General features: G+C 37.9%; 10 protein-coding genes and 8 long non-coding RNA genes across 41 annotated transcripts; 9 read left to right on the top strand and 9 right to left on the bottom strand.

Moving 5' to 3' along the window:
* Window positions 1-1,138: 1,138 nt before the first annotated feature.
* On the top strand, window positions 1,139-1,727 carry LOC136247969 (uncharacterized). Its single transcript, XM_066039787.1, has 2 exons — window positions 1,139-1,666; window positions 1,719-1,727. Exons 1-2 carry the CDS (start codon window positions 1,139-1,141, stop codon window positions 1,725-1,727), a joined length of 537 nt encoding a protein of 178 aa, XP_065895859.1.
* Window positions 1,728-14,685: 12,958 nt separating this feature from the next.
* Window positions 14,686-15,493, bottom strand: LOC136244054 (uncharacterized). 2 transcript variants are annotated; one of them, XR_010695045.1, is made up of 6 exons: window positions 15,427-15,493; window positions 15,261-15,375; window positions 15,164-15,211; window positions 15,059-15,109; window positions 14,921-15,010; window positions 14,686-14,866 (listed from the first exon to the last, which is right to left on the bottom strand). It is a non-coding gene; the product is annotated as an uncharacterized lncRNA (long non-coding RNA). The 2 variants fall into 2 exon arrangements; XR_010695046.1 differs by having other exon boundaries at window positions 15,422-15,459.
* Window positions 15,494-31,570: 16,077 nt separating this feature from the next.
* LOC136247967 (uncharacterized) lies at window positions 31,571-37,979 on the bottom strand. Its single transcript, XM_066039786.1, has 4 exons — window positions 37,963-37,979; window positions 35,737-36,009; window positions 35,413-35,540; window positions 31,571-32,224 (listed from the first exon to the last, which is right to left on the bottom strand). Exons 2-4 carry the CDS (start codon window positions 35,894-35,896, stop codon window positions 31,571-31,573), a joined length of 942 nt encoding a protein of 313 aa, XP_065895858.1. The 5' UTR covers window positions 35,897-36,009; window positions 37,963-37,979.
* A 23,918-nt stretch (window positions 37,980-61,897) lies between these two features.
* On the bottom strand, window positions 61,898-71,785 carry LOC136246995 (hypoxia-inducible factor 1-alpha-like). Its single transcript, XM_066038594.1, has 7 exons — window positions 71,619-71,785; window positions 69,577-69,685; window positions 69,438-69,523; window positions 69,030-69,193; window positions 68,842-68,948; window positions 63,929-64,076; window positions 61,898-63,214 (listed from the first exon to the last, which is right to left on the bottom strand). Exons 1-7 carry the CDS (start codon window positions 71,775-71,777, stop codon window positions 62,590-62,592), a joined length of 1,398 nt encoding a protein of 465 aa, XP_065894666.1. The 5' UTR covers window positions 71,778-71,785; the 3' UTR covers window positions 61,898-62,589.
* A 2,623-nt stretch (window positions 71,786-74,408) lies between these two features.
* LOC136247002 (uncharacterized) lies at window positions 74,409-77,850 on the bottom strand. The gene is made up of 6 exons (XR_010696997.1): window positions 75,427-77,850; window positions 75,327-75,382; window positions 75,204-75,276; window positions 75,089-75,156; window positions 74,764-75,034; window positions 74,409-74,707 (listed from the first exon to the last, which is right to left on the bottom strand). It is a non-coding gene; the product is annotated as an uncharacterized lncRNA (long non-coding RNA).
* On the top strand, window positions 75,717-82,343 carry LOC136247001 (uncharacterized). The gene is made up of 3 exons (XR_010696996.1): window positions 75,717-75,857; window positions 75,918-76,046; window positions 82,167-82,343. It is a non-coding gene; the product is annotated as an uncharacterized lncRNA (long non-coding RNA).
* Window positions 82,344-83,731: 1,388 nt separating this feature from the next.
* On the bottom strand, window positions 83,732-88,918 carry LOC136246992 (uncharacterized). Of its 5 annotated transcripts, XR_010696992.1 has the most exons (9): window positions 88,609-88,916; window positions 87,919-87,968; window positions 86,744-86,827; window positions 86,604-86,697; window positions 86,464-86,553; window positions 86,345-86,407; window positions 86,092-86,289; window positions 85,324-85,405; window positions 83,732-84,505 (listed from the first exon to the last, which is right to left on the bottom strand). It is a non-coding gene; the product is annotated as an uncharacterized lncRNA (long non-coding RNA). The 5 variants fall into 5 exon arrangements; XR_010696991.1 differs by lacking the exon at window positions 87,919-87,968 and having other exon boundaries at window positions 85,159-85,405; window positions 88,609-88,918; XR_010696990.1 differs by lacking the exon at window positions 87,919-87,968 and having other exon boundaries at window positions 88,609-88,914.
* A 3,465-nt stretch (window positions 88,919-92,383) lies between these two features.
* LOC136246994 (hypoxia-inducible factor 3-alpha-like) lies at window positions 92,384-108,815 on the bottom strand. Of its 2 annotated transcripts, none has more exons than XM_066038592.1 (10): window positions 108,676-108,815; window positions 107,983-108,090; window positions 102,133-102,326; window positions 100,596-100,762; window positions 97,195-97,303; window positions 97,056-97,141; window positions 96,656-96,819; window positions 96,466-96,572; window positions 94,861-95,008; window positions 92,384-93,671 (listed from the first exon to the last, which is right to left on the bottom strand). In XM_066038592.1, the coding sequence occupies exons 2-10, from the start codon at window positions 108,075-108,077 to the stop codon at window positions 92,615-92,617; spliced, it is 2,127 nt and encodes a 708-aa protein (XP_065894664.1). In that variant the 5' UTR covers window positions 108,078-108,090; window positions 108,676-108,815; the 3' UTR covers window positions 92,384-92,614. The 2 variants fall into 2 exon arrangements, with proteins under 2 accessions (XP_065894664.1, XP_065894665.1); XM_066038593.1 differs by having other exon boundaries at window positions 108,626-108,752.
* On the top strand, window positions 108,758-286,162 carry LOC136246993 (spectrin beta chain, non-erythrocytic 1-like). 3 transcript variants are annotated; one of them, XM_066038589.1, is made up of 59 exons: window positions 108,758-108,888; window positions 116,274-116,353; window positions 117,532-117,692; window positions 117,831-117,911; window positions 119,636-119,728; window positions 120,084-120,172; window positions 120,299-120,379; window positions 126,378-126,499; window positions 126,713-126,825; window positions 126,993-127,180; window positions 127,746-127,928; window positions 129,539-129,581; window positions 129,720-129,845; window positions 130,899-130,987; window positions 131,188-131,326; window positions 131,895-132,066; window positions 132,292-132,395; window positions 132,446-132,586; window positions 133,214-133,384; window positions 133,820-133,936; window positions 134,706-134,780; window positions 135,030-135,194; window positions 147,317-147,400; window positions 147,525-147,643; window positions 148,236-148,332; window positions 150,739-150,864; window positions 151,432-151,482; window positions 152,561-152,626; window positions 152,818-152,897; window positions 153,052-153,145; window positions 153,324-153,518; window positions 153,581-153,655; window positions 154,921-155,090; window positions 155,731-155,821; window positions 156,005-156,133; window positions 158,179-158,442; window positions 161,559-161,665; window positions 161,845-162,031; window positions 162,149-162,352; window positions 162,602-162,679; window positions 163,609-163,739; window positions 163,821-164,025; window positions 164,080-164,277; window positions 165,066-165,245; window positions 166,527-166,771; window positions 167,133-167,271; window positions 167,415-167,499; window positions 167,586-167,680; window positions 167,957-168,061; window positions 168,279-168,708; window positions 173,195-173,292; window positions 173,533-173,733; window positions 176,509-176,960; window positions 271,899-271,974; window positions 282,407-282,457; window positions 283,475-283,540; window positions 283,724-283,842; window positions 284,006-284,099; window positions 286,028-286,162. In XM_066038589.1, the coding sequence occupies exons 2-59, from the start codon at window positions 116,284-116,286 to the stop codon at window positions 286,145-286,147; spliced, it is 7,830 nt and encodes a 2,609-aa protein (XP_065894661.1). In that variant the 5' UTR covers window positions 108,758-108,888; window positions 116,274-116,283; the 3' UTR covers window positions 286,148-286,162. The 3 variants fall into 3 exon arrangements, with proteins under 3 accessions (XP_065894661.1, XP_065894662.1, XP_065894663.1); XM_066038590.1 differs by lacking the exons at window positions 271,899-271,974; window positions 282,407-282,457; window positions 283,475-283,540; ... (1 more) ...; window positions 284,006-284,099; window positions 286,028-286,162 and adding exons at window positions 178,236-178,311; window positions 178,907-179,041; window positions 181,918-182,186; XM_066038591.1 differs by lacking the exons at window positions 282,407-282,457; window positions 283,475-283,540; window positions 283,724-283,842; window positions 284,006-284,099; window positions 286,028-286,162 and adding an exon at window positions 273,743-273,882.
* On the top strand, window positions 184,367-195,527 carry LOC136246997 (spectrin beta chain, non-erythrocytic 1-like). The gene is made up of 7 exons (XM_066038599.1): window positions 184,367-184,732; window positions 193,450-193,575; window positions 194,137-194,187; window positions 194,624-194,689; window positions 194,881-194,960; window positions 195,119-195,212; window positions 195,390-195,527. Exons 1-7 carry the CDS (start codon window positions 184,382-184,384, stop codon window positions 195,417-195,419), a joined length of 798 nt encoding a protein of 265 aa, XP_065894671.1. The 5' UTR covers window positions 184,367-184,381; the 3' UTR covers window positions 195,420-195,527.
* Window positions 195,403-201,337, top strand: LOC136246998 (alpha-actinin-4-like). Its single transcript, XM_066038600.1, has 6 exons — window positions 195,403-195,576; window positions 195,641-195,715; window positions 196,346-196,515; window positions 197,149-197,239; window positions 197,423-197,550; window positions 201,212-201,337. Exons 1-5 carry the CDS (start codon window positions 195,544-195,546, stop codon window positions 197,546-197,548), a joined length of 495 nt encoding a protein of 164 aa, XP_065894672.1. The 5' UTR covers window positions 195,403-195,543; the 3' UTR covers window positions 197,549-197,550; window positions 201,212-201,337.
* On the top strand, window positions 203,723-204,941 carry LOC136247000 (spectrin beta chain, non-erythrocytic 1-like). Its single transcript, XM_066038602.1, has 3 exons — window positions 203,723-203,731; window positions 204,483-204,613; window positions 204,695-204,941. Exons 2-3 carry the CDS (start codon window positions 204,597-204,599, stop codon window positions 204,921-204,923), a joined length of 246 nt encoding a protein of 81 aa, XP_065894674.1. The 5' UTR covers window positions 203,723-203,731; window positions 204,483-204,596; the 3' UTR covers window positions 204,924-204,941.
* LOC136246996 (spectrin alpha chain, non-erythrocytic 1-like) lies at window positions 205,020-256,183 on the top strand. 4 transcript variants are annotated; one of them, XM_066038596.1, is made up of 7 exons: window positions 252,778-253,027; window positions 253,367-253,494; window positions 254,779-254,917; window positions 255,059-255,143; window positions 255,230-255,324; window positions 255,465-255,569; window positions 255,767-256,183. In XM_066038596.1, the coding sequence occupies exons 2-7, from the start codon at window positions 253,400-253,402 to the stop codon at window positions 256,034-256,036; spliced, it is 789 nt and encodes a 262-aa protein (XP_065894668.1). In that variant the 5' UTR covers window positions 252,778-253,027; window positions 253,367-253,399; the 3' UTR covers window positions 256,037-256,183. The 4 variants fall into 4 exon arrangements, with proteins under 4 accessions (XP_065894669.1, XP_065894668.1, XP_065894670.1 ...); XM_066038597.1 differs by lacking the exons at window positions 252,778-253,027; window positions 253,367-253,494 and adding an exon at window positions 205,020-205,150; XM_066038598.1 differs by lacking the exon at window positions 253,367-253,494 and having other exon boundaries at window positions 252,944-253,027.
* LOC136246793 (uncharacterized) lies at window positions 215,716-216,089 on the bottom strand. The gene is made up of 3 exons (XR_010696838.1): window positions 215,986-216,089; window positions 215,892-215,936; window positions 215,716-215,840 (listed from the first exon to the last, which is right to left on the bottom strand). It is a non-coding gene; the product is annotated as an uncharacterized lncRNA (long non-coding RNA).
* Window positions 256,447-269,873, top strand: LOC136246999 (uncharacterized). Of its 2 annotated transcripts, XM_066038601.1 has the most exons (4): window positions 256,447-258,003; window positions 258,132-258,253; window positions 268,646-268,743; window positions 269,400-269,430. In XM_066038601.1, the coding sequence occupies exons 1-4, from the start codon at window positions 257,921-257,923 to the stop codon at window positions 269,418-269,420; spliced, it is 324 nt and encodes a 107-aa protein (XP_065894673.1). In that variant the 5' UTR covers window positions 256,447-257,920; the 3' UTR covers window positions 269,421-269,430. The 2 variants fall into 2 exon arrangements, 1 of the variants encoding a protein (XP_065894673.1); XR_010696995.1 differs by lacking the exons at window positions 256,447-258,003; window positions 258,132-258,253 and adding an exon at window positions 269,746-269,873 and having other exon boundaries at window positions 268,602-268,743; window positions 269,400-269,566.
* On the bottom strand, window positions 260,095-261,976 carry LOC136246989 (uncharacterized). Of its 10 annotated transcripts, none has more exons than XR_010696987.1 (5): window positions 261,094-261,975; window positions 260,477-261,047; window positions 260,349-260,431; window positions 260,259-260,292; window positions 260,095-260,210 (listed from the first exon to the last, which is right to left on the bottom strand). It is a non-coding gene; the product is annotated as an uncharacterized lncRNA (long non-coding RNA). The 10 variants fall into 10 exon arrangements; XR_010696980.1 differs by having other exon boundaries at window positions 260,259-260,420; window positions 261,094-261,175; window positions 261,222-261,974; XR_010696982.1 differs by having other exon boundaries at window positions 260,259-260,420; window positions 260,477-260,856; window positions 260,913-261,047; window positions 261,094-261,973.
* Window positions 261,022-265,200, top strand: LOC136246990 (uncharacterized). Of its 2 annotated transcripts, XR_010696988.1 has the most exons (3): window positions 261,379-261,772; window positions 264,195-264,333; window positions 264,952-265,200. It is a non-coding gene; the product is annotated as an uncharacterized lncRNA (long non-coding RNA). The 2 variants fall into 2 exon arrangements; XR_010696989.1 differs by lacking the exon at window positions 264,195-264,333 and having other exon boundaries at window positions 261,022-261,772.
* On the bottom strand, window positions 271,810-273,327 carry LOC136247004 (uncharacterized). Of its 2 annotated transcripts, XR_010697000.1 has the most exons (4): window positions 273,087-273,327; window positions 272,937-273,028; window positions 272,293-272,348; window positions 271,888-271,946 (listed from the first exon to the last, which is right to left on the bottom strand). It is a non-coding gene; the product is annotated as an uncharacterized lncRNA (long non-coding RNA). The 2 variants fall into 2 exon arrangements; XR_010696999.1 differs by lacking the exon at window positions 272,293-272,348 and having other exon boundaries at window positions 271,810-271,946.
* Window positions 286,163-288,358: the final 2,196 nt, after the last annotated feature.

Here is a 288,358-nt window from a genome sequence, read left to right as displayed (position 1 = left end):
GGGCCCTAACAGGCTGGGGCCCGGGGCAAAATTCCCCAGTTGCACCCCCCTGGGTATGGCAAGGGGTGAAATTACAACAAAACATACAAAAAACTGCTAGTGAAACTGTAAAGGTGTCTATTTTATTAGATTAGCTGACTGTTCTATTAGAGTATCTCGATCTTGCAAACATTGTCCAAGGGCCCCATCATCTATATGGTTCCATTAATTACAAATTTTTGTGTTTGACATCGTCCTGTGCTACCTTTTAGGCCTCATCCTTTTAGATAATAACAAAAGTTGCCCGGTTAAGCTAGGGGCAATGGTTTAAAAGAAATTCACACAGTATAAGTACAGAACCTTTTACTCCAGCCTGTTGTTTTCGCATAAGGCGCTCGTGTGCTCTTCCTTTGTTTGGTCGAGTGTCTCTCACACCAGTATCTCGATCTGTCTACAGAGTACGTTGCTCTAGTTCCACCCGGTGAGTTCTCATGTCGAAGCGTCGAGTCGAATTTTGTAGTATCCAATGCTTAGTTTAACGCGCAGCGCATATGAACTGGTTGCTAAGAATTACAAACCTGGTTCATGAACCGGTTGTACGAGTTCATTGTTTGGTTTTATGCGCAGTGCATATAAACAGAGGCGTAGCTAAGGGGGGGCATTTGCCCCCCATCACTAAATGATTTTTTTTAAACCTTCGTCACAAGTTTACCAGTATTAAACTGACACGCAAATGACTGTAAATTATGTACACTACTACGCGGTATCACCAGGGGTTGCTAGTGAATGCGCACACACAACATTCAACTCGCTCGTGAATCCATCGAACGAAAATATTAGAGACATACTTCTATATTTAGCCTAGATTACTCGCGTGATAGAACATTTTTGAATCTGAAAAGAGTAACCCGCTTCTCCGCGGCAGGAGTCACAACTCACAAGTGACAAAGGAGACCAAATGACGCTACGAACCCACTGCCTACGAGATGATAAAGTGTTAGCTAAATAAATGTACCAAGTTTATTTTATCGAGTCGATCACACTGGACCTTTGTACGTACGGCAGTGCAGTCTGTTTTTACTTTGTCAATCAGTCAGTCAGGTGGATCAGTCAAACTTACAAGTTCTGCTAGCAAGACAGGTGGGATTTCGTGCAATACATGGCATTTGAATTTCGCCGAGTGAAGTGGTTGGGTTTTCATCCAGGCCAGCTTTCGTTTGTGCTGCGAGCTTCATCAGATACATTACCAACTCCGTTAAATTTACGTCGCTGGCATATACAAACTGGTGCAACTTGTTCACTTTGTTTGTCACCTCGTCCAACTTGTCACCATGTGCTAAATGGGTGTCCTGTGGCTTTGCAGCAAGGCAGGTTTACTTTTCGTCATGATGCTGTTTTATTATGTTTGATGTCTGAGTTGCAAGCTTGTTTGGATAATGTAGAAATATTTGCTGATTTGGATGGCAAACGTGCGTCTGACTCTCCTCCTGCCACCATTCCCCCTGCTGTACTAGTGTGTTCTCACCGACCTGACATTGTTATATATAATGCAGAAATGAAATCTGTTGTACTTCTGGAACTTACCTGCCCATTTAATTCTCGTGCTGACCTTTCTGCTGCACGAGAACGTAAGCAGGAGAAGCCAGAATATCTGCAAATTATTGCTGAGCTTGACCGCTTGGGTTTTGTTAGTCATTACCACACAGTTGAAATTGGTTGCCTTGGCCATTACCTTACAGAGACAGTAACATCTATGAAAAGAGTTTCAAATCTGAGTTTCTCCAAGACGAAAGCATTGCTTGATAGAGCAGCTGCTGTGGCTATAACTTCCTCTCAGAGAATCTTTTATGCACGTAGTAATCCAACCTGGACACTTTAAGTTAAGTTTTGTACTTGATTATTTTTGTATGTATCCTTGCCATGCCTACGCGGATCTTATCTTTGTAGTCGCATGTGTCCGAGGCTCTGTATGTAATTTTGTCATTTCATCATTATTCTGATGGTTTCAAAAAAAAGTGAATACGTCATCCTGTCAGCAGTGTGCTAGGACTGCAGCACAGGCTGTGGCTAACGTAAAGTAACCTGTATTTGCACTAAAGTATTAGCTCTACGGGACTGTGGATGAATTTGTTGGAGTACAGCTGTGGCACGTGCGATGATGCTCGACGAATGTAGCTACCTCGATTGGAAGCAGTCAGTACTGAAATAGTTACGTAGCTAGTTATTTCAGCTGTAATAATACAACACCATATGTTGGCTAGCCCACCATTGGGTCATTAGCCTTTTTGCAATCATGAATGATTTTGAGTGTTTCGTGGGGGCATGCCTGCCCCTCCATCACCTTCTGGCTAGCTACGCCCCTGCATATAAACTGGTTGCTACGCGGCCGTAGCTACTCAAACAGGTTATACGAGTTGAACGTCTAGTAACTAACGCGTTGGTGTGTTTCAATCGGTTGTCAAGAACTGGAAAGGACGGCGTCTATTAGGAAACCTAACTCATTAACGAAAGCACTTGGGGAAAAACCATAGTTAATTTTGACGTTCGTGTATCGTCTAACACAACCCCGGTGAGTATTCGTTTGTGCACTTCGTAGTTTAATAGTCTTGTACATTAATTAATTATTTATTTATTTATGATGTCATTTCTTATTACTTGGTTATGTAATTATTGCTAATTAGCAAAGCCCACTAGGGGCAACACGCTAATGAGCATTACAATCACATATCAAGACACACGGTTGTGTCATGCGGTCCAAGAAGCCGGCGCGTAACACAGATGAGTATGTTGACAGGAAGAAAGAAAACTCAATTTTCGCACCTCCGTAGCTCTGTGCTTCCTTGATGAAACAAGACCATTTTTGCTGTGGACACTCCCTCCAACTGCAGCACTCCACATTCCTAATTTGAGCGAAATCGCTTCGCGCGTTCTCGAGATATGCGACTTCAAAAATTGGCTCAGTTTCTTCTTCTTATTTTTCTTTTTCTTGTCGCACACTTACAAAAACTGCTATAAAACTCGAACGCCATATCCGATTGCCTTGAAATTTGGTACACAGAAAGGGATATAAAGGCGCATCTCGGTACAAACTTTGGCTGGAATACGATAAACAGGCAAAGAGTTATGAGCGATTATTCACGAAAAATAACACCAATATGTTGTCACGCCTACAGGGTAAACCGCTTATGGGAAGAAGCTGAAAATCGGTGGGTTAATAGGTTAACTATTGAACCTCAAACCTTTTGTGGTTTGAAAGAAATCGAGATAAAAAACAGGAAGATACAATGAAAAAACCAACAGTGTGTAACAATTACGCAATCGAGATTAGCTAATAAAAAAACGACTGCTTGCCACGCCTACCAGATAAACCGCTTGGGGTAATGCTTTGAAAATCGTTGTACAGATGGAGTATATATATATTTATATATATTTATGATTGTAAAACTCACAAATTTGAGTATAAAAACAATGTCTTTAGATTATTAATTACTGTTTTTCATTGAATGTGTCAGTGTTGATTGAAGAATACTATCAAAATCATTTAGGGAAAAATATCATTGATTGGTAGTTGATTCCATAGGGTAATTGATCTTGGGTAAAATCTAAATTTGTATGCATCAATAGTAGCAGATGGTTTGATGAATTTATCCTGGTTTCCTCATAAACATCTTGTAGAATGTACAATATAACTGGGGATAGGAAGCTCTACTAGGTGATTGACAATCTTGTAGAACATCAAGAGACGAAGCCTTGTATGGTGGTACACTATGGATTTTAACTTTAGTGAATTTAGGATATGTGATATACTACTTAATCTACGGCAATTTGACACAATAAAACCAGCAGCACGCTTCTGAATAGCTTCTAGTTTATTGATGTAGTATTGCATGTGTGGGGACCAAACTGTCGCAGCATAGTTTAAAATTGGTAGAACAAATATCTTGTAGGCATCTAGCTTAACTCTTTGGTTACAGTGTTTCAGATTTCTTCGTAAGAATGCTAAAGTGTTATTAGCTTTTTGGCAAACAGTGTCCACATGATGGTTGAATGTAAGCTTGCTATCAAAATTGATACCCAAGTATTTAGCATTTACAACAGGATTCAATTTTTTGCCATGGAGGGTGTATCCCGTAATGTAAGGATTATGTTTTAATGTGATTGTTAATATCATGCATTTCTCTATATTGAATTTCATCCCCCAGGTCTTTTCCCATATTTCCAGTTTTCTCAAGTCTTCTTGAAGTATTTTAGCATTATCCGGTGTATCAATCTTTCTGTACAAAATACAGTCATCAGCGAATAAACGACAGGAAGATGATAAATTGGTGGTGATATCATTAATATACGCTAAAAATAATAATGGTCCCAACACACTTCCCTGAGGTATGCCACTAGTTATGTTTATAGGTTTAGAGGTGACACCACCACATACTACATGCTGAGTACGGCTGTCCAAATAGTCAGTAATCCAGTTCAAGATGTTACCACTTACACCATAATGTTGAAGTTTTGTGAGCAGTAAGTGATGCGGTACTCGGTCAAAAGCCTTGCTAAAATCTAGTAATATGGCATCAGTTTGGCCTTTGTTGTTTAAGCTAGAAGCAAAATCATGAGATGTTTTTATTAATTGTAGTTCAGCTGAATAATTCTTACGAAATCCAAATTGGGATTCAGAGAGTACACTGTGGTCAGAGAAGTGAGACATGATGTTTGTATGTACAATATGTTCCAGAACTTTACAGCATATACACGTAAGTGATATTGGTCGATAATTTGAGGGGTTAGATCTATCACCTTTTTTAATAAGGGTGTCACGATAGCCTGTTTCAAAATTTGTGGGATGGCACCTTGATGAAGGGAAGCAGAGAATATCAGCTTCAAGCTAGGAGAAATTTCAGCAGCCATGGATTTCAGTAATCTAGCAGGTACCTCATCAGGACCATGGGATTTTGATGGGTCTAGATCATTAAGTAAGCAAGTGATTCCTTCACAACAGATCTCAATATTAGGTATATCTGGATAGGGGATAGGCCCCATATCCGGGGGTGGTTGGAGATGTTCATCATTACTAAAAACTGAGGAAAAATACTGGTTTAAAATACTAGCTTTAGCTTGGTTGTCATCATGCCGAAGTCCATCTTTTTGTAAAGTCGGTACACCACAATAGTCTTTCCGTAGGGATTTTATGAAACTAAATAACTTTTTCTTTTTACTATTTACATATGAATCATGGATAATGTCAGACATATACTTGTTATATGACTTACGACATTCTCTTTGCATTTGTCTTTTAAAATCTTTAAATTGTGTCCAGTGTAGTGATAAATTCGTTTGTCTGGCCTTGTTGTAGGCCTTTTGTTTATGTCTTCTCAACTGTTTGATCTTATGATTTATCCAAAGCTTACGGTTGCTAGTGTGTTTGATCTTTGATGGGACAAATGTGTTTAACAGACTTAATAATTTGTTATGAAATAGTGACCATAGTACTTCTACAGGTGTTTCAATAGAATAATCTTGTGTAAGTTTGGAGGAAAACTCCACCATACTTTTCTTCATTTCTTGTAAATTAGCTTGCTTCCAAAGATAAACTTTGTGGCCCACAGACTTTTGGTAGGTAATTGTTAATTTCATGGTAGTCAAAATAGCACAATGATCACTAATTTCAGGCAGTGGCATGCACTGTTCCACAAGAGATGGGTGGGAGGTAAAAAATAAGTCAAGTGTATTGGGTCCTCGAGTGGGAAAATTGACCAGTTGTGAGAATCCACATTCTGTGGACATGTTTAAGGCAAGATCATTAATTTCGAGAGGGTATCTGTGAGATGTAACTGATCCATTTTCCCAGTCGATGTCTGGTAAGTTAAAATCACCATAACAACATACAGTTTCCTCTGGATGTTTGTCTACTATGTCAATTATGTAATTACACAAGTTAGCTTGGTATATTGCATCCGCACGAGGTGGCCTATATGCACAGATAGCTATTAACTTAACATTACCAGATAGTTTAAGCGATACAGAACAAATTTCCAAATGTGGAGGTGCATCAATCAAATCAAACAAAATGTCACAAGTAACTCCTATAAGAACTCCACCGTAACCATCAGCACGATCACATCGGTACACGTTGTAATTAGGGGGTAAAATTTCATTGTTTAGAATGTCATTGTTCAGCCAAGTTTCACATAAGCAGATAACATTAGGTTTTTCATGTTCCAGAAGTTCCCAAAATGATTCTTTCTTACTTGTAATACTTTGAATGTTTAATGATAAGAATTTTATGGAATCACGAGTATGTAGCGGAGGTAGTCAATTTGAAGTGCTAGCAGTCTCCATAGGAGCCTCTCTTTGAGTTGATTGCTTAGAAACAATTTTGCCATTCTTAATTATCAGATTTAATTCTCCAGCATCTTTTCGGTGTCTCAGCTCTTGGCGTAGTTGTTTGTTTGCCTCTCTCTCCTGGAGAGTTAGATCAGGTGAGATAAAAACACATTTATAAGTGTTGCTGTGACGCAAGTGCTTTGCATTTCTCAAGATTTGTCTACGGATAGCATTGTCTGCTACTGTAACAAGTAAAGGCGTTGGTTTATCGTTTTTTGGTTTACCCAGGCGGACGCATTTACTAATTTCCAAGTTACTGATTTTGAATTCAGAGCCAACAAGTTCAGTGAAACTATTTGAGTCAGCCAGTTGTCGATCAGGAGCTGAAGTAGCAGAAGCTTCAGGTAAGCCATAAATAACAAGGTTGAGTTTACGCCTTTCACGGTTTAAGTATTCGTCTACAATTTCAGCTGGGTTTGTTGGTGCATGAGAAACAGTCTGTGCTTGTTCATTTGCAACATTTAAGGATGAAACTGTGGTGGTTATTTGGTTTTGTAGTTGATCATTATTAACACACAGACCATTTATCTTTTCTGAGAGACTAGAAATGGAATTGTATAGGTTTTGATGGTCTGAATGCCATGAAGACTCTGTACTTAGTACTCTGTCAGTAGGTTCCAATGATTCATCAATTGGTACTACATTTCGGGAGCTTAAGTTGTCTAGTTTAGTTGAGACCTCAGAAACAAGGCGGTGGAGATTTCCTTGTTCTGCCTGAAGTGATTTCAAAGTTGGTAGGTGAGAACGTTGTTCTAAATCATTATAGTAATTGTGGATTAGTTGTTTAACACGACTATTACAGAGATTTACTTCACAATAATATGAAATATTGTGCACCTTGCTAAACACACTGTTAAAATTATCATAACACTCACTTGGGATTCCTTCACATTCAGCATGGGCCCAAATTCCACAAAGATCACACTGGATTGCCCTATTTTCAGCGCTACACACTTCTGAACAATGAGGGCAGTTCTCACCAGGAAGACTCTTGATAAGTAAATCTCTTTTGTCCGGTGATGTATCATTCCCTACTCCGGTGCGCTTCGTTCCTTGGGTAGCCATGGCTCAATCCAGACGTTCGTTGATTCCAAATGATGCCACTCGATGACCCTGGAACAAAAGCGAACACGGAGAACAACTGGACGCACAATAAGGCTAAAGAACCTTTGCTGGTACCGTTCTGGAGGAATCTGACCACGGTACCACAGCCTTTTAGTGTAAGGTAGAAGAGTAGTCCACAAAGGTCTAACCTTCGCGCGTTTTTTTTTAATCATCTTAGAAAGGTTCATAAATAGTGTAGAACAATCAGACTTAAAGCCACGGAGTTATAACACGAAATCCAACTTGGTGCAGCAAGTGCGAGATCGAGATACTCTAATAGAGCCGTCATCCTAATAGAGCAGTCACCCTGAAGAGAATTCAAGAGATCAGCTAGAAAGAAGAAACCTGTATAGAGATCAGCTACACACAAGTCACCCTGTAGAGAGATCAGCTAGAAGAAGTTACCTTGTAGGGAGCTCATGCAACTATGGAAAGGGATAGTTCAGCTAGAAAAAATCACCTTGTAGAGTTCAGCTACAAAGAAACCACGATGTAGAGAGTTCAGCTACAAACAAATCACCCCGTGGAGAGATCAATAGAAGAATTTTCCTTGCAGAGAGTTCAGCTACAAAGAAACCATCATGTAGAGAGTTCAGCTACAAACAAATCTCCCTGTAGAGAGATTAGCTAGAAGAAGTTACCTTGTAGAGAGTTCAGCTACAAAGAAATCTCCCTGTAGAGAGATCAGCTAGAAGAAGTTACCTTATAGAGAGTTCAGCTTCAAACAAATCACCCTGTAGAAAGATCAGCTAGAAGAGGTCACCTTGTAGAGAGTTCAGTTATAAAGAAACCACCATGTAGAGAGCTCAGCTACAAACTAGTGACTTTGTAGAGACATCAGCTAGAAGAGGTTACCTTGTAGAGAGTTCAGCTACAAAGAAACCATTCTTTACAGAGCTCAGCTGTAAACAAATCACCTGTACAGAATTCAGCTACAAATAAATCACCCTGTAGAAATATGAGCTAGAAAATGTTACCTTGTAGAGAGTTCAATTACAAAGAAACCACCATGTAGAGAATTCAGCTACAAACTAGTGACCCTGTAAAGACATCAGCTAGAAGAAGTTACCTTGAGAGAGTTCAGCTACAAAGAAACCATTATTTAAAGAGCTCAGCTGCAAACAAATCACATATACAGAAATCAGCTACAAACAAATCACCATGTAGAGAGATCAGCTAGAAGAAGTTATCTTGTAGATAGTTCAGCTACAAGCAAATCACCCTGTAGAGAGATCAGCTAGAAGAAGTTTACTTGTAGAGAGTTCAACTACAAAGAAACCATCATTTAGAGAGTTCAGCTTCAAACAAATCACCTGTAGAGAGTTCAGCTACAAACAAATCTCCCTGTAGAGAGATCAGCTAGAAGAAATTACCTTGTAGAGAGTTCAGCTACAAACAAATCACCCTGTAGAAAGATCAGCTAGAAGAAGTCACCTTGTAGAAAGTTCAGTTACAAAGAAACCACCATGTAGAGAGTTCAGCTACAAACTAGTCACCTTGTAGAGACATCAGCTAGAAGAAATTACCTTGTAGAGAGTTCAGCTACAAAGAAACCATTCTGTTTAGAGCTCATCTGCAAACAAATCACCTGTACAGAATTCAGCTACAAACAAATCACCCTGTAGAAAGGTCAGCTAGAAGAAATAACCTTGTACATAGTTCAGCTACAAAGAAACCACCAAGTAGAGAGTTCAGCCACAAAGAAATCACCCTGTATAAAATTCTGCCACAAACAAATTGCCCTGTAGAAAGATCAGTTAGAAGAAGTTATCTTTTAGAGAGTTCAGCTACAAAGAAACCATTCTATAAAGAGCTCAGCTGCAAACAAATCACCTGTACAGAATTCAGCTACAAACAAATCACCCTGTAGAGAGATCAGCTAGAAGAAGTTACCTTGTAGAGAGTTTAGCTATAAAGAAACCACCACGTAGAGAGTTCAGCTGCAAAGAAATCACCCTGTATAAAACTCTGCCACGAACAAATTGCCCTGTAGAAAGATCAGTTAGAAGAAGTTACCTTGTAGATAGTTCAGCTACAAACAGATCTCCCAGTAGAGAGATCAGCTAGAAGAAATTACCTTTAGAGAGTTCAGCTACAAAGAAACCACCATGTAGAGAGTTCAGCTGCAAAGAAATCACCCTGTAGAAAATGCAGCCACAAATAAATTGCCCTGTAGAAAGATCAGTTAGAAGAAGTTACCTTTTAGAGAGTTCAGCTACAAAGAAACCACCTTGTAGAGAGATCAGCTAGAAGAAGTTACCTTGTAGATCGTTCAGCTACAAACAAATCACCCTGTAGAGAGATCAGCTAGAAGAAGTTACCTTGTAGAGAGTTCAGCTACAAAGAAACCACCCTGTAGAGAGATCAGCTAGAAGAACTTACCTTGTAGATCATTCAGCTACAAACAAATCACCCTGTAGAGAGATACCTGTAGAGAGTTCAGCTACAAACAAATCTCCCTGTAGAGAGATCAGCTAGAAGAAGTTACTTTGTAGAGAGTGAAGCTACAAAGAAACCATTCTGTAAAGAACTCAGCTGCAAACAATCATCTGTACAGAATTCAACTACAAACAAATCACCCTATTGAAAGATCAGCTAGAAGAAGTCAGCTTTTAGAAAGTTCAGTTACAAAAAGAAACCACCATGTAGAGAGTTCAGCTACAAACTAGTCACCTTGTAGAGACATCAGCTAGAAAAGTTACCTTGTAGGGAGTTCAGCTACAAAGAAACCATTCTGTAAAGAACTCAGCTGCAAACAAATCATCTGTACAGAATTCAACTACAAACAAATCACCCTGTAGAGAGATCAGCTAGAAGAAATTACCTTGTAGATAGTTCAGCTACGAACAAATCACCCTGTAGAAAGATCAGTTAGAAGAAATTACTTTGTAGAGAGTTCAGCTACAAAGAAACCGTAAAGAGCTCGGCTGCAAACAAATCACCTGTACAGAATTCAGCCACAAACAAATCACCCTGTAGAGAGATCAGCTAGAAGAAGTTACCTTGTAGATAGTTCAGCTACAGACAAATCTCCCTGTAGAGAGATCAGCTAGAAGAAATTACCTTGTAGAGAGTTCATCTACAAAGAAACCATCATGTAGAGAGTTCAGCTGCAAAGAAATCATCACTGCCTAAATTTCAAGGCAATAGCTCTTTCCAATCTGAAGTTATCAATTGTCAAAGTTGGCAAATTGGATGTGTGGAAGGCCCCTTTTCGCAAATCCGGTCACATATGTATTATATGTGGCTGGATTTACAAAAAAGGGTCTTCCACACACATCCAATTCTATGAACTTGAATGACCATACCTTTGTGCTCAAAGAAGATACTAATCTGAAATTTTGTTTATGTATTAACCTATGTTGTTACTCATCACTGTCCAAATTTCAAGGCAATGCTATTTTCCTATCTGACATAATGAACTGCCAAAGTTCATAAATTGGATGTGTGTGGAAGACCCCTTTTCGCAAATCCGGTCACATATATATATAATTTGTACATTTACTGATAAAATATTTAAAGTACATCTACTTCATCTTTTCTTCTTCCTGTAGTAAAGAAAAAAAACATAGGTTAAAAAAGTCCCAAAGCTGGCCATAGGCCGGCTTTGGGGTATACAAATACAAAAAGAAATGAAATCTAATCCAAAACAGCCAAGCTGTAAAAAAAGTGTGCGGCCCTCAGAAAGGCTATGGTGAAAAAAGATGTGAAATCCAAGGTGGCGGCCAAGAAATGGCTGTGATGGTAGGTTAATGGTAAAAATTTTAATAATGACAATTCAGGTAAATTTTGTGAAGCGGCACAAAAATTCACCTGAATTGTCGTTATTAAAATTTTTACTATTAATTTACCATCACAGCCATTTCTTGGCCGCCACCTTGGATTTCACATCTTTTTTCACCATAGCTTTTCTGAGGGCCGCACACTTTTTTTACAGCTTGGCTGTTTTTGATTAGATTATATTACTTACAGCGTTCTTAAATATTTCAAGATCTATTGTGTCGATGTTAGGAATTTGAAAGGAGTTCCATTGAATAATTGTTCAAGGGAGGAAGGAGTATTTGTATACATCAACTCTTGTTTGCAATTGAGTTAGCTTGAGAGGATGTTGAGCACGGGTGGAGGACACTGGAGTTGGTGACGGTAAGCAATGATCAGGTATTGCTACTAAGTTCCTGACAATCTTGAATAGGAAGGTGAGTCTAGCAATTGTTCTTCTGTTATGAAGTGTAGGCCATTCAAGACTGGTTAACATGTCTGTGATGCTTTCATGGTTTTGGTTAGATCTGTGCCAGGGTTTGTTCAAAACGAAACGAGCAGCATGGTGATAAATCATTTCTAGTTTACTAATACTAGTGTGATGATAGGGGTCCCAGATGGCTGAGCAGTATTCTAATGATGGTAAGAACAATTGTTTGTAGACGTGTTCTTTACTTTCTGATGGTGCATTGTGGAGATTTCTTTTTAAGAATCCAAGGAGTGGATTTGCCTTGTTACAGATGTAATTGGTGTGAGGATCCCATGATAGTTTGTGGTGGAGACGGATTCCAAGATAATTGTGTTCTAATACTGTAGCCAGTGGAATGTCAGACATTTTGTATGTGAAAGTACTCTTGTTATGGTGTGTTGTTATCTGTAAAATTTTACATTTGGAGATGTTGAATTTCATCATTCAGTCAGTTGCCCATCTTGTTAGTGAGTTTAAATCATCTTGAAGTATTTTATGGTCTTGTGGTGTTTTAATTAGAAATTTCATTGTTGTGATACATAGCTAGCTATTAAAATATCACAATAATTGATTGATCTCAGTTCAATCAAGTTTTAAATTATTTATTGTATAACAGCTAAACATGATAAACATCATTGTGGATTACTAATTTCTTGATTTGAGGTAGTTTTCTTATAAGTTTATTGATAGGCAATTAATTGCGTGGGCAGCCGATAATTGTGCAATGTTTGTTACAGCTTTTCAACCAAACTTTTTCATGAAAAAGCAAGCCAAGTAGTCATAAACTTAATTCTTGGGGAACAACTGCACTACCATTTAATTACAAAGCATTCACGTGCTCTAATATATTAGAATACACACGGAGCAATTGCAGCAATACTTGGAAAAGAGTAACAAAGGCTGTTTCGCTACTTGTTAAGTTACTGATTAGCTCAACTAAGTTATTAGTAGGCATTCCAGTATCCGAGATTTTTTAATAAAAAAATTCTCCGTATATTCTCCAATAGAACCCTGGCACAAAATGACAACTCGTGTTGAACTTGGGATTGCTCCGTCGTCCGAGCTCCAATGAGGGTGAAAATCGCTGTGGGGTTTGTCCACACGCTGATCATCATGAAAATCTTAGTTTTATCGTGCGCGTTACATATAAGTAAGTTTTGTGTTGTTTTGTAATCTTTTCAAGCCTTGTAATGTATGTAGAATACTTTAAAACTTTAAAAAACGTACGGTCGGGTGGAAGGTAGTCACTGGTGCTTACTTTAAAGTGCGTAGTTACTTCGCTTGGGTTAGCGATTTTCAGCTCCAGAGCAATTTTCTGATGGTTGTGTCATCAGCTCAAAAGTATAAACCACTTCAAAGTTGGCATAACAATGCCATAATTGAAACCACAACTCCACCTTAAGTATTGTTGCATCATTGTGGTACCTCCACTTTAGTTGTTTACCTTTATAAGTTGTTAACTTGATGTTTTTACCAACTTGAGATAGCCACTTGCCTATGGGCATACACCATTGTATTGAGAAGTGTGCAGTAGGTGAAACATATTTGCTCACCACAAAGCATACAAAGATTGCTGAGATCCAATAAGACCTGAAGTTACTCTCATTACATGTACAAACTTGCAGCTAGAAGCAACTGCAGTTTCAAGATAGTCCAGATTACTAAATGGCTTCCTGATTCAATTGTGCCATCTTCCCCTGTAAAATGTATGGGGAGCCCTGGAGAAAAAATGTACCTTTTTTCAGTTTTTAAGCACTGTGCATGCCAAAGTAGCTAATTCCAACCCAACAAACTATATATTTCTGAGATCGGCAATCAATACTCTATCTATTGAGCATATAAAAAGCCCATTTTTCCAAAATTTTAAAATCAGTCTGGAATGCCTATTATTAGCTACTGGAAACTTAGCTAGAGATGGTTTAATAAAAGTGGTGAGTGTCTACTGTGGTATCTGTACCTTGTATCACCGATACCAGTTCGATACCGATACCAGTTCGATACCGATACCAGTATCGGTATCGGTCCACCTTTAGTTTTAATGGTTTTGTAAATAAGGATATCATCTACAAAAATACGGATCTCACTTTGGATGTTGGCAATGATGTCATTGATATAAATCAAGAATAGAACTGGTCCAAGAACAGACCCTAGATGTTACATCACAAATGGATGATTTAGAACCTTCTACTAGCTATAACTTGTTGTGTGCAATCATGAAGAAAGGATTCAAGCCAGTGTAATACATTCCCTCTTATTCCATAGTGCCTTAGTTTGTAGAGGAGTCTTGAGTGAGATACTTTATCAAAAACTTTAGAAAAATCTAGTATTGCAGCATCAACTTGTAAATTTGTGTCTATTTGTTTGGCAATGTCGTTGATGGTGATAAATAATTGTGACTCACAAGAGTGCTTAGACCTAAATCCGAACTGTCTGTCAGAAAGAATATTTTGATCTTCCAGATGCTTCAATATTTGACTTACTATGTTGGGGTTCAAGATCCAGTCGCACCTATCTCTCACTGCTCTGAGCTTCTCGTCTGCTACTAGCTACATTATGCTTCCCCGGCAGATGTTCCACGATTAGGTATATACCTCGCTGCAGACTGCAGTCCCATAAGCGATCGACAGATTGCAGAGAGGTTGGGATTGTGTCCCACCCATCCTGTGTATGTAGGATACTGCTTTTATGTTGTCCAACTTCAGCTGTATGGTAATGTTGGACTTCTCCTTCGCGAAACAGTGGACTGCCAAGAAAGCTGCTAAGAGCTCTACTCTGTTAAAAATAAGGAGTAACCATTACTCCCCTAGGGGAGTTCCCAGTGTAGGGAGGATTTAACACCCCTATATTTTGTGGAGAGTAACTAACACCCTGCAAAGGAGTAACAAGAACCCTTTGAAAAATCTATTGTAGGGAGTTTTAGTTACTCTAGGAGAGTTCACATAAGCATGCAAGGCGCTTCCTTTTCTCCATGAAATTGTGCAAATAACTCCGTACAAAATCTCAAATGATGTTAAAGACATATAGCAAAACTGTAACAAAATGTTTACAATATCCAGCTTTATAATATTGGAAAGTCACTGAAAAAAGAGATCAGTAGCAAGGCTTCATCATCAGCAAATGACGCTTCACTGCCACTTCACTGGAGTCACTGCCTGCCACATGACATGTTATCAGCTGTAGTAAATAGCAGTATAGTAAAGAAATATTCGACAATCACATACTTGTTACCTGTATAGCTGAAGGTACGTCACACGCAGTTGCCAACAAAGTTGTAAAAACAATAATTGTGCTAGACCAGCAGCATTGGTATAGTGTAAACTAAAATAAGCACAGTTGCTATCACGTAAAACAGCACATATTTTCTACCTGGAGTTCATCATTTTGTTTGTCTATTTGTTCACTGATTTCTTGTGGCACCTGTAATATATGTTTACAAATTGATGTGCAGTCACTGTATGTTAACACACTTACTGGATGTTATTTAAATTCTATGTTCTCAGTGACATTGAGGTATCCGTGCTAAAAAAGTAAATATGTGCTTACGTAACTATGAACATTATCTCCTTACAGGTCAAGATTAACTTGGAAAGTTGATGAAGTCGAAGATACACAATGTACATTGTATCATAAAGAGATTCTTGTTAACTGCAGACGATACATCTTACTAGTTAATTCCAGTGAATCTGCATGTAATTATGTAAAATACTGACAATGATACAGGCTACTGACCTTACCAGGCAATATCATTGTGTCCGGCTTCTAATGTAAAGGCTGCAGGGGCGGATCTAGGATTTATAAAAGGGGGGGGCTAACTCAAGGTACTAATCTCTTGGGTAGAGGTGTGTGAAGTACACTTCCCAGCATGCAAAGCATGCTGAAACTGGGGGGGTCTGGGGGCATGCCCCCCCAGGAAAATTTTGAAAAATAGATGCTAAAATACTGCAATTTGGAGACATTTCCACATAAAATTCATAATATTTTCTGCCCATAGATATTTTATATACTGCCTTTAGATTATAGGTATGGCTCTCTGAAGCATTTTGCTAATGGAAAAGTTTGGGTAGATACAGACAACCAAATACATGATGCACCCCTCTCACAATTGCACAACACTGAATAGGTGCATGTTAGAATAATAATGTTGAAAGTGGAAAATTTTTAAATTTGAACAATACAAGATTGAATCTGAGAGCACTTTCAATGGAAATTTTGTACCTGAATTAAGTATTGCCATACATATTAACTACACAAGTTGATGAATGAAGCCCTTTAAACAGACCAATGCACTTCATTGTATGTATAGGTGCAGGCAGATTTGGAAAAATTCCATAACAGAACCAACTACATGTTTCCAGTGAATGTTCTATTAGAGTAGTTAGCTGACTGCTCTATTAGAGCATCTCGATCTTGTAAACCTCCAATGCTGATCCGGGTCCTTGTTGCATAAACTTTAGTATAAATCCACTGATAATACCTTGGAAAGATGTTTATAAGGTGGTTTTATGAGTATTTGTATTATTAGTGATCATATAATTATGCTAAGACAAAATTCCATTATAATACTCAGCATATTGATCAAGTAAAGCCTAAATATGAAGAGGGGGGGCTTCAGCCCCCAAAGCCCCCTCCCCCCCCCCCCCCCCCCCCCTGGATCCGCCCCTGGGCTGAAAGCAGACGGACATGATATGTACGCCATGTTTAAGCTAGGTGGCTTTCCTCTCCTCTCTCAAGTCTTCAACTTCTTACACACTGAATACTAGTAGCTAGCGGTGAGCTTGAATGGGCTGAATACTTGCTAGTCCGGCAGTGATACGACTGAGTCCGCCGAATTTTATTCTCTTTCCCCGAGTCTTGAACTATTTCTGTCGTTTCACGATAAGGCACCTAAACCCTCACGAGCAGTGGTGACTTCCATTGGAGCCAGTTTAATAAACCCGGCGTGGTCACATGAGACGACTCAAATATGAGCTCAAACGTATCTGAAGAAACAATGAACGAGATAGTGAACGTCCAGTAATTATTCACGAACAAGTAAACACTTTAGTATCACCTTTTAAGCACTACAATTCCTCAGAGAAGCAAACCGCTTTCAACTACTCAACATGGCTCTGTTGTTAAAGAAGCCGTTTCTATGGTAATACTCTTCATTCTAAATAATGCGCTTGTAGTAGAAATGGTATTTAATAATTATACATACGTATTTCAAAATATTCTTGATTCTTGAGTAACAATTCGTCCTGCTTTCGTACCGTCTGTTTCCTTCACTATGTCTTGGTTAATCCGGCTGCAAAAATAAAACATGAGTAAATGGCTGCCATTGAAAAGGATGCCTAAATAATTACTTTCTTTTTTACATTGAGTGGCTAGAATTGAACTGGCTAATTAATGGAGAAAATATCATAGTGAGAAAGCTATAACTTGCATGTGGCTCATTCAGTTGTAGGCTCAGTAGGTATACTGGCTCACTGAGTTCACCTTAGCTACTAGCTAGCTGGTAATGGGAACTCTTCAGTTTGGTGCCTTCACTCACTTGGAGTTCTCTTTACCCTTAGTGGGTTACTGTTACTCTCCTAGTAATCTGAACTCCCCTTTCAGAGTAAAATATTTTACTTCCCATACTTACTGTTACTCCCCTGTATTAACAGTGTAGATGGTTGATAAGGACTCTGTCCTTGTCCACCGGCCCCCTGTCCGAATGTCCCCTTGACGTGCTCCCCAACCCATGTTGGAAGCGTCGGACTCGATTATCAAGTCTGGGGTTCGAGGTAACAGGGTTGAGACTATCAGGGAGCCTCTGTCCAGGGCTATCCACCAATGCAAGTTCCTCATGGCTTGAGTAGTGAGCTGGAGGTTGACTGGATACTTTGCTTACAAGGGAGTGGTCTTCCCATTCACCGAATTTATCATAGTCTGTAGAACACTGTAATGCAAGGGGGCTTGCCAAATGGCCTTTGTCGAGGCTGACAGTTTCCCCACAAACCTGGCCAGGTCTCTTATTGAGGCTGATTGGTGTTGTATGAGGGCATAGGCGGCGGAAAGGAGGGGGCTAGTGGACTGAAGCCCCCCTCGGTCTGATATCACACCGAAATTATCATTCTTGGAGTGGGGCTGAAAACCGTGATAAAGATCGAGATACTCTAATAGAGCAGTCACTCTAATAAAGTAGTCAGTGTGTAGCGAGCTATGTAAGGATTTTATGTAGTTTATCAGCTAGAAATGGTAGCTGGTGAGGTGGAAAGCTCTTATCAGTTGGTTGTGACCTTTTTTTTTTGGTCTCACCTTACCAAACTATAGAAATAAGTCTGGGTCAGCCCAGCCCCCTCATATCAACTACTTGCTCCGCCGCTGTATGAGGGTTCGAGCATCCTGCTGGATATTCCTCATCTTTTCTGGTGGGAAGGCTAAGTGGAAGGAGGCTGAGTTCACAAGGAATCCCAGGAACTCTATCTCCTGTTTGGAGATGAGTTGAGATTTCTCCAGGTTGACTATCAGTTCCAGGGCCTGGAGAAACTGACATACTAAGGGAATGAGCAGTGTCAGCTCTTCCCTCGAATGGTGCTTAATTAAGATGTTATCCAGATATATAATCAGACGAATTCCCACCACTGGTTTCATTATCTTTGTGAATACTCGGGGTGCTGACGTCAGCCCGAATGGGAGGCACATTCACTGAAAAACTATCGTCGGTAAATTCTTTCGTCCCGCAAAGTAAACAAACGTCTGTAACTTTGGAATCGTTTCGTGTATGGAGATAAAACAAAGATTTTTGTACTCCCCATGGACAGGCAAACACGATGATACCCAGGATTTATCCATTGGCAGCTAAATTCACCCACCAGCGAGGTGATAAAAACTTGCGTGATTTTTTTGGAGATTGCGTTTTTACCCATAGTTTTTAAATGCGTTTTATTACAAAAGTACTGTTGTGCGTATATCGACGGTTTTCCAAAATTCGGTCACATATGTTCTCTCTACAGGCCCCCTGGTACCTCTTGTAGTTCAATTAGAAGCTTAAAGAATTGTTTATCACAACTGCACACTGAAGATTCTGAAAACTCTCCATCTTTGCTAGTTGGTGGTGATTTCAATTTCCCTGACATCTCATGGCAGGATGGCTATGCCCACATTAATCCCACCCCAACATATGGCATGACACTGACCAAATTTTGTAGATACTATCAATGATCATGGTTTAGAACAACTTATCAGTGCACCTACTCGAGGTAACAATATACTGGACTTGTTATTGTGTTCTCATGCTAGTCCCATATCAAATGTAGAAATAACTCCAGGATTTTCTGACCATGATACAATTCTCTATTGCTTTGAATCACCAAATAAACCTCTGTCTGGTAAAATAGACCATCTCATCTATCTGTACCACAAAGGAAAGGTGTTAATCAGATACACTGTTAAAACGAGGTGTTACAGGTACACCCATCGTAAAGGTGTTCACGTACACCCATGGTATTTACAACACCCTAGGGGAGTATTGTAGCACTTGGGGTGTTGTTGAACACCACAAATGTCATTTTACTCCCCAATAATAGCTAAGCCACTGTAAGGGTGTTTGCCTACACCTAGGTATATTGAAACCCACAATTGGATGCTTCTATTGAAAATTAGGTTATAAGTACAGTTTGCTAACTTCTATAAGAGTGACTTGGAAACAACTATGTGGTAAGTATAAGGTGTTGCAAATATATTATTGCGTACTGCTAATGTGCTTTGTTGTTGGTAGTCATTGAGTATAAATTGAAATCAACATGAAGGTTACTGGAATGCTATAGCAAGCCTACATTTCTTTTCAACAAAATGCCACCATGGAGAGCACTAGAACACCTTTATAGCTATTCCTAGAACACCCTTAGGGAGTGTTGCAATACCCTTGTAACACCTTTTAGTTGCTCCTAGAGCACCCCTGGGGAGTACTACAACTCCCTTCAAAGGAGTTTAATTTAAACAGCAGTTAGAACTCCCCCAAAGGTGATTGGATTACACCCTATTTTTAACAGTGTATATTAAACTTCCAGCTGCAATTTCTTACAAGCAATCCCTATTCTAATGATGCTGAAAGTAATTGGAACAACTTCAATAAGCTATAAACAATGCAATTACTTAACATATCCAGGGCCGCCCACAGGGGGGGCAACTGGGGCATTTTGCCCCGGGCCCCAGTCTGAAAGGGGCCCCAGGAGGCCCCATGAAGGGCCCCCTGAATACCTGTTTAAAAGATCGATATACTCTAATAGAGCAGTCAGATCTAAATACTCTAATAGACCAGTCACAGTATTCTTCAGAGGAGCAGTGTAGCAAGCTTATAGATAAGGAGATATGGTTGGTGATGGGTAGTTATTGTCATTGCCAGCAGGTTGTGACCTTTTTTTTTTTTTTTTTTTTGGTCTTCACCTTACAATTTGGGTCAAGGGCCCCACTTTAGCTCTTTGCCCTGGGCCCCTTAATTTCTCTGGGCGGCCCTGAACATATCCTTTAAAAAACCATCACAATCTAAAAACAACCTTCCATGGATTACCCCTTCTATAAAGAGATTGATGAACCGTTGAACTCATTTGTATATCAAAGCTAAACCTCTTCAAAATCATACCAAATATCTAACTAACCTATTCAACGAAAACGAAAAGACAAATCACAAGAATTTCTGGAAATACATAAAGAATATTTGTAAAGACCAACATGGTATTCCTCCTTTAAATGAAAATGGTAATACTGTCAACAGCTATAAAGAAAAAGCTACTGTTCTAAACAACAAATTTCAGTCTGTATTAACTCAAGAGAATACCACTAACATACCAAACTGTAACAACACTCCATATCCTATAATGTTAGACATTGCAGTTTCATGTGACAGTGTACAAAACCTCCTCGAAACTCTAGATCCAAGTAAGGCATCTGGTCCTGACAACATTCCCATAAGGATTCTAAAATTTTGTGCAAATGAGATTGCTCCAATTCTACCTGTCATCTTTATCCAGTTCCTAACATCTAGACATATACCAAATGACTGGCTAAAAGCCAACATAACACCTGTGTTTAAGAAGAGGGGTAGAAGCAACACCAACAATTATCGGAAAATTTTGCTAACCTCAGTTTGTTGCAAGATATTAAAACATAATATTATGTATCACCACATTGCAGAGCACCTGAACATCAACAACATATTAATCGATGAGCAATTTGGTTTTATAGCAGGTCATTCGTGTGAGGCTCAGCTCATATCAGTTGTTGAAGACATACAATTGGCCATGTATAATACTTCCCAAATAGATATGATTTTCATTCACTTTAGGAAAGCATTTGATACAGTTCCACATTGCAGACTCTTAAACAAGCTTTCTCACTATGGGATTCAAGGTACAATTTATGACTGGATAAAGATTTGGCTGACTCAACGAACACAGCGTGTTGTTGTGAATGGACATGATTCCAATTTTGTATAAGTTCAGTCAGGTGTTCTCCAAGGAACTGTTCAGTCAGGTGTTCTCCAAGGAACTGTTCAGTCAGGTGTTCTCCAAGGAACTGTTCTTGGCCCATTGATGTTTTACATCAGCATTAAAGGTTTTAGTGTTCGATATGAGATTGAAATATCAAAGCAGTATGATATAATTGCATATATTGCTAGTGTTATCACAGAAAATCCTGAAGTAGGGATACTTGATGTTGCTGGTAACAATCTGAATGACAGTGAGCTTTAAAAGATAGCTGAAAGCTTGCAGCGCAATTCATATATGTAATCAATCAGCATCAGCAACAACTTAATAACAAAAAAGATGTTTGAAACATTAGAACTTATTTTACGCAAAAATGCTGATTTGAGGTGTACAAATCTTTCCAACCTTTGTATGGAAGAAATTGCATTTTCTAAAGGGTTTAAGAAATTGAAAACATTGAGAATTTTAAATTTATGCTGTAAAATTGTTGGCATTAGCCAAACAGCAGTAACTAACCTTAGTTGCGTGATAGCAAACAATGTAGGATTGGAGATTTTAAATTTGAGTGGAAATCAACTTGGTGAAAACATAGCAATAATATTTGGTGCAATGCAGCATATTTACACTCATCTTAGGTACATAAATATCAGCAACAATCAGATACCCTATAAGGTAACCAAATTCATAGCCATTGTTTTGGAAAACAATCAAGATTTACAAGTAGACATTTCTGATAATCCATCTTTTTTGTAATGAAAGTAATAATGCAATTAGTGCTCAGCGTATATAGTTAAGGCTCTAAAAAGATTACATTTAAAGAAATTGAACTTAAGTAACACATGTACAGGTGAAGTGGAAATTCACTCAGATGATATTACCATAACATTAAAAGAATGTGTTACTTTGGAAGAAATTTATCTTTCATACAACATTTTGGATACTCATAAAAATTATCAATTCAATGATCAATATGCATTTCCTTAAGGTCATTTGCTTTCAAAGGTGCAAACTTAAAGATTCTGATGCAACGTATTTAGCAGGCCTCATTACTCAAAACACACATATTGAGGTATTAAATGTAAGTGACAATATACTTGAGAATGTTGGATCACAAATACTTCTTAATGCTGTATTTGCTCACTAGGATCCTTCATTAAAGGTGTTGAAAGCTGCACAAAATGGCTTAGTTTTGAATGCCTTATTCTATGCACAACTGAAACAGAAACCAACTAAAAGCTGCAACTTGTAGAACTAGATCTTTCTGAAAATTCCCTAAATGAAACATTTATGATTGAAATGTTTGAAAATTAAATTGAATATATTGGTATTTGGTATGTTTTGAGTAAATTGTTTATGTACATTATACTGATGAGAAGTACAACCTCAACTATATTATAGTATTGTGAAATGTATTCACTGGTATTAACTAGCTTTTACTACCTGTAAGTGCTAAATTAGACAAAATGCTACATTATGGGAATAACAAAATTTCCAATAAACTACAGCCCAATGATATTCTCTGTCATACAGCTTTCACCCAAGCAGCACAATTTTGTTGTCACATTTACTTGATCAGTGTTTGGGGCCTCATACTATGTTGTTATAGTGGCATAAGGTGGGATGAAGTGAGATGATAAGAGGCCCCACATGCTGAGAATCTTGAGAACATTGATAATTTAAACTTTTAAGCAAATCAAATTTATGAAGAAAGTTGTCATCTTTTGTGCTAAGCAATGCTAATTCCTCCTTAGTACTTGGAACATCAGGACACCTAGATTTTTTGCACATTTCTGATTTTAAATTAAATGTGTCTTTATTGTGAGTATATCTACCATATGAGGCCAATTTGTAAAAAAAGACAATTCCAAATACAGTGCATACCATTTCATAACTATAGGCAGTAAAAAGCTAGCTAAGTTTAGATTGTCATGAGGTACTATAAAAGTCAAACTGTGGCACACAGCTCAGAAATAATGCAGAACAACAGACTCAAACATTCTCCTGACCTCATTTGCTCCATTCCCACCTTCTCTGATTATTTTTCTATGCACTAAATAAAAATAAGGGCTAGCTGTATCACATGATGTCCTTGTAAGCAAATTTCAATTTCAGCTGATGTTTTCATCATGATGCAAAAAATGCACTTTTCTGCTTTTTGTCAATTACTAGCAGTGGAAAGTGGGTGCTGCAGTGTAAGTGAAATTTGGGTTGCCATATACATACCAATTAACAAGGATGGATTTAGAAGGGTGCATGAGGGCCTGAAGTACCCCCTCCAAAATTTTACTATCTGCTAGTTAATTAGAAAGATAGTAGAAGTTACAGTAAAAGTGCCGTTGCATCTACAACACATATACATGCATGGGAAATAAAAATATGGAAGAGTGATAAGAGAAGAGTTACCGCAATCTCTTCTAAGAATCAACAAGAGGCAATCAAGGAATACTGCTAAAAAGCTAAACATTGAAATGCTTTAATAGAACAGTCAACTATGTAATTGAATATTACTCATCCTTAAAATTCTATAAATATAAAGACCAACCCCTACACCCTTCGTATTTCAACTTTGAACTCCAACCATACTGCAGCATTTATGTGCGCCCTTTATATAAAAACTAGTTAAGTTTATGTAAAGCTAATTACAATTGCTAGAAAAAAATGATTTCGCTTGGCTTGCAGCATTGATTCAACAATATACAGTCAATATTATTGCCAAATTCAATCTCAGAAAGCTAAATCTGCAATTTTCCTGTGAGGATAGTTTTTTTCCCCCAGATGCTGTAATGAGGCATGCTCCTATATTTAGTTAGCCAAATATATGCTAAAAGAACTAAAACCCGAGTCCAGTAATTCAGTCTACTAATCCAGTCCAGTGATTGTATGCAACCATTATGTTTTGTTGCTTTAGAGATGTTACAGTAGCTACACATGTACCACACAAAATCATTTACAAATTAGGGATGCAGTGATTATGCCAGCATAATTTCAGGCATAATATGTGTGTGTGGAAATCAGGAATTATGCTAGCATTTTGAGGTGATTATAAAGCTTTAACAGTAAGAAAATCTGCAGTTTGCACAATTCCGTTATAAAATCGAGATACTCTAATAGAACAGTCTGAAACTCTAATAGAACAGTCACCGAATCAAGACACACGGTAGTGTGTCGTGCGCCCAAGAAGTCGGCGCGCCACATCGTGAGTTTATTAACAGGAAGAAAGAAAACGCAATTTTCACACCTATGTAGCTCTGTGATCCCTTATCCGATTGGAACCAAAGTTGCTAGAGACGTGCCGCCCAGTTAGGGGAGTCTACATACCAAACGTGAAGAAAATCGCTTCAGCCATTTCCGAGATACGACCGAACAAAATTTCGTTTTAATTTCTTCTTTTTCTTCCTCATCTTCTTCATTTCGCGCACTTCGCGAAATTTGCCATAAAACACGAATGCGTATTTGGATTGGGCTGAAATTTGGCACACTTAAAGGGCTCATTAAGGCGGATCTACGTACCAACTTTGGTAGGAATCCGATGAACATTCACGGAGTTATGACCGATTATTTGCGTAAAATAAGGTCGAAGGTCTGTCACGCCTACAGGATAAACCCCTTAGAGGAATCAGTTGAACATTGATATAGATGGAGCAACCATCGTAGGAGTGCCTTTATGTGGTTTGAAAGGAATCGGGATAAAGACCATGGAGATATGACACAAAACCCAACCTGTGTCAAAATTACGCGATCAATTTTTATGAATAAAAAAACTATTAGTTTTCATGTCTACCATGCAAACCGCTTAGAGCAACGAACTGAAAATCAGTATGTAGCTGGAATAATCATCATAGAAAGTCCTTGCAGTAGTACAGAAGAATCGGGTTACAAATCACTGAGTTATGATTCGAATGGCAACTACGTGCAGCAAATGCGAAATCGAGATACTCTAATAGAACAGTCACCCTAATAAAGCATTCAGCTTCATTTATAATTTACTCAGTTATATTACATTGCAAGTTATTCTGTAGGGAATTCAGCTACAAACAAGTCACCCTGTAGTCAGATCAGCTAGAAGAAGGTACCTAATAGAGAGTTCAGCTACAAAGAAGCCATCATGTAGAGAGTTCAGCTCAAATAAATCACCCTGTAGAGAATTCAGCTACAAACAAATTGCCCTGTAGAGAGATCAGCTAGAAGAAGTCACCTTGTAGAGAGTTCAGCTACAAACAAATCACTTTAGCTACAAACAAATTAGCCTGTAGAAAGATCAGCTTGAAGAAGTTTCCTTGTAGAGAGTTCAGCTACAAACAAATCACCCTGTAGAGAGTTCAGCTAGAAACAAGTCACCCTGTAGAGAATTCAGCTAGAAGAAGTTACATTGTAGAGAGTTCAGCTACAAACAAATCACTTCAGCTACAAACAAGTCATCCAGAAGAGAAATCAGCTAGAAGGATGACCTTGCAGAGAGGTCAGCTACAAAGAAATCACCCTGCTTCATCTTCTGTAGTAAAGAAAAAATGATAGGTTAAAAAGCCCTAAAGCCGGCCATAGGCCGGTTTTGGGGTATACAAATACAAAAAGAAGCGAAATCTAATCCAAAACAGCCAAGCTGTAAAAAAAGAGTGCGGCCCTGAGAAAGGCTATGGTGAAAAAAGATGTGAAATCCAAGGTGGCGGTCAAGAAATGGCTGTGATGGTAGGTTAATGGTAAAAATTTTAATAATGACAATTCAGGTGAATTTTGTGCCAAGACCAAGCAGCACCAAATTCACCTGAATTGTTGTTATTAAAATTTTTACCATTAACCTACCATCATAGCCATTTCTTGGCTGCCACCTTTGATTTCACATCTTTTTTCACCATAGCCTTTCTCAGGCCCGCACTCTTTTTTACAGCTTGGCTGTTTTGGATTAGAAATGAAATACTCTAATACAGCAACCAGCAAAGAATTCAAGACTATTTGAAGCTTTAAAATGGTATGATGCAGCAATAAACTGGCATTATCAACCTATTATGGTGGCATAATTTTGGAAATAATGTGCAATTCTCAAAAGCATAATAGGTGATTTTTTTAGCACTGCTCAAAAGCATAATGCTCAATTTTTGGAACGTAATAGCCTCATTCTAGTACAAATCAAACTATAAGGTACGCAGAGCTGAGGAACAACTGACAGCTTCCTTATTAACTATTTATATGTACAACCTTATTCCAGTGGCTAAAATACTATTTTTTACAACTAGCCTAAACCTGAGACCGGGGGGTACATATAAACAATAAAAAGTTTCTTTCTGTTTTGTGTTCTACAGGAGTACCTATATTATTGTCACTATTGTTGTGTAGCAAAATGTCAGTGAAGGGAATGATTGAAGGGATTTCAGGGGAGTGTGGGAGCATGTTTACCTAGTTGAAACATAATTGTGGCAAGGGAAATAATCTGAGATACCTGGAACTAGGGAATAGCAAACAAACTTACAGTGACGTACAAGCCATTTCTTTAAATCAAACTATTGTTTTGTAAGATTTTACTATAGCTATAAGTTGCAATTTTAGTAGGCCAAAAGTGGAAATTTTTTGAAAATGGCAATCTCAAGATTGGATCATGAGGTACTTTTAGTCAAATCCCTGTAAACATGCGCAGCACATGTATGGAATTTTTGACTTTATTCTTTTCTGTGGTGCAGTTTGCTATTTAGTCTGACTTTTACAACTAGCCAAATCACCATTTACAACTAGCCAAAATCATTTACAACTCGCTTTTTGGTCACAACTAGCCCCTGTTTTAACCCCTTCTATATTCTATCAAGACACAGTCACATGATAGTGTGTCATGAGGCCTATGAACAGGCACTGATCCAGAAATAAACTAAGGTTTAACCTGGACAGTAGCTTCTACTAAGGTAATAAACTTTGAAAGTTAATTACAATTTTAGTTAGATTATTAGAACAAGGAAGGGAAAAGTAATTATCAGTGCAAAGGGTTTGGTCTAAGCCCTGCCCACTATCACTCCATTATTTTTTAATCTTATATGTTTTGCCATCTTTATTTAGTTCCACCAGTTTCTGCCTAAGAGCTTATCTATCTTTTGTTCTAAAGGGAGGTGTAGCAAAAATCTTCTGTGTCAGTAGGGATTATCATTGTTTCTTAGCTTATGGCATTGCCTCAAAATGGATGATTTCTCATCAGTGGATGAAACAGGTATCTTTAGTAGCGTTGATCTTTTGCCTAAACGAAAGGCAATGGTAATGGTAGTAGTTACACCAACATGATCACGCAACAAGGTATTGATAGAGGCAATGTCATCAGCTTTTCTTGAGGAGCCATCTTCTTTTATTAGCTGATGAAAGATTAGATTTAATTTTCTCTTCTCTAGGGCATGTTGTTTATCACTGCCACCCCATCAGTAATAGTATCTGTAGAGGAATGAGCAGTGCCATTAGAAATATCATCTCTGCCAGTATCTACTGCCTCGGTAAGTTTAGATGTTAACTATTTTCATCCAACCTTTTTAGGAGGTGTATCATGTTCAGAAACATTGCATTTTCCATAGTTCACAAGCATTCTTCTAATAAAAGAGCACCAATCTAAGAGTTGGTTAGAGTCACCACAAATCATCTGGTAGGGATTGAATCCTAGGTAGGAATATAAACCAGAATGTAGTAGTTAATATCACAAAAGAATCCCAGGTCTGAGAATACTGTGCAGACCCTAGCCAAACTAAAGTTCTAACTTGTATATACAACGACACCCAATTTCAGCTATCTTCAAAATTGTTCACACATCATTATCTAGATATATTCCATTTCACCACAGGCTGCAGGTATGAACACATGCAATCATTTTTCAACACAATCTATGCATATTTATAATACACATGACTGTAGGCTTGCGCCAATTATGCCGGCATAATTTCGAGCATGATAGGCTAGTAAAAGCATCAAGCATTATGCCAGCATAATAGGACAATTTTCAAGAATTTTAATTAAAACGTGCAATGCACACGCCAAACATACTGTGCAACATGAACACACTGCACATTATTACTGCATTTACATATCAAAAACCTTGCAGTGTTATTATTTTTATTATTTCTTTACTGATTATTCACATGTTATACAATAAGATCGAGATGCTCTAATAGAGCAGTCAGGAAATGTAGATATCCTCTAATAAAACAGTCAGCTCTTGAGAGCATAATCTTGATTTTGAGAGCATAAATGGCTCAAGCCTACATGACTGACACAAGGCACACCATGCACATGCATATCATTGTATGTATGATATACTGCAGATGACTGGTTCAGATCACCAAGTCTGATAAATCTTCAAATATTTATTCATCACTATTCTCATTATTATTAAGTACAATATTACTTAATAAGGTAGAAAATCATACAGCTTCGAAAATTTTTGCACTTTAAGTCTTGAAATACATTTTTCCAGAAAAACCACCTGGAATGCATTAGTGCAGCTGTAATGATGTTGTACCGTGGATAAATGCAATGAAAAGTTGACTGTTTTGATGTATATTAAATTTTAAAAAGTTCCAAAATTCACCTGTATTTAATCTCCCTGCCAGCCTACTGTAACACCTAGGTGTGTGGCTCCAGAAATTTCAGACAGCCAGGGTAATTATGGCAGATTCACAAATGTGCTGTTTCAAATAATATATTTTGTCCACTGTGCCATGCTGTTTGTGTTCCTTCTTTCTTTCCGAAAGATAAAATGTGATCTGATTTGCAAAAAATTCCTTTTTCACACACAAAATTTGACCCATTTTTGAACTTTAAGCTTCACAACTTTTGATCATGGTGTATAATTGTTTGACAATTTCAATGAATGTAGCTACAGTGTCTGGCTACAATGTGATACTAAGAGCAAGTTAATCAGTTTAAGGAGTCAAGTATTACATCATTTTCTTTGCTGGTATGTCAAATGTGTGGAAAAGGTATATTTTGCAAATCCAGCCACAAATATAGTTGCGCGCATTACTGCCTTAACATGTGATTATAATGAAGTGTCACATGTGTGTCCTCATAACACGAGAATGAACAGGCATAGCATAGTAGTCAAGGGGTCGCTATTTCTAGTTGCTTTATAGTCTTACCAGTAGTTTTTGGTGAGGCATTCATACCTTTGAATGGAAAAGCTACAACCAAAAGCACTACGCTGAAAACAAAGCTATGAGAAAAGAAGGAACAACAAGGCCGATGTAAGCACTAATGTTTAGTAAACAAGTGTTTGCATACAGCTTTAGTAATAACCCTATTAATTTTAGTGGTAACCTGACTCTAGCAATTACCGTATGGCTCCAAATTTTCGTAGTATAAAAATTTCGTAAAAAGCCATGTTTTCATCAATAAGTAAATTTTCGTAAAAATTAATTCTTAATTTCAAGCCCTTTCGTAATTAAAAAAAATCATGATGTTGTACGTACGTGCTTTCACGGTAATAATTATGTGGAACACGAGTTACATCGTCGCGAAGTAGAATACTTGTGAAGACAAAAGGACATGACTAAAACACGGAACGGACTGGGAAAACGGACTAGCAAACGGACTGGAAAGAACTTGCCTGAAAACGTTTTTTGGCCATAGAAATTCACTGTATAGGTGCTAGAAAGAATATAACACGCAACAACGACCTGAAACAAACCTCTGAACTGCTCTGAACACGATGTCAAAGTTTGCTCAAGCCGATATTAAGCCCTGCGCTTAAAGATAGTCTGAAATTAAATTCATTTTGTGTTTAATTAAAAGCGCACTTTCGTTTTGCATGTGTAAACAAGACAAGACACAAGTGTTAAGACACTATGTTACTTGGAATTCATGGTCTGGTTAATTGCTGCAATTAGTTTGACGGCTGATCTTCAGTTTTACAGGTGACAGCTCGTGACAGGTAGGCTTCGTGGCGGCCACGTTGTATTTAATCAGCTGGCAAGAAACTGGCTACTACAAATACAGTCTGTGTTACTTTGTTTGCTTAAACTGTAGCTAACCGACAACTTCGCTGTCACAGGCGCTCAAACTGGCAGACTGGCGCTTTGTAAATTATCTCAGGGTAGTAATGGTGGCTCGAGCACACGTTTAGAGGTTTGTATAAGGCTGTTGTTACGTGTTATATTCTTTGTAGCAGTGATTTAGTGAGTTTCTATGGAAAAAACGTTTTCAGGTGAGTTCCTTCCAGTCCGTTTGTGAGTCCGTTTTCCCAGTCCGTTCCGTGTTTTAGTCATGTCCAAGACAAAACCAGAAGCACGGATGCTTAATGGATGGATGAGTACTGAGAAAAAAGCATCATACTTGTGTCAGCGGTTATTAAGTGTATAAAAAACAACTGGACATGTAGTACGCCGAGCATTATTTTAAGGTCCAAGAGTAATAATAATAATAATAGTAAATTTCATGTGATAGTAGCCCACTTGGAGATGGTATTTAACAAACTCCTTTTACACCAACACTATCGTATAGCTAAACCCTCACAAGCCTCGTGCTTTAACTATCGGTGGCTCGATTTCAATGCACATGAAAATTTCGTAATAAAAATTTTCGTAATTACAGTGCAATTACGAAAAATACGAATTTTTTTTACTACGAAAATTTGGAGCCATACGGTATTTTGCCTGACCTGCAAATTGCAGCCTGCAACTTTACCAGCCTTGCAAAATATCAAGAAGAGTTAGGAAGCCATGAACTCGATTCTAGTGTTAAAATTCAGTGAAAGGATGTGATTGTGTACAAAATAGCTAGCTAGACATAAAAAGTTAACAAACTAGTTATTAAAAAAAGAAAAAGAAAATAGGAATCAATACAAAACACATGCTATAAAAAGTAAGGAAACAAGCTTACAGCTAAAGTGAGAATGATCCACGCAACAAAAAAATAAGGAAACAAGTCAAACACCATGACTAAAATGAGACACGTTTTAATTACTACTTTTGGCTTTACTTTTTGTTACGTGGATCATTTTTACTTCGGCTTTAAGCTTGTTTCCTTACTTTTATAGCATGTGCATTACATTGATCCCTATTTTCTTTTAAAAATTTTAATTTTTATTACCTAGCCAAAATAATTTATGCAATATTATACCTATACTTGTACAACACATAAAGAATCTACATTTCTGTACATGTTAAATTATATATTAAAGCTTAAAACATAAAAAAGTGATAAACCAAGTTTCATAGGAATCTATGTAGCCATACAGTGCATATAGAAGGGTAAAGTACATAAGATATCATAAATATAAAAATGATATTTGTGCTTAAGCATTAATGTGTGTACATAAAAAATAACTACAGGTACATCAGTTCATTTTAGCTTTTTCTACAATTATCAAGTCATTGTTGCCATGAATCGCATGCTGGTAATCTGCCATTTTAAAATATGATATGTGTAGGATTCAAGTTTCTGACTCGTAAGTCCTCTTTGCTAATTAAGTAAGCTATCCATTAATAGTAACATTACACCAGTGCAAAGCTTTCTCTGAATTACCTATATCTTTGTAGTATTGTGTCAGGAAGTAAGCATACAGTAGTGGGTTAGGGTGCAACTCAGAACTTAGAAAGCCATTATGAATTTCCCATGCATCTTCAAGCATTGATATTGCTTCTTTAACAAAACCAGTATTGTGAAATACTCGAGACCAACTAGCCAGAACTGTGGCAGTCAATGGATGATTTCTTCCAACAGATTTACGTATCAACTCATCAGCCATTTCAAATCTTTTTGTGGCCTTTGCAAAATTTTTCATTTCACAGTGTACTCGAGCAAGGTGACACATAATTTCTATTTTAAGTAAGTCTGATGGAGCATCTTGATATTCATCATGAAGCCAAAGTGCTGTTTCTAGTGTACGTTGTGCCTGCTTACCAAGATCTTGCTGATCAGGATTCTGAATAAGATAATCCATTTGCAGCATTCTGTTTGTTGCATACATAGCTACATATTGTGGATGCTTCTTAAGATGCACAGCTAGCTCTTTCTTTTCCATTTCTTTTTCATAATGTATTATAACGTCATCAATCATTTTAAGACTTTCATCTGTGTTTCCATAATCTCTGAGAACTTTAGTAATGTAGGCTTCAATGAAAATGGTCTATAAAATAAAATGTCCAAAATAATAATTATATTGACCTGAACAATGTCACTATGAAATAAACACTATTTTTTGTCTGCTTAATGGTTGTTTTAATTATATAACATCAGCAAATGGATAACATGAGTGTAGGTGGGCAAAGACATTTGTGACAAGGTTTCACAAAACTGAACCAAATTGCACAAGAGGCAAAAGAGCATCTAACACCACCAGTAAGTAGATATGTTACAATACTATAATGAGCTATGGTTGGAGCAAGCAAAGCAAGTGTCCTGTTAACTTAATCCTTTGGCCCCTATGTTAATAAAGAAAGGTATTCCGTTAAACGTGAAAACCAATATATTGGCTTTTGTTACATGCATGTGTTCAAACACACGTATCTCATAAAAGAAATGTCCTATGAATATACAGTTTAGACCATGCTACTCTGTGGTCAATTGGTAATACCCTAAGCTTTATCCAAGCATTGTAGCACGATCGAGCGTGAAGTAAGGCCAATATACGCTTGGCCGTTTATAAGACAATAATTACTACGATACTACATGTCATAAAGGAGAGACGGAATAAAGAAGGTTAGTAAAAGTTATATGATTGTTGTAGATCTATCCTTCGTGAGTAGTTTAACACAAACCACGAAGGAATAGGTTGTTCCTACATGGAGTAACAGGAGCCCAAAGTTATATGTCAAAATGCATATTTTTCATAAAATAACTTTCATTTTTAAGAACCAAAGCCAAAATATTGGCTTTAGGGGCCAAAGGGTTAAAGCAGGGCCAACCCTAGCTCACCTCAAACTCACCAAAATTTGACAATCATACAGACAGTGAAGTACATCATTCTGCATAACAGGCAAACCTATGTAAGATTAGTGGCATGGTTAAAGTTGGGTTCAGCTTTGATTTCTTTCTCAACTGGGTGTATTGGTTCTTCTTCTATGTATGTATATACAGTTTACTAATTGAATCACGTATAAAAATGTAGGGGAGATTGGTAGGTAGCAGTGGTAGCACAGCTAGTACCACACTGACCTTACACATCAGTGGTCCAGGATTGAGTCCCTGAAGTGTTTGTTTTTTTTGACAACTTTTCTGTCCAAGTTTTTGTTAATGTACAGAAGCAGACAATAGGCCATAATTTAAAGTGATTCTATTGCTATTATGATTAGGAAACTAGAAAGTAAAATTAACAAATTTAATAGTAGAATTAAGAATTTTTCCTAGTAGAGTTAGGGAATTTACTAGTAGTATTGGTTTGATTTAAAATACGCAAGCCAAAGCTGAAAGCAACTCTGTATAAACTATTGGCAAGAGAACAAAATTTAACCAACAATTGAAAGCTCTATGACGTACTACATAAGTGTCACACGTTTCCAAAATTAGCAAGGCGCAAAGGGTCCACATTTGCAACTAATGAGAGGGGTGCTAAAATTGAAATACAGTAGCAAGTAGACATCCTTGGATTGGCAATTTTGACTATTTGATGTTATTGCTGCCAACATAGAAAATAACCTAGAATTTCCAATTATAGTTATGACTTGATTCCATAAGTTGTTAAAATTAGAAACTTTTAGGTATATTAATAAAGTAGCACCTCAGTTGTGTAGGTAAAATTACATGACTTGTATAGTTAGCTGATTTGAAATTACATCATATAATTTAAAGCTTAGTTTAAAAGCCTAGTACAGCAGGGGCGGATCTAGGATTTATAAAGGGGGGGGGGGCTAACTCAAGGTACTAATCTCTTGGGTAGAGGTGTGCAAAGCACACTTCCCAGCATGCAAAGCATGCTGGAACTAGGGGGGTCTGGGGGCATGCCCCCCCAGGAAAATTTTGAAAAATAGATTCTAAAATACTGCAATTTGGAGACAATTCCACATAAAAATTCATAATATTTTCTGCCTGTAGATATTTATATACTGCCTTTAGATTATAGGTATGGCTCTCTAAAGCATTTTGCTAATGGAAAAGTTTGGGTAGGTACAGACAACCAAGTACATGATGCACCCCTCTCACAATTGCACAACACTGAATAGGTGCATGTTAGAATAAGAATATTGAAAGTAGAAATTTTGAAATTTGAACTATACAAGATTGAATCTGAGAGCAGTTTCACTTGAATGGAAATTGTGTACCTGAATTAAGTATTGCCATACATATACACAAGTAGACCTTCAGTTCTGTAATTTAATTGTTATAAGCTCTTAAATATTGTTTAATTTTGTTTATTGATCTGTACAGTTCTGTAAAGTATTAATAATAATAATAATAATAATAATAGATCAGCGGCGGAGGAAGTAGTTGATATGAGGGGGGGCTCCGCCAGACTTATTTCTATAGTTTGGTAAGGTGAGACCAAAACAAAAAAAAGGTCACAACCAGCTGACAAGAGCTTTCCACCTCACCAGCTACCATTTCTAGCTGATAAACTACATAAAAATTCTTACATAGCTCGCTACACACTGACTACTATATTAGAGTGACTGCTCTATTAGAGTATCTCGATCTTTATCACGGTTTTCAGCCCCACTCCAAGAAAGATAATTTCGGTGTGATATCATTCTGAGGGGGGGCTAAGCCCCCCTCAGCAGACCGAGGGAGGGCTTTAGCCCCCCCATCCTTTCCACCGCCTATGAAGTAGATGAATGAAGCCCTTTAAACAGACCAATGCACTTCATTGTGCGTATAGGTGCAGGCAGATTTGGAAAAATTCCGTAACAGAACCAACTACATGTTTCCAGTGAATGTTTTATTAGAGTAGTTAACTGACTGCTCTATTAGAGTATTTCGATCTTGTACACCTCCAATACTGATCCGGGTCCTTGTTGCATAAACTTTAGGATAAATCCACTAATAATACCTTGGAAAGATGTTTATAAGGTGGTTTTATGAGTATTTGTATTATTAATGATCATATAATTATGCTAAGACAAAATTTCATTATAATACTAAAACAGCATATTGATCAAGTAAAGCCTAAATATGAAGAGGGGGGGGCTTCAGCCCCCCAATGTCCCCCCCGGATCCGCCCCTATACAGTAATCACAAGGGATTTTCTGGATTGACTTCATAATATTAAATTGGGAATGCATCTCAATTAAGATGCAAAAAAAAAATCATTTTCTCAGTGGTGCATAGTAAGAGGATTACAATTATCGTGACACACATGATAGTGGTGTATAGTTGACATACTTGTGGGTAATTGCTTCCAAAATGCTTCTTGTTGATTCCAAATGCTGTGTAAAGTGAATCCAAACTATCTGGTAGTAAGCACATCTGATGTTGCGTTTTGCCAAGTAACAACAATGCTTGAGCAAGATCTATTAGAAGGCATTTTTACATGGTATAAACACAGCTGATCATGAATTAATGTATTAAAGGTAGCGCATAGTTTGCTCCCTATCCTCAACATAGAGAAATGCCCAATGTGTTGTAAGAATTATTGGTATAACCAATAAAAGTGTAATTAAATCGTTCAGTGGTTTTCAACAAACAATGCACAGACTGAAATCTTACCAGGATGTTGAATACTGTAGCGAGAATAGTGTTTCATTTTCAGATCAACACACTGGCTAAGTAGCTTTAAAGATTCTTTCACATCTCCCCGTCTCCTCTCAAGTGTCCCGATTTTTTCAAGAATTTCTGTTTTCTTAATAACACAGGTCCAACTACTCATATCAAAATGCTTTTTAGCTAATTTCAAAGCTTGCTGAAGATTACTTTGAGCATCATCAAATTTGCATAAATGTGTATAGGTAGATCCTAAGTTGCAAACTGCCTTGGATTTCTCTGTATTAGGTTTAGACAGCAATCAGATTATAATTGAATAATATTATGTCTGTTACTACTTAATTATAGATCTGTATTATGGTACCACCCAAATGCTAGTCTCGCGTGACCAGATCGCTATTTTCCGTATATTGGGTGGGGAAAAAAGGGTCTGGTGCAACTCCAATAGCTGTTTACTTCTGAGTCGTCCCCACATTCCAGGGACGCTAATTGAATAACATTGGTCACAAAGGAGGTGCCATGACATCAGTAAAACTATGAAGTATTCCTACACTCCTGCTCCGGTTGTGAGTCTTGTTACACGATGAGGATTAACTTTCAAGACGCTATAAAAGAGACATCGGAGCAAATTAAGATTCGTTTAAAGGATAAACAGATCTCTAGTTAACTTACTGACGTCATGGCACCTCCTTTGTGACCAATGCTATTCAATTAGCGTCCCCGGAATGTGGGGACGGCTCAGAAGTAAACAACTATTGGAGTTGCACCAGACCCTTTTTCTCCACCCAATATACGGAAAAAAGCGGTCTGGCCTCGCGAGACTACCCAAATGCAAAGTCATCTCACGAGAGTGCAAGTGATTAAAAACTTGCAAATTGAAAGGAGTAGCACCCATTTTGCTATTGAGTATTCATCCCAAGCAAAACAGGATGAATACTCGTGAGTGAAACAGGTGTAATGCCCTTTAATTAAAGAGTTTTTGAATGACTCGCATTCTTGCAAAACGGCATTGCTTTTGAATGGTACTACATGCTGTACATACATAAAGTTTACCATAAGTGGAGTGCAGAAGTTGTATACCATGTAACATATAATATATCTAATCCAAAACAGCCAAGGTGTAAAATAAGTGTGCGGCCCTCAGAAAGGCTATGGTGAAAAAAGATGTGAAATCCAAGGTGACGGCCAAGAAATGGCTGTGATGGTAGGTTAATGGTAAAAATTTTAATAACGACAATTCAGGTGAATTTTTGTGCCGCTTGGTCTTGGCACAAAATTCACTTGAATTGTCCTTATTTAAATTCTTACCATTAACCTACCATCACAGCCATTTCTTGGCCGCCACCTTGGATTTCACATCTTTTTTCACCATAGCCTTTCTGGGGGCATAGTCATGGCAGCTCAAGTGATATCTACATCCAACCGTTACCATGACTACAAACACACTGTTACCATGACTACAAAAAATACAGTAGATACGAGAAGAATTTGCAAAGCACCTTGAAAATACTGTTGGCACAAAAATCCTAACATATTACACTACTGGCTGCAGTATGGGACCATCCTGAGTAGCATATCTTGCAATATTAACTCCATCTTTGTCAGAATAGATACAGGTCTCCCCTGGCCCTTGAATTTCTCCACATATCTGGTGTCAAACTTAATTTTCCTTAGGTTTGCTGATTCAATCTGCTAGCGGTAAATTGTTCAGTAATCCAAAATTTAGTTGGCAACCCATAATATTCTCTGTTTTTCTTTAAGCACTTCCAAGAACATTGCATTCTGCCCCTGACAGAAATGCATGCTAATGTCACTCCTGAAATTGGGTTTAATACACCAGCTATTTGGCAGATTTAAAATTTGATGATATAAGAGAAAATGTCAATATTATTAATTCCTTGCCAAATTTTCCATGTGACTATACCAAATTAATTACTAAATGGCTTTATACACACATGAAAAATCTATACAGCCAGAAGTTGCAGTCCCTTCATGATAATGTCTGGCAACTATTGCCTAGATACATATCTAGCCATGCAATTATGCCACTCACATTTTTATAAAAGGATGTACACAGATATGTGCTATAGAAACATTAGTAAAAGGGAGATGACTGGCAGATACATTTGACTGTTATAAATTATTTAAAAAGGTGATGCAATCTAAGAAAAATAGTGCCCAGTTGAACAAAATTAAAGGTCACCAGATATCTTAAAACAAGACAGGACTTACTTGTGTACACGCATGACTGTTGATAAAGCCGAATTCTGCTCCAATCTACCTAACAATTGTACCACAACATGACGTAATGCAAAATTCTGTATAATGTATAATGCACCAGTCAATATATTGCCCCACCTACTCCCATAGGTGGGGCTTTACAGGGATACTGACTCATAATTGTTACCCACCATGAGGCATTATACAACTGTTTATTAAACCAATTAAGCACCCAAATGTTTTTGCTACTACAATCTGTATGACATCAAATCCCTGTGTTGTAACTGGAGCTTATGGTGGGGATTTGACATGTTAGGTTTGCCAAACTATGACTTTAACGTGAGTCAAATCCCCACCAATAACCCCATATATCCTCAGGGGGATGGTGAGGCAATACATTAATAGGTGTATAGGTACAGGGCTGATTGAATAGTCTTGTGTGGCCAGACAGCTTTTTTCTCTTTGTCATTGGGTTTTATTGAGAAAAAAGGTCTGGAACACCATGCTCATCTTGACATGTCACAAGGTCCTGAATAACTACTAGTTGACAGTGGTGTAGCTACCATTGAGGCAACCGAGGCAGCTGCCTCGGTAACAATTCTCAACAACAATCTGAGCAGGCCTGAGTTTTGGCACCTCGGATTTTCTACTCAAACATTGCATTACTGCACCACACATAATAGAATCTATGGCTGTAGTACTAAGCAGGGCTGGAGCCCATGGTGACACGGTGCTGGACCACTTTTCAGCTACTCAGTTCAATTCAGTTGTAAAAAGATTGAGATACTCTAATAGAGCAGTCATCGTAATATATTCTAATAGAGCATTCAGTACAGATTATAGCTACTGCTCTCATTACACTGTTTGGTCTAAATCATTTTAACACATTTATGTTAATTGCCTTTGCATTATACTTTTCAAAAGTTCCAATGAGTCAACTGCATGGTATTGCATTGAGCTACGTATTTGATCATGCATTAGCAATTACAATAAAAAATATAGCCTCCTCATGCCATTTCAAAGCATATATTTTCAAAATTTTCCTTGAGGGAGCATGCCCCCAGACTCCCTAGCTTGACATACTTAGCACATGTAGTTGAGAATCACATGAAAGAGATAATCTCTGACTTAAACATCACATCAGATCAATAAAAAGTATAGTGTGCATGACTATGACCTCCGTTGCAGTCCATGGATGACCTGATCACTCAAAATATCTCCGGAGTAAGTTGTGTTGAATGCAATTAAACTAGTCTAATAATTGAAGCATGGGAGCTATACTGTAGCATTAACTAAACTGGAGCATTACTTATGGCATGTAGAAAAACGCTCAGAGTCTTTCTTCCATCCAACCAGATAGTCAACCTGCAAATACTGTACCACCCATACTTGAAGTATTTGTGAATCAGTTGAATCAGAAGCAGACCCTCTCAATTAGGTCATGTATATAAACTTTGCCTTGGTAAAATTTTTTTCCTGGCTACGCCACTGGTTGATTTGATCTATGGTAGACTCCAAGGCAGCTTTAGACATCGATAGTTTGTAAATATATGTTTGTAATTTATGGATGCAAATAGCTACTATTTGAAAATGTATCACGTTTGTTTGGTTAACACCACCCAATTATTGAGGTAGAGTCAAGAAAAATGTGCGTGGGATTTGAACCCCTATCCAATGAAACAGAAAAAAGAGTGGTCGGGCCATGCAAGACTACTGATTAAAGTAGGAAAGCAGCTAGCACATGAATTGCACATAAGATAAACAAGCACATAATCATATTAAAGAAACTAGGAGAGCTATTGAATATAAAAACTAGTTTATATTATAACTGCATGTCTGTGCACTTGCAGGAAAGTCTTCAGAGAAGCAATATGTATTATTTACCTGGAGGGCATGCGGAGAAGGCAAAGCCTACCATATGCAAGGAAATTTTGATGTCAAAAAATTTGATGAATTTGACAAATCGGTTTAATTCGTCAATTTAAATTTGTCAATTGTTTATAAGCGCCCTTAAAAGTACAGGTTTTGCCTACAATTTTCATCAACATTTTATTCATTAAATCTGCTAAAGTCTAAATTTGTCAATTTTTTTTCTTACGTCGAAATTTCCTTGCATACAGTATCTGCAATGTCATGGTATAGTACCCATAAATTAAGTGATTAGATAAATTGCTGCTGCAGTTTTTACCATGTAACCCACTTAACATACATAAGCATGACCCTCCTCAAAATTAAGATAAAATCAGCAAATGACCGTAACATTTTTATTTTCCCCATCCAATTTATTTTGCTCACAATGAAAACAGCTGCTCTTTGTGGCTTGCTTACTAGCATGTAACCAAGGTTAATTTTATACTGCTGATCTAACCAAGCAGTCCACTCTGCATCACCAGGGTCAAGGACCACTAGGCTATCAAGCCAGTGCCATTGATCGCTGAGCTAAGTAGTACACACATGGTATCATTGAACCTTGGAGTCCAGACAAAGCACGAGTACTACCATATTCAATATTAGAGAATGGGTAGCTACTGTAATTGCTGTATATGTAGTCTTGAATATAGCATACGCCAGACATGGCACACCAGGGAAAATTTGGCAAATGAAGCAAAATATCAAAGTTGGCAGAATAAAAATTTGGCAACTGTTAGCAAAGCCCATGTCCCTTTACAAATCGTACCTCTGCCAAAGTTCCCTCTGTACCATAGTAGTGTGAATTGAAATACATGCATGGGACTCACTTATTCACTCCAACATATTTTCTTTATAGCAGCCTTTCCTATAAAACATAAAATTACTTTAGAATGTATGTATCAACACAATATATTTCACTCTACGTATATGAGGCTATAGCTCCTTGACTCTTATTAAAGGAGGAGGCCACATATAATGCAAATCGTTCATTGTATAAGTAAGTGGGTATTGTAATATGTAATGCATGTATGATTATTTGAACATATACATAGTGCATACATGATTATTCGAACACAAAACTCTAACCAAAAGCCTCTCTGATGTGGATTCTTGCTCTAACCTATGTTCAAAAATCAAAGTACAGCCATATTGATTACACCTAGTGTTCTTCCAGTATACTTTTACTAATACTTACTTTGGGAAAAATATAGCGCTTTTTCTGTTAGTATTACTTACTAATACTATACCACTACTATACCACATGTTGGATGATTTACTAAAGAGATACTCAATACTTTACTAAAGGGATGGTTAGATACTTAATCCAACAACTGAATGTGTTACTGTATAATACTCTCAATAGCAGCTTGACGTATTATATTGAAATACGTCAAGCGATTAGCCAATAGAATTAGTATTACACTTGTTTGTCAAGGTCCCATGACAAAAATCTATAATACTAATTAGATTGGCTAAAATAGTGTGGTGTGTTTATATTAGAAGTAAATGTCCGACTTGACAACTATTGTTACCATAGTGATAGATGCCCCAAAGGTATGACACAATATGTTTGCTTAGCAACGGTTGCTAGGTAACCGTTGCTAAGGTAAAAGTCATTTTGAGACCATAGCAACGGTTGCCAGGCAACGGTTGCTAAGTGTGATTGGTCTTTTGCAATGGTTATTTTTAATTTCTGTTGCCTAGTAACAGTTGCTATGATTGTCGGATTAATTTGCAATAGGACAGATGGCTGTGGTATTCGGGATTAATAGTTATCGCATTGTAAACAGGAAGGAAATAGTGCTCGGCTTTGCCTCGCACTATTTTACTCTTTCCTGTTTACAATGCTCGCACTATTAATCCCGAATACCACAGCCATCCATCCTATTACATATACAAATACGTACTCTTTGCTTATAATTGCTTCATCAAGATTTAGTTAGTATTAATTTTCACAAGTGACTGATTCGTTTATTCAGTATTTCAACTGAGTGCTTACATTATTTACTGCATATAAACTTTTGAAGATTTCTTTTCAAAGCCACCACAAGTAAGCAAGCCTTAAAAGTGCTTAGGCTCAAATAATCACTTTGCTCATGTTGTTTGGTCTATCATTAGTATAGAGTAAATTAATTGCTTAGTTCGCTTTGGTATCTGGAATTGTTGGAGTTCATTGTAACTGTTTGGAATTTGGGAGTTATTAAATAATCACATGCCAGTATAACCATTGAAGAGCATAGAATGGATCCATTAGATTAATGGATTGGGAAACTGAGGCATTTTCCAGTATTAGCTCCTTAATGGCCTGATATTTTAGCAGTACCAGCCTCAACTGCCCCTATAGAACACATTTTTTCAACTGGTGGGGATGCTACTAGTGGAAAGAGAAACAGAAAAATTTAAACAGAAATATTTATTCGAAGAAATCTGTAGATTACACCGGTAGATTCAAACTAATTGTTACTAACTGGTTAGATATAATTATTTTATGTACTAACTACTTACTATAACTTTTGGTAACCTATACTAGCTTTACCAAATCAAATTTTGGTAGTAAATACTTACTTTTAAAATTTGCATACCAAAAGTAATACTAGTACTTTACTATCATTGAAAGTCAAAGTTAAATACTAATACCAATACTATACTAACAGATTTCTTAATACCAGAACAACACTAATTACACCACATACTCAGGATTTCCTGAGCTACTAAAGTTTACACATTATGAAAACATAAGCAAGTACAGTACCCTCAAACTGGGTATATATCTATGTATAGTCACATTTCAAGAATCTATAACTGCACACATTCCGATATGAATGTACGGAACATCGATAATAACTTATTTGTCACAAGAATAGCCATTGTTTAGAATGCATTATTCACAGTAGTATCAAATCAGTAAAATTAATGTAGACATCATGAAAGTAATAAGCAGTCTTAGACTCTTAGTATTTGCTATTGAGAGTTTCAATAAAGTGCAAATTATATTTACTTTATGTTCACAAATTTCTTCAGTGAATGTCCAGCCAACAATTATTGTGTCACATGTTAGTCTGAATCTCCTTATACATAATATACCACCATTGCCAGTGTACAAATGCATGGCTCTATACTCACCTTAACAAGTGTTCGTTGATCCAAGCCTTGATGGTGAAATGTGGCACTTGTCTTGACTTTTAAAAGACATCTATGTGTAACAATAAAATGCATGTGGGCATAATTATCATCAGAGTACAGTGTACATATGCACATACCTCCTACAATATACACTGCACGCTAAGTGCAAAATGTGACCTGATCTTGGAAAACCTACCTTTTTGGCGCATGGGTAAATTTTCTGTTTTATAGCTTAAATGAGGTACTAGGTGCTCATCTATCTTGTGTTAAAATTTCAGCTCAATATCTTTAAGCATTCCTGAGATATGGCCGATTTTCTTTCCTGTACATTACAAACTAACTTTTATGGTAATGTACTGAGTTCTGTGGGTGATTAAGGGTGACAAATGGTGACAAATCACTTTGTTTACTAATAATTCCATTCTTACCACCTAAAATACTTTGAAAGACATTTCTGATAGTTTAATGAAGTATTCTTGGTACTTTTCTGCAATTAAATGCCATGTATCATTGTCTAAGACTAAGTTTTAGCCATTCCAGTACCTGAACAAATCACCCAATTTGTAAGTTACTTGTTGTCCCACGCATGTGAAATTACTACATGGTCTGATATAATCATCCATATCTCCTAGGAAAAAGAAGCTATGGGTATGAAACTTCACAGCAAGAAGGTTTAATAGTTGCTTTATCCAAATGTGCAAAAAACTTAATTTAAAAAATATTGTTGAAATCTTCATTTGAATTTTCCCAAAAAGTTAGCTTGTGCCCAAAAGGTAGGTTTTCCAAGATCCGGTCACAAATATGCATTGTACATGAAGTTTTACCACCATGTTTATCCTAATGGTCCACATGTCCAGACCACAGTTACTATAATAACAGATCATGTACCACACCCACCTTGGAAATTACTTGTTATTCTCAACTATATACTTGGAAATGCTCTTAAGATCATTAATCATTTCATACATTTATCATCAATTTCCTATTATACAGTATTGTTAAAAGAATATTTATTGTATATTTATTATACCTAGTTAGTATTACTTTTGTTTATTGTTAAAAGGAAACTACAACAGTACTGTGGCTAGCTATCATGTGTAGCCTTTTAATTAGCTCTATTTTACACACATATACACACACACTACAGGTGTGTTACCATTAAAAAATCAATTACAGGCTTAATTTGGATACATATTCAACTGTTTAGCAGTACAAAGCTGTTAGGTAGCTTGCAAGTACAAAAGTGTGCTTACAACTCTATGTACATCAGAGGTACATGCTTTCAGAGTGAAACATAGATGCTCAGGTGCTGTTGGGAATTTGTGTGCTGTTAAATAGGGGAAACAGCAACATACTAATTGGGACTTGGTGTTACCAGGAAATACAGTGTAGTCTCATAAATAAGCCACCAAAAGTTTGGCCTCAATATATAATGAGGTGGTCTTATTAATGAGGTCTATTTGGGACCTTCTAAAAATGGCCACTATAACAAGGTCATATTAAATAGGTGGCTGCTAAGTGAGTTTTTTATGCAGGTTTCCTCAATTTCAAGTGGTCAATTTTATTTATTCCAATGATTACTATTGCACCCTCAAATAACACCAAAGTGCAGTACTGTACTACATGAAAATAACATTACTAAGTATTGGTGGGAGAATTACTAGTAGCGTTATTTAATTATTTCCAGGACAGGCACAAACAGTCAATAATTAGGCAGTGTAGGACGAGCCCACATAACTGGTGATGTACTGTAATTGCATAAGGTCCTTAGCGTTACAATGTACATTCTATAGAAATTGATTTTCTACCTCTCTGTAGGAATATATCCACCATGGATGTGGTTGTTTAATAAACAAGACTGTTAGCAGTATGTTGTTGACTAACGCATGTTGTTATTTTGAAATGCTCAGTTGAATACAACGGTACTCTTTTCCATCACAAAAGTTTATGGTACACAGTAAAACTCAAATATCTATCGAACCTTATGGAACCTCTTCATCAATGTTTTGTACAATAAATATGTGACCCGGTCTGCGAAAAGGGCTCTATAGCCTTTACAATTATCCATGTTTGGCTAATCATAACTCCTAATCTACTAAAGCTATCACCATGTAATTACACCCACAGCTACTGCCAGGTTAGGGTTGTTAAGTGACCAAATTGTAGGCTTGTACCATATTCACCAGTCAAGTTATGGGTTACCATATATATGCAATTGGAAAGGCTATAGGAGCCCTTTTCGCAGACCGGGTCACATATTCTCAAGCATCACATATTAAATACATTGTATCAAGTTATGTGGACTAGTCCTACTGCCAACAGAGGGATAGACAATTAATTTTTTTGAGACTTGCTGATTATCTGCCAGGAGGTAGGATAGATTCAAGTATTACAGATTTACTGAGTGACTGTACCTGCCCTGGGAAAGATCAATGCTCATCAAATAAAATGTATGTAAGTATTAGCATAGCAAAGTATCAGTCAATATATTTCTTCCAAATCTAGGAAATAAGCTAGCTATGTTGTATTGTAACTTTGATATATTTGTCTGCTGGTGCTTTAATTCATTGCCTTTTGGTTCATTTTTGTATTGTGGTACCTGACCATCAGTATACAAGGTGGTGGCACACAGGACGTTGATTTGGGACCTTGATCAAACTCTAGGTCAACAGTTTTGACCACTGTTAAGGACAAAAATCGAAACTCTTAATTGAATTTTGTCATGATCGACTTCCACACTGCAAGTTACAGGTAAGATAACATTTAAAGCTCCGTTGAAACCAGGTCGGGTCATCCGGGCCATCTGGGTCACATTTTCTCCGGGTCTGACCCGGTTTACAATTTATTCCGGTCTGACCTGGATTGGTTCACGTGAGAAACGAAATTGTTCGTTTGACGACGTGGAAACTTATAAACGCCATCGCGTAGCTCTTTCGTGAGCCACGCCCACTTATCGCAATACCAACATACGCTCAGCCACGCTCATTTGTTAGTAAGTGTAGTATGTAGCACGAAATTGAGGGTATTTATGGTGAGGGGTGGTTATTGTCAGTATTTGAAGACCTTTTTTTTTTTTTTGGTCTTCAACCTATAGCTAGGCTGAAGTTGCAATATTTACTCAACACAAATCGAACGCTCAAAATCTAGACTCGTTCGCTCGCTCGAGACTAGCCGAAACACGTCTCGGCTTTAATTAATCCGGGTCAATCCGGGTCACATCCGGATCAAATCCGGGTCAGTGGGTCATCCGGGTCAGCAGTAGTGACCCGGTTTCAACGATGATTTAAAGACTTTAATGGCACATTTAGCAGATTCACCAATGTACAGTGTTTGTCTATGACACCAACTGACTATACCAAAGAGTCTAATACTCTTTGTCTTTAGAGAGAGGTCCAAACATATAACTGTGAATACTGAGTATCAGATATTGTGCTGGCCACGCCAATAGCTGGTCCAATACTACAGCCAGCACAATAACTTTGATACCAAATGTTCACATAACATGCTTGAGAAAAACATTCTCCTTACTCACTAGAGTGGTCCCGAACCACCATTTCACTATCAAGCATTGACATCAATTGATTCTCACAATTATACAGCTAGTAAGGATTTTTTATCATACGAAGTCAGACAAATAATTGCCTAGGTGATTTACAGGCATTGATCCTGGATTTTTAGTTGGTGACTCCTGAGGCAAATAATAGGGAGAATTTTGTAGTGTAACTTGACCCCACTTGAAATGGGACACCCGGCCTACAACTCCAGACTGTCTTAATGGTCTAAAAGTATCATACAGTGACCCTAAAAATCAAGACACCTCACAATCAGTGTATTATGTAGATCCTGTCATACCCACAGGTTTTACAAATCTTTACTTTACCCAACCCTGGTGGGGAAAATTAGACTATTTACAATTTTAGTATGGGAGTTTTTGGCACAGTGTGAAACTGTGAGTGCATTGAAGTCTTGAGCGAATGACGTTTTATTGTTACCTGTGGTTACCATGCAATAATTGATCTGTGAAAGTGTACTTTTGATCTATAGTTCAGCTTGCCGGCTGCAGTTGCAGGGTAACTCTATCCCTAGCATGCCAGTGGGTATTACAATAAAGTTATACAAAGTGGAAAAGTGGTCTGGCCTATCACAGGATGTGAGGGCTGATAAAAAGTAATCACTAGTGTTATTCATCTCTGAAAGACCTCAACAATAATTCAAAGCCATTCAAGGCATCCTTGCAGTCCCGAGTGTAGGCCCACACTAATCCACCTCACAATTTAATCCTCACCCTTCCCCAAAAACATCCACACAAGCACAACAGCTACTGTAACAGCCATAACTAACCAGACAGTGTCATCACTCCCAAGCAACTTTCGGGCGTCTGCTAGTCAAGCAACTAGCTACCCAGCAAATGAGTAATCCATACTATTTAATGTAGCACGACTATTTACAGTAGTATTTGTAATTCAGATAAATTACGCTTTGCATGTGAACCAGATAGAATCTGATAATCTATATTATAAGAGTGAAAAGCCGTCTGTCCGTCTGTCTGTCTGTCTGCATTCCATTTGATGTCACGCATTGTACTCTCGAACCGTTGCGCGTTTGGAAGCGTCTTTGGCGTCACGGAAGCGCTGATTATTGAGCTCAACAATGACGCTTTCGAAAAGTTCGTGCGAGCTATCGTTAGTCGTCTAGGGACCATTGAAGGCAGGTGTGTAGACTAAAATTCGCTTGAATTCTTTCTATAAACCGCATGCAAACCGCAAGTAAACACCTATCTCAGTGCATTTGTACAAGTCTTTATAAGACAAAAATATTGCTGTAACGGTGTGGTGAAGTAGATAGGTTAATGGTTTAGGTGCCTGTCTTACGTGCGCAAGGTTGTGGGTTCGAGTCCAGCTGGTGTTAATTTTTTTTTTCGTTTTGGGCACCTTTTCAGTACACCTTTTTTGCACTGTACTGCATGTGTTTTTGCCAACTGTACACACGTGATATTTCTAATTCAAATTCATTTGATGTGCTGTGTAAGCATGCCCGAGCATGCCGCCTAAGCGAAAACGATCGTCTACCTTTTGTGCGTTTCAAGCAAAGATTCGCAAGCAGAACCAAAGATTGGATCCAGAGAAGAGACGGGAGGAAGCAGAACGACAAAACTGCGCCGCCAGGAGGCTTCAACTGGAGCTACCACCTCATCCAGTGCTAGGTGTGAACTGGACTCACAACAGAGACGACGAGAACGTGACGCAGAAGACCATCGTGTGGCCCGCAGGACGAAGAAAGAAGATCACAGGAACGGATCCACGATGCAGCTGCCCGTCGACTTGCGCGTGCGGACCAGGCCACCAGAGAAGAACAGCAGCGTGATACAGCTGCCCGTCGACTTGCGCGTGCGGACCCGGCCACCAGAGAAGAACAGCAGCGTGAAAGAGCTGCCCGTCGACTTATTATTATTATTTATCTGATTTTTCAAAAAAGACAGGGTGACACCAAAAGGCAGAGCCTGTACGAGGGTGTTTCCCTAGAAGATACAAAACCAAAAACGGAGGAGACAAATACAGAGAAAACACAGCTACAAAAAACGAGAAAGAACACATACACATATAAATTAATTACAACAAAACAGATTATACACAGCTTGGCGAAACTTGAGATCATACATCACACGATAGAGTGTTCCATAAGAAAACAGTATTCACAAAGAAAGGATGTCTATAAGAATTGATAGAAGACTGTAGCGGAACAAGGGTGAGAGGATGCGCTAGGGTACAAGATGTATTGAAATTACAGTAATTTGATAGCTTCAAAGAATCGTACCTACCTTTCAGGATGTCATAAAGCATAGCCACGCTCAAATAATTCCTTCGAGATGACAGTGTTGGCCAGTGTAACGCTTGTAAACAAGCATTAGAAGATTTATTCCAACACTTATGTAATGGTGACCAACGACTTCCACAGGCCCAACGTGCAGCACGTCGTTGGACAGATTCCACTGTGGACTTATCAGAAACAGTGTGAGGATTCCATACAGTGCAAGCGTACTCTAGTGAAGGTCGCACTAAAGACTTATAGACCATGGATTTGGCCTCAGTTAACTTGCGCGTGAAGACCCAGTAACAAGGAGGGAGGAGCAACAATAAGATACAGCTTCCCATCAACAAGCTCGAGCTGATCCACTCTACAGAGCTATGGAACAGCAGGCTAACACAGCACGCAGACAACAGGTACGTGCAAGCACACACCCAAGCTTTAGGGGGCTTAACTATCAGCCACACAACTTCTTCAACGCTACAGATGTAGGCACACTTAGTGTAGAATGCACATACTGCGGCGCATTAAAATTTGGCAGTTGCTATTCGTACGGTCACGTGCAAATAGCACGGAGCTATTCGTACGTGACCGTGCGAATAGCACAGAGCCTCGTTCAGAGCTATTCGCACGGTTATGCGCCTATCAATTGTAACCCCCAGTACGGGATCCATAGGGGGTTTATACGGGAGTTCACCTACAAAGTTACCCCCAGTAGTGGGGCTTTTGATACAAGCATTTTTTATAACAATCGAATTGTGTAGCTATATTTAGTTAAATCACGTGACGTTGACCTGTAGCCAAACTTTAACGTGTACAGTCTATTTCAGGTTGGTTGTCCACGTAAGCCAAATGCAAAAATATCACGTGAATAGAAATAACCAATGAAATTTCACGCCAGGCGGACGGCGCTAGTTTAAACTGAAGGCTACTAATCTCCTTGGCTACTTTCAAGCACGTGACTTTTAACACTTCGTTTCTCTAGTCAACCAACTGGAAATAGACTGTATTGTCTGCAGGCATGGCAGAACTGATCATGGAGTGGAGGAATACCTCGGGGAATATAGGGGTAGGTAGGGGATTAGACAAACATTTAGGCCCCAGTAGTGGGGTTATTGCTCTTGCAGGGTGTCAAATCCCCACATGGCCCGTACTGGGGGGTAGGGACCTAACATTGATAGGTGCATTACTAAGAGATGCAGTTGGCATGTGTGTACACATATAGATCCTTTACTATGGCATACATCTTCTGGGTGTGTACGTGCATGCGGGAAGTATAATGGATACGTCACCAAATTTGGTCGTGATACACCATGCATGCACATGCATTTTCCCTGCTATGGACTGCTAGCTGTGGGTTGTGTATTTACATATTATAGCCATCGCTGTAAAACATGCAAGCATGTCTCTATTTTAGATAGCTACCCAACTACATGAATGGTAAAATGCATGCTGTCATGAAGTTCATAATCAGATAGTCAGAGTATATAAACTGATAAGGTAATAAGTAGAGATTTTCAAAATACCACACACTGTAAAGTAGCTGATTGATTAGATAAAAATAATCCAATAGGAGTCATGCTGTCCGAGTTGCCAAATGTATCCTCGCATCCCTTATAGTTACAAAACCACATTTCTCCAACATCATTTATTCTGTTGGCCTCTTCCAAAGTGATGCGAACACAAGAGTGATGCCATCCTACAGTAACAAAGAAATTTATCGTTCAGTAGCATACAAGCATAGACAAGGCTGAATTTTACCTTAATTCCATCACATACATCACTTTCATTGTTTCTCCAGTAGAACAAGTAGCATCGCCTTGTTTAGTTTTTGAACTGTGGTTAGGGGTCTACAACTCTGAGGAAGCATGACAATGGACAGAATTCGATTCTAAAATTTGAAAAATTTTCTGTAATACCTGACAAGCAAGAGTCAGCAGCACCAGGTTTCACTGGGCATTAATTGTCAAATCACAATGTCAAGACAATTGAGCCTATAATGTGATAGCAAGTGACACACACTAGGGGCGAGACCACTGAAAAAAGGTGACAGCCTGCTGACAATATAGCTGCCCACCCTAACATGCAACTATGCATTTATCACTGCCTGAAAAAGAACATAAAAATCCTTAAGAAGCTCGCTACACACTGTTCTAAAACTATGACAGCTTTATTAGAGTGACTGCTCTATTCAGTAGAATATCTCGATCTTGGTATGCTACCTTGCCCCTCTCCCTGTATCCCCCACGGTCGTTCACCCTTAAATGCAGTCCGAACAAAGGGCCCTAGGGACTTTTAGATGTCCCGCTTTTCAGTTCTTGTCCAGCACGTTTGCCTCTTGTGCTGGGTGTGGTAGGAAAGGGCATTACATCCAGCCCCGGGAGAAAGAAAAGTCCGAACATTTTCCTCCGTGTGTACAAAGAAAATCTATTTCTCCATACCTCAAATCTTCATTGTATGCCTTCGATGGTGCACGTTTTGCTGCTGAATCTTGATCGATGAACGTTTAATTGGACGAATTCCGTTCTTTCAAAGGTAGAGACTGTCTCCTTAAGATCATCGTAACTCTCGAACTCGTTTCCTATACAAAGCATCGGGCATGTAACGAAAGACCACAGAGAAAGGTCCAGAAAGAAAAAATCCCACTCAAAGTTACGTGTAGTTTTCGGAGATGAATGAACCGTGTACTATCCGTAAAATAATAACATCACGTGACTGCCGTGCGAATAGCACGAAGCTATTAGTACGTGACCGTGCGAATAGCCACTCCGTTAAAATTTCCCCAGGAGACCGAATCCCTGTGTTGCTTGAAGGGTAATGTCCAGTTAGAGGCATTTCCACAGCCCCAGTCATTCTTGAAACACCTGTATGAAGGTACAAACACAGCAGGTAAACATTTTCTAGCTAGCATACATAAGTATAATAGTGAATTTCAAATGACCAGCTTTGGCTGTAACGAGATAACTGTGGCTGGCTTCAATCCTTCTTTTAGAGTACAGGGTCAAGTCTATCATCGTATAGGTAGTTTAGTTCCATCAACAGGTGAGTCTCCTAAATTTTCCCAAATTTATTTTATCGACAACCAGCAAATTGAAGTAGCTACAAGATGTGGGATAGTTGATGGGTTAAGGCTTGACATAGTTAGGGGTATTACTGAGCTTTTGCATGACGATAATCACTATGTTCAACTTATAAGATAGCTAAAGAAATATTTGAGCAGCATGATGAGCCAGCAAATATTAGGGTAGTGATTAATGAGAACAAACGGCCTGTAGGAGAGCATGCTAGGAGGTACAATAGCCCGATGTGTGACGAGGTAGGAGTGCTAATGCCTAATGATAATGTAAATAACAGGGACATAGTTTTGCACTATAGGGATGGGTCTTTGCAGCGCATTTCTGAACTTCATAGGGGGTATGATCCTTTACAGTATCCTTTACTCTTTTCTTATGGCACCAATGGATGGCACATCAACCTGAAATTGGCTAATGGTAGGAAATTGACAGCCATGGTTTATTACCGCTACCACATCATGGTCAGGCAGCAAGTGCCTGTATTGCTTAAGGCTAAAAGGCTTTTCCAGCAATTCCTGGTTGACGCCTACTGTAAGATTGAAACTGAGCGCTTACAGTTTCTCAGGCGTGAGCAAAATGCACTACGTGCTGATTGCTACCAGGATTTGCGGGATGCAATGGTAGATGGGGATGGTGACCTCAGGAATGGTGGTCGTAGGGTGATCCTACCGTCATCATTTACTGGTGGACCACGCTACATGCATGAGCGTCAGCAGGATGCAATGACCTGCGTTAGGAAGTATGGCCACCCCGACCTCTTTATCACCATGACCACCAATCCTAATTGGCCAGAGATTAGGAACAATCTACTACCAGGTCAAGAGCCTCTGGACCGTCCAGACTTAGTGGCCCGTGTGTTTAGGCTTCAGGTGAAGAAATTGTTAGAAATGCTCACAAAGGAGATGATTCTTGGAAAACCACGGGCTTGGCTCTACTCAACAGAATGGCAAAAGGGAATGATAATCCAATGGGAGGCAAGTGCATCCTACTGTGTGGTGGCTTCAGGCAGATTCTACCTGTCATTCAAGGTGGCACTAGAGGTAACATTGTTGATGCTTGCCTCAAGCGATCTCATCTGTGGGACAGTGTGGTGGTTAAACAACTACACACTAACATGAGCGTGCACCTGTGTGGGGATGTGGCAGCTGGACAATTCGCTGAAGAACTATTGGCCATTGGAGATGGGAAGTTTCTATTGACACTCTACCTGATGTTGTCCAGCTACCTGACACCATGGGAACCTTTGTGGATAGCAAGGAGGAACTGGTTTCCAGGGTGTATACAGATTTGCTCTCTAACTTTAGAGACTTGGCTTGGCTATCTGAATGCTGCATTCTTGCTCCTCTTAATAAGACCACTCATTCCATCAACATGACTCTGGTGGAGCAGTTACCTGGTGACTGCAGTGACTACAGGTCCTTGGACACCATACCTGATGAATCTCAGGCTGTTCACTTTCCAACAGAATTCTTGAACTCTTTAGAGGTATCTGGACTACCTCAGCATCTTCTCTTACTTAAAGTAGGCGCTCCTATTATTATTCTACACTCTCTAGATCCTCCAAGGGTTACTAATGGCACTAGGTGTGTAGTTACTAAACTGTCAGCTAACAAAGTAGAGGCCAAGATTTCTCACGGTAGATATGCAGGATACGATATTATAATACCAAGCATTCCTCTTATTCCGAGTAACTCGGTTTTGCCTTTTGAATTTAGACGGCTTCAATTTCCAATCGCACTTTGTTTTTCCATGACCATTAACAAAAGCCAGGGCCAAACTTTTAAGGCTGTAGGATTAGATTTGACAGACGAAAGCTTCACACACGGCATGCTTTATGTTGCACTGTCTAGGGTAGGTTCAGCAGATAGATTGACACTTTTAGTTAGAGGGGATTGCAAAATACGTAATGTAGTCTATAGTGAGGTTTTTAGATAGGCAAACACATGCACTTTAGTTAGGTTTGTCTGCTGCTACTGCTGCTTTGTGATATTGTGGATCAGCACCTGTAGTAAGGAAGGTATTATGGTAAAAAAAATGTATCAGATGGTTGCTTTGTATATTTATGTATGTGTGAAACTATTTATCTTTTCTATTCTTTTGTCTTTATGCATATCCTGGATGGTTTGCTCGGAGGAGGGATGACTGCAGCTACACAGTGAAATGACATGGTCCCGTGGCAGACTGTTCTTCACAACGTGGGGCATGTTGTGAAAATGGGAGCTATTTATAGACTTTGCAGCAATGATTTGAACTCTTTCCACACATGCATACAAAGCAGAGTGGAGCATTTTTCGGTTTTTCCTGTGCAGCAAAACAAAAGAAAAGGCTGGCAGGTTTTTTCCATGAGCTGTCTTGGGCTGGATGACTCAAAATTTTTTGTTTTTATTTATTATTTCTTGCTAGCCCCCACTCTGTGCCCATGCTGTTATATTTTATATAAAGCCGTTATATTTTGTCACAACAGAATCGTTGTAGTGCAGATTACAGTAATTCATGGTATGTTTGGTTGATGGTAGAATTTGAGCAACTTAAGTCACAAAATATTCCAATAAGAGTGCACTTCTCCACAATTATTGCATTCATGCAATCCTTACTCCACATTGTTTCCTTAGTCTTTTATAAAGTATCTATAATAGTATATTACCAACTGTAATTTCATTTAATTTCCATGTCATTGTACACACTGCCCTGCACGATAGGGTAGGTACTACAGCTAGTAACAGTAATAACTTCCAGTTGTTAGGCGCAATCTGTGAATTTGCGCAGTTTATAAATTGCGCTGCACATTTTGTGAATTCATAAAATGCGCAACAATTTATAAATTGCGCAGGTGTCGTGCTGCCATATGCAGAAAATTGCAGTGTCTTTGCAACTATCGGCCTTGCGCGGTTTGAGCATGCGCGTGTTTTGAATAATAAAATGCGTGCAATACTGCGGTTTTCCATATCCTTGCAATGCAAAGCGTCATGCGCTAATATTGTGTCAGTATGCGCAGCTCTTTGAATACACCTGTAATGTTCTGTGGCTGTCGAGTTGTATGCGTAGGTAGGGTCCGCAACGTGAAATTTCGACCTACGAAAATCAACTAACAAACCATCCAATAATGCTAGGCTAGGTACCACTTAGAAAATGCCAGATTGGCATTATTTTTCATTAACGTCTTGTCGTGCAAATCGGCGAATATGCTTACAAAGTACGAGATTTTTTGCTATATCTTCAAGGAAATGTCTTTTAAAGCTACAATTCGCACTCTTAACCTTTCTTATTAACTGTACTCTAAACTAAAACCATAAGTGGCTTCATTGTCTGGATCAATTTCCAGCGGCAGCATCGCGAAAATGATATTTCGGACTCGATAAAAGTTTCGATGCCACTGGAGCACACAGTAGCGATACCAAAGTAACTGTCCACGGCCAAACTGGTCTGGCATGGGTCCAACTACTATCACACCAAATATCATCGAATTCCAAAATTATTTTCCATCTGGCTGAGCTCGACGGCTGTCAAAAATTCGTCAAAAATGCCGATTTTATTCACTGACTGGAACTTTTACAAGCCAGATGTACTAGTTTACTTCTAAAAAGCTTGCTAGACCCATAGCCAGTAGCTTTCATTCATAGGGTTGGTCTGGCAGCTCTTATAGCGACCTCAAATTCCGCCAAATGCCGATTTCCACCAATTTTTCCGATATCGACCAATTTACAACCCGTTAAGAAATGTTGCACAGCAAACGTGATGCTTTGCCTATCTAAGTCATGCTGCATCCTTGTTTATTTATATACGTCCACTGGCGGCTCTCTTATCCAGGCCAAATTCCATCGAAATGCCCATCTCACCATTTGTCATCAGTTTTCGGAAGTTTGCATGTCAAACATGCTGGTTTACTTCTCTACATCCTTGCTGGATCATTCAATCACCTTCGTCTGTGTAGGCAGCTATCTTCAGTATCTTAAAACGTCAGAGCACGCCAATTGGGCGCAACCATCAATAGAGCAGTTTCAAAACCATGGTAACCAAAAATTACGACTTGGACACACCCAATTCGCCATGTTTTTGTACCAGACTGTTTCATGTTGCAAGTTGAATTCCTCGCTAAATTCATGCCAAGACTTATTAATACGTAAGTAAAAGAGATGTCTGTGATAGAATAAAGCATGTAGGTGAGTTATTACGCATTAAAAGATCCGTACTGCCTCCCAACAGGGTAGTTTCGTAGGAAGGAGAAATGCGTAAAGATGGATTTAGCCAAATTTCGACCTATTCACCGCCCAAAGGTGGTTAAAACTAGGGGAAACCTGCAGTATAGGTATTTATCCAGCACCACAGCATCGTACAGCCACATCGAGCTATCCCCAAGTTAACTAGAATCGCTCATGTGCTGGGATTCCCACTTCGTGTGAAAAATCAGACAGCAAAATAAGACCGCTAAACTTTAACTGATGGTTGATTTCGACATTAAAACTTAACTCTAGCAAAATTCACCACTAAGAGTCTTCTTTTGCTGGCGTTTTATCACAGTTTGGTAGTACGCCATTACCGGTCTCGTGCCTTTCAGGAGCTCTGGTTAATCCTGGGATAGCTGGATGTGGCTTTACGCTGCTGTGGTGCTGGGTAAAGACCTATACTGTAAGTTTCCCCTAGTTTTAACCTCCTTTGGGCAGTGAATAGGTCGTAATTTGGCCAAATCTATTAATACGCATTTCTCTTTCCTTCGAAACTGCCCTATTGGGAGGCAGTACGTATCTTTTAATGCCTAATAACTCAACTGCACGTTTTATTCTATCACTGGCATCTATTTTACTCACGAATTAATAAGTCTTGGCATGGATTTAGCGAGGAATTCAACTTGCAACATCAAGCAATCTGGTACAAAAACATGGCGATTTGGGTGTGGTCCATTGAGTAATTTTTTGTTACCATGGTTTTGAAACTGCTCTATACCGGTTAATGTTTATTTTGTTTCATTGGTTCTACGCAAGAATCACAAGAAAACTAGCAGAAATGTAATAGAGCGCAAATGGAGTTAGTGTAGCTCTAAATATTGTACTCTACATGTTTATACAAATGATTACCGAAATGCAAATGCTGATTATCAAAAACCACAATCGAAATTTCCATTCGTGTAGAGTTCTGAAGGTGGATATTTAGAACTAGACTAACTCCAGTTGATTATGATTATGATTATGATTATGATGTGATTAGGGTTGAGGCTTAGAAGCCTGTACACCCATTCAATTACATACATACAGTTGGTTTATGTAATATTTCTGCTGGATTTTTGTGGAATCAATGAAACAAAATAAGCAGTAAGAGGTGTTGATGGTTGCGCCCAATTGGCGATATTTTCAAGAGACTGAAGAAAGGTGCCTACACAGACGAAGGTGATTGAAATGTCCAGTAAAGATGTAGAGAGGCAAACCAGCATGTTTGACTTGTAAAACTTCCTAAAACTGATGACAAATGGTGAGATGGGAATTTCTATGGATTTTGGCCTGGATAAGAGAGCCGCCATTGTTACTCTATGGACGAATATATCTAAACAAGGATGCAGCATGACTTTAGAGAAGCAAAGCATCACGTTTGCTGTACAATATTTCTTTAACGGGTTGTAAATTGGTCTATATTGGAAAAATTCGTGGATATCGGCATTTGGCGGAATTTGAGGTCGCTATAAGAGCTGCCAGACCAACCCTATGAATGAAAGCTACTGGCTATTGGTCTAGCAAGCTTTTTAGAAGTAAACTAGTACATCTGGCTTGTAAAAGTTCCAGTCAGTGAATAAAATCGGCATTTTGACGAATTTTTGACAGCCGTCGAGCTCAGCCAGATGGAAAATAATTTTGGAATTCGATGATATTTGGTGTGATAGTAGTTGGACCCATGCCAGACCAGTTTGGCCCTGGAGAGTTACTTTGGTATCGCTACTGTGTGCTCCAGTGGCATCAAAACTTTTATCGAGTCCGAAATATCATTTTCGCGATGCTGCCGCTGGAAATTGATCCAGACAATGAAGCCACTTATGGTTTTAGTTTAGAGTACAGTTAATAAGAAAGGTTGAGACTGCGTTTTGCTGTTTGAAGATACATTTTCGTAAAGATATAGCAAAAAATCACGTAATTTGTAAGCATATTCGCCGATTTGCACAAGATGTTAATGAAAAATAACGCCAATCTGGCTTTTTCTAAGTGGTAACAAGCCTAGCATTTGTAGGTGGTTTGGTAGTTGATTTTCTGAGGTCGAAATTTCACGTTTGCGGACCCTAGCGTAGGCATGCATAAAGTCCTGTGAGTCGGTAGTCGTAACTGAAAATCCGTTGTTGAACAACTGCGCACCACATGCTTGTATAGCGCATGACGCTTTGCATTGCAAGAACTTGGAAAACCGCAGTACAGGGTTTTGGTATTTGCTAACTAGTGATGATCCAACCATTCCTGGTATACTTGCCGTAAAAGTGTGTATAATTCCGGTTATGCAATGATTTGACTGACGCGGAATTGAACGGATTCGATACCTGCGTACTGTTAGGCCACTCCAATTGGTAATTATGTTTCTGGTCCACCGCCCGCATCCTTTTTTGGAGAATGTGAAATTTCAGAAATAGTCTACATGGGGAAAATGCCCGCATCAGTTTTTGAAAAACCTGGATTTCAGAAACAAATATTGGGCTGCAACAAGTATGCTAAATCTAACTAAGTATTTTATCAGTGAAAACCTGCAAGAAATGGGCGGAGTGTATAGCACAGATCGATTTACTCTAATAGAACATTCAGTAAATCACACAAATATACTCTAATTGAGCAGTCACTTCATTGTTGCTTTTTTGCTGAATTCCGCCAGCCCGCACCTAAAACTGATTTTCAAAGGACCAGAAACATAATTACCAATTGGAGTGGCCTTATACCCGGTAATTGCGCGTTTTATTATTCAAAACACGCGCATGCTCATACCGCGCATAGCCGGTTGTTGCAAAGACAATGCAATTTTCTGTATATGGCAAGGCGAGATGCGACACGTACAGCCTGTTGTATTTTTTTTAATTTGTTTTATTCCGGCCCTAATGGCACTCCCATCCTCCCCGATCTCTAGCTAGAAGTTAAACCTAATTTAATTTATAAATGACAAAAAGCAGAAAAAAGAAAAAGCAGCTAAACCTACAGAGCCTACACAGGCCTACAAAAACACCGCATGGACCGCCAGCATACACACAGCAAAACCCCCGGACAGGGGCCTTAACAAGAAAGCCCTGCAGTCTACTGGCCAAACTGCAGGGGGTGGGAGCATGAAACAGAGTTCAACTCCCACAAAGGACTGCTAGGCAACAGGCTAAATAGATGTAAAAATGTCCGGGAATTGTGGCGCCACAGACAAACAGAGAGTTGCTCTAGCAGATGGCGGTATGCTAGGCCACGAGAAATGCCACTTCTGGTGGTTGTCCTCAAAGCAATATCCTGCAAGGTAGCCTGTTGTATCGGTTGCCGATCCAAGTGTTGGATCACGAGATTTCCTCGTGGCAGTGTATGCGAGGTGTGAATTTCACTATGAGTTTGTTAGGTACGTCAAAAGAGGGTCACAGAGAGCCGGCTATTCGAAAGGTACTGTAGAGGAAAATATCTTGGTCCCAATCACACCTCCAAAAAGCAAAACAAAACAGTAACGGAGGAGAAGGTGCAGAAGATCATGTTTGATATCAGACCGTTTTGAATGGACTAGTGGAAAGAAGTGATGCTCTAATTAGCCCTACCTTTCATTACTACAACAAAGAAGTTTGTTTTGTTAAACTACCGAGAGCTGAAGCTGGAACAAACAAAGGGTAAGAAACTTTGTGCTTGCCCTCCACAAAATTTTGTAATTACAGATGAATGAGAATGACCATCATTTAGTTGCAACAGTTGAGAAATTGTATGACATAGTAGAGCGTGTGCATTCAACTGAAAATGGACGTGTAGACTACAAGAAAATACTTGCAGAGATATGGAAGTATAGTGAATTATGTATGCTATCATATTCTCAAGCATCATAAAAATTTATAGCCACTAGTCATATTTTGTGGAGATGGGTGATACCAATATTCTGTACTGAACAAGTAGTCCGGTTCCCAAGTTTGTCATAATGCCAAGTTGTGAAGGACAAGTCAGGCTGGATTTTAGCTGATATTTTTGCAAGAGATCAAACCTTTGTGGTCCCCATCAACCTATCAATTTTCTGATATATTAGTTTGCAAAAAGATTACGACACTCTAATAGAACAGTCATTTGTTCTAATAGAGCAGTCAGTAAGTGATCTCAGAAGGAATCTGTAGGGGCATGCCTCCAGACCCCCTAGTAAGATCATGTGTATACTTTGCACACGGTACTCAGCTTTACAACTACCTGGAACAGACCCCCTGCTACAGGCTTGATTTCTTTGCTGTTCAACGTTGCTTGGTACCTTAATTTGGCAAACTGCAGTACATATAATGAGAACACCATGGACCTACTTGAGTCCTCCTTTATGTATCTTTAATTTGCTGACTGTGGAAGGTGTTGATTTGTGGTAGCTAGTACCATGTAATGGCTTCCCTCAAAAATTATTATAATTATGCACCTATTAATTGCTTCAGCAATCAGTTTGATATACATCATCACATTATGTGATTTGTACCATTAAGTAAACATGTATGTGTTTGTTCATGTTGTGGTAAATTGTATCTATATTAGCTTAAATAACCTTCTTGATGAATAGATGGATTTCTTGGTGAACCAGCAAATTTCTTTTCATGGTCTGTTGTATTATACTGATGAGTTATGATGTGTCACATGAATTATAATGTTTGTTTATTTAGAATCATTGGATGACTATTGTCAATCTTGTAGTATGATTAGTTTGGATGATGATACAACTGACATGGTGAGGTCTAGTTATGCATACAAATTAACATATGGATTCCATAGGTCAGGTGCAATAGTTGCTCATGGGGGTACCATGAACGGTGTTTAGGAAGACATGTGGTTATATCCAGGCAAGATGAAAATGGATACAACTTTTCTGGATCTTGCTGTTCATTAAATGGAGCTGTACCTTTGTAACTCATGTATTGGAGCATACTTAGCTATATGTGTAACACAGCATACCTAGCCTGATTCCAAACACTATATGTTTGCACTAATAACTGTATCACACAGAGCTGACATTATATAGCTAACCACGTGTTGTGTTACATCTGGATGCATGGGATAATGTGAGAGTGAAACTAACTACGTGTACCATTTAAGGCTGGACATTAAAGATATATGATGTTGGACTTCGAGTTACAATGTACCAAACCTTATGTGCTGATATGCATTTCATTACTGGTGCAGCATGTGCTGGACAACTGCTAGGAAAAGTAAAACATGCAGGCTGGACTGTGCCCATCAATATCAGCTGACCAAAACGAATGGCTTAGCCTACCACAAATGCTGTAGTATACGCAGCGTTGAGAGAGACAGTGCACCTTATCCAGGCCAGCTGCAGAGTACGCAAAGGAACCTTGGAGCGCAAGCATGATATAATTATTAATTTTGGTCTGTACTACAAAAAAATAAGACTGCTTCTGTTTTACCAGGTGTAAAATTGCTGGACTTTACACTGTTTTAAGTTTTTTAGTTTACTAGAGTGGTATATCTCCATGTATATGGAACAGTTAATTGTTTGTTATTTTAGTAGTTTTTCAGTAAACCTGCATTCACTGATGTTTACTGAGAGTTTAAAACTTAGTAAAACAATTATGTTCCATATACTTAAAGTTACTGAAATTTTACTATCAGTATAACTGGGTACAACTACAGTAAAGCAGCTTAACAAATTAGTAATCTAAGAACCTTCAAGCAGTGTTAATAATTGTACCTTAATTTAAGTTGCTCACATATTACCATCAGCAACATGCAACCTTGTACTATTCTATCCTTCTATTACCTCACACTTATTATACACTAGCTCACACTTATGAAATCTGCTTACTATCTACCATCAAGTCATGGAATAATATTTTTAAGTACTGCTGTACTTAAAAAATGGCAAGGAAGACGTCACCTTTTAATATCAATTTATACAGTATAATAAGGATTTGTACATATTACACACTTATAGAGCTTTTAAACTCAAAAATAATACAAAAATAAAATGCAGGAAAATATGTTTAATGCAAGTACAAAAAATTTTAAAAAATGTAGTTTTACATATTGTAGCATTCTATCTATTAAGTGCCAATGTAGGGTGTTTATTTTAACCACGACTATCTGTGTGAGTGGTTCATGAAACAATTCAATACATCAATTTGTGGTATGATACATTTGAGGTTGTATACCAGTTCTAAACTGCTGTGGCATAGCCATGAAGTTTCCTTGCACATTTGAAGTCATCATTCTGTTGGGACCACTGAAAGGTTGAGCACTGGAATTATACTGCATGTTAGGGACCCATTGCATTGATGTTTGCAACTGAGGTGGGTTAGCTGTTGAACTTGGAATTTCTAGAATCTCCAGGTCTTCTGTTTTGAGCTCTTGTAGTGGTGGGATTTGCTCCGTGAAGGAGGACATTAACATGTCAACCCCCATCCCTGTGTTAGTAGTTGGCTGTTCTGCTACAGGTGGACGATAGTTACCAGCACACTGATGCATAGAGAATGCTTCTTGTTTAACAAAATGAGGATTCATGGTACCCTTCTGCATAGATGTGTTTTGGAATTGGTTTGATGGTTGGAAAGGATTCAGCATTTGTTGCATGAAATTGATTTGTGGTGTTTGTTTGTAGTATGAATTGTTATTTGCTTGTGTAGTGGACAGTTTAATGGACTGCTGGGTGACTGTTTCTGGGTGACTGTTTCTGGCTGGAATACAGGACTATTGATATTATAGCCACCTGTCATGTTTCTCAACTGAGCTGATTGTGGGGTGGGTATACTACTTTCATAACCAGATTCCATTGACCTAACAGACTGATTACCCTCTGGTGAGATATTCCTATCATCAGTAACAGAGGTGGTGGACTTGGTAACTGATACTGGACCACTGACAAGTGAAGACTGTTGTATCATGTTGTCTTGTGATGAGATTGTAGACATCACTGATGGTGACTTGTTTACTTCAAGTGATTTGGAAGCTACAGGTGGGCTGGGTGACTTCGTGGTAGAATCTGGTTCCAGTTGATCTGGGGATGACCTTGCTGAGGTATCCATGCCTTCAGCAAATGGGTCTCTACCCGACCACTCATTGGAGGTAACAGGGAATGGATCATAACTATGATCAGCTACTGGTTTAAGTGAACTATCATTGATAGCACTAGCACCTGCTTCAATGGTACGTTGAGCAAGAGACTCCTCTCCTTTCTCTTTGCTATAGAGAGACATAGAGCATACATATATGAAACACAGTACTTCAAGTGCGTATGTTGTAATGTACATAACTAAGTACTTATGGTTGAAATGTTAGCCATATTAGTAATACGGTTGCTTTGTATTTGCACTAGTTCAATTTTACATCAAGAAGTCCCACCAAAGGTGACTTATAACAAGTATAAGCAAGTTAGATCAAGGCTTGAAGTGAAAGTAATCTCTTCTATTACTGAACTAGGGATTAAATGTCCACTAGTATGGCTGCAGGCCTCTCTTGAGAACACACTAAGTTGAGAACACACTAAGCCATCAGGGGCTTCACATGTGAAATACACTGGTGACCCCTACTCTCATAAAACCTTATTTTACCCCCTCTTGAGACTTTTTCTAACCGAAGGCCTGCTAATGAGAATTGACACACTACGTATTTTAAAATCTGCAGAAACTTATCAGAATATTAATAATATTTTATTAGAAGCTCATAAACACCGAAGACACTGATAAGTCAGGCACTTATAAGCTCCTGACTTCATGTAGCACTGTCGGCATAATTTTGGGTTTGATCACCACATTACTATCAAGTCACTGCAAAATTTTTGGCAGACGTTCCATGATTGTTACTACACAGTACCACTAACTGTATGACAACGGTACTTCTAGCAACAGTGTGTTCTACAGAAGTTCTATGCTACACGTATGTGTGTTATATACACACCTGATAATGAAATTCATGCAGACGATGTAGCTGGGTTTGCCACTGCGACTATCAAACATCATGTGAGCTCTTGTCTGGCACCAGATGAATTGACCACACTTGTTCAGCATGCGATAATAACCACTGACACCTTCACCTCTCTTCAGTACTGTGAAAAGAAAACATACATTGATAAAATGTGGATATGTACTGTACATGCAATCATTCATTGACATCAAAACACACGATAGTGTGTCGTGCGGCTCAAGAAGCCGGCGCGCCACACCGTGAGTATATTAACAGGAAGAAAGAAAACGCAATTTTCACACCTATGTAGCTCTGTGATCCCTTATCCGATTGGAACCAAATTTGCTAGAGACTTGCCGCCCAGTTAGGGAAGTCTACATACCAAATTTAAAGAAAATCGCTCCAGCCATTTCCGAGATACGAGCGAACAAAATTTCGTTTTAATTTCTTCTTTCTTTTTCTTCTTCTTCATCTTCTTCATTTCACACACTTTGCAAAATTCGCCATACAACACGAATGCGTGCTCGGATTGGGCTGTAATTTGGCACACTTAAAGGGCTCATTAAGGCGGATCTCCGTACCAACTTTGGTAGGAATCCGATGAACATTCACGGAGTTATGACCGATTATTTGCGTAAAATAAGGTCGAAGGTCTGTCACGCCTACAGGGTAAACTCCTTGGAGGAATCAGATGAAAATTGATATGTAGATGGAGCAACCATCGTAGGAGTGCCTTTTTGTGGTTTGAAAGGAATCGGGATAAAGACCATGGAGATATGACACAAAACCCAACCTGTGTCAAAATTACGCGATCGATTTTTATGAATAAAAAACTATTAGTTTTCGTGTCTACCAGGCAAACTGCTTAGAGAAATGAACTGAAAATCAGTATGTAGCTGGAATAATCATCACAGAAAGTTCTTGCAGTAGTACAGAAGAATCGGATTACAAATCACTGAGTTATGATTCGAAAGGCAACTACGTGCAGCAAATGCGAGATCGAGATACTCTAATAGAACAGTCACCCTAATAAAGCATTCAGCTGCATGTATAATTTACACAGTTATATTACATTGCAAGTTATTCTGTAGGGAATTCAGCTACAAACAAGTCACCCTGTAGTCAGATCAGCTAGAAGAAGGTACCTAATAGAGAGTTCAGCTACAAAGAAGCCATCATGTAGAGAGTTCAGCTCAAATAAATCACCCTGTAGAGAATTCAGCTACAAACAAATTGCCCTGTAGAGAGATCAGCTAGAAGAAGTCACCTTGTAGAGAGTTCAGTTACAAAGAAACAATCATGCAAAGAGTTCAGCTACAAACAAATTGCCCTGTAGAGAATTCAGTTACAAACAAATCACCCTGTAGAAAGATCATCTAGAAGAAGTTACCTTGTAGAGACTTCAGCTACAAACAAATCACCCTGTAGAGAGTTCAGCTAGAAACAAGTTACCCTGTAGAGAGTTCAGCTAGAAGAAGTTACATTGTAGAGAGTTCAGCTACAAAGAAACTACCATGTAGAGAGTTCAGCTGCAAACAAATTGCCCTGTAGAGAATTCAGCTACAAACAAATCACCCTGTAGAAAGATCATCTAGAAGAAGTTACCTTGCAGAGACTTCAGCTACAAACAAATCACCCTGTAGAGAGTTCAACTAGAAACAAGTTACCCTGTAGAGAGTTCAGCTAGAAGAAGTTACATTGTAGAGAGTTCAGCTACAAAGAAACTACCATGTAGAGAGTTCAGCTGCAAACAAATTTCCCTGTAGAGAATTCAGCTACAAACAAATCACCCTGTAGAAAGATCATCTAGAAGAAGTTACCTTGTAGAGAGTTCAGCTGCAAACAAATCACCCTGTAGAGAGTTCAGCTAGAAACAAGTTACCCTGTAGAGAGTTCAGCTAGAAGAAGTTACATTGTAGAGAGTTCAGCTACAAAGAAACTACCATGTAGAGAGTTCAGCTGCAAACAAATTGCCCTGTAGAGAATTCAGCTACAAACAAATCACCCTGTAGAAAGATCAGCTAGAAGAAGTTACCTTGTAGAGAGTTCAGCTACAAACAAATCACCCTGTAGAGGGTTCAGCTACAAACAAGTCACCCTGTAGAGAGTTCAGCTAGAAGAAGTTACATTGTAGAGAGTTCAGCTACAAAGAAACTACCATGTAGAGAGTTCAGCTGCAAACAAATTGCCCTGTAGAGAATTCAGCTACAAACAAATCACCCTGTAGAAAGATCATCTAGAAGAAGTTACCTTGTAGAGAGTTCAGCTACAAACAAATCACCCTGTAGAGAGTTCAGCTACAAAGAAACTACCATGTAGAGAGTTCAGTTGCAAACAAATTGCCCTGTAGAGAATTCAGCTACAAACAAATCACCCTGTAGAAAGATCAGCTAGAAGAAGTTACCTTGTAGAGAGTTCAGCTACAAACAAATCACCCTGTAGAGGGTTCAACTACAAACAAGTCACCCTGTAGAGAGTTCAGCTAGAAAAAGTTACATTGTAGAGAGTTCAGCTACAAAGAAACTACCATGTAGAGAGTTCAGCTGCAAACAAATTGCCCTGTAGAGAATTCAGCTACAAACAAATCACCCTGTAGAGAGTTCAGCTAGAAGAAGTTACATTGTAGAGAGTTCAGCTACAAAGAAACTACCATGTAGAGAGTTCAGCTGCAAACAAATTTCCCTGTAGAGAATTCAGCTACAAACAAATCACCCTGTAGAAAGATCATCTAGAAGAAGTTACCTTGTAGAGAGTTCAGCTGCAAACAAATCACCCTGTAGAGAGTTCAGCTAGAAACAAGTTACCCTGTAGAGAGTTCAGCTAGAAGAAGTTACATTGTAGAGAGTTCAGCTACAAAGAAACTACCATGTAGAGAGTTCAGCTGCAAACAAATTGCCCTGTAGAGAATTCAGCTACAAACAAATCACCCTGTAGAAAGATCAGCTAGAAGAAGTTACCTTGTAGAGAGTTCAGCTACAAACAAATCACCCTGTAGAGGGTTCAGCTACAAACAAGTCACCCTGTAGAGAGTTCAGCTAGAAGAAGTTACATTGTAGAGAGTTCAGCTACAAAGAAACTACCATGTAGAGAGTTCAGCTGCAAACAAATTGCCCTGTAGAGAATTCAGCTACAAACAAATCACCCTGTAGAAAGATCATCTAGAAGAAGTTACCTTGTAGAGAGTTCAGCTACAAACAAATCACCCTGTAGAGAGTTCAGCTACAAAGAAACTACCATGTAGAGAGTTCAGTTGCAAACAAATTGCCCTGTAGAGAATTCAGCTACAAACAAATCACCCTGTAGAAAGATCAGCTAGAAGAAGTTACCTTGTAGAGAGTTCAGCTACAAACAAATCACCCTGTAGAGGGTTCAACTACAAACAAGTCACCCTGTAGAGAGTTCAGCTAGAAAAAGTTACATTGTAGAGAGTTCAGCTACAAAGAAACTACCATGTAGAGAGTTCAGCTGCAAACAAATTGCCCTGTAGAGAATTCAGCTACAAACAAATCACCCTGTAGAGAGTTCAGCTAGAAGAAGTTACATTGTAGAGAGTTCAGCTACAAAGAAACTACTATGTAGAGAGTTCAGCTGCAAACAAATTGCCCTGTAGAGAATTCAGCTACAAACAAATCACCCTGTAGAAAGATCATCTAGAAGAAGTTACCTTGTAGAGAGTTCAACTACAAACAAGTCACCCTGTAGAGAGTTCAGCTAGAAAAAGTTACATTGTAGAGAGTTCAGCTACAAAGAAACTACCATATAGAGAGTTCAGCTACAAACAAATTGCCCTGTAGAGACAAACAAATCACCCTGTAGAAAGATCAGCTAGAAGAAGTTACCTTGTAGAGAGTTCAGCTACAAACAAATCACCCTGTAGAGAGTTCAGCTACAAGCAAGTCATCCAGTAGAGAGATCAGCTAGAAGGATCACCTTGCAGAGAGGTCAGCTACAAAGAAATCATCCTGCTTCATCTTTTCTTCTTCCTGTAGTAAAGAAAAAATGACAGGTTAAAAAGCCCTAAAGCCAGCCATAGGCCGGCTTTGGGGTATACAAATACAAAAAGAAGTGAAATCTAATCCAAAACAGCCAAGCTGTAAAAAAAGAGTGCGGCCCTGAGAAAGGCTATGGTGAAAAAAGATGTGAAATCCAAGGTGGCGGCCAAGAAATGGCTGTGATGGTAGGTTAATGGTAAAAATTTTAATAACGACAATTCAGGTGAATTTTGTGCCAAGACCAAGCGGCACCAAATTCACCTGAATTGTTGTTATTAAAATTTTTACCATTAACCTACCATCACAGCCATTTCTTGGCCGCCACCTTGGATTTCACATCTTTTTTCACCATAGCCTTTCTCAGGGCCACAATCTTTTTTTACAGCTTGGCTGTTTTGGATTAGATATATATTAGAATGCATATTGAACTGATAGACAAATCATACCTACGTTTACACAACTGATATGCATAGAGTGGACACTCAACCCCTTGGAACCAGGGGATGGTCTATAAGTCTGAAAAGTCCACATCTCTGAAACTGTGCAGAAACAACTTTAAAATACCATAAAGAACATTTTGAAAAATCTTTATTATCAACTAAATGTAATGTTGTCTTGTGAGAGTCTGAGTAATTAAAAAAAACTTGCTAATTAAAGGGCATGGCACTCGATTTGCCTACAAGTATTCATTTCATTTCGATTGTGATGAATACTTGTGAGCGAAATGGGTGCCACGCCCATTAATTAGCAAGTTTTTAAATTGCACACACTCTTGCGCGACGATGTTACATTTGAGTGGTACCATACCCTAATAGAACAGACACTATTCTTAATAGAGCAGTCATTTCCATAGTTCATAAGTGGGGTCTGGAAAACTGAGGTTCACTGTATTATAAAACCCATCACAATACTTACATCCAGCATGACATTTCTGACAAGGTTCAATGTCCTCATGATGGTGTAGATCAAAGGCAAGTTTGTCCATCATATCCTGCTTGGTGTAGCCGAGTAAATTTTGTAGCCTGTAAAAATTAAATCAGCTTACTACACGTTGTCAAACAATGCCCAAATGTTACATGTAGATTAAACACACAGATACTAACCTTCCATCAAAGAAGGTACACCTCATATCCAACTGGTAGTGGGTCACAAACATGTTCCCTTCCATCCTGATCTCCAGAATTGATGGAGGACTGACTGGTCTCACTACTGCTACCAGTCGAGGCTCTGAACCATCCATCTTGAACTGACCAGACACATACATCAACTATGAGAAATGAGAGATGAATACCAATCAATAATACTGAATGATGAGTTTATGCTTTTATTATTGCAAAATATTTACATTTTTATAATTGCAGCCCACTTTGACATTTCACTTGTTTGCAAATTTGTATGTATAAAATACAACATAATAATTTTCTCTGACAATACTTTCCATATCCCCTCTAGTCCTACTCTACACATGCACACCCTACTGACACACTGACACATCCGTTGGTAAACACTACCTTATATCCTGGTGTTTTAGCTGCACACATTGCCATCTTAAACTTTGGACACTTCATGCGACAGAAAAATGAGCAAGGAGCACCATCTATAAAGATATGCATATTGGTTACAAAAGAGTGTTTAATTAAAGCACTGTACCTTGCAGACGGGACATTGATTGGATTTCAGAGGTCTTCAAGGATTCCTTAACATCTTTGTGGTCTTCAGCCAAAATGAGATCAAACACATTTGTGCCAATATGCTCCGACTATGACAACAAGAGAAACAAAATATTCACACACATCATGGACACACAAAAACTGTGAACTGTCTCAGTGAAAACCCATCTAGTTTGCACAAGCATGCTTTTAGTGAAGGAAAAAAAAAAAAAAAAAACAATTGATGACATTACGTGTGTTATAAAGAATTTTTTAACATAAGGTTTAATGGAGCCATTACTCAGGAAAGGAAGTCATAAAATTGATTAAACCTTTATACTGTCTTATTCGCCTACTCATAGGGAGTTCGAAAATCTTTGTTTTATTTCTGTAGCTGCAATGATATATGTGTCACACGCGTTTGTTTATGATGCAGATGTAAACAAAATCATTGTTGTTTCTTCAACAAAACCACCCTCATAAGCCCATGTGCAAATGATCAACCAAAGTATAGTTTTAGCCATGCCATCAGATGGCATGGCTAAAACTATACTTTGGTTGATATATGGTGAACATTGCAAGCCAAATCCCAACTTCGTAGACTAATCCAAACAGAAGTTATGGCTGTGAGTGTAAGCGCCTGTAGTTTATTTTAGTATAGTCACTGTACAAATCGATTTCCTTGTTCTTCCTACTTTCTAGTGCTGTAATTCTGAAACTACTCACCATAATTGACTGAAACTTTGGTGAACCATTCCTTGGACAATGCAGATAACGCTGAGAAATTAAAAAAATATAAAAATCTGCGAACTAGACAGGTTTTCAGAGATGGTTACAATTATGAGTCTCGGGAACTCATGCTAGTATGTATTTATGCACATATATGGTACCACCCAAGCGCAACATTGCACTTGCTTGCCCACGCAACTCTGCTCGAGATTTAAAAAAATCGCTAATTTAGGGGTGTGGCAACTGTTTCGCTTGTGAGACAACGTGGAAGCTGTTTCGTTCACGAAACAGTTGCCATGCCCCTTAATTAGCGATTTTTAAAATCTTGAGCCAACTTGTGTGTGCAAGCGAGTGCGACATTGTACTTGGACAGTACGGTATGTGTGTACTAGAGGTGTACGATGACTAATTTAGACATATCTCGATATTTCCTTTGAACTTATCTCGATTATCTAACATATCTCGATAACTGAAATAATTATTTATTTTAGTAAACTGCCAATATTGTAACCAGGAAAGTGAGCAAATTGCAATTTGAAGACTATAAAAAAGTGAAAAACGTTAGTCTTAACACTGTTCCCAAGTGGTAGGAGAGTTGGAATCCCCAGGAGGTGCCTACACCATCAGGTATACAAATAATTTATGGAAGTTTACTATTATCTAGATTAATAAACCGATCATCCTTATGTCGATAAATCTTATGATATCATGATAACTGAATATATCTAGATAATCGCACACCTCTAGTGTGTACCTGTAGTGGTACTGTTTTGGTGAGTGCTTTTGGAGTTTTAGCAATAGACAACAAGAAGACTAAAAAAAATTAATTTGTATAGTGCCTATACAGAAAAAAATTACAGGTGCTTGTTTAATTGATCATAAGTCTAGAGTTCGACGGGATACAGCAAAGGGACTTGTGTCATTCTATTCACCATTAACTGGGACATTCATCAAAGTATAGTTTTTGATCTAAATATACCCATGTTATCGAGCAAGAAGGCTGTTCAAGCTTAAAATGGAAATGATAAAGTTACATTTTAACACAATGTAAACAATCATATGTGACTCATGTTTGCTCTGTGGTACAGAAATGAAACTAAGATATTCCTACTAGGCAAATCCATTGGTATATTTCATTTCAAGTCTTCCTTCACTGTTTACTGAAGTGACTAAAATGTTGTGTAAAAATATTTATGTATAGCATGCATTTTTTACCCAATGTATCTCAATGGAATTTATCAATTATGCAAACAAGTTGCTAAGCAGGTCACATATGGTACATGTATGTACAACACATGTATAAACAAATTATACCTGAAACAGTCCCAGATACTTGTGGATATTATCAGACACATACACAATAGTACCATCACCAAGTACTACGAGAATAAATCCATCAAGTGCCTCTGTCATCAAGTCCTGCATCTTCCCAAGAGAAATTGCGGTCTCCTTTGAATATGGACTTAAACTCATTGCTGGGCCTAATATCAATAAAATTAGTATACCACATTAATTAATAACCCTTATTAAGGACCAAGAATTGTGTGCATAGTCTACCTTGAAAGCCCACGCGTTTTATGATTATTGTGCATTTAGTGTTTTTAAAAAATATAATAAGTTTATAGTATTGACAAAGCCCCTACAAGTGCTCAATTATATAACAAATTATACTAAAAGACTCACTTGACAATAATAAACAACATTATCTAACTTACCAAAGTGTAGAAACAAGCACTAAGGTGAGTTTCAAATACCTGCATGTAATCCATTTCTTCGTGACACAATCAATAAAACAGTCCGTCACTTTAGTTTTTAAAAACCGCATCACGTGATCCTGTATATCAAGTTATTCACTTCTAAATAGTGAGCACTCTGAGCTTGATTTGAAGTTAATATGATGAACACAGCCAAAGTTATGGAGCGATTTCTACAAGGTTAGTTTTATTGCTGTGTAAATATTAAAAGTTTCTACTTCGTTAGGGATTTTACACAGGCTTAGTTTTGCATGATAAGTTGGCCTTACATATCAAAAGAATCGCCTATGAATGGCAAATACAATGGCCCCTGTTTCAATCTAATAGCTTCATCTGTTGCGGAGTTATATGGCTCTTTGTTTACTGCCAATAATCTTGGACATAATATTACGGCAGCGGTCCTTAAAGGGTTAAAGTAGAAATAGAATGCAAACAGGTTATAGGCTTTCCCAAATCATTCCTACACTGTATACCATATATGGCAAAACTTTTGAGGGGGAAAACATTCGTGGTTTTCATGATTATGCTGCCAACTGTGGATGTTTTCCCCTCAAATATTTTGTGCGCAATAAACTATATAATTACTATATCCTTTTGCATTTTGTAGGTCTTCATAGCCAGAATAGTGGTTTTGCGAGCTCAAACATTTGACGTTCTTTAATTGGAGATAGTGTTTGTTTGGGAACACTCCATTTAAAAAAAAACACTGAACACATGGCGCTGCTTAAGTATGTCAAGCTCAAGAAACCAACTTTGCCAGATCCTTAATTGCTCATCATGTTTAACCAGGCGCTTAGCCACTATCCGTAAATATCTTCCCTGCAAATCGCAAAATTTCTATGCAAACGCGAATATTTTTCCACAAATTGCAATGCTTCTGTGCATCTGTGAAGGTTTCCCCCCTCAAAAATTTTGCCGTATACAGTACATCATCTTATTTGCCTGCCTGTGGAGAATTTGAAGATCTTTGAAAAGCTTGGTAAAATCGGCGTCCGGAACCGGACGAATAGCCTCTACCTAAATCCATAGCATACATATCAAAACTAGTCTGTACATTTTGTCAAATGAAGCCATATGCGTATTTCGTTTTTTCAATACATTTTGTACGCAAAACACATGTTTTTAAAGTGTAAAGGTTCGCTACACCTTACACATTAGACTTTCCCAAAAAAAACGGGTGGAATTAACAATTTCTAACCTTCAGCTTTCTTTTGTTCAATACAATTTTATCACAATTCAACCGGGAAGTCACTGCTCTTTCAGGCTGAAGTCCGTTGATTGCAAATAACTCCCATACATTGCGTATTGATGATTGCGCATGGCTCATTTATCGCGATGATTCTAAGTTACACATGGGGAAATCCCCATTAAAACGGGTAGCATTATTTAGAGCAGTCTAGCAGCAACAGGTTGGTGTGAAATTTATGTGGATTGCGACAGTATTTGCCAGTGCTCTGGTGGGTTAAACGTTTGTAACAAAAACTCCATATATTTGAATGGACACACGAAATACCTACTTCCCAGAGAGCTACTTTTCGGATGCTACTCGATGCAGCAGGGGTTCTAGTGGACTGAGGTTTGTAGTAATGTATTTTATATCAAGTAGGAAGAGAGATTCTACTGGTAACTCAGAGTCAAATTTTCGTATACGCGTAATTTAATTTTTGCGGTATACTTGACACAAGTTTTGATATGGCATTTGAAGTAGATTTAGTAACCTGCAGTCATAAGGTACAAATTACGCGAAAGTGTCTGGGTGATAACCTGACTACTTTATTTTGTACGTTAGCGGGAAAATACTGTTCCGCCCATACACACAAAAAAAACAGTGGTCTGGCTACGCAAGACTGCAGTAACTACAGCTCTGACATATAGTACGTACATCCTTACTACCTTCTCCGATGTTCCGGTACACAAATGAATGACATTCCGTTGCTGGACGAAACCAGTTACGTCAATATTTCGGCCATCCCACTCGTTGCTCTCCATTTGAAGGTAGTAGTCATTTGTGGTGCTAGTGCCTTCGCCGGTTTCTAGCACATCATGAAAGGCCGTGAGTATTGCTTCGGGCAGATTCTCGCGTTCTTCTTTTGGAGTTTTCCCACTTGAAAATGTAACAGGCCTTCGTCTATGACTTCGGAAAACAACCAGCACTGTCTTTTCTTCAGTTAGTTCGTTAGACAATACCTCGACAACGTCACCACGTGCTCTTCAGCATACTAGTACAGTACCGTTGGCTGTCATGGACAGCGAGCATGCGCACTAGATAGGAACCCGCCGATTATGCACTGTTAAAACAGTTGGTTGCATATCACACCAAACTGCAGATGATATGCTTCCTCACACCGAGCATTCCATTTGTTGTGTGCATTACTGACCATTCTACCCATAGTACGTAATGCACACTGTATTCCCAGTATGATCTACATCCATAATGCATTACTATAACCATTCTAGCCATTGTATGTAATGCAGACTGTTTTTTTGGTATGATTAACATCCATTTACAATTACAAATACATATTTCAAAATATTGCTAATTATATTTATTGTTCTAGGTTTTGACACTGCATATCTGAACATCTAAGATGAATGACATCCATGGGAACTGCATACGGCTATCACTATCTTCTATTTCTGCAGTTGTTTCTATGGCATTATGGTATGCATTGTGAACAGATGAAGCCAAGAAATAATGTACTTACCATGCATGATTGAAATCTCTTTCAGAATCAATGAAAGACCAGAAGCAATTGATTGAAATCAATTGCTTCTGGTCTTTCATTGCATGATTGAAATCTCTTTCAGGGAGAAAACAGCACATTTTCAGGGGAATACGTCGTATCCCCTGAAAATACGTCGTATCCCCTTTCAGGGGAATCCCCTGAAAATACGTCGTATCCCCTTTCAGGGGAATACGTCGTAATGCATGATTGAAATCTCTTTCAGAAGCAATTGACCAGTCTTATGCTAATTCTGTCAATTATCATAGATTATGAATTTTAATGTAAGAATTGTACGGTATAATACCTGTTGTTATTGAATCAGTTGTGTCTTAATAGCATAAGACTGGTCTTATACATTTACAAATCGGTGTTCTGGGAAGAAAAAATGATTGATAAATCATAGCATTCCATAATCTTACCACGTTTGGTGGTCTGGCCATCCCGACTATGTAGCAGTATTTCAATCCATGTCACTAGAACTAATTGTTGTTGCTAGAAAGGATATGATATGTGACATGATAACACCTTTGTATTGTCCGTACCTGGTGTCATTTCATCCTGACTTGTCACTTCTGTCAACACTTTTCTGTCAGCATACCTATATAAAAACTAAAAGCCACTGCAAGTAACATAGTTACCAACCTGTTATCAGTGCTAGTATGTAAACCCCGGCCGCCGGAACTGAGAGAATGGCAGTTAATTGAACCGGCCCCCTGAGCCGCCGGCACAGGAGCCTGCGGAGCGCCTTCGTACAGTTCATGGTCGACTGCAGTATGTAGCCGCCTGCTAAAAAGTTTAGTCAAGCAAGAAATTATTATCAGTATAATGAAACAAACCGAATAGTCTGGTATGGTTCAACCCAGTTGCGGCAGCTCAGTCCAACACCGGCCTACACCATGCACCACCAGCTCCGACAACTTTAAGTACAGCCCTACTCAACAACCTCCGTTTGTGAATACGTCGTATGTCCAAACGGTTGCTAACAAATTGCAGCTGTCGATAGCATCCTCACGTGAGTGTTATAGGGATGGTGGAACACGGGATGGAACATCGAATCATGTGAGTACAGCAAGGTTAGTTGTGATTCCAAGTATGTGAAATCTTATCTCTTGTACGATTCCTTGTCAATGTAGAGTCACTTCACCATCACTTGAGGCGTCTACGCAAAAATAAACTGAGTCGGCTAGCTACCTGAGCTACCAGACAATCACTCGCTGCCAAGTTTGTGGCGGACTACCGCTACTATGCTGCTTTTATTCCAGGTAGATATACAGTACTCATGTTGAAAGTTTGCATCTTCAGATTGAGGTCACTCTGCAATTGGTAGTCACTTCCACACTGCCAGTTGATGATGGGTGATGCACTTTCAACTGGAGTAATGAACTGTGATCATCAATATTTTTCCTTCTTGATCACCATTTTATATAGAGGTGTCAGAAGAATCTGGAAACACATATTTACAGAAAGCCATTACATTTAAACTCACGTCCGTCAATAGCCATGATGTTTTACAGAACTTAGGTCACTATGGATGTATAAAACATGGGGTGCTCTATTAGCATCTCGAAAACCACCACTGCAAATTGGCCACTGAACAAGTATGTCTTTAAACACTATAACATACCCATAATATTATTGTCTGAGGAGTATTGTAGCTTGTAGCACTATATTATTCGGGCTGGTGGGACAAATTTCACATTTGACCGAAATCTTTTTGGCGACTAAAGCATACTTAGTCACTGACTTTTCTTCAAAATATAGTGCTGGATAATCTTTGTTTATATGTTTATATATAATACTGACAAGCATCTATCAAGAGTTCATAATATTATGAACTCTTGCTTCCATCCTTCACTGTTTCTTTACACAGTCTCCAAAGTCAAGTTACAAAAATTCATACGTCCGGAAGTCTGAATCACATCTATTATTTTCACATGACTTCCAATGTTTCTTATAGATTGTCAGGGCTATTACATATGACATAAGGTTAGACATAATGGTGTCCTGTGATAATATATGTTTACGGATTCTTCTGAAACTTTTATGGATTAAAGTGAAAAACTAGTGAATTATCCTAATTGTAAGGTCCAAGGTTGTGTGTTTCTGCAACATCAAGCCAGCAACAAAACAGTTTCATATACAGCCAAGCCAACCCACATTTTGTAGTGACAGTACAGGGTCAGGGCCCGGAGATTTTGAGTGGTCAGGGGGTCACGAACACTTTTATTGATCTGATGTGATATTTCATGTGTGAAGCATGTATATGTGTGATTAAATTCATCGCTTTAACATTACATTTTGTCACTTTTGCACAAGAATTCATCATAATTGCATCGTCTGCAGTAAACTAGCCGCTTATCACAAGGTGGATCATTTTACCATAGAGAATACCACTTGAGACACTAGATACGCAAAGGCCTTCAAGTTAATTAGTTTGTTGGCGAGTGACCACACCCATCACCAATGGTTAAGCAAAAATTGCAAAGCTGTTAAAGAAGCTGTAAGAAGAATTAAAGAGTTGTTTACAACAGTTGTGCTTTAACAAGATTGTCAAGCACTTGCTATAATCTTGTTATCGTGTTTACTGCAGCTGCCAATCTTGTTAAGGATGATAAAATCAATAGCAAAAGAGAATTCTGCAAAAGTGACAAACTCTATTGCAAATGGGACAAAATCAATTGTAAAAACCTGTAAATTCAATTTCACGTCCTCCAGTAGATTGTATTATTCATGATACAATAAATTGTGAAAGTTTAGTTATTTGAGATTTGGAAGAAATTTGCTTTACTGACCAAACTAAGATAAGGCCACTTCAACTAAATCTTTTGTTTCTCGGGCCCGACCGACCCTATATTTTTCAGCATAAAATAATTATGTTAATCACGTGATCACCTTGCAAAGAGTGATAACGCCACGAAAGAGTTGCAAATTTATCTTTAAGCTCTTAAAAAGTAAGTAACACTAAATATCTCAACATATAGCTGCCTACTCACAAGTGATACAGCAACCGTAATGTAGCTTAGCCACCGCTTGACTCGCAATATCACTCTTCAGCTAGCAAAATAGCCTATTTTTTATTTTACCGACCTTTATTTGGCTGAATTTCGCCCGAGAAACAAAGATTTAGTTGAAGTGGCCTAATGGTACTACTTATAGCTGGATCCCAACCTGGCTTACTCCCTACCACGCGTGGTTCCAAACCCACTCTCTCCATTTTGAGATACCTTTTACTAGAACAAATCACTAATAAATTCAGCTACTACCCCAGATCTACCTGTGATTGGAATAACCTACTCATTGATACTATAGAATCTCAATCTCTAGAAACATTTTTAGGTAACTATAATATAATTCTTATTTTGTGATTTGTAACCACCCCGAATATATCAGTTATAACTGTACTCTTCAGTATTCATAATCATAAGTGGCTACAGCTATGGCCCTACTTTTTTCACAGAAACACTTTTAATTCAATTAAGAAGAAACCTTTTACATATTAATAACCATATAATATGTGCGCTGTTCTATTACTTTTATACTTCCATATCTGGAGCGGCCATAGCACAGTACGGCTTTGATCTCTGGGTATGTACCATTCGCAATGTATTGCACCAACATATTGGAGTACATGTGCCATGGATAGTTCAATCAATTGTGCTCTGTTGTAGACAAGAAGTGACCTACTACCAGGAGATGGACTGCTAATAGAATGGTTTGATAGTAAATTGGTTGTAGGCCTTGGTGCTTGTTGTGTATATGTGACTGGATCTGCAAAAATCTGACACAATAGTGCATTTCTAGTTCCTGTTTATTAAATTCTTATAATCTACTTAGCCAAGCATACCCTCTGAAAAAGTTTCGGCCTCACATGCCAATAACTTTCGGAGTTACAGCTCTACAAAATATCAACAACAGAAAAATTGATTTGTACAGCAACTATAGGGAAAATAAATTACAGGCACTTATTACAACTGTTGTAACTTATGAGCGAATTAACGCACTGGGCTGACATTTTCACCATCGTGTTCACCATGGATAGGGGAATCATTTACTGGGTAATTTTGTCCTTTTATCACCTTTCTTCACTGCATACAAAGGTGAACTTTGTGAAGAAAATCAATCGTGTACGATCACTTTGACGTGACATAAATAAATTCTCATAACTTGCATCTACTGCTACGAAACAAAGATTTCCAACTCCTCTTGAGTAGGCAAATAATACAATATCTAATTTTTTATTGTTAGTACCTTCTTTCACTAAGAAATAAGCATTAAAAACTATGGATTTTTTTTCGGTAATATGCAAATATTTCACCCATTTTTTCAATGCTTTATACTGTAAATATTAGAATTGCACTATTGTTTTGGATTTTTGTAAATCCGGTCACATATGATAATGCAAGACATGTACGATCAATTAGCCCAATGCCAGTACAGTAATAAAGTTTGAAAAGCACAAGAAAGCTAACATAGCTATAATGGCTCAGGCCAAGCAGCGTAATTAGCGCAGTGGATATATTGTACTGAATCCTCTATTAGAGTATCACGATGACTAGAGTTCATTGTGATGTAGCATCTTGATTTTTTCCAAAAGTCAAGTAGCTGAAAAGCGGTCCAGACCAGCCAGACCGTGAGCTCTGGCCCTGCAGTAATTATGATAACTACGTATAAATGATTCAAGTATAAGGATGTACATTTGAGTAGAGATCATATAAATATAAATCCTACTACAGTCAGGGTTTTAAATTCTACTACATTATCTAAGAAACCAATGGGTGAGTATAGGTAATTCCAGTGGGTGAGAAGGCATATATGTGAAGCCACAGTGCTATCAGTACAGTGTGTTCAACTCATTTACACAATAGTGGATCACTCAATATGCATCTTTTGGCATATGTCTCAGTTCTAATTAATACAGGTCACCGGGGTGTGTCCAGGGACAACAGTAGTGACACGGTAGCAATCCTGATATACTACATGTCAGTCCTATTGTACATCCTACTGTCAATGTCTCACACTGTTTTGTTAGTTGGCATGTGTGTAGCATAGCCAAGTGGCTAAAGAATTGGCTTGGTAATCAAAAGGTTCCAAGTTTGATTCTTGGTTAAGCCAAATTCATCTTCTTGTCGTCTCAAGAAAGTTTACTTACATTGCTCCAGTCTATCCAGTTGTGTAAATGGGAATTTGGTGGCCCGGTGTCAACTGGGGAAGTAGCCCACCCAGTTATAACACCTGCATGGTATTAACTGGGGAAAAATTCCTACTGTCCATACCTCACACAGCAGTTAAAGGTCCACTTTGGACTTTGGTTGCTGAAACCTTCACCTGTGAGATATGGTACAGCCTCCTGCAGGTTACTAGTCCTGCCCTTGTCTGTGCTGACTCCTAGCACCTAAGTAGCACACAAGTGCCGATCATGCCCAAAGACTTTGTTTTTGCTTTGCTTTGTGTCTGTGTGTCTTTGTGTGTGGGCATAGCCAGATGGCTAGAGCATCAGCCTGGCCAGTTTGTTATGCCATTTTAGTTTTGTTGTTTCTTGAGCAAGAAACTAATTGGGAACCTGTTATGGGTGTCTTGGAAAAACACATTTTCATTATCAAGATAATATTATTGTTCTGATTTTCTACTTTGGGGCCATTGATCACGCCCAGTTGATACCAATGCACAAGTTTCATTTTATTGCTTACAATCTGTTTCAAGCCAAGGCTATGCCAGACCAAGTCCATGACTTAGTTTATGAGTCTAGCTTGATCTATTTTTCTTAAAGATATAGATTAAATATTGTAGTAATACAATTTTTCATATGTGATCTGATCTGCAAAAACCTGACATAATGGCGCAAGCTTAAATTTTCAGTATTAGCCATTGATTACAATGGGTAAAATAATAGTGTAATTTGAAAATTATTTTTGTAAAAATTTTAAATACTTTGTTTTTTGTGAAGAGAGGGTCCAATGATAAAAGCCTGGATATCATCTTATTCACCTACTCAAGAGGAGTTCGAAAGTCTTTGTGTCGTTGCAGTAGACTAAAGGATGTGTGAGTTATGAGTATTTGTTTATGTCACGTCGAAGCAGTCATACGTGATTGATTTTTCTTCACTGATTTTGACCTGTACATAGTGAAGAAAAGTGATAGAAGGAAAAACTTACCCAGTAGTAGACTCCCCTATTCATGGTGAACACAATAGTGCAAGTTGAAACTCTGTACTGCATTGTGTTTGTAAGTTACAGCAGTTTTTGTAAGCATCTGTAATTTATTTTCCCAATACTTGCTGTATTGGGAAAATCAATCTTTCTGTTGTTGCTACTTTGTAGGGATATAACTCCGAAAGTTGTTGGCATAGAAGGCTAAAACTTGGTCAGAGCAAATACTTGATTTAGTAGATTATAATATTCCATAATAAAGAATTTGAAAAAATGTGCCGTTATGTTGGGTTTTTGCAGATCTGTTCACATAATTTTATTATATAACAGTTATACCATGGCTGGGAGGGATTTGCTAATATATACACCCAAAGCCCGAGGGCTGTGGGTGTATAATATCAGCAAATTCCAAGCAGCAGTGGTATAAATGATATATATTACTTGGGCCGCACTCACCTAATACGTAGGTGAAAGAACTACTGAGAACTCATCCCTTTTATTTTATACAGTAGCATCTGAAGATCAATTATGGTTTTAATAGTGTGGGCTAATAGCCATCAGAACGTTATCCATATGTTAAAACATCATTAATACATTACTATGCTTTAACATGCAATGTTAGAAAACTTGTGATTGTGGGATGGAGTTTATATTGTTATCATTTTTGTACTAAGTTTAGCCAACTAACTTTGATATTGGGACAGTAAGTAAGTTATTATATTAAGTTAAGTACTTAGGACTGTAAGTTACTTACCTATTTCAAAGCAGTAGTAGTAGCTTTGCTTTTCCGTGGTTTGTTCAAAGGCTGATATGTGGTGGGTAGAAATACACATCCTCGATCGCCCAAACAATTATTTTGTGCCTTCATTATCCTTTAATAACAACAAACTAGTCTATCTTAGCAAATATACTAAGCTTAGTAACCAATACAAAAATGAGTTCCACAATACAAAGCTCTATGTTGCTCAATATAACAAGTCAAAGCGCATTGGTTCTTTGGTATCAAAGTCATTGGCAAACCGCTTTCCCATGATATTGCCCAGGCGATATCTTGATATTTCCTGGGCAATATGCGAGTTAAACACTGAGCGGTGCCTTTGAACACCCACGTTAAAGTGGTATATAAAATAATAAAAAAGCAAATTACAGTATTATCAATAACATGAATGTTATTGATCATCCCACATAAGGATAGGGCTGGATAAATGTATTTATCTTTGTTTGTCTTTTTTGTAGAAATCAAGATGTTAAACTGATACTCCATTAAACTGATACTCAAAGAATTATCCTAAACAGAAATAAAACAGTTCATAACTCTTACATTAATGAATAGACTGTGTGAGTTTACATTTAGTCTAATCTATGCTAAGAAATTCTAATTGTATTTTGTGAACATTCTATTCCAATTTGGGCAATTTGTGAACACATGGCATGCATGTTTTTAATTGAAGTATCAGGGCTGGTAAAATACAATAGGTAACCTGAGTGAAGGAGTGATCTTCAAAAATATAACCACCAAAATTCTGACATTTCTTAATCCGCATTGAAAATTTGTAGGTATATGGTCAGTAAAATGTAGTTCAAGAAATGTACACAAATGATGATTTGCTCAGTTGATCCCATGTGCATCACAGTACGCAGGTTTAAACCTTAAATGATATAAGGGTATAATTGTTAATTTAAAGGATGAAAATTTTGTGGATAGCCAAAGTCCACGAATAATACGCCCAGTACAATTCAGTATCCATGGTAAACAGTGGACAACCAAAGCTTCAGCCTTTTATGATGAGTAGTGTTGGAGTTGGAATGTAACAGCAAGAAATTTAATTTCAATCTATTTACCAGCAAATCTGTCAAAATATAGTGTTTTCCCTCTATTCTTCATGTGTACAAAGAAAACCATTCCCAGAAAGCAATGACAAAAGTAAACTTCATGTCTATTGCATTGCAACTAACTCGCATGCGTTTTGCTATAAGTTTTCTCACTCTCCATGCATGAATACATGCTAGGTACCAAAGAAAGGCATTCGTTCAGCTAGTTAAGAATTCCTAAGTGACCACAATTATTTTAATGTCATTTTGAGGGACTCCATCCACTGTAACACTGCTGAGAACAAGTAACACTACAAAGTAATTATGACACAAATTATTAGGATGCACTTTTATCATAACCAACAATGTTACTTCACATACAAATTTCACCTATCATAGCTACTGTACATCATAAACAATCCAGACCTGCTGGACCCATATTACATTGATTAGATACTGTATAGTGTCTGTCTACTGAACATGCTCAAAGGCATTTATAAATGACATCAACCTAGTACGTTTTGGTGGCACTACATCCATCAGTAGCACTTCTAGTGCTACTGATGCACTTGCTTGTGCATATCCAGCAAATTCGCAGCAATGAATATATACTACTCTGGTGAACGATCAGCTTATTACCAAACATGGGAGGAATTATGTATAGTGCAGATTTTATTTGTGTTTCATCTTCCAGTTGTATTGGTAGGAAATAACATGCACGTTAGAGGTTTTGCAGGGAATGTTCACATAATATGTGCGCAGACATTGTGGGTGAATGTATATACCAAAACCCACAATACATTACAAAATTCATAGCTACACGTCAACCCTCAATATTATACATATTTGCTAGAGATAGCCACTTGTTACAATGGCTTTTTAGCATATCCCAGTAAAACTTCTTGCTTTGTACTTTTAAAAATCAATGTAGAATCCTCAATCCACTAGTCAGTGCATACATGGCTAAGGAATGTGTACTGCAAAACCTCTATGTATATACACTGCAATACATTTATTTCATTTTCACAATTTTAACATATATAGTTAACTTTCGTGGACAATGTATTTGTGTTTGTGTGGTTATCTGCACAGTATGTGTACACAACCAAAAAGTTCATGAGTGCTACACACAACACAGCACATTGATAATATGACTGAACACCTTGAGAAAACAGTTTTTAGTTTCGTATGGTTGATGAAAAGGATTCAGAGAATATCCCTCACTTAGACCTGTGTACAGAGTTGCTGTATGTTGAGTACACATTAGTTGGGCCAGTTGCCAGCATCATACATAAAGCCCGTATGGTCCAAGGTACATCCATAAAAACACTGACCACAGGTCGGGGAAACTATCTCCATACTGAAATAATATTGCAAACAGTACAGTTCATACAAAGTTATACAAGAACAAGATACATCTTTTGTATCACTGTAGGGCTCAAACAAATAGTGGTTTTTACTATTCGAATATTCTTTATTCACAACTACCGAATATTCGAATATCCTTTTTCAGCATTGGTATATGGACGAGGTATCAATAATCCTGTTGTACAAGATGTCTCTTTAATACAATTCAGAATCAACACAATTTGATCATTTATGTCATAGATATGCTTATGTAGGATCAAGAATTCCAAGTATTTACACACTGATGTTACGTATTTCCTTTGAAACGAATATTCTCCGAATATTTGAATAATAGAATATTCGTTTGAGCCCTATATCACTGTTTCAACTGGTTGACGATGATCCAGTGTCAGCTCCTATCAAATGAGATAGCTTTCACTCTGCATGTACAACACCACATAATACACACAAAAAATGTTTAATGAGTGTTTCCACAGTTTCTAAAAATAATTTTACCATCAAAATATTCAAATAGCTACTCTAATAGAGCAGTCATACTTTTCAACAAAACATTTGTCATGCTAAGTGCTAGTATGAGTGTTAAATAGCGGTTAACCATGCATGGAAATAATACTGTATAATGGGAATCATTCGCGGAAGATAACTTTTGTGAATTTGCGATTTTAGATGCATTCATGAAAGGTTTTTAAATTGACAAAAATTCCCCCCTCTTTCCCAAAAAAGCCTTTGTACTAATCTCCAACCTTCCCCATATGATTCACACCTTAGTTCATGCAGTACTGACATAGTGACAAGCATAGTGAATGCATGAGTGGATGATACTATTAAAGATTTGTTGTAGCTACTTGCTAAACTGCTATGTATGCGTGACACTACAGTCAGGCACAACATGACACAATTTGAACAGAGATATAAACTTCAGTGACAGTAGTTACGTAAGGTGACAGTGCAAGAAAGAAACCAGTGCTATATAATCATGCAAGAGAAATGGGATATTTCACTGTGATGTGCCCCCAGGCTGATTTCCCATTTATATTGCGAATGTTACCTGCTTCTCTGCTTAAAAACAGCCATCTACGCAACACATCACAGCCCTCCCTTAACAATCAAGTAGTATCAAATTTGGTTTGACTGAAAATGACCCAGCTGGAACAATTTTTGTCCCAGATTTAAATTTTTATTGCAGCAATCAATTCAAATTCAAACAACTTACCAGTCTCTTCCTTCTAACTGTCTCTACTGTTTCCATGTATATTTGCAGACTTCGCCTTCTAGGAACCAATGTTAGCAAACACCTATTTTTAAAAAATCTTTATAACCACCCTAAACAGTTTAACACACAACATATAAACCAGGACTTCATTGCCGCCATCCCTTGACAAAGTCTCACCCCATTAAATTGTTAACAATGCATCAGAAGCAATCCGAGAGTCTAAAATACAAACATTTCATGGCGGACATGTGGTACGAGAATGCACAAGAAGCCACCTATGAGAGTTTAAAATGCAAAAATGTCCTGGAGTGGCTTTGCATTCTCATGTACCTGAGAATGAACCACAAGTAAATTGAGTCTAAAAATGGCATGTTATTCTCAGGTAATTGAAAATGCACCATAAGCAATTTGAAACAAAAATACTAAATTTTCTTCACTCTGAGATACTCAAGAATGCACCAGAGGCAATTTAAGAAAGCCTAAATTTCTGGAGTGGCATGGTCATCCTCAGGCACACGACAATGCACCTGAGAGTGTAAGATACATCCTAGGTGAAGTGTGCATAGGGATGAACACGTGGATCTTTAATTATTGCCCACTCATGGTTATCCCCCCCCCCCCCCCCACCTTGAGTCATTTCCTAGATGAAGGCCTGTATTAAAGACAAGGCTTAGAATCTTTGTTTATGTATAGGTTATTAATCCCACTTGTGACCCTCGGTTTTACCATAGACTTTCTCTACGCGGATATCGAATACTAAAAACTCACCCTGTTACTATACCAGTCCGCGTGCAATTTAGTCAACTCGTTTCTTCATGATCCTTCAGTCTCTAAGCCTTACTCCTTCGAGTATTTCTCCCCCAGACCCTGATGCTGACGCTCTTGCAAGTGTCTATTCCGGCATAAATGTTCCAGATAAGAGGCGCTTATTCCTGTGGGTATGACGTCAGCACAGCAGTTATATTACTAAAGGAAAAGTATAACATGTCATGAGGTAAGAAAAAACTTTATTTGTACTCACTCCAACATTTGCATACAGCTCCATGCAATCTGTTCTTATTTTCCACCCTAAGAACGTTGTCACCTGATGAAGCAATAGAAGTAGAAATGCATTGTGACTGCTATAAAGTTCTTAGTTACCTGACTATTGACAATACCATTGTCAGAGTCTACAGGCATTCTAACTGTCTTTACAGATCTAGAGTTCCTCTTTTGTCTTCAATTTACTCTCTGTACCAATATAATATAATATAAACAAGTTTATTTGCATATAAACTAACTTTTGATAGTTTATTTCCATAAGTAGAAACTATGAGGACTTGTATGCCTCCAGTCTCCTGGATGAGTTCACCGATGTGATCACAGAGACACCATCTAAACTGAAATCTCGACAGTCATTCTCCAAGGATACTGAATATACCTTGGGTCTGTAACCATTTAATCAGGTAGAGTCAATACCGCTGAACCATATTATTCAGATAAAATCAACATATGCATAGCTACTCTAAAATAACAATCATACATTTCAACAGAGCAGTCGTCATGCATACGTGTGTCAAACAGTAGCTAACCATACATGAAAATATACACCTAAATAAGCAGAACTTGAAACCAGGTGAGCAACATTTCTAGAACTAACCCTGGACACACACAAAAGCAAACAAAAAGCAAAGCCTTCAGCTGTCATGCTAGTATGGTCATGCCTACCCAGTGAACAAGCACAGGAGTCAGTGCAGGCAAATCCTAGGACTAGTAACCCCGCAGGAGGCTGTACCATATCCCACAAGTAAAGGTGTAGGCACCCGAAGTCTCACCTACACACACACATACACACTGTACAATATTATCTAGCATATTCCGATTTAATATCATTTAAAATGGTTACCCATATCACTGTGTGAACAGTCTCCTCCACCTGATACTACCGTGCACACATACCCTAGTCACAGCTATCGTTGAAATTTATATTAATGTAGTTAAGGTAGGCCATTGACAAAGTTTATCAGTGAGTTATATCATTAGGTGACAGTACAACCATGCACTTGCTTAGTTGTGAGAACGTTAATTGAGCATGGATAGTGTATCTTAGGATTAATCTAAAATTTCAATACCACTATATATGAACCCATAAACAATAACTATATCTGTATACATCTGCTGATTTGCATGACTTGCTTATGAGGTTACTGGTCCATAGTTCTATTACATGAAAAACAATCTGGTTAATCAAGCGTTTTGAATATAGGTAATTAGCCAGACTAAATTTGGATATCAAACTGGTCTAGCCGGACTGATTTTGTTTGACTAAATGGCTATATTATTATTATCAAATTGTTTAAAGGGATACACAAAAGGCATGTGCCTGTACAAGGTGATACCCTTACCATTATTAGCATCTAAATGGGTCTACCTATAGGCATATGTAAATAACTATTATAGCCAACTCCAGCTAGCTCCTGTTTGTATAATAAAAGCCGTAGAGCAGAATAGCAAGTTATATTAATGTAGCAAATAGCCAACATGCAGTTTTAAAAGATTACATACTGTTACCCAATACTGTAACTAGACAGAAACCGGTGTATCATTAACACTCACCTGCAGTACTTCAGTGGCTACCAAGGGCTGAATGGCTAGTTGCACCATTGCTAATATGTAATTATATTACAAAAGTGCATGACTGCTCCAAACACAAGGCCACTCTAAATAAAGACTCTGTTTCCCATCCTCCACTGGGCATACATTTATGCAAGCAAGCAGTCCATTTCCATTATAAAATTGGTAGCTTTTCCTGAGCATAGCCAGCATAAAATTAAATTGCAGGTAGAACAATATGTAAATTTGTAGAGACTCAATGCACACTGACACATTATAAAATTGAAACTGTTCAGTATGCAAGAAAAAACGGAAGAATTATAATATTATTAGTGACACGGATGCAGGCAGTGGACTGGAACAGAGAATTTATTTGGAGTGACCAAAGCAATGCAGTTTCATTGTAGATGCATGCATGAAGTTAGTCAACACGGATCAAATTTAAATTCGATTGACTAAGATTCAGCCAAACTTAATTTCATTGGATGCCAAAGCTGGTTGACTGAAAATGGCCCAGCTGGGTCTGGGTATGAGACAGATGGTATTCATTATCAACTCTAACAGTTACACAACATATAAAGGAGCTTGGAACAAGGCTTAGAACCGAACCAGAGTTTCCACACTTGTCACGGGAGTTATAATTGTAATCTATGGTTTCCTGAAACCGTTGCTTATCAAATACTAAGAACTCACTCTGTGCTTCAGTTTACTCGACTCGTCATGCTCCTTCAACCTCTTTCCCTCGAGAGTTTCTAACAAGCTCCCAAACCCATCTCGCATCCAGTGCTTTTGTATGCGCCTATTCATAAACGCTCCATATAAGAGGCGCTTATCTTCCCATATAAGAGGCGCATATCTCTGAGCTATGGCGTCATGGTATGCTCACAGGGTATGTTATTTCATACCAATATGTTAGTGTGATATGCTAACGTTTTTAGTATGTAATGCATGCAGATCTGTTTCATACCTTCTAGTGTAGCAACTCAGTATGCAATGCATACAATTTTGGTATGAAATGCACTCAGGCTTTTTAACAGTGTGCTCATAATTTTACCTATTATGCTATGCTACACTGCTCAAAAATTTACCTATTATGCTTAAATTTATGCTCAGTACTTACCTATTATGCTCAAATTATGCCCAATTATTTATGCCTCAGTTCTCATGCTCTGCTAATAATTTCCAGTTTATGGGTAAATAATAAGTGCCTGAAGCTCAAACTTACTTGTCAAAATGCATATCACAGAAAAGATCGATATATCTACTCTAATAGAACAGTCAGCTATGTGATTGCTCTATTAGAGTTACTGACTGTTCTATTAGAGTATATCGATCTTTCTGTGAAACTTATTTTTATAAGCAAGACTTCATACTGTTACAAAATATTCTACCTATTATGCTAGCATTATGCTCAATGCTTTCAGGTACCTATTATGCTCATATTTATGCCAGCATAATCGGCGGGTCCCTAGCACTAGAGCAGGTACACAGAATTTCCGGTACTGCATGCATACTACGGATCATAGGCGGCGGAAAGGGGGGGGGCTTAGCCCCCCCTCAGAATGATATCACACCGAAATTATCTTTCTTGGAGTGGGGCTGAAAACCGTGATAAAGATCGAGATACTCTAATATAGAGCAGTCACTCTAATAAAGTAGTCAGTGTGTAGCGAGCTATGTAAGGATTTTTATGTAGTTTATCAGCTAGAAATGGTAGCTGGTGAGGTGGAAAGCTCTTGTGAGTTGGTTGTGACCTTTTTTTTTTTTTTGGTCTCACCTTACCAAACTATAGAAATAAGTCTGGGTCAGCTCAGCGGAGTCCCCCCCCCCCCCCCCCCCTCATATCAACTACTTCCTCCGCCGCTGCTACGGATACTAAATGTACTGTAACGTATGTACTTTAATACGTAGCTACGTGTTGAGATGTAGCTACATATTAAAGCGTACGCATTTAGATGTACATTTTAAAGTGTACGTGTTGAGATGTACATAGCTATGTACGTGTTGAGATGTACATTTAGATTGAAAACAGGATAAATTTTGTTACTGATAGCTTGCCATATATCCGCGTAGTGGAGGAAGCCATTAGGCGGACACCGCATAGTTTTACATCCGTATGCAGTCCGCCAAGTGAAATTACTGATTCGCGGACACGGCGTCTATTCCGTATACAGTGCTAGTAGCTATCTCCTGTGGTAGCTGTATCCCTTTTCAAATTACACTGCAAGTTCTCTTACGTGCACTATTTTTGGTAACGTAGCTACAGTCAGTGAGTCATTTAGTAATTAATGATTGAATCAAATAGCAGAATTGGGACAACATAGTTGTACACCTAGTACAATATAGAAGCAACTTAAGGTGAGGTTGGTAGCTTATTATCCTTTGGATATACTATAACTATACAACACAAAATACTTAAGGGTGCTCTGTTCAGTTCGTACAAGGCTTCCCAAGAAATAGTTTGCTTTGCACTAAAAGAAATATTATGGTCACTTAATTAGTCTGTGACATGTTTACACATTTTAGTACCGGTAAATTAGGTATCCCATAGCAACCAGTGCACGCATCTTGCTATTCTACACCCTCTCACTTGAATTAGAACTACTCCGTCATTTTTAATCCAATAGACATGAAATTTTCACACAAGCTACCAGTGTTGGGAGTAACGCGTTACGTAATATTATTACTTTTGTGGTAACTAAGTAATATAACGAAACATGCTACAAAAACAGGTAATATAACTCAAGTTACTTCACTTACAAATTTAACGCGTTACCTATTAAAGTACTATAGTTACTGTAACGAATCGAATCTAATATTACGTAGCTAATATTATTACTACAACTAGCTAACCGGCGAAATTACTAATCTCGTTAGTAATCCACTGAGTAACGCCTAGCCACAACATATGATGTAATGAAGCCTACTGAATGAAGCTTATTCACCAGCTTCTTACTTATGACCAAGATTTGCACATTGTCCAACAACGCAATCATGTCACGTGATAAGGTGGTAATTTCACACGTGACAGCTTAAGGCTGTGGACACAAAGTAATATAATATGTAATATTGTTATAGTTACTTTATTTTATGGGTAATATGTAACTGTAACTAAATAGTTCAGTTGCAAGTAATATGTAATTATATGTAACTAGTTCTAGTATAAAAGGAAAATCTGTAACTCAAGTTCTAAAGCAAATTTAGCAGTTGGGTTTGGACTAACTGTGTACTATAGTGTTAGCTTAATTATATCCAGTAAAAAGTACAGAACATTTGCTAAAACCATTTGTAAGTTATAGAACAAATTAAATTTCATGGGAAGCCATTATAAGCGAACTGTACAGAGCACCCTTAAGGGTCACACCGGAAATCATTTAATCACAACTGTTGAGATAGAGATACTCCAACAGAACAGTCACGTTAAGGTGAAAGCTAAAAGACTTGCTGGAAGAAAAAAATAGCTAGGTAGACTGATCCCTACCTATAGTTTCTGGGGCACAGACCTATATTTACTACCCTAGTGCGCCCCTATTTCCAAACTCTGGGTCTGACCACTTGAATATATTGCTCTTGCTTCTGTGATGTCAAGTACATACACATACATGCACATAGTAACATTATGCACATTAAGTAATCCAGCCTTTTTTCCATTATAATCACAATTATATTTCCACACAACTGGCTTATGTTTAAATTAATAGCTAACATCAAGAGTTCATAACATATAATATTATTATGAATTCTTGCTAACATGTTGACCATCGATCATTTGCACTGAAAGTATGGAAAGCTACATCACTGGATATACCAACTTTGAAGCAGAACACATAAAATTCAAACAAATGTTATAACATTAGGCACATGCAGAGTTGGCTTTTAATGTAGGATATTAGCTAGTCACTCAAAAAATGTGGCCTAGTAATTAAGAAAACTGTCAATGTACATATGCACACATCAATAGATTGTGAGATGATGTGTATTCAGACATTTCAATCAGTATAGCTTGGGAAGGCCAAAAGCCGAGTTTAAAATGTCTCACAGTGAATACAGCCAACCAGTGTTTAACCAATTTTTAATCTACACAATTATAGCAAACTAGCTACCGATATAGTCATTTTGAGCAACATTTTATGATGGAATCTGTAACTCAGGCATGCCACCATGAGTGGGGGTGGGTGGGCAATTGATATATCAACAGAAATTGCTGAGTCACAGTCTACAGCTTAAGTAAGGAACTTTAAAGACCCAAAGTGAAAGAAATACATGTAGAAATCATCCGGACAACTGTGCAAGGGTGTCCATATCTCTAGCCTTGTGTTCCAGCTGGCCAGTAGCACCAGCAACAACTTTGTCATTGTACCATTCTATCCTTCAGAACCAGGCTGACACCTATGAAAACACCTTACCATCCACCATCAAATCATGGAATGATATTTCCAAGTACTGTTTAAAAAATGGCAAGGAAGACTTTACCTTTAATATCAATTTATACAGTATAAGGATCTGTACATATTACACACTTATAGAATTTTTAAACTAAAATATAATACAAAAATAAAATGCAGGGTTTAATACAAGAAACAAAAGTAAAAATGTAGCTTTACATATTATAGAAATCTATCTATCAAGTGCCAATGTAGGGTGTGTACTTTAACCACGATTATCTACGTGTGAGTGATTCATGAAACAATTCAATACATCAATTTGTGGTATGATACATTTGAGGTTGTACACCAGTTCTAAACTGTTGTGGCATAGCCATGAAGTTTCCTTGCACATTTGAAGTCACCATTCTATTAGGACCACCAAAAGGTTGAGCACTGGAATTATGCTGCATGTTAGGGACCCATTGCATTGATGTTTGCAACTGAGGTTGGTTAGCCAATGAACTCGGAATGTCTAGAATCTCCAGGTCTTCCGTTTTCAGCTCTTGTAGTGGGGCTAAAGGTGGGATCTGCTCTGTGAAGGAGGACATTAACATATCAACACCCATCCCTGTGTTAGTAGTTGGTTGTTCTGCTACAGGTGGACGATAGTTACCAGCACACTGATGCATAGAGAATGCTTCTTGTTTAACAAAATGAGGATTCATGGTACCCTTCTGCATGGATGTGTTTTGGAATTGGTTTGATGGTTGGAAATGATTTAGCATTTGTTGTATGAAGTTGATTTGTGGTGTTTGTTTGTAGTAAGAATTGTTATTTGTTTGTGTAGTGGACGGTTTAATGGACTGCTGGGTGACCGTTTCTGGCTGGAATACAGGACTATTGATATTATAGCCACCTGTCATATTTCTCAACTGAGCTGATTGTGGGGTGGGTACACTACTTTCATAACCAGATTCCATTGAGCTAACAGACTGATTACCCTCTGGTGAGATATTCCTATCATCAGTAACAGAGGTGGTGGACTTGGCAACTGATACTCGACCACTGACAAGTGAAGACTGTTGTATCATGTCGTCTTGTGATGAGATTGTAGACATCACTGATGGGGACTTGGTTACTTCATGTGATTTGGAAGCTACAGGTGGACTGGGTGACTTCGTGGTAGAGTCTGGTTCCAGTTGATCTGGGGATGACCTTGCTGAGGTATCCATGCCTTCAGCAAAAGGGTCTCTACCCGACCATTCATTGGAGGTAACAGGGAATGGATCATAACTATGATCAGCTACTGGTGTAGGTAAACTATCATTGATAGCACTAGCACCTGCTTCAATGGCACGTTGAGCAAGAGACTCCTCTCCTTTCTCTTTGCTAGAGAGACACAGAGCACACATTATGAAACACAGTACTTCATGTACGTATGTTGTAATGCACATAACTAAGTACTTATGGTTGAAATGTTAGCCATATTAGTAATACGGTCGCTTTGTATTTGCACTAGTTCAATTTTACATCAAGAAGTCCCACCAAAGGTGACTTATAACAAGTATAAGCAAGTTAGATCATGGCTTGAAGTGAAATTAATCTCTTCTATTACTGAACTAGAGATTAAATGCCCACTAGTATGGCTGCAGGCCTCTCTTGAGAACACACTGAGCCATAAGGGGTTTCACATCTGAAATATACTGGTGACCCATACTCTCATAAAACCTTATTTTCCCCTCTCTTAGACTTTTTTAACCGAAGGCCTGCTAATGAGAATTGACATACTACGTATTTTGAAATCTGCAGAAACTTATCAGAATATTACAGGTTTTCGCAATTGAATCCGTCGCCTTTGCGATTGAATTTGTCCCGTTTGCACTTGAATTCGTCGGTTTTGCCGTTGAATTAGTCCGTTTTACAATAGAATTCGTCGCGTTTGCGTTACAATTCGTCATAAACAAAACGGCTCCAAAAACCAACCGTTCATTAAGAGATGAATTATTTATGCCAAGGAGAGTTACACTTGGGACACTAGAAGGTAATTAGAGCTCATAGTATGTGAAGTTGATAGCTGTCTGACAAGTTGATTAGCTTGCTCGCGAGTGACCACACCCATCGCTAATGGCATAGTAGAGTTTGGAATGTTGCTGGATAGGCTGTAGAGGAAGAATTATTGCCTTATAAAGATTTGTTTACCATTGTTGTACTTGAACAAGGTCTTGTAGCAGCTGCTACATCATGTTTTCATGTTTGCTCCAGCTGCCATTCTTGTTAAGGATGAATTTAACTGCAAAAACCACCAATTCAATTGCAAAAATCTGTAATAATATTTTATTAGAAGCTCATAAACGTCGAAGACCGCAAGGCGCTTATAAGCTCCTGACTTCATGTAGAACTGAAGGCATAATTTTGGGTATGATCATACCTAACCATTACTATCAAGTCACTGCAAAATTTTTGACAGACGTTCATGATTGTTACTACACAGTACCACTAACTGTATGACAATGGGACTTCTAGCAACAATGTGTACTACAGAAGTTTTATGCTACACATATGTGTGTTATATACACACCTGATAATGAAATTCATGCAGACAATGTAGCTGGGTTTGCCACTGCGACTATCAAACATCATGTGAGCTCTTGTTTGGCACCAGATGAATTGACCACACTTGTTCAGCATGCGATAATAACCACTGACACCTTCACCTCTCTTCAGTACTGTGAAAAGAAAACATACATTGATAAAATGTGGATGTGTACTGTACATGCAATCATTCGTTGACACACACACACACACACACACATATATATACACACCACTTTAGCGTGGGCGTTCAAAGGTGCCGCTCGGTGTTTAACTCGCATATTGCCCGGGCAATATCATGGGAAAGCAGTTTGACAATGACTTTGATACCCAGCCAGTTCAAAGAATCGATGCGCTTTGACTCGTTATATTGAGCGACATAGAGCTTTGTATTGTGGGATTCGTTTTTGTAGAGGTTGCTAAATAAGCTTAGTACATAGGCTAAGATAGAGTAGTTGGTTGTTACTAAAGAATAATGAAGGCACAAAATAATTGTTTGGGCGATTGTGGATGCGTATTTCTACCCACCGCGTATCAGCCTTTGAACAAACCACGGAACAGCAAAGCTACTACTGCTACGTTGAAATAGGTAAGTAACTTACAGTCCTAAGTACTTAACTTAATATAATAACTTACTTACTGTCCCAATAGCAAAGTTAGTTGGCTTAACTTAGTACAAAAATGATAACAATATAAACTCAATCCCACAATCGCAAGTTTTCTAACATTGCGTGTTGAAGCATAGTAACGTATTAATGACGTTTTAACGTATGGACAATGTTTTGATGGCTATTAGCCCACTCTATTAAAACCACAATCGATCTTCAGATGCTACTGTATAAAACAAATGGGATGAGTTCTCATTAGTTCTTTCACCTATTAGGTGAGTGCACCCCAATTGATATGTATCACTTGTACCATGGCTGCTTGGGATTTTGCTGACATATACACCCGCAGCCCTCGGGCTTTGGGTGTATATATCAGCAAAATCCCTCGCAGCCATGGTATAACTATTACATATATTTATATATATATATATATATATATATATATATATATATATATATATTAGAGTGCATATTGAACTGATTGACAAATCATACCTACGTTTACACAACTTATATGCATAGAGTGGACACTCAACCCCTTGGAACCAGGGGATGGTCCATAAGTCTGAAAAATCCACATCTCTGAAACTGTGCATACACAACTTTAAAATAGCATAAAGAACATTTTGAAAAATCTTTATTATCAACTAAATGTAATGTCGTCTTGTGAGAGTTCAAGTAATTAAAAAAAAAAAAAAAAACACTTGCTAATTAAAGGGCATGGCACCCATTTTGCCTACAAGTATTCATCTCATTTCGTTTGTGATGAATACTTGTGAGCGCAATGGGTGCCACACCCATTAATTAGCGAGTTTTAAAATTGCTTACGCTCTTGCAAGACGATGTTACATTTGAGTGGTACTATACCCTAATAGAACAGACACTATTCTTTAATAGAGCAGTCATTTCCATAGTTTATAAGTGGGGTCTGGAAAACTGAGGTTCACTGTATTAAGTTAAAAAAAAACCATCACAATACTTACATCCAGCATGACATTTCTGACAAGGTTCAATGTCCTCATGATGGTGTAGATCAAAGGCAAGCTTGTCCATCATATCCTGCTTGGTGTAGCCGAGTAAATTTTGCAGCCTGTGAAAATTAAATCAGCTTACTACATGTTTGTCAAACAATGCTCCAAATGTTACATGTAGTTTAAACACACAGATACTAACCGTCCATCAAAGAAGGTACACCTCATATCCAACTGGTAGTGGGTCACAAACATGTTCCCTTCCATCCTGATCTCCAGAATTGATGGAGGACTGACTGGTCTCACTACTGCTACCAGTCGAGGCTCTGAACCATCCATCTTGAACTGACCAGACACATACATCAACTATGAGAAATGAGAGATGAATACCAATCAATAATACTGAATGATGAGTTTATGCTTTTATTATTGCAAAATATTTACATTTTTATAATTGCAGCCCACTTTGACATTTCACTTGTTTGCAAATTTGTATGTATAAAATACAACATAATAATTTTCTCTGACAATACTTTCCATATCCCCTCTAGTCCTACTCTACAAATGCACACCCTACTGACACATCCGTTGGTAAACACTACCTTATATCCTGGTGTTTTAGCTGCACACATTGCCATCTTAAACTTTGGACACTTCATGCGACAGAAAAATGAGCAAGGAGCACCATCTATAAAGATATGCATATTGGTTACAAAAGAGTGTTTAATTAAAGCACTGTACCTTGCAGACGGGACATGGATTGGATTTCAGAGGTCTTCAAGGATTCCTTAACATCTTTGTGGTCTTCAGCCAAAATGAGATCAAACACATTTGTGCCAATATGCTCCGACTATGACAACAAGAGAAACAAAATATTCACACACATCATGGACACACAAAAACTGTGAACTGTCTCAGTGAAAACCCATCTAGTTTGCACAAGCATGCTTTTAGTGAAGGAAAAAAAAAAACAACAGCAATTGATGACATTACGTGTGTTATAAAGAATTTTTTTTAACATAAGGTTTAATGGAGCCATTACTCAGGAAAGGAAGTCATAAAATTGATTAAACCTTTATACTGTCTTATTCGCCTACTCATAGGGAGTTCGAAAATCTTTGTTTTATTTTTGTAGCCGCAATGATATATGTGTCACATGCGTTTGTTTATGATGCAGATGTAAACAAAATCATTGTCGTTTCTTCAACAAAACTACCCTCATAAGCCTATGTGCAAATGATGGCATGGCTAAAACTATACTTTGGTTGATATATGGTGAACATTGTAAGCCAAATCCCAACTTCGTAGACTAATCCAAACAGAAGTTATGGCTGTGAATGTAAGCGCCTGTAGTTTATTTTAGTATGTACCACTCTGCGTGGGCAGTTCAAAGGCACCGCCAGTGCCATAATTTGTATATTGCACTGCTGCAGACCGCAGCGAGTGCATTATAACTTATAACGCACTGGTTGCGGTTTTTTAGACCACAACGAGTGCATTATAAGTTATAATGCACCGACCGCAGTGCAATATACAGATATTGCACTGGCTGCGGTTTTGTGCAGCATAGCACAAGTGCCGGTGGCGAAGACCACTACGACACCTCACCTAATAGGTGGAAAGACACTTCACAGATCACTCGAATTCTTTTATAGCCTGACATGTAAAGGTCGATTGTGGGCCATAACGTCACCAATACGTATAATGTTTACAAGCAGCCAATGGCGATCGAAAAATCCAACACGGGTGGTCACAACTCTAGTCTACATATACATATAAACGTACTTATACACCTTACTAGTCTGGTGCCATCTTAGCCCAGATTAAACTGCAGCCCACTTCGACAATGACTCAATAAAAGAAATATATTCTAAATAATACTAACCTTTACGTTCGATTGTGGTAACCAGTTTTGTCATGCCACCTGATTCGAGTTTAGCCAGTGTGAATAGTAAGAATTAGACTAGCATCGTTTAGTAGTCAGGTTTTGTTTACTTAAAACGTCTATTTAGCTACTTTTTTTTGCTCGAGAGAATCACTATGGCGATTAGTCTGGCGCTTAGTCTATATGGCGATTGAGTGATCACGCTGGCATGCTGAGCACTACATGATGAGAGTCGAACAGCGAATGCAGGTTAGTGATATAACCCATAGCGTACTAGTTTTCAATATCTCAGGTGGCTGCAGTACTGCAGGGGGAACGTCATCGCAACGTCCGGCTTGGTTACCCACAATCGATGTTAGAAACCTGGCCTTTATAAGTGTTACAGCTGTCTTGTAATACTCTCCCCACCTATTAGGTGAGTGGTACATAACAGTTATACAACGTGCACTCGTGCTCTGCCTGTATAAACGCACTTGCCTTTGGGCCTAACGGCCCTCAGGCTCGTGCGTTTATAACGGCCCTCAGGCTCGTGCGTTTATATCAGGCAGAGCACTCGTGGCCGTTGTATAACTATATAATAGTGACTGTACAAATCGATTTCCTTGTTCTTCCTACTTTCTAGTGCTGTAATTCCGAAACTACTCACCATAATTGACTGAAACTTTGGTGAACCATTCCTTGGACAATGCAGATAATGGTGAGAAATTAAAAAAATAAATAAAAATCTGCGAACTAGACAGGTTTTCAGAGATGGTCACAATTATGAGTCTTGGGAACTCATGCTAGTATGTATTTATGCAGATATATGGTACCACCCAAGCGCAACATTGCACTTGCTTGCCCACGCAACTCTGCTCGAGATTTTAAAAATCGTTAATTTAGGGGTATGGCAACTGTTTCGCTTGTGAGACAACGTGGAAGCTGTTTCGTTCACGAAACAGTTGCCATGCCCCTTAATTAGCGATTTTTAAAATCTTGAGCAAACTTGTGTGTGCAAGCGAGTGCGACATTGTACTTGGACAGTACGGTATGTGTGTACTAGAGGTGTACGATGACTAGTTTAGACATATCTCGATATTTCCTTTGAACTTATCTCGATTATCTAACATATCTCGATAACTGAAACAATTATTTATTTTAGTAAACTGCCAATATTGTAACCAGGAAAGTGAGCAAATTGCAATTTGAAGACTATAAAAAAGTGAAAAACGTTAATCTTAACACTGTTCCCAAGTGGTAGGAGAGTTGGAACCCCCAGGAGGTGCCTACACCATCAGGTATACAAATAATTTATGGAAGTTTACTATTATCTAGATTAATAAACCTATCATCCTTATCTCGATAAGTCTTATGATATCTTGATAACCAAATATATCTAGATAATCGCACACCTCTAGTGTGTACCTGTAGTGGTACTTTTTTGGTGAGTGCTTTTGGAGTTTTAGCAATAGACAACAAGAAGACTAAAAAAATTAATTTGTATAGTGCCTATACAGAAAAAAATTACAGGTGCTTGTTTAATTGATCATAAGTCTAGAGTTCGACGGGATACACCAATGGGACTTGTGTCATTCTATTCACCATTAACTGGGACATTCATCAAAGTATAGTTTTTGGTCTAAATATACCCATGTTATCGAGCAAGAAGGCTGTTCAAGCTTAAAATGGCAATGATAAAGTTACATTTTAACACAATGTAAACAATCATATGTAACTCATGTTTGCTCTGTGGTACAGAAATGAAACTAAGATATTCCTACTAGGCAAATCCATTGGTATATTTCATTTCAAGTCTTCCTTCACTGTTTACTGAAGTCAGGGCTCAACCCAGAAAATTAACCTAGAGGGGGCGAAGTAAGTCGCTTCGGATTCTAGGGGGGTCTGGGGGCATGCTCCCCCAGGAAAATTTTGAAAATTTAGGTGTAAATATACTCAATTTTGGTGAAATTTTACTGTGATGCCATTGAATATTGACCATTGGATTATACAACTTTGGGATCAATTAAACCTTTCCATTTCTCAAGGCTTTAGGTATAAACCTAGGGGGGGGCAATAGCTAACCCAGAGGGGGCCTGTGCCCCCCCCCTAGATTAACCCCTGGAAGTGACTAAAATGCTGTGTAAAATATTTATGTATAGCATTTTTTACCCAATGTATTTCAATGAATTTATCAATTATGCAAACAAGTTGCTCAACAGGTCACATATGGTACATGTATGTACAACACATGTGTAACACATGCATAAACAAATTATACCTGAAACAGCCCCAGATACTTGTGGATATTATCAGACACATACACAATAGTACCATCACCAAGTACTACGAGAACAAATCCATCAAGTGCCTCTGTCATCAAGTCCTGCATCTTCCCAAGAGAAATTGCGGTCTCCTTTGAATATGGACTCAAACTCATTGCTGGACCTAATATCAATAAAATTAGTATGCCACATTAACTAACACTTTAAGGACCAAGAATTATGTGCATAGTCTACCTCGAAAGCCCACTCGTTTTATGATTATTATGCATTTAGTATTTAAAAAATATATATAATAAGTTTATAGCGTTGACAAAGCCCCTACAAGTGCTCAATTGTATAACAAATTATACTAAAAGACTTGCCTGACAATAATAAACAACATTATCTAACTTACCAAAGTGTAGAACCAATGTCTTAGAAGCACTAAGGTGAGTTTCAAACAGCTGCACAATCAACAAAAACAGTCCGCCATTTTTAGTTTTTAAAAACCGCATTATGTGACCTTGTATATCACATTATTCACCTCTAATTAGTGAGCACTCTGAGCATTATTCGAAGTTAATACGATGAACACAGCCAAAGTTATGGAGCGCTTTCTACAAGGTTAGTTTTATTGTTGTATAAATATTAAATGTTTATACTTTGTTAGGAATTTTACACAGGCTTAGTTTTGCATGATAAGTTGGCCTTATATATCAAAAGAATCGCCTATGAATGGCGAATACATTGGCCCCTGTTTCGATCTAATAGCTTCATTTGTTGCAGAGTTATATAGCTCTTTGTTTACTGCCAATAATCTTGGACATAATATTACGGCAGCGGTCCATAAAGGGTTAAAGTAGAAATAGAATGCAAACAGGTTATAGGCTTTCCCAAGTCATTCCTACACTGTATACCGTATATGGCAAAACTTTTGAGGGGAAAAACATTCGTGGTTTTCATGATTATGCTGACAACTGTGGATGTTTTCCCCTCAAATATTTTGTGCACAAAAAACCTAAAAAAATTACTATACCTTTTTGCATTTTGTAGGTCTTCATAGCCAGAATAGTGGTTTTGCAAGCTCATAGATTTGACGTTCTTTAATTGGAGATAGTGTTCGTTTGGGAACACTCCATTTTTTTAAAACACTGAACACATGGCGCTGCTTAAATATGTCAAGCTCAAGAAACCAACTTTGCCAGATCCTTAATTGCTTATCATGTTTAACCAGGCGCTTAGCCACTATCCGTGAATGTTTTCCCTGCAAATCGCAAGATTTCTATGCAAACGCGAATATTTTGCAATGCTTCTGTGCATCCGTGAAAGTTTCCCCCTCAAAATTTTTTTCCGTATACAGTACATCATCTTATTTGCTTGCTCGTGGAGAATTTGAAGATTTTTGAAAAGTTATGCATGTCAAACACATTTGTGTATGATGTGGTAATGTCTATCATGACCTAACTCTAAGAACACTTCATTATTCAGACCTACTTCAATGATGAAAGCAGTTTAACTAATGAGGTTCCATTACACAATAGAAAGTACACATACTATTGGGCTGAGAAGAGGAGTCCTCAACTGCCATATTCTTCATTCTGAAGTAACACAGTACCAGCCTCAAGATGGAATTGTAGTCAATTTGTTGTATGACCTTATCAGGGAATGGTAGCAGTGATCCTAACTCCTTCAACAATTGTGCATGTGTAGTCCTCCTTGACTGAGCATTGATACGAGACTTGTCTTTCCTGAAATCCAACACATCATTGTGAAAGTACATTACTGAGTACATACATGAATATAATGTATATGATTAAGTCATTAAAGTGGTAGATGTGATGTAAAAACCCAACGTTGTTTCACGGAGAGTGCAAGTGATCAAAACTACCACAAATTAAAGGACATGGCACCCATTTTGTTAACAAGTATTCATCAAATAAAAGGGGATGAATACTGGCACACAAACGGGACCTTTAATTAGCCAGTTTTTTAATCCCTCGCACTCTTGTGAAACAACGTTGTGTTTGATCGGTATTATACAAACACACTGATGTACTAATTAATGGGATCATATTGTTGCGTTGTAATAAATATGTCCAAATGCACAGGTACGTATATCTTCTTGGTAATTTTAGAAATCTAAAAATGCCGTGTACTAAAAATCGTAGCTATATCACTTTTCAAATCAAGTTCTCCTACATACACTACTCTTGGTAATCAAGCTTCATAGCACAACACAGCAAAACGTTCAGTAAATATTTGTGTAGCTTAAGTGATCATGAATTAAAATAATTAACAGAAAAGCCATAAAATTAGTGTTGTCATATAAGGACTATTCCTACTATGTGTGTGGTATTAGAGTTTACTTAAACTATGAGCTCAGAGGACAAACAAAACTAGACACTGATAAACATCAGTGACATCACCTGTAAGGCAGTCAACCAAAAATATAGTTTCTATAAGACTTACTTACTGCAATGTGTTAAAAGTATCTACTCAGAAGTTCACTTTTACTGGAAAATGAATGTCTAAATTGATTGAGAGTTTGGCATGAACTATATGTATACCTTTCCAGAGATAAAAAGGTTAGACAAGACACAATCTTTTAAACGGAACCTTTACCACAGATAGATATACCTTGAGTTTATGTCAAGGGTTCGAGGTCTATGAGTATAGCGACTATACACTACACACAATAACATGTGCTAGTGTGTAACCACTTATATACACATTATGGTAATTCGACTTTCATCACTCATTCAAAGAATGGATTCTATTGAAGCAAAACACCTCCATACACACAATACAAATTGATTTATCAGATCCCAAGTGAAGCCATTAACTGAACATTTGTGGTGAAGCCTGATAGTTATGACAGGAAGCCACACATGATTAACTGCCTAGCAACCAGCAGAAAGATCATGACTGCTGACGTCAAACATTGTTTACAGATTATTGCCTCTGGGAGATTGTGTAGCATATCTAATCTCTATTATACAATACATTATATTAGGTCAGTCAAAAATAAACAATTGATGAAATTTTGTATACACTTTTCTCTAGAATATTATGATATTAAGTCAATACACAAATATGTACGTAAGTCTGTTAAGTGCTAGCACCAATACAGACATGCAGGGACAGTGTTTCACTAAGGAAAGAGGAAAGAGTCATTATAAATATCACATGTTACTGGATCAACATATCCCATCATATTCATATTGTATGGATAATATAATTTAGAATTGAAAGTATCTGACTGTGTAAACACACGTATGGAATTCAATAACCGACTATTTTGAATTCTCATATCATGACTATTATTACATTAAAGTGATGAAACTAGCATGTCTTCTAATGTATCTATAGGTCAAGTAGTTTGTGCTGATTCATTCTTACACATAAAGGGTATTATCATGTACCTGTCTAGCATGTAGACCTAATTTAAAACATGATCAAACTGCACACTACTGAATTCATTAATATCACCAACAGCAATGTAATGTCTTGTGGCTTAGTGTAGGCATTACAAATACCCACATCATTGTATAAACACATACAGTGGACCCCAGACAACTTGGGACCATGCACAAAAATTATAGATGGTTAAATATATGCACACCACCACAAAAGTAGCCATGGATAAGTGTATAATCACAACAGTGTTCATATTTTGTGTTGACATTTTGAAAGGTTAAAACACAGACCTAGTGAAACTACAGACCTAGTGAAACTAGCGACCGACTGGAAGTATGGTCTGCAGTGAAATTAGCTGTTCATTGTATACCATTAAAAGAAGGAACCCCTGTAAACACCAAGTACATTAAACAATTACAAGTATGGAGTAACAGATGGTGATGTGTGTCATACACAGAGTCTATATATGATCAACAAAATTCCATGAGTAATTTGTTCAATCAGTCACAAAATTACAGCCAATTTAATTTATTCTTCAGAAAGATGTAAACAAGTGTTATGTAGATGTACATCAACTCTCTCAGTAACACAACAAATAGCAGTTAAATTTACAAATTTTAAATGGGATATCAAAGATAATTATTTTTTGTTGCACATCCCTGTAACATTGATACCCTTCTCAGATGACCATTCCTTGACTGCTGGTGAGCACAAAAAATAAGGAATTACGCTATAACCGGCTTAATAACTAAAGGATACAAGTAGTCCTGGGTTTAATCATGAGTATTAGGAGCAAAAAGGTGATGGTGTACATCTCAGAGGTACTACAACTGGGTATGCATGTTACATAAGAGCTGATGGCATATATGTAAGGATAACATGATGATATTTATGTGGTCTGTTTTGTGGATCTAGATAATTAAGGACTTTTCACAACACAGTCGAATGCTCATCGAAGCTGCATGAGACCATTTTACACCTGAACCAGATTAATCACAATGTGCATTCAATCCGGCATTTCATGTCAATCCACCTCGAGAGGTGGATTGGCTGGGTTTAATGTGCATTAGCTCAATCAATAAGGAGGCACCGGCGCGTACAATCTAGAGATATCTTGCGCAAAGTGAGGATTTGGCACCAAGACTAAAGTGATGGCATACCCAATGTTATACTTGGCTTGTGGAAGCGATAGCGACCAGGAGTGAGTGTCGAAGGAATGCTGTACCATTCTGAAATCATCGTGCCAGGTACAGGTTTCATCATAATAACTAACCAGCTTCTTGGCATCCAACGTTTTGTGAGTGTACTAACTACATTCATTACTGCAAATACTTTTCTGACTCCAAGGAATACGAAGAAGGTAGTAGAATCACCGACCCCATTTAAATTTTCGTTAAGTAATCAATTTATTAATTAATTCACGTGCTATGAAAGCAAATAGAATTCAGTTGGTGCACACATAGTGTGAAATGGACTAATGCACATTCGATCCACTCTCAGTCTGACCACAGCTGGATCTGCATTCAATGCACATTAAGTGTGAAAAGGCCTTTACTCAGAATTATCCACATACGCAAAACACTAATGACAGAGACCACTGAGAGAGCTTCCAGATTCTAGAAATTTAGTTCACAATTACTAATAAGAATGGATAAAAATTACCATACACTGTTTCCATTTCAAAAGGAATCACAGGTGATTGCACAAAACATTTTGTGATGTTACCATACTAAGATGAAAATGAAGGAGTCAAAACTGATTAACGTTTTGAGTAAGGTTTTATTTTAGAAACATATAGTAGCTTAATTTTATAATATGAATCACTACCTACCAACTGGTGTAACTATATTGTGTGAAATTACAAAATAATAGGTATTTTGGAGCTCCAATAGCTAAAACAGGACGTGGAAAAGAATAGCCCAAAATGGAAACCGTACAGTTTCCACCTGTTGCAATGGTCACATGGTAAAGATAATTACATTGATTTACTCTATTTGGCTTTATTACTAATTCTGCTCAAGTTCAAGGGAAGTACATACTAACATTGTAGAAATTCATACGACTGTTCAACCAAAGCCATAGGTCATTTATTTATACATCATGACATGTGTTCGGCTAAATATCAATGCTTCAACTCATGCTGTCACACACACACACACACACACACACACACACACACACACACACACACACACACACACACACACACACACACACACACACACACACACACACACACACACACACACACACACACACACACACACACACACACACACACACACACACACACACACACACACACACACACACACACACACACACACACACACACACACACACACACACACACACACCTACACCTTCCTTCTCTGCTATCCCCTTCAGGTCATGCAGCCATCTTAAATGGAACGGACAGACAGCAGCAAAAGTGGACAGTCATGCCACCAGTGTACATCTGGTTTACTGATAATGGTCATGGCTCAGCCGCATGGAAACCAGAGGACCCATTGAACTTCAGCAGCAGCATGTGCCCTGGCATTATGACAATGTCCACCAAGCTGTGCCTGTCCTAAGTGTAGACTTCAGTATCCCCTGAAGGCTTGCAAAACCTCCACAAGGACATATACCATCAGGTGGCACACAGTAACCCAACCTTGTGATTGCCATCAGCTTAGCTGGCTAAAAGCAGTTGCCTGTGAGTCACCCCGTGAAGGTGCAAACCAACATGGTGTTAAAAATCACTGACCCAACACACACACACGCACGCATACACACACTGGAACTATGTAATCAGTATTTTCATCAATCACTCATTTCTTTCTTTCCTTTTTAGTACATCGGTTATGTTTAATAAATCACTACAACATATCAATCATACACAATGGTGACATAATACTGTAACAGGATATGACCACTCTACTGGATCAACTTTTTAAGCACAATACAAATAATGCATAGCTACAACAAGAGGTATAATTTAAATCTTGTATATGCAGAATCATGGAGGTTCAGCTGGTACGAACCAACCTAGTCTCGCAGACCATGCCCTTAGAGCTTCATTACTTTGGTATAAACCTCCACATCTTATACTGTAAGCTGTGAGATCCTGGCTCACTTGTAACACTAGTCCTAAAAGATGTGATAACGTCATCCCAACAAAGATTAAAGTACTTGTGACTAGAGTTAGTTAAGACTTGTAACATTAGATGAACTTCATTTGTCAGAACACTTTACAAAGTTGCAACATGGTAAATTGTAGCTATTGTGCTAGACAGTTGGTTTTAGATACCATATATTGAGAATGATTTACAGAAGAAAATGGTCTATCCTTTCCTCACATTTGCAACAAAACATTCATGGTAAAGCAATAGACATGTGCCTGCTACTACCAGTCATTTATGGATGCACACTTACACGATTGTTACTGTATTAAATGACTGTGACTGGTCTGTGGATGACTGATTTTTGCCAAGAAATGGGTAACATACCGAGGATGAGACTAATTCTGGGGGCATGACTTCCCTGTTGTAATGAATCGGCTAAAGCACACTATCCATCCCATTTCTCCTGAGAAATGCCTCCAAAATTTGTATATCTGTTCGAATCCCATAGTATTGAGAGTGACTCGCATGCGTAGCATCATGCATAGCAGTTTAGTGTGATGTAAAAACTTAGCATCTTGTTGTAATGCAATCAGGCACGCTCATGACCAATACGATTGTTGCAATTAGTATAGGCTAAAGGAATGTGAAGGTTCAAAAGGTTTTTAAAATGTTTTACTGTAGATATGATGGCAAAAAATGTGCAAGAGAAAACATCTACTCATAATATCGTGAAATTCACAAACATTTTCTTACACAAATGATTCCCAACACATGGTTATAGCATAATAGTTAAATAAAAGACATACACTGTCACATCACACCCATAGCCCATAAAGAAAGTTACATATACAAGCATAAATCATGTACAGAAACCACAGACCTGGTAGACTTCATCTCACAGTCTTCTGCTTCAGGTATTATCGAAGCCAATGGGTCTGTGTCTAGTTTTCTCTTTGTTCCTGAAGCTGACGCCATTGCTAGTTACCTCCTGTGAAAAACACAACAATGTAATTCTATGTCTGATATATACAATAACACAATTAAGTCATAAACGATCTAGTGAGGCACATCATAATATAGATGAAATAGAAACAGTGAGAAGTCTAACTTCACTTGCCGAAACATGGTTATTCATCACAAACATTTGTTATTGTAAAATCAAACTTTTAAAGCACATTAACTTACAAGTCATTGTCATCTAATTGTGTTGATGAATTGTTAACACCTATCTAGCCAATTTATTATCAACAAGGACCTTAATTGTAATGATCCAAAAAACTTTGCCACAACAACCATCTTCACAGGATAAATTACAAATCTAATTCAGTCAGCAAGCGATGAAGAACTGTAAAGCATTAACGATTCTGCCTTATAATAGTTGAAGCAGATTAGCGGATGTGCTAGGCACACAGCGCTTAGAGTTTTTCACATTTATTAAGGATCACACGAACGCTGTCAAACAATGCGCAACCAAACACACAAAATACTATAGCTAGCTACACACACACAAATCTAAAACTCACTCCAATAGCAATAGCCAACAGTACACAACATACAGAAACAGTTAACTCACTGTTCGACGCGATCTCTATCAGCAAATTTAACACACTATTTCTTGTCCGGGAAAACTTGTTTATTACGCTATGCGGTTAGACTGATGATGAAACACACCCTATTTTTTCATGTGATGTCACGTGTCTATTTGAGTGGAGTGGGGCGTAACGCAACGTTGTTTAAAGCACGGCGTGTGTCCAGGAGTTCTGTTTTGTGATTACTACTGAATAAGGTTTGTACCATTTGTCCACACCAACACATATTGTGTGTAGTGGCGTGTGATGCCTTTGTACGAGCTGGAACTTGGAGTGTTTGACCTTACGATACAGTTCTCTACATTGTGTTGCGTCTGTGTTGTGTCTGTCGTTTTCGAGTTTGTTTCTGAAGTGCCTACAGGTGTTGTATACATAATTTTAAATGTGTATACAAAAGGCGCCTTCATTGATCTGCATTATTGTGGTAAATGGTGCTAGACACACTGCCTGTCTGCACCAATGATGCGGCGGGATCTGGCCACGCCTAATGGTATAGGTCTCGTGTGTCTCTTACCATAGTTCACTAGTCCTGTTTGTTACTAAATACTGCATATGGGATGTCACTCCAATAAATGGTTACATCGAAGCAAAGTTAGTCAAGGTCAATTTGTGATTTTGACTGTTGACTTGTTGAAAATTGTGACCTGATTTCGAGCCTGATTTGCAAAAAGATACCACAGAATTTGACCCATATTTGAACATTAAAAAACCTTATGTGATTACTCATGTTAGTGTGAAGCAACCTTCCACATAAAGAGAAACTTAATCAGGAGTAAACAAAGGAGTCAATTAACTTATAATATTTTGTTTGCTGGCATGCATATTTTTGCCAATCCAATCACAAATTTTTTGGTCGGTTCTATTTCTTTTCACTATATTTGTTTTACTACTTACTCATGCAGCGTCAGTAAACAGCTTCACTGTTCTCTACAGACTTAAAATTATTTGTGTCCTGACTGTCAGGCCAGTTTATGTTGTAATGGACAATTGGGAACAGATCGTATGCATGTGTGTACAGCTGTACATGTAAATGTCTACAAAAGTGATTTACATACAAAAAGCTACCAAGTACTGGTACAGTTAATCATGTAGAGAATAAGACTATGTACGTGTATCATTCATTGGCTTGTAGTTTTATGTATAAAGTAAAAGTGAGTTAGGAATATTGGCTAACCAGCTGTGATCCTGCATAGTATGGAATGATTGACACCTTTGGACCAGCAAAACATGTCCTGATTTTAAATGTTTTACATTTAAAACCCAGTGACGGCCAAATTCTCTGGGACCCCTGGCCAAATTGCCGAATCACATCATACTAATCGTCCAATACACAGAAGTACTTAATAACCATATATCTAAATACTCTCTATAAAATGACTGTGTTGTTTTTGTTTACATAGCAGTAACCGCATGAAGTTATCAAACAACAAAGTCTAAAACTTTGATAAAAACCAGCCCGAATAAGCAGTGGAATCCCAACTAGCTATTTACTAAGGTGTATTACACTCCAAAGAACTATTCTATACAGTTTACTTGCAGTGCGATCCATTCCACAGCCATTTTCTTTGTGATTTGTCCCATTTTTTCTGTTGCGTACCTGCACTCATGTCCACCATTCCACGTCTGGAATAAAGCAACGGACTGTTGACTTTACCTGTCTCCATTGATGTATAACACTTTCTTTAATTCAAAGAACAATTTAATTTGCCTATTATAACAGGTTACAGGTTACACTTTACGCTATTGCATAACAAACATGCACTAGTCCGGGAAGGATCTGGTTTACCCAGAAACGGGACCTTTATGGGCATGTCCATTTCAGTACTAGCACATCTTGCTATGAAACGTGTTTTACAAGCTATAGCGAGGCTAAAGTTTATTCGATGCGTGAGTTATAATGCCATGCTGTCACATGGCGACAGTGGCCGTTAATGGATTAAAGATTAAACATCCTAAGTTTGTCTGTGTTATTCTGGTGTCCTCATGTTTGAGTGTGCATAATTGCAACGCAGCATATTTTGTGAGCACACTTGTAACAGCACATTACTATAAGTTGGTACATGTAAATTGTATTGTTTTAGCGTACAAGTTGGTGGCAGTATTTGGTTAGGTATAATCAAACCCAAAAATATTTTCACCATGAACCTAAACCTTTCCACAAATTTTGTAGCTTATCTTTTACTGACTGATGCCTTCAGTGAGGGATAATTTCACTATGGTTAAAGCTATGTACTTGATTGCTTCACAGTTGGCATTGCTTAGGCCCAAGACACGCCTTTAATTTCCTCCAAACACTGCAGCTACAACGTTATTTGTCCTCCTTAGCATCCAATATCTTTCTCCACTACGCATTGAAGTTTATTTGTGGGTTCAGTTTTGACTGTTACGATAATTGTTTGTATTTTCTGTAGTGACTGGTAGAGGCACTTCTTGTACTGTTCTTTGTTTGTAACATGGTGAACATGGCTAGGGTGGAACATAGCTAAAGGCAAATTGAAATGACCACTTCATGTCTTAGTAATTGATAGTTGGAGTGTGTTTCAATTAGTCATAAATGAATGACGGTTTTAGGTTTTGAATGAAAAAAAAAAACCAAAGAAAAAAACGAAGCTTTCAAGAACTATTGTTATGTAGCTATAGCTACAGTTTTCTACATACCATGTAGTTGGCATAATTTTGTGTGAATTGTATATGTGACCGAATTTTGGAAAACCATCGATATACGCACAACAGTACTTTTGTAATAAAATGCATTTAAAAACTATGGGTAAAAATGCAAGCTTCAGAAAAAAAATTATGCAAGTTTTTATCGCCTCGCTGGTTGGCGAATTAAGCTGCCAATGGATAAATCCTGGGCATCATCTTGTTCGCCTGTCCATAGTGAGTACAAAAATCTTTGTTTCATCTCCATACACAAACAGATTCCAAAGTTACAGACGCTTGGCTACGTTGCGGGGACGAAAGAATTACTGACGATCGTTTTTCAATGAATTGCCTTCCTTCTCGAACAAAGAAGCATACCTGGGGGAAAACTATACCTTGGTGGATGCACAAATTCATGGCGAACACACTGAGCCAAGATTCAATTCCGTACATTGTTGTATCAGTAAGTTATGATGGTTTATGTAAGCGCCTGTAGATTCTTTTCTCGATAGATTCTGTACATATCAAATTATTTGCTTGTCCGGCTGTCTAGTGCTGTATTTCCAACGCTGCTTAACTTAGGAAGCTGAAGTAGGGATTAAATGCCTTCTAGTATACAGTAGATTTCAGGTTGTTTGCGAATACAATTGAACAATTCGCACACGTGATTTTCAAACGTGGTCATATGAATGTTTACATGCAGCACTTTAATGTGTTGAATAACTATCCCAGTATATCCTTGTATTGTCTAATGATGTAAGAGGGCAAATGTAGTTGAGTTATTAAAAGGAGCTTGGTTTAAAAGGAAACAGCTCATGTGTTTGAGCAATCACGTGCATTCACAAGTAACCCGAAATCAACTGTAGCTGCAGGTATAGATGACCTTCCTTGATCATTTTTTAAAACTTAATTCTTTCAAAAAAATTATTTAAAAAATATAGATTTCTTATGAGCATGCAATATACCAAAACAGAAATACTCTTCACTCCAGCATAATGGTACTAGTAATATGATACTGTTGTGTGTTATACACTGTCTAGTGGTGAGTCAGGTACGGTCATTATATTGCAGGCTTCTGACCAGTATTGTCATTTATTTAGCAAGTACTAACGTTTAAATTAAAATGTTATACTACGATGTACTGTGTGTACAGTACCTGGACGTATATGCTGACGTACTGCTGGAATGATATTGTCTGTCTGGTGATGTCTGTCTATGTGTACTGTATATACCATAATTCCTACTCAAAATTTCTAGTTTGGTAAGTCTGAAGGTGTGCAGCCAGATGTAGATTTCTTTATACAGTAACACCGAAATGGAAATGCTTAACTCTAAAAACGGACACATCAAAAGTAGTAGCAATCATGTGAATCAACACAATGGTACATAATGGTATTAGTCACCTGTTTAACAACTACAAGGTTACTAGTAATATGATACTATTGTGTGTTATACAGTGTTTAGTAGTGGTGAGTCAGGTGGTATTTATATTGCAGGCTTCTGACTAATGTTGTGGTTTAGCTGGCACTAACTAAAATGCTATAAGAGATGTATGTATCAGGTGGGACTTGGACATATAATACTGTATCCACTGATGTGCTGCAGAACATTTATAACACTAATAAAAGCTATCTGAATTGTAGCAGTTGGTCAGTGCAAACCATGCAAGTCAAATAAGTGTACTTAGTGGTGTCTGTCACAGGTATCCCAATTTGTAACTAACGGGAACACATACATATACATGTTTAGTAGTTAAGGAGACAGCTTGGTGTCTGCGGAAATTTACTGCTTGTGTAAGCTAAGCTTGTGTGTCCTTTTGATAAGCTACACAGCTATGAAGGGTTTTGTATACCTTATTTGATAGCTATGATGTGTGAAGAGCAAAGTATTTGTGTCATGCTTTACTGGACACATGCATCTGTTCATGGTGTCATGTAAAATATAACTACATAAAAATGTATTCAAAAATACTACAGACACGCACTCCAGAGCCGTTATGACCTATATATTTCAATAAATTCCGTGTATGTCATTAGGCTAGTTGTCGAAAATTGCTTGAAAATCACTACAATGTGCGTATGTTAGTTGATAGCGGGGATAATACTGCTACAAGATCAGAGAAGGTACTGATGTATTTGTTGCTTCTGTAATTGTGCTTCACCAGAAGTTTTGTTTTGTATGGTGTACCTTCTTTCATTTCACTAAACTACCATTTAACAGCTGGTTCAAAGTTGGTAAAGTTCAATAAAATTTATCATATTTCCTTAGTTTTGCAGCCAGCTCAACACTGCTATTTCACTGAGGTGTAGATAGGCAGATGCATAGAACACAAAGACGTGGCTATTACAAACCAATTTTAGAATCTCAGTTACATGCATACATATCTCTACAGTTGTCAACAGACATCCATACAGTTACTAGGTGTAGGTGGTTGTCAGGGATACGGTATTTGTAGCCATATAAATTTTGATATCGTCTTATATACTGTATTTTCTATTTCATTCTCTCTCAGAATATAATATGTACGTGGGGTTATATGATAGTGTCTGTTATCCACACATTATTGTTGTACGTACTACAGGGGTGTATACAAAGTGTAGTCATGTTTCTTGTAAGTCATGCCTACTTGAACAGTTTCTAAAAACATTGGTTTAGTGACTGAGTTGGATAATACAATGTGTACGTACATTATTTGATAGAATTTCTAAGTGTGCTCCTTAGAAATTTGCCTAAAAGCAGTAAGCCAGTACTTTGTCTAATGATGGCTTTCTGAATGGCTTGACACATACAAGCTTTAGGTGTGTGGTACATTATCACAGTGATAATGTTAAATGTATATGATCCATTTGTTTCTAATCAGTTGAAGTAGCATCAAGGCTGTAATTTATTTATTTATTTAAAAAGTTAGTTCCCATAAACCCCCATATACAGACACACTGACATCCTCACAGGAACTACATGATAATTGTCATCATATCCTCTTTCAGATATCTTACCCTGTTCAGTTGTATGTGTGTGTAAGTAGGTCAGTCAAATGTACTGTACAGTTGTGATAAAGTCAAGCCTCACTTACTTACAATGCAGCCACCTCTTTATCAAGGCCACCTTGCTACAGTTACCATATTGTATGGATCTTATAGAATCTGAGATGTCTCTTCATCAGCACTTGTTAAATCCATAATATATTTTAGCTGACTTCATTATTTTTATGACATGGACCAGAACTACACTGTACTGAAACCTTTCTAAGTGGCCACTGTATTGATAAGGTCATGACAAGTTGGAAGTGATTATGGCCTTATTTAGTAAAGCCACATTGCTATTGAGGTCATACCGTGTACTGCTGCTATATGAATCTTATATGTACAAAATGTTGGAATACATGTGTACCCAAGGGGTCTGAACTAGTGTTGCACTAATAATCAGATCGATTATCGGAAAAACCATATATCGGCTGAGTTTTTTGGTATGTATGTATGTATGTATACTGGTATTGCTATTGTGATGGGAAAACAATGGATACAGATATATGTGTTTATTTAGAAAAGCATATTCATGTGTACCAAACGATGCATCTCCTGCACTCAGCACATTGTTATTAGACCATGCAAAAATTTATATGTTTCTGGTCCTACCAATTCCCCAGGTGACCAGGCTTATTTTAATTTTTTTGCAACTTTTTGATGTGGTACACTACATTTGACATGGTGTTATAGGGGAAAACAGAGTTAGTGCATCTTTATGAGAAAAGAGTGTTTACAAGACATGAAAGCCTTTCAACAGATATATATATATATATATATATGTTAAAGCCTTCGGCTCGTGCTTTATTAGCATCTCGGCTGCACGCCTCGTACTTTATTTTTCATATAGCACTCGCGGCTATGCTTTAAATGATTTATGGAACTTTCTAGTCGTGAAGCTTCACCAAACAAAGTAACTCACGCGTATTTACTATAGTTTGGCATGGTAGACGTTCATTGCGTCTTGGCAGGTTTTGCTTGCAACCCACAATCGATTCTATTGTGAGTCACATGGTGAAATATTTCCGTGATATCTCCAGGACTTGTCTGTTTACATTAACAAATGTAATAGCAACGTTACCTTCTCCCACCCATCATCGAAGCATTTAGGTATGTCTATAAAAGCAATCCAGTGGTAGAACTCGTATTGGCTGGGGTGATTGATCACTCAGCGCGGCGAGGTTATCAGCCTTCACCGGCTTGGGTGATTAGTCGTACTGGCGTGAGCCTTGCAGGCTATTAGCCTGCACTAGAACACGTGGGCAACTGTGCTTTATTGCTCTGCAAAGAGTGCTTTATTCGTTCAATAAAGCACTCTTTGTGGTTGATGAAGCACTGTTGGCCGGCTGAGAGTGTACTGTATGAAATTTAAAATACACCTTTTCCTTTGATCTGGCCCATGCTACTATTATATGGTGATTGCACAATTCATTCAGCAAAAATATGACCAGGAAGGGAACCAGAAATTTTTGTGGCCTTACTTCTGTTAGCTATATTTGTAGCACTATTAGAAAAGCTAAATTGATCCTTTATAATTAGATTTCTAGTAAAATTTACAGGAAGATGCATACGCAGTACTGTAATGGATCAGCTACATTTATCGGCTTGAAAATATTAGCCAGTATCGGTTATCGGAATATCAGCAAAATCTCATATTGGTGTAACACTAGTCTGAACAAGTTGAAGTGTACTTTTATTGCCTTATTGATGTAACATTTATTGTTCCTATATCTGTGTTAACTATATAAACAATTCTGTGTATATGTACACTCTAGAGCATGTCTGTGTATACGTACACGAGTGTGCTTAATATTGGTCCCAAATGATTAATATTTTGAAACAATTGGTTTGTTATGTATTGTGAGCTCTGTAGGTCAGTGTACATGTATATGATGTTTTATTGCTATATTGTGTAGTACGTAAATCATGACCAGTAAGTGGCAACAAGCAGAACTGGAGACCTCGTTTGAACATACTAAGATCAGAGTGTTAGCTGGTATGTTAGAAGTTACAAATTGTTATGAATTGTATAGTACATTAGGCCTATTGTTTGTGTGTGTGTGTATGTGTGTGTGCGTGCGTGCGTGCGTGCGTGCGTGCGTGCGTGCGTGCGTGCGTGCGTGCGTGCGTGCGTGTGTGTGAAAGAGGATGTGATGGCAAATAGTTACAGTACTTACCATGCAGTTCCTGTGAGGATGTCAATATGTGTGTGATTGTGTATGACATATGGTAACTAACTTTTTAGCTACAGAAACTCTTATTCCCTTACTCAATAAGTAATCCTATGATTGTTTTCTGAATTGAATGGCTTGACACATTGTTGTTGTTTCATTTAGTAAGAAACTTTACTCACATTGCTCCAATCTTCCCAGCTGTTACAATGGGAACCTGGTGGCCTGGTGTAACATCAATGGTAAACTGGGGAAGCAAATGCAAATTGTCCTTGTCTCATATAGCAGGTGAAGGTCTAGGTGGTACTTCTGGTGCCTACATCGCCTGTGAGACATGGTACAGCCTCCTGTGGGTTACTAGTTCTGCTCCAGGAGGTTTTACCTGTGCAGACTCCTAGCACTTGAGTAGTGCACAGGTGTCCCAGTACTGCTTCACTGGGTTGATGTGACCATGCCAGCAGCAGCCAAAAGCCTTGATTTGCTTTGCATTTGCTTGTGTGTATGCGTATACGTACATTTTTTGTGTCCAAGTGTGGGCATGCATGTATGCAACCTGTGCAATGTTCCTTTAACAATTACGGATACAGCCACCCCCATTAATATGAACACCTTAATGTTTACAATTGGAATTCAACAGGTGTGAATACTAATGGATTGCCATAGCTTATGTACATGTTTAATATAGGGATACCTGTTGAGTACTACTAGATAAGTGGCTTTAGTTTGGGTAGTAAGAATTAGGTGTGGGAGGGCATAAGCCTTATTGTTGATATACATGTATAGAACTTCTGGGTGTGAAATTAATATGTATACCACTGTAATTAAATCACTGTGTCATTTACCTTCATTCATTCTCTTATCTGTCAAGAGCACAATATGTTTAGGATAATTTGCTACTATCTGTATGAAACAAAGTATTGTCACAACTTGCATGTAATATATAATACAGAATGTTGCCACTCTTTCCATCCCATATTTCTTGTTTAATCCTCTTCTCTTACAGATGAGCATGAAAAGATTCAGAAGAAGACATTCACAAAATGGGTACAGTCTCACTTGCGCAAGGCCACTGGTCAAGTGCCAAAACTTGATGACCTTTATGTTGACCTTCGTGATGGACGTGTGTTATTGAAACTACTAGAAGTGATATCTGGAGATAATCCAGTAAGTGTATAACATTGATGTTGACTGTACACCATATACAAGTGTGTTAGGTACACTAGGCCTATAACAGACTTGTTTAAAGTCAAATTATGTATTGTTACATGTATACATGTATAATGTACACCACTTGTTATATAGGGTAAGCTATCAAAGGGTAAGATGAGGATCCATCACATGGAGAATGTAAAGAAAGTATTGGATTTCTTGAAGTATAAAAAGGTAAGGTTCCATCTTGTACTGTTATGTACTATATGTCTACATACATACTTTATTATCTCATTAATAAGGTTTTGAGAATGTTTTTCTTAGCATTATTTCATTGCACCTTCATACGTGATTACGTATGTCATTGATGAGTTGTACATGCAGATGTGGTCTCATGAAGAGTTGCTATGGCTTAAGATTTCATGACATTTCATGGAATGAAATAGCTCAAGCATATTGCATGATAGACAGAATGTTAAAGCAGTTGTTTACCTATGTTTGGCCCTCACTAGTTATGGTCTATTATGTTCAATTACCTAACATGTACAGAGTGTGTGAGAAATGTGATACTAAATACTTGTGGTGAGACCATTGAAGTGTACCACAGTATTTAAATAACTGGCTTCAGTTTGTTGTGTTGTCCCTAACACCTTTTAGAACTATACATCAAAGGATTCACAATACCCCACTGTCCCTTGTTTACTGGTCATTTAATACACTTGACATGACCAACAATAATCCCTTCAAGTTTAAATTTTAATAAGTGTTTACATGTGCGCACCAGTGGAAACTGTACCTGTTTAGTATGTAGCTGCTTGTAAATTACATACATACAGTATGTAGCCATACAGTAAACACTGCTCTTAATATGTAAATACTGCTGGCACGAATGTGTAAAAACTAGCCGTGTTGTGTTAATCCAGCTATTGTTTTGAATATTGCCATGAAAGATATATGATATAATATATATGTAATAGTTGTAACATGGACATGAGGGCTTTGTCTGATATGTATGCCTGAGGGCTGCAGGCCCGAGGGCATACATATCAGGCAAAGCCTGAATGCCCATGTTACAGCTAATATGTAACACTTATTAGGCTGATAACCTGTACAGGGTAATCAATCACCCAAACCAATATGAGTGCAGCCACTGGATGTATTATATATGCATACCTAAAATTTTCGATTATGGGTCAGCAGCTAGTACGTTCTGGTTACGCTTGGTTATGATAAACAGACATATCCTAGAGATATCACGGAGAATTTCCATTACACGAGTTTAATGTTTTAATCAGTGCTATTGAATCGTTTATGGGAAAACTACACAGTTCACTAAAGGCCTAGACAGGTAAGCTTGCTTGTAGAGTAGTTGCTCTGTGCAGAGTGGTAGCTTCGTGATGGGGTGTGTCCATATTTGAAAACGTGCGGAAACGATAGAATGAATAGGCTATAGCACTAGTTCTCACCTTAGACCAACGTTTTTCAACTCGTAGGATGGCGAGGATAACGAAACGCTCTCTGTATGAGTGGTTTTCATGGCGAAATTCAAGTCATGCATCCTAATCACGTGAGTATTAATTGATCCCCACAATCGATTTCAGCATCAACATCTATATAATCACTGCCCAGTTGTAGCCCAGTCTACATTTCATATGTAGCCCGGGCGGCTCCTTTGATCTTAAGTGTGAAAGTGTTACCTATATATAGTAAAAACACATTGGAACATGGAAAAGTTGTCTATTTTCTATAAATACTGCTAGCTAGTATTTACTACTGCTTTCCAAGACATTTTGTAGCAGCTGCGCATGCATTTATAGTAAGTATTTGTTCTTTTTTGAAGATAGTTCATGTGCTATAGAGTATACAAGAATATATAGTTCATGTGTACTTGAAGCTACAGTACTCAGTCTATTACACATTTAGTTGTGGTATGATTATACATGTGTATTCCAATACAGGTTCAACTGGAAAATATTGGTAACCATGATATTGTTGATGGGAACCCTAAAATCATCCTAGGTCTCATCTGGACTATAATTCTACGTTTTCAGGTGTATATATATGTGTGTGTGTGTAGTGTAGTGTGTGTGTGTGTGGTGTAGTGTAGTGTGTGTATGTACAGCTGTGTGTGTGTGTATTGTAGTGTGTGCATGTGTAGTGTGTGTGTGCGTGCATGCGTGTGTGCGTGCATGGATGTGTGTGTGTATGCGTGCGTGTGTACGTATGTGTGTGCGTGCGCGCGCGTGCATGTGTGTGTACGTGCCTCATACATACTGTATCTGCAGTGAATACATTGCTTATAATGCAATACATAATTTTTATTTTGGATACACGTCATGTATAAAATTTACACATCATAGCCAAATGTTGGTTTTCTTGTGTTGAAAACGTCTCATCTTTCTTCAGATACAAGACATACAGGTGGATACAGAATCAAAGGACCAACGATCAGCAAAGAGTGCTCTACTACTGTGGTGTCAAAGGAACACAGCTGGGTAGGCTAGTCACATGTACTTGTTGTTAATGTAGCACCAGCCATCAAGTATTATCAATAAATAACATCTTTATTTATGTACAGGTGTACAATAGAAATCTTAATCTTATTGAAATGTTTTCACTAGGTATAATAATGTCAAAGTGGTGGATTTCTCAAGAAGTTGGAGGAGTGGTCTGGCATTTAATGCCATCATACACAAGCATAGGTGAGTTTATATTTGACTTTCATTTTGTGATGTACACACTGCATGGTGGATTTTACCTTGTTTACATACATGTATGTGTATCCATCCCCTCTTGCTTTGCAACTTCATTAACAAGTTACATGTATGTTATGTATGTAGTAGTACACTATAAGTAACATTGCCTTTACATGTCTGATAGAGATATATGTACCCTTGCACAACAATTAAGATTGTACGTACAGGGCTGTCATATGCTGTACTTGGATTGTGTGTATGTGTAGTCTAGCATGCTGGATGGTTTGTATGAGTGGCATGGTACTGTTGTATACTTTCCTGGAACATCACTACGTAGATTATGTCATTACATATATTATGTCATTGTGTCGTAAAGGTAAGCAGTACACTGGTAATATCTTGGCAATATATCTGAAACCTACATTAACAATTGTACTCTTTCACAAATCTGTAGTGGACCATATTCCTTTCTTTTCAAGTGCTAGAAAAAAATTTAAAAAGAGCTCTGCATTAAAGGTGTCATGAGCCAGTGTTTTCAAACTGTTGTCTATAATGAATTATCTCATCTCAAGTATGGAAGTGTGGGGAGGAAATGTGTTACTGCCCACCTTGTCCACCTACACATCAATGAAGTCTTATAATACTAATTGTAGTGCTTCTCAGAGACTTTGTACAACCCTCAAAATATCTTTAGCCATTTGTGTGACTTTGCATTTAAATGTTACATGTATGCATCTGGATTTTTTATGTACATGAACGTATATGCAGTAAACAGTAAAACACTCAACATCAAGAATATGTATGTAGGTTAAATATGGCTTCCATACAGTATGTATGTGTGTAATAGCAAGAGTTCATAATATAAAAAGAGAGGAGAGTGTCCTACTCTGGTATAGCCAGTACAAACGTGTAGTGCGAAGTGATGATGCAATACTGGTTACCACTATTCAGGTGTTAATTGATCACGTGACTGAAGTCACAAAAATGCTATCTCATCAGAGAAGTTCTAAAGGGCTTTAAATGGATGATGTGGGTATTGGTCTAGAAGAAATTATTGTGGAAACATCACCAGACTTTGATGAGTCATCCCACCAACCACCGACGAAGATAGTACGATGACGAAAGGCTGTCACCAAGAAAGAACGGGAACGTCTGGTGAAGGAAGTGCGCAACCTGCTGTTAACTCCAATTACAACATATTGTCTGGATGTCACGCATTCAAAGTTAGTTTCACATGCAAACAACTTGGTCAAAGAATCTGCGTTATCTTTTGAGCCTTGGGATATATTCTTCATTGTAGGTTTCTTGAAGAACGTGTTTGCCAATCTGTATGAACGCTGTGCTAAGAATAAGGACAAATTCATAGCATTTCAGTTCCAATGGCATCAATACTGTAGCATTCTACTCGTGAAAGACACTACTAACCTTGCAAAGCTGAACTTAGACTCTGAAGACTCCACCACTATTACTCGAGTTGAGTCAAGACAGCAGTGGGTTAACTTTTATCAGGCAAGGAAGTTCGGGCATGAAGTTGCCAAGATATTCACGTTGGTATTCTCAATGGAAGTATACAACAAGCTCCTTAGTCACAGTTACACATTTTTACAGAATCTGACTCCGTCTAATGCCCATGCGATCCCCTCTACAACACATGCTGACCCTGTAGATGTTTACTATAGGTTTGGAGGAGCAACACTGGCTAGCATGTTACATGGTCGTTACAAGGCAATGAAGTCTGAACTGACCAAACACAAGGAGAAAATATCTGAGGAGATCCACATTTTATAGGTATTAAATACCAAGGATAAAGATAAAGTTCCTATGTACTTACGGTATAGAGATTGTGGGTTTATGTACTTTCCCCACGAAGAATTGGTCCCATTTCTCTACAGGACGTGGATGTTGCAGTAAAATCAGTTTGTAATGAAAGTGGATTCAAAAAGTATGGACCTTCTCTTATACAGGAAACCACCAAGTTTATTAATAGTGGAATTAAGCTTAAAGAAAAGTTTTGTGAACTGTTGCGGAGCTGTTTTGACTCCTTAGATTGTTTCAAGCCATCTGCTTTGAATGATGTGTTCTCCAAATTTGTGACAAAACTTACGAACACCAGAATCCAAGAATTCTCAAGCTCCTTCAAAGCTACCACTGCAATGAGGAAAGACACCGCATCAGTGTCTGGACAAAATTTATGAGACACCTTGTTGACACAGCATATAAACACTAAGAGTAAAACAAATTCATAGCTACTTTAATATTGATAATTAACTTTTGTCATAATGCAGAGAATACGAAATACAAAACTAATTAATCAAACCTTCAGCATCCAGCTTGCCAGCAGCTGATCTCTTATACTGGCTGAAGAGAGATTCCACAGCACTTCCGGACACCCGTAAAGGTGAAACAAACCGATCTGGATACTTGTTTAAAAAGTAAACACAGAATGAGTCAAATCCATAAACACAGATCCTGAGTAAATCCCAAGCTGTTAAAGTAAGCATGAAAGTTAGCACTCTTCCCATATGTGTACCTTACTTTGCCAGGCAAGGAATTCGTTGGGCTGGGGTGGATTGGGCTTAGTTGATAATTTCAACATTAATCACTAGTTTTGATATAGGTTTTGGTTTACCTGCTTCGGTAAGGGAATGGTGCCACTTGACGACGAAAAAGTCATACCCTTCCCTTATAGACTTCAGAATAGCACAGTTTGTGTCAGTTACTCGGTCATAGCTCAACTACCCTTTCTCGGTCATAGCTCAACAACCCTTTCTCAAAAATTTTACTACATGCCTCCAGATTTTTCAGGGTCAGTTCAACTTGTGGAGCATCTGCCGGAGGAAGTTGCTGATTCACGTAATGATACAGCTCTCCAAGTACTTGTTCTTGCTACAAAAAATAGTGAGGCATTGTATGGTCTGTTGTTTAATTTTGAAATGTTAACATCAGGCTTGTTGTAATCATAATGGTAATTGTAATTAATTACTAATCATTACCATTTTGTCAGGTAATTACTGGTAAAATTGTAAGAAATTGTAATTAAACAGGTAATTAATTACTGATCATTACCACATTTTGGGTAATTGTTATTGTAATGATTAAATTTGGTAAGTAATTACAACAAGCCTGATTAACATACACCCAGCTATAGTGAGACCTGTTCTGTTTTACCTGCATGATCTTGGCTGGTGCTACATTTAACTTGATCCAACAGTCTCTAATGATGTAGGCTTCACACAACTTGGGGATCATGTGGGCATTACCATTCCTTACACGTGCACATTCTCATTCAACAATTTCCTGCCACCCAAAATGATTTGCATTGCAAGTAAAATTCCTAGTCCCATTTTCCTGAGATGAATGCAGAGCATTGATCATGTTCTTTAGCTAAATTTAAAGCATAAAATTAACACAATAGCAATATTTAATACCTGATGATTTGGACAGATCAACCAATAAATTAGGTGTGGTGCGTTGAATGGGTACGGCTTTACTTGGTACTCATCACTAAAAGCTTGGTTGGTACACTATAACCATGTATGCTTTTCACCACAGTCAAGTTGGATGCAGCCCCATCACATACTAGGAGGCTAGTGGCAAATCCATGTACCTGTATTGAAGAATACTAAAGTAATACAGTAGATGAACATATCTAATATCACTTGAAAGAGATGGATAGTTTCAAACACACATGAATAGTCTTTGCAGAAAACATTTCTGAGTTAGTGTAATAAGGTCCAACTATGTCATAGGAAGACGTTAAATCCCTCCACAAAAACTGCATTATATAAGCAGTTTGCTCTGCTGCCTTATCCTTGTCAAATAGTTTGTATACATCGTGAAGTGATGCTTGATCCTCTGCAGTCATTGATAGCCCCACAATTGTTTGACTTCTGGAATTCCACATAAGCCTCGATATGACTTTTACCTCATCAAAAATCAACACTCCGTCAGCCATTGGCACCAACTTTCCTGTAGCTTTGCACATTGACTTGAACTGCTCAAACTGCTCCACCTGCTTAGATATACTTTCCCAAGACGCTCCACTATCATGCAGAAAGCAACCAGTATATGCTTGGAGGGTGCTTCTTGCAGGTAACTGGAGAATACCAAAGCTTTTCAAAGCTTCATAGGTTGCCGGGCTTCTAATGTACACTACAAGACCTGTTGGAAAAGAGAATGTTTTATCACACACATGCACCCACACACACATGCACACAATACACATATTGAGACACTCAATCTTTTACCGATTCGAATAGTAACTAAGCTCCATCGGTTACCACGTTTCCCAGTACCTACATTAAAACATATTTAGTTACAGAATAGCCAATTGATTTACACCATACTATTCTTCAATTGATCGGAGTAGAATTCATTTCGCTGCCTGTCTTTCCTCCAGATTTCCTTCAGAGAGTCTACCACTCCAATGCCACCAGCTTCCTTGTATACCTCTTCAAGTTGGTCCCCATGCTCATCCTCTAACACTGCAGATATCTGGCACATGTCATCATGTTGAGTATCATCCAGTGTTACGTCTAAATTAGAGTATTTGGATAGTAATTGTTTATCCTTTGTTCTCTCGGTTTGTACATTTCTTTTCCTTGCTGCAGAACTTGCTGGTGATAAGTATTTGGTGGGGTAATTAGAATTTGCTACCTGGCATCGAATTTTTTTTCCAGGGCTAACTTGGGCTGACTTTTTCTTTTGGTTCTCCAGAATTCTCAGAAGTCGTTTACAAAATGAGCACAAAACTTCACTAGAGGCTTGTTCCATAAAAGTTGCATTCTTTGGAAGTTTTTACCAACGTAAGCAACCAATAGAATCGACTCTCTGAAATAGTGCCACTGACACATTAACTTGCTTACAGTGGAAACGAATCACTGAGAGATACTCATCATTATATTTGTCACAACCGATTCTGGGACAAAATACAAAGCCGTTAGATTGCAATAGCCCCTTGCACACCTGAGTAAATTCCTGATCACTTGTAATCACTCCCTTGTCTACTGATACAAGGAGTACTTGCAGATCACAATGATACCCAGGAGGTGTTGGCGTTAAAATAACTCTGACACGATGCACATACCCAGCAGGTGGGTGGTTATGAACTAATATATGTGTTATTTGCAGCAGAGTAGTTCCATCTGAAGCCATCAATAATGTGCCACTAAGTTCAGGATAGTTTTTAGTTATAATTTCTTGAAAACGGCTATGAGGTGGCAAAGGTACAGGATCATCATCTGTCTGTTTTGTGAAAACTGTAGCTGGGTGAGAATTAGAGGTAGAATTATTACGCTCGCTCTCCATTGACACTTACACAGGCTCGAGGACAGGTTCAACAGGCAAAAATTCTGTCCACGTGTGTACAGTTTCCTCGCCAACTTCTGCAGCGCTATCCATATCACTATCAACATGGCTTTCTTTTAACACAGCAGACGACTTCAGAAACCTTATGGGTGTAGCTATAGGTGTAGTTGGCTCCACCACGACAGGTTTCACTGGCAAAGTAGACACTGAATAACCAGTTTGCAATCGCTCTACGTTAGAATCGAGGTTGGAATGGCTCATATCTACAGAGGAAACACCACTTATGGTAAACAAATCACGGGTGTTCTTTGAAACGGGTCTCTTAGGTGTGCCTTCCATATTCTCACTTTGATATTAGTCACTAATCGATACTACTCTGCACGTGTCTGGGTTGTTATTGTCACCTCATGTGTTAAATCAACATACGGTAAATAACGTAAATAAATTGGAATGCTTCGCACTACGCGTTTGTACAGGCTATACCAGAGTAGGACACTCTCCTCTCTTTTTATTTTATGAACTCTTGGTAATGGTAAAATATCTAGTATACTTTAGCCCATGTTAACAAGTATTTACAGTACATGTACGTTGACTTCTGAACAATTTGTCTTTATGAGGTGATCTCCAAAAGTGACAACAAAAGTACCTGTATTGTAGCATATTATTTTTTGTTTGTTAAGTCATGTGTCTGTTCCAGACCTGACCTGATAGAATATGACCAGTTATTGGCTAGTCCCAGTAATTACATGGGTAACCTCAACAATGCCTTCAAGGTGGCTGAACAGGAACTGGGACTACCCCAACTACTTGATCCTGAAGGTAATCATTGTACTGTGACATATTACACTGTTGTAGTTTACTTGTATATACTTGTATACTTTTATGAAGTCTTGTTGTTGGACGTACAATTTATACATACATACATGCTTACATATAATATTTGCAATGTGGATACGTACATGTGTTTTGATTGTACAACCAGTTTGCATTTATTGTTTGTGCACAAAACTCATTTGTACTACTCCACAACAGATATTGATGTTGAAGTACCAGATGACAAGTCCATCATGACTTATGTTGTGTCTTACTATCATTACTTCTCTAAGATGAAGTCTGAAGGTGTTAGGTCCAGGAGGATTGCTAAGGTGTGTGTGTGTGTGTACGTGCGTGCACATGCGCGCATGTGTGTGTGTATGTGGTGTGTGCATGCGTGCGTGTGATGTAGTGTAGTGTGTCTACATAGCATACTTTGTATATACATGTATACGTAGTATTTGTTTACACGTTTGTATATCTATATGGTACGTATCAGGTTCTAGCACAGATGAGGGATAATGATAAATTGATCAATGAATATGAGACGTTGGTTACTAACCTGTTGTCATGGATACAGAAGATGACAGAAGATTTATCAGACAGATCATTCCCTAACACAATCTCCGGTGTACAGGCATTAGTGACTGACTTCAACCAGTTTAGGACTGTGGAGAAACCTCCCAAGTGAGTGTGTAGAATTTGTATTGTTAATTGTACGTACTTGCATATTTGTAAGTCTTTTTATTTGTTACATATTTAAATGTTTCTGCCATGCAAGAGAAGCTAATATACTGTAATCCATCATAAGGACATCCTGAATTATGGACACCTTTGTTCTATTTGTATTTGTGTACAATCATTAAATCTTCATTTCACTTCAGCACAGTAACAATGTGTCCAGAATACAATTTGCATCTGGTGTAGTTTTGTAGTGCTGATTAGTTGATTATTTCTTCCAATAATTCAAACCCACAAGTAACTGTATTATGGCACTTTATAAATGAAATCACTTGTCAGTACTGTTTGAAGTTTCCAAGTTAGGTGGATGTAAGTAATGTGTAATAATACTTTTTGGAAGGCCTTTGGGCCCACAAACAAAACAATTAAGTGCGTATATGTATTGTCAGTTTTAATATTGTATAATTTCTATGACGTGTGAAGTTACGCATACGTACATGCATATGGGTTTAGCTTGAGTATTTTGTTAAAGTTTAGGATTTATTTGAATGCACATGTTATTCACTTACAGGTTTGCAGAGAAGAGTAATCTTGAGGCAATGTTGTTCATCCTACACACTCAGATGAGAGCTAACAACCAGAGACCATATGTTCCTGATGAGGAGAAGACTGTGGCTCATGTCAACAAGGCCTGGGAGTTGATGGAACATGCTGAACATGAAAGGGAAATAGCCTTGAGAGAGGAGATGATCAGGTAATGAGTGCATTTAATGTGTTGTGTAAGGCAGCACAGCAAAGATGTTAGACCAAAATCCCAACTAACCTGGTGATTGCAATGTTCTGGATTGATGCTTACCGGTGCCCGGTTGCTCTTGTGTATTTCCTTAAGCAAGGAACTTACTCTAGTCTACCCATCCATTTAATTAGGGGCCTGCTGTAAGGTGGAAAGCAACCACCCAGCTGTGTCAGGTCTGGTTATGTACAAATACATTCCCTTGATTGTAAGTTTCAGAAAACTATATGTCAATAACATATGTGACTGGATTTTGGAAAAACGATCCAAATGGCACATTAGAAGTTTCGAGATAAACGGTTTTAAAGAATTGAAGCTAGCATAACTCTCCAAGGATAGCAAGCACGCGTATGAAATTTACACAAAAGATGCATCAATCTGTTACCTTTCAAGCCACTTCCAGTACCTGTAGCTGCTTGTACAGTTTCCCGCCAAATAAGATAGAAAATCTGAGCAGTTGGACGAGCGAAGTAGTATCACGAGTGCTCACAAAGGGGTGGAGGCTGGGGGGTAGCGGGGAGGGCAAAAGATAGGCCTCAAAATGGAGGCAGACCACGATTGGAGTCCAGACACGAGATTACAGGGCTGTGCTGGCTCTTTAGTGGCTGATATGTAGCAAAATCTACAGAGAACACGTCTGGCCTACATTATAAGGCTGTCCACCAGTAAACCACTGATTCTTGCCAAGCCAGGTCCTTCACAAGGCCTGAAACCGCCATTTGGGCACTCCACACCATCCAGAAAAGACGTCTATTAAAACCAGCCTCGTGTAGTTTGAGTAGTACTGAGGGTCAAAACTTGTAGTACGATAGTGTAGCTATCCACTGGTGGTGTTAGTTTGATTATGCCTGATGTGCGATTTGGTTCGGTTCTGTAAAATCTGGTCACATATTATGTAATGTGTATGACACTGATGTATGAATTGCATATGATATGTAAATGTACTTGTACAAATGGCCTGTATTGAACAGACTGGGAGCACATCACATAATATGTTATTGACATATAATTTTTTGAAACTTACAATCAAGGGAATGTATTTGTACATAATCAGATCTGACATGATGCTGCAAGCTATTAAACAGTTCAAAACCAATGGGTGTGATTTATGCGTAATATTACATGCTTTGTAGTAAAGACAGGTTCTAACAGCTAGATAATTTTATTCCCTAATCAAGAGGAGTTTGATGGTGCTTATTTTTGTTGCAGAAAGAATGAGGTACAGGAAAAACTTATCCAGTAATGGATTTGCATGATCATGGCTAGTACAATGGTGCAAGTTATCATTGTGCTCTAGAGTTGTAATAGTTAAATAAGCACCTGTTACATATTTATTTTCCTTATATGTAGTTGCTGTACAAATTGATCTTTCTGTTATTGCTATGCACTTTGTATCACTATAATGCAAAAAAAAGTTCTCAGCGCATGAATTTGAAACATTACCAGATCTTTCCCTTGGTTACATAGAGCAGAGGATTAAAATAACTAATACTCATGTCAAGGTTTTTCAGATTTCTGGCCATGTACGTATATTTTCAGATTATTAATTCCATTATAATGTACTTGTGTAGGTTGGAAAAACTTGAACAGTTAGCTGCCAGATTTGATAGAAAGGTAATATATGTATTGAATTGTTTGAATGCCATTCTAGTTTTTGTTACAGTAAGTGTCTATGTTGATGTATTTATTATTGATACAAAGTTGTGTCCATGTGTATGCATATTATTATGTACACATATATTATCCCCTCAGGCTATTCTAAGGCACACATGGCTCAGTGACAACATGGCTAATGTAGCTGAGGACAATTTTGGTACTGATGTGTATGCTACTGAAGCTGCTATCAAGAAACACGAGGCACTAGAAACTGATGTGAAGGTATGTAAGTAAAAGATTGGATTGGTGAGTGTGGTATGCTTTATGATACAGCGTAACTGTTGATATGGAAATAACTGTTTAAATAATTAATTAACCCTTTGAAGATGGAATTAATTTTGAATATGAAATAATGTGTAATATGTGAGCAGAGCGCCAGACTTCTATTATTGCACAACAGGATATTCTTACACATGAAATAAAACTTTGTTTCAAGCACTACAATAACATGTAAACAGTTTTACATAACACTAAAGAGTACTTTTGATACGAAGTGATGAATGGCAGATATCGTCTTCCCCGGATCTAGATGGCGTTTTAATTGTTACGACCATCCATTTAAAAATCCCATGATCTATTGTGTACCACTTGATTCAGTAGCGCACGAGGATTCTATTGGCGCTTAGTTTAAGACCATAGCATTAAGTATGGCGAAGATATGCCTTGATTAGTGAAGCAGTGTACACCCTTGGCGGAGAAGGGTCTTTTCAAAGTGGTGTGATGAACAGCATTTTACTCAAATTCTTCGATGCTTGGTGCCATTTTATTGGGAAGAATATAGGCTTATGGTTGTTGAAGGATTAAAGCACCGGTATCTTTTGAACAGTGTTATGAGTTTTTCTTATACACCTCTTTACTTTACTTGTGCTATCATCCGTACTGTTCAAACTTACAACTTACACAAGCTCATGTTAAAAGGCTTTATTTAAGCAGTTTATAAAACCGAATAAATGGCTGTGTTTAATTAAGTATGAGTACAATATATACATGAAATTGACAAGGAGAAAACATCCTGACCACCTGGTAGACTCCTGTAAGCGTTTGAGCGTTAATCAGTTGGCTGCAGGTTCGAGGCTGCCCAGATCCAGTCATGGATCTTTTCTCCTTCACATTTTCAAACACACTTTACGTAACAACTTTGAACAGGCTGTAGGACCAGGTGCCCTACAGACCTTCAGCACATGTGCTGTAAAGCCTTAATAAATAAAAGTAAATAAAAAAACAACAACTTGCGCTTGGTTACCATTATATTTTGGTGTTGTTTTGTTTACACAGGAGTATGAATCTCGGTTAGAAGCCATGTTGAAGTTAGCCAGTGAGCTAGAAGCAGCGAACTATCATGACAAGGACCAGATCATGGAGAGGTGTGTTACTGTGTGTACCTGATTTTGGCATGTACAGTGAAACCAGGTCTGTATCTTCCTTTACCATTACAATTCCATTTTGATTGAGCAAAGGGGAAATTTTTTCACAAATAGCAGCCTATCCATGAAAATCATGCTCTTTACCCTCAAAATGTTATCATATTATTTGGAAGCAAATAATTGTTTTACAACATTTTCAGATGTGATGATATTTCCAACTTATGGAAGACATTGGTAAAGCAGTTGGAAGAACGAAGGAAACGTTTAGAGGTGGCAGCCGGTTTGTTTAATGTGTTTGAAGAGATGAAGACCATCTTGTTGGGTATGGAGGAAATAAAGGTAAAAGTTTTATTTACATGTTGTTTCAGATACACTCTAAGCTTCAAACTGCATGTTATTTTTTTATAGAAAGTGTTCCAGCACTGGTTTTTAGTACATTTTTGCTTGTAGTGAAAACTTTCTGCTATAATAGTGCTTACCTAAATATTTTACAAGATACCTTTCCTTTCATCCTTACAAAATGAAGCTAACTTTTTGTTGCCGATTTGGCCAGCATTGTATGTTTTCCAGGGTGGTGTATAGTTAATCTTTGAGGTAGTATAGAAATTTGTTACAGTTGACATCAAAGATGTTCTGTTCTATAACTGAATGCTTATTGACACAAGTTATTACATCATTGCCTGGGTCCATGAGATAGATGAACGACCAAGTTTCACATATTTGATTGTTCTATTAGAGTATTTTACACTACTAAGTGTTTGTGTATGTTCTATTAGAGTGTTTTACTTGGTTTATGGCACGTGTGTGTTCTATTAGGGTGTTTGCAGTTTGTTTCAGATTTACAAGGCTTTTGTTCAATACTGGTATTGCTTTATGTGTGTACATATTTCTGCTTCACATCCATCAGGTTCAGTTACAGTCAGAGGAGTTGGGGAAACACCTTTCAGAGGTGGAGACGTTACTACAACAACACAACATGCTGGGTACTAGCCTGGAGGCATATAAACAACACATCACGCAAGTCAATCAGCAAGCTGGACTATATGCTGATAAGAAATATGCTAACAGCAATGAGAAGTGTGAGTATATGTTGTGTACACTATATTACTAGTGGTTGTACCTTTATGATTACTATCATAAGTTGTGACTGTTTTATTAGAGTATGATAAGTGTATGCTATATTAGAGTAGTTTGGGTAGTGCATTATTAATTTTGTGTGAAAACTTTTTATGATTAAGTTTACATACAATTATTTCACAGCAAAATTATGGTGCTGTACTTATGTGTACTTTTGTTACTGGTAGACTTTTCACCGGACTCCACTGTGATAGTCACCAGACAAACAGAACTGGAGAATGCTTACAGGGAGACTGCAGCGTTGAGTGATGAACGCAAGGATAAGCTACAGGTCTGTAAACTCTATACCATGTGCATTCCCCTATCATTGTTATTATACAGGAGTCACTCAGACATCACCAATTCTATGTTGATGCCGATGAGGAGCAGTCATGGATTAATGAGAAAGTTCAGCTATTAGCAGCAATTGATTCCTTACCCACTGACCTGTCTAATGCTCTACTGATGAGCAGGAAACTAGAAGTACGTTAGCATGTTCTGAAAACAGCAGACAACATCAAAAACTTTAATTTACGGTGTACTGTATTGTATACATGTGTATCACAAAGGGTAGGGTCATCTGGGTCAACTGGATAATGTTTTGTCTGGGGAACCCAGATCTGACATGCTTCATACTGTAGTATTGTCTGACCTGGATTAGATCATGTGTTATATGAAATGATTCCTTCACAATGTAGAAGTGTACTGTATGTATGAGCAGCACAGCTGCTTTTGTCCAGTTGTTGGTAATGTGTGATATTGTCTGTAGGTATACAAGTAGCCATACTCAATTTCCAGTACAGCGTGTTGAAAGTTTGTGGGTAAAGACAAAGTCACACTGACTTATTGGAAATGTGCCTTGTTGCTTGTTGATTTACATGTACCCGTGTCCACTAATCATTTGTTAGTCATAAAACTTAGTTGTTTGATCATATTGCTACCTTTCACTTATCACACTAGTATAGCAACCAAAACAGCTTTGTAATGTGCCTTGGTTTAAATTAAGCTGGGTCTGATTTGGTTAATGGATCAGCCAGCATTGGTACGCAGTAGGGTGCTTGATCTGTTTGGTATATTATCAATTTATCATGATATTTGACTATTTTACAGACACTGGTAGAGGAGGTGTCAGCTCACAATAGCCAGTTTCAAAGGGTGCTAGCTGATGGTGGTCAGATAGACAAGGATAGAGTCAGCAAGTTGAAGGAGTCATGGGCTGACTTGGAGAGTCAGGTGGATGAGAAGAAGTTGTTTGTTACTGCAGGCCTAGAACTACAGCAGGTAATAATCTATTTATCTCTATCAATAGTTCTCCTGTTTATTGAGATGTTTTTAAATTGATTTGTTCTTAACCATACTCCTACCAACTTTTCTCCATACAGTATGGTTAATATATGATATCTGTGTTTGTACAAGACTCATGTTGGTACCAGGTTGTGTGCCATAGTAAAGAGATTTAAAGTGAAGCATTGTTACGTAGCTACGTTTTTTATTAAGACTACCTCAGTATAGCAGTGCTGTCAAGTAGGTCTGAAATGTAGCTGAGAAGTTACTCATGATTGACTACCTCATTATGTCTAATACCCTATAGTTCCATACACATAAGATCTGAGTAGCGTACTTACTTGCGTACATGTGTGCAGGTTGTTTTATAAAGTTTTCTTTTGTTTATGGGTATACTGCATTATGTAAGTATTAGATGTCATATTCCAATAGTTCATTAGTGATTGTATGGAGTGTGATAATTCACTGAGTTTGATGGAACAAGTGTTAGCGTCTGATGAGATTGGACGAGATGAGCAGAGCACTCTGGCATTGCTTCGTAAACTGGATGTATGTTGGTCTGTCTGTATGTGTGTACTTGATATTGACACTATGTCATGCGTAGAGGTGTACCGATATGAGTTTTTGGCATGTACCGATATCCGATATTGATGCAACCAAAGAAGCCGATAACCGATAGTCGATCCGATATTTGCATTAATATTTTAAGTGTACATTTACCTACCCTACAACAACATGTGCATGTATTCATATCTGCCTGTGGTGGTACACAGCTTGGGTTTCTATTGTGCAATCCAGACAATTAGGCACCCACAAACGTTTTTATGTACACTCCCATGAAGCCTAAAACGGATGATGTTTCTGCATTACTGCGAATTCTAATGGCTTGTACAGCAAGTTTCTTTGGTTACTCTGACCCTTCTTTTATTACAAAGGTACTCTATAACTGCTTCATTTGTAAAGACTGTGATAGGCTTTGCAGCAACAAACACTAGAATCGTGTGGATTTATATGGCTTCTCGTAGCGTAGCGCTTGTTGCAGAGTGAACAATAAGCCACTGGCACTAATGAGCCACATGAATAACGTAGAAAACCAATGCATAATCCGTTTATGTACAAACTATTGCTACTGTATGAATATGGTAGCGATATCAGTCCTCCTGCTGTTCTGTACCGATACCGATATTGGTAAAAAAATGCCATATCGGTGGCCGATATTGTAGCCGATCCGATTATCGGTACACCTCTAGTCATGGGTTGTGTCAATAATATTATTCTGTGGCTCTTACTTAATACTAACATTGTGGATGTTTTATAGGTGTTGGATGAAGACTTGAAGTCTCACAAAAGGGATATTGATCTGTTGGAGCAGCAAAAAGAGAAAATTACAACAGTAAGTATAATTGCTAAATTTTCTAGTTCATTTCTTTATATTTCATTTACCAAAATATGTATGTATGCTGCTCATGTGTTACACCAGTGAACCCCATACTTTAGCAGTAAAACTGTATACATGTATGCACTGTATGTGTACAGTGTACCTGTTCTGATTAAAATTTTATTGCATATGACATTGTGGCCTTTGTGGAAGTTTATGTATATCATTTACGTACCGTCACTACCTTGTTATCCACTAATTTAGTTGGGTGACACATCTACTGAGGACAAGATATTCCAGTTACTACAAACACACTGTCACACTGTTGATGAACAATTACAAGCCCGTAGGAGTAGACTACAAGACACCTTATCCTATCATCAGTTCTGTAACCAGGCTAATGCCCTTGACTTGTGGATCGATGACGAGGTAGACAGATTGTATGAATAGAGTGTGTAGTATATAGAGTGTCTGTATTTGTGTGTACATTGTCGTGTACTGTAGTGTGTGTGTGCGTGCGTGCGTGCGTGCGCGCATGTGTGTGCGTGCGTGCGTGCGTGCGCGCATGTGTGTGCGTGCGTGCGTGTGCAGATTTATAAACCACAGGTACGGGATAGTACACGAGCAGCATGCCCAATACTTCTGCTGAAACACTCCTTGTCTGATGAATCTTTAGAGTTTGGCATCTTTGCCAGCCTTTAGAAATTGTGCTCAAGTATTCATGGGTGTTCTGAGGAAGATTTAAAACCATTCTTGTTATTTACTGAGTTTGAATAAACCATGTTGTACTCTTTTGCAAGACTTTTCAATTGGAAAATAAGAAATGACCATGCAGGTGAGTGGCAAATTTGGTCGACTTGTACTGCCTCACTGGATTAGTCTACGAGGTGCATGTTTTGCTTAAACAATAGTTTAAGACGTGTAGTTTTGCATGATCTTTTAATCAGCACGTTTCTACTCTGTTCTTCATCTTCATAAGGCAGTATTTCAGGTTTTCTAAAATTGTGTGCATTATCACCTTGAATAAGACAAGAACTCACAACAACAACGCACTGGCGATATCATCATGCAAAACTACGTACAGACCTTAAACTGCGAAAGGTATACCTAATCCAGTGAGGCAGTACAAGTTGACATAATTTTCCACTCACCTGTATGGCCATTTTTTTTCCCACTGAAAAGTGTTATGAAAGAGTATGACTACTGTAGGTAGTGTATGGTTAATTCAAACTCAGCAAATAATGAGAATGGTTTTAAATCTTCCTCAGAACACCCATGAATACTTGAGCACAATTTCTAAAGGCTGGCAAAGGTGCCGAATTCTAAAGATTCATCAGACAAGGAGTGTTGCAACAGAAATATTGGTTGTGCTGCTAGTGTACCATCTCATACCTGGGGTTTGTAATCTATTGTGTGTGTGTGTGTTGTGTGTGTTGTGTGTGTGTGTGTGTGTGTGTGTGGTGCACTCTATAGTGTTGTGTGTGTGCGTATATTTGTCATGTTATAGATAAGTGTCAATGTGAAAAGTATATGGTATACAATAGTTGGCACTATATGTACATTATAACATTTGAACACATGCATGCATTGATGATGGCTAACATGGTGAACCAAAATTAAATAAGTCAAAAGTGTGTAATCTAGATACTATGAATAATGCATGCATTGAGCATGGGTATATAAACACAGGAACATGTTGTCTCTTATGAAATGTTTGATACGTTGTTATTTCTTGAAATACATGGCTTTGTGTGAAAATATGGCAGACAAATTTTGATTTCCATTGTGCTAGTACAGAAGTTTTCAGGTTGTTTGTCCGCGACTACGTTGCGTATGTGCAATGAATAACCAATGGCATTTAAGCAATGAATTTGAATTTGATGAAGAGTAAATTTCATTGGCTATTTACTGCACATGCGCTACGTAGGTAGTTGCGGACAATCAACCTGATACCCACTATACTCCACAAGGGGTCTGTGTTGGTGGATAAACAATGTGGACAAGTCAAGGCGAGCTAGTAGTATGGGTTTCTATGAATCTTATTATTTAACCATATTAAGTCATGTATAGCCCTAATAGTTATTGTGGATAGTAACCATTGGGTGTGTAATTATTTCAACTATTTTAATAGTTTATACTTGTGGTAGTCTGGCAGTCTGATTTGTTTACGTGGAATTTGGGCAAATTTTGGTGGCAGGTTTATATGTGCCCCCAAATGTTGTGTACCATGATCATGACCTGCATGTGACTGTGTGGTCAAGGTCATCTTTGAACGCAGTATTGTTTTTAAAAATATTTTACAAATGATTATCGATTATTGTAATCTGAGGAATGGTTCTATAAATCAATACACACACATCTATACAACTCTAACTGTCATTATATACATTGTACAGTATATACAGTAGAGCTTGTTTTACCCATTCAGTAGGCAGAGTAGGAGATACAAGGAGGAAGATTATAGTACCTTGCAAGGCTTGTTAAAATAAGACAGCAAAATGTTTCTTGTCTTACTCTATAGACAGATTATTACAAGGATATCCCTATTATGCATGCCTGATTAATCATTAATCTTATTTATAATATTTGAATGAGTGATTTTGCTTGTGAGCAGCTGTTAGGACATTACTGCAATTAGTATATAAATCCTGGTAAAGAAAGGTTTGGGTTAATGGAACATTTTCATGTCTTCATGTGTCAAGAATGTTTTATTAGATTGAAAGCTGTAGTGTTTTGAATGGTACATACGTACCTAAAATTATGTTGATCCATTAACAAAGCTGTTATAATTGTGTGAAATGTAGAAGTATGTATACAATTAAGTAGCGATCCATGATGATTTAATCTCCATTGTGTTAACTCCACTATATCCACAAAGGGTCTATTGTGTTGGCTTGATAAACAGTGTGGACAGGCCAAGGCAGGCTATGAGTACAAATGTTATAAGTTAACCATATTAAATCATGTAGCACTCTAACACTAACTGTTGCTAATGTAACTATGGTAACCGTTTCAATAGTTTATACTTGTGGTGGTCTGGTAGTCTACTGGTGTCTAAGCTATGATGAAATTTTGGGCGGCAAGTTTGTATGTGCTGCCAAATTTTGTGTGCCGCCTAAACTTAGTGATGACTTGCATGTGACTGTGTGGCCAAGATCATGCAACACTGGCCACAGTAATATATTTTGTAGGGGTGTGTTTATTAACCAGTTTATGAGAACTGTATCCATAATTACATTAGTAACAATATCAAAGTGATACGTACTACACAGAAATGTTATGTCATACCCAACACTATACCACATTTACCACAAGGTCATAATTATCAATATTTTGGAGGGATGTGTTTAACCAAATAACATATTGTATTACATTAGTCACATATGGGATAGGTGGTATAGAGATAAATTTAATTTTAACGATGTTGTGGACATACGTACATATCAACATGCAAAAGCATTGGAAATGTATTAAATCATTTCATGTTGACTCAGACAAAATTGTGAACTACAATGTACTGTCAATTTGATATCTAATAGCAGACATTTATACATTTATACTGTTGATAAAGAATACATATCTTTTAATGCTGAAGTGTAGGAGGTAACTTTTTACATAAAATCATGTCATGTAAACTTCAGGGACTTTACGTCTTAAATGTTGCAATGTCTTTAACTGGGAATGTTGAATGCTTTTAAGTTTTGCATGCTGGGATAGGCTTGAGTTTTCCACTTTTATTGATAAAACAAGTAGCTCTCATTATGGCATAAACCATGCGTACATGTTCAGTTGCATAACTACCAGTCAACAGGTCAAGGTCTATACATAGTTTATGGGAGGTGTCGGCTTACCTTACCAACATGTTATGTAGCTGTGATGATAACCAGAAATAATAGATACGTATGTTTTTGCTCCACATTTCTCAATTCTAAAAGTACACGCTGCATATAGTAATATTAAAATGTATCCAATCACTCTCTACACTGTTTCTGAGATGCAGCACATTGTACTCTATAGTTAATATCATTACCAGTGATGTGAGATAATGTCAAATGTGTAATTGTGCCAGTATAGCTGGGAGCATGCTCATCAATCTCAAAATTATAATTTCAAATGATCAAATCAGTGTAGCTTGTAAGACAACTAATCTGTTTTCTTTGAACTACCAAGTTTCTGTGTATTATTTTTACCTCAATTGTCTCTTTGTTTGGCTAATATGGGTGTGTACCTGTTACCTGGAATATGTGGTTGTAGGGGTGTGTTTATTAACCAATATATGAGAACTGTGTCTACATGTATTCCATATAAGGTTTTAGTACATTATTAACAATATCAAAGTGGTACGTACTACACAGAAATGTTATGTTACACCCAACACTACACCACATATACCACAAGGTGATATTTGTTAAAATTGTGGAAGGATGTATCTGATGAAATAACATGTTGTATTACAATGGTCACATGTAATGAATCAATACAAGAGTAGAAGGCGAAATTTAAAAACAATGTAACTGTCCTTAAACAATTGCAAACTACTTTAATTTAAACAAGTAATCCAATAACAGACTTTTTCAATATAGTATTCATCAAGTAATTTGAATGTAAAGGCTATGATCTCGGCACTTTATATCATCATCTAAGCTTTAGTGGCTTTACTGAATGTCATAGTTGTTGAAATGTGTTGACTTTGAGATGTTGAATGCCTTTTAGGCTTAAATTTGTAACTTTAATTTGGCACATTGCAACAAGGAGTTCTAAGTCATAGGTGTAGTGTTGTAGATGCATTCAGCGCTTGAGCTAAAATTAACTGATCAAGCTAAAATTAACTGATTAGATGTCATGACAAGTGGACTTTTTACTGGCTGACAGATACATACGTGTCTTTGCTTGCTTATTTGTAGTGAACATCTGTATGGTATAGTTTTATAATATATTCGGACTAAAACTAGTGATCAGTGGATTTTTTACTTATGACAGCCACTGAAATTTCACAAACGCTTATGTATTATATACAGTATTGGACTCATTAAATTACTGTATAGAAGGTGTTATAGGATTTTCTTTGAAACACTAGATTTCCATATTTGGTTGATTTTCTACTTATTTGTTAGTTTGGGTGTACTAGATGTGAGGGTAGTTGGAATAGTGTAAATGGTGTGTGTATGAGTGTGTTGATTGGTTCATGGAATTTTGTAACAATGGATGAAATGTCACAGAATGTAGCGACTAAGCATGTTATTTGACATGGATAGAAACTTTGTTTATGGGTTATTGAATAAAGTGGCTTTGTGGCATTATACCTTGGTGACCACAAGAATAGTAGTGTGACACAACCGTGCTCCCTTCTAAGTATTGTATTGAACCTTGTACCTACCAGCACAGGAATGCAAATACTCTCTAATGCAACAGTCGGCCATATGTGACTGGATTTGACAAAACCAGGCTTCCACACACATCCAATTCTTTGCCTTTAACCTACTGTAACTTGATCACCCAACATGCTATTGCCCTGGAATTTTCACACGTTCTTTTCATACAGTTATGCAATGGCAGGTACAAATATGAAACTGATTGTATACATCTACATTGAGTTATGTTCCTTTAAAGTCATTAAATTGGATGTGTGTGGAAACCTGGTTTTGTCAAATCCGGTCACATATGGTCTGCACATCATGCGATACTCTAATAAAGCATTCATCAGTTGGTAGTAGCAAAGTATACATTGCTAGGACAAAGTCTCAAGTTTTAGCTAATCAAGCACACATGATTCTTATTTGGTATATATTTGTGATATATTTGTATTGTGGTTACCAATGTAAAATGAATCTTCTTTGTGGATGATTGATATCATTCTGTGGTCATTGTTGGAGTGTTGTGCAGTGAGCTGGAAGGTCTTGGAGAACTTGCCAGCTGTACTCTCCTTCATTTGGAAGTGATTTGAGTTGAAGGAGGGTCCATAGAGACCCCAAATTAAATCTCTGGACTCCACTTCTCTTCTTGTTCATCTCATACTCCTATATTAAGTCCACCCACCACCTCTATTACTACCACTTGTGATATTATTACCTGTACAAAAGCTGTCCAAAACAGGGCATATTTTAGGAATCAGAAACTTATGTGTCTACACAATGATGGGTAATAAATAGATGAATAATTGGAACAAACTTTGTTTGCGCAGCTTTAGGCATTGTGAAATTACTACATAATGATTATTAAATTGCTGTATTGAGCTACTGGTTTTTGTGTTCCACCGATAATCGTATTGGTATCAAATCGAAGTTGATATTGGGCATTTTAGTATTGATCGGTATCAGTTATTTAGGTATTCCGATAAAATGCTATGCTAGCAAAATGTGGGGTATAACAAGCTGGAAATATTATTCTAGCATAAAAGGTGCAGGAATTACTTTGTTAAACATATAGCTACTTACCATGTTTGCATGAAAAAGATTGAAATACTCTAATAGAACAGTCACTGACAGTAAAACACTCTAATAAAGCAGTCATAATTATATAGGTAACTTGAGAGGTGTGTAAATTGTATAGTAATTATTGATATCTGTATCGGTGAAACTTTATTGCTAGGTATCGGTATTGGATCAGTAGGTATTTTTCTGTATCGGTGGAACCCTACTGGTTTTGTCAAATTATTGTATTACAATGGATGAAATGTCACTGAATGCAGTGATGGTTTATTTCACAGTGATAGAAACTTTTTTAATGAGTTTTTGCATAATGTGGCTTAGTGGCCTGTATTGCATAGAGTAGTTTTACCTTTTTACTTGCTTATTAAATGCCCAATATCACAATGAAAAATAGTTGCATATTGTGTTGCTGTGGAAACATAACATGGACACTAGTGTAACTAGTCTGGTTTATGGTATCCCCATAGAACCTCCCATCTAATCAGTGAGAATATTTAAAAAGTGTGTTGGCAATCAGGTAGAGCGTTGTATTGCGATATCAGAAAGTAAGACGAGCTACCCCATAGATATCCTTTTATGTATGTATGTACGTATGTATGTATTATATACTAACTGGTAAGTGATTACCTCACCACAGTTGTTTTCCTATGTCTCCATACATGTACTGTAATAAATATGCACCATGCAAATTCCATACATTTTTACTAAATGTTTCACTTTCATGTCATGTCAGGTAATCACTTACCAGTTGGTATAAACATACAAAAAGGATGTCTATGGGATAGCTTGCCTACTTTCTGATATTGCAATGCAACGCTATACCTGATTGCCTACGCACATTTTAATGATCTTGTTAACTTCTCCATGTTAGCACATTTTATGTATTCAATTGACTAAAAACTTTAATAGTACATGAAATTTTACAAACTATAAGAAGTATTATATCCATACTGTGCATTTCTATTATAGTATCTTGAGCACAGTAGGGATATAACACTTCTTATTGTTTTACTGTGATTTAATGCTGTGCACTACTCCAGCTTGTTTCAGTACTTTTTATCAATGTACTATGGTCCCTACTCTAGTTGAAAATTCCAAATTTTTCTGTGTACTTGTTTGTTAACTATTTTTGTAAATAATTATTATGACTGGTGAACCCACGCATACCGCATCTGGAATGGCGCTGCGCCCCCAATTATCGTCTGAATTCGTTGTCAGCTATGTTCAACGCGTTGTGCAGCGTATCGAATCAAGAACTGTTCGAAAAGCACCTCTGCAATACACGCATACTGCATCTGAAATGGCACCACGCACCCCAATTATCTTCTGAAAAATGAAGTATCCATTATGCTTCGTTGTCAGCTATGTTCAACGCGTTATGCAGCATTTCGAATCAAAAACTGTTTGAATAGCACCTCTGCTATCAAAATAGCCACTATGAAAAATACGTACTATTTCCGTTATGAAGGGAAGCCATCACGTGCTACCACCAAACCAACATTTTTCGCTGTCAGCAAAGATGAGTGGGACACAAAGGAGGACACTAGTAAGTCCATGAAGAATGCACTGTGCATACTGCGGTATGCTCAAAGGCACCTGTTGGGCCAAAGCAACGTCGAACAGTGAAAAAAATCAAGCCCGTAGCCTTAGCCATTATCGAGTTACACTTGTCTGAAGGCATCAGTCAGTCAGTCAATCAGTAGAAAATTCCGTTAAATATATGTATATATATATATATATATATATTAAATTCCGTAGCAACTTGTTGAAAGTGTTTCGGGTCAATCTGAAAACTTGTTTGGGCTTTGTTTTACCTAACCAATACTGCCTCATCATCGTCAGGGAAAATTGAGGCTGGTTTATGGGTTGTGTTATCCCGTGGGCCACACCTACTCCTTTGTGGTCCCTACTATACAGTACTATCGTACTGTATGATACTAACAGCAAATGAGGCTGCTCAATTTGAGTGTTTTCTTCAATTGCAAATTCCAGACAGTGTGTTCTATTAGAGTAATGCTTATTGATTAGACCACAAACAATGGAAGTATTAACGTATGTAAACAATACATCCCTGTAGGTGATAAAGGATCACTAATTAGCTTCTTGAGATGGTTATAATGTCAAGTCCAATTACTGTACCAGTGCCACAAAGAGTTTCTGTGGGATGTATGTGAACATGTTAAATTGCTGTTCAGTTAATTTGATGGCTATACCTAACACTAAATTTATTCATTGATTTATGTGCTTTCCAAGAAAACAAGCCCATTACATATAGGACAATCTCAGAATGATTCTTGTCATGTTAGATAGTTGCTGATCTGTATTTACAGTGTGCGTACGTACTTTCTGTAAACATCTGTGTCTTCTACAATTTCTTCATTTCTCAGTTTTAAACTTATCTGCAGAATTGTGATAGGCATCTCAGTATGACTGATAGTTAATTGTTCAGCCAATTGAATCAATCAATTTTAAAAATGGATTTTAGAGAGGTATTTAAAATGTAATTATTTCTTTGAAATACCAAAATTTCTATATTTGGTCGAGGCATTTAGATACTTAGAATAGTGTACTTATTTAATATGGTATGATGATAGTGATAGTTGGTATGGTATGTACTGCAACATTGTTCTATAAGTTGAGTCAATATCAATGACCATTGAAAATACATGCAGTAGAAGTTATACATACTACATTCTGGTACAGCACAGAGGAGGGCGGAAGCGCTTTAGATGCTACTTAAAAATGTTACCTTAATTGCATAGTTTTGTTCAAAATTTCACGTGAACCTCAATAGTCTCAATACAAAACCAGCAAATGGTGGGGTTCAGTGGGGTTTACTAGATTTTTAGATCATGCTTCGTGTAAGGATTAAGGTGATGTAATTAGTTTTGTAAAAGCGCTGCTTAGTTCTCTAGGAAAAATCGATGAAACACTATTTCGCGCGTAGCGAGTTTAGCACTAACCAGGTATGTTTATTGTAAGTAAAACAATGATGCCACGCTTTGTTACATCGTATGCACATTTAGCTGATGCTGAGAAACAAGGGTTTACATAATTCATTTTAACGGCGCTTAAGATGCTTCCACCCTCCTCTGAGTACAACATGTACGTACAAGTCATTACATGTCTACAAATTTTACAACAGTGAAGCATAGATAGTATTTATTTATCTAAGCCAACTCAATCACATGGGCTTTATTAAAACTGTAACAGAAAGGCATAAGGATGAATTAGGCTGTGTTATGGGCCATTCAGGTCTCAAAAATGGATAATTTAATGAAAGGACATTTATGGCACAGGTACTTATTCAATACCACAGAGCTGTACAGAGCTGTACAGCCACATACAGCCATCCCCAGGCTGGTCAAAGCTCCACTAAGGCCCCAAACTGCTCGTACGGATCGCCACTGTACTTGGCAAAAGCAACCCACTCAAGATTTTGATTGTGAAATTTGATAGTTCATTCGTGTGGCTTTGTGTTCTTGGTGGAAATAAAATCTGCTATCATGGGTGATAAAACCTGTTTTCTGTCGCATATAGTCTAATGTTGTATCTCTGAGTGTCTGATACTTAAACGTTTCCTTGGGGGCATGCACCTACAATGGCATCCTTGTCTGTTGTAGGCTTCAAACTTCACATACGTAGCTCCACTTCTTCACCCTTAGTCTGTTCCTGATGCTATGCCAGCACAACAAGCCAATTCCTAACAATGTCAGCTTTAAAGGTTTTTTTTGGTAATTATTGTTACCAGATTTAATCTCAGAATGCATAAATCTCCTAGAGAAGCTTTACCCCAGACCCTCCTAGATAAGTGTACATGCAACAGAAAATTTAGAACCTGTCACCAAAATTCCTGGAGTCACTCTTGAGATGTAAACTGACTTACATAGAATATGTATATCCTTATAAATCAGTTGGGTGTTTCAACACAACTTGGACTAAACAATTTTGATTTATTTGCTTAAATTTTATTTTTGCTGTGAAAACCCTGACTCTAATGATACATGTTTGTGTTCATAAGCATGAGAAACTATTTTCATAGACTAAACTGTTGACTCCTTAGACTCCTTAAACTTCAACAAACGTCTTGTAGTGCTGTGAAGTTTGTGAGTGTTTTATGGCTGGAATTTCTTCAATATGTTGCTCCCTGCTTTAGTACTTGTTGCAATATATCTACAGCGTACGTGTACATACATTACTTCATATTTTCATATTAATATTCCATTGCTAAATTCCATTAGTATATTTACTTGTTAAAATGCATTATTACATGGAAAAGTTATCATTAGACAGGTGTGACATGTTTTGGCGTTACCAAATTACAATAACATCAAAACAATCAATGGTTAAAATTTTAAACTTTGGGAGGTCGGTGTCTGGCCAAGTTATTATTTAGTAAGACCTTTAACGTATGTGGTTTACCACTGTAACTCGTGGTGTGTGTGCGTGCGCGCGCCCGTGTGTGTGTGTGTGTGTTACTATCAATTTAACTATGATGTAATATTATTGGCTCTTTGTTAGGCACTTGCCTAGACTATAAACTGTCTGTGGATCAAGCCACCACCTGGTAGATTTTTTTTTTGTGTTCGTCGTAGTTTTTAGTTGTATGTTTCTAACTTTCTAGTTTCAGTCTTCTTGCTGGTTCCTATAATTAGAGTGTAATCAAAAGATTATTGTATTAGTAGGAAATACATGCATAGACTGAGATACATTATAATGAAATATTTCATTAACGCCATGTACCTTATCAAAATGGCCACGTGTTGTACATCAGTGGACAAGTCTTGTAGCTTGATTAATGAAACAATGACATTTCTGTTGTTTTCCAAAGTAATTGGATAATTGTAATACTTTTAAATACATGCAGTTATAAGTTACTGTTAAATTATACCATTATCACACCTCTCTTGTATTGTGGTAGTGCAGGGATTTGCAATTTAATGTATAAATTCATGTATTGGTAAAAGTTTGTTTTAAAAGGTTCTTATTGTCTAGCATTATATATGGTGGTACTGTATGTTTCTAAAGGAGCATAAATACAGTCCATTAGTTTGAGCAGAACTTTGCTTCTTACATAGTATAGATACTCTGGGATATGCATCATTATCTAAATTACTTTTAGCTTGCTTTTCTCCCCCTTTCCTCTCTCTCTATAGATGCACTTTAGTATAGCAGTGACATAGCAGGTAAAGCACATAGACATATCTACAGATTAAGGTCGTACCTATACATTGTTTGTGTGGCAACCATGAAGAAATATGTTTGCAAGTTTCAGCGAGTTCACAACAAATTGGTTCTTAGAGCTAGGTTGTTTACGATATTGACAATTTGTTTGCATTTTATGGATTTCACACTTAAGTGTAAGTGGTACCATTAGGTTAGCTGGTGTTCCACAGTTATTGTATAATGTTACATGGTTTATTTTACAAGTCTCGAGGGGATTGAAATCAACAATTGTAATTATGTTGGTGATATGTTTGAAATAATCAAACCTTGATGATGTGTGATTATCACATGTCAAACACGTCATACTGTGTACTAGTGTTGTTCTTATAAGGATATGGACTATCTGGTATCGTACATGGCTCATCCATGGTTATATCAAAGTCTTTGGTGTCATGGGAATATTAGCCGTGAGAACAGCTTTTGAATGACATTCTTCACATTTGATTGGTTAATCCAAAAATCTTGGACCACGGATGTGCAATATGTTAGTATTAGCACTTAAATTAATCTTCTTGCTAGCATCTATTCATCATGGAATGCTTAAAAGCATTGTTTCCTTGTTTTGTGACATGGAAGTCAAAATGTTAAATTTCACATTGCACTTTATTATCAGAAAATTATGCCTGACTTTGTGAAAGTGAATGGTATAAGTAACAATTATAATAAACAACAGTATAATTATTTCTTTATAAATTAAGTGAAACCCATTGAGATGTACAGTTAACTTTGTGTTCTGATACAACAAATCATGTGCCTTGTATCTTGTGGTGCTAGTGAACTCTTGGTCAAATCCACATGCACAGTTATGTGTACATTTTGATGCTAAAAATTGTATAGATTTTGTATAGTATAATATGTAGACACTTTTAATGAAGTATTGTAATCTCTTATGTGTAGTTTGCTGTGCTATCTTCAATGGAAATCCCTGATGATCTTGAGACATCTAAATTCCTCAGTCAAAGGCTGGCTAATTTGGAACAGGTGAGTAAGTGTATCATCTAAACAGGGAACACAAGTACAAGCAATTCATATAATTATCGTATGTGGATATCAGCATTTGTATGGTACTACTGACACTGCTTTCTAAATCATTTTATCATTGTAGGACATCACAGCTCAGGAGAAACAGTTAATAGCAGTATCAACAGTGGCTGATAATTTGATCAGTGCTAATTCTGAACACTCAACTAGCTTAGCAGAGTGTAAGGATGCCATTACAGCAAGGTGAGTATCTTGTTTGTGTAGGGTGTGGTGCTTTACAGATAAAAATATCGAGTGTGTTAAACATGTTATTTGGCCTTCTTGTCCATAATGTCATATGATATGTTATTGTTGGTCAGGGTTAGTGTCAGGTTGGGTTTGTGGATCAATCTCTTTGGTGTCAGTGTGGTTTGTGGGTGTGTGCCTTTTGTGATGGTACACAATAACATGTTGCTTTCTTTTGTCTACATTTCTGTACACAAGTGTTGTTTACTGTTTACCGTTTCCATGTTTACTATAGTTGTTATTTGTTTGTAGCTATACACTGGCTGTGTATGTCACTGTGCTTTACACCATGTGGTGTGTTACCTTCTTTGTATATACACTCGTTGCTTCAGTATGTGCATCATTTGTGCACTTTATGTTATGTGAATGTATAGTGTCTAGCTTGTGTTTACAAATACACATGATATATAATACATACATACAGTACCACCATATACACAACCTCTGCTGTACATGTAGAATGTCTTTGTAATAATTGTTTAAAGCTTATGCCAGATTTGTGTTTCTTAACATCGAGGAAGTGACATTCTCTCTCATTATTCATGTGTAGGTGGGATGAGCTTGCTACACTTGTATCAGCTAAGAAACAACAACTACACACTGCCTTTGGTATACAAAACTTCAGCCAGGAGATTAAAGAAACAATGGTAATGAAATGTTCACAATAATTATCATTGAAGGTTGCAGAGGTTGTAGATAATAGTTCTAGTGTGATGACAAATTTAAAGTGGAAATCACATATGGTAATTTTGGCTTGAAGGTCAAGGAAGAAGTGACCTGATTGGTCGATATCTTGTGCATTTGACTTCCTGATTTATTATTATGTATAAAATTTGTAAACAAAGCTATCTCTTTAATTTGGATTTCACTGCCTGAATGTGTTAAGAGCATATTTCATTCTTTGTATTTGTTATTTCTATGAAATCCCAATGGTAATATTTGGTATATATGATGTACCACAAACATGTGTGGTTTTGTAGTTCTGTGTACTGTGTACACAGAATGTTTATTACTGTAGACCGTATCATTTTGTATATTGTTCAGAGCCCGACATTATGGTCAGATATCTACCATTTTCTAATGCCTAAACAGTTTTAGAAAAAAATTGTACAGTACTATTGAGTATGTCCGACCAAATAGCAGGATTTGTCAGATCATTTCCAAAACATAATTTCAGGCCCTAGCTGGTGTTATTATGTGGCACAATGTCCTGCAAATAAGGAATATCCTTGCATATGTTTTACAAAATGTTTGTTATGTAGTAGTTTACTTTACAATAATATATAATAATTTACAGCTGTGTGTTTACTTCAGTTGCCCATAAAACTGTACTCATGTCCAGCAATTGCATTTATTTAAAGCTGTTTCTAGTGCATTGGAGTATGTAACTTTTACCTGTTCTTTTCTCTTGTCTTTGTTTATCACAAAATATTTAATTCTATCAACTTTGGTAATGCTTTGAATGCAAGAGGAGTGTCATTGCCGTACATAGATATTTGATAAGACAATATTGGTACAATATGAATGCCACTGCTAAAGAAATGTATACTTTCTAAAGACCAGTTAGTGAACGTACATGTTGGTGCCTAGGAGGTTACTGATGTACTATTCAAATAGAACAGTCATTCGCCTTTGTGACTTAATTTAATAGAGAAATCACTAATGCTCAAATATATATTTCTGATTATAAACCAGGTTGTATTCCAAATATGTGACCGGATCTGTGAAAACCCGACACAATGGTGCATTTTTCGAATTCCTGTTTATTAAATATTTATAATTTACTTAGCCAAGTGTACCTCTCAGCTTTGTATGCCAATAACTTTAGGAGTTACAGCCCTACAAAGTAGCAACAACAGAAAAATCAATTTGTACAGCAAGTATAGGGAAAATAAATTACAGACGCCTACAAAAACGGTTGTAACTTACCATCGAATCGAGGTACGGAACTACAATTCTTACCATCGTGTTTGCGATGAACAGGGGAATCAATTACTGGGTAGATTTTTCCCTTATTCACCCTTCTTCACTGCATACAAAGACAGAATTTGTATAGAAAATTGATCGCGTACGATTGCTTTGACATGACATAAGCAAATGCTCTCAACTTCCGTATCTTTGGGTCTACTGCAACAAAACAAAGATTTTCCGACTCTTCTTGAGCAGGTGAAGAAGGTGATATCCAGGGTTTTATTGTTAGTCCCTTCCTGAGACATTCAAAAAATTTACAAAATTTTTTCAATAATATGCAACTATTTCACCCACTGTATTCAATGCTTTATAAGGCTTGCACAATTGTGTCGGGTTTTGCAGATCCAGTCACATATGTTCATGGTATTTGCTACTCTGTTTATTTGTACTTTCACTCTGCAGTATGCATGTAGTTTAGTGTTCCACCGATAATCGGATCGGTATCGTATCGGAGCCGATATTAGGCTTTTAGTATCGATCGGTATCGGTTATTTAGGTATTCTGATACCGATTAATAGCCACTCACACCAATTGTCATAATCATAACTATCATCATAAATGCTATGCTAACAAAATGTGAGGTATAACAATTTGGCAATAGTGTTAAGCATTTTATTCTGGCATAAAAGGTGTAGGAATTGCTTTGTTAAACATTGAGCAACTGCTACTTACGATGTTTGCATGAAAAAGATCGAAATACTCTAATAGAACAGTCACTGCTCAATAAATATTCTAATAGAACAGTCACACATAGCTAACTTGAGAGGTGTGTAAATTGTATGGATATTATCGGTATCTGTATCAGTGAAAATTTACTGCTAGGTATCGGTATCGGATCAGTAGGTATTTTTGGTGGAACCCTAGTGTAATGATATTGTGGCTACCAGCCGATACCAAAATTTTTTTAGTGATTTTTATGATGCACGTATGCTACACGTATATTTACTTTTTAAGCCTACCGTTGGTTAAATGCAATAATAAAGCTAATAGCTTACATCTTGCAGTAAGACAACTGCACTGTAAATTCATCAGCATTCACTGTACTGTATTGATTTGTGTTTTTGTTTCACACATATTGTTAGGCACTAATAGCAGAAAAGGCAGCTCTACTTAATCGTGATGATGACGAGTCAGATTTGTCTAATGTTCTGTTTCGTCAAAGAAGGCTGATGTCAGTTGAGAGGGAGATTGTTGCATTAACTGACAAAGTGAGATAATTATATAACAGTCTTGAACAGAATATCTTTTATGTGATTCCTATAGCCTGTGTTAGTATATGAGTCACACATGTACATAGCACTGTGCATTAGTACTGAAACAATTATTCGTTTATTTAACTATTCGGTCAGTGTGATACTATTCGATTTGTTACCACCCCTTTTGAGTAATCGTTAGCACTTTGTACACTGTATTCAGATGGAGAAGCTGGCCTTGAAACTTAAGATTGTGAATGAAATGATGTATCTACGGTATGTTGTAAAAATTCTGTTTTAGAAAAGATTGAAATAGCTTTATCTTGCTCTTTCAGTATAGAAATATAAACCTAAAGAATAATCAAATATTTGATCATTTTGTTCAAAACTATTCGAATAGTAAAAATTGCTATTTGTTTCAGCAATACTGTGCATGTTTACCCACTAGAATGTATGTAAATTACTCTAATATAGCATACACTTGTGAAATACTCTAATACAACAGTCATGTTGGATAAAGAGTGGAATCTGTCTATTCTCTTCTCTTTAAATTATATATGAATTGTGATTTATACTCAACAGGTAAATGATTTTGAATCAGAAGTAAAAGTGCTGACAGAGCAACATCCTGAGGTATGTATGTACATACTATGATAAAGTATTATTACTAGCTAAATATCTATAAATTATTTGTTGTGTTGTCAAGTGGCATTACTGTAGATATATAGCATACCACATTTTGTGCTATAAGCGTAAGAATTCTCAAGTGCTTTGTTTTCACACGAGTTCAATCACTGTGTATTTTCTGTGAATAGTCTGAACTTGCTTAGTTCGAGCTCCTTGTGTGTGTGTGTGTGTGTTGAAATGATAGAAATTAGTAATGAAATTGTAATGCTAGCAAAGACAAACTTTCACATTAGAATGTGTGTTCAGTAGAGGTGTACCAATAGGGAAATTTTGAACTGATCCGATAAACCGATATACTGAGTCTGAACACCGATACCGATCTGATATACTGATATAACTAAGTGTAGCTATTTATATTTGAGGAACCACATATACCATGTTCAACTATATTTTAACTACTGAAGAAACTACTGAAGACAGTCTTAAGATTACTGGCTATGCTTGGTTACCCATGGTGGTTTGGCTTATATTGACAGCTCAGACTATAAGGCACCCACAAATATTTTAATACATGCCCCTGCCAAGATTAGTCTGGATTACTCTGCATTTTAATGGCTTGTAGAGATGGCTGGTTGTTTTATGCTGTGCTCTTGGTTCATCTTATTGCTGTTTCCCCAGGCCCACCACTATGAGTGTTTGTTGTATGATTGGTAAGTTTTGTGACAACAAAACAGTAATTATCCTCGTACCTAGATGGCTTCGCGTAGCATACTGCTTTTAGACAAGGAAGATAACTACTGTTTCCCACCCTTGTTAGCTAAATATAGGGTTTATAATGTGGCTTGATCATTGGATAGTGTCCTCAAGATAGTTCAGTTGTATATTGGTGTATCGTATTGGTTTTTAGCAGCAATATCGGCTCCCACCGATATAGTAGAAATGTCTATATTGGCCACCGATACGATATGTATCGGTATATCGGTGCACCTCTAGTGTTCAGTTGTTTGTATGCTTGACGGCAATGTATGATGAACACAGTTTAAAATAATTATTTTTGTGTTAGTTGTTACTTTAATTACAACAGGAAGCAACTGTGATTGCTGAGAAGCATCAAGAACTACTTTCAGCTTGGGAAGATCTGAAAGAGAATGTACGTAGGTTTAGTCTGTCATACAAAATTATACATTCACTATGCATTACATCATCATGCTAAGTGTTGTGTTTACCTACAAACATACATGTATATACACTAATGTGAATACTTGTGTATACATTTTGTTTGGTATATTTGATGTTTTAAGTTGGCTTGCATGCACATGTATCGTTTCTCTGTCACTTTAGTTGGCCCGGGTCAAACAACAAGTTGGTCAATCTGGTAATCTGAAACAATTACTGGAACAGTTAAATGACTTCATCTCTTGGTATGTGCATTGTTTTTAGTGTTTTCTATACAAAAGTGATGTCACATTTGTAATAACATATTCATGTATAGCTGTTGGTCATGCAGGCTCTGTATGTCCTTGCTCCAGTAATCTTTACAAAAGTATAGTTGGCTGATGTGTTATTTGACTACAGGCTGGATGAGATGCTCGAGAAGGCATCATCACAAGACCTCACTGAGGGCATATCTGAAGCAGAAAAGGCGATAAAAGAACACAATGAATTAAAGGTGTGTGCTAGTAGTGATATTATGTACATCATGGAACATGTTAATGTGTCAATATACATTATTAAACCACAAAACCATCAAGCTATGTAATAGATGACTGTCTTATAGAGCTGAATGCACACCTAAATGTCTACCAACACCTTTTTCTTTATATTAAAATGGACACTGTACATTTCAGGTTGAAATATTAGCTCAGCAGTCATCATATGAAGCACTGAAAGTTCATGGAACTAGCCTCATATCAGGTAGTAGTGGAGACCCTCAAGAGGAACAAGCTAAACAACTTCTGGATAAGTTGGAACAAGACTGGACAGCTGTGTTAGATGCCTGGCAGCAACGTATGGACTTGTTGGAGCAGTGCAAGAATTACCTGGTCAGTAAAAGCTATGTACTTATGACAAGATTTTACTGCATATTTTAACTTGTGTTCTATAGGGTTATTTACAAGAGGTAAAAGTACTTGATGGTACTATGTCAAATCTCAGTGAGGAAACTGCAGTAGGAGAAGCTGTTAGTTATCATTTGTCATGGAATGTAGTTCACTAACAATCAACTAGTCTAAACATACATATGTGACCGGATTTCACATAACAAGGCTTCCACACACACAAAATCAAACTTACGATTTTACCAGAAATGGATTGCTGGTCTAATACACTATCATATTTCACACTGTACTTCCTTCAGCACTGACAAGTCTGGTTTCTGTAGCAGCTTTCTTCCGACCCTGTCAAAGCCACGAGTGTGAGATTGGCACCATTAAATGGCCATGGCTTTGTGATAATGGTGTGTGGTGAGCTGGGACTTCACAGAGAGCTCGCCAATAGTGTTCTCAGTCAATTTGGAGTAATTTGAGGGCCATGGAGGGCCATGGAGAGCCCAAACTTGGCCTCTGGATTCCAATCGTCTTCTTACTCCATTTTATACCCGTATATTAAGACCACCGTCCACCCCCACCCTCCCACCCTATTACTACCATCTGTGATATTATTACCCGCTCGAAAAAAGCTGCTCAAAACAGGGAAAATCTTGGGTATCAGAAATGTATACACCCACTCAGTGATAGCTAGTGAACAGATGAACAATTGGTGCAAATTTTGTTTGCACAGCTGTAGGCACTGGGAAGTTATTACACAATGATTCCTTAAAATCGCCATATCTCCTAACAAAGCTTTGTGCGTCGAAGCCTTGTTTTGTCAAATTCAGTCACATATGTAGTTACTGCTGCACTGAGTCTAGCTAGACCTGTAAACTAAAACACACAATGTAAAGCTGTGTGTTGTTCAATATAATGAGTCAAAGTGTCAAAACCTGTTTTCCCATTTATGATATTGCCCAGACAATATGAGCCAAATGCTGATCGACGCCTTGGAACATTCACGCTAAAGTGGTACAGTGAAACCTGCCTTAGCGACCACCTGTGTAGAAGGTCACCTCTCTAAAAATACCAACTTTCATATTCCCAAGTGAGAATTTTATAAACTAATCCACCTGCCTAAAGTGGTCTGGCTTGAAGTTGACCAGCTTAGACAGGTTCCACTGTATATGTTTTATTACCAATTCTATTTTATGTACCAACACTTTATGCCGTATGTATGTTGTGTTGTCATGTTGTTTTAATTCTTGACTTCAACTTAAAATCTCATTTGTGAATATTTAGAGTTGGCCTCTGACATTTAACATTAATTAGTCTTTCATTGCTTCAAGGGCTTCTCATTTTATTATTAAGAGAAAAGCATTCTGGAGTAAGTTATGCTACAAACATTTCATTACAGGAGCTAAAGGATTACCCCATTGTTAGTAAGAAACATCAGACACTCCAGTCATCACTGGCAGTGCTGGGAGGAAAGATTGATGGTATCACTGGCACTGCTCAACAACTGATAGACGATCAACACTATGCTGCTACTGACATTCAGAATAGTGTGGATGAGTTGAAGAATAAGTGAGTAGTAGTGGTGTTTGTTGTGGTGGGAAATAATATTGACTAAATAAGTTATAGTGTGTGTACGTGTGCGTGTATGTGTGCGTGTACGAACAAACATGTAAACGTGGATTACATTGATTTTGTATGTAACATGTGATGCTAATTCATAGCATAATTTTTTGAGCATAAAATTTTCGTGAATCACCTCTGCTCATAATTTCAAGGGAGAAATTTATTTAGTATGTTTGTACAATGTCACTGATTGAATTCTGAATTTTGAGGAGGAAATTTTTCACAGATAGCTGCCAATCACAATAATATTCCTCCCTTTTTATATGGTATTGTGTTGATCACATTTTAAATGCCACTGTAGAGATAGTTCCATTATCTGATTGCTTGTTTACTGGTCCAGTCACAAAAGTATCAAGATAAACAATTTGTTTCTGGATAAAGAACCCTATTATTATCTTTCAACTACTTTAATAGAACATACACAAGATGACAAAATGCTCTAATAGAACAGTCACTTGTACAGTTTAAAATTTTGATCAGTATACCATATGAAAATACTAAATAGATAATTTGCTATCTATTTAATAATCTTTTCTATCTAAACTTCGTGGTATTAAATAATGTCATGATCCACTGAATTCTTTAGATATGATAACTTACAAGAACAACTTGCTATGCTAGAGAAGCAACTCCATGAGTTAGAAGAGTATCAGCAATATGCTGATCATACTAAAGAGGTGCGTACATATCCGTGATGCATGTTATATGCATGTTTGTACTGAAATATGTAACACATTAAGTAACTATTGAATACTATGTAGGTAATTTGTATTTACATTATGCTTAATGCTGACTAAATAGTTGATTCATTGTGCTAAATGCTAAATATATTTTGTTCTGCATTCTCCCATATTACATAGTTTACAGACTGGATGAGAGAGAAGATAGATCTGGAGTGGCCAGAAGATCTTGATGACCAACAGAAACATTGTGCAGTGTTACAGTCTGAGATTGCAGTGGCATCTGATAGGAAGGATGAACTGTTGAAGGTTTGTGTCTTAGTTATCTAAACATGACCCTTCCTTCGAAAATTTAATTGGACACATGAAAATTTTTATTTGTGATACTCTAATAGAACATACACTTACTCTGTTAGATCACAAAATACTCTAATTGAGCAGTCATGTTTGTATATGAACTGATCATGGTGTTTACATAATGCAGAGTACAATATAAGGGAAAATTATTGCTCGGACAGAATGGCCAATCAAAAGTAAATTTGATTGGCCATTTCTGAAATTGCATGGCCATAAGATAGAAGTGTACTATCCTGGTGTGCGAAGCACACCCCGTAGTGTGAAGCACAAGCCTTCAAGGGGAGTTAGAGGGCATGCCACCCCAGGAAATTGTTGGAAAAGGGTCACTCTAAGATTGAATCTGAGACCACTTTCAGCTACTTATCACTGAACTTTATGCACATACATTTTACAGAGAATTAATTGTTTATTAGTAATACATGTACAAAATTTGTATTGTTGCATACATAATTTACAAAAAAAGAAACTGTGAATCAATGTATTGTACAGCCAGTTTGTAAATTTAGTTAGGCTAAATGTTTTGCTACAAGTGGTGTTGAGTCACCACAGATTGAATTATAACTATCCAACTAGCTATTTCTCTTGTAAATTGCAATAGATCAAAACTTACTCTCGAACCTGCTGTGTGCACAACACTTTTATCACCTACCTTTATTTTCACTCTCCAGCCAGTGCTGCATCTCTACACATTTTCTAACCACGAAATGGCCATCTTGTACTTAATATCGTACCTCCACTTCGCAAATATTAATTACTTTCTTTTCTTCTCCTGGAAGGCGCCACTCGTGTAGTCAGTGTAGTGATCGCTTCTTCACAACATCAACTGTAACCCACAATCGATAATTGGGATAAACACGAGGTGCAGTGCTCTAGCTTACGCATCCTCATCGAGTCACATGCTTCAACGGGATCAAGACTTCAGGCAGCGATTAAGTAGCTTCGGTAAAGAAAGGTAACGATATGATAATAATAATAACTATAATAATAGCATGTTATAAAGACTAACGATAAAGAATTATAGTTGTGAAAAATTTGGTCGGCACACATGGCCGACCAACGGCTACATTGATCGGTCAACAGCATCACTTGGTCGGAAAATGGCCGATGGCCGACCGTTATATTGTACTCTGTAATGGAAGTCCAAGATTTACCTTCTAAATATCTGTACATATGAGTTTATTACCAATATACTTTTATGTGTTTGGTGGTATAAATTGTATATGTGACCCAGTCTGGGAAAACCGGTCTTATCGCCCATGTCAGCAGATTCGATTTTTCACAAGAACACAAAGCTACATGAATAAACTTCACACTCAAAATCAGCTAGACTTGAGTGGTCTGGTTTTGCTGGCTGCTTTTCCCAAGCCCAGTTGTGATCCATACGTGTGATGTGTGGCCTTAATGGAGTTCTGGTAAACTTGGGAATGGCTGTATGTGGCTGTACAGCTCCATGGTGTTGATTAAATACATCTGCTGTGAATTTCCTTTTATTTTAGCCAGTTTTGAGACCTGAATGGCCCATAACTTGACCTAATTCATCCCAAAACGTTCCTCTTCATTAAAAAAAAACAAAAAAAAACAGCATTTTCCCCACCTTCCAGGTCCCCCACCTCCCACCCTTTTGGAGCTCTCCTGATACAGCAAACGTCGGTTAAAAAACTATTCAAAATGGCAGGAAACTTAGCTGTTTACTACTTCTTCAGTGGATGATCTGGAATATATTAAATTGTTGTAAAATGTGTGTAAATTTGGTACGCGTAGCTACCACCATTGGCAAGCTACAACACTCTGAATATTTAAAACCGGCGTTTCTCGATAGTTTCAGATGGGCGATAAGAACACCGTGTTAAGAAGAGTATGTGCTTGCGTATTAAACTCTTACATTGTATATAAAAACACAATATTCTGCTTCATTGACAATAAATGCTAGAGATTATTTAATAGTTGTATTATTTCAATGACTACATACACCTATATTCAAATTATCTTTTATAAAGGATGGAGAGAATCTGAAGCAACAATATCCTCAGTTTGCTGATGAGGTGGACGAGCATGTTGCTGACATTGCTGCAGTATGGGACCTGTTGATTGACAAGTCAACTGAACTAGATCAAGAGTTAGCTACTGGTAAAGAAGATGACTCATTTGTAAAAGGAACATATCAAGTCAGTGAACACATTGATAATATTGAGGCTGATCTGGTGGAGGAAAAAGTGCCAACTGATTTGGACCAGGCTGAGAACTTTTTGAATGAACACAAGGTAATGTATTATGATAGTTTTGTTGTTCTCACAAAATATATTGCGGTCTTATTGTTGTTGAGCAGTGTGACGTTATTAAGAATTTCACAAGCTAGTATGAGTCATTACTGTAAACGTACATACATTTATGCAGCATAGTATATGCAGCTTATTGTTTGCTATGTATGAGTTGTCAGGATGGTAGAGTATAGTAAGCAATAGTCTGGCATTTCACAGCAGGTAATAACATTTTATATTTTTGGGCAGATTAGAATTCCCTGAAATCTCTCTATATAATTATCATCACATTTGTTTGTTTGTTTAAGTGTACTAGATTTGTCTGTTACCTGGAATAGTGTAAATAGTACTTGTATGAGTGTGTTGATTAGTTCATGGAATATATTATGTATTGCTGTATAAACTCTGTTCATTTGAGGTTTTTACAAGTGAATGAATGAATGAAATTCTTTGAAATAACTATTTTAAATATTTAATTGTTTAATGGTTTACACAATATACTGGGTGTGTCCCATACCTAGAATAGTGTGTGCTGATTTGGTGATTAATTATTTCATGGGAAATTTTGCTGATAATAGCCTATAATATTGAAAATTTAGTATGGTTGAGTTCATCAAGAATTTCCCATGGGTTGAATAGCTACCATCATTCGTATCTCTTGTTTCACAAGCCCAAAACAGTTTTTTTTTTTTTAAACTACAGTAGAATGAACACAAAGTGATTCATTCTGCATTGTGTCGTACGCACAACCGTCTGCTGTCCTTCGCATCCTGGATCGTATCCATCTTTAAACCGTAGCATCTTTGGTTAAACTATACTCTGAATGGGCTGGGAGAAAGATTTAATAGAGAACTGGACTCTTGCTAGCAGGCCTGCAGGCTAAATGGAAATTATTTTTAGTTCGCCATTAGTTAGTTTGGATCACGTGCACCTTTCTCTATCCACACTTCTTGCTTCAACTCGCATAACCATACACAGCTACATCCCTGGCTTTAGCTGGGCAAAAGTATCTTTCAAGGGGTAGGTAAAAACAGTGGACCCGGGGACCCAGGGACCCACGGAAATTTAACTCTTCTTGTAACTTTTTACACTTCACAGTATTCTATACTTGTACTAGGTACCTCTGCAAGTAGTCTTGCATGGCCAATCCACTTTCCCCCCCCTCGCGGCATCTCGCATGATGTTTACACCAATTAGAAATTAGCTATAAGCGCCTCGAAAACATGTCTGAAGCTGACTGCATTAATTACAGGTCACTTGCTATTTTCGGTATTTGTTTGCACAACGTTTCTAAACTTTAGTAGCTAGGTGACATAGCTAATAGACTAGACTAACATGCTCATTGTGCAGCAGGCGAACAATTACCAGCTAAGCCAAGTTAAGCAAGTTCCAGCAGCTCTTCATACGTCATGGTGCATTTGTACAATGTTCCTAAACTACTCTAGTAGCTAGGCGGCATAGTAGACTAGTATGCTTACTGTGCAGCAGGCAGTGGTCTATACATGCAACTGGGCCTGCGAAAGCAGGGCATGTGGGCACAAACTACACCCTATCACACTAAAGGTTATATTTCAGCAATGGAACAGAATATTTGCATTATGTAACTTGCATCGTAAAGCCAATTAACTGCTGAATATGTGTTAAAAATATCATTGCTATAGCATATTAGTATTAAAAGTTATAAGTGATGAAAAAGTAGGAAAAAATCATGTGCCCACATGCCCTGTTTTTGCAGGCCCAGTCACAAATACAGTCAGCTTCAGTCACTTTTTAGAGGCACTTATAATTTCTAATTGGTGTAAACATCGTGTGAGACACCAGAAGGGGAGAAAAAGTGGATTGGCCATGCAAGACTACTTGCAAAAGTACCTAGTACAAGTATAGAATACTGTGAGGTATATAAAATTCCATACAGAGTTGGATTTCCGTGGGTCCCGGGTCCTTGGTCCCCGGGTCCACTGTTTTTACCTACCCTCTTTCAAGAGTGCTTAGTGATGAAGCTGTGACCTTAGACTAAATCATGCCATAACATTACTACCATGGTGCCAAAATTCTCGCGAATTAAATTTTAGTGAATGACCCCAAATGCTAAAATTAATTCCTCACTCCAACAACCCGCTATAGAGTATTCCTATAAACTATATAATACTCACTATAGAACAATGAATTTGACTATGGAGGTTTTGTTTACACAACGGCAACCACAAGGCTATTATATAACGTTGAAGTGCAGAAATCGGCTTAAGCGAAACAACACAAAAAATCTCACCTCTTACCAGTCTAGTACTTTTTATAAAAACACAGTAAACATCTATCCTGTTGACAGTTGAAGCAATTATTTCGAAGGCTGGTTTTCAGATGTTTAGACAAATGCATATACGTATGTATGAGGCCACTGTTTCAAGGCATAGGCAAGACTGAGAATAGGCCAATGAAGGAAAAAGTCCAGAATTGAAACTGCAGGCCACCCATTGTCTAGTTAAGAGCCACACTCAGTCTCACAACAGGTAATAATAATTTTTATAATTGTGGGCAGATCATGATTCCTTGAATCCCATAATTATTATCATATTTGTTTGGTGTTAATAGTGTGTTTGTTAATAGTGTTAATAGTATGTGTATGAGTGTGTTGATTAGTTCATGGAATATTATGTAATGTTGTATACACTCTGTTTATTTGAGGTTATTACAAGTGAATGAAATTATTTCGTGGGAAGTTCATTGCCTGTACCATTAGATGTGGAGTTTGCATTTATGTCTATGAGAACAGTGCAAACAAGATGGCGTTACATCTGAGCGGTACTGTGATCATACACCTGTACTATAAATACTTAGTCATTTTCAGTTTTTGATAAACAAGAGTACAGATAAACGAGGGTCGAATAACTGAAGGTCTATGTCTTCATAGTATGCCCAGCAAAGAAGAGGAGTACTGTACAAAGTTAACAGTTTTTGCTTAGCGCATGACAGCTGTGACGTTGGTGTAAAACAAATAGTGTTTGCACCTGTTTACAATTTTATAGAACATCAACTACTCTTGAAATTTTATGTGTTCATCTAGTCAATGTCTTGTTAAACATTCTTGTAGTCACTTGTATTGTTTCTATACTACACAATAGAAACTGATGGCAGTGCTAGACAAGCTAACAAAAGATTTTGAAGGGCTACCATTACCCAGTGAACCTATTGCAGAGAGTTACAAGAGCCATGAAGAACTGCAGCAAAGGTAGGTTCTTACGTACATGAGAGTACGTATGACAGTGTTTGGATGTGATAAAGAGAACTAGCAAACATACTGTAGCATTATTCACTGATGCTATGACTTGTAGCGTTGGTACTTTATGTATGTGCATGCTTACATATAACAGTGTTATTGGATTATTTTTCTGTTCTGTGAAAATACAGATTAGCAGATCTCAAAGAAAAAGCTAATAACAATCTTAGTGGCTTAGAGCTGTCCAAGAAGCAATTGCTACAGCTTAAGTTATTGGAGGAAGAAGAGAAATGGATCAGAGAACACTTGGAATTAGCTAAGAGTGAAGAGTTCCCTTCATCTCTAACTGAAGCATCCACTCTAATAAACCAACACAAAGTGCGTTATATGGTACAAGTTAATAGAAGATCAAATGCAAAATCACCATCTTGTATTTTGTATAGCTGCTACATATACATGCTCTTCACTGCCTGTTTTGTATCCCTGTTCACACAGGTGTTAGATGCTATTGTGAAAGAACATGAGAAGATCTTTGAGGCTGCTTGTGATTATGCTACTCAATTAGCATCTGGTGATAACATCAGATCTGGTGATCTGCTACTTGCAAAGGTTGTAGAACTGCAAGAATTGTGGGAGGAGTTGAAGGTTGAAGTGGAGCGAAGAGACAACATACTACACCAAGCACAGCTTGCACAACAGGTGTGTGTACATCGAAGTAGTTGTGTAAACAACTCATTATTTCTGTTGATATCTTGCATGGTTCACATAAAGGCTGCAATGTTGTTGTTTGTGGTTTTACAATGTTTATGTGTGAAAGTAGTCAAAGTATACGTTTTATATTGTTATCTGATCATTAACATATTAAATTATATGCATTTAGGTATGTGTGTATGTTAATTTATAATAGTGAATATGTTATCATTGAAGTATTTGTATATAAATTTACAGTTTTATTATGATGTATCAGAGAATGAAATATGGTTAGGAGAGCAAGAAATTTTCTTAACCATAGATGATCTTGGAAAGGTACATATTGCACTATTATATATTGTAGCATGTACTGAGCTTCATATAAACTAACATGTAACACTTTCACACCTCAGATCAAAGCAATTCCAGAGGATACATTTGCCATGTATACCTCAACACAGGGAGACATGTAAATGTACACCGGTGTACATTGAAATGTATCCCAGGAAAGTGGTTGCACTTCTAAAAGGGCAAACCACTTTCATCAAAGCAAGTATGGCTTTGATGTGGATGAGGTAGTGGTACCACCCTCTGTTTGTTTTATACAAGCTCAGACCGAAATCGATTGTGGGAATATATCAATGCTCACGTGATGATTACCACAAATTAAAGTATTGCCAGAAGCAGCAGTCAAATGAAGGCGTTTTGGTATCCTTGCCATTCTACAAGTTGGAAAATGTTACTTAAAAGTAAGTACTAGTCTTACAGTGCATTCCCAAGCATTTCGGTACGTATTTGAATGCGGACATGCCCACATTACGGCTGACATGCGTTAATCACTCTATAACGAAGCTTATCCCTTTAGGTCTTTAGTATATGTTGTGATTAGTCTTTAAACAGCACGAAAGCATTAAAACACTTGTAACTTCCTGGAAATTTTCCCTACTCGACTTTCTGCGATATCCGTAGGACTCCTCCGTTTATTATAACAACCGTAGTTACAACGTTACTTGCTGCCTAACCATAATCGAATCTTTCAGGCATGCATATATAGCAAATCCAGTGATTCCACTCGTATTGGCATTAAGGCTATCAGCCTTAACGGAAGTGTTACATATTAGCTGTAACATTGGCACTCGTCATTTGCCTAAAATGTATGCCTACACTCCTTGGGCTGTGCCCTAGGAATTTAGACATACATTTCTGGCAAATCACTCGTGCCCATGTTACAACTATAAAATATATGTACTTGTGTTTGTCTTTAGTCATCCAGTGAAGCTGATACTTTGCTGGTATCACACAAGGAATATTCCGAAACTGTCACCAATTACAACTCTGATTTACAAATCTTGTCGAACAGGGCTGATGAATTGGTCAGTACAAATGAAAGAGAAAGGTAAATACAATTTTGTGTCTGCTTTACCAGTTCACCATGCTTTTTAACTTACGTATGTTATCAATATGCTTCTTTGTGTAGTGAAAAGCTTTCTGATGTAATGGCCAACCTTCAATCTACATATGACAATCTCATGGAGACAGCAGCTAAGAGACAAGCCAAACTAGAAGAATCATTTGAACTATTTGTTCTTCTTGAAGGAGTAGAGGAATTTAAGCAATGGGTGGCTGAGAGACAATCTGTTCTTATTATTGATGAACTAGGTGATAATACTGAAGAAGCAATGGTCAGTGACATTATAAATATTTGATGTATTTGTTTTACTTTTTTCCTTTTAAAGAAATCTCTGGATACATTTGTGGCAGGGAAGAATACAACAGTTACACAAGGAGTACAACAGATAGACCAACTGTCGTCCATGGGTAAAGAGCTGCTGCAAAAATGGCCTGGTTGTGATAAGGCACAAGTTACTGAGGCTCTAGAATCAGTCGGTGAGCTATGGGAGAAGTTTAACAAGGATTTAATGGAGTTTGAAAAGGTAATAAGAATGTGGACAATTACTTAACATAAATTTCGACGTGACAGTTTATTCAGTTATCATAGAAAAGCTCAATTGATGTGTCACGGTATAAATTTTGTGTGTGGATATGTATTGCTAATTTTCAATCTAGAGAAACAAATGCACATACGTGTACAGTAGATCACAGACTAAAATGTAACCAAACACTGGTCTAAATTGTACATTAGACAAAATCCCATAGCTATACTACCATATTATTAATTTTAATCCTCACCATTACAGGCAAGTTAAAAGAACTGGGTGGTATGGCAAACTTGAACAGTGATTTCATGCCTTTGCAAGGACCTGGCTTGATAAGAATCGAATCAGTGGTACACTAGTGGATGGCCTGTTAAGGTTGGCCAAATGTTTTCTCTGTCGATTCTGCTACATAGGAGCCACTAAGGAGTCAGCTAGCACAGTTCTGTAACTTTCAGTTGTGGTCCCCATCCTTTTTCAGTTTGTATATCTGTTGCCCACCTCACCACCTCCTCCTTTGTGATCACTCTTGATACTACTACACTTTTCAATCTTGTCAAAATTTCTGTATTTTTGGCAGTAAACTTGTGTACCTGGAATGCTCTAATGAAATTAGTAAATTTTGTACCCGTGCTTAATTCCATTGGCAGATTATATTAGCGATTCTTTAACTAAAAATTTATTGATATGCAATGTGTTTTGGTTTTCCAAAATCCAGTCCCACTGCAGGTATACATATAAGTAGGAAATAGATATCTTTTAATAATGTTAACACTCTTCAATTGCAGGATCTGAAGTTAAACCTGAAGGTGATGCAGTATTTCTTATCAGTGAAGTGCCTTAGTGATTCCATTCAAGAATTTTCTCAATCCATCAATAAAGATCCTGGACACAATTGTGTGGAGGTGAAGCTGTTGCTACTAAAACATGGTGAACTGTGCTATTCTACAGAAGCCTTTAAACAGCAGGTACATACATGTGTATGCAGGGGCATCAGTAAAAGTGAAAGTGGAAAGGCTCAGTCTGGGGGCATTCCCACAGGAAATTTTTATAATTGCACATTTAGAGATGTCATTTGGAGGCACTCTTTGGTTGTAGTACTGTGTGCAAGTGTTCAATGGAGGCTGACCAAAAACAACTCTTTAACTCTTAACCTTATCATTTGAGTCTATTAATAAACAGTAAGAAGTGTTTCCAAAGCAGCTCCAAAGAGAAACAAAGCTAAAGCTGGTATTACGGTAATTATTTTTAGAGGCGCTTAATACGGAAGAAGTCTTCTGAGAGAAAGACAGTATTGTTTCTGACCATTATTGCTATTAAATTGATACCAAACATTACATGTTAACTACTTTCAGCTTTGCTTCAAGTTAATTTTTTAAAATTTCACTGAGCCAAAAAGTGGTGAGGCTCTGGCCTCACTGGTTGTACCTACTGTGACGCCCTTGTGTGTATGTAAGTATGTTCATACACTAAAATGCAGCTTGTATTCATGTACTCATTCAGATGGTTTATGTATGTACTTATTTACGTACGTATGTACATATGTATATGTCAGAGTTAAAGAACTGTCGCAACTGCTATACTAGAAATATAGCACTTAAAAGAGTGGGTGAGAGACTAATATATTTCATCTCAAGACCACTCTTTGAGTGCTATATTTCCCGTGTGGCACAAACCTAGGCAGTGCTTTAACTGGTATGGAGGACCGTCAACCTGAAGTACACACAAGACAAACGAAACAATTAGAAACACATATAGTAGTCTTATCACCATTTTCTCAACTACTAAAATTTTCACTTTAATATGGTGTGATATTCCTAGGACTCACTCGTTTATGTGAACAAAACGTAGAAAGGATATTCACTGCTGACTGCAATCAATATCTCTAAGTAGTTCTGCTCTTACTGGTTAGGCAAACTGCCTCGGTCACCCTACATAGTACAGGCTACTAGCCTAGACTGGCTTGGTAAATGGCTGTACTGGCCAGAGTGATTGATTACTCATTCAAAGCAAATAGGCTTGACAGTTATATAACTACCTGATGTAGAACTGTGGGTCTATAAAGTCTTCTATAACTGCCCAATATTTGCTTGTATGGCTAATACAGAATAAATTTTGTTTTGATCCTCCCACACAAAGTTCTTTATATATACATGTATATCGTATATAATTATATACATTGACAACAATAGTATTAGTATGACTGTTAGACACATAAAACTATGTACATTTATGTTATCACTTTCCAGAAAGATCACCTGAGCACATTATGTCATGAGCTCATGAAGGAGACTTCAGAGGAACAAGCTGATACTGTTGAAATGGCATTCCTAGAATTGGAGGCCTCCTTTGAGAAGATGCAAGCACTATTGTCACAGAATCGACAGATGTTGATTGATTCTCACAAGCTACAATGTTTCTTAGCCATCACTAACTACCTTTCAGAATGGTACAATATGATGAAGGAGGAGATTATGAATACATACCCATCAGGGTACGTGTTTCTTATCAGTTGACATGAACTAATAACAATGACAATGTGTGGTGTTTGCATTTGGATATTATTAATAATAGTCTTGCAAGGATGTGCGAAAGTCTCTACACAGTGACACTTTGCATTTTCTTGTAACCTGGAATGCAAAACTGCTGAGGCATGCAATGATACTGTTACGTATTACTGTACTACCTTGACCAGTCAATATGAAGTGACACTAAATTATAGGCTTTTCCTTCTTTTGTAGCTTTTTGTCCTGTGTTAAGTTATTGGTAAATATTCCTATTAAATTGAACATAAACTCCAACTACATAATACAATTATGTTACTGACTATTCCTACATACTTTTCTCTTTATTAGGGGTTCATCATCAGTTGAAGGGATGATTCTTGATCATGAGAACAGGATGTTGTTATTGGATAGTCGTCAAAAGAATTATGAATTTTTGCTCAATGAACAAAAGCAGCTTTCTGAAGATGAACATTATGCCATTGAAGAAGTATGTATCTGTTTTTATGCTTCACTCAATAGTACTGTAATGTTTAAAGTGTTTTCTGGATTTTGATGTGCTAAATTTTTAAACTTATACAGTATGTACCTTAATAATTTAAACTATGTACGTTACTTGCATGTATAATTTAGGTCAACCAAGCTGCTGCAAATGTCACAGCACTGAGAAATTTTGTGTACAAAAGTTATGACGACAAATTGGAAGAGCTTAACATTTGTGAGTTAAAGTGTATTTATTTACCGAATACTAGTTTGCACTGTGTGCAGAATTATTGTGTACACATATTCATGTACAATCTACAGATTTGGAGGCAGTTCAACAGTATGAGAAGATGTTAGCTATTGAAGCTACTCTAATAAATGCTGAACATGATGTGAAAGTTGAGCATATTACAGGAGTGAGTTACAGTATAAGCACCATCCATATTATATGCTGTTTAAAGATTAATGTATATATTTAATTACCACTTTTACACCTCAGATCAAAGGAACCGCCTGGGATACATTTCGTATGTATCCCAGCTAGCTGGGCTACATACAAGGGCAGCCGGGCATACATATCAGGCAAAGTCCTCATGCTCATGTTACAACTATTACTTGTTTTTGCTATAGTTAATGTCATAATGTGGTTATTAACTTGGCCGTATGTATTAATAATGATTATTCCATTGTAGGATGATTTAGATAAAGTGGAGGGTTTGTTACTGAAGTTGTCCAACTTGGATGCCAACTTCTCAATTGTTGATGATACGGTGCCCATGCTTAGCTCTGTAACTAAGGTAAAGCTGTACGACTTTAGCACTTTATTCTTGTTTTTTTTTCATATAAAGTGTATGAGGTTTTGGTTTGTTCATTTTTGTACAAAGTTTGTTTTCCTAACGGATTCATAAACTGTACAGAATTATTGGATTTATTTTACAATCATAAAATTTTTAATATTCCATTTCATCTTACTGTTGTATTAGCTGTAAAAATCATCCATCTTTTTCAATTTAGTATGAACATGTTCCTGATTCTCCTACTGATGATACTATAACTGCTGTATCAGCTACAGAAGCAGAGATCTCTACTACAGAGTCACAACAAGTTCCTATAATCAACTTAGAAATTACCACAACAGAGGACACTATTCCTCAAGATATAGCAGTCACTCCTGATGAAGATGAAGAAGCTGATAAACTAGCAGAGCCAGTAGTGTTACCTAATGGCAAGCCATTAAAAGGGATCTTAAAACATCGTCGTCACTCTGATACTGAGGGATATTTGTCAGGAGGTGATGATCAGGAAAGACCAGCAGCTGTCAGGAAGTTATCATGTGATAATATTATTGAAGGTGGTACTGAGCTCAGTGATGTTGATGAATCACAATCACCAAAACAGAGTAATGCTGGAGTAGATGTTGTTGATGGTATCGAAGCAGATAATGGTTAGATAATTGTGTTATACGTAGTTAGATTGTAAATGTAGTGATCAAGACACACGGTAGTGTGTCGTGCGGCCCAAGAAGCCGGCGCGCAACACCTGTAAGTATATTGACAGGAAGAAAGAAAACGCAATTTTCGCACCTCCGTAGCTCTGTGCTGCCTTTATGAAACAAGACGATTTTTGCTGTGGACACTCCCTCCACCATCAGTACTCCACATTCCAAATGTGAGCGAAATCGCTTCAAGTGTTCCTGAGATATACGACTTCAAAAATTGCTTAGTTTCTTCGTTTTTTTTTTCTTATTTTTCTTCCTCTTTTCGCACATTTACAAAAACTGCTATAAAACGCGAACGCAATATCCGATTGCCTTGAAATTTGGCACACTGAAGGGGGGTGTAAAGGCGCATCTCTGTACCAACTTTGGCTAGAATACGATAAACAGGAAAAGAGTTATGAGCAATTATTCATGATAAATAACACCAATATGTTGTCATGCCTACAGGGTAAACTGCGTATGGGAAGAAGCTGAAAATCGGTTGGTGAATAGGTTAACTATTGAACCTCAAACCTTTTGTGGTTTGAAAGAAATCGAGCTAAAAACCAGGAAGATACAACGAAAAAACCAACAGTGTGTAACAATTATGCAATCGAGATTAGCTAATAAAAAACTACTACTTGCCATGCCTACCAGATAAACCGCTTGGAGTAATGCTTTGAAAATCGCTGTATAGATGGAGTAATCATCTTAGAAAGGCTCTTCAATGGTATAGAAGAATCAGACTTAAAGCCATGGAGTTAGAACACGAAATCCAACTTGGTGCAGCAAGTGCGAGATCGAAATACTCTAATAGAGCAGTCATCCTAATAAAGCAGTCACCCTGAAGAGAATTCAAAAGATCAGCTAGAAACAAGAAACCTGTATAGAGATCAGCTACAAACAATTCACCCTGTAGAGAGATCAGCTAGAAGAAGTTACCTTGTAGGGAGTTCATGCAACTATGGAAAAAGATAGTTCAGCTAGAAGAAATCACCTTGTAGAGTTCAGCTACAAAGAAACTACCATGTAGAGAGTTCAGCTACAAACAAATCTCCCTGTAGAGAGATCAATAGGAGAAACTACCTTGTAGAGAGTTCAGCTACAAAGAAACCATCATGTAGAGAGTTCGACTGCAAACAAATCACCTGTAGAGAGTTCAGCTACAAACAAATCTCCCTGTAGAGAGATCAGCTAGAAGAAGTTTCCTTGTAGAGAGTTCAGCTACAAACAAATCACCCTGTAGAAAGATCAGCTAGAAGAAGTTACCTTGTGGAGAGTTCAGCTACAAAGAAACCATCATATAGAGAGTTCAGCTGCAAACAAATCACCTGTAGAGAGTTCAGCTACAAACAAAACTCCCTGTAGAGAGATCAGCTAGAAGAAATTACATTGTAGATAGTTCAGCTACAAAGAAACCACCATGTAGAGAGTTCAGCTATAAACAAATCTCCCTGTAGAGAGATCAGCTAGAAGAAATTACCTTGTAGAGAGTTCAGCTACAAAGAAACCACCATGTAGAGAGTTCAGCTATAAACAAATCTTCCTGTAGAAAGATCAGTTAGCCTTGTAGAGAATTCAGCTACAAAGAAACCATTCTGTAAAGAGCTCAGCTGCAAACAAATCACCTGCACAGAATTCAGCTACAAACAAATCACCCTGTAGAGAGAGCAGCTAGAAGAAGTCACCTTGTAGAGTGTTCAACCACCATGGAGAGTTCTGTAATAAATAAATGTATTATTTAAATATAATTTGTACATTTACTGATAAAATCAGAAGTTTTTCAAGTACATCTGCTTCATCTTTTCTTCTTCCTGTGGTAAAGAAAAAAAGACAGGTTAAAAAAGTCCCAAAGCCAGCCATAGGCTGACTTTGGGGTATACAAATGCAAAAAGAAATGAAATCTAATCCAAAACAGCCAAGCTGTAAAAAAACAGTGCGGCCCTCAAAAAGGCTATGGTGAAAAAAGATGTGAAATCCAAGGTGGCGGCCAAGAAATGGCTGTGATGGTAGGTTAATGATGAAAATTTTAATAACAGCAATTTAGGTGAATTTTTGCCAAGACCAAGCGGCACAAAAATTCACCTGAATTGTCTTATTGTTGGAACATTGTTTTTAAATAAGTAAAATGCCAAATATGAATGGCAAATTCAATTCAATAGAATAGAGTTTGCCATTCATTGAATCATAAAATAGAGACTTTATATCTATTTTATGATTCAGATATGTTCTTGTCATTTAGTTATAAAAGGCATCGTTATTAAAATTTTTACCATTAACCTACCATCACAGCCATTTCTTGGCCGCCACCTTGGATTTAACATCGTTTTTCACCATAGCCTTTTTGAGCGCCGCACTGTTTTTTTACAGCTTGGCTGTTTTGGATTAGATTATATTTTCATGTTGTAGGTACATACTTATGTGTATTTAATTATTTCCAGCATGTAAATTTCATTTACTCCACCAGTTGATTGCTGTAGTATTTGTGTTCTATGCTAGAGTCTACTAATATGATAAAGGCAATTATCTGTATTCCATTTGATTGCTAGGAAATGACTCAAGGGGGGAAATACAATTTTATCAGAGTAAAGGGGGGAGGAGCGATAGTGTAAGCATACCCATTCTTACTTTTATGTGCATGGCATCTAGGGGCCAATTCCCACTACACTTTCAAATTGTTTCTGGTGAATTCTCAGGTACCTGGTAATGTGATATGCCAATCCAGGATTTTAGCTTCTCTTATATTGCTTATTATTTAAGGGGGTAGGGGTGAGAATTTGTCAACGGTCCTGCTCCCCCCTAATTGAAACTATGGATTGACAGTTATCTTGCTCACCACCCAACATACCAAAGTGGAGTTTTTGTGCCAAATGAAGTACTCAATCTCTGCTATAACCAAACTTGTTGAAAGTAGGTTCTATCTGATGTCATGTTAGCGCAAGCCTAATTTTACAGTAAAATGCAATGAATGCAACAGGTGAAATATTTACAAAATCAAAAAAGTTCCGTAGATTTTTTGAGCACTTGTTTCACAATGAAGGAAGGTAATAACAGCACAACCTATGGTAGCATCATGATCCCCAAAGCAAGAAGAGTTCGAATTTTTTTTTTTTTTGTTTCATGTCAGTACTCCTAAAGAGAGAGAAGATATGAGTGTTAGTTTGCCTTATGTTGGACGAGCAGTTCATCATATTCTTTCTCACATTTGCGCCTTTGCCCAGCTTCCAGGAAAGACCTGAAAGACAAAACTTACCCGACAATAGATTCGGCTGTTAATGGAGAATCCGATGGTGTAGGTTGCATCTCGGTAGAGGACTGCATCCGAAAGTAATGCATGACCGTTTATTTAAACGCCTGTAGTTTATTTTCCGTATTGTCACTGTACAAATTGATTTCTCTGCTGTTGCCACTTTCTAGCACTGTAACTTTGAATGTTCTTGACTTCTAGGGCTGAAACTTTGGTTGACCATCCCTTTGGCTATCTAGATAAAGAAAATGTAATAAACTGGAATTCGAAAATGCACTAACATATGGGGTTCTTGCAGATCCGATCACATTTGTCTTTTAGCTACATTTCATTGCAAACCACATAAGCAGCTAGAAACTTTAAATCACACAACTGCAAGGATAAGGTTATTTGTGTTGCTTTAAAACTTGAATGTCTTTATTTTTGTAATTCACAGTGTCTGTACAAGTTGCTCTTTGGTGCACTGATAGAAATTAACTCATTTCAGTGTTATAATTTGTGACTGTCTCAGCAAAAACCCTATTATTTCTCAGCATTATCTGCAGTGTTCAATTAATGGATCACAAAAGTTTCAGCCTTCTGTGATGAGTAGTTTTGGAATTATAGTGCTAGACAGTAGGAAGAGCAAGATAATCAATTTGTACAGCGACTATACTTAAAATAAACTACAAGTGCTTACATACACAGCCATAACTTCCATTTGGATTAATCTACAACGTCGGAATTTGGTTTAAAATGTTCACCATTGATTAGCACATCAGCTAAGGTATAGTGTAAGTCCTGTAGTCACTTGAGCATATGGACATGAACTATGAAGGCAGTTTAGTAGAAGAAGTGATGGTGATCTTAATTACGTTTACTGCATTGTAAACAGACATACATGACATGCATACCGTTGGAGCTACAGAAATGAAACAGATTTTGGAACCCTCCATCAGGCGAATAAGATGGTATATAGTTTTAATCGATTTCAGTCTCCCTTCTTAGAGTACTGGCCTAATAAAAACTTGCTATTTTTTCTTGTAGAATGCATAATTTTATGATTTTTCTTTAAAATTTCGTTTTTCTCAATATGCATGCTGTATGAACAAGTTGGGCTTTTTCTGAGATGGTCACATTTTTGTTTGCTAGAGGTTCTCCATAAACTGACCCTGAAATTAAAAATAATGTGTATGTCATATATTCACTCTTTCACCATACATATAGTGGCAAATTCTACTAGAGAAGAAACTACTGTTGTGACATACCACAAGAAGTCTGTAGATGAACTCGCTGATACCTTGATGTTTGGTGAACAGGCTAATGTATGTATCTACATTAGAACATGGCAGTGTAATATGTACTGTGTTTAGTATTACAACACAAGTAGCATTGTGGTAGTGCTTAGTACAGTTTCGTCAGGAATGCATAAAAATGTCAAAAGTCACCTTCCCATTTTAACACAGTATATGGAAGTTGAAGCTCTAGTAAATTCTTATACACATATCATTTTTTGTATCTATGTAGCTTGTTTAAAATTATACTGTACACATTTAATACTATAGGAGATGAGTCCAAAGAAACTGGTACACTTTGCAGAACAGCCAGCCATTGTGGTGGGTACTGGAGCTGGACCAAGTGATAGTGAAGATTCTGATGATTATTATGAGAGGATGGAGTCACCTCCTCCACCAACACTATCACCTCAAGCTAACACTGCTCTACTAGGATATAAACAAAGGATGATGGGCAGTGAAGTACCTATTGTAAGACTTCGTATCATACAGTACAGTAGTACTAGGGATCATGGAGATTTGGGTTTCCCTGGACAAAATAATCATCCAAACACATAGTACCATCCTGTTGCCTTTACAGTATTGGTTAGGTATAACCAAACCCAAAAATTCCTTCAGTACAATTCTAAAGGCTTCCAATAAATTGTTATGAAATATAAAAATAATAAATAAATTTTCTACTGACTAACTGCTGGCCGGCCGGCAAGCTGCCTGCCTGCCTGCCTGCCTGCCTGCCTGCCCGCCCACCTGCCTGATGCATTCGGGCAAGCGTAACTTGATAATGGCTAAGGCTATGGGCTTAATTTTTTGCTGTTCGACACTGCTTCCTCCCGAGGCGTGCCTTTTGGCATACCGCAGTATATACAATGCACGTATCATGGACTTACCTTTTACCTTTGTCCTCCTTATTGTTCCATTTCTTTTGTTTACAGTCCAAGGTGTCGATTCTTTTAGCATGATGAATGGCTTCCCTGCAGTATGTTTGTAAACGGGAATGGTTTGTATTTTCCGTGGTGACTGGATTGATTGCAGCAGCAATTCTAATAGTGTTCTTTGTTAGTATCGCTGTGTAAAAGGCTGAACATAGCTGAAAGCGAAGTATAATGGCTGCTGCACTTTCGAAGGAAGCAGTATTTGATAACTAGGGAGCTTGTTCTGAATCAGATGAAAACATTAATTCTGGCGCCATCCTTTATTTTGATGTGGTATGCATGGGTTCACCAGTCATAATAATGTTACAACAAACAAGTATAAGGAAAAATTAGGAATTTTAAGTTCGATGAGGGATCTTAGAAAAAGCGTATGAAAACAAGGGAAGTGCCTACACCTGCATATATACTAGTGAACATTTAATCTTTGGTCTTGGGTATATAGACTGAATTAGGGATTAAATGTTCACTAGTATATCTGCAGGTGTAGGCGACCTCCCTTGTTTCCCTACTTTTTTCTGTGATCCCTAAAATATTCCTAATACTTGTTGTACGTAGGTATTCATGAATTTCTTTGTGAAATTAATTTAACTTCTGTACATAATTATGTTGTTACATCGTAACAGTATGCATTTACATATGTACATAAGTATAAGAGAAAATTAGGAATTTTAAATTAGAGAAAGGACAGTGTACAGTGCTGCAATATTAAAAAGCACTGAAACAAGCTGGATCAGAGTAGTACGTAATGTCGTAATGTTATAAAACAATAAGAAGTGAATATCCCTACTGTGCTACACTCAAAATGCACAGTAGGGATATTCACTTCTTATTGTTTTATAGCATTTAGACATTTCGTACTAATCCGATCCAGCTTGTTTCAGTACTTTTTATTGCAGCACTATAGACTGTCACTACTCTAATTTACAATTTCTATTTTTTTCTTTTCTTGTTTGAACTCTTTTTGCAAGCTCATGACCACTAAATAACCTGCTTTTCACAAAACCAGTCACAATTCTATATAGAGTTAATCACAGAACTATATACTAGATTATGACTCTTACAATAACAACTGATTAATGGGTGTGGCTCTACATAAACCTGCAGACAATAACAGATGTGGATTCGTGCATACCTAAAGACCGATAAATGGGCATGCTACCATATGCATATAGACAGTAATTTACACAAGTAGGCGTGGCTCACGAAAGAAGCAAGGCAACATTATGACGTGTTACCATAGGTGGTGGAAGGGGGGGGCTAGGGGGCTTAGCCCCCCTCAGAATGATATCGTGCCAAAATTATCCTTCATGGAGTGAGGCTGAAAACCGTGATAAAGATCGAGATACTCAATTAGAGCAGTCACTCTAATAAAGCGGTCACAGTATTAGAGCAGTGAGTAACGAGCTATGTAAGGACTTTTATGTGGTTTATCAACTATAAAGGCGTAGCTGGTGAGGTGGGCAGCTATTGTCAGCTGGCTGCGACTTTTTTTTTTTTTTTGTCTTACCTTACCAAACCAGAAGGAATGTAGTGCCTGATCAGTCCCCCCTCATATGAACTACTTGCTCTGCCACTGCGTGTTACTACAAATCTGTATTGTTACACTAATTAGTTTAGCATGTGATCTTATTCGGGTGAGACCCAGATGATCTGTAAAGCGGGACCTGGATGACCCGGCTCAATTTTAATGCTGTTATTTATTGACTTACACGTGGCTAGTTTGCCGCGCATTGCTCTCACTGATTGATATCAACTACCAACTTCAAAAATCACCGAGCCATATGTGTTTAAATAGTTCGGTGCAATGCTAAACTAATCACGTTATTCGAATAGTTTGAAGCAATATACACCCATAGATGGAAGCCCTACTGTAGTCTATTAACACTATCAGCGATAGAACCTTGAATGATGGCCATGGTAAAGAAGGATAGAAGGTAAGATAATAGAACAAGCATTGTATGTTTATCAATATACCAAAGTTTTTATTTTCATTGAATTAGAAACGTTTCTGTGAAAGAGTTATGGCTGTAGCTATAGCCAGTTTTCCACTACGCTTGACTGAAGGCGTCAGGCAGGCAGACATTAGAAAATTTCGTTGAATATATATATATTTGAAATTCTGTAGCAACTTGAGAGAAAAGTTTCGGGTCGATCTAAAGACACTTTTGGGCTTGATTTTACCCAACCAATACTGTCATGTTGTTGTGGGGAAAAATCAAGGCAGGTTTTTGGGTTATATTATATCACGAGCCACGCCCACACCTTCACTGTCCGTATTATACAGTACTATCATACTGTATGATTCACTTTGTAGGATGTTGTGGAACCAGTTACTGACATTCCTACTTCCACATCCACTGCTACTGATGATCTTATAATATCAGAGAAGTTAACAGAAAGCAAAGATATTTCTGAAACTGTACAAAAGCCACCCAGTCCTCCTAATACAGTTAGTACAGATGCTGATGGAGACACAAAAGTCAGTAGTAAAGATACCACTGAACCTAGTCCTACTAGTCCTGATGTGTTTCCAACTGATGGCAGCAGTGATGTGCCTGTTGCTGCTAAACCACAAGCTAAAGAAAATCAACCTCCACCTGCTGTTAAGAGATATAACTCTTTCTCTACAGCAATGTCTGGTCAGAATCGTTACTCAATGTCAGAAAGTGTTACTGGTAAGGGAGATGTACAGATACCTGATCGCTATGAAGGTCAGCTTCATCGCAAGCATGAAATGGAGAGTGCAACTAAAAAGGCTTCTAATCGGTAAGGGATGCTTCAATACAAGTTGATCTTTTTGTCGTCTTTTTCTATCTTAGTAGTGTTGTAGTGTGTTAATGTGCTTTGTGTGTTTATGCCTATATACGTTATGTACTATGCATAGCCTGAAAATTTGTTAGTTGAAGCATAGATAAGTAGCACAAGCAATTTGATTTTGGATTTGTGTTACAAAGGACGGTATGATTCAAGGATGGAAATTAGTTTACTAAGCAGCATAAACACTAATCCAACAGATTATTGCAAATGTTTAGATCTTGGTGAGAGATTTTGGTAAGGGATTTCAAGCCATAGATTTTTTAAACTAAGGGTGTTGCATTAACTGTGACTGTTACATGCTGTTGATCTTTCACTCATAGTACCTCCATTTCTCCACTTCTGATTCCACTTTAGAGACTTGTGTTATGCTAGACGTGTTGCCAACAGCCTTTTTACCCTTGAGTTGCATTGCTAAGGGCTTTAAGTTTAAAGTACATTTTGGGCTGTTTTTCTCAATTTCAATCTCATTGTAATTTGCTTGTTCCCTCAATTACTTATTTGAGTTCATTATAGTAATGTTTTACCATCGTTGGTTAAGAAATTTGGTCATTACATCATTTTTTCACTATGATACTCAGCAAGCATAACAAGTGTTAATGACTAAACACATGAACTTCTATTAATAACTGAATGAAACAACCTCTGTAAGACTCATGTATTTATATACGTATAGCTACTCTATTTTAACTCTACTCTATAGCGACTCTACTCTATATGTTACTCTACTCTATATGTTACTCTACTCTATATGTTACTCTACTCTATATGTTACTTTACTCTATAGCGACTCTACTCTATATGTTACTCTACTCTATATGTTACTCTACTCTATATGTTACTCTACTCTATATGTTACTCTACTCTATATGTTACTTTACTCTATATGTTACTCTACTCCATATGTTACTCTACTCTATATGTTACTCTACTCTATATGTTACTCTACTCTATATGTTACTCTACTCCATATGTTACTCTACTCTATATGTTACTCTACTCTATATGTTACTCTACTCTATATGTTACTCTACTCTATATGTTACTCTACTCTATATGTTACTCTACTCTATATGTTACTCTACAGTTTACTCTATATTTGTACATTTCATATCACCAAAGGGTTGTAAATGCATGTACTATACATAAATACGTACAGTATGAACACAAAAAAAATATGCATAGTTGTAACCATTTACATATGTATACAATTATTTTGTTGGACAGATCTTGGCACCTTTATCACACTGTGGTGTATCAAGCACAACTGTCCTTCTACAAGGATCACAAACATGCTCTTATGGTATGTAAATGGTTTCATGCAATGTATTTTATTCTGCCGTAATTATTCATAGTGGAAATCTTGGATGTATACTTACATTACTTTTATGTACATATTTATGTAACTACGTGTTAGGCCGTGCAAATTTAATGATATGTTTCTGGTCCTACCAATTCCCCAAAATTAACCAGGTGACCAGGATTTTTATTTTTTTTTTTGCAACTTTTTGATGTGGTACACTACATTTGATAGGGAAGTACATAGAATTATAGGGGAAAAACAAAATTAATATATAAAGTTAGAGCATCTTCATAAGAAAAGGTTGTTTATAAGACATGAATACCTTTCAACAGATATAAGCATCGTATGGTGATTGCGCAATCAATTCAGCAAAAAATGGCCAGGAAGGGAATCAGAAACGTATAATTAACTTTTCGTGGCCTTATGATTATCTAGCTACATACTGTACATTGAGTTGTTAAATAGTAGTGTATAATATATATGCAGTATTATTTTACTGTTGACGTCAGACGTATCTGTACGTATATGCCAGTGAGAAACATGCTTGTAAAAAATGGAAATTTTGTTGTGTGCCTAATAACATTTTTCATGGTAGGGTAAACCAGCCACTAATATTTTGTACCTCAAAATGGCAACTTGTGAGAAAGCAGAAGATTACCAGAAGAAGAAATATGTGTTTAGAGTGAGGTTGGAGAATGGTGCTGAGTATCTGTTTCAAGCTGATAGTGAGGTTAGGAAATGTGATTGGTGTTCATAAATTATAGTATTTTTCCCGTATAAACTAAACCTGCATGTGGCATTACTGCATGTACAGTATCATTCTAACTCAACATTGTACTCACACACGACTCATCATTCACGTCTTGCATGCTCGCACTCGAGAACTTGGCCACCTGAACAATAGATGTACTGTCGTCCGATCCAGAGTGATGACCTACTATATAGCCACTGTTATCATATTATATGATACATACTCACACATATATTTAAAAGATGTATAATGATTGTTGAATTGTAGCGGGTTAACCTTCATGTATTGATGAATCACTCTCTGGACTATTTTAAGGGACACATGATGTGCCATGCTGTAAGGTGTCAATAGTGGGTATTAGTGACTGATTGATGGATTGTTAAGAGTGATTTTCAGTGGCAATGTTTTATCCTAGTATCTCTTTTATTCACTAAGCCTTAGGTCATACAGTAGTTGATTTTGATGTTGGATTGGTACTGAAATTAGTGGGTGTGGTCACAAGATACGGTTTATGCATTTCATAAGACAACATTAATGCAACAGTTTAAACACCAGGATAGACACTATAGAGGATGTACTATGTTTATTCAATGTACAGGAAGTGGTCATCAAATAGTCGGCAATACAGTAGAACAAGGGAAATGTGTTCTGTTACCATCAAGGTTGCCACTGTAATAAACTCTGTAATAGCCAGCTGAGACTTTGTTATCTATCTAGGTAAAAATAAATAGGCATGCATGGATTAGAAACTATTCAATAGCTAGCATAAGAGAGAACTATATCATGGACTTGCACATCTCTTGAAATGGAACTCTAGCAAGCGAACTCTACTTGTGATGTGATTCTGTGAGACGTGAGTGCAGCTTTACTCGAAAATTGTTCTTATAGGTCATGGCTCAGGAAAACAGTGTCAGCAAGTGTGATTTGTGCTTGAACGGTAATATAGTTAAATCCGCAATCTGCCAAACAAAATAATTACTGAAGTTTGCTTTTGTAAAACTAGATGTATAGAGAAATGTTAAAGTTTTTGCAAGACATTGGTGTCCTTAGGTAGATTTAATAGCAATTGGATTGAGTAATCCTCCATGTTAAATAGGACTGTGAACAAGCTTCGAATGCTTCGTGGGTAGTAAACTTCGAATTATAAAAGTATCCTTTGAAGCTTCGTAATGCACTCATATTCTACTAAAGAATTACAAATAAACGTCGTTATCTTTATTGCAGCTGCTTATTCCTCTTGTGTGATCAATGTTCGTCTCTTTTCAATCGACTTTCATGTGCCACACCCACTTTTAGACCATCGAAGTTCAGCTTACTACCATAGTTGCAGCCTTAAAACACCTTATAAAGTTATAGATAATGCATGGAAAATGTACTTTAGCCATTAGTTGGTGTTTACCTATGCATGATTGCAGTATAGCGGACACGCCCATTTGCAATCGATTGATCGCGTCATTCAGTACTGCTGGTATGCACTTTCCAAATGCTTACAAACTTATTAAATAGGTTTAGAAAGATAAAACCTAAGAAGGATGTGCATAAATACAAGATAACCTGTAACTTGAAAGCTAACACCGAAGCTTCGAATGTTTGAACATTTTATTAGCGAATATTCGAAGGTACATTTCAATATTCTTCCCAGCCCTAATGTTAAAACATGGAGGTTGAGCAGTGTATCACATCAGGGTGCACCAGAAGTAATATAATACGTGACTCGCTAAGCAAAAACCTGCGATTTCCACCAAAACCGATTTGGCTATAAGACGTATTAAAATACACTGAGTAAAAATATGTATGCCAAATTCACACGTTTTAATTACTTCAGTGTGCAAATCTCTAACTAATAAAACCAAGAGTAAATAACTGGAAGAGAGAGTATCCAACTGCCATATACTGCATCAAAAATGAGCACATCAAGTAGAGAAGCCATCCTGTAGTGCTTTCAAAGGCAGTGTTGAATGAAGTAATAAACACCTTCTAGCTCAGACTGTTTGACTTCAAATCATGCCTGGACACTTCAAACAGTCTGAGCTAGCAGGTGTTTATTACTTCATTCAACACTGCCTTTGAAAGCACTACAGGTTGGCTTCTCTACTTGAGGTGCTCATTTTTGGTGCAGTATATGGCAGTTGGATACTCTCTCTTCCATTATTTACTCTTGATAAAACCTATTATACACCAGCAGATTTGCCTGTTTGTGGAGAGTAAGAAAATAGTTGTGAGTTATCAGCACCTGTCTACTATGCCATAGAAATATAACAACATTGTTGAAATGGTTTTGTTCTCTGTGCAAATGGAGAAATATAGGAATTTACCAGTTCATGACGAACAGTCCCATCTTTGTAGCGTGTTTCAATTGTGAGTATTGATCAATTAATTAAGTGTATTCACAGTGTTATTGGTGAATTATTGCTGTGCCAAAAGTCTAGCACCAAAACTATTCATCATAAAAGAATAAATTTCGGCACTACTCCTCTGTTACTGCCGGTCACATACGTAAGTTTACTCAGTTTGTTTTCATCCTCACCCCAATTTTGTCGAGCCATTAGACAGGGTATCCTGAATTTGTTTAGCCATTACATGGATGAGGAAACTTATGATGCATTAGGGTTTGGCAATACTGAAAAAGTGCATCACGAAATATCATGGAAATATTGACCATGATAAGCGATATTGTCATGATAATCGGACATTAGAAACACTATTGTAGATCTTGTCTAATGAGGAAGTCCTAATATATAATTTTAATACCATGTTTTACCCGCTGGCTACAGTGTACATTCAGTTGATTTTGTATTTACTATACAAACTACTGTACGTAATTGCCTGCCCATATCAACTTATATACTATATAGGGTGAGATGAATGACTGGATCAAGCACATTCAGATGAACATTGCATTAGAAAGTGGTCAAGAATCTGATGATACTGCTACAGGTCAAGCTATGGAGTATCCGGTGTATCATAACAAAGGAAAATCTAGCAAGAAGTAGAACATCTAAACGTTTTACTGTGTAGTAACTAAAGATATACCAGTTTTTTTTACATAGTCTAGTTAACATAATGTTTGAACACATTAACTCTGTGTTGTTATTATCAGGGTATTCTGCTGGTTGTAAATTGGCATGAGGTATAGAAAGTGCAGTTCTAGGGAATGTGTTTCATCAGTTTCCATAAATCAGTTAACATATCTAATAGTCAATGAGATTGATGTACTCGCTAACAGAATAGTCAGAGTTGGTGTATACATCAAACAGTGTAAGTCATCTGACTGTATCAAGAGAGCTAGGCTTTGTACATAATGATAACCTTTCTTTCAGTACACTCGTAATTTTCCTGTTAATGTGCATGGTGACATAGTGTTTATTTATTATAGTCGTATACATTACGTATTTCTAGATTCCTCCAATTCTGATTATTGTTGTTGTGATGATTTAACTGGTACCAGATTGTCTGCTGGAACTATTACAATTAAATTTGTATAACAAGTGATGATCCTCCTTGCTTCAGCTCGTTGTATTATTATAATTTTACTGAAAATCTTTCCATTATTATCACTCCCTAATTACTTGGTAGCCATGACTTAGTCATCCCATTCATTTGTATTATAGTTGGAATGTGAAAACAACAGTGGAAGCCATGCAGAATCAGTTTATTACTATTATTGTACAATGTAATGTAACCAACCTTGTGTCATGTCTCTTATTAACTTTATTTATTAATGCTAGGACACCTGGTCCTACAACCTGTTTACAGCCTGTTTATTAAGGCTTAGCCTGTTTACTTAGAGGATTTAAAATTGCTTGTCCAGCAGCATCAACTGTGTTGAGCACTTCTGGTAAGATTCAACTGTGAAACAATGCTATGGGGTGACTTTTATTCTAGTTAGGCTACAATATAGACTGTAGCTAGTTACTATGCCTATCGATAATCCCTCCTTTCAAATGTCTGGGTCGACCGATTCCACTGCGTCAAAATGCTTAGTACTTATTTTCGTTGAGCAGAAGTGCTGTCTTATATTGAGTATTTGTGTGAGTGCTCAGTATGATTAATTGTATACACCCAATTCAACTATTAAACAGAAAAGAAGCTGAACAAAGTGTGGTTACTTGACAAGAAACATATGCAAGATCATACTGGGTAAGTATAATAATAATAGCCGTAAGTTGCTGTTTCTGACCTTTACTCTCTTGTAATGTTTTGCTTCAGGCTAATAAACAGCTAAATCCCTGGGTTATGAGGGTTATCAGCTCTGCTTGCTCAAGTCAAGGATGAACAAAACCTACTAGTTGTGATTGATACTGACCATCTTTCTACATGGCCATGTAAGTACCAATGTTATAACCAGTATGAAAAATACATACAAACATTTATTACATGCAATGAAATGCTAATTAGATTTTTTATGCACTCAATTTGTTCCTAATTATGTGATAATTTTTTGTGATAACTATAGCACATAGAAGCAAACAGTCAGTTACTGTATGTGTAGGTAAAGGATTGCTATTTCTGTCTCTACTTAAAAACCAGAAGAAATTGTGTGACATTATTATACCCATTTTTGTCAGGTTTAACTCAACATCTCCACATAAATAATAATATTTATCTTCATGCATCACCCCATAGAGTTCAATGGTAGATGCACTTTATGTATGTTGTCCAAATAATTAACCGTCAGGGTGCCGAGGTTTGTCTTGTGCAGTTGTGTGTATTTGTTGTTACCACTTTAACTGTTGCATGCTTCATTCATAGGTTAAAAAAAGTATGTACCATCCTGATTTGTTTAAAAATGAAACTTATGGATTGTTCTGCAAGCACTTTATTCAAAAGTTACTGTATGGTGATGTATATTTGGCTATTCATCTTGGCCTTCCTCGCTTCTTGATGAACTCTCGATGTACAAGAATGAGAGCAATAATTCTTTTCAACCATATTAGTGTATTTCATCTAGTGATGCTCCACTAATTTGGATGAGAGGTCAACTAACGCAACAAAACCAGGCATAAGATTTCTAAATTTTTAACATGTTAAGTGAGATTTCAAGATTTCCATAAGATCTTAATCATTCTTAGCTAGTCCAAATTTAACCAGTGATCTATAACATTTCAGGCCAGGCTTCTTGCAGGTTCCTTGGATTTAGACTAGAAGCTTCATGCCTCTTTAACACGTGGTCAGTGCACCATAAAATACTAATACCTAATGGGACTAGTCTCACGTGGCCAGACTGCCTTTTCTCCCACAGCGCTTATCAATTGGAAATTATAAGTGCGAGCAAGTACTTATAATGATAAGCACCATTGGAGAAAAAGTGGCCTGGACATGCAAGACTATAACGGGACTACAGTCCATGTGATGTCCAAGGTGTTGTCACACAAAGTACCATGCTATTTGCTGCTGCTTGCAAATTGGAGCCAAAAGTACTGCAAGTTGCTTTTTTTATACTTGGTTTGTGTGCTAATCCATGTTGCTGACATTGCTGTAGTATGGGACCTGTTGATTGACAAATCAACTGAACTAGATCAAGAGTTAGCTACTGGTAAAGAAGATGACTCATTTGTGAAAGGCACTTATCAAGTCAGTGAACACATTGATAATATTGAGGCTGATCTGGTTGAGGAAAAAGTGCCAACTGACTTGGTCCAAGCTGATAAATTTTTGGATGAACACAAGGTAATGTATTATGATAATTTTGTTGCTGTTCTAACAAAAGATATTGTGGTCTTACTGCTGTTAAGTAGTGTGACGTTATTAAGAATTTTACAAGCTAGTAGGAGTCATTACTGTAAAAGTGCTGCAACAAATATGTAGCTTATGCTATGTATGAGTTGTCAGGGTGGTAGAGTATAGTAACCAATAGGCTGGTACAGGGTATTTCACAGCAGGTAATAACATTTTATATTTTTGTGTGGATTAGGATTCCTTGAAATATCTCTATATTATTTTTATGATCACATTTGTTTGGTTGTCCACTTCTTAATTGTTTGTTTCTGTGTACTAGATTTGTTATTTTACCTGGAGTAGTGTTAATAGTATTTGTATGAGTGAGTTGATTAGTTCATGGAATTTTATGTGATGTTGTATAAACTCTGTTCTTTTGAGGTTGTTGCAAGTGAATGAATGGAATTCTTTAAAGTAACAAATTTAGATATTTGATACTTAAGACTACAACAAGTTTGGTACTGAAATTTGATTAGCTGAAAACATGATCTCTAAGTCCCATAGTGTCACGTTCATGTCCAATAGAGACCACGCCCTGAGATGATACGAAACACGGCAATTACATGCCTGTAACATTGGCAATGCATGGGGATTTAAGCCTCTCCTTGTAAAATCAAGAAAATCATGCAAGCTGGACAGATGTTAGCAGCTGTAGCCAACTAACTGCACTTGAATCTATCTAGTCTTCTAGTGTCTTAAAATTACATGGGTTGACACAGCGTAGGTGCTCAGCTGGGTCCCAAGATTGAAGATGATGAGATCTGTTTCTTATTCTCTTTGTCACATGTGATGACTGTTCTATTAGAAGATTTTAATCTTTTTGAAATATTTTCCTGGTTTGACATTAAGATCAGTCTCACTGCAGACCTGCAGAGACTGAAATAATTTCAATGTCCAGACATTCACTAGCTATTTACTCAGCACTAACTTATTTATCATTATAGACCTTCCATGGTAGCTATTGTCTTCCAATAATCATAATCATCATGTTCAAAATCAGACTGTGTGACAAGTTAGATAATGCCAAATTCAATTACCGAAGCTCAACTAAACTGCTTTACCATGCCTTGGTACTAGTCGGCACAAGACTGCATGTGTGCTATAAAATTAAAACCCACAATGATAAAATTCATTCCATTGAGTGTAAACTTGTGGCAAGACTGTACTGCATTGTTTCTACTTGTTATCAGGAATAATTTCACCATCCAAAACAGGTTTGGGTTGACTTTGTGACTTGTTGCAGCCAAAGTTATACTTATTGCGGCATAAATAAATTTACCCCATTATACTGCAATTATGCTTCATTTTGCCAGCATTATGCTTTATGCTTTTCATCCCCAATTATGTCGGCATAATCGAAGCAAGCCTATCTTGCAGTCATGTGTGTAACTATACAACAGAAACTGATGACAGTGCTAAACAAACTATTTTGAAGGGCTACCATTACCCGGTGGACCTAGTACAGAGAATTACAAGAGCCATGAAGAACCGTAGCTCTTACATGAGAATATACAAGTTTTTGGCAGCTGTGTATGTGTTAAGGAGCCAGCTACCATACTGTGTAGCATTACTCAGTGATGTTCCGAATATGTGCTTTAGGTGTAATTGTGTGTTATATACATACTTACATATGTATTACATATGTATAACAGTGTTACTGGGTTATTATTTTTCAGTTATAACAGTGTTACTGGGTTATTGTTTTTTTACAGCTTGGCTGTTTTGGATTAGATTTCATTTCTTTTTGTATTTGTATACCCCAAAGCCAGCCTATGGCCAGCTTTGGGACTTTTTTAACCTATGTTTTTTTCTTTACTACAGTAAGAAGAAAAGATGAAGTAGATGTACTTTAAATATTTTATCAGTAAATGTACAAATTATATGTGCTGTATAATACATATTTGACAGGATTTGCGAAAAGGGGTCTTCCACACACATACAATTTGCCAACTTTGACAATTGATAACTTCAGATTGGAAAGAGCTATTGCCTTGAAATTTGGGCTGTGGTGAGCACCACTATATATAGCTGAATACATGGTGGAATTTTCAGGTTAATATGTTACTTGAACACTGAGTTATGGTCTCCAACGTTTATGGAATTGGATGTTTGTGGAAGACCCCTTTTCGCAAATCCGGTCACATATATTGATTACAGAAATCTCCATGGTGGTTTCTTTGTAACTGAACACTCTACAAGGTGACTTCTTCTAATTGCTCTCTCTACAGGGTGAATTGTTTGTAGCTGAACAATCTACAAGGTAACTTCTTCTAGCTGATCTCTCTACAGGGTGATGTGTTTGTAGCTGAATTCTGTATAGGTGATTTGTTTGCAGCTGAGCTCTTTACAGAATGGTTTCTTTGTAGCTGAACTCTCTAAAAGGTAACTTCTTCTAACTGATCTTTCTACAGGGCAATTTGTTTCTGGCAGAATTTTCTACAGGGTGATTTCTTTGCAGCTGAACTCTCTACATGGTGGTTTCTTTGTAGCTGAACTCTCTACAAGGTAACTTCTTCTAACTGATCTTTCTACAGGGTGATTTGTTTGTAGCTGAACTATCTACAAGGTAATTTCTTCTAGCTGATCTCTGTACAGGGTGATTTGTTTGTAGCTGAATTCTGTACAAGTGATTTGTTTGCAGCTGAGCTCTTTACAGAATGGTTTCTTTGTAGCTGAACTCTCTACAGGGTGATTTGTTTGTAGCTGAAATCCCTACAAGGTAACTTCTTCTAGCTGATCTTTCTACAGGGCGATTTGTTTGTAGCTGAGTTCTCTACAGGGTGTTTGTTTGCAGCTGAATTGTCTACATGGTGGTTTCTTTATAGCTGAACTCTCTACAAGGTGACTTCTTCTAGCTGATCTCTCTACAGGGTGATTTGTTTGTAGCTGAACTCTCTACAGGTGATTTGTTTGTAGCTGAACTCTCTACAAGGCGATACTTCTAGGTGATCTCTCTACAGGATTCCTTGTTTCTAACTGAACTCTCAACAGGGTGATCTGTTCATAGCTGAACCTTCTACTGGGTGATTTGTTTGCAGCTGAATTCTCTAAATGGTGGTTTCTTTGTAGCTGAACTCTCTACAATGTGACTTGTTTCTAGCTGATCTCTCTACAGGGTGACTTGTTTCTAGCTGAACTCTCTACAGGTGATTTGTTTGTAGCTGAACTCTCTACATGGTGGTTTCGTTGTAGCTGAACTCTCTACAAGGTAACTTCTTCTAGCTGATCTTTTTACACTGCATATTTGTTTGTAGTTGAGTTCTCTACAGGGTGATTTGTTTGCAGTTGAACTCTCTACATGGGAGTTTCATTGTAGCTGAACTCTCTACAATGTGACTTCTTCTAGCTGAACTCTCTACAGGGTGACTTGTTTCTAGCTGAACTCTCTACAGGTGATTTGTTTGCAGCTGAACTCTCTACATGGTGGTTTCTTTGTAGCTGAACTCTCTCCAAGGTAACTTCTTCTAGCCGATCTTTCTACAAGGTGATTGAGTTTTTTGCAGCTGAACTCTTTACATGGTGGTTGCTTTGTAGCTGAACTCTCTAAAATGTGACTTCTTCTAGCTGAACTCTCTACAGGATGATTTGTTTGTAGCTGAACTCTCTACGTGGTAGTTTCTTTGTAGCTGAACTCTCTACAATGTGACTTCTTCTAGCTGAACTCTCTACAGGGTGACTTGTTTTTAGCTGATCTCTCTACAGGGTGACTTGTTTCTAGCTGAACTCTCTACAGGTGATTTGTTTGCAGCTGAACTCTCTACATGGTGGTTTCTTTGTAGCTGAACTCTCTACAAGGTAACTTCTTCTAGCTGATCTTTCTACAGGGTGATTTGTTTGTAGCTGAATTCTCTACAGGGTGATTTATTTGCACCTTAACTCTCTACAAGGTGACTTCTTCTAGCTGAACTCTCAACAGAGTGATTGATTTTTGTTGCAGCTGAACTCTCTACATGGTGGTTTCTTTGTAACTGAACTCTCTACAGGGTGATTTGTTTGTAGCTGAACTCTCCACAGGGTGATCTGTTCATAGCTGAACTCCCTATAAGGTAACTTCTTCTAGCTAATCTTTCTACAGGGCGATTTGTTTGTAGCTGAGTTCTCTGCAGGGTGATTTGTTTGCAGCTGAACTCTACATGGTAGTTTCTTTGTAGCTCTACAATGTGACTTCTTCTAGCTGAACTCTCTACAAGGTGACTTGTTTCTAGCTGATCTCTCTACAGCGTGACTTGTTTCTAGCTGAACTCTCTACAGGTGATTTGTTTGCAGCTGAACTCTCTACATGGTTTATTTCTTTGTAACTGAACTCCCTGCAAGGTGACTTCTTCTAGCTGATCTCTCTACAGGGAGATTTGTTTGTAGCTTAACTCTCTACATGATGGTTTCTTTGTAGCTGAACTCTCTACAAGGTAATTTCTTTTAGCTGATCTCTCTACAGGCCGATTTGTTTGTAGCTGAACTCTCTACATGATAGTTTCTTTGTAGCTGAACTCTCTACAAGGTGATTTCTTCTATAGCTGATCTTTCTACAGGGTGATTTGTTTGTACCTGAACTATCTACATGATGGTTTCTTTGTAGCTGAACTCTCTACAAGGTAACTTCTTCTAGCTGATCTCTCTACAGGACAATTTGTTTGTACCTGAACTCTCACATGATTGTTTCTTTGAAGCTGAACTCTCTACAAGGTGATTTCTTCTAGCTGATCTTTCTACAGGGTGATTTGTTTGTAGCAGAACTCTCTACAAGGAAACTTCTTCTAGCTGATCTCTCTACAGGGAGATTTGTTTGTAGCTGAACTCTCTATACATGATTTGTTTGTGGCTGAATTCTCTACATGATGGTTTCTTTGTAGCTGAACTCTCTACAAGGTAACTTCTTCTAGCTGATCTCTTTACAGGGTGAATTGTTTGTAGCTGAACGATCTACAAGGTAACTTCTTCTAACTGATCTCTCTACAGGGTGATTTGTCTGTAGCTGAACTCTCTACAAGGAAACCTCTTTTAACTGAGCTCTGTACAGCGTGAATTGTTTGTAGCTGAACTATCTACAAGGTAACTTCTTCTAGCTGATCTCTCTACAGAATGATTTGTTTGTAGCTGAACTATCTACAAGGTAACTTCTTCTAGCTGATCTCTCTACAGGGTGATTTGTTTGTAGCTGAATTCTGTATAGGTGATTTGTTTGCAGCTGAGCTCTTTACAGAATGGTTTCTTTGTAGCTGAACTCTCTACAAGGTAACTTCTTCTAGCTGATGTATCTACAGGGTCACTAGTTTGTAGCTGAATTCTCTACATGGTGGTTTCTTTGTAACTGAACTATCTACAAGGTGACATCTTCTAGCTGATCTTTCAACAGGGTGATTTGTTTGTAACTGAACTCTCTACAACAAAACTTTTTCTAACTGATGTCTGAACAGGGTGAATTGTTTGTAGCTGAACTCTCTACAGGGTGATTTATTTGTAGCTGATCTCTATACAGGTTACTTATTTCTAACTGATCTCTTGAATTCTGTTCAAGGTGACTGCTCTATTAGGAGGACTACTCTATTAGAGTATCTTGATCTCGCACTTGCTACACCAAGTTGGATTTCGTGTTATAACTCCGTGGCTTTAAGTCTGATTCTTCTACACCATTGAAGAGCCTTTCTAAGATGATAACTCCATCTGTACAGCGATTTTCAAAGCATTACCCCAAGTGGTTTATCTGGTAGGCGTGGCAAGCATAATAATAATAATAAAATAAAATAATAAAAAATTAGCTAATCTCAATTGCGTAATTGTTACACACTGTTGATTTTTTTCGCTGTATCTTCCTGGTTTTTAGCTCGATTTTTTTCAAACCACAAAAGGTTTGAGGTTCAATAGTTAACCTATTCACCCACCGATTTTCAGCTTCTTCCCATACGCGGTTTACCCTGTAGGCGTGACAACATATTGGTGTTATTTTTCGTGCATAATTGCTCATAACTCTTTGCCTGTTTATGGTATTCCAGCCAAAGTTGGTACTGAGATGCGCCTTTATACCCCCCTTTTGTGTGCCAAATTTCAAGGCAATCGGATAACGCGTTCGCGTTTTATAGCAGTTTTTGTAAGTGTGCGAAAAGAGGAAGAAAAATAAGAAGAAGAAAAAAAAAACGAAGAAACTAAGCCAATTTTTGAAGTCGCATATCTCAGGAATGCCTGAAGCGATTTCGCTCAAATTTGGAATGTGGAGTACTGAATTTGGAGGGAATCTACACAGCAAAATTTGTCTTGTTTCATCAAGGCAGCACAGAGCTACGGAGGTGCGAAAATTGCGTTTTGTTTCTTCCTGTCAATATACTCACGGCGTTGCGCGCCGGCTTCTTGGGCCGCACGACACACTACCATGTGTCTTGATATGTATATAATTTGTATAATTACTAATAAAATCAAAAATAATTGAAGTATTCAAAATCTTCTATAAGTTCTTTTTTTCTTCCTGTGGTAAATAAAAAAACATATGGGTTAAAAAAGCCCCAAAGCCAGCCATAGGCTGGCTTTGCAGTATACAAATACAAAAAGAAGTGATATCTAATCAAAAACAGCCAAGCTGTAAAAAAAGGTGCGGCCCCCAAAAAGGCCATGGTGAAAAAAGATGTGAAATCCAAGGTTGCGGCCAAGAAATGGCTGTGATAGTAGGTTAATGGTAAAAATTTTAATAACGACAATTCATTTGAATTTTGTGCCACTTGGTCTTGGCATTAAATTCACCTGAATTGTCGTTATTAAAATTTTTACCATTAACCTACCATCACAGCCATTTCTTGGCCGCCACCTTGGATTTCACATCTTTTTTCACCATGGCTTTTTTGGGGGCCGCACCTTTTTTTAAAGCTTGGCTGTTTTTGATTAGATAATAATTTACAGCTGTGTGTTTACTTCTGTTGCCCATAAAACTGTACTCATGTCTAGCAATTGCATTTATTTAAAGCTGTTTCTAGTGCATTGGAGTATGTAACTTTTACTTGTTCTTTTCTCTAGTCTTTGTTTATCTTTAATTCTATCAACTTTGGTAATGCTTTGAATGCAAGAGGAGTGTCATTGCCGTACATAGATATTTGATAAGACAATATTGGTACAATATGAATGCTACTGCTAAAGAAATGTATACTTTCTAAAGACCAGTTAGTGAACGTACTTGTTGGTGCCTATGAGGTTACTGATGTACTATTCAAATAGAACAGTCATTCGCCTTTGTGACTTAATTTAATAGAAAAATCACTAATGCTCAAATATACATTTCTGATTATAAACCATGCAGGTTGTATTCCAAATATGTGACCGGATCTGTGAATACCCAACACAATCGTGTATTTTTCGAATTCCTGTTTATTAAATATTTATAATCTACTTAGCCAAGTGTACCTCTGGCAAAATTTCAGCCTTGTATGCCAATAATTTTAGGAGTTACAGCCCTACAAAGTAGCAACAACAGAAAAATTGATTTGTACAGCAAGTATAGGGAAAATAAATTACAGGCGCCTACAAAAATGGTTGTAACTTACCATCGAATCGAGGTACGGAGCTACAATTCTCACCATCGTGTTTGCCATGAACAGGGGAATCGATTACTGGGAAGGTTTTTCCTTTATCCACCCTTCTTCACTGCATACAAAGACGGAATTTGTAAAGAAAATTGATCGCGTACGATTGCTTTGACGTGACATAAACAAATGCTCACAACTTCCGTATCTTTGGGTCTACTGCAACGAAACAAAGATTTTCCGACTCCTCTTGAGCAGGTGAAGAAGGTGATATCCAGGGTTTTATTGTTAGTCCCTTCCTGAGACATTCAAAAAATTTACAAAATTTTTTCAATAATATGCAACTATTTCACCCATTGTATTCAATGCTTTATACTGTAAATTTAGGCTTGCACAATTGTGTCGGGTTTTGCAGATTCAGTCACATAATTATGTTCATGGTATTTGCTACTCTGTGTATTTGTACTTTCACTTTTCAGTATGTAATGTAGTTTAGTGTTCCACCGATAATCGGATCGGTATCGTATCGGAGCCGATATTAGCCTTTTGGTATCGATCGGTATCGGTTATTTAGGTATTCTGATACCGATTAATAGCCACTCGCACCAATTGTCATAATCATAACTATCATCATAAATGCTATGCTAACAAAACGTGAGGTATAACAAGTTGGAAATAGTGTTAAGCATTTTATTCTAGCATAAAAGGTGTAGGAATTGCTTTCTTAAACATTGAGCAACTGCTACTTACGATGTTTGCATGAAAAAGATCGAAATACTCTAATAGAACAGTAACTGCACAATAAGATATTCTAACAGAGCAGTCACACATAGCTAACTTGAGAGTTGTGTAAATTGTATGGCAATTATCGGTATCTGTATCAGTGAAAATTTACTGCTAGGTATCAGTATCAGATCAGTAGGTATTTTTCTGTATCGGTGGAACCCTAGTGTAATGATATTGTGGCTACCAGCCGATACCAAATTTTTTTATTGATTTTTATGATGCACTTATGCTACACGTATATTTACTTTTTAAACCTACCGTTGGTTAAATACAATAATAAAGCTAATAGCTTACATCTTGCAGTAAGACAACTGCACTGTATATTCATCAGCATTCACTGTACTGTATTCATTTGTGTTTTTGTTTCACACATTTTGTTAGGCACTGATAGCAGAAAAGGCAGCTCTACTTAATCGTGATGATGACGAGTCAGATTTGTCTAATGTTCTGTTTCGTCAAAGAAGGCTGATGTCAGTTGAGAGGGAGATTGTTGCATTAACTGACAAAGTGAGATAATTGTATAACAGTCTTGAACAGAATATCTTTTATGTGATTCTTATAGCCCGTGTTAGCATATGAGTCACATATGTACATAGCAATGTGCATCAATGCTGAAGCAATTATTCGGTTATTTAACTATTCGGTCAGTATGATACTATTCGATTTTTTACCACACCTTTTGAATAATCGTTAGCACTTTGTACACTGTATTCAGATGGAGAAGCTGGCCTTCAAACTAAAGATTGTGAATGAAATGATGTATCTACAGTATGTTGTAAAAATTCTGTTTTAGAAAAGATTTAAATAGCTTTATCTTACTCTTTCAGTATAGAAATATAAACCTAAAGAATAATCAAAAGAAGATCATTTTGTTCAAAACTGTTCAAATAGTAAAAATTGCTATTCATTTCAGCAATACTGTGCATGTTTACCCACTAGAATGTATGTAAATTACTCTAATATAGCATACACTTGTGAAATACTCTAATACAGCAGTCATGTTGGATAAAGAGTGGAATCTGTCTATTCTCTTTAAATTATATATGAATTATGATTTATACTCAACAGGTAAATGATTTTGAATCAGAAGTAAAGGTGCTGACAGAGCAACATCCTGAGGTATGTACATACATACTATGATAAAGTATTGTTACTAGCTAAATATCTATAAATTATTTGTTGTGTTGTCAAGTGGCATTACTGTAGATATATAGCATACCACATTTTGTGCTATAAGCGTAAGAATTCTCAAGTGCTTTGTTTTCACACGAGTTCAATCACTGTGTATTGTCTGTGAATAGTCTGAACTTGCTTTGTTTGATGTGTGTGTGTGTGTGTGTGTGTGTGTGTGTGTGTGTGTGTGTGTGTGTGTGTGTGTGTGTGTGTGTGTGTGTGTGTGTGTGTTGAAATGATAGAAATTAGTGATGAAATTGTAATGCCAGCAAAGACAAACCTTTCACATTAGAATGTGTGTTCAGTTGTTTGTATGCTTGACGGCAATGTATACAGTTTAAAATAATTATTTTTGTGTTAGTTGTTACTTTAATTACAACAGGAAGCAACTGTGATTGCTGAGAAGCATCAAGAACTACTTTCAGCTTGGGAAGATCTGAAAGAGAATGTACGTAGGTTTAGTCTGTCATACAAAATTATACATTCACTATGCATTACATCATCATGCTAAGTGTTGTGTTTACCTACAAGCATACATGTATATACACTAAGGTGAATACTTGTGTATACAGTTTGTTTGGTATATTTGATGTCTTAAGTTGGCTTTCATGTACATGTATCGTTTCTCTGTCACTTTAGTTGGCCCAGGTCAAACAACAAGTTGGTCAATCTGGTAATCTGAAACAATTACTGGAACAGTTGAATGACTTCATCTCTTGGTATGTGCATTGTTTTTTTAGTGTTTTCTATCCAAAAGTGATGTGTCACATTTGTAATAATATATTCATGTATAGCTGTTGGTCATGCAGGCTCTATATGTCCTTGCTCCAGTAATCTTTACAAAAGTATAGTTGGCTGATGTCTTATTTGACTACAGGCTAGATGAGATGTTCAAGAAGGCATCATCACAAGACCTCACTGAGGGCATATCTGAAGCAGAAAAGGCGATAAAAGAACACAATGAACTAAAGGTGTGTGCTATTCGTGATATTATGTACATTATGGAACATGTAAATGTATCAATATACATTATTAAACCACGAAACCATCAAGCTATATAAAAGATGACTGTCTTGTAGAACTGAATGCACACCTAAATGTCTACCAACAGCTTTTCTTTATATTAAAATGGACACTGTACATTTCAGGTTGAAATATTAGCTCAACAGTCATCATAATGAAGCACTGAAAGTTCATGGAACTAGCCTCATATCAGGTAGTTGTGGAGACCCTCAAGCTAAACAACTTCTGGATAAGGTGGAACAAGACTGGACAGCTGTGTTAGATGCCTGGCAGCAACGTATGGACTTGTTGGAGCAGTGCAAGAATTACCTGGTCAGTAAAAGCTATATGTACTTATGACAATATTTTACTGCATATTTTACCTTGTGTTCTATAGGGTTATTTGCAAGAGGTAAAAGTACTTGATGGTACTATGTCAAATCTCAGTAAGGAAACTGCAGTAGGAGAAGCTGTTAGTTATCATTTGTCATGGAATGTAGTTCACTGACAATCAACTAGTCTAAACATACATGTGTAGTTGCTGCTGCACTGAGTCTAGCTAGACCTGTAAAACTAAAGCACACAATGTAAAGCTCTGTGTTGTTCAATATAATGAGTCAAGGTGTCAAAACCTGTTTTCCCATTCATGATATTGCCCAGACAATATGTGAGCCAAATTCCGATCGACGCCTTGGAACATTCACGCTAAAGTGGTACAGTGAAACCTGCCTTAGCGACCACCTGTGTAGAAGGTCACCTCTCTAAAAATACCAACTTTCATATTCCCAAGTGAGAATTTTATAAACTAATCCACCTGCCTAAAGTGGTCTGGCTTGAAGTTGACCAGCTTAGACAGGTTCCACTGTATATGTTTTATTACCAATTCTATTTTTTGTACCAACACTTTATGCCGTATGTTTGTTGTGTTGTCATGTTGTTTTAATTCTTGACTTCAACTTAAAATCTCATTTGTGAATATATATATATATTTTTTTTAGAGTTGGCCTCTGACATTTAACATTAATTAGTCTTTCACTGCTTCAAGGGCTTCTCATTAGAAAAGCATTCTGGAGTAAGTTATGCTACAAACATTTCATTACAGGAGCTAAAGGATTACCCCATTGTTAGTAAGAAACATCAGACACTTCAGTCATCACTGGCAGTGCTGGGAGGGAAGATTGATGGTATCACTGACACTGCTCAACAACTGATAGACAATCAACACTATGCTGCTACTGACATTCAGAATAGTGTGGATGAATTGAAGAATAAGTGAGTAGTAGTGGTGTTTGTTGCGGTGAGAAGTAATATTGACTAAATAAGTTACAGTGTGTGCGTGTGTGTGCGTGTGTGTACAAACACTCAAACATGGATTGCAGTGATTTTGTATGTAACATGTGATGCTAATTCATAGCATAATTTTTCGAGCATAAAATTTTCGTGAATCACCTCTGCTCATAATTTCAAGGGAGAAATTTTTGGATTTTGTATGTTTGAACAATGTCACTGATTGAATTCTGGATTTTGAGGGGGGAATTTTTCACAGATTGCTGCCGATCACAATAATATTCATTCCTTTTTATATGGTATTGTGTTGATCACATTTTAAATGCCACTGTAGAGGTACTTCCATTATCTGAGTGCTTGTTTACCGGTCCAGTCACAAAAGTATCAAGATAAACAATTTGTTTCTGGATAAAGAAGCCTATTATTATCTTTCAACTACTTTAATAGAACATACACAAGATGACAAAATGCTCTAATAGAACAGTCACTTGTACAGTTTAAAATTTTGATCTGCATACTATATGAAAATACTAAATAGATAATTTGCTGTCTATTTAATAATCTTTATATCTAAACTTCGTGGTATTAAATAATGTCATGACCCACTGAATTCTTTAGATATGATAACTTACAAGAACAACTTGCTATGCTAGAGAAGCAACTCCATGAGTTGGAAGAATATCAGCAATATGCTGATCATACTAAAGAGGTGCGTACATATCCGTGATGCATGTTATATGCGTGTTTGTACTGAAATATGTAACACATTAAGTATCTATTGAATACTATGTACATAATTTGTATTTACATTATGCTTAATGCTGACTAAATAGTTGATTCATTGTGCTAAATGCTAAATATATTTTGTTCTGCATTCTCCCATATTACATAGTTTACAGACTGGATGAGAGAGAAGATAGATCTGGAGTGGCCAGAAGATCTTGATGACCAACAAAAACATTGTGCAGTGTTACAGTCTGAGATTGCAGTGGCATCTGATAGAACGATGAACTGTTGAAGGTTTGTGTCTTAGTTATCTAAACATGACCCTTCCTTCAAACATTTAATTGGACACATGAAAATTTTTTATTTGTGATACTCTAATAGAACATACACTTACTCTGTTAGATCACAAAGTAGTCTAATTGAGCAGTCATGTTTGTATTATTAACTGATCATGGTGTTTACATAATGGAAGTCCAAGATTTACCTTCTAAATACCTGTACATATGAGTTTATTACCAATATACTTTTATGTGTTTGGTGGTATGAATTGTATATGTGACCCAGTCTGGGAAAACCGGTCTTATCGCCCATGTCAGCAGATTCAATTTTTCAAAAGAACACAAAGCTACATGAATAAACTATTTAATTTCATACTCAAAATCAGCTAGACTTGAGTGGTCTGGTTTTGCTGGCTGCTTTTCCCAAGCCCAGTGGTGATCCGTACATGCGATGTGTGGCCTTAATGGAGATCTGGTAAACTTGGGAATGGCTGTATGTGGCTGTACAGCTCTGTGGTGTTGATTAAATACATCTGCTGTGAATTTCCTTTTATTTTAGCCACTTTTGATACCTGAATGGCCCATAACTTGACCTGATTCATCCCAAAACGTTCCTCTTCAGTAAAAAAAAAAACAGCGTTATTCCCACCTTCCAGGTTCCCCGCCTCCCACCCTTTTGGAGCCCTCCCGATACAGCAAATGTCAGTTAAAAATTATCTAAAATGGCAGGAAACTTAGCTGTTTACTACTTCTTCAGTGGATGATCTGGAATATAATAAATTGTTGTAAAACGTGTGTAAATTTGGTACGCGTAGCTACCACCATTGGCAAGCTACAACACTCTGAAATTTAAAACCAACATTTCTCGATAGTTTCAGATGGGCGATAAGAACACCGTGTTAAGAAGAGTACGTGCTTGCATATTAAACTCTTACATTGTATACAAAAACACAACATTCTGCTTCATTGACAATATATGCTAGAGTTTATTTAATGGTTGTATTATTTCAGTGACTACATACACCTATATTCAAATCAAGACACACTACCGTCGTGCGGCCCAAGAAGCCGGCACGTAACAACCGTGAGTATATTGACAGGAAGAAAGAAAATGCAATTTTCGCACCTCCGTAGCTCTGTGCTTCCTTGATGAAACAAGACGATTTTTGCTGTGGACATGCCCTCCAACTGCAGCACTCCACATTCCAAATTTGAGCGAAATCGCTTCGCGCGTTCCCGAGATATGCGACTTTAAAAATTGGCTCTGTTTCTTGATTTTTTTTTCTTATTATTTTTCTTTTTCTTGTCGCACACTTACAAAAACTGCTATAAAACTCAAACGCCATATCCGATTGCCTTGAAATTTGGCACACAGAAGGGGGATATATATAGGCGCATCTCGGTACCAACTTTGGCTTGAATACAATAACCAGGCAAAGAGTTATGAGCGATTATTCACAAAAAATAACACCAATATGTTGTCATGCCTACAGGGTAAACCGCGTATGGGAAGAAGCTGAAAATCGGTGGGTGAATAGGTTAACTATTGAACCTCAAACCTTTTGTGGTTTGAAAGAAATCGAGCTAAAAACCAGGAAGATACAACGAAAAAACCAACAGTGTGTAACAATTATGCAATCGAGATCAGCTAATAAAAAAAAAAACGAGTGCTTGCCACTCCAACCAGATAAACCGCTTGGGGTAATGCTTTGAAAATCGTTGTACAGATGGAGTAATCATCTTAGAAAGGCTCATCAATGGTGTAGAAGAATCAGACTTAAAGCCACGGAGGTATAACACGAAATCCAACTTGGTGCAGCAAGAGCGAGATCGAGATACTCTAATAGAGCAGTCATCCTAATAGAGCATTCACCCTGAAGAGAATTCAAGAGATCAGTTAGAAATAAGAAACCTGTATAGAGATCAGCTACACACAAGTTACCCTGTAGAGAGATCAGCTAGAAGAAGTTACCTTGTAGGGAGTTCATGCAACTATGGAAAGAGATAGTTCAGCTAGAAAAAATCACCTTGTAGACAGTTCAGCTACAAAGAAACCACCATGTAGAGAGTTCAGCTACAAACAAATCGCCCTGTGGAGAGATCAGCTAGAAGAAATTACCTTGTAGACAGTTCAGCTACACAGAAACCACCATGTAGAAAGTTCAGCTGCAAAGAAATCACCCTGTAGAAAATTCTGCCAGAAACAAATTGCCCCGTAGAAAGATCAGTTAGAAAAAGTTACCTTTTAGAGAGTTCAGCTACAAAGAAACCATTCTGTAAAGAGCTCAGCTGCAAACAAATCACCTGTACAGAATTCAGCTACAAACAAATCACCCTGCAGAGAGATCAGCTAGAAGAAGTTAACTTGTAGAGAGTTCAGCTACAAAGAAACCATCATTTAGAAAGTTCAGCTACAAACAAATCTCCCTGTAGAGAGATCAGCTAGAAGAAGTTACCTTGTAGAGAGTGAAGCTACAAACAAATCACCCTATTGAAAGATCAGCTAGAAGAAGTCACCTTGTAGAAAGTTCAGTTACAAAGAAACCACCATGTAGAAAGTTCAGCTACAAACTAGTCACCTTGTAGAGACATCAGCTAGAAAAGTTACCTTGTAGAGAGTTCAGCTACAAAGAAACCATTCTGTAAAGAGCTCAGCTGCAAACAAATCACCTGTACAGAATTCAGCTACAAACAAATCACCCTATAGAGAGATCAGCTAGAAGAAATTACCTTGTAGATAGTTCAGCTACAAACAAGTCACCCTGTAGAAAGATGAGTTAGAAGAAGTTACTTTGTAGAGAATTCAGCTACAAAGAAACCTTTTTGTAAAGAGCTAAGCTGCAAACAAATCACCTGTACAGAATTCAGCTACGAACAAATCACCCTGTAGAGAGATCAGCTAGAAGAAGTTACCTTGTAGATAGTTCAGCTACAAAAAAATCTCCCTGTAGAGAGATCAGCTAGAAGAAATTACCTTGTAGAGAGTTCAGCTACAAAGAAACCATCATGTAGAGAGTTCAGCTGCAAAGAAATCACCACTGCCCAAATTTCAAGGCAATAGCTCTTTCCAATCTGAAGTTATCAATTGTCAAAGTTGGCAAATTGGATGTGTGTGGAAGACCCTTTTTCGCAAATCCGGTCACATCTGTATTATATATATATAATTTGTACATTTACTGATAAAATATTTAAAGTACATCTACTTCATCTTTTCTTCTTCCTGTAGTAAAGAAAAAAAACATAGGTTAAAAAAGTCTCAAAGCTGGCCATAGGCCGGCTTTGGGGTATACAAATACAAAAAGAAATGAAATGTAATCCAAAACAGCCAAGCTGTAAAAAAAGTGTGCGGCCCTCAGAAAGGCTATGGTGAAAAAAGATGTGAAATCCAAGGTGGCGGCCAAGAAATGGCTGTGATGGTAGGTTAATGGTAAAAATTTTAATAACGACAATTCAGGCGAATTTTTTTGCCGCTTCACAAAATTTACCTGAATTGTCATTATTAAAATTTTTACCATTAACCTACCATCACAGCCATTTCTTGGCCGCCACCTTGGATTTCACATCTTTTTTCACCATAGCCTTTCTGAGGGCCGCACACTTTTTTTACAACTTGGCTGTTTTGGATTAGATTATCTTTTATAAAGGATGGAGAAAATCTGAAGCAACAATATCCACAGTTTGCTGATGAGGTGGACGAGCATGTTGCTGACATTGCTGCAGTATGGGACCTGTTGATTGACAGCTCAACTGAACCTGATCAAGAGTTAGCTACTGGTAAAGAAGATGACTCATTTGTAAAAGGGACATATCAAGTCAGTGAACACATTGATAATATTGAGGCTGATCTGGTGGAGGAAATAGTGCCAATTGACTTGGACCAGGCTGAGAACTTTTTGAATGAACACAAGGTAATATATTATGATAATTTTGTTGTTCTCACAAAATATATTGTGGTCTTACTGTTATTGAGCAGCGTGATGTTATTAAGAATTTTACAAGCTCGTAGAAGTCATTACTATAAAAGTATGCAGCATAGTATATGTACTTATTGTTTGCTGTGTATGAGTTGTCAGGATGGTAGAGTATAGTAAGCAATAGTCTGGCATTTCACAGCAGGTAATAACATTTTATATTTTTGGGCAGATTAGAATTCCCTGAAATCTCTCTATATAATTATCATCACATTTGTTTGTTTATTTGAGTATACTAGATTTGTCTGTTACCTGGAACTGTAAATAGTACTTGTATGAGTGTGTTGATTAGTTCATGGAATATATTATGTATTGCTGTATAAACTCTGTTCATTTGAGGTTTTTACAAGTGAATGAATGAAATTCTTTGAAATAACAGTTTTAAATATTTAATGGTTTAATGGTTTACACAATATACTGGGTGTGTCCCATACCTGGAATAGTGTGTGTTGGTTCGGTGATTAATTACCTCATGGGAAATTTTGCTGATAATAGCTTATAATATTGAAAATTTAGTATGGTTGAGTTCATGCTTAGGTTGAATAGCTACCATCATTCATATCTCTTGTTTCACAAGCCCAAAACAGTTGTTTTTTAAACTACAGTAGAGTGAACACAAAGTGATTCATGCTACATTGCGTCGTACGCACAACCGTTGCATATATCTTTGTCTGCTGTCCTTCGCATCCTGAGTCATATCGATCTTTAAACCATAGTATCTTTGGTTAAACTACACTCTGAATGGGCTGGGAGAAAGATTTAATAGAGAACTGGACCCTTACTAGCAGGCCTGCAGGCTAAATGGCAATTATTTTTAGTTTGCCATTAATTAGTTTGGATCACGTGCAACTCTCTACCCACACTTCTTGCTTCAACTCGCATAACCATACACAGCTGCATCCCTGGCTTTAGCTGGGCAAAAGTATCTTTCAAGAGTGCTTAGTGATGAAACTGTGACCTTAGACTAAATCATGCCATAACGTTACTATCATGGTGTCAAAATTCTCACGAAATAAATTTTAGTGAATGACCCCAAATACTAAAATTAATTCCTCACTCCAACAACCCGCTATACTGTATTCCTATAAACTATATAATACTCACTATGGAACAATGAATTTGACTATGGAGGTTTTGTTTACGCAACAGCGACCACCAGGCTATTATATAACGTTAAAGTGCAGAAATCGGCTTGAGTGAAACAACACAAAAAATCTCACCTCTTACCAGTCTAATACTTTTTATAAAAACACAGTAAACATCTATCCTGTTGACAGTTGAAGCAATTATTTCGAAGGCTGGTTTTCAGATGTTTAGACAAATGCATATACGAATGCATGAGGCCACTGTTTCAAGGCATAGGCAAGACTGAGAATAGGCCAATGAAGAAAAAAATCCAGAATTGAAACTGCAGGCGACCCACTGTCTAGTTAAGAGCCACACTCAGTCTCACAACAGGTAATAATAATTTTTATACTTGTGGGCAGATCATGATTCCTTGAATCCCATAATTATTATCATATTTGTTTGGTTGTCCCTTCATTGTTTTTTTAAAGCGTGTTTGTTAATAGTGTTAATAGTATGTGTATGAGTGTGTTGATTAGTTCATGGAATATTATGTAATGTTGTATAAACTCTGTTTATTTGAGGTTATTACAAGTGAATGAATGAAATTCTTTGAATTATCAAATTTAAATATTTGATGGTTTTGTGGTTTACACGGGTGTGTCCCATACCTGGAATAGTGTGTGTTGGTTTGGTAATTAATAGAAGATCAAATGCAAAATCACTATCTTGTATTTTGTACATTTATAATAAGCTGCTACATATACATGCTCTTCACTGCCTGTTTTGTATCCTTGTTCACACAGGTGTTAGATGCTATTGTGAAAGAACATGAGAAGATCTTTGAGGCTGCTTGTGATTATGCTACTCAATTAGCATCTGGTGATAACATCAGATCTGGTGATCTGCTACTTGTAAAGGTTGTAGAATTGCAAGAATTGTGGGAGGAACTGAAGGTTGAAGTGGAGCAAAGAGACAACATACTACAACAAGCACAGCTTGCACAACAGGTGTGTGTACATCGAAGTAGTTGTGTAAACAAATCATCATTTCTGTTGATATCTTGCATGGTTCACATATTAATTTACAGTTTTATTATGATGTGTCAGAGAATGAAATATGGTTCAAGAAATTTTCTTAACCATAGATGATCTTGGAAAGGTACATATTGCACTATTATATATTGCAGCATGTACTGAGCTTCATATAAACTAACATGTAACACTTTCACACCTCAGATCAAAGCAATTCCAGAAGATACATTTGCCATGTACCTCAACACAGGGATACATTTCAATGTACACCAGTATACATTGAAATGTATCCCAGGAAAGTGGTTGCACTTCTAAAAGAGCAAGCCACTTTCATCAAAGCAAGTATGGCCTTGATGTGGATGAGGTAGTGGTACCACCTTCTATTTGTTTTATACAAGCTCAGACCGAAATCGATTGTGGGAATATATCAATGCACACGTGATGATTACTCACTCTATAACGAAGCTTACCCCTTTAGGTCTTTAGTATATGTTGTGATTAGTCTTTAAACAGCATGAAAGCATTAAAACACTTGTAACTTCCCGGAAATTTTCCCTACTCGACTTTCTGCGATATCCGTAGGACTCCTCTGTTTATTATAACAATCGTAGCTATAACGTTACTTGCTGCCTAACCATAATCGAATCTTTCAGGCATGCATATATAACGAATCCAGTGATTCCACTCGTATTGGCATTAAGGCTACCAGCTTTAACGGAAGTGTTACATATTAGCTGTAACATGGGCACTCGTGATTTGCCTAAAATGTATGCCCACACTCCTTGGGCTATGCCCTAGGACTTTGGACATACATTTCTGGCAAATCACTCGTGCCCATGTTACAACTATAAAATATAAGTACTTGTGTTTGTCTTTAGTCATCCAGTGAAACTGATACTCTGCTGGTATCACGCAAGGAATATTCCGAAACTGTCACCAATTACAACTCTGATTTACAAATCTTGTCGAACAAGGCTGATGAATTGGTCAGTATGAACGAAAAAGAAAGGTAAATACAATTTTGTGTCTGCTTTACTAGTTCACCATGCTTTTTAACTTACGTATGTTATAAATATGCTTCTTTGTGTAGTGAAAAGCTTTCTGATGTAGTGGCCAACCTTCAATCTACATATGACAATCTCATGGAGACAGCAGCTAAGAGACAAGCCAAACTAGAAGAATCATTTGAACTATTTGTTCTTCTTGAAGGAGTAGAGGAATTTAAACAATGGGTTGCTGAGAGGCAATCTGTTCTTATTATTTATGAACTAGGAGATAATACTGAAGAAGCAATGTTCAGTGACATTGTAAATATTTGATGTATTTGTTTTACTTTTTTCCTTTAAAAGAAATCTCTGGATACATTTGTGGCAGGGAAGAATACAACAGTTATACAAGGAGTACAACAGATAGACCAACTGTCATCCATGGGTAAAGAGCTGCTGCAAAAATAGCCTAGTTGTGATGAGACACAAGTTACTGAGGCTCTAGAATCATTCAGTAGCTATGGGAGATATTTAACAAGGATTTAATGGAGTTTGAAAAGGTAATAAGAATGTGAGCAATTACTTAACATAAATTTCAATGTGGCAGTTTAATCAGTTATCATAGAAAAGCTCGATTGATTTGTCGCTCTCCTCCATGGTATAAATTTTGTGTGTGTGTGGATATGTACTACTAATTTTCAATCTAGATAAACAAATACACATACGTGTACAGTAGATTACAGACTAAAATGTAATCAAACACTGGTCTAAATTGTACATTAGACAAAATCCCAATAGGTAGCTATACTACCATATTATTAATTTTAATCCTCAGCATTACAGGAAAGTTGAAAGAACTGGGTGGTGTGCAAACTTGAACAGTGATTTCAGGCCTTTGTAAGGACCTGGCTTTATAAGAATCGAATCAGTGGTACACTAGTGGATGGCCTGTTAAGGTTGGCCAAATGTTTTCTCTGTAGATTCTGCTACATAGCAGCCACTAAGGAGCCAGCTAGCACAGTCCTGTAACTTTCAGTTGTGGTCCCCATCCTTTTTCAGTTTGTATATCTGTTGTCCACCTCACCACCTCCTCCTTTGTGATCACTCTTGATACTACTACATTTTTCAAGCTTGTCAAAATTTCTGTATTTTTGGCAGTAAACTTGTGTACCCGAAATGCTCTAATGAAATTAGTAGATTTTATACCTGTACTTGATGCCATTGGCAGATTATATTAGTGATTCTTTAAACCATTAACTAAAAATTTATTGATGTGCAATGTGTTTTGGTTTTCCAAAATCTAGTCCCATTGCAGGTATACATATAAGAAAGATTGTAGGAAATACATATCTAATCAAAAACAGCCAAGCTGTGAAAAAAAGGAATGCGGCCCTTGAAAAGGCTATGGTGAAAAAAGATGTGAAATCCAAGGTGGCGGCCAAGAAATGGCTGTGATGGTAGGTTAATGGTGAAAATTTTAATAACGACTATTCAGGTGAATTTGGTGCCGCTTGGTCAATTGGCACAAAATTCATCTGAATTGTCGTTATTAAATTTTTTACCATTAACCTATCACAGCCATTTCTTGGCCGCCGCTACCTTGGATTTCACATCTTTTTTCACCATAGCCTTTTCAAGGGCCGCATTCCTTTTTTTCACAGCTTGGCTGTTTTTGATTAGATTTCACTTCTTTTTGTATTTGTATACCCCAAAGCCAGCCTATGGCCAGCTTTGGAGCTTTTTAACCTTTATATTTTTCTTTACCACAGGAAAAAGAAAAAGATGAAGCAGATTTTATAAATACTTTAACTCATTCTGATTTTATCAGTAAATGTACAAATCAAGACACACGATAGTGTGTCGTGCGGCCCAAGAAGCCAGCGCGCCACACCATGAGTATATTGACAGGAAGAAAGAAAACGTCATTTTCACACATTTGTATCTCGGTGATACCTCATCCGATTGGAACCAAATTTGCTACAGAGTTGCCTGCCAGCTAGGGGAGTCTACATTCCAAATGTGAAGGAAATCACTCAAGCCATTTCCGAGATACGAGTGGCCAAAGTTTCATTTTTTTTTCTTGGTTTTTTTTTTTCTTCTTCTTCGTCTTTTCGCACACTTGCAAATATTGTTATAAAACGCAAACGCGTACTCCGACCGCCTTGAAATTTGGCACACAGAAGGGGAGTACAAAGGCGAATCCGAGCGTCAAATTTGGTGCAAATCTGGTGAATGATTCAGGAGTTATGACCGATTATTTGCGTAAAACAAGATCGATTTGTTGTCATGGCTACAGGGTAAACCGCCTCATGGAATGAGTTGAAAATTGCTATGTAGATGGAATAACCATCGTAGGAGTGTCTTTTGGTGGTTTGAAAGGAATCGAGATAAAGACCACGGAGATATGACACAAAACCCAACCTGTGTCACAATTACGCGATCGATTTTTAGGAATAAAAAAGTATTAGTTTTCACGCCTACTAGGCAAACCGCTTAGAGCAATGAGCTGAAAATCGGTGTATAGCTGGAATAATCTTCATAGAAAGTCCTTGCAGTAGTATAGAAGAATTGGATTGCAAACCACTGAGTTATGATTCGAAAGCCAACTCCGTGTAGCAAATGCGAGATTAAGATACTCTAATAGAACAGTCACCCTAATAGAACATTCAGCTAATTTATTTACTCCATTATAGAATTCTATTACCATATTCTGTAGGGAGTTCAGCTGCAAACAGTTAATCTTATAGACAGTTCAGCAAGAAGCAAGTCACCCTATAGAGAGTTCAGCTACAAATATATCGCTGTAGTGATTCATAACATTGCAAGTCACGCTGAAGAGAGTTCAGCTATAAACAAGTCATGCACCCTGTAGAGAGTTCGGCTACACTCTCTAGAGAATTCAGCTACAAACAAGTCACTGTGGAGAGAGTTCAGCTACAAAAAAACTATTTCAGCAACCAAAATAATACTCTGTAAAGAGTTCAGCTATACAAACAAGTTACTCTGTAGAGAGATCAGCTAGAAACAAGAGAGAGTTCAGCTAGAAGAAGTCACCCTGTAGAGAACTCAGCTGCAAAGAAACCCTGTAGAGAGATCAACTACAAACAAATCACCCTGCAGAGTATTCAGCTATAAACAAATCACCCTGTAGAAAGTTCGGGTACAAACAAATCACCCTATATACAGTTCAGCTACAAAAAAAAATCACTCTGTAGAGAGTTCAGCTACAAAGAAGCTATGCTACAGTGAGATCAGTTTGAAACAAGAGGTTTCAGCTACAAACAAATTAACCTGTAGAGAGTTCAACTATGAACAGATCATCCTGTAGATAGTTCAGCTAGATACAAGTCACCCTATAGAGAGATCAGCTAGAGGAAGTCACCTTGTAGAGAGATCAGCTAGAAAAAGTTGCCTTGTAGAAAGTTCAGTAACAAAGAAACCATCCTGTAGAGAGTTCAGCTACAAACAAATCACCCTGTAGAGAGTTCAGCTGCAAACAAATCAACCTGTAGAGAGTTCAGCTACAAACAAATCAACCTGTAGAGAGATCAGCTCGAGGAAGTCACCTTGTAGAGGGATCAGCTAGAAACAAGTCACCTTGTAGAGAGTTCAGGTACAAAGAAACCACCATGTAGACAGTTCAGCTGCAAACATATCGCCTGTAGAGAGTTCACACAGCTAGAAACAAATCACCCTGTAGAGAGATCAGCTAGAAGAGGTCACCTTGTAGAGAGTTCAGCTACAAAGAAGCCATCATGTAGAGAGTTCAGCTGCAAACAAATTATCCTGTAGAGAGTTCAGCTACGAACATATCACCCTGTAGAGAGTTCAGCTACAAACAAATTACCCTGTAGAGAGTTCAGTTACAAAGAAACCACCATGTAGAGAGTTCAGCTGCAAACAAATCACCCTGTAGAGAAGATCAGCTAGAAGAAATCACCTTGTAGAGAGTTCAGCTACAAAGAAACCATCATGTAGAGAGTTCAGCTGCAAAAAAAATCAATCGCTCTGTAGAGAATTCAGCTAGAAGAAGTCACTTTGTAGAGAGTTCAGCTGCAAATAAATCACCCTGTAGAGAATTCAGCTACAAACAAATCACCCTGTAGAAAGATCAGCTAGAAGAAGTTACCTTGTAGAGAGTTCAGCTACAAAGAAACCACCATGTAGAGAGTTCAGCTGCAAACAAATCACCTATACAGAATTCAGCTACAAACAAATCACCCTGTAGAGAGATCAGCTAGAAGAAGTTACCTTGTAGATAGTTCAGCTACAAACAAATCATCCTGTAGAGAGTTCAGCTAGAAACAAGTCACCCTGCAGAGAGTTCAGCTAGAAGAAGTCACATTGTAGAGAGTTCAGCTACAAAGAAACCACCATGTAGAGAGTTCAGCTGCAAACAAATCACCCTGTAGAGAAGATCAGCTAGAAGAAATCACCTTGTAGAGAGTTCAGCTACAAAGAAACCATCATGTAGAGAGTTCAGCTGCAAACAAATCACCCTGTAGAGAGTTCAGCTACGAACATATCACCCTGTAGAGAGTTCAGCTACAAACAAATCACCCTGTAGAGAGTTCAGTTCCAAAGAAACCACCATGTAGAGAGTTCAGCTGCAAACAAATCACCCTGTAGAGAAGATCAGCTAGAAGAAATCACCTTGTAGAGAGTTCAGCTACAAAGAAACCATCATGTAGTGAGTTCAGCTGCAAAAAAATCAATCGCTCTGTAGAGAATTCAGCTAGAAGAAGTCACCTTGTAGAGAGTTCAGCTGCAAATAAATCACCCTGTAGAGAGTTCAGTTACAAAGAAACCACCATGTAGAGAGTTCAGCTGCAAACAAATCACCCTGTAGAGAAGATCAGCTAGAAGAAATCACCTTGTAGAGAGTTCAGCTACAAAGAAACCATCATGTAGTGAGTTCAGCTGCAAAAGAATCAATCGCTCTGTAGAGAATTCAGCTAGAAGAAGTCACCTTGTAGAGAGTTCAGCTGCAAATAAATCACCCTGTAGAGAATTCAGCTACAAATAAATCACCCTGTAGAAAGATCAGCTAGAAGAAGTTACCTTGTAGAGAGTTCAGCTACAAAGAAACCACCATGTAGAGAGTTCAGCTGCAAACAAATCACCTGTAGAGAGTTCAGCTAGAAACAAGTCACCCTGTAGAGAGTTCAGCTAGAAGAAGTCACATTGTAGAGAGTTCAGCTACAAAGAAACTACCATGTAGAGGGTTCAGCTGCAAACAAATCACCGTGTAGAGAACTAAGCTACAAACAAATATGCCCTGTGAAAAGATCAGCTAGAAGAAGTTACCTTGTAGAGAGTTCACCTACAAAGAAACCACCATGTAGAGAGCACCATGTAGAGAGTTCAGCTACAAACAAATCACCCTGTAGAGAGTTCAGCTACGAACAGATCACCCTGTAGAGAGTTCAGCTACAAACAAATCACTTTGTAGAGAGTTCAGGTACAAAGCAACCACCATGTAGAGGGTTCAGCTGCAAACAAATCACCCATTGTAGAGAAATCAGCTAGAAACAAGTCACCCTGTAGAGAGTTCAGCTAGAAGAAGTCACATTGTAGAGAGTTCAGCTACAAAGAAACTACCATGTAGGGAGTTCAGCTGTAAACAAATCACCCTGTTGAGAACTCAGATACAAACAAATATGCCCTGTAAAAAGATCAGCTAGAATAAGTTACCTTGTAGAGAGGTCAGCTGTAAAGAAACCACCATGTAGAGAGTTCAGCTGCAAACAAATCCCCTGTAGAGAGTTCAGCCAGAAACAAGTCACCCTACAGAGAGATCAGCTAGAAACAAGTCACCCTATAGAGAGTTCAGCTAGAAGAAGTCACATTGTAGAGAGTTCAGCTACAAAGAAACTACCATGTAGAGAGTTCAACTGCAAACAAATCACCTGTAGAGAACTCAGCTACAAACAAATCACCCTGTAGAAAGATCAACTAGAAGAAGTTACCGTGTAGGGAGTTCAGCTACAAAGAAATCATCATGTAGAGAGTTCAGCTGCAAACAAATCATCCTGTAGAGAGTTCAGCTATGAAAAGATCACCCTGTAGAGAGTCCAGCTAGAAGCTAGAAGTCACCTTTTAGAGAGTTCAGCTGCAAACAAATCACCCTGTAGAGAATTCAGCTACCAACAAATCGCCCTGTAGAGAGACCAGCTAGAAACAAGTCACCCTGTATACAGATCAGCTGGAAGAAGTTACCTTGTAGAGAGTTCAGCTGCAAACAAATCACCCTGTAGAGAATTCAACTACTAACAGATAACCCTGCAGAGAGTTCAGCTAGAGTCAAGTCACCCTGTAGAGAGAATCCTGTAAAGAGTTCATCTACGTACAAGCAAATCACCCTGTAGAGAGTTCAGCTACATTTCAAGTCACCCAGTAGAGAGATCAGCTGCAAATTATCCTGTGGGGATTAATTTACATGTAAAAAATATGTGAACCTATTTTGGAATACCATACATTTGGGCACATAGTCCAATTTTCTTTTTGATAGCTACAATGAAGCACTGAGTGGTTATCTACCTTGTGTGAAAATTTTGTGTTGATACATTGAAGCATTCCAAAGATATGGATAATTTACTATAATACATAACAAACTAACTTTTCACTATCAGTATATAGAACTGTATAGTGATCAGGTGTGACAAATTGATGACAAATCACTTTGTTGACAAAGGTCTCCTTTCTCACAATCTAAAATGGATGAAAAGAGATCCTTGAGAGTTTAATCATGTGTTCTTTGTGCTTTTCCTCAATTAAATCACTTGTATTATTGTCTAAAGACAAGAAAATGTTTGGTTTTGGGAATGAAAAAATCACCCAATTTGTAAGTTAATTGCTGTCCCACGCATTGTGAATTAAACTACTACACGGCCTTATATAATTGAGTATATCTCCTAGAATAAAGAAGCTATGGGTGTGAAATTTCACAGCAAGAAGGCTTAATAGTTGCTTTATCAGAATATGTAAAAAAGTTAATTTTAAAAAAATCGCTGAAATTTTCAATTGAGTATTCCCACAAATTTTGCATGTGCCCAAATGTATGGTTTTCCAAAATAGGGTCACATATATGCATTATATATATAATTTGTATATTTACTGATAAATCAGAATGAGTTAAAGTATTTATAAAATCTGCTTCATCTTTTTCTTTTTCCTGTGGTAAAGAAAAAAATATAGGTTAAAAAGCCCCAAAGCTGGCCATAGGCCGGCTTTGGGGTATACAAATACAAAAAGAAGTGAAATCTAATCAAAAACAGCCAAGCTGTAATAAAAGGAGTGCGGCCCTTGAAAAGGCTATGGTGAAGAAAGATGTGAAATCCAAGGTGGCGGCCAAGAAATGGCTGTGATGGTAGGTTAATGGTAAAAATTTTAATAGCGACAATTCAGGTGAATTTTGTGCCAATTGACCAAGCGGCACCAAATTCACCTGAATTGTCATTATTAAAATTTTTACCATCACAGCCATTTCTTGGCCGCCACCTTGGATTTCACTTTTTTTTCACCATAGCCTTTTCAAGGGCTGCACTCCTTTTTTTACAGCTTGGCTGTTTTTGATTAGATATAGAATAAGTAAGTAAGTATTACAATAAATAAATAAGTAAATAAGTGTTATTAGTTTGTTATTAGTTTGTGTTATTATTAGTTTGTTTTTTGTTTTTGTTATTTGTTTGTGTTATAAGTAAATAAGTGTTATTAGTTTGTTATTAGTTTGTGTTATTAGTTTTTTAGTTTGTTATTAGTTTATTAAGTGTTAACCAGTTTGTTTTAGTGTTATTGTAAATAAGTATTACTATAACACTAAAATACACTATACCAATGTAACGATCAATTTGCTCAGGAAGTCACCATTTTCCAGCATTTTGCTGGCCTAATTGTACATTTGTACTAAAAGAATGCAGCCTTTTTGGAGGCTTTGAATTTCTTGCAGGAATATTATAACAGCTGACGGCTCCACCTTTTGTACGCTGAGTCGAGCTTTCAAGTTTAACTGGCCTTCCTAACTGAGTCCTTTATTTTCCACGTGAAAGAGTCTTGCGACGACGACCTGCAGCTGTTGCTTGAACAGAAATTCTCCTACCATGTCGTAACGCTCCTACTTGTCTGGTAATAGTACCACCGAATACCCAACCAAACTTGTGAAATGCAGATGTTAGTGTGTTGTAGTTAGGGCTTTGTTGTAGCATTTTTTTTGTACCTTTCACAAAATTTTTTAACTCCTGTGCTTAGATGGTTATCTGAGTCAGATTTCACACGTTCCTTCAGGTCATTGAATACAAATTCAATATCCTGAAGCAAAGAAGTAGAACCACACTGTTGTGTATCAAGTATACTGACAGTACTACGACTGTCGATATTGCTTGGCATAACCAAGTATTGGCTATCATCAAGTGTATCATCTAATGCATCTTCTTTAATTATCTTCCAGGAATTAGATGAAAAATCAAATGTGGTCTCTTCTACACAATCTACAGTGGATTGACACTTGAAAGATTCATCAGCCTTCTGGTGCAAAGAAGAATAATAGCTTAAATCTTGTACAACTTTATCTCCTAGAGCAATCATTGCTAATTCTTGCCTTTTCTCTGGAAACATAGATGGAATACTATTGCATGACGCATAGTGAAAGTGTTTTGTAATTGCCGCTTGATGTGAACAAGGAGACCCGTCACTTCCAAGAGGACAGGTGCAAACACTAAGCTGCATGTCAACGGTGTAAACAACTCCACGAGATGTTTGACTATCTACCATTAACACATTTGGATCTTCAGTTGGTGCAATATTCTCCTTTGCAATTGTACTTGACTTCATTCCACAAAAGCGAAGGCTAATGCAACATTCAATGCGATTATTGGCAAGGTGAAGAAGTTTGCGTTTGTAGTACAAATCCATTGAATCAACAACAAAAGATATCATTTCAATCAAATTGTATGCTTTGATACGTGAAAAAACAAGTTCTTTCATAATCTTTATGCCAGATTCTGCATAATTATTTGTGTGATTCCCTCGCACCAGTAGATGTTCTCGATAACATATAGACCATTTTTCCTTCCTTGACCAGTGAGTATTGACATGCTCAATGAATTGTGGATAAAGTTTAACTGTTTTGTCTTTCAGAAGTTCTGTGTATTTGCTACAGAGCTGCTGCTCAGTTTTGGCATAAACAAGATCTTTAACTTTCAACATCAATGGCTGCCGATGATTAGCAGGAATGTGATGTTTTCCATCATAAAGCCAGGTCCAAAAACTTTGAAGCACATGAAAGACACACAGAAGCTGTCTTGCCTTAGGCCATGTCGCTGTAACTGCTAGGCTTTGTGATGAACTGTCATCACTCATTATTATTTGTGGACCAGTTGAAGGACCTTGACCAAAAAATGCTTTATCAGGTAGTATTCCACAGAAAGATGCTAGTGAAGCTTCTAAAGTTGGTGCTTTTTCATCAGATGTTATTAATACCCCTAAGGGAAGACCACCGCCAGAATGGCTAGTTGAAATTACAAACATTGAGAGATTGTAATGATCTATGATCTAATGATCTAGTAATTTTGAATGCTTTGTCCATTTCAAGGTGATAATCAGCTATATATAGTACTTGCCACAGCAACATATAATAAACGCACACATAAAATGTATTACGAGTGGTATGTAGTCCTTGATATATATGTCACGATATTATACGAAGTTGGTAGAGAAGATCAGTGTAGAAAAGGAGTATTCTCTAACAGACGCAGTCTTATTTGGTTTTTCATGAAATCATATATTTGTCCTCTGCTGATTAATATTGGATGTAATGGCATTTGATGTGCCATATTTGTTTGAGAAAGCATGTTTGTGTAGACAAATCATGGTGGTGGAAGCATGTACTTAGACTAGCTTAATTAACGCATATGAAGAAGTAGCATTTGTTCTGTGTTAATAGCACTACTATGTGGTAAGTCGGCATTGTGTGAGGCATAACACTTGGGCTACTTTACCACTGGCAATGGAAACTACTGACTCTCATTCACATAAACTCAAGCGAGGGCTCTATATTCTGTTATCCTTTCTCAGAAGAATGATATCTAGTAGAATCAGTTTTGAATAAAACGTCACCTTCCTCTGCGTAAATGGCTAGCTTTACTTAAGTTTGCCCTGCAAATTTATTACAGGAAATGTCACCGTTTCGTGTAATTTATATGGGTCATTTCCAATCCACGTGTAACATATGTGACCAGCTGAGCGCAAACCCGCCTAGTTTGCATAATTCTGTTTTTGAGAAAAACTGCATTGAAATACATTGGGTAAAAAACGTGTACTACAAAAATAATTTTACGCACTTTTCAATTGCTTCAGTTAACACTGAAACAAAGCCCAAATCGAGCAAACTAAGTGACCAACCGATTCGCCTATTAATGGTGAGTAAGAATATCTTTGTTTCGTTTTAGTGACATGAAGCAAAGCTGAGTTATGGTTATGGCCGTTTGTTTACGTTGCGGTAAAATATTACGTAAACATCACCGTTTCTAAGCTAAAACAGCCTTCTTTGTTAAATGCATGGGTGCACTGAGGCCAAACACTACACCTTGCTAAATGCCCCAATTCATCATGAATACAATGAGCAAAGTCCCATCTTCCTAGCTTGTTTCCTTCACGAGTTATGATTGATTATTTTAGCACCTGTAATTTTTCCCTATGCAAATTGATTGCTTTGTTCTTTCTGTTGTCTATCGCTATAACTCCACAACTTTCCATCAGTTAAGGCTAAAACTTTGACAGCCCATTGGTTTTACCCTGTGGATAACAAAGAAGTTATAAAAAGAAGTTTGGCAAAAATACAAACTAGTTGGGTTTTCGCTCAGCGGGTCACATATATTATCCATGGTGCTTGCCCAGCCGTTGCAATAAGTCACTATATAATACAACTATGTGTACACTACTATATGATTTGGCACTTGTCAAAAACTAACCATCGCTTTACATTCTTTTTTGCCCCACTCAATAATGAGATGGTTGTAATGCCATGCTCTGTATAAGTAGGCCATACCAATTTGAAAGTTACTATCATATTAATAAATTCTAAAATAAAACCCAAGATGCCGTAAGTGACTTTTGTATCAACTTGGGTATTTCAAAGAGGTATACACTATAGGTAGCTAGTACCTTCTTAAACCAACTACACAGTGAGTTTGCTCCACTCCGTTGTAGCTTTTCTACCATAAATGATGTAAAAATGACTACATCCTTTCCATTCTACAGGAAAAGTAAGATGTTAGCTACCGCAGGTTTGACCATTTAATGTACCTTCTTTGCTTCCACCTGCATAAGATTCAAATATCTTCGTATCACCTTTAACAATACATCTGTAAATATGTATCAACAGAACATAATCCCTCACTTCATCAGTTAGCATTCCTCCCAGCATAGTATTAAAAACATCGGTTTCCCTCTGTAGCTCTCCCTACCGAAAGAAAACAATTCACTATGAATTCACGAATTCCTCTGCTAAATTATAGGCTCACTAAACGCGTACTCAAACTAAGCCCATGCTTTTTTTACTAACTTATAAATCCGAGTCTAAATCAATCACTTCATCGATACTCATTATCACTGTTAGCAACGCTTTACAGCAGGGCACACTCACCCGTATGAACGGCTCTAATGTTTCGATGGGAAAGGATTTTACTAATCAATGTCGCATACTATCTCGGATATTTCAGTATTTTATATTCAGAAAAATTTCTAAGTCAGAACTGGTCCCAAAAAAAAAATTTGCCCGAGGAGGGCTTCAATCCCCTAGCCCTCCCACTCCACCCCAAGGGCCCCACTATTTATATGGTTCCATTAATTAAATAATTAACAAAATTTTTGTGTTTGACATCGTCCTGTGCTACCATAGATAATATACGAACCATGGATTGGAAACGCCCATATTATTTATGTAGTGACGTCATAGACCATCCTCGTTATGGTGCGCGAAATGTTTACAGGCGTTACAGGTGGAACATTTTGCACTTCTTGTAAGCTACAAATACGTGTTTATTGGTTACAGCTGGGTTACAAAGCACCTACACTAATTGGAGGCAGGACTGGTTATGGACACTGGCGAGTAGCAATCAACAGCGTAACAAGATGCAAGTTAAAGGTGAAGTATAGTGTTTCATAATGGTTGGGCAAATTTCCTGAAGAAATAAAAAGTGCAGTATCGTTTGTTTGCTATTCTTAGCTTCACTTGTAGCAGGTAGAGTGGCTTTAGCTAACCAGATATCCAATGTTTCACTGTATACTCAGACTGTTTGGATAAGACAACAGAAAACAGGCACTATTTTGGGCAATTGTTTTACCGAAGTCGAACAAGTCTTTGGCTAAAAATTCATTTCATTCTATCAAACATTTATTTGGTTGTGGCATAGAGGCTATGTTAAGATAGCTGGTAATGATGCTGCTGAAATATTTGCTAACGCGTACCTGCCAGTATCCACCTGTCGCCAATGATATTCCCTCCAATGTCCACAGACAAGCTGTGTTCTTGTTCAGTACAAAATGTTACACAATAAACAATGTAAAAGGAATGTCCACGCCTTGAAACTAACCTTCAAACAAGCAAGAGAAAGCCAAACAGCCACCCAGTACATTTCAACAAATTTTCCAATGTATTGGTGCACCGTAACTAGGATAGGTAAATAATTTCACAGGCTTTTCCAATCCATGTTCGTATATTATCTATGGTGCTACCTTTTAGGCCCCACCCTTTTAGGAGGAATTTCGTAATAACAAAAGTTTCCCGGTTAACCTAGGGGAAACGGTTTAAAAGAAATTCACACAATCTAAGTCCTATCATGTACTATATTATCTAATCCAAAACAGCCAAGCTGTAAAAAAAGTGTGCGGCCCTCAGAAAGGCTATGGTGAAAAAAGATGTGAAATCCAAGGTGGCGGCCAAGAAATGGCTGTGATGGTAGGTTAGTGGTAAAAATTTTAATAATGACAATTCAGGTGAATTTTTGTGCCGCTTCACAAAAATTCACCTGAATTGTCGTTATTAAAATTTTTACCACTAACCTACCATCACAGCCATTTCTTGGCCGCCACCTTGGATTTCACATCTTTTTTCACCATAGCCTTTCTGAGGGCCGCACACTTTTTTTACAGCTTGGCTGTTTTGGATTAGATTTCATTTCTTTTTGTATTTGTATACCCCAAAGCCGGCCTATGGCCAGCTTTGGGACTTTTTTAACCTATGTTTTTTTCTTTACTACAGGAAGAAGAAAAGATGAAGTAGATGTACTTTAAATATTTTATCAGTAAATGTACAAATTATATATACTGTATAATACATATGTGACCGGATTTGCGAAAAGGGGTCCAATTTGCCAACTTTGACAATTGATAACTTCAGATTGGAAAGAGCTATTGCCTTGATATTTGGGCAGTGGTGAGCACCACTATAGCTGAATACATGGTGAAATGTTCAGGTTAATATGTTACTTGAACACTGAGTTATGGTCTCCAACATTTACGGAATTGGATGTGTGTGGAAGACCCCTTTTCGCAAATCCGGTCACATATATTGATTACAGAAATCTCCATGGTGGTTTCTTTGTAACTGAACACTCTACAAGGTGACTTCTTCTAATTGCTCTCTCTACAGGGTGAATTGTTTGTAGCTGAACGATCTACAAGGTAACTTCTTCTAGCTGATCTCTCTACAGGGTGATGTGTTTGTAGCTGAATTTTGTATAGGTGATTTGTTTGCAGCTGAGCTCTTTACAGAATGGTTTCTTTGTAGCTGAACTCTCTAAAAGGTAACTTCTTCTAACTGATCTTTCTACAGGGCAATTTGTTTCTGGCAGAATTTTCTACAGGGTGATTTCTTTGCAGCTGAACTCTCTACATGGTGGTTTCTTTGTAGCTGAACTCTCTACAAGGTAATTTCTTCTAGCTGATCTCTCTACAGGGAGGTTTGTTTGTAGCTGAACTATCTACAAGGTAACTTCTTATAGCTGATCTCTACAGGGTGATTTGTTCGTAGTTGAATTCTGTACAGGTGATTTGTTTGCAGCTGAGCTCTTTACAAAATGGTTTCTTTGTAGCTGAACTTTCTCCAAGGTAACTTCTTCTAACTGATCTTTCTACAGGGTGATTTGTTTGTAGCTGAACTATCTACAAGGTAATTTCTTCTAGCTGATCTCTCTACAGGGCGATTTGTTTGTAGCTGAATTCTGTACAAGTGATTTGTTTGCAGCTGAGCTCTTTACAGAATAGTTTCTTTGTAGCTGAACTCTCTACAGGGTGATTTGTTTGTAGCTGAAATCCCTACAAGGTAACTTCTTCTAGCTGATCTCTCTACAGGGTGATTTGTTTGTAGATGAACTCTCTACAGGTGATTTGTTTGTAGCTGAACTCTACAAGGCGATACTTCTAGGTGATCTCTCTACAGGATTCCTTGTTTCTAACTGAACTCTCAACAGGGTGATCTGTTCATAGCTGAACTTTCTACTGGGTGATTTGTTTGCAGCTGAACTCTCTAAATGGTGGTTTCTTTGTAGCTGAACTCTCTACAATGTGACTTCTTCTAGCTGAACTCTCTACAAGGTGACTTGTTTCTAGCTGATCTCTCTACAGGGTGACTTGTTTCTAGCTGAACTCTCTACAGGTGATTTGTTTGTAGCTGAACTCTCTACATGGTGGTTTCATTGTAGCTGAACTCTCTACAAGGTAACTTCTTCTAGCTGATCTTTTTCACTGCATATTTGTTTGTAGCTGAGTTCTCTACAGGGTGATTTGTTTGCAGCTGAACTCTCTACATGGGAGTTTCATTGTAGCTGAACTCTCTACAATGTGACTTCTTCTAGCTGAACTCTCTACAGGTGATTTGTTTGCAGCTGAACTCTCTACATGGTGGTTTCTTTGTAGCTGAACTCTCTACAAGGTAACTTCTTCTAGCTGATCTTTCTACAGGGTGATTTGTTTGTAGCTGAATTCTCTACAGGGTGATTTATTTGCAGCTTAACTCTCTACAAGGTGACTTCTTCTAGCTGAACTCTCTACAGAGTGATTGATTTTTTTTGCAGCTGAACTCTCTACATGGTGGTTTCTTTGTAACTTAACTCTCTACAGGGTGATTTGTTTGTAGCTGAACTCTCTACAGGGTGATCTGTTCATAGCTGAACTCCCTATAAGGTAACTTCTTCTAGCTAATCTTTCTACAGGGCGATTTGTTTGTAGCTGAGTTCTCTACAGGGTGATTTGTTTGCAGCTGAACTCTACATGGTAGCTTCTTTGTAGCTCTACAATGTTACTTCTTCTAGCTGAACTCTCTACAAGGTGACTTGTTTCTAGCTGAACTCTCTACAGGTGATTTGTTTGCAGCTGAACTCTCTACATGATTGTTTCTTTGTAGCTGAACTCTCTACATGATTGTTTCTTTGTAGCTGAACTCTCTACAAGGTAATTTCTTCTAGCTGATCTCTCTACAGGCCGATTTGTTTGTAGCTGAACTCTCTACATGATGGTTTCTTTGTAGCTGAACTCTCTACAAGGTGATTTCTTCTATAGCTGATCTTTCTACAGGGTGATTTGTTTGTAGTTAAACTCTCTACACGATAGATAGGCGTGGCAAGCATAATAATAATAATAATAATAAAATAAAAAAATTAAAAATTAGCTAATCTCAATTGCGTAATTGTTACACACTGTTGATTTTTTCGCTGTATCTTCCTGGTTTTTAGCTCGATTTCTTTCAAACCACAAAAGGTTCGAGGTTCAATAGTTAACCTATTCACCCACCGATTTTCAGCTTCTTCCCATACGCGGTTTACCCTGTAGGCGTGACAACATATTGGTGTTATTTTTCGTGCGTAATTGCTCATAACTCTTTGTCTGTTTATGGTATTCCAGCCAAAGTTGGTACCGAGATGCGCCTTTATACCCCCCTTCTGTGTGCTATATTTCAAGGCAATCGGATAACGCGTTCGAGTTTTATAGCAGTTTTTGTAAGTGTGCGACAAGAAAAAGAAAAATAAGAAGAAGAAGAAGAAAAAAAAAACGAAGAAACTCAGCCAATTTTTGAAGTCGCATATCTCGGGAACGCGCGAAGCGATTTCGCTCCAATTTGGAATGTAGAGTGCTGCAGTTGGGGGGCATGTCCACAGCAAAACTCGTCTTGTTTCATCAAGGAAGCACAGAGCTACGGAGGTGCGAAAATTGCGTTTTCTTTCTTCCTGTCAATATACTCACGGGTGTTACGCGCCGGCTTCTTGGGCCGCACGACACACTACCGTGTGTCTTGATCTATGGTCCTATTATAGAACAAAACCTTCTACTCCAGCCTGTTGTCTTCGTGTAAGACGCTCGTGTATTCTCCCTTTGTTTAATCGAGTGTCTCTCATACCAGTATCTCGATGAGTACGCTGCTCTAGCTCCACCTGGTGAGTTTTCATGTCGAAGCGCCGAGTCGAATTTTGTAGTATCCAATGCTTATTTTAATGCGCAGCGCATATGAACTGGTTGCTAAGAATAGACGAATTTCATAATAATGAAAAAGTCAGCCGTTGCCCCTAGCAACCTAAATTTTACATTATTTGTAAGTGTCAATGTCTTAAGTCACCTCTCCAAGTTTTAAAAGGATAGCATATACAAGTCATGAGATAACATTTTGAAGTTGCAATTTTCCCATACATTGTCAATGAGAGGGGCAACAGTTGCCCCTTCTCGGTAATCACACAAATCATGGGATTTGAAGAATGTCGTATCTTATGACCTATATACTCTATCCATTAAAAACTTGGAGAGATTATTGTTGACGTGCACACCTACAAATTATGTAAAATTGAAATATATGTACTTTAGAATTTTTGGTTTTTACATACATTGAAATACCTCATTTTTGTGATTGCCCAGAAGGGGCAACTGTAGCCCTCTCACATAGATATGTATGGGAAAACCACAAATTTCAAAATGTCATATCTTATGACATATATATGCTATCCTTTCAAGATTTGGAGAAGTTACTTTAGACATTATCACCTAAAAATAATGAGAAATTCAGGTTGCTAGGGGCAACAGTTATCATTATACACTATAAAGCCTTATTATGGAATTTGTACATTGCAAACCTGGTTCTCGAACCGGTTGTACGAGTTCAATGTTTGGTTTTACGCACAGTGTATATAAACTGGTGCTACGCGGTCGTAGTTACTCAAACAGGTTATACGAGTTGAACGCCTAGTAACTAACGCGTGGTGCGTTTGAACCGGTTGTTAAGAATTGGAAAGGACGGCGTCTATTAGAAAACCTAACTCATTAACGAAGGCACTGGCAAAAAAACCCATAGTTAATATTGACGTTCGTGTATCGTCTAACACAACCCTGGTGAGTTCATTTGTGGACTTCGTAGTTAGTCCTGTACATTAATTAATTAATTATTCATTATGGCGTCATTTCTTATTATTCTTATCACTTGGGTGCTTATCGATTAGAGATTATAAGCGCTTACTTGGTTATGTAATAATAATATTATTTTGTTTCACTCATGTACAGCAAAAGTTATCCACTTTTTCGTGCTAAAACTATATAGCCATGCTTACTGAGTCCTTCTTCATGTCTATGACCTATTTTTGATTTCGTTTTCAGATGGAAACAGCCCAAACCGGGCCGTTTCTTCTTGCCAAAACACCATTACGCTCAAGAAGCCATACAAGATCACACTCAAAATTAAATTTTTTGGTGTGCACTGCTTGTGGCTAATAGATTATGTCTTTATTAGACTCAGTATCTGCCAGGAAGCTTAATTTGGGCTGATGACTTTGTTGCAAGGTGGATTTTTCCGCTCCGTGATTATTGTACGTGGGCGGGTTATCCAGATTAAATACTCTAATAGAGCAGTCATGTAAATACTCTAATAATGCAGTCAAGTGTATAACAACAATTCTTTTGACAGCTATTAAAGGCACCAGTAATGTGAAGTGTAGCTCATATTAGGAGACTCTCAGTCTGTATGCACACTGCAATTTGATCAGTTTCATGTGTGTACTGAAATGTTGACGGTGTTACTATACAGAATGCAAAATTACACTAATCACAACAGTCTTCTTCATAATCCATTACTGGATTAATAAAAAGTACAATAACTAGATGAATAAAAAATTGGAAATTTTAAAATGGGAATAGGGATCGCTGAAAAAAGCCACGAAACAAGAAGGAATCGCTAGGGTGGTAATGTAAACCACAAACCCCTATTTTGACTTTCTGTTGGTGGTAATGTAAACCACAAATCCCTATTTTGACTCACTTCAAAATGACAGAGCATGTAACTAAAGATTTATGACAGAGTCAAAATAAGGATTTGTGGTTTACATTACCACCCCAGCGATCTCTTCTTGTTTCGTGGCTTTTTTCCACGATCCCTATTCCCATTTTAAAATTCCCAATTTTTTTATTCATCTTACCGTAGATTCCCTAAAATTTTGGCATCTCTAAATATTCGGCACTCCCCGTGCTTTGAACGCAATGTGCTCTAAATTTCGGCAAGAGGAAAGAAAGTTTCTATTATAAGCGCACTAATTTTTCGGCACTTGGAGTACTAATTGACGAATGTTTCTTCAGTACTGAGGATTCCCAGTGACCTCACATAATATGCTACCACGATGCTGGATGAAGCACCAAGTGTGAAATTATTCACGGAACGCATATCCAACAATTAAGCGACTTTTAAAAATTTTTTTATTCACAAGATACACGCGTCTACACTGGAAGCAGGTTTTCAAGGCTCTGTCATGGAACGTCAGATAACTTTTAAACCTTTCCCCGGTTCTAGCAGGAATGGCCAGCATGACATCTACTTTCACGTAAAATGTAACAGCTTAATACGGCCTTTTTCATGGTACAAAGTAGGGGGTTTAACATTACACATAAAACCATTGGCAATGAAAATATTGGCTCACCCCAACAACTATGCACGAACTTTTTAACGAATCCCGGTTATACAAGGTGTGGAGGGGGGCGGTGATGAGTATAAGGCTCGACAGCGGACACGCGGTGAAATCAACAGCACACCAAAATAGTTATTTTTCAAAAACAATTAATGATTGGAACTCTTTACCACTAGATCTTATTGAAGTTGCAGATGGTGACATTTTTAGAACCGGACTACAATCATTATTGTAATTGTGTTGCATGTATTTGGGCAAATCTGAGCACACCAGCAGGGCTGACTGCTTAGTAATAATAATAATCATAATAATAATAATCATCATCAAGCCGACGCTCGTGGATACCACTCTGACGCCATATTAACTCTAACTGCACGCACGTGATACATTACATCATAACAATAATAACTACTAACAGTCACTATAACTAACTACAGTCAATTCCTGACATCCTCCGGGCCGCCAAGGTCTGTAATCCATGTCAAGATCTATTGTTCAGCCTTCTTCTTGGATGCTCGTTGAGGTCGGGTAGGCTTGACTTCTGTAGCGTCTGCAGCTGGACTCTCCACAACAGTTGGGACTAGCTGATCTGTACTCACTTCTGAACTGGCATCTGTTTGTGTCTCAGTGGAACACACTACTAGAGGACACAACTTGGAGATGGGTCTGTTTGTTCTACCATTTACAGTTCTGATATGAGCAGCTCTCACCAAGCCATCACGTCCTACTATTAACTCCCCTACCACAGCAAGCCTCCAGTTGATTCGGGGTCCATCATCTTGAACCAAAACCACATCTCCAACAGTAACTCTCTGTTTGGTTGTACCATAGCCAATCTAAGCAAATGTTCAAAACAAGTTAAAGAATCAGCTTACCTAACAATGGTGAAACCACAACTAGAGTATGCATCTGCTGTCTGGGATCCCTACCACGTTGGAGATATTTCAGAGTTAGAGAAAATACAACGAAGAGCAGCGCGCTGGGTGTTGAATGACTATGGCAGATTCAGTTCAGTTTCTCTATTCGTTGGAAATTATCTAGGTTAAAAATATTGCATAAGATACACTACCAACAGTTATCACTCCAAATTCCTCATTATTACTTACCAAAAACACGACCAACAAGACAATACCATCATCTTCACTATATTTTGCCTACCTCATCCACCACGGCATACCAAAACAGCTATTTCTCAAGAACAATAAACGAGTGGAACATACTACCTACTGATACAATTGAAATTGCAGATACTGATCTATTTACAGCTAGACTCCAATCATATTATTATACCTAATGTATTTGTTTATGTGATTCCTGAGCACACCAGCAGGACTGACTGCTCAGTAAACAATAATAATAATAATAATAGCCAGTAGTCTGCTTGTGGTACTCTCGTAAAGAGGTGAGATATTCATGCCTCCACCTGGACTTGAAGTGTTGCAGTGTCAGTACCTGTCGTTTAGCTAGTCTTCTTACACTTGACTCGTCACCAAAGGTTGGATCGTCCACTTCATAATCTTCAACAAATTCACAGGGGAGAGAGGTTATTCTCCTGCCATAGAGCAAGTGTGCTGGGGTCAAAGGATCCATATCATTGCACTCTGATGGTGTGTACCGTAGGAGGGAAAAGTTACGCGTGGGAAAAGTTTCGCGAATTTCGCGATTGCAATAACCATCGTGAAAATTTTACATCGGTTAACTTGCTACACTGTCTACAGGCTTGCATTTGTACAGTAAGAAGTAAGCACAATCAGCATCGCGAAACTTTTCCGCCGGTATACAGAGTAGAGTGCCATTCGCGAAACTTTTCCCATGCGTAACTTTTCCCGCCTACGGTATGTCAGGGGCCTATCATTAAGGACCGCTTCTACTTCCACAACTAGTGTTTCCAGCACCATCAATGAAACATTAGCTCTTCCCAGCATTTTCTTCAACACAGTCTTCGTTAATCCGATCAAACATTTCCACCAACCTCCGTACCAAGGTGCACGTTTTGGTAGCTATGAATTTCCACACTATTCCACGTTTACCTAATGACTCTGCTAGTCTCCTTGATGACAGTAATTCTCTTAATTCCTCTGTTGCTGAGAGGTATGTAGAACCATTATCCAAAACAATAATCCGTGGCAGTGATTTTCTACTTGCAAATCTTGATAACCAACAAAGCCAATTCAACTAGAGCCTTCTTGCAAAGAAACTTAAATCAGTGCCAACCGTCTGTCAAGTCAGCTTGTTACACTACTTACATCTGCCCTACACTTGAGTATGCTTCAACTGTCTGGTCTCCACATCTAGTTGGAGATGTAAATAGAATTGAAATGGTCCAACGTTGCTCAGCGAGGTTTGTGCATAACAACTTCAACCGAACAGCTAGTATAACATTAATGCTAAACCACCTGAACTGGCCAACTTTAGAGCTCAGAAGAAATCAAGCCAAGTTATATATGTTTTATAAAATTATCCAATAACCTTATATAGTACCACATGACCATCTTATCCAATCATCTACAACCACCCGCGGTCACAGTGTGAGATTCATACACCTGGCAGCCAGAACTAACACGTACCTACACTCCTTCTTTCCCTCCACCATCCGACTTTGGAACACCCTCCCAGAACATATTTTTACATCACCAGACTTGGACAAATTCAAAGCACTTTTAGAAAATTACTTATTTAACTAATCACTTTCATGTTTACATGTACCATATACTCAATTCTGAGTCCTGTACATTACAAATAAATAAATAAATCTTCTAAGGGCTAGGAGGAAGGTATCAGTGGTGAGGTCCATCACGATCTCCAGATGCACTCCTCTTGTCGTGGCACATGTAAATAGACAGATGTAGACTTTACTCTCTACACCATTCATCTGTACATAAAGAGCACCCATAAAGTTGATTCCAGTCACAGTAAATGGTGCCATATCACGAATCCTCATTTCTGGGAGTGGTGGGGAATCAGGGAGTGGATAAGGTCTTCCACCATGTCTCTTGCAGATAGTACAACTTCGTAAAAGTGACCTGACACGCTGTCTTACTTTAGGAATCCAAAAGTCTGCCGAATAGCTGTTACTATGCTGTTGGTTCCAGCATGAAACAACCTGACATGGGCATTGTGGATAATCATTGCTGTGAGTGGGTGCTTTGGAGGAAGCAAGTATGGAAACCTGGTTGTCTGGCACAAAGGTGCATTGTGGATCCTCCCACCACAGCAAATGAAGTCATCTTCATCAATAAAAAGATGGAGTTGTCTCACAAGAGGTAGCCGTTTGGGGGCTGATGAATGAGAACACATGTTGGTAAACTCATTATAGTATGCCTGTTGCTGACAGTCTTTGACCCACTTCATCTTGGCTGCATGTAGCTCAACTGCTGTGAGTGGCCCAGTCTGCTTGGTATCCTTCGACTTCAGGTTGGCAACAAAGCGTAACACAAGGCTGTAACTTTCACGGCTCTTTCAAGGGTACTATAGTTATCCAAATCTATGATCTTGTGTAGACCATTACAGGGAGGTGAGGACATGAATGGAGCAAACTCTGAAGTTGTTATTGCTGCTGCTTGCAAGTGAAGTGTTGCTGTTGGTTGCCAAACAGGCCAGTTATTGCAATTAGTTAGCCACTGTGGTCCATGATGCCAAAATAGGGATGACTGCATCTGTACTACGGTGATACCCCTGGTTAGTAAGTCCACAGGGTTTTCTTCTGTATGACAATACTTCCATGTAGCAGTAGAAGTAAGCTGACAGGTTTTTGTCACCCGATGTGATACAAAATGATGCAGTTTCTTCTGACTCTTTAGCCAATAAAGGACTATTTGGCTGTCGGACCACAAATGCACAGTTGATGGTGGTAAGTCTAATGCCTGGGAGATGAAGTAGCTTAGTCTGGCACCAGTAAGTGCACCCATGAGTTCTAGTCTGGGTAGTGTCAATTGTTTAAGTGGTGCTACTCTTGCCTTGGACATCACAAAACTGGTGCTGGACTTATTACAAAGGAAGGCTACTGCACTGTAAGCCTTCATGCTGGCATCTGTGAACATGTGAAGCTGACGAGATGATTGGGTGTTCTCAGTAAAATATTGTCTATCGATGGAAGTAGAAGTGGCTTCTCCTATCTCCTTGGTGATGGTCAACCACTGGTCTTGGTCATCCTGCTGTAAAGGTTCATCCCATTGTAGTTGTTGCTGCCACAGATTCTGAATGAAAATTCTGGCCTTAATGGTGACTGATATTAATCCCAAGGGATCAAATATAGCATATGATTCACGCAGGACCTTGCGCTTCGTGACTAGGTTGTTGTGGTTGGATAAGGGGATCTTGGAGTCAAGGAGAGGGTGTCAGTTAGGACATTCCATTTCAACCCAATACATTGACATCAGTAGAGTCGGCTGCTACCTTGTCCTGTGAAGCCTTAGCTGTAAGCAATTCACTGTCGGATGACCAGCTTCTGAGATTGAACTTGGCCTCCTTCATGATATTCCGTGAAATTGTGTAGTACATAATGACATCTTCTGTATCACAGCCTGACATAATATTATCCACATACAGACTATAGAGCATGTCTTGTGCTATGGGGGAAGTGTAATGTGATAAGTGATGGTGAATAACTGAGTTCAAAATGAACGGTGAGCACGTAGCACCAAACAGTACAACACAAAATTGATATACAACCAACTCACTTTCTGAGTCTGAGGGATCGGACAGCCACAGAAATCTAGTAAAATCCCTATCATCATCATGATGACGGATGTGTAAAAATGCCTTCTCAATATCCGTAGATATTGCAAACTTGTGAAGTCGGAATCGTACGATGATTGACCACAAATCTTGAAGATATGGGGCACCAACTTGAAGACAGTCGTTAAGACTGGGTGAGATGTTAGACTGGTGACAGTTACAATCATATACGATTCTGATTGGGGTGGTTGGCGAGTCCTTCTTAACCGCATGATGCAGGATGTAGTGACATCTGGAAGTGACTGGTGGTGAATTGATCTTCTCTATGAACCCCATCGTTCTTGGTCATTGAGTATTGTGCTGTATGCATTGAGCAAATCTGGTGACATTGCTAGTCGACGAGCCAGTGCTCGTGTCCTCTTTTCACACAATGTTCGATTGGTAGACAAGGGAGGGTGGTTTGGCTTCCAGGGAAACTGTGCCATATAAGAACCGTCTACTTGACGACTTATACAAGTACTCTGGTACTCAGTCATGAATGCCTTATCTGAGTCAACTGAGGCAGGTGAAGTAGCCGTGGATTCCATGTTCCAAAACAAATTAGATTGTTGCACTGATTGTGTGGAGATGTGAAGGACACTGGCTGCATGATTCTCAGACTGCTTGGTTGACAGTGTCAATGGTCCTGATAACAAGTAGCCAAGCTTTGATTTCATTGCTATGGGACCTTGTCTTCTGACTATCTGATCCTCTACCACCTGCCAGTAATAATCAGCACCAATCAAGAGTGTGATATTGAATTTCTCTCCAGATGTTAATGGGTTAGCAAGTTTGAGCCCCTTCAGGTTAGGTATAGGTTGGCAATGGCAGAGCATGAAGTGTTCTGTATGGGGGCTGCAATGGCAGGTACCAAAAGAACAGATAGTGGCAGCTTGTCCCCTGTGATGGTTTCCAAGAAAATTGTAGCAACATTTAACCTTCTTACTAAACCAGTTGAAGATCCAAATGAGGCTAGACAGATGTCTTCTGTGTGATCAGGTTGTAACTGCAAGCTTCTAGCCAAGCATTCTGTTAAAAACGGTCTTTGGGAGCCTTTGTCAAGGAGTATGTTGGCTTCAATTCCTGTGTTGTTAGCATAAACATTGGCAACAGCAGTTTTCAATAAACAAACATTGTCTCCAGCTACGTGTAGGGATGACGAAGCACTGGTAGCAATGGTGGTCATGCCTGCAGTTGTGGTTGGAGTGGTAACTGTGTCAGGTGTGTTACTGCTGTTCTGGTGATCACTAGCATTGCTAAAGCTGTTACTTCCACCTTGTTGGTTGCATAGGCTGGTATGGTGCTTTCTAGAACACTTGCGGCATTGATTTCTGGAAGTACATTGTGACACTTTGTGTCGGGCAAGGCAACTAAAGCACAAGTTGTGTTGACGAACTATCTCCAGCCTATTCGATGGTTGAGGAACAACTTCACAGTCTATAGGGGCATGGGAGTCCTTGCAGTATATGCAGACTCTCTTCTTGAGGTCCCCTGCAGCTTGTTGAGTAGTGATTCTTCTGGTCCCAGCATGGAATGACACTGTGGGTGTGTGAGATGGCGGGGAAGGCATGTTCAACACAGATTCAAACACATGGATTTCCTTAAGGACTGCGTCTTGTAAACTCTGAAAGGTCCACTCACCATCAGTACATTCTCTGGCAAGGTGTTTCCTAGTTTCACCAGGTAGATTCTCTAGAATTACTGATAGCAGCATGTCTGCGTAGGAGTCAAGTGGTTTGCCAAGCGAGGTGAGGCTTCTGACATGTCCCTCAACAGAATCATGGAACAACTCTAAGCTTGCAAGCGTGTTAGAAGGCTTCGGTAAGTGTACCAGTGCTTGCATGTGTGCAGCAATCAGCTTGTGCGGCTGGCCAAATCTGTTCTTAAGTAGTGTCACTGACTGGTTATAGCTTGTATGGGTCAATGGAAACCCAGCTACCACTCTGGAGGCATCCCCTTGCAGTTGCGCACGAAGATAACTTAATTTCTGAACCTCTGAGAGAGTTGTACTGGAGTTCACAGCAGAGTCAAAACAGTCCCAGAATGACTACCAGGTCGAGTGACTGCTTCACTGCTAATTGGAACGCTAGCTGCTATTACTATTATTATTATCAATTTACCATAAAAAGGAAGGCATACACAATAGGCAAAGCCTGTACAAGGGGGGTGCCATCCAGTCCACCAGTCCATGTGGTGCCTCCCTTGGACATGGACTGGTGCCCCCCAACCAGTCCATGTCCAGTCCATGTGGTGCCACCAGTCCCACATTAGAGCCTGCTGCCTCTAATGTGGGACTGGTGTGACTGGTTGTGACACTGACTGTGTGTAGGGTACTTGAATCATTTGTGTTACTCACCACTGATGGAAAATGCGTAAGGGGGGGTACCATCAGTTGTGGAGGGTTGAGTTCTCTGAACGGTCTTCGGTACTGGTGGCGGTTCAGTAGATTCTGTGTGTATTGAGTTTAGCTTAACTTTCAGACATGCAACACCATGAAGAATCTTAGTTCTGGTATCTTCAGCTTCCATTACCTCTTCTTCAAGCTCTGTCTCCTCTGTAATGAGAGGTGCAATCTTGACTTCCAGTTCTTCTAAAATTGTTTGCTTCAGTTGTAACTGTTCGAGGGTGAGTTCTATAGTTGAAACTGCTTCTTCACTAATGTCTACAGTAAGTAAATCTTGGATTCCAGAAAGCAACTTCACTGTATGAGAGCGGTATCCACGGCGGGAAGTCCGAAAACGCTTCACCTCATCCATCACTCCAGTTGATGCCAACCCTATTACAAAACAGAGAGCACAACTACACTTGGAACACATGAGTGCTTGCCTTCTGGGGTACCGCTAGAGAGACTGCCACGGTACCACGACGTTTAGGTGATGGGGTACAATGGAAGAAGGCGTGCACAACGTGCAAGACTGGATGATGGATGAACCAAGATCGTCGGCATCCAAACTGCAGTATACTGTTCACAGCACCAAATGTAGAGGGGGCGGTGATGAGTATAAGGCTCGACAGCGGACACACGGTGAGATCAAGCCGACGCTCGTGGATACTACTCTGACGCCATATTAACTGTAACTGCACGCACGTGATACATTACATCATAACAATAATAACTACTAACAGTCACTATAACTAACTAGAGTCAATTTCTGACACAAGGCTGGATCGCTCCTTACTTGAATACTTCAGCTAGTTATACCGTTCGTGACGAACGTTTTACATAATACAAATAATTTTATAAAAATCACCATCTCAATCCAATAGTCGCATACCCCGGCTGAGCACTGATTATTAGTGATGCGCGCACTTTATTGCGTGGGCAAGTTGCAATGGAGAAGCATTCCGTTCTTGAATGTTTAATTCATCAACTTTTCAATGGTCAATAGGCCTTCTACATCATGCTAATAACACGTTAATCACATGATCCAACTTTGCATTTTGTACATGTAATCAAATAAATATTTTTTTAAAAATGGTCATTATAAAAGTTTCCAGTTAGCTGTTTGCAGTTCTCCAGCATGTAAACCAGTGGAAAAAATGGTCACATTTTAATTGGTGAATTTAAAAAATCTTTATTATGCACACACTACACACACGCACACAATCACACTCACACACACTCATGTGCACACACTACACACACATACACACACACACACACTACACACACACACTACACACACACTACACACACACTACACACACATACACACACACACACTACACACACTACATACCGTAGATTCCCTAAAATTTCGGCATCTCTAAATATTCGGCACTCCCCGTGCTTTGAACGCAATGTGCTCTAAATTTCGGCAAGTGCAGGAAAGTTTCTAATTATAAGCGCGCTATTTTTTCGGCAATTGGAGCACTAGTTGACAAAAGTCTCTTGAGTACTGAGGATTCCCAATTACCTCACACAATCGACGCTGGATGAAGCACCAAGTGTGAAATTGTTCAGGGAACGTACCCAATGATATCATCGTGTGACGTCACGACTTCATGATTACCGCAAAACGATCTTTGTTTCTGTTCATAGAATAAAATCTCTCCTGGCCCCACATCTCCACACCCTCCCATCCACCCACCTCCTATTTGGTATACGCGCTATACAGGCGAGCATAGAAAAGTTGCTAAAATTAACAGGCTTTTGTAGAATCAGTTTTAAAAAAAAATTGTAATTGAACAAGCAGTACATTTTCATACTATAGCTGAAGGCATTAAAATATATTGAATTGCTAGATATGGTGTCAACGATGTCATCGTGTGACATCACGGCTACCGCAAAACGATCTTCGTTTCTGTTCACAGAATAACATCTCTCCTGGAACCCACAAACATGATACATCCTCAGATATAACGCTCTGTTAAGTCATGGAACACTTCATACAGCAACTGGGAGTTAGCGTGATTTAATTAATTATCATGAGATAGCTAGTTTAATAGTATCGATTGTGGTTTCTGTTATTATTAGTGTCGAGTGACTGTATACAAAAGCAATGCAGTAATGACATTGATCATCTCTTCTGGATAATGTAGGCAATCACGGTATATAAGGTAGTGCTGAAGCGAAGTGAGTGTTGCGGCCAGTATCGTCATTCCGCCACAAGGCGTTCCTGTTGGTCCCTGTAGAAAGAAATCCAGAAAGTAACAAGTAAGCAGATCACAAATAACATAGCCATGAAGCGTACAGACTGTATTAGGGATAGATCCCTAAAAATTCGACAATAACACCGGGTTGGTACATTTTTTCCTAGTTTTTCGACCAGACACGAACGGAATTGATTTATTTCTGCCGAATTTTTAGGGAATCTACGGTATATAATTATTAATTTTGCACAATATAAATGCCAGCTTTCCAATGCAAATCCATGTGGTAGCAATATTATGCTCTTGTTGCAAACATAGATTATTAGTGTGTTGCAGAGAGTTGCAGAAGTGCTAAGGAAACTGTTTCTTGTGAAAAAATAATTTAAGGATAACACATTTTTGTTGGTCACAAATGACCAGATTTGCAAAAATTGGTTTGCAAATGCATCCGATTGAGAAACCACAACTTAGTTTTCAAGTTGAATATCAATCTGAAAGTTTCTCCACCTAATATGTGATGCTGGTGCTCACTACTGATCAAATTTCATGTAAATTCCATGCATTTTCCAATCTGAAGTTATGAATTGTCAAAGTTGGTAAATTGGATATGTGTGGAAGATCCATTTTCCTGAATCCAGTCACACATGCCTCAATACTAAATTGTGACCAGATTTTACAGAACCGAACCAAATCGCACATCAGGCAAAATCAAACTAACACCACCAGTGGATAGCTACACTATCTTACTACAAGTTTTGACCCTCAGCACTACTCAAAAACTACACGAGGCTGGTTTTAATAGACGTCTTTTCTGGGTGGTGTGGAGTGCCCAAATGGCGGTTTCATGCCTTGTGAAGGACCTGGCTTGGCAAGAATCAGTGGTTTACTGGTGGACAGCCTTATAATGTTGGCCAGACGTGTTCTCTGTAGATTTTGCTACATATCAGCCACTAAGGAGCCAGCACAGCCCTGCAATCTCGTGTCTGGACTCCAATCGTGGTCTGCCTCCATTTTGAGGTCTATCTTTTGCCCTCCCCGCCACCCCCCCAACCTCCACCCCTTTGTGAGCACTGGTGATACTACTTCGCTCATCCAACTGCTCAGATTTTCTATCTTATTTGGCGGGAAACTGTACAAGCAGCTACAAGTACTGGAAGTGGCTTGAAAGGTAACAGATTGATGCATCTTTTGTGTAAATTTCATACGCGTGCTTGCTATCCTTGGAGAGTTATGCTGGCTTCAATTCTTTAAAACCGTTTATCTCGAAACTTCTAATGTGCGATTTGGATCGTTTTTCCAAAATCCAGTCACATATTATTATTATATAACACTCATCTAGCTGTAAAGGAGCCAAACACACAAAAATATACTTTGGAATCACTCCATGACCAGTGCCAGTCACCACACACTGACCAGACTTCTTTCTACTACTCCAGGATTCTTGGCACGTCACGTGATCTCACGTGATGCTCCAGAAATAATTTATATGTGACCAGATTTTACAGAACCGAACCAAATCGCACATCAGGCAAAATCAAACTAACACCACCAGTGGATAGCTACACTATCTTACTACAAGTTTTGATCCTCAGCACTACTCAAAAACTACACGAGTCTGGTTTTAATAGACGTCTTTTCTGGGTGGTGTGGAGTGCCCAAATGGCGGTTTCATGCCTTGTGAAGGACCTGGCTTGGCAAGAATCAGTGGTTTACTGGTGGACAGCCTTATAATGTTGGCCAGACGTGTTCTCTGTAGATTTTGCTACATATCAGCCACTAAGGAGCCAGCACAGCCCTGCAATCTCGTGTCTGGACTCCAATCGTGGTCTGCCTCCATTTTGAGGTCTATCTTTTGCCCTCCCCGCCACCCCCCCCAACCTCCACCCCTTTGTGAGCACTGGTGATACTACTTCGCTCGTCCAACTGCTCAGATTTTCTATCTTATTTGGCGGGAAACTGTACAAGCAGCTACAAGTACTGGAAGTGGCTTGAAAGGTAACAGATTGATGCATCTTTTGTGTAAATTTGATACACGTGCTTGCTATCCTTGGAGAGTTATGCTGGCTTCAATTCTTTAAAACCGTTTATCTCGAAACTTCTAATGTGCGATTTGGATCGTTTTTCCAAAATCCAGTCACAATTGGCCATAGAAATTTTTCCCCAAGGTGGATTTTAGAGGATTTTGGATATGTTATTCTGTGAAAACTTGGGGTACTTAGAGATAATGAGTTACTCTCTAGAATTCCTATGGATATACTTGGGGTACTTAGAGATGAGTTACTCTCTAGAATTCCTATGGATATAATTACATGGAAATAACAAGGAGAAAACATCCTGACCACCTGGTAGACTCCTGTAAGCGTTTGAGCGTAAATCAGATGGCTGCAGGTTCGAGGCTACCTAGGTCCAGTCATGGATTTTTTCTCCTTTCTCCAACTTTTCAAACACATCTTAAGTAGCTAAAGTCTTTGAGCAGGCTGTAGGACCAGGTGTCCTACAGACCTTCAGCACTTGTGCTGTAAAGCATTAATAAATAAATAAAAATTTGCTTTCTAATGATACCAAAATCAGCTTGCTTCGAATTGTTTCCCTGTTCACCCATTTTTTCAGTTATATCTACAGGACTAATACCTGGAATAGTGTGTGTTGGTTTGGTGATTAACCCTTTTACTGCTTCAACCAGATTTATCCGGTTTGATGCTATAAAAGGCGCTTCGAGTACAATTCTAATGCACTATCACTTCTATCGTGCGTTTTATAGTATGATGCGCTTACCCTGAAATGCGCACGCCCACAGAGGTGCCGTTTCTGGGATAACCGGATCCTTCTCGCACTATTGCGGGTTTGTTACATAATACCGCAAAGTTTTTCTTGTTGGAAAATACGACTGTCATGCATCCTCGAGTTGATTGTCACATTTTGAAGTCGACTGGATTGTTATTGATAGGCTAAGACAGCCAAGGATCACCGTCGGCTGTTTTTCAGAAGTGTTGCGTAATTCGCTCGTGTGCGTATACGCAAGCGTGATACAAGATTTGGGATAAATCTCGAAGAAACCAGCCGAAGAAACAATCGCTCAGTAAAGAGACTATTTAGAATAGTTGTATGGACTGTAATACTTACTTGTAGCAACTTTATTTGTAACTAACTACTTATCTAAGCTGCTTTTACTGTATTTTTTAGTTTTGTTGTCTTGTAATTACTTAGCGGTTTTATTTATGTAAACAAAAACAACCTAGTCGAGTTCCTAAGTCTATAGCGATTACTTAGAGGTATGGTAACTAAGTACTATAATGTACAGTTAAGCTTGTATAGCGCAATTTGTAGCAGACTATATGGTCCCCCAGAAAATTCAGCGGTTAAATAGTTAATTATTTCATGGGAAATTCATTGCCTGTAGTATTAGATGTGGAGTTTGCATTTATGTCTACGAGAACAGTACAAACAAGATGGCGTTGCATTTGAGCAGTACTGTACTCTATATAGATCATACACCTGTACTATAAATACTTAGTCATTTTTGGTTTTTGTTAAACAAGAGTACAGATAAACAAGGGTCAAATAACTGAAGGTCTATGTCTTCGTAGTACACCTAGCAAAGAAGAGGAGTATTGTGCAAAGTTAATAATCTTTGCTTAGCACATGACAGCTGTGATGTGTGTGTAAAAAAAGAAGAAGTATTTGCACCTGTTTACAATTTTATAGAGCATCCAACTACTCTTGAAATTTTATGTGTTCATCTAGTCAATGTCTTGTTAAACATTCCTGTAGTCATGTGTATTGTTTCTATACTACACAACAGAAACTGATGGCAGTGCTAGACAACCTAACAAAAGATTTTGAAGGGCTACCATTTCCCACTGAACCTATTGCAGAGAGTTACAAGAGTCATGAAGAACTGCAGCAAAGGTACGTTCTTACATATATGTGACCGTCTCAGCAAAAACCCGACTTGTTTGCACAATTTAAAAAAAAATTAATTCACTCAGGATTATTAGCAGTGTCCAAGGAATGGATCACCAAAGTTTCAGCCTTCTGTGGTGTGTAGCTTTGAAATTATAGCACTAGCGAGTAGGAGGAGTAAGATAATCGATTTGTACAGTGACTATACTGAAAATAAACTACAGGCGCTTACATTCGCAGTCATAACTTTCGTTTGGATTAGTCTACAGCGTTGCAATTTGGCTTAAAATGTTCACCATGAATCGGTGCATCAGCCAAGGTACAGTTTTAGCCCTGTAGATACTTGCGTATATGGATATGAAAGCAGTTTGGTAGAAAAAAATGACAACAATCTTGTTTACGTTTACCGCATCGTAAACAAACGCACGTGACACGAATACCATTGAAACTACAGAAACGAAACAAAGATTTTCGAACTCTCCATGAGCTGGCGAATAAGATGGTATATAGTTTTAATTGATTTCAGTCTTCCTTCTTTGAATACTGACCCGATAAAGCTTGCGTATTTTTCTTTGTAGCATGCTTAATTTTATGAATTATTTTTAAATTTCGTTTTTCTCAATACGCATGCTTGTGCGAACAAGTCAGGGTTTTGCTGAGACGGTCACATATGAGAGGGCCTAATCTATTCGGTGGACTGGACTGATGGACTTGCGGACTGAAGAGAAGCTCAGCTAATTCAAAGCTTTCTCCATTTTTGTATTGTACTTTTGTATAATTACTATCACAAATACTATCACAAACACACGCAGTACAGCTAATAGTAGGGCTAGTCTAAAGTCTGGCATCCGCCCCAATTTATTATTGGAATACACACTCGTACAAGACAGCATGTATATACATTATACCAACTAACTCACCAATACATGAAGCAATTGAGAAGCAATGTTATACTCAAGACCACAGCTTTTGTCTGCCCCAATTTATTGTAATAGAAATCTGTGCTGACTAATTATAATAGCTACGTACAAGTCATGGTGCGCCTAAACCACATATATAGCTAGCTAACAAGTTGTAAACTGGGGTGCAGTCATGAACCTAGCCGACAAACTACATATCCAGTTTGAATCGGCTCACTGCTAGCTACACAGTTCCACACATAGCTAGTTAGATACATTAGCCAAGCATCATTACTATCGTTTTAATGTTAGTAATGTGATTGTACACCTGGTATTGACAAAAATTTATGTAATCAGACAAAAACTGCTTGAAAATCTGTGATTGTTATAATTGGTAGAAAGTAATCAGACAAAAAGGTGACTCCAGCAGTTTCAAAAATGACTAACTAGTCCTTGGCCTTACACCAGAGTGTAGCCGATAGCTTCCTGTAGAAAGTTGTAGTGTGCCTCAGTTAGCATTCTTAGTACATCTGGTGGACACTCTATTTCAGCTGATGAAAACATTGGATGTTTATTCTGGATGTAGTCCAGATTAATGTGATAATACACATTTCCTAATTTGGAGTACTCTTGACCATTGCGAGGATTAGTAAATAACATGAATTCTTTGTGTCCCAAGCATATATCGTGGGGGAGACAGCAGTCCATTGCCAACGTTCTTGAGGTGTGGCCCTTTACAGCCTGTGCACACTTTGATTCGGCAATTTAACATTTTAATAAAGAAGGGCTCAGAACTCTTTTCTTCCCTACTGCAGGCTAGAGATGAGTAAGAAGTGTTACTACCAGATGCTTCTCCTATTTCTCCATATGGTGAATAGCAGCAAAATGAGAAGCTTGTTCCTGCCAAGGCTGAATCCAGTTACTGGCAGATGCTGAGTGTGACGAAACAGCTATAGAGGGGGTGAGCATTGTATGGTGGATCTCCTAAGCCAGCAGCAATTCGAATAGGGCGTAACATGGTAGACTTGATCTCTTCTGCGTGATACCTTTTAAACCAAGTAAAAAAATCTATATGGACATCTGGCACCTTGCTTCTTAAAGCTTCAAATCCCTCCCATCTTTCTTCAAGCATGTCTAGCTTACTATTAAATTCATCTTCTGAATTGCAATCCACAAGTCCTTCAGAAAAGGTAGGGCCCTCTCTGTTTCCAAAAACATCAGCCAGTATTTCACAAACAATATCATTAGGAAAGCCCATGTCTGTGGTCAGCTTCCTTTTAATATCCTGCTTCATGTGGCGGAAGCACCTCAAATGGACTGCAAATTGCAGCTGTTGTTTAATGCTTTGATGAGTGTTTCTTCACCGTCAGTTCCAAATGCGAGGACCCCATTAATTTTGGAGTAATTCCAAGTAGTAAGGATGCAAAGAAATGGTATGCGGAAAATGATTTTGACTGATGGATAAATAATGGTCCAAGCATCACTGGAGATTGACCAGTACGACCGTCAGTTACTAGTAGGTGGCGGTATGTTAAGCAGGTGACATTAAAATCACCAAGTGAAAATGTTGGATCAATGGATATAATACTAAATTGGCTGGGATTAGTACCATAGCGGACCAGATCATTGAACTGCTGATCAGTTGCAAGAACACACATTGGTTATGGACAAGCATTTACAACTTGAACAAACTTGTCCCCAGATTTGTACAGCTTGCTTTGCTCCATAACCATATATAAGGGATCTTTTAAAGCTTTGGCACTGCAAATAGAAGAACTGGCACTAATCTTGCTGTGAATGTTGACGATTTCTAGATAGTTCACCAATACTAGTGGCTCCCCTCAATCCACCTTGCTTTTTGTAGATTGTACTGACAGCATCTTTAGCCGCACGACTTTCTGATTTCTCTTTAATCAATGCCATTGTACTTGGATGAGTCCGACAAAAATGGCTGCTTCTTCTGTTTGCTGTTTCCAAGAGGCTTTATAGCTACTTTATGCTTCTTACAACTTTCAAACCAATACTGCACAATGCAGAGTGAGCTATCAATGCTGCCTACATAAATAAACAAGTATAAAACATCATCTCTCTAATAAATATTTACCTCTTTGTACGCTTTCAATAAATGCGATCATCCTGTGTAAGTCTCTATCTGTTGAGTGCACATGGTACTGTTGTCTGATGTTCACAATTGCACCTCTGGATTTTGACTGAGAAACAGAACAGCCATTTCTATGGCATTCGATAAAAAAAGTCAATATATGGGAGCCTGAACATTTCCATGTTCCAAGATCATCAGCTCATACATCATTACGGTCTTTTAGTTTTGACAAATCAATGATGAAAGAAACATTATTCTCAACTAAAACTGGGTGGATACTACAAATGAACATCTCATCCAAACTTGGATCGCAAAAATATTTCTGCAACTTGCTCTTTACAATATCCCTTCTTGCGGTGCTCATAAACAGGCAAACATTTGTTTCCTTGATAGTATTCCACTGTTCCTCTGCATAGAAAACACTGCTATATAAACAGGATCAAGACACACGATAGTGTGTCGTGCGGCACAAGAAGCCGGCGCGCCACACAGTGAGTATATTGACAGGAAGAAAGAAAACGTCATTTTCACACTTTTGTATCTCGGTGATGGCTTATCCGATTGAAACCAAATTTGCTGCAGAGTTGCCCGCCAGCTAGGGGAGTCTACATTCCAATTTTGAAGGAAATCACTAAAGCCATTTCCGAGATATAAGCGGCCAAAGTTAGGTTTTTTTTCTTCGTTTTTTTCTTTTTCTTCTTCGTCTTTTCGCACACTTGCAAAAATTGCTATAAAACGCAAACGCGTGCTCCAATCGCCTTGAAATTTGGCACACAGAAAGGGAGTCCAAAGGCGCATCCTAGCATCAAATTTGGTGCAAATCCGATGAATGGTTCAGGAGTTATGACCGATTATTCGCGTAAAACAAGATCGATTTGTTGTCACGCCTACAGGGTAAACCGCTTCATGGAATGAGCTGAAAATTGCTATGTAGATGGAGTAACTATCGTAGGAGTGCCTTTTGGTAGTTTGAAAGGAATCGAGATAAAGACCACGGAGATATGACACAAAACCCAACCTGTGTCACAATTACGCGATCGATTTTTAGTAATAAAAAGTATTAGTTTTCACGCCTACTAGGCAAACCGCTAAGAGCAATGAGCTGAAAATCGGTGTATAGCTGGAATAATCTTCATAGAAAGTCCTTGCAGTAGTACAGAAGAATTGGATTACAAACCACTGAGTTATGGTTCGAAAGCCAACTCTGTGTAGCAAATGCGAGATCAAGATGCTCAAATAGAACAGTCACCCTAATAGAGCATTCGGCTAATTTATTTACTCCATTATAGAATTCTATTACATTACAAGTTATTCTGTAGGGACTTCAGCTGCAAACAGTTAATCTTATAGACAGTTAAGCAAGAAGCAAGTCACCCTGTGGAGAATTAATCTACAATTATATCACTGTAGAGATTCAGAACATTACAAGTTACACTAAAGAGAGTTCAGCTATAAACAAGTCATGCACCCTGTAGAGAGTTCACCTACAATTAAATCACTCTCTAGAGAATTCAGCTACACACAAATCACTGTGCAGAGAGTTCAGCTACAAACAAATTATCCTGTAGAGAGATTAGCTACAAACAAAACACTTTGCAGAGAGTTCAGCTACAAACAAATCAATCTTTAGAGTGATCAGCAACAAACAAATCAACTTGTAGAGAGATCAGCTAGAAACATATCAACCTGCAGAGAGATCAGCTACAAACAAATCAGCTTGTAGAGAGATCAGTTAAACCTGTAGAGAGATAAGCTAGAAAAAATCACCCTGTAGAGAGTTCAGCTAAAATAAATCAACCTGCAGAGAGATCAGCTACAAACATATTACCTTATAGACAGTTCAGCTACAAACAAATTACCCTGTAGAGAGATCGACTACAAACAAATCAACTTGCAGAGAGATCAGCTACACACAAATCAACTTGTAGAGAGATCAGCTAGAAACAAATCGCCTTGTAGAGAGTTCAGCTACAAACAAATCAATGTGCAGAGAGATCAACTACAAACAAATCACCCTGTAGAGAGATCATCTAGGAACTAGACACAATGTAAGGAGTTCAGCTACATGCAAATCACCCTTTAGAGAGTTCAGCTACGAACAGATCAACCTGCAGAGAGATCAAATCACCTTATAGAGAGTTCAGCTACAAACAAATTGCCCTGTAGAGAGATCAGTTACAAACAAATCAACCTGCAGAGAGATCAGCTACACACAAATCAACTTGTAGAGAGATCAGCTACAAACAAATCACACTGTGGAGATCAGCTAGAAATTAGACACAATGTAAGAAGTTCAGCTACAAGCAAATCACCCTGTAGAGATTTCAGCTGCAAACAAATCACCCTGCAGAGAGATCAGGTAGAAACTAGACACCATGTAAAGAGTTCAGCTATAGAAGAGGTCACCTTATAGAGAGTTCAGCTACAAAGAAACCATCATGTAGAGAGTTCAGCTGCAAACAAATTACTCTGTATAGAGTTCAGCTAGAAAAAGTCACCTTGTAGAGAGTTCAGCTAAAAAGAAACTGCCATGTAGAGAGTTCAGCCTCAAACAAATTACCGTGTAGAGAATTCAACAACAAGCAAATCGCCCTGTAGAGGGATCAGCTAGAAGAAGTTACCTTGTAGAGAGTTCAGCTACAAAGAAACCATCATGTAGAGAGTTCAGCTACAAAGAAATCACCACCTAAAGAGTTCAGCTACAAAGAAATCACCCTGTAGAGAGTTCAGCTAGAAGAAGTCACCTTGTAGAGAGTTCAGCTACAAAGAAACCATCATGTAGAGAGTTCAGCTACAAAGAAACCACCATGGATGTAGAAAGTTTAGCTGCAAACAAATTACCTGTAGAGAGTTCAGCTAGAAACAAATCACCCTGTAGAGAAATCAGCTAGAAGAGGTCACCTTGTAGAGAGTTCAGCTACAAAGAAATCACCACCTAAAGAGTTCAGCTGCAAACAAATCACCCTGTAGAGGTATCAGCTAAAAGAAGTCACCTTGTAGAGAGTTCAGCTACAAAGAAACCATCATGTGGAGAGTTCAGCTACAAAGAAATCACCCTGTAGAGAGTTCAGCTAGAAGAAGTCACCTTGTATAGAGAGTTCAGCTACAAAGAAACCATCATGTAGAGAGTTCAGTTACAAAGAAACCACCATGGATGTAGAAAGTTTAGCTGCAAACAAATTACCTGTAGAGAGTTCAGCTAGAAACAAATCACCCTGTAGAGAAATCAGCTAGAAGAGGTCACCTTGTAGAGAGTTCAGCTACAAAGAAATCACCACCTAAAGAGTTCAGCTGCAAACAAATCACCCTGTAGAGGTATCAGCTAAAAGAAGTCACCTTGTAGAGAGTTCAGCTACAAAGAAACCATCAAGTGGAGAGTTCAGCTACAAAGAAATCACCCTGTAGAGAGTTCAGCTAGAAGAAGTCACCTTGTATAGAGAGTTCAGCTACAAAGAAACCATCATGTAGAGAGTTCAGTTACAAAGAAACCACCATGGATGTAGAAAGTTTAGCTGCAAACAAATTACCTGTAGAGAGTTCAGCTAGAAACAAATCACCCTGTAGAGAAATCAGCTAGAAGAGGTCACCTTGTAGAGAGTTCAGCTACAAAGAAATCACCACCTAAAGAGTTCAGCTGCAAACAAATCACCCTGTAGAGGTATCAGCTAAAAGAAGTCACCTTGTAGAGAGTTCAGCTACAAAGAAACCATCATGTGGAGAGTTCAGCTACAAAGAAATCACCCTGTAGAGAGTTCAGCTAGAAGAAGTCACCTTGTAGAGAGTTCAGCTACAAAGAAACCATCATGTAGAGAGTTCAGCTGCAAACAAATCACTCTGTATAGAGTTCAGCCAGAAAAAGTCACCTTGTAGAGAGTTAAGCTACAAAGAAGCCACCATGTAGAGAGTTCAGCCTCAAACAAATTACCGTGTAGAGAATTCAACAACAAACAAATCGCCCTGTAGAGGGATCAGCTAGAAGAAGTTACCTTATAGAGAGTTCAGCTACAAAGAAACCATCATGTAGAGAGTTCAGCTACAAAGAAAGCACCATGTAGAGAGTTTAGCTGCAAACAAATCACCTGTAGAGAGTTCAGCTAGAAACAAATCACCCTGTAGAGAGATCAGCTAGAAGAGGTCACCTTGGAGAGAGTTCAGCTACAAAGAAATCACCACCTAAAGAGTACAGCTACAAAGAAATCACCCTGTAGAGAGTTCAGCTAGAAGAAGTCACCTTGTATAGAGAGTTCAGCTACAAAGAAACCATCATGTAGAGAGTTCAGTTACAAAGAAACCACCATGGATGTAGAAAGTTTAGCTGCAAACAAATTACCTGTAGAGAGTTCAGCTAGAAACAAATCACCCTGTAGAGAAATCAGCTAGAAGAGGTCACCTTGTAGAGAGTTCAGCTACAAAGAAATCACCACCTAAAGAGTTCAGCTGCAAACAAATCACCCTGTAGAGGTATCAGCTAAAAGAAGTCACCTTGTAGAGAGTTCAGCTACAAAGAAACCATCATGTGGAGAGTTCAGCTACAAAGAAATCACCCTGTAGAGAGTTCAGCTAGAAGAAGTCACCTTGTAGAGAGTTCAGCTACAAAGAAACCATCATGTAGAGAGTTCAGCTGCAAACAAATCACTCTGTATAGAGTTCAGCCAGAAAAAGTCACCTTGTAGAGAGTTAAGCTACAAAGAAGCCACCATGTAGAGAGTTCAGCCTCAAACAAATTACCGTGTAGAGAATTCAACAACAAACAAATCGCCCTGTAGAGGGATCAGCTAGAAGAAGTTACCTTGTAGAGAGTTCAGCTAAAAAGAAACCATCATGTAGAGAGTTCAGCTACAAAGAAAGCACCATGTAGAGAGTTTAGCTGCAAACAAATCACCTGTAGAGAGTTCAGCTAGAAACAAATCACCCTGTAGAGAGATCAGCTAGAAGAGGTCACCTTGGAGAGAGTTCAGCTACAAAGAAATCACCACCTAAAGAGTACAGCTACAAAGAAATCACCCTGTAGAGAGTTCAGCTAGAAGAAGTCACCTTGTAGAGAGTTCAGCTGCAAAGAACCATCATGTAGAGAGTTCAGTTACAAAGAAACCACCATGGATGTAGATAGTTTAGCTGCAAACAAATAACCTGTAGAGAGTTCAGCTAGAAACAAATCACCCTGTAGAGAAATCAGCTAGAAGAGGTCACCTTGTAGAGAGTTCAGCTACAAAGAAACCGTTATGTAGAGAGTTCAGCTACAAAGAAAGCACCATGTAGAGAGTTTAGCTACAAACAAATCACCTGTAGAGTTCAGCTAGAAGAAGTCACCTTGTACAGAGTTCAGCTACAAAGAAACCATCATGTAGAGAGTTCAGCTACAAAGAAAGCAGCATGTAGAGAGTTTAGCTGCAAACAAATCACCTGTAGAGAGTTCAGCTAGAAACAAATCACCCTGTAGAGAAATCAGCTAGAAGAGGTCACCTTGTAGAGAGTTCAGCTACAAAGAAACCGTTATGTAGAGAGTTCAGCTACAAAGAAAGCACCATGTAGAGAGTTTAGCTACAAACAAATCACCTGTAGAGTTCAGCTAGAAGAAGTCACCTTGTACAGAGTTCAGCTACAAAGAAACCATCATGTGGAGAGTTCAGCTACAAAGAAATCACCCTGTAGAGAGTTCAGCTAGAAGAAGTCACCTTGTAGACAGTTCAGCTACAAGAAACCATCATGTAGAGAGTTCAGCTACAAAGAAACCACCATGGATGTAGAGAGTTTAGCTGCAAACAAATCACCTGTAGAGAGTTCAGCTAGAAGAAGTCACTTTGTAGAGAGTTCAGCTACAAAGAAACCATCATGTAGAGAGTTCAGCTACAAAGAAAGCACCATGTAGAGAGTTTAGCTGCAAACAAATCACCTGTAGAGAGTTCAGCTAGAAACAAATCACCCTGTAGAGAGATCAGCTAGAAGAGGTCACCTTGTAGAGAGTTCAGCTACAAAGAAACCATCATGTGGAGAGTTCAGCTACAAACAAATCACCCTGTAGAGAGTTCAGCTAGAAGAAGTCACCTTGTAGAGAGTTCAGCTACAAAGAAACCATCATGTAGAGAGTTCAGCTACAAAGAAACCACCATGGATGTAGAAAGTTTAGCTGCAAACAAATTACCTGTAGAGAGTTCAGCTAGAAACAAATCACCCTGTAGAGAAATCAGCTAGAAGAATTTATCTTGTAGAGAATTCAGCTACAAAGAAACCATCATGTGGAGAGTTCAGCTACAAACAAATCACCCTGTAGAGAGTTCAGCTAGAAGAAGTCACCTTGTAGAGAGTTCAGCTACAAAGAAACCATCATGTAGAGAGTTCAGCTACAAAGAAACCACCATGGATGTAGAAAGTTTAGCTGCAAACAAATTACCTGTAGAGAGTTCAGCTAGAAACAAATCACCCTGTAGAGAAATCAGCTAGAAGAATTTATCTTGTAGAGAATTCAGCTACAAAGAAACCATCATGTGGAGAGTTCAGCTACAAACAAATCACCCTGTAGAGAGTTCAGCTAGAAGAAGTCACCTTGTAGAGAGTTCAGCTACAAAGAAACCATCATGTAGAGAGTTCAGTTACAAAGAAACCACCATGGATGTAGAAAGTTTAGCTGCAAACAAATTACCTGTAGAGAGTTCAGCTAGAAACAAATCACCCTGTAGAGAAATCAGCTAGAAGAATTTATCTTGTAGAGAATTCAGCTACAAAGAAACCATCATGTGGAGAGTTCAGCTACAAACAAATCACCCTGTAGAGAGTTCAGCTAGAAGAAGTCACCTTGTAGAGAGTTCAGCTACAAAGAAACCATCATGTAGAGAGTTCAGCTACAAAGAAACCACCATGGATGTAGAAAGTTTAGCTGCAAACAAATTACCTGTAGAGAGTTCAGCTAGAAACAAATCACCCTGTAGAGAAATCAGCTAGAAGAATTTATCTTGTAGAGAATTCAGCTACAAAGAAACCATCATGTGGAGAGTTCAGCTACAAACAAATCACCCTGTAGAGAGTTCAGCTAGAAGAAGTCACCTTGTAGAGAGATCAGCTACAAACATATTACCTTATAGACAGTTCAGCTACAAACAAATTACCCTGTAGAGAGATCGACTACAAACAAATCAACTTGCAGAGAGATCAGCTACACACAAATCAACTTGTAGAGAGATCAGCTAGAAACAAATCGCCTTGTAGAGAGTTCAGCTACAAACAAATCAATGTGCAGAGAGATCAACTACAAACAAATCACCCTGTAGAGAGATCATCTAGGAACTAGACACAATGTAAGGAGTTCAGCTACATGCAAATCACCCTTTAGAGAGTTCAGCTACGAACAGATCAACCTGCAGAGAGATCAAATCACCTTATAGAGAGTTCAGCTACAAACAAATTGCCCTGTAGAGAGATCAGTTACAAACAAATCAACCTGCAGAGAGATCAGCTACACACAAATCAACTTGTAGAGAGATCAGCTACAAACAAATCACACTGTGGAGATCAGCTAGAAATTAGACACAATGTAAGAAGTTCAGCTACAAGCAAATCACCCTGTAGAGATTTCAGCTGCAAACAAATCACCCTGCAGAGAGATCAGGTAGAAACTAGACACCATGTAAAGAGTTCAGCTATAGAAGAGGTCACCTTATAGAGAGTTCAGCTACAAAGAAACCATCATGTAGAGAGTTCAGCTGCAAACAAATTACTCTGTATAGAGTTCAGCTAGAAAAAGTCACCTTGTAGAGAGTTCAGCTAAAAAGAAACTGCCATGTAGAGAGTTCAGCCTCAAACAAATTACCGTGTAGAGAATTCAACAACAAGCAAATCGCCCTGTAGAGGGATCAGCTAGAAGAAGTTACCTTGTAGAGAGTTCAGCTACAAAGAAACCATCATGTAGAGAGTTCAGCTACAAAGAAATCACCACCTAAAGAGTTCAGCTACAAAGAAATCACCCTGTAGAGAGTTCAGCTAGAAGAAGTCACCTTGTAGAGAGTTCAGCTACAAAGAAACCATCATGTAGAGAGTTCAGCTACAAAGAAACCACCATGGATGTAGAAAGTTTAGCTGCAAACAAATTACCTGTAGAGAGTTCAGCTAGAAACAAATCACCCTGTAGAGAAATCAGCTAGAAGAGGTCACCTTGTAGAGAGTTCAGCTACAAAGAAATCACCACCTAAAGAGTTCAGCTGCAAACAAATCACCCTGTAGAGGTATCAGCTAAAAGAAGTCACCTTGTAGAGAGTTCAGCTACAAAGAAACCATCATGTGGAGAGTTCAGCTACAAAGAAATCACCCTGTAGAGAGTTCAGCTAGAAGAAGTCACCTTGTATAGAGAGTTCAGCTACAAAGAAACCATCATGTAGAGAGTTCAGTTACAAAGAAACCACCATGGATGTAGAAAGTTTAGCTGCAAACAAATTACCTGTAGAGAGTTCAGCTAGAAACAAATCACCCTGTAGAGAAATCAGCTAGAAGAGGTCACCTTGTAGAGAGTTCAGCTACAAAGAAATCACCACCTAAAGAGTTCAGCTGCAAACAAATCACCCTGTAGAGGTATCAGCTAAAAGAAGTCACCTTGTAGAGAGTTCAGCTACAAAGAAACCATCAAGTGGAGAGTTCAGCTACAAAGAAATCACCCTGTAGAGAGTTCAGCTAGAAGAAGTCACCTTGTATAGAGAGTTCAGCTACAAAGAAACCATCATGTAGAGAGTTCAGTTACAAAGAAACCACCATGGATGTAGAAAGTTTAGCTGCAAACAAATTACCTGTAGAGAGTTCAGCTAGAAACAAATCACCCTGTAGAGAAATCAGCTAGAAGAGGTCACCTTGTAGAGAGTTCAGCTACAAAGAAATCACCACCTAAAGAGTTCAGCTGCAAACAAATCACCCTGTAGAGGTATCAGCTAAAAGAAGTCACCTTGTAGAGAGTTCAGCTACAAAGAAACCATCATGTGGAGAGTTCAGCTACAAAGAAATCACCCTGTAGAGAGTTCAGCTAGAAGAAGTCACCTTGTAGAGAGTTCAGCTACAAAGAAACCATCATGTAGAGAGTTCAGCTGCAAACAAATCACTCTGTATAGAGTTCAGCCAGAAAAAGTCACCTTGTAGAGAGTTAAGCTACAAAGAAGCCACCATGTAGAGAGTTCAGCCTCAAACAAATTACCGTGTAGAGAATTCAACAACAAACAAATCGCCCTGTAGAGGGATCAGCTAGAAGAAGTTACCTTATAGAGAGTTCAGCTACAAAGAAACCATCATGTAGAGAGTTCAGCTACAAAGAAAGCACCATGTAGAGAGTTTAGCTGCAAACAAATCACCTGTAGAGAGTTCAGCTAGAAACAAATCACCCTGTAGAGAGATCAGCTAGAAGAGGTCACCTTGGAGAGAGTTCAGCTACAAAGAAATCACCACCTAAAGAGTACAGCTACAAAGAAATCACCCTGTAGAGAGTTCAGCTAGAAGAAGTCACCTTGTATAGAGAGTTCAGCTACAAAGAAACCATCATGTAGAGAGTTCAGTTACAAAGAAACCACCATGGATGTAGAAAGTTTAGCTGCAAACAAATTACCTGTAGAGAGTTCAGCTAGAAACAAATCACCCTGTAGAGAAATCAGCTAGAAGAGGTCACCTTGTAGAGAGTTCAGCTACAAAGAAATCACCACCTAAAGAGTTCAGCTGCAAACAAATCACCCTGTAGAGGTATCAGCTAAAAGAAGTCACCTTGTAGAGAGTTCAGCTACAAAGAAACCATCATGTGGAGAGTTCAGCTACAAAGAAATCACCCTGTAGAGAGTTCAGCTAGAAGAAGTCACCTTGTATAGAGAGTTCAGCTACAAAGAAACCGTTATGTAGAGAGTTCAGCTACAAAGAAAGCACCATGTAGAGAGTTTAGCTACAAACAAATCACCTGTAGAGTTCAGCTAGAAGAAGTCACCTTGTACAGAGTTCAGCTACAAAGAAACCATCATGTAGAGAGTTCAGCTACAAAGAAAGCAGCATGTAGAGAGTTTAGCTGCAAACAAATCACCTGTAGAGAGTTCAGCTAGAAACAAATCACCCTGTAGAGAAATCAGCTAGAAGAGGTCACCTTGTAGAGAGTTCAGCTACAAAGAAACCGTTATGTAGAGAGTTCAGCTACAAAGAAAGCACCATGTAGAGAGTTTAGCTACAAACAAATCACCTGTAGAGTTCAGCTAGAAGAAGTCACCTTGTACAGAGTTCAGCTACAAAGAAACCATCATGTGGAGAGTTCAGCTACAAAGAAATCACCCTGTAGAGAGTTCAGCTAGAAGAAGTCACCTTGTAGACAGTTCAGCTACAAGAAACCATCATGTAGAGAGTTCAGCTACAAAGAAACCACCATGGATGTAGAGAGTTTAGCTGCAAACAAATCACCTGTAGAGAGTTCAGCTAGAAGAAGTCACTTTGTAGAGAGTTCAGCTACAAAGAAACCATCATGTAGAGAGTTCAGCTACAAAGAAAGCACCATGTAGAGAGTTTAGCTGCAAACAAATCACCTGTAGAGAGTTCAGCTAGAAACAAATCACCCTGTAGAGAGATCAGCTAGAAGAGGTCACCTTGTAGAGAGTTCAGCTACAAAGAAACCATCATGTGGAGAGTTCAGCTACAAACAAATCACCCTGTAGAGAGTTCAGCTAGAAGAAGTCACCTTGTAGAGAGTTCAGCTACAAAGAAACCATCATGTAGAGAGTTCAGCTACAAAGAAACCACCATGGATGTAGAAAGTTTAGCTGCAAACAAATTACCTGTAGAGAGTTCAGCTAGAAACAAATCACCCTGTAGAGAAATCAGCTAGAAGAATTTATCTTGTAGAGAATTCAGCTACAAAGAAACCATCATGTGGAGAGTTCAGCTACAAACAAATCACCCTGTAGAGAGTTCAGTTAGAAGAAGTCACCTTGTAGAGAGTTCAGCTACAAAGAAACCATCATGTAGAGAGTTCAGCTACAAAGAAACCACCATGGATGTAGAAAGTTTAGCTGCAAACAAATTACCTGTAGAGAGTTCAGCTAGAAACAAATCACCCTGTAGAGAAATCAGCTAGAAGAATTTATCTTGTAGAGAATTCAGCTACAAAGAAACCATCATGTGGAGAGTTCAGCTACAAACAAATCACCCTGTAGAGAGTTCAGCTAGAAGAAGTCACCTTGTAGAGAGTTCAGCTACAAAGAAACCATCATGTAGAGAGTTCAGCTACAAAGAAACCACCATGGATGTAGAAAGTTTAGCTGCAAACAAATTACCTGTAGAGAGTTCAGCTAGAAACAAATCACCCTGTAGAGAAATCAGCTAGAAGAATTTATCTTGTAGAGAATTCAGCTACAAAGAAACCATCATGTGGAGAGTTCAGCTACAAACAAATCACCCTGTAGAGAGTTCAGCTAGAAGAAGTCACCTTGTAGAGAGTTCAGCTACAAAGAAACCATCATGTAGAGAGTTCAGCTACAAAGAAACCACCATGGATGTAGAAAGTTTAGCTGCAAACAAATTACCTGTAGAGAGTTCAGCTAGAAACAAATCACCCTGTAGAGAAATCAGCTAGAAGAATTTATCTTGTAGAGAATTCAGCTACAAAGAAACCATCCTGTATATAGTTCAGCTATATTTTAAGTCACCCAGTAGAGAGATCAGCTGCTAAAAAACATACTGTGGGGAATAATGGGCATGTAATAAATATATGTATATAATTTTGTATAATTACTAATAAAATCAAAAATAAATGAAGTATTAAAAATCTTCTATAAGTTCTTTTCTTCTTCCTCTGGTAAATAAAAAATCACATGGGTTAAAAAAGTCCCAAAGCCAGTGATAGGCTGGCTTTGCAGTATACAAATACAAAAAGAAGTGATATCTAATCAAAAACAGCCAAGCTGTAAAAAAAGGTGCGGCCCCAAAAAGGCCATGGTGAAAAAAAGATGTGAAATCCAAGGTGGCGGCCAAGAAATGGCTGTGATGGTAGGTTAATGGTAAAAATTTTAATAACGACAATTCAGGTGAATTTTGTGCCACTTGGTCTTGGCATCAAATTCACCTGAATTGTCGTTATTAAAAGTTTTATCATTAACCTACCATCACAGCCATTTCTTGGCCGCCACCTTGGATTTCAGATCTTTTTTCACCATGGCCTTTTTGGGGGCCGCACCTTTTTTTACAGCTTGGCTGTTTTTGATTAGATAGTTATACACCCAATACAGTTCTTACTATGATGCCTACTTATATATGGCAGAAAGCCATAACATCAAAAAAATTTATTAAATAAAGTGCTTTGTTTGCAGCACATTTTGGCTATCAAATGTTAAGCAAAAACTCTAGTTTAACAGAAGGGAGACTTTATAAGGTAAAGGATGGTAGCCTTTGTACTTGAAAAGTGCTTATAAACACTGTCTTCATAAAGGGCAGTACCAGCACAAATGCTTCAAAGCACTTGAAAATAAGTGTCTAAAAGCACAAGTGCTTGCCTCATGTCTGGATGTGATATACTGATATAACTATTATATTGGAGGAACCAAATAAATGTATTAAACTTTTTGCTAACTAATGACAGGCTTAATAAACTAGTTATGATCATTGGCTATGCTTGACTACCTATTGTGGTGTGACCTCTATTAACAACTCAGACTATGAGGCACTCACAAAATATTTTAATAAAAACCCATGCCAAGGACTACTCCACATTTTAATGGCTGGTAGAAATGGCCAGTTATTTTATGCTCTGCTCTTGCACTCATCTTATTGTTGTTTTCACTGGCTCACCACTCTGATTGATATTGGTAAACATTATAACAAAATAAAACAAATTCACATTGCAAAATTTAAGTGCCAGCCATGATAGTATGCAACATATAGAATAGATAAGTGTATGACTCACTTGGTGCATGATTTTCAGTAGCTTACACAAGTATTGTACAATAAAGCGGTAGTCATTATTTGAACTCACTTTGAGCATTTGTGACTACTCATCTCAAAATCTTCATCACTGTTACTTTCCGTTCAGTGCTACTTTCCCATAAACTATCAGCAGTTAGCTAGAACTGTATGATCCTCAAGGTTGGTTTCGCTAACTTTGCTCTCAGCTGAGCTATCAACTGTTAGATCAGTCACATCTTACTCCATCTTAGCCATGTGTGTGAAAGAAACGGGTAATCACGTGATGGCTACCTTGGACGGCCGCACTAGATTAACGAATTTGTATTCCAATAAATTGGTGCAGACAAAGGTTGTGGTCTCGAGTATAATATTGCTTCCCGATTGTTTCATGTGATTTGATTGGTGAGCTAGTTGGTGTAATGTATATACATGCTGTCTTGTACGAGTGTGTACTCCAATAATAAATTGGGGCGGATGCCAGACTTTAGACTAGTCCCTACTACTAGCTGTACTGTGTGTGAATTAGTCAGTTTGTGATAGTATTTGTGATAGTAATTATACAAAAGTACAATACAAAAATGGAGACAGCTTTGAATTAGCTAAGTTTCCTTTCAGTCCACGAGTCCGTCAGTCCAGTCCGCCAAATAAATTAGGCCATGCCCCCTCACATATATACATTGACAACAATAGTATGACTGTTAGACACATAAAACTATGTACATTTTTGTTATCACTTTCCAGAAAGATCACCTGAGCACATTATGCCAAGAGCTAATGAAGGAGACATCAGAGGAACAAGCTGATACTGTTGAAATGGCATTCCTAGATCAAAACATATGTATGGGATTTGTCAAATCAAGCATTTTCAGGTGGTCAAGATTAAAAGTTTTCAAACACTGGGTTAAACCTTTAAAAATTAAGAATTATGCATTAAATAAATCTAAAATCTGATTAATATCCTTTTTGAAACCTCAACTTAGTAAAACAGGCTGATCATAAAATCTCATCATTCCTTGTCATTTTTTGTCCAATACAAAATACATGTATTTTACACTACACGTAAAAACACTAATTTACAACCTTTAACTCACAAAATTTCTACAGCACACCATACAATAAAAGAAAGCCCTTGAATTTCTCTATCCAATTCCGACCGTACAAATGGGAAAATGTCGCCATAGCGACAGTTATTTACTGCTGATGATGACATAATATGCGCTCCATACATTAACCTATTGGAAAATTAAATTATCCGGCCGGGAAATCCCAATTTACAAGTTGTTATCCTCAACTAAATTCGCTAAATTTGGTATCATTCTACGCAGCGAAGGATGCTTAATAAGACTCCGACCGTACAAATTGTTAAACAGGTTAGGTTATAGAAATATGTTTAAAAACACGTGTTTTTACGGGCATTCTGAACACGTAAATTTTGAGGTACAAGGCTCCTTTCTACCTTCCCCTTCGTTACTACACAAACAACTTACACATGAATCGAATCGCATTTCATCAAGGAATCTGATAAACCAAACTTCGTGTCCGTCAACCAAAGTACGCGGAAGTTATGGCGCCTTGTTTAGAGGACGGTGTTATTTTATACGAAACGGGAGTAACCCATTCGGAAATCCGGAATATCTTACACAAGTTTTGATACGATTGGAGGCCTCCTTTGAGAAGATGCAAGCACTATTGTCACAGAATCGACAGATGTTAATTGATACTCATAAGCTACAATGTTTCTTAGCCATCACTAACTACCTTATAGAATGGTACAATATGATGAAGGAGGAGATTATGAATACATACCCATCAGGGTACATGTTTCTCAACAGTTGGCATGAACTAATAACAATGGCAATGTGTGGTGTTTGCTTTTGGATATTGTTAAAAATAGTCTTGCAAGGATGTGTGAAAGTCTCTACTTTTTTTTTTCGTTTTCTTGTATCCTGGAATGCAACACTACTGACGCATGCAGTGATACTGTTATGTATTACTGTACTACCTTGACCAGTTATTATGAAGCTCAACCTTGACATTAAATTATAGGCTGTTCCTTCTTTTGTACGTAGCTTTTTGTCCTGTATTAAGTTATTATCAAACTACATCATACAATTATATTACTGACTATTCCTGCATACATTTCTTTTTATTAGGGGTTCATCATCAGTTGAAGGGATGATTCGTGATCATGAGAATAGGATGTTGTTATTGGATAGTCGTCAAAAGAATTATGAATTTTTGCTCAATGGACAAAAGCAGCTTTCTGAAGATGAACATTTTGCCATTGAAGAAGTATGTATCTGTTTGTGTGCTTCACTCAATAGTACTAGAATATTTACAGTGTTTTCTGAATTTTGATGTGCTAAATGTTGAACTTTTACAATACGTATCTTTAAATTTAAACTGTATACTTTACTTTCATGTATAATTTAGGTCAACCAAGCTGCTGCAAATGTCACAGCACTGAGAAATTTTGTGTACAAAAGTTATGACGAGAAATTGGAAGAGCTTAACATTTGTGAGTTAAAGTGTATTTATTTACCGAACACTAGTTTGCACTGTGTGCAGAATTATTGTGTACATATATTGATGTACAATTAACAGATTTGGAGGCAGTTCAACAGTATGAGAAGATGTTGGCTATTGAAGCTACTCTAATAAATGCTGAACATGATGTGAAAGTTGAGCATATTACTGGAGTGAGTTATAAGCGCTGTACATATTTAAAGATTAATGTATATACGTATAATTTGTTTTTGCTACAGTTAATGTCATAATGTGGTTATTAACTTGGCCAGTTCGTCCTACGTATGTATTAATAATGATTATTCCACTGTAGGATGATTTTGATAAAGTGGAGGATTTGCTGCTGAAGTTGTCCAACTTGGTTACTAACTTCTCAATTGTTGATGATATGGTGCCCATGTTTAGATCTGCAACTAAGGTAAGGCTGTACGACTTAAGCACTTCATTCTTTTTGTTTTTCATACAAAGTGTATGAGGTTTTGGTTTGTTCCTTTTTATACAAAATTGTTTTCCTAATGGATATTGGATTTATTTTACAATCATGAAAATTTTAAAAGTTCCATTATATCTTACTGTTCTATTAGCTGTAAAAATCATCCATCTTTTTCAATTTAGTATGAACATGTTCCTGACTCTCCTACTGACGATACTATAACTACTGTATCAGCTACAGAAGTAGAGACCTCTACTCCAGAGTCACAACTAGTTCCTATAATCAACTTAGAAGTTACCACAACAGAGGATACTACTCCTCAAGATATAGCAGTCACTCCTGATGAAAATGAAGAAGCTGATAAACTAGCAGAGCCAGTTGTGTTGCCTAATGGCAAGCCATTAAAGGGGATCCTAAAACATCGTCGTCACTCTGATACTGAGGGATATTAGTCTGGAGGTGATGATTAGCAAAGACCAGCAGCGATCAGGAATTTACTCCACCAGTTGATTGCTGTAGTATTATTATGAGCCATTAAATATTTTGTGTTCTATGCTAGTGTATAATAAAGACAATTATCTGTATTCCATTTGATTGCAGGCCTTTGTCTAGGAAATGACTCAAGGGGTAGGGGGGAGTAAAATACAATTTAATCAGAGTAGAGGGAGGAGCAATAGTGTAAGCATACCAGTGCTTGCTTTTATGTGCATGGCATCTAGGGGTCAATTCCCAGTAGTCTCTCAGATTGCTTCTGGCACATTCTCAGGTACATGAGAATAACATGCCACTTTTATTTTTATAGACTTTCATACATTGCTTCTGATGCATCCTGAGGCACTTTCATGTAAACTATATTGCTTAAGGTTACGGGATAGTGAGCGACTGTCAAACAAAAAATTTATTACGTAATTAAGGCGGGCTTAGTGTTGTGTTTTGTATCAGCTGGTAACAGGCTTAAATTGTTGGGAGAATAATAGCGTGCTGACTGGACAGTTACAAGGTACAAGAAAACACACGTAACAGTACAAGATAACATAGATACAACACACTTAGCAACTGGCGCACCTGTAAGCGCATGCGTAGTTTTGCTGACTAATGGCGATATTTTCCTGAACCAAAAATCAGGACTGTCAAACTAGTTGTTAACATTTTGTAAAAACAGACTACTAGTCTGGCTTCTTGTCTAGGTCCTGACGGAGCCATTTGTTAGAAATAATGTTTCTAGTGCTTGTGATATCAATTTAAAAATTAATTTTGTGACTAGTGTCTTGCTTTAGGCCATATTGTAGTCATATTTCAGCAACTATACACATTATTCACAAATCCTCTTGTCAGTCCCTCACAAGTGATGTTCTTCAAACTTTAGAATTGTTCGTAAGTTCTCATGGTTCTTCATTGGTCTGATTTTTGGTTCACAGTTTTCACTGTTTGGCATGGGGACAACTCATGTTTCCATAACAACATTTGAATTCCATGTCGATTTATGAGAAGTTAAGAATGCATAAATATTTGATAACAATACATTAAGAAAAATCAAACCCCTAATCATGAAAAATGATCGATAGTGTACATGTGGGGTTTACAGTATCCCGTAACCTTAATATCATGAACCACAATAGTGGGTTCATAATAGGGATCGCCCATGTTTTTTGCAAAAATCTTAATAGAACGCACACCTAAAAACCACCTTGAAAAGCATCCTTCAATTCAAAACAACCCTCTGGTGGTTCTTTGCAATGAGTATAGGTCCATGCACTAGTAAGTATCAAGTGAAAAGGAAACAGTATGTGTATTTCAGACAAAACTGAAATATGCTCATTTGTTCATATTATTATTATTATTATTATTCACTAGGCCCGGGGCAAATACAACCAAGTACAATCACCAATGGGACAACCTACTAATGGGGCATGTACAAACAGTGCATGGCCAACACAGCAATACAATTCTAGAGGAATTGACTGGCACATATACATTGGTATGCAATTACAATCAGTGATTATCTGACCATGGAGATGTGAGGATGTGAGATTGCACTTTAAATTGTGAGAATCATGGTATTGAATCTGATGCCTACAAGCAGTAAAGCTTAAACATCAAACGAATACTTATTACATTAATTTTATGCAATTGTACACAATTTGTGTTACATGATATGTTTAAATGAGGATGGATTAGAGCACTGGATTAAGACATGGCTGGAGTTGTCAAGAGCAGACCACGGTAATATTGGGATAAAGCAGAGTATTTCAACTGTCTGTCACCTACAACTGATATCTGAGTTATGTATATATTTAACATGAGCTGTACTAAAATGATCACATGATGCTGTGGATATGCTGCAAGACCAAAAAAAATTTGGAGAACAAACGTGGCTGAAATGTAATACAGAATTTCATGGATATGCTAGTGTGCACAAGTATGTGGAGCATTGCTGATGGCGGCAGACTTAGTTACATATAACAATAGCAGTTAATAGCAAGCAAAACCATGCACACAGCAATTATCAGCCTAAGGGCACATTAATTTTTGTGTATGTTTTCTCAGGACCCATATCAGTGATCAGTCTGGGCACTGCTGGCACCAAAAGGCTTCAGGTGGAGAGCTATGCATCATCACACAAACTTACCAACTGGAAACTGCACCTTATTTGCATAATGGCCTGCCAGGTGAGGCTTTCTCCCATCTCATACATGACTGAAGGTACCCTAATTACGTGAGACTAAAGAAACAAGATTAACAAACACAAACTAACCTCCAGCGATTAGTAGCAACTTACAATCATGCTGTTTATTAAGCAGGCGTAGCAACCACTCGAAATAGTCGCTTTCGTCCACTTTCAAACACAAATGAACAGTAGTTCGCTTGCCTAGTGGGCATCACATGCTGAATGTTTTGATCGGCGTTAAATAGAATTATTAATAGAATCTGTCTTTATTAAACACAGTATCGGCCAGGAAGCTTAACCTGGGCTGATGACTTTGTTGCAGGGTGGTTTTTTTTGCTCCCTGATTATTGTACGTGGGCGGGTTATCCAGATTAAATACTCTAATAGAGCAGTCATGTAAATACTCTAATAATGCAGTCAAGTGTATAACAACAATCTGCACTGAATTTGACAGCTATTAAAGGCACCAGTAATGTAAATTGTAGCTCATATTGGGAGACTCTCAGTCTGTATGCACACTGCAATTTGATCAGTTTCATGTTTGTACTGAAACGTTGATGGCGTTACTATGCAGAATGCAAAATCACACTATTCACCACAGGCTTCATTATCAATCAAAGAAATCCATGTTAATTTGTACACATGATATTGTAGTCAATAGCGTGAGAAGATATTGCTGAGGAGATGATATGTTCCAACAACTTGCAGCAAATACTAGTCAATGATATAGGTCTATAGTTTGATGGATTAGTACACGGGCCTTTCTTGTATACTGGTGTTACATATGCCCTCTTCCAGTCTGGAATTCACCCTGATGTATAATGCAGTCAAGTGTATAACAACAATCCTTGTACTGAATTTGACAGCTATTAAAGGCACCAGTAATGTAAATTGTAGCTCATATTAGGAGACTCTCAGTCTGTATGTACATTGCAATTTGATCAGTTTCATGTGTGTACTGAAATGTTGATGGTATTACTATGCAGAATGCAAAATTATACTATTCACAAAGGTCTTCTTCATAATCCATTACTGAATTAATAAAAGTACACAAACTAAATGAATAAAATATTGGAAATTTTAAAATGGGAATAGGGATCGCTGAAAAAAGCCACAAAACAAGAAGGGATCACTGGGGTGGTAATGTAAACCACAAATCCCTATTTTGACTCACTTCAAAATGACAGAGCATGTAACTAAAGATTTATGACAGAGAGTCAAAATAGAGATTTGTGGTTTACATTACCACCCCAGCGATCCCTTCTTGTTTGGTGGCTTTTTTCAGTGGTCCCTATTCCCATTTTAAAATTTCCAATTTTTTATTCATCTAGTTTAAGGGGGTAGGGGTGAGAATTTTCCAATGGTCCTGCTCCCCCCTAAATGACACCCTGGATTGGCACAGTTATCCTGCTCACCACCCAACATACCAAAGTATTTTTGTGCCAAATGAAGTACTCAATCTCTGCTATAACCAAACTTGTTAAAAGTAGTGATGTCATTTGTGACACCGGATCTACAAGAATTCCAACCCCCAGTCTGGGAAAACCGGCACAGGAATAACGCACCTTGATTGCGGACAACGTACCAAGGGGATTAGACACCGCATAGTGGGAGCAGACGGTTGAGATGCGGTTATCCGCGTAGGCGTACGCGGACTACTGTTAGTACCCCGTTTGGGACCACTTGTACGCGGATGTACGCGTCTCACCCGCGAAGAAATCCGTACGGTGTCATCAATAAACCGCCTATTTCTCCGTAAGCACCTATCCGGTGTCCGCCAATGAGCCTAAAGGGTCACGCAGGATCCTACGCGCGGGCCGCTGTGTCCGATAATGAATTCAGTTTTTGTCACGTGAGAGCATAATTTAAAATGCATAAAATTCCACAATAAAAATAAAAATGTCTTGTTCATTCTTTTACACAACATTCTTAGCTCCATGCACTCCAACGTTCCAGTTCTGTCAATAACAAAAGTAAGATGATGCAGCTACACACTACACATGTACCTTGAATAACTGTTCGAAGCAAAGCAAGTTCAACCTGAAGAAAAACATACATTACAGTGTATCACAAACTGCACATTACTATACACTAACCTAGAACATGCCAAAGTACCAGATGTGAACACTACTTGTCTGAATAGTTCTTTGTTGCAAACACGACAACACCTGGAAAAAGCCTATACATAATGGAAAGAAAATAGTTACACACTATCAGCATGTACCATAGTCACGTGTCCATCAGCTACCACTGTTTACAAGTTGACTTTGACGTTAGCAGAAAGTGGAATATCCATTAGAAGTTTCTGGGTAAGGTAAAGAGTTTGTTTTGTGGTTGATGTCTGCCATCACGTGCCAGAGGGGTCATCATACTGCTACGATCAGCTTGCAACAATCTGGCTTCCAAAGACTGGCTTAATGCCATAGGATTCTGTTAACAGTCTCTGGTATTTCAGTTATTGAGTACTTGACAGCTTATTGCAAGTAGTGGCAAGGAAATTCCATTGAGATGCTAATGCTGTAAAATATCTTGTAGGAAATCCTAAAAGATAAAGGCAAAATCATTTGATAGCACTGAACTACTGTTGGAAAGCTGGCTAGACAACTGGTACACAGAGAAACACATTAAATTATATCAAGCTACACTAAAACAAGTCTTACCATGAATTTGAATAGTAGGTAACTAAAATCCTTACGACAGCCAAACAGCCCATGGTATGATTGCATCCCAGCAACATAGCAGATATTGGGCTGAAATCATCCACTAAGGGCACGGTCCAATAAACTGCGACTACACTACAAAACAGCCATGTCTTACCAACCAAAACACAACTATACTTACCAAAGAGTACATACCATCACACAGCTTAGTGTTCTAACAGAAGAAAGCAGACTAGGACGGTAGTTCTCTCTACCCGGAATGTCTGTTATAATACATAAAACAGTTATTAAAAACAATACGTATTTCACCGTATCGATTGGCGAAAACAATCTGAGGTGTTTGACACGATGGTATCCTTCACATCTAGATCTGCTCAGTCAAGCGCCATTACGTCTCAGCTGCCAAGCATCCGAAAACCCCCCAAATTCCATGAAAGTATCGTCGCAATCATTGGTATTGAGTAGCGCCAATGTTGCGCCATGTTTAACCCTAGTTTTCTTCAACAATCCGGCTGCGTTAGACTGCTTAGCGTCAGTATCCAATCACTTCCGTCAAAAAGAAACCGCACGTGATTTTGATGATCAAAGATGGTTTGTTGTGCGCACGCCTCCACCAGTTAAAAGGTGCGCATCTGTTAAAATAATTCCAGAACAATCTTTAGACCTCGTGTGGTACCTATCATTCTGCTACTGTATTGTGTTCAAGTATTGGACAATAAACGGAAGAAACAACCGTCTCTTCGTTACCGACGTACTGAGCTAGCGGCTAACATGTAGCTATCCTCAGAGTGACTGACACATCCGACGAGATATCCTGTTAGATAGTATACTCTCCGTACCCTCACTAGAACAAAAAAATGGTGAGCCGACCTGTATTTAAGTCTTTGGTGAACTCAAGAGGTGTAAACCTAACCCACATCGTAATTCCATATATGTATCTGTAAAGCAATGAAGAAAATAGGCCACTTCAAAGACGTTCTATGTTTGATAATATACAAATTAACTTTGTACTCATGGTTTTTAGCTTTCAAGATATCTCATTTTATGTTATTACAATGCTCACAGTTTTATAAGCTGCAAGCTTTAGCTCTGTACTCATGATTTTCAGCCATCAAGATGTCCCATCTTTTGTTGGCAAGTCCTGTCAAGATGTCCCATCTTTAGACAGGAAAAATAAGTGGGTACGTAGTTGTTTATCAATATCAGTGTTATTACGGTGTTCGCAGTTTCAAAGCCGTACAAGCTTTAGCGCTGTACTCATGATTTTCAGCCATCAAGATGTCCCATCTTTTTGTTGGCAAGTCCTGTCAAGATGTCCCATCTTTAGGCAGGCAAAATCAGTGGGTACGTAGCTGTTTATCAATGTCAATGCATTACGATGTTCACAGTTTCAAAGCCGTACAAGCTTTAGGTCTGTACTCATGATTTTCAGCCATCAAGATGTCCCATCTTTTGTTGGCAAGTCCTGTCAAGATGTCCCATCTTTAGGCAGGAAAAATCAGTGGGTACGTAGCTGTTTATCAATATCAGTGTTATTACAATGTTTGCAGTTGCAAAACGGTACAAGCTATAGCTCTGTACTCATGATTTTCAGCCATCAAGATGTCCCATCTTTTGTTGGCAAGTCCTGTCAAGATGTCCCATTTTTAGTCAGGAAAAATCAGTGGGTACATAGCTGTTTATCAATATCAGTGTTATTACGGTGTTCGCAGTTTCAAAGCCATACAAGCTTTAGCTCTGTACTCATGATTTTCAGCCATCAAGATGTCCCATCTTTTGTTGGCAAGTCCTGTCAAGATGTCCCATCTTTAGTCAGGAAAAATCAGTGGGTACATAGCTGTTTATCAATATCAGTGTTATTACGGTGTTTTCAGTTTCAAAGCCATACAAGCTTTGGCTGTGTACTCATGATTTTCAGCCATCAAGATGTCCCATCTTTTTTTGGCAAGTCCTGTCAAGATGTCCCATCTTTAGGCAGGAAAAATCAGTGAGCACGTAGCTGTTTATCACTATCAGTGTGATTACGGTGTTTTCAGTTTCAAAGCCGTACAAGCTTTGGCTGTGTACTCATGATTTTCAGCCATCAAGATGTCCCATCTTTTGTTGGCAAGTCTTGTCAAGATGTCCCATCTTTAGGCAGGAAAAATCAGTGAGCACGTAGCTGTTTATCAATATCAGTGTTATTACGGTGTTTTCAGTTTCAAAGCCGTACAAGCTTTGGCTGTGTACTCATGATTTTCAGCCATCAAGATGTCCCATCTTTAGGCAGGAAAAATTAGTGGGTACGTAGCTGTTTATCAATGTCAATGTTATTACAATGTTCGCAGTTACAAAACGGTACAAGCTATAGCTCTGTACTCATGATTTTCAGCCATCAAGATGTCCCATCTTTTGTTGGCAAGTCCTGTCAAGATGTCCCATCTTTAGTCAGGAAAAATCAGTGGGTACGTAGCTGTTTATCAATATCAGTGTTATTACAGTGTTCGCAGTTTCAAAGCCGTACAAGCTATAGCTCTGTACTCATGATTTTCAGCCATCAAGATGTCCCATCTTTTGTTGGCAAGTCTTGTCAAGATGTCCCATCTTTAGGCAGGAAAAATCAGTGGGTACGTAGCTGTTTATCAATGTCAATGTTATTACAATGTTCGCAGGTGCAAAACGGTACAAACTATAGCTCTGTACTCATGATTTTCAGCCATCAAGATGTCCCATCTTTTGTTGGCAAGTCCTGTCAAGATGTCCCATCTTTAGGCAGGAAAAATCAGTGGGTACGTAACTGTTTATCAATATCAATGTTATTACGGTGTTCGCAGTTGCAAAACGGTACAAGCTATAGCTCTGTACTCATGATTTTCAGCCATCAAGATGTCCCATCTTTTGTTGGCAAGTCCTGTCAAGATGTCCCATCTTTAGGCAGGAAAAATCAGTGGGTACGTAACTGTTTATCAATATCAATGTTATTACGATGTTCGCAGTTGCAAAACGGTACAAGCTTTAGCTCTGTACTCATGATTTTCAGCCATCAAGATGTCCCATCTTTTGTTGGCATGTCCTGTCAAGATGTCCCATCTTTAGACAGGAAAAATCAGTGGGTACGCAGCTCACTGTTTGCAGCTTTGAAAACATGAAAGTTTTCAGAAATCTCAGCTATCAAGATTTCTCATAACTATTTTGTTGGTGTTTCCTGCCATATTCCTGGTGTGTGGGTGTGCGTCTGTGTGTGTGTGTGTAAGTACTTAGTTGATTTACCAAACTGGATTAACATAAGTGTGTATGAGATAGGGTGATTGATCTTTATTATCCTAAACCGGAGGAGCTCATGGTTCGCCGTGTGTCATAGCTCTACGACATTGCCTGCAGAACCAAACGGGGCACTGAAAATATCATCGTCCATATGGAGTCCTTTGACACTTTTAAGTGGGTATGCATAATGTTCGTAGTATTTGTTTATTAGTTACGAAAGCCAAACAAGTGTTGAGTAGGGTTCTGGGAACCATAATCTATGGTTCCCAGAGTCCTTTTAAAATAATTAAATTCAATAATTTTTAGCACCACAGTTGAATGGTTTGAACAATTGTGGAGACCATAAGATGTTTGATGTAGCATGACCAGCCTCCTCTGCAAGATGTTAATTATGTATCCACTGATATTGAAAATGAATAATTTCCTCTTTACTGTGCATTAATCAGATCAAATGCTTATAAGTATTCTTTCATGTTGTGACTGTGTAGCAAGATTTAAACTGCCCACTTGTCTGGCATGTGGAACTCCAAGCTTGTATTAGTGGCATAGTTAAAACTGTGAAATGGAGCTGAATTGTGGGATGGTATGCAGGGGTGGTGGGACAAGCCCACAGTAACTATATAATATGCTAACTATTATTCATATGTACTACCTGCTGAAAGTAAAGCAATTGTATAACAATGATTGTATTGTAAAGCCGTGTCCGCCACATCATTCCTTCCAGCATGTGATTTGTCCATTATGTGTTTGTCGGGTTCGATAATTAATGAATTGTACATATACAACACTTATACAGGTCCAGCAGTGGTGCTTTGTGATATGCCGAGGATTTTGCTGAGTTGGACACATACGAGGATTTTGCTGAGTTGGACACATACGAGGATTTTGCTGAGTTGGACACATACGAGGATTTTGCTGAGTTGGACACATACGGCTATTGAAACTACTACATATTGAGTTGTTTGTTTCTGTTTGCAGGCTAAATGAACTGTCACAGTGAAATTATCGTCATAATAATTATATATGTCACCTGTCTATGCACGTACTGGACGTGGTAAAGGTATGCAACTGGGCTAACAACTTTGCCATGTGATTGAAGCTAGCCTATAACCATGAGCTGCTGTCAAGTTGGACAGTACATACCATAAACGGGAAACACGAATGAAAGAAGTATAATAATTTATAATTGATTAATGCATGACAAACAATGTTCTGTGTGTCTTATTGAAGAAGGGGGGTGTAGTATACTGTTACGAAGTTAGTTTAGTTACTTGGTCCATGAAGCCACACTTCCCATGATGTCATAGCTCCAATTCAAGTATTTGTTAATATGACAGCTTTTATGGTGAGTTCTACCAAATTTCAATGCACTATTCATGTCCCACTCCAGGTAGGGTGGGGAATACAGCAGATTTGACAAGGTCTAGTGTCAAATTTCCCAGTACTGAAGCTAAAACCCCACTACATTCCCACCTCAAAAGGGGGTTTCTGAGGGGAATTAATTCATCAAAATGATTTTTGACCGCCACCATCAAAAGCCCCAGGATGTAGATGGTCAAATCCCCAGTAGGTGTATCGGGATTCCGGGGGTGGGGCTAGCTTAAAAAGTTGATGTAGGTATATTGTGCCATAATATGCCACAGAACTGCAGGTCTGGCACTCTTGCAGCTAATGGTAACCGCACCCGCGGTACTTGCCACTAAACACGAGTGCTGGGGTATAATCTGTGGCGAGGAGGGGTCTCATGCTAGCTGATGCATCATGTGCAAAGTGTTTCCAGCACCGAGACACAGTGGTCGCCTGCTTTCAAGTGCCCAGGCGCCAGTTTCACCATTAATACCTAAACTCCGGCATCGATACTCCCGATTTTTCTTATCAGTCGTTCATTGGCCTCCTATGTGTCCAGGCTCGTGATAAGCATTTCGTACAGGTTTTGCATCCAATGTTCACCTTCCAGTACCTGACTGGTAAAGTGGACAGTAGTGAGTGCAGGCCTCAAGCTATAACGCGCATGGGCTATAATTCTGAATCTGTGGTTTTAGTCCAATAGATACATCATTGTGGGAGCCTGTAGCTACTATAATTATCTACCCGTTACTTCCGTCTTGTCCGCGTTGTAGAATAAGTTGCTTTGCGGGTATAGGCGTTGTATCCGCGTAGTGGAGGAAGCCATTAGGCGGGCACCGCACGGGTTTACACCCGTATACAGTCCGCCAAGTGAAATGATTCGCGGACAGCGTCCATTCCGTATACAGTGCTAGTATCTCCTGTGCGGTCTTATCGTCTATTTAAAAGTATCGGGAAATGTTGGTTTTAAGTATTTAGTATGTTGTAGCTCGCCAATGGTTGAAGCTTTTCGTATCAAATTTTTACACGTTTTACACCAATTCCTTACCTTCCAGAGCATCCACTGTGCAAGTAGCCAACAACTAAGTTTCCCGCCATTTTAGATAGTTTTAAACCGAGGTTAACTGTATCAGGTGAGCTGCAAAAGGGGTGAGAGGTGGGGGGGGGGCCTGGAAGGCAGGAAGGATGGTGTTCAAAAATTGATAAGTAAGGTAAAAGGATGGATTAGGCCAAGTTTTGGGCCATTGAGGTCTCAAAATTGGCTTAAATGAAAGGAAATTTACAGCGGAGGTACTTATTCAACACCACAAAGCTGTACAGCCACATACAGTCATCCCCAAGCTGACCAGAGCTCCATTAAGGCCCCACACCGCACGTACGGATCACCACTGTGCTTGGGAAAAGCAGCCACCACTCAAGTCTAGCTGATTTTGATTTTGGAATTAGATAGTTTATTCATGTAGCTTTGTGTCCTGGGTAACAATTCGAATCTGCTGACATGGGCGATAAGCCCGGTTTTCCCAGACTGGGTCACAATTATGTTAGCTCAAGCCTAGTAGAATGCAATAGCTAAATGCAATGGGTGAAATATTTACAAAATCAAAAAAAAATTCCGTAATATTTTTGAGCACTTGTGTCACAATGAAGGAAGGTAATAACAGCAAAACCTATGGTAGAATCTTGATCCCCAAAAGATGAGATCGAAATTTTTTGTTTCGTGTCAGTACTCCTAAGGAGAGAGAAGATAGTTTGTAAGAAGATAGTTTATAAGATAGTTTGTAGTTTGTAGAAGAGTGTTAGTTGGACGAGCAGTTCGTCATTGTTTTCTTTCTCATGTTGTCGCCTTCGCCCAGCTTCCAGGAAAGGCCTGAAAGGCAAAACTTACCCAGCAATCGATTTGCCTGTTAATGGAGAATCCGATGGTGTAAGTTGCATCTCGGTAGAGGACTGCATGCTAAAGTTATGGCTGTTTATTTAAGCGCCTGTAGTTCATTTTCTGTATTGTCACTGTACAAATTGATTTCTCTGCTGTTGCCACTTTCTAGCACTGTAAATTCAAACGTTCTTGACTGCTAGAGCTGAAACTTTGGTTGACCAACCCTTTGGCTCTCTAGATAAAGAAAATGTAATAAACTGGAATTCGAAAATGCGCTAACATACGTATGGGGTTCTTGCAGATCCAGTCACACTTGTCTTCTAGCTACATTTCATTGCAAGCCACATAGGTAGCTAGAAACTTAAATCACGCAACTTGCAAGGGTAAGGGTATTTGTGTCAATCCTGCTGCAAGCAAGTTTTTATTAGTCAACCCTTAATTTTTATGTTTTAAAATTTGAATGTCTTTATTTTTGTAATTTACAGTATCTGTACAAGTTGCTCTTTGACGCACTTAAAGAAATGGACTTATTTCAGTGTTATAATTTGTGACCATTTCAGCAAAAACCTGACCTGTTTGCACAATTAATTTTTTGTCAGCATTATCTGCAGTGTCCAAGGAATGGATCACTAAAGTTTCAGCTTTCTGTGGTGAGTAGTTTTGGAATTATAGAGCTAGACAGTAGGAAGAGCAAGATAATCAATTTTTACAATGACTATACTGAAAATAAACTGCAAGCGCTTACATCCGTAGCCATAATTTCCATTTGGATTAATCTACAACGTCAGAATTTGGTTTAAAATGTTCACCATAGATTAGCACATCAGCTAAGGTATAGTGTTATCCCTGTAGTCACTTATGCATAAGGTTATGAACTATGAAGACAGTTTTATAGAAGAAATGATGGCGATCTTAATTATGTTTACTGCATTGTAAACGAACACATGTGACGCACATACTGTTAAACAAAACAGATTTTGGAACTCTCCTTCAGGCGAATGAAGTGGTATATAGTTTTAATCTATTTCAATTTTCCTTCTTTGAGCACTGGCCCAATAAAAACTTGGTATTTTTTCTTGTAGGATGCGTAATTTTACGAATTATTTTTAAATTTCGTTTTTTTTTTCAATCCACATTCTTGTACAAACAAGTCGGGGTTTGCTGAGACGATCACATTTTTGTTTGCTAGAGGTTCTCAGTAAACTGACCCTGAAATTAAAAATAATATGTGTGTCATGTATTCACTCTTTCACCCTTTCACATATAGTGGCAAATTCTACTAGAGAAGAAACTACTGTTGTGACATACCACAAAAAGTCTGTAGATGAACTTGCTGATACCTTGATGTTTGGTGAACAGGCTAATGTATGTATCTATATTAGAACATTGCATAGTAATTTATTCTGTGTTTAGTAGCACAACACAAGTAGCATTGTGGTAGTTATTATTATTATTATTAGTGCTTTACAGTGACCAGCACTGAAGGTCTAACAGCAACATGTGCTGCAGCCTTAGGATTACCTAACCTACAAGGACTTAGACCTAGTGACTTGACTTAGTGACTTGACTTACTGACTGAATAAGGTGTAACAGAAAAGGGGCCAAAGTAAGGAAAAAAATCCCTCCAGCTCCAGGATTCGAACTGCAGGTCACCCAATGTCTAGTTGGGGCCACACTCAGTCTTCCTCCAGGAGGGATGGATTTTCTTCCTTAAACTTAAAGTATTTATTATTAGTGCTTTACAGTGACCAGCACTGAAGGTCTAACAGCAACATGTGCTGCAGCCTTAGGATTACTTAACCTACAAGGACTTAGACCTAGTGACTTAGTGCTTAGTACAGTTTTGTCAGGAATGCATAAACACATCAAGTCATGTTCCCATTTTTTCTCAGTATATGGAACTTATAGCTCTAGTAAATTGTTATACATGTATCATTTTTTGTATCTACATAGCTCGTTTATATACTGTACACATTTAATACTATATGAAATAAGCTCAAAGAAACTGGTACACTTTGCAGAACAACCAGCCATTGTGGTAGGTACAGGAGCTGTACCAAGTGATAGTGAAGACTCTGATGATTATTATGAGAGGATGGAGTCACCTCCTCCACCAACACTATCACCTCAAGCTAACACTGCTCTACTAGGATATAAACAAAGGATGATGGGCAGTGAAGCACCTATTGTAAGACTTTGCAGTGTACATAGGCCCTCATATATTTCTTTGTGAAATAAATTTAATTTTTGTACATATGTATATGGATTGTGGTTGTTACATCGTTTACATAAATGTACATATCTTAGTAAATATTGTTAAAATTTAGGATGTAGTGGAACCAGTTACTGACATGCCTGCTTCCACAGCAATTGCCACTGGAGATCTGGCATTATCGGAGAAGTTAACAGAAAGCAAAGATATATCTGAAACTGTACAAAAGCCACCTCCACTCTCTAATCCTCCTAATACAGTCAGTGCAGATGCTGATAGAGACACAAAAGTCATTAGTAAGGATACCAAAGCTAGTCCCACAAGTCCTGATGTGTTTCCAATTGATGGCAGCAGCGATGTGTCTGTTGCTGCTAAACCACAAGCTAAAGAAAAGCCACCTCCACCTGCAGTAAAGAGATATAACTCTTTCTCTACAGCAATGTCTGGTCAGAATCGGTGCTTGATGTCAGAAAGTGTTGCTGGTAAGGGAGATGTACAGATACCTGATTGCTATGAAGCTCAGCTTCATCGCAAGCATGAAATGGAGAAGAAGGTCAGCTTCATCGCAACCATGAAATGGAGAATGCAACTAAAAAGGCTTCTAATTGGTAAGGGATGCTTCAATACAAGTTGATCCTTTTGTCATCAGTTTTGTTATCTTGGTAATATTGAAGTACACAGAAATTTTAGAATTTTCAACTAGAGTAGGGACCATCGCACATTGATGAAAAGTACTGAAACAAGCTGGAGTAGTTCACAATATTAAATCACAGTAAAACAATAAGAAGTGTTATATCCTTACTGTGCTCAATATACCATAACAAAAATGCACAGTAGGGATATAACACTTCTTATTGTTTTACTGTGATTTAATATCATGGACTACTCCAACTTGTTTCAGTATTTTTTATCGATGTGCTATGGTCCCTCCTCTAGTTAAAAATTCCAATTTTTTTTGTGTACTTGTTTGTTTACTTTTTTTGTAAACAATTATCATGACTGGTAAACCCATGCATACTGCATCTGAAATGGCGCGGCGCGGCCAAGCTATATCACTTATTGTCTGAAAAGTGAAGTATCCATTACGCTTCGTTGTCGGCTATGTTCAACCCGTTACACAGCAGTACGAACCAAGAAATGTTCGAAAAGCTCCTCTGCAATCAAAATAGCCACTATGAAAAATACGGACGATTTCTGTTACGAAGGGAAGCCATCACGTGCTATTGCTAAATCGACGTGTTTGCTGTCAGCAAAGATGAATGGGACACAAAGGAGGACACTGGTAAGTCCATGAAGAATGTATTGTACGTACTGCGGTATGCCAAAAGGCACCTGTCGGGCTGAAGCAATGTCGAACAGTGAAAAAAAATCAAGCTTGGAGCCTTAGCCGTTATCGAGTTATGCTTGTCTGAAGGCATCAGTCAGTCAGTCAGTCACTAGAAAATTCCGTTAAATGAATCTTTTTTAAAAATTCCATAGCAACTTGTTGAAAGCATTTTGGGTTGATCTGAAAGTTTGTTTAGGCTTAGTTTTACCAAACTAATATTGCTTCATCGTCGTCAGTGGAAATTGAGGCTGTTTTTTGGGTGATATTATTTTGTGGGCCACGCCTACTCCTTTGTTGTCCCTACTATACAGTACTATTGTACTATATGATAGTGTGTATAAATGTGCTTTGTGTAAAAATGTGCTTTGTTTATTATTGCTTATGTTCATATACATACTATGCATAGCCCGATAATTTGTTAGTTGAAGCGTAGATACGTAACAGAATACATAAAAAGATAAGGAACACAAAAAATTTTTGGTTTGATTTGTGTTATGCATAACATCAGAGAACTGTGCTTCAGCAAGTAAAACAATCAATATTCTAAGCAGCATAACCAGTAATCTAACAGACTAAAGCAAGTGTGTTTAGATCTTTGTGAGAGATTTTGGCAAGGGCATTCAACCCATACGTAGAATTTTAACAAAGGCTATGGAATCAACTGTGACTGTTACATATGCCATTGAACTTTTACTCATAGAACAGTACCTCCATGCCTCTTCCATATCACTTCTGATTCCACTTTCGAGAATTGTGGTATGTTGGTCATGCGACCAACATAGCCTTTTGCCTTGAGTTGCACTGCTAGGGGCTTAAAAGTTGAAGATACTTTGCTATTTCTTCGAACAACTGTTCTGATCTATTTTTGTACATTTCATACCATGGAAGACATGTAAATGTACACAAATACATACAGTATGAATGCAAAAAATATACATAGCTGTAAGCATTTCATATGTATACAATTGTTGTGTTGGATAGATCTTGGCACCTCTATCACACTGTGGTGTATCAGGCACAACTGTCATTCTACAAGGATCACAAACATGCTCTTATGGTAGGTAAATGGTTTCATATAATGTATTTTACTCTGCCAAAATTATTCATAGCAGAAATCTTGTGTTCACTTATAACAGTCTATACTATCACATTACTTTTATGTATTTATATAACTACGTGACTAAAATAATACTGCACATATACATATTATTATACACTAATTTTATATAATGCAAGATGGTGATGTGCAGTATGTACTGTAGCTAGATAACTTATTTGCTTATGGATATAGTAAACATAGTTGTTGTTATTATTATTATTATTACTAGGACCGCGTCACATACAACCAAGTACATACACCAACGTTGCAACCTACCCATTAGGCAAGTATAAACAGTGCCATAGGAAACACTCAGAGCAGTGTGCGTGTACCTGTGGAAATGATACATATGCATATGTACATAGGCAAGGGAGTATAACTGGCATCAGAAAACCACAATGCTAAAACACAACCTACACAAAAACCAAGTTAAGTTAGCTATATTGAAAGTAACTATATATTGTAGGTGTGACGTGTCTCTGAAGATGACTCAGCAGTGAAGTGAGGCTATGCAGAATAAGGGATATGGTGAAGGCACAATTAGCAACTGATCCCATTCAAGCCAATATGGCACAACAGGCTCTGTTGTAACTAGAGGCCACTGGTGATGTACCTGTATATCAGCGGTGTGGCATTGGCACAGTGATCACAGTCTATATTATTATGCATACAGCCATGCACAACATACAGGAGATAGTTACACATTGTTGTATATGCAGCACTGCATCGGCTTCTTGTTTAGCTATTACAGACTCACAGTAGACTAGTAGTTAAGCCGAGTGGAAAATAATTCCAGCCGCCAGCAAGCCAGATGAAGGTGTCGGTATAATGAAAATAATTCCAGCTGCTAGCAAGCCAGATGAAGGATGAAGATGTAGACCTATAATACAACTACCGGTACATATTACATTACTCATTACCTTGCTGTTCCAGCTGGTTGTTTATGAGCGCATCAGCTGGTATCCCAACTGATCAGCTGGTCGTTCACTGCATGATGCCTGGAACGCATATCCTGCACACAAAATACACAGTTACAAACATTTAAACATACTTGTAATGTTGTTGCTTACCAGTAAAGTGGCACCTGGCCTCTCCGCAGACGTTTACTAATCTTCTCGTTCGAGCAATCTGTAATTAAGCAAGGGCGTAGTGCTGGGCGTTATATAGAATTACACGTACGGTAAAGTCATCAACACGAACAGGCGTACTTATTATACGGTTGTGCCTTCATTCACAGGCGAATCTTTCCCCGCTTAGTTCATGTCTCTAGGCCTCGTAGTTTTCTCAAATATGATTTATCATTTATTTATTTATTCATTCATTCATTATTAATGACGTAATTTTACCGCATTTCGTATTATTCTTACTACTTGGGTGTATAATTATTAGCACTTTACAGTGACCAGCACTGAAGGTCTGATAGCAACATGTGCTGCAGCCTTAGGATTACCTAACCTAATTTCAGGGACTTAGACCTAATGACTTGACTTACTTACTGACTGACTGATAAGGTGTAACAGAAAAGGGGCCAAAGTAAGGAAAAAATCCCTCCAACCCCAGGATTCAAACTGCAGGTCACCCAATGTCTAGTCGTGGCCACACTCAGTCTTCCTCCAGGAGGGATGGATTTTCTTCCTTAAACCTAAAGTATTTATTATTAGCACTTTAGTTATTCACTGTTGACTACTTTGTAACAATATAATATGAATGTCGTTTTTCATGATAGGGTAAACCGGCCACTAATATTTTGTACCTGAAAATGGCAACTTGTGAGAAGCAGAAGATTATCAGAAGAAGAAATATGTGTTCAGAATGAGTTTAGAGAATGGTGTTGAGTATCTGTTTCAGGCTGATAGTGAAGTTAGGATATGTGATAATCATACTATTTGTTCAGAATAAATTAAACTTGCATGTGGCATTACTGTATGTACAGTTACAATTAGAGCTCTCACAAGTAAACTCTACTCGTGATTCTGCAAGACATGAGTACAGCTTTACTCGCAAATTGCTGTAGTCTATTCATGACTCAAGAAAGTGCAACATTGTGTTTGAGTGGTACTATAGTTAAATCATATACATATATAGCCACAACGTATGTAGGGTTGGCAATGAAAAAATCAACCTCTATAGTTTCTCTTCCAACTCTATGTGAGCAATCCTACCCAAGTCTACATCAAAACCGCAGAGTAATAGTACGATGATTCTCCTTGCTGTTTCTGTAGCGCACATTTTAAGTTTCTGCAATTTTTCAGATTTTTGAATAAAAATGGGTAGCAACATCAGAGATGCTGTTTGACATGCTTCGATGTTTCCATGAATGGTACATTACATGGTGGCCATTGTACTATCAAAAACGAATGCGTATTCTTGGGTAAATGGATAGTGCAAGAGTCTAAATCATAGCAAAAGTGAGAGCATCAGCTTGTGTTGGCACATAAACACTGTAAAGCTCCACTAAATAAGGTCCATAAAGGTGACTGGGAGCTAGTAAACCAACCTTTTTATTACGTGAGTTTCAAGGGGTTGAATTTTCCTTGCAGACCTGTCAAGTGCCATTTTAGCAAAAATTGAGGTACAGCAAATCATCTTTTATACAAGTATATTTCGTAGAGCATCTCACCCAATAACCCAAAAAAAGGATTGGACAACATTCTAGATGTTCCTGCCAATTTTATGAACATGAGTCAAAATTTACTACACAGCTATATCCCAAACAGAAGGCATTCCGTCTCTATCGAACTCACCATTTAAAACTAAACCATTGGTAGACTCTATCCCCTAGGTTACATGTTAATCCAAAGGGGTCAATTTTTTCATTGCCAACCCTACTATTGCTTTTATAATGCTAGATGTATACAGGAATGTAAAAGTTTCTGCAAGACATTTGTGACATTGTCAGTTAGATTTTATGGCAATTGGATTGAGCAGCCCTCCTTGTCAAAATGAGCCGTGTATCACATCGGGATGCACCAGAAGTAATGTAATACGTGACTGGCTGAAAAAAAAACCCTGCCATTTCCACTAAAACCGATTTGGCTATAAGATATATTAAAATAAACTGCGTAAAAATATGTGTGCCACTTAAAAATTTACACACGTTATAATTGCTTGCTTCAGTATGCGATGAAGCAAACTTGTAACTAATAAAACCTTTACACCAACAGATTTGCCTGTTTGTATAGAGTGGTGAGTTATTAGTGCTTGTCTACTATGCTGTAGAAATATATTTTACCATCATCATTATGCTGTTGAAATGGCCTTCTTCTTTATGCAAATGGAGAAATATAGGAATTTAATAGTTCATGACGAACAAATTAAACCAAGTCCCATCTTTGTAGCGTGTTTCAATCGTGAGTAATGATTGATTAATTAAATGCCAGTGCAGTATTGTTGCTGTAAAAATTGAAATTCTTACTGTTCCAAAAGTCTTTCACCACAAGTATTCATTGTAGAAGATTGAAATTTCCATTCCTTTGTTACTGCCAGTCACATATGATGGAGTTTTACTCAATTCATTTCATCCTCAAAAACAATGGAATTTCAGTTTATTAAAACACTTTTAGTTTTCCATTAAATCAAGACTGATTGCAATATGCATTGAGTAGTTATCAACTTATTATGCATACATGATAATCTTTTCATTTCAATCATTTGTAGCTACCAAGCATTTAGATATAGCTAGTATATACCATAATGCATCAGCTCCTCTTCAACAGCCTCAACTGTCTTTCTTACTGCAGATAAAAATGATGTTGGATCCCACTGGAAGGTTGGGGGTGGGTTGTTTCACAAGTCATGAAATTGGAATAATTTTGGAAAATGCTTACCCCAGCCTCAACATCAACAGATTCAAGGCAGATTCTCTTTATGGAACACTAGACTACCATCTTCTAATATAAAGACCATCTGGGATTCATCAACATTGGGTGACTATGAGTCAACTACACAAGTCAGTCCCCCACACAAATACCCCCATGATCAAACGAAGCCAGATAACATGGGAAGCCTTTGTGGGATAATGTGTGGAAGAAACATGTATAGCTAAACAGAGGCAGAAACATGTATCGTTAAGTAGTAGCGATCTTGAATGTCACAATTATTAGCATGCACGCTCCTTAGCCTAGTAACACTTTGTGTTAGTCTTAGCATCAATAAAGAGTACTGAAAAGCAGAATGCAGTGAAGAGTACTAGTAGCTATTAGCTAGTCCACTGGAAATTCTTAGCAAATTGCAACTATATCTGCATTTATGGGGTTTCTAGGGATGAGCCTATTTTGCTTTTTTTTCCACCTATTTTTCTTTCCAGCAATTCTTTTATTTTTCACCTATTTTGCTCAATATTTTGCTCGGGTTTTTTCTATTTTGCTGAGCATCAGTAAAAATTAATTGCAGTATCTCAAGCTTGCAAGCATGTGTGACTGCTCTATTAGAATATTTTGTACATAGTGACTGTTCTATTAGAGTATCTCGATCTTTTGTCACCATTTCCTATGAGCTCATGTTATCCTAATTATGCTAATACCATGCGTGACTGTTCTATTAGAGTATCTCGATCTTTTTCATACAAAATGTGCTAAGCTGCCATTCCTTGGTGCCCATTTTTCCAATTTTCCACCTATTTTCCAGCATTTTGCTCTTTGCTTTTACCAACGTATTTTTCCAAAAAAATTGCCACAAAATCGGCGCATCCCTAGCCCGGGTTTCTGAATTTTCTGTTGTGATAGTCAACTTATTTCTAGATCTGCCAGGTTACAAAGACTGATCTATAGCTAGCTACAAATACCAGCAGTCCAGCACCATAACCCACAGGCCACAGCATGGGGTCATATCAGAAGGTAACTGATACGGATTTTACATTCATAGACAAGAGTGCAATAGCTACTTTATAAACTTGCAAGAGAGTTGGTAGCCACATATTATAACTACTAAAACTGACAACTCTGACCAATTAAAACAACTAACATTTTTTGAATCATAATAAATCCATTCAAATATAAAAACCACACTAATCACCTCTGATAGCCATAGTGGAAAACACTGCTTATTACCTGAATAAAACAAAACCCACAATTAAAACTTTTGTAACTAAAGTTGCAACCCACAATCTAAACCTTTTCTTGAAGAACTCTTGATGAAAAGGAAGCTAAACTCTCCTGGGATAGAGTTGAACAATAGGTATTGTTACATAGACATTATTTGTGTTGGTAGTGATGCATAATTCCTGAAATAAGTCTGCTTTTGATACATATAGAAGATTTAGGGTTTTATTGGCCAAGTACTAACTTAGAAAGGAAAGGGGGATACAGCTCCCTTAGCCCCCCCCCCCCCCCCCCCCCCACCCCCATAAATCTGCTCCTGCATAGCCTTAGCCGTTATCGAGTTATGCGTGTCTGAAGGAATCAGTCAGTCAGTTAATAACTCAGTCAGTAGTGGTGATATCCAACCTCGTATTTTTAGTACAGGGCTGTATAGTCTTCTTTAACAACCAATACTTACTTTCAACAAGTTATCACTAAGCGAAATTTCGTTCCTGGATGCTTGTGCTTCTAAATACAGCTGGATTTGAGGGGTTTTCATGGTTTTGTAGGTTTTCAATAGTGCTGATTTCAAATCTGACAAGCGTACAAGCCACAAATGCAAGGTATGGTTAGTATAGCAGACGTTTATTACCTATTTTACTGCTTGTATGCAATATAACGCTATATTTTTCTAATGTACGTGCTTCAGTCGAGTGTTTTAAATATATCTGTAACGTAGTTGAGCTGAGCAATGTGCATACTAGCTCTGCAATCCAATTTATGTGCTTTGTAGTGTCATTGAATGGATGGAATATTGGCATTGGACAGCTGTGTGATATGATAGGGCTGTATACTGAAATGATACAATAGATTTTAATGGAAATTGTTGGTCTAAATGGGATTACTGAAGGTATTTCCCTAGAATTAAAGGGGAACTGCAGTGAAAATATAAACTACTTTTAATCATATAAATCATTCAGTAATATAGTCCTAATCTTGATAACAAAGTTTCAAGCCACAATGTACAGCGGTTGGCTAGTTATTAAAATCAAAAGTTAGCGTGACATACCCCTTTTTGGCAGCCATGCTTTTAGTGGCTTATACGTCACTGGATCGGAATGCAAATAATTCCCCATAGGTTTCAATAGTGTCTTAACATTTCGAGCAGGATGCCGGTGTACTGTATCGCTTTAGACTGTGACAACGACATAGATAGTGCCCCACCTGGGACAAGCTTTCATCGTGTACCACTGAAGAAGAACCCAGAGTTAGCAAAACAGGTAAGATTTTGTGATTGCTGGTCCCCGCACTTACGCGTGTTGTGATAGTGGCTACAAAACCTGAAAGTGGTTAACCCACCACTAGAAGACGAAAACGCTCGTGTTTGCAACCACCATTTTACAGCAGACGACTATGTGAAGTCTGTGTTCGAGGGTCACGGGCCTGCTAAACCGAAGCTAAAGGCTACTGCTGTTCCTACTATCTTTTCCTTCACAAAACCAGTGAAGCGTAGGAAACTGAGCGAAGCTAGAGCAGCCAAGTCACAACATGACTCGCTGATCGGCGATTCGCTGGGGTCCAGCAGTGAGTCCAGTAGCCAGCTGTTACAATACCTGATAAACAGGAATTGCAGCGTGGTGAGCCACAAGGCTATAATAATAAAAAAATATTAGTCCATCATACTAACAGATAGACCAGTTTTGTCTAGGAGCAAGGCTACTTTTGTCAACATTTACCCAGAGCCATTGCTACAGAATGATGTTGGCTCACAGGCAGACTTATTTTTCCCTACGTCATCACCTGTGCTCTCACCGATGCAGTCTTCATCACCCATACCAGGTGTTGCTAGCTATACTTTTAGTGAAGGGGATGAGGACATGTGAGATGTTGTTATATCTGGTACTGATAATTATATTTCTGTTTTTAGTCCACAAGACCAAGATGAATCATACCACCCGGACCACACTGAGGATGGCACAGATAGTGATATAACAGGAGACCGCAAGTTCATTGTATTTGAATCACAGCTGATGATGTTATTTAAGAGGTGTCGTAGTTGTGGTCTGGAAATGGTCAAGTTGAAGACATCCACATCGGGAACATTACTGGAAGTCAGTGGTATATGTCCTGATGGACATGTACCATTCTGGCAATCTCAACCAGTAGTAAGACATATGCCAGCTGGTAACCTGCTGCTGGCTGCAGCTATACTCCTCAGTGGTCAGACCTTCACCAGCTTTGCTAACTTGGCAGATGTGCTAAATTTAGTTATGTTTGGTGAAAGGCGTTATTATGACATACAGAGTGAGTATGTGTATCCTGTTGTGCACACCACTTATGTAAGACAATGGGAAGCTGTAGTTGAATATTTAAGGGGGGGCCAGCTACACCTGTCTGGTGATGGTTGTTGTGACAGTCCTGGTTATAGTGCTAAATATTGTGCGTATACCCTCATGGACTCTGCCACAGACCTAATCCTAGACTACAGTTTATTGCAGTGTACTGACACTACTAGTTCAGTAGCTATGGAGAAAGAAGGATTGCGACGGTGCCTTGATAAGTTGATGGTACAACACGTCGATATCTCTACTATAGCTACAGACAGACACACTGGTGTAGCGTCCCTGATGAGAACTGACTACCCCCATATAGACCATCAATATGATGTGTGGCACTTGGCTAAAAGTGTCACAAAGAAGTTACGTAAGAAGGCCAAGACAAAGCATTGTGGTCAACTCCTCCCATGGATCCAGTCAATTCCTAACCACCTGTAGTGGTCTGTGCAAACATGTAATGGTGATGCACAGTTGCTCGTGGACAAATGGAAATCTATTGTACACCATATATCCAATGTCCACTAGTGGGACAATGACCCTAATGCATTGTTCCCAAAATGTGTGCATCCAACACTGTCTCCAGAAGAGGAGGGCAGTAAGAAATGGCTGCGACCCGGAAGTGTTGCACACAATGCTTTATGCAAGGTAGTACTACAGGATACACTGCTGCGGGACATTAAAAAATTAACCGGCTTCCATCATACCGGCTCGTTGGAGGTCTTCCATTCCTTACTCCTAAAATACTGTCCCAAGCGGCAGCATTTTTGGTATGATGGAATGCGAGCTCGTATGGAACTTGCTATTCTTGACCACAATTACAACACCCAACGTAAGCAAGCAACCACACAATCAGTTATTATTAACTATACTGTATGTGTGTGATGTTTCTTAACATGTGCAAGTAAACTAAGATTCAAAGTAGTGTTTCCTAAGGGACGGAACGCCTGGGTAGCCAAGCCGATACTACAGAACAAGGACTACACACACCTCACACACATGATGAATGACATACTTAAACTACGGACCCACGGAAAACAGCAGGACACACAGGACTATGACAAAACACTTGCATTACCACAGAACATTGCCACAACAGAACGACTGCCTAAAGATGAAATTATAGCTAAGCACACATCTAGATTCCCCAAACAGCCATTACATGAACAAACATCTCAGTAATAATATTTATCTCTTCATAATTTTTTATACTACATGCAACATTATAAATCTGCTAATTTAAAACCAGTGTAAATATTACTTAGTTCAGGAAATTCCTTGCGTATGGCTAACACAACACAAGATGGGATAACTTTACGAATTCCTCTGCCGAGTCTATGGTATGTCCAGTAGATGAACTGTCGGTAGGCAGCTACCCTGTATGACCTAAAACACTATAGTATACGCCATAAATGATTACAAATCAGCGTTTATTAATTGTCTGTGCCTGTTAGCCAGTGGAAGGCGCAAAGAATCACCGCGTACTGACTTCATTGTTACCAGTGCAGTGTACAAAATATCTTTGTTGAGGCAGACCACTTTAAATTGCTCGTGATCCATTATGCACTGAAGACCTCCCCCGTGTTCTGTCAGTCGTTTGTCTATTCCTTCCATCTCTCGACAACACTGGCATTCAATGCCACTGGGCATGGGCGAACATTTTGCACACTCGCACCAATCCATTGTTCCCAAGCGCTCTGTGAAACTTGCTTACTCTCTTATATCAGTTTCTGACTCGCTGCTGCTGTCGTCTTCATTATCACTGTAGCCTGAAACATCCATGGGTTCGAACTGATAAGGTATAATCTCGGTATTCAAACTGCTCTCAGCCATTATCAATACAACAATACCCGCACTTAGATCCAGTGACGTAAACCACAAATTAACATGGCTTGAGGCATGCGCAACTTTCCATCGCTGTATCTCCACAGTGGAATGTAGTGCAGCTATAAAAATTGGAATACAGACATAACTTTTCATAAAAATTCAATTAATAAAATAAAATTAATTTTTTTAAAAATGACTGCAGTTCCCCTTTAAGCAAATGTTTCAGAAACAGAAATTTTCCCTGTTGTAAGTTTGATACATGGTTGAAAGCACTATGTCCAACTTCTTACCTGTACATTTGTTAAGAATGGTTTTAGTTGCTTATACGAACAATTTGAGTCAGTATAGTTTTATTAAAAATGTAGAAATCACTGGCTAATTTTCCCTTTGGTGCCATTTTTCCTATGTAAAATTGGTCTAATTTTTTATGACATTGTAACTTCACTATAGAATGCAGTATTTATCTGAAATTTTCAGTAGATGTTGCATGTTAGTAGTGCTTTATATGGGGTGTGTCATATGTGCTAATTGAGAAGTGTCGGTTTTTTGTAGGACATCACTATCAGTAGAAAATTCCGTTAAATAAATTATTTTTAAAATTCCCTAGAAACTTGTTGAAAGCATTTGGGGTAGATCTGAAAACTTTTTGGGGCTTAGTTTTATGCACCTATCAATGTGTTGCCCCACCCCCCCCCCCCCCCCCCTCGGGAGTAAGTGGAGCTTTACAGGGGGAATTGACATGAAACTGCTGCGCCACTATGGGGAATTTGACGATTATTCATTAAGTGCCCAAGCATTTTTGTTGTTGTAACTTTCTATGCTATGTCAAATCCTGAGTAAATCCCATGTTGCAACTGGGGCCAACAGTGGGGATTTGACATGATAAGTTTGCCGTACTATGGGGCATTTGACATTCGGCTGTGTCAAATCCCCACCATAGCCCCACATGTGCCCGAGGGGGGGTGTTGGGGCAATACATTGATAGGTGCATCACCTAACCAATACTGCCTCATCGTCGTCAGGGACAACTGAGGCTGTTTTGTGGGTGATATTATTCCATGGGCCATACCTACTCCTTTGTGGTCCCTACTATACAATTACTATCGTACTGTATGATTCACTTGTGAAATACTTTAATACAACAGTCATTTTGAATAAAGAGTGGAATCTGTCTATTTACATAATGATTGAATTGTGATTTATATTCTACAGGTAAATGATTTTGAATCAGAAGTAAAGGTGCTGACAGAGCAACATCCTGAGGTATGTACGTACATGCTATACATGTGTAGGTATTGTAGCTCAATATCTATAATTGTGACTGAATTTGACAAAACAAGGCTTCGACGCACAAAGCTTTGTTAGGAGATATGGCGATTTTAAGGAATCATTGTGTAAAAACTTCCCAGTGCCTACAGCTGTGCAAACAAAATTTGCACCAATTGTTCATCTGTTCACTAGCTATCACTGAGTGGGTGTATACATTTCTGATACCCAAAATTTGCCCTGTTTTGAGCAGCTTTTTTCTAGAGGGTAATAATATACACAGGTGGTAGTAATAGGGTGGGAGGGTGGGGGTGGACGGTGGTCTTAGTATACAGGTATAAAATGAAGTAAGAAGATGATTGGAATCCAGAGGCCAAGTTTGGGCTGTCCATGGCCCTCCATGGCCCTCAAATTACTCTAAATTGACTGAGAACACTATTGGCGAGCTCTCTGTGAAGTCCCAGCTTACTACACACCATTATCACAAAGCCATGGCCATTTAATGGTGCCAATCTCACACTCGTGGCTTTGACAGGGTCAGAAGGAAGCTGCTACAGAAACCAGACTTGTCAGTGCTGAGGGAAGTACAGTGTGACATATGATATTGTATTAGATCAGCAATCCATTTCTGGTAAAATCGTAAGTTTGATTTTGTGTGTGTGGAAGCCTTGTTATGTGAAATCCGGTCACAATTGTTGTGTTGTCAAGTGGCATTACTGTAGATTTATAGCAAATCACATTTTGTGCTATAAGCATAAGAATTCTCAAGTGCTTTGTTTTCACACAGTTCGATCACTGTGTATTCACTTCAGACAGTCAGACCTTGCTTAGTTTGAGCTCTGTGTGTGTGTTTGTATGTTGAAATGATAGAAATTAGTAATGAGATTGTAATGCCAGCAAAGACAAACCTTTCACATCAGAATGCATGTTCAGTTGTTTGTATACTTGACAGCTATGTATAATGAACACAGTTTAAATCATTATTGTGTGTTAGTTGTTACTTAATTACAACAGGAAGCAACTGTGTTTACTGAGAAGCATCATGAACTACTTTCAGCTTGTGAAGATCTGAAAGAGAATGTAGGTTTATTCTGTTATACAAAGTTACACATTTACTATTACATTATCATGTTAAGTGCTGTGTTTACATACAAGCATACATGTATATACACTAAGGTGGATACTTGTGAATACATTTTGTTTTGTATATTTGATGCCTTAACTTAGCTAACATGCACATGTATTGTTTCTCTGTAACATTAGTTGGCCTGGGTCAAACAACAAGTTGGTCGATCTGGTAATCTGAAACGATTACTGGAACAAGTTTGTCAATCTGGTAATCTGAAACAATTACTGGAACAATTGAATGACTTCATCTCTTGGTATGTACATTATTAGTGTTTTCTATCCAAAGTGATGTGTCACATTTGTAATAATAATAATATTTATGTAAGCTGTTGGTCATGCATGCACTGTATCTCCTTGTTCCAGTAATCTTTATCTGTGTTAATGAAAGTACAGTTGCCTGATGTTATTTGACTATAGGTTGGATGAGATACTCAAGAAGGCGTCATTGCAAGACCTCACTGAGAGCATATCTGAAGCAGAAAAGGCTATAAAAGAACACAACGAATTAAATGTGTGTGCTATTGGTGATTTATATGTGTCATTGGAACATGTAAATATCAATGTATCAATATGCATTATTAAAATCACGCAGCTACTGGATAACTGTCTTGTAGAGCTTAATCCACACCTAAACATCTACCTGCACTTTTTTGTTATAAAATAGCCGTTGTGCATTTAAGGTTGAAATATTAACTCAGCAATCATCATATGAAGCGCTGAAGGCTCATGGAACTAGCCTCATCTCAGGTAGTAGTGGAGACCTCCAATAGGAACAAGCTGAACAACTGCTGGACAAGTTGGAACAGACTGGACAGCTGTGTTAGATGCCTGGCAGCAACGTATGGATTTGTTGGAGCAGTGCAAGAATTATTTCGTCAGTGAAAGCTGCATGTGTGCATATGACAATTTTCTTACTGTATATTTCAACTTGTGATCTGTAGGCATATTTGCCAGAAGTAAAAGTACTTGATGGTACCATGTCAGATCTCAGCGAGGAAACTGCAGTAGGAGAAATTTTAAGATTATTTTAGTTATCATTTGTCATGGAATGTAGTTCATTAGCAATCAACTAGTCTAAACATACATATGTAGTTACTGCTGCTCTGAGCCTAACTAGACCTATAAACTAAAGCACAAAATGTAAAGCTCTGTGTTGCTCAATGTAATGAGTCAAAGTGTCAAAACCTGTTTTCCCACGCATGATATTTCCCAGACAATATGTGACCGGATCTGCGGAAACCAGACACAATCGCGCAAGCCGAATTTACAGTACAGAAGCTTCATTACTTCTTGCAACACGGTAGCGTAAATCAAAAAACCTAAAACGTCACATGGCTTCCTTAATTGACCTTGGAATGCTGTTCTGCGACTCATATATGGTGTGTTACTGTATAAAGCATTGAATACATTGGGTGAAATACTTGCATATTATTTAAAAATTCTGTTAATTTTTTGAAGGCCTCTTTCTTAGTGAGGGATGGGAGTAACAATAAAACCCTGGATATCATCTTATTTGCCTGCGCAAGAGGAGTTGGAAAATCTTTGTTTCATTGTGGTAGACCCAAGGATACGGAAGTTATGAGCATTTGTTTGTCACGTCAAAGCGATCGTACACGATTGATTTTTCTTCATGAATTCCGCCTTTGTAGGTGAAAATTGTAGCTACGTACCTTGATTCATCGATAGGTTACAACCATTTTTGTAGGCGCATGTAATTTATTTTCCCTATAGCTACTTGCTTTAAAAATTGATTTTTCTGTTGTTGCTAGTTTGTAGGGCAGTAACTCTTAATGCTATTGGCATATGAGGCTGAAATTTTGCTATAGGGTAGACTTGGCTATATAAGTAGATGATAAATATTTAATAAACAGGAATTTGAAAAATACACGGTTGTGTCAGGTTTTCGCAGATCCGGTCACATATATGCCGATTGACGCTTTGGAACGTCTATGCTAATGTGGCATAGTAAAACCTACCTTAGCGACCCCCTGTATAGAAGCCAGAAGGCCACCTCTCTAAAAAGACCAACTTTCAAGCTATAAGTTTATAAACTAATCCACCTGCCTAAAGCAGTCACCTAAGGTCTGGCCCGAAGGTGACCGGCTTAGACTGATTCCACTGTATATTACCAATATTTTTTTGTGTGTTTTTTGTACCACCACTTTATACTGTATGTTTGTTGTGTTATCATGTTGTTTTAATTCTTGACTTCAACTTAAAACCTCATTTGTGTATTTTTGTTTATTAATGCTTTACAGCACAAGTGCTGAAGGTCTGTAGGACACCTGGTCCTACAGCCTGCTCAAAGACTTTAACTGTATATTTTAGAGTTGACCTCTGACATTTAACATTAATTAGTTTTTCACTGCTTCAAGGACTTCTCATTTTATGAGAAAAGCATTTTACTGTAATGGTTACGCTACAAACATTTCATTACAGGAGCTCAAGGATTACCGCATTGTTAATAAGAAATATCAGACACTTCAGTCATCACTGGCACTGCTGGGAGGAAAGATTGATGGTATCACTGACACTGCTCAACAATTGATAGACAATTGACACTATGCTGCTACTGACATCCAGAAGAGTGTGGATGAGTTGAAGAATAAGTGAGTAGTAGTGTTTGTTGTAGTGAGAAGTAATATTGACTGAATAAGTTACAGTGTGTGTGTTTGTGTGTGTGTGTGTGTGTGTGTGTGTGTACAAACACACAAACATGGGTTATGTTGATTTTGAATGTAACATGTGATGCTAACTCATAACTTAATTTTTCGAGCATAAAATTTTCGTGAATTGCCTCTGCTCATAATTTCAAGGGAGAAAGTTTCGGGTTTTGTATGCTTAAACAATGTCACTGATTGAATTCTGGATTTTGAGGGGAAATTTTTCACAGATAGCTGCCAATTACAATATATATATTCCTCCCTTTTTATATGGTATTGTGTTGATCACATTTTAAATGCCACTGTAGAAATACTTCCTTTATTGAGTGCTTGCATACCGGTCCATTCACAAAAGTATCAAGATAAATGATTTGTTCTGGATTAAGGAGCCCATTATTTTTGTGCTTTCAACTACTTTAATAGAACATACACCTGTTGACAAAATACTCTAATAGAACAGTCACTTGTATAGTGTAAATTTTTGATTTTTATACTACAGTATACCATACGAGAATACTAAATAGATAATTCGCTATCTAATTAATAATCTTTACATCTAAACTTGAATAATGTCATGAGCCACTGACTACTTTAGATATGATAACTTACAAGAACAACTTGCTATGCTAGAAAAGCAACTCCATGAGTTGGAAGAATATCAGCAATATGCTGATCACACTAAAGAGGTATGTATATGTGGTTGTAGTGAAAATGCAATAGATTAAGTAATTATTGAATACTATGTACATACTTTGTATTTACAATATGCTTAATATTGACAAAATAGTTGATCCAATTTGCTAAATGATAAATATATTTTGTTCTGAACTCTTCAATTGCATAGTTTACAGACTACATGAGAGAGAAGATAGATCTGGAGTGGCCAGAAGATCTTGATGACCAACAAAAACATTGTGCAGCATTACAGTCTGAGATTGCAGTGGCATCTGATAGGAAGGATAAACTGTTGAAGGTCTGTGTCTTAGTTATACAAACACACAGTTGTTCTTTCTGTATATTAAGTGAAAATTGGACTCCTAAAAATTATTTGTAGTTTAGTTCAATTACTCTAATGAAATATACATCTACTTTGTTGGGCAACAAAATCCTCTAATTGAGCAGTCATGTTTGTATATGAACTAATCACAATGTTTGCATAATGGAAGTCCAAGATTCACCTTATCAATAACTGTACGCATAAATGTAATACCCCTTGGTATGAATTGTACATACACTGTTAAAACGAGGTGTTACAGGTACACCCATCGTAAAGGTGTTCATGTACACCCATGGTATTTACAACACCCTAGGGGAGTATTGTAGCACTTGGGGTGTTGTTGAACACCACAAATGTCATTTTACTCCCCAATAATAGCTAAGCCACTGTAAGGGTGTTTGCCTACACCTAGGTATATTGAAACCCACAATTGGATGCTTCTATTGAAAATTAGGTTATAAGTACAGTTTGCTAACTTCTATAAGAGTGACTTGGAAACAACTATGTGGTAAGTATAAGGTGTTGCAAATATATTATTGCATACTGCTAATGTGCTTTGTTGTTGGTAGTCATTGAGTATAAATTGAAATCAACATGAAGGTTACTGGAATGCTATAGCAAGCCTACATTTCTTTTCAACAAAATGCCACCATGGAGAGCACTAGAACATCTTTAAAGTGTACCGTGACACCTTTATAGCTATTCCTAGAACACCCTTAGGGAGTATTGCAATGCCCTTGTAACACCTTTTAGTTGCTCCTAGAACACCCCTGGGGAGTACTACAACTCCCCTCAAAGGAGTTTAATTTAAACAGCAGTTAGAACTCCCCCAAAGGTGATTGGATTACACCCTATTTTTAACAGTGTATGTGTACACCATGTTAAGGAGAGTATGTGTTTGCTTGCTAAACTCTGATGTTGTATACAAAAACACAACATTCTGACAATAAATGCTAGATTGTATTTACCATACACTTAGCAGGAGCAGCTATTGTTTCCCTCCAGGTTAACATGGCTAAATTCTTTATTATTGGCTGGTTGTGATTTAGGCTTTTTATTATCTAGTGGAGAAACAGATTATTTTTCTCTGTTACGTAACTCGCAGCATAC

Source organism: Dysidea avara, chromosome 2 (assembly GCF_963678975.1).
Source record: "Dysidea avara chromosome 2, odDysAvar1.4, whole genome shotgun sequence".
NCBI classification, from domain to species: Eukaryota; Metazoa; Porifera; class Demospongiae; order Dictyoceratida; family Dysideidae; genus Dysidea; species Dysidea avara.
Note: the sequence above shows the minus strand (reverse complement) of the source record. Positions and strands in the feature narration are given on the sequence as shown.

Bases quoted from the DNA above. Each gene is read 5' to 3' on its own strand.
- LOC136247969 (XM_066039787.1), top strand. From the start codon at position 1,139: ATGGCATTTGAATTTCGCCGAGTGAAGTGGTTGGGTTTTCATCCAGGC.
- LOC136247967 (XM_066039786.1), bottom strand. From the start codon at position 35,896: ATGAGTAGTTGGACCTGTGTTATTAAGAAAACAGAAATTCTTGAAAAA. The intron at 35,541-35,736 runs GTAAGATTTCAG...GCCTTCTAATAG, and splicing joins CTACAGTATTCAACATCCTG to ATCTTGCTCAAGCATTGTTG. The intron at 32,225-35,412 runs GTATGTCAACTA...TTTATTTTATAG, and splicing joins TTGGAAGCAATTACCCACAA to ACCATTTTCATTGAAGCCTA.
- LOC136246995 (XM_066038594.1), bottom strand. From the start codon at position 71,777: ATGAGTTTAAGTCCATATTCAAAGGAGACCGCAATTTCTCTTGGGAAG. The intron at 69,524-69,576 runs GTACAGTGCTTT...ATATCTTTATAG, and splicing joins ATCAATGTCCCGTCTGCAAG to ATGGTGCTCCTTGCTCATTT. The intron at 64,077-68,841 runs GTAAGTATTGTG...TTCTTTTCACAG, and splicing joins TCAGAAATGTCATGCTGGAT to TACTGAAGAGAGGTGAAGGT.
- LOC136246994 (XM_066038592.1), bottom strand. From the start codon at position 108,077: ATGGCGTCAGCTTCAGGAACAAAGAGAAAACTAGACACAGACCCATTG. The intron at 97,304-100,595 runs GTATAATTTGTT...TTGTTGTCATAG, and splicing joins AGTATCTGGGGCTGTTTCAG to TCGGAGCATATTGGCACAAA. The intron at 97,142-97,194 runs GTACAGTGCTTT...ATATCTTTATAG, and splicing joins ATCCATGTCCCGTCTGCAAG to ATGGTGCTCCTTGCTCATTT.
- LOC136246993 (XM_066038589.1), top strand. From the start codon at position 116,284: ATGACCAGTAAGTGGCAACAAGCAGAACTGGAGACCTCGTTTGAACAT. The intron at 131,327-131,894 runs GTAAAAGTTTTA...CACATCCATCAG, and splicing joins TGGGTATGGAGGAAATAAAG to GTTCAGTTACAGTCAGAGGA. The intron at 161,666-161,844 runs GTAGGTTCTTAC...GTGAAAATACAG, and splicing joins CATGAAGAACTGCAGCAAAG to ATTAGCAGATCTCAAAGAAA.
- LOC136246997 (XM_066038599.1), top strand. From the start codon at position 184,382: ATGCAAGACTATAACGGGACTACAGTCCATGTGATGTCCAAGGTGTTG. The intron at 194,188-194,623 runs GTATGTACATAC...TAATTACAACAG, and splicing joins TGACAGAGCAACATCCTGAG to GAAGCAACTGTGATTGCTGA. The intron at 194,690-194,880 runs GTACGTAGGTTT...CTGTCACTTTAG, and splicing joins GGGAAGATCTGAAAGAGAAT to TTGGCCCAGGTCAAACAACA.
- LOC136246998 (XM_066038600.1), top strand. From the start codon at position 195,544: ATGGACTTGTTGGAGCAGTGCAAGAATTACCTG. The intron at 195,577-195,640 runs GTCAGTAAAAGC...TGTGTTCTATAG, and splicing joins AGCAGTGCAAGAATTACCTG to GGTTATTTGCAAGAGGTAAA. The intron at 195,716-196,345 runs GTTAGTTATCAT...ATTTCATTACAG, and splicing joins AAACTGCAGTAGGAGAAGCT to GAGCTAAAGGATTACCCCAT.
- LOC136246996 (XM_066038595.1), top strand. From the start codon at position 254,012: ATGTTTAAAAACACGTGTTTTTACGGGCATTCTGAACACGTAAATTTT. The intron at 254,440-254,778 runs GTACATGTTTCT...TCTTTTTATTAG, and splicing joins ATGAATACATACCCATCAGG to GGGTTCATCATCAGTTGAAG. The intron at 255,570-255,766 runs GTAAGGCTGTAC...TTTTCAATTTAG, and splicing joins TGTTTAGATCTGCAACTAAG to TATGAACATGTTCCTGACTC.
- LOC136246999 (XM_066038601.1), top strand. From the start codon at position 257,921: ATGCTGCAAGACCAAAAAAAATTTGGAGAACAAACGTGGCTGAAATGT. The intron at 258,004-258,131 runs GTATGTGGAGCA...ATGTTTTCTCAG, and splicing joins GGATATGCTAGTGTGCACAA to GACCCATATCAGTGATCAGT. The intron at 268,744-269,399 runs GTATGTATCTAT...TACACTTTGCAG, and splicing joins TGTTTGGTGAACAGGCTAAT to AACAACCAGCCATTGTGGTA.